Genomic DNA, 275,355 nt, shown 5'->3' with positions numbered 1-275,355 from the left:
CTTTTCAATCATTTTAGATCAGAACACAATATAAGAAACAGGATTACAATATCCTCTGAATGGACTGTTTTTCCTCTGAACCCTACTGAGCACATCTCAATGAAGAGACGATGGTATATGCTGTGGAAGACTACGAAAGAATGTGATGTTGAGAATTTAAAGACAAGGACAGCACACCTAGAGCAGCATATCTATGAATACATTGAGAACAAAGCGAGAGAGATAATGAATTACAGTTCCAGTTACTTTCATGAAATAGTGGAGTTAATAAGCAGAAAGTTGGAATCTGATTCAGAGGATAACAATTTTACATTAACACCCTCATACAAAGTGGATGTATCTCTATATTTATGCCAAATGGCCACAAGAAAGTTTAGAGAGACATTCAAAGCATTCCAGAAATCAGATGATCCAGTCCGGTATCTTGAAAGTAAGAAAGAGGAATTCTTTAGCTCTTTTAAAATTGCCTGCCAAGGAGCAACATCCATCACAACTTTTGCTGATATTTTGTGCAGCAATCTTAAATCTGCTATCTGCCATGCAGTCTATGACAAGACTGCCGTTGATATAGCAAATGAAATGAGGTCTCACTATCCAGCCTTTAATGGCAATAGAACCAGACTGGAATTGTTCATGCTGGATTATCTTTTAAAGCAGGAAAATTTTGAAAAATACCAGGAGTTTATTTATAACCCAAGTTACTATATGGAGGATTTTATCAGACAAGAAGTTGATAGGTATTGTTTAGACAAAAAAAATCCAAAATTAAAAAATTTCTTAAATTTAAATCTTGATTCTCTCCAGACTCTTGTTCTTTTGGCAATTGATGAATCAACTAAAGTTGTTAAAGATAAACATGGCAACGTAGCCTCATGGTTGGATGAATTTTGTACCAGGCTTGGAGATGACATGTACCTTCCCAGAAGCAATCTGACAAGCATTGAACATCAAGAGACAAAAGACATACAATTTCTTAAAGAAGAGGTGAGTAAGTCACTGATCCCTGCCTTAGAACAGCTGAAACAAACATTCTCCGAGATTGATACGGATCCGTTTGTCACAAAACCCCATCAACTCCTATTTGAGCAGCTCAGTGGGTGTTTGAAGCAATGCCCCTTATGCAAGGCTGTCTGCACGAACACAATTCCTGGTCATGATGGAGATCACAGCACTTCTTGTCATCGTCCTCAGGCCCTGGCTGGCATCCAGTGGGAAGGAACAAATCATCTGGTCACTGACATTTGTACCAGCCTTGTAGCAAGTGACTGCAAGATAGTGCTTGATGGAAAAACAATTCTGTGCAAAAATTATCGAGAAGTAGGACCTGACTATGCAAATTGGGACATCAAACCAGATACCTCACAACTGTCTTATTGGAAATGGTTTGTCAGTCATTTCAGATCTGACTTAGAAAAAATCCATAATGGAAAATTTGAAGGCAAGGGGGCAATCCCGACTGATTGGAATGACTTAAACAAGGACAAAGTATGTGATGAGATGTTGTTAATGATGACCATCTTTGATGGAAGAATCAATCGGATGTGAGAAATTTATGTTTTGAAAAGGATACTGAAAAATATTTGCAATGAATATTGCTTGAATAGCTTTAAGAAGGAACTTTTTCTATCAAAAATAAAGTGAAGTGTGTTGGAGGGTTTGTCATATTTTACTTAAAAAAAACCCAACAGTATTTTTTGTAGGGCTCAAGGGAGAAGTTGCCGTGAAACTTTCCAAAAGAAACTTCCTTCTTCATAATAGAAATCACCAGTTCCATCATGCTTTGTTCCACTTGGAGAAGCCATTCCTGAAAATTAATTCAAAGGCAGTGGGTCTTCTTTGGTAGCAACAATGGCAAGAACACAGAAAGTTCAACGTTGGAAGAGGACTCTCGGGTTACGTGGCAAGGACACTTAAACTGAGGACAATACCAAATTGATAAGGTCTATATTAAAATGAATGAAAGAACAACAAATGCTATGAAACACAGAGTTACAAAGCAATAACACAACTCTGTGACTCCTGATGGTAACATCTCTATTATAGAGAACTACTTAGCCTAACATACTCACACCCTTCCCCGAAGGCCTGGTAGTAGGAGACGGAGGACCAGCCTTACCCCTGGCATGCCTGATGAATTTGATGGTCCAGGCTTCCCCAGTTGGTAGGGATTTCATTCGAGTGTTGAGTAGCTAAGCTGTATTGCAAAGTTGAGCTAATAGCTTGATAAAAGATAGGAAAAGCACGGTGAATGAATGGTTGTTGCATGGTTGTTGGCCCCTTTTATAGGTCCTGGTACTGCTTTATCCAGGCCCAACCTACCATGCCCAAATCTTATTTCCTCACCCTAACAGATCTTCAGGTACACTTACTCTATAGGCTAGCATATTATGACACATATTCATATGTATTAATATTGATTATCTCACTCCTGAAACGGTTACCTTTGGCCTCACTTGTGACTTCCATGTTCTGTGGTGTACCCTGAAGTTACTCGTCTGTTCAAGACATATGATAAACATATTCAGTTCTTTGTTCGGTTCTGCATTCAGTTCCCCAAAGTCAAGAGGGGAAACCAATAGGCCATCTATCTATGCCAAAGATTACAAATACCCATACTAACTTGCTCTAGCTAATCATATAGAATACAGGCCTGCAGGTTCCTTGCATTACAGCCAACTATTATGGATAACCATGGATAACTCTTATGAGTAACATATACTGAAATTTATAAACAACCCCTGAAAGTATGATTCAGCAATAGTAAGATATGATAACAAAATAGTATGAATCAACCCAATGAAGAAAACATTATGTAATATAGCAGGCTGGCAAACTGATCTTATGGGCTACAGTGTGAACAGACAGGAGAGGTTATTCTCACAGTAAAGCAGTGTAAAAAGCACCCCAGGTTGGAGAACTAAGGGGACACAGCTGTTCAACAGTCCAGATTGTACCCTGGGTAATGTCACATGCACATTGAGACCAGGTCTGAAAATTTAGACCTAGTTGTCTCATCCAAGTTAAAATGGTTGTATAAGAGAGAGAGAGAGAGAAGAGGAAGAAAAGAAGAATACCCCAAGAGACAGACTTTTGAACAATGATTTCAGAGAGTTCATGCCCTACTGTGCTATACCTGAAAAGCAAACTGAGAAGCAACTTTAACTTTGGACCTGGACCAAATCAGCCTGGCCAACAGTCAAAGAAAACAAGACCTGATCAACCTCAAGGGAGAAGAGGAGGAAATGCGAGAGCCCAGGTGTCAGCCCTCATTTACAGGCCACTCATCTTAGTGCAGACTGTGATGCTTTAAAAATGATCTCAAATAGCTTTTCTTTTTCTTACTGTTAATTCTGTATTAAGATTTTACTGCAATACATTATGTCATTTATAAGGAATAAACAATTTTTTCTGCGAACACAGTGCTACCTACCATTACCTCATGAATGCAATGATGCATACCTATAAGAGATGAGCAAATACATGTATGTTCAAAATATTTTAAGAGATGTTGCCTGCTTTTCTTTAAACAGGTGAGTCCACTGTGTGCTCCAGGGGTGCCATCTGGGGAGGCTGGAAGGGACTCCTGCTCCCCACCTGGTTTCATACCAGAGATCTGCTCCCAGATCTGCTGACACCCTAGACCCAGACGGAGCTCTTAACTGCAACACAGCTTGAGTGTTATCTGTGATTACTTCTGCACTGCTCCCAGCTTCCACCCTTGGGGCAGGGAGTTTTTTTGTAAACAGAGGCAAGGTGATTAAGATAACCAAAGGCTTGTAAAACGAAAAGGAGTACTTGTGGCACCTTAGAGACTAACCAATTTATTTGAGCATGAGCTTTCGTGAGCTACAGCTCACTTCATCGGATGCATACTGTGGAAACTGCAGAAGACATTATATACAAATGTCAAAAATACACAACACAAATACAGGTTTTCTCACCCCCAACCCCCCAACACACAAACTCACTCTCCTGCTGGTAATAGCTCATCCAAAGTGACCACTCTCCCTACAATGACAGGTTTCAGAGTAACAGCCGTGTTAGTCTGTCTTCACAAAAAGAAAAGGAGTACTTGTGGCACCTTAGAGACTAACCAATTTATTTGAGCATGAGCTTTCGTGAGCTACAGCTCACTTCATCGGGTGCATACCGTGGAAACTGCAGAAGACATTATATACACACAGAGACCATGAAACAATACCTCCTCCCACCCCACTGTCCTGCTGGTAATAGCTTATCTAAAGTGATCATCAAGTTGGGCCATTTCCAGCTCAAATCCAGGTTTTCTCACCCCCCGCCCCACACAAACAAACTCACTCTCCTGCTGGCAATAGCTCATCCAAACTGACCACTCTCCTTACAATGTGCATGATAATCAAGGTGGGCCACAGCAGACTGGACTTCTACATAGACTGCTTCCGCTGACGTGCACGGGCTGAAATTGTGGAAAAGCAGCATCACTTGCCCCATAACCTCAGCCGTGCAGAACACAATGCCATCCACGGTCTCAGAAACAACTCTGACATCATAATCAAAAAGGCTCACAAAGGAGGTGCTGTTGTCATCATGAATAGGTCGGAATATGAACAAGAGGCTGCTCGGCAGCTCTCTAACACCACTTTCTACAAGCCATTACCCTATGATCCCACTGAGAGTTACCAAAAGCAACTACAGCATTTGCTCAAGAAACTTCCTGAAAAAGCACAAGATCAAATCCGCACAGACACACCCTGGAACCCCGACCTGGGATATTCTATCTACTACCCAAGATCCATAAACCTGGAAATCCTGGGCGCTCCATCATCTCAGGCATTGGCACCCTGACAGCAGGATTGTCTGGCTATGTAGACTCCCTCCTCAGGCCCTACGCTACCAGCACTCCCAGCTACCTTCGAGACACCACTGACTTCCTGAGGAAACTACAATCCATCGGTGATCTTCCTGATAACACCATCCTGGCCACTATGGCTGTAGAAGCCCTCTACACCAACATTCCACACAAAGATGGACTACAAGCCGTCAGGAACACTATCCCCGATAATGTCACGGCTAACCTGGTGGCTGAACTTTGTGACTTTGTCCTTACCCATAACTATTTCACATTTGGGGACAATGTATACCTTCAGATCAGCAGCACTGCTATGGGTACCCGCATGGCCCCACAGTATGCCAACATTTTTATGGCTGACTTAGAACAACGCTTCCTCAGCTCTCGTCCCCTAACGCCCCTACTCTACTTGCGCTACATTGAGGACATCTTCATCATCTGGACCCATGGAAAAGAAGCCCTTGAGGAATTCCTCCATGATTTCAACAATTTCCATCCCACCATCAACCTCAGCCTAGTCCAGTCCACACAAGAGATCCACTTCCTGGACACTACAGTGCTAATAAACAATGGTCACATAAACACCACCCTACACCGGAAACCTACTGACCGCTATTCCTACCTGCATGCCTCCAGCTTTCACCCTGACCACACCACACGATCCATCGTCTACAGCCAAGCTCTGCGATACAACCGCATTTGCTCCAACCCCTCAGACAGAGACAAACACCTACAAGAGCTCTATCAAGCATTCTTACAACTACAATACCCTCCTGCGGAAGTGAAGAAACAGATTGACAGAGCCAGAAGAGTTCCCAGAAGTTACCTACTACAGGACAGGCCTAACAAAGAAAATAACAGAACGCCACTAGCCGTCACCTTCTGCCCCCAACTAAAACCCCTCCAACGCATTATTAAGGATCTACAACCTATCCTGAAGGATGACCCATCACTCTCACAAATCTTGGGAGACAGGCCAGTCCTTGCCTACAGACAGCCCCCCAACCTGAAGCAAATACTCACCAACAACCACATACCACACAACAGAACCACTAACCCAGGAACCTATCCTTGCAACAAAGCCCGTTGCCAACTGTGCCCACATATCTATTCAGGGGACACCATCAAAGGGCCTAATAACATCAGCCACACTATCAGAGGCTCGTTCACCTGCACATCCACCAATGTGATATATGCCATCATGTGCCAGCAATGCCCCTCTGCCATGTACATTGGTCAAACTGGACAATCTCTACGTAAAAGAATAAATGGACACAAATCAGATGTCAAGAATTATAACATTCATAAACCAGTCGGAGAACACTTCAATCTCTCTGGTCACGCAATCACAGACATGAAGGTCGCTATCTTACAACAAAAAAACTTCAAATCCAGACTCCAGCGAGAAACTGCTGAATTGGAATTCATTTGCAAATTGGATACTATTAATTTAGGCTTAAATAGAGACTGGGAGTGGCTAAGTCATTATGCAAGGTAGCCTATTTCCCCTTGTTTTTTTCTACCCCTCCCCCCCCCCCGACGTTGTGGTTAAACTTGAATTTATGCTGGAAATGGCCCACCTTGATTATCATACACATTGTAAGGAGAGTGGTCAGTTTGGATGAGCTATTGCCAGCAGGAGAGTGAGTTTGTGTGGGGGGTGGGGGGGTGAGAAAACCTGGATTTGAGCTGGAAATGGCCTACCTTGATTATCATGCACATTGTAGGGAGAGTGGTCACTTTGGATGAGCTATTACCAGCAGGAGAGTGAGTTTGTGTGTGTATGGGGGTGGGGGGGGGGATGAGAAAACCTGGATTTGTGCTGGAAATGGCCCACCTTGATTTCATACACATTGTGAGGAGAGTGGTCACTTTGGATAAGCTATTACCAGCAGGAGAGTGAGTTTGTGTGTGTGGTTTTTGGAGGGGGGTGGGGGGGTGAGAAAACCTGGATTTGTGCTGGAAATGGCCCACCTTGATTATCATACACATTTTAAAGAGAGTGGTCACTTTGGATGGGCTATTACCAGCAGGAGAGTGAGTTTGTGTGTGAGGGGGTGGAGGGTGAGAAAACCTGGATTTGTGCTGGAAATGGCCCAACTTGATGATCACTTTAGATAAGCTATTACCAGCAGGAGAGTGGGGTGGGAGGAGGTATTGTTTTATGGTCTCTGTGTATATAATGTCTTCTGCAGTTTCCACAGTATGCATCCGATGAAGTGAGCTGTAGCTCATGAAAGCTTATGCTCAAATAAATTGGTTAGTCTCTAAGGTGCCACAAGGACTCCTTTTCTTTTTGCGAATACAGACTAACATGGCTGTTACTCTGAAACCTGTTAAAGGCTTGTAGTTAAATTAAGGATCATTAGATGATCCTGAAAGCATTGCCAGGCACTCCAGTTAAAAGATAGGAAACAAAGGGTAGGAATAAATGGTCAGTTTTCACAATGAAGAGAGGTAAATAGTGGTGTCCCCACAGGAGTCTGTACTGGGACTAGTACAGTTCAACATATTCACAAAGGAACTGGAAAAGGCGGTAAACAGTGAGGTTTATTCCCTCTGAAGCACCTGGCATTGGACACTGTTGGAAGACAGGATACTGGGCTAAATGGACCATTGGTCTTATCCAATATGGCCATTCTGATGTTCTTATATATAACCCAAATGTATCTGCCCCCACTGTAACCCACTAGACCCCCCACTCCTCTCCCAGAGCAGAGATAGAACCCAGCAGTCCTGATGGGGTCTCTCTCTCTCCACAGAGTTAACAAAGTAAGAATATACATTAAAGTTTTAAACCTAACCAGGGTCCCTTAAATGACTTGCCACAATGGCAGAACATGTTAGTATTAGAGCTGAGTGGGTCTAATATTTTACTTAATTTTTCTTTCTTTTATATAGGAATTAGATACCGTGCTCCTGTCAGATAATTGCTAAGTTATCTGCCAAAAACCTGGAGTTTTCAGGTGCCTAAGTAGTCCTTGGTATCAAGGTTAAAATTGCCTCCCCTACCAAAATCTGAAATAGTGCCCCTTGTTACCTAAATTAAGTCACAGTTTTCTATAAGGTCCATCACAACCTGTCCACTCTGGCAATATGCATTTCTTCACTAACATAACTAGGAGCAGTGCAATGCAGTATGGTGTATAGTCTGGTTTTCACTTTTCGCATGTTTCATTTTGCTTGTATCAGCCAGGGTGTAGTCACAGTCACTTTGCAATCTCTGATTCAAACCTGGTGCCCATGTTTGTTTATTTTTCTTTTTAAAATGACTAAATATTGCTCAGTGATTCAATTAAAGTGCATTAACAGTCTCCACATCACAAAACCAGGGCCAAATGAGTTATCCTTGTGGGTCCTCCTCCAGCTGTCTGAAACCCACCCAGGTATCTCACAACATAAATATGGCACAATGCAATATGGAGCTTGTCTAACAGTACCAAGCGTCACTATACTGTACCTCAGCACAAACCCAATGCACCTTCTGGCTCCCTGCTGTTCCCCTATGTGTGAGCACACAGCCTCATGAATTTCCCTGGCCACCAGGAACCAGGAGCAGTGTGCACATGGGTGAGGTCAAGTTGTCTGTACAGACTTTGCAAAGCAATTCTGTTCTGTGCCCACTTGCTGTGGCAGTATTCCCCTTTAGCTTCACATACATTATGCAAAGCACAGCAAGCCATGATAATCCAAACCACGTTGGCCACACTGGCATCCAGACAGGTCTGGATGCATCACAAACGGGCTTTTAGATGACCAAGGGTGCATGCCACCACCATTCTGCAGCTACTCAGTCTATTGAATTCCCTTGTTTTTCAGTCAGCGACGTTGGAGCGAGGTTTCATGAGCCATGGTAAGAGCAGCTATGGCGAGTTCCCCCCAAATGAATATCAGCACAGAAACACCATGCACAGTGTAACAGGGTCAGACTCACCACTGTGGTACTTCCTGCTGGTCACTCTGGGAATTAGCTCAATCCAGTCCCTGTGCACCCTCTTCAAGTGGTGTCTCGCCCACTGTCACACTGCTCTCTCCACCTTCCCTGGATCCACGTCGCTTCCGGACCACGGCATCCTCTTCAGGCCATGGCCCTCCAGCTGTTCCCCAACTCCATTCTCCCCCTTCCAGGGGAACCAGCAGCCCTTTGCCCAGCCCCACAGTGGCGGACTGCAGCCCATAGTCTAGCTCCTCCCTCAGGGGCAAAGTTCAGTCATTTGCTGGCCACTTCCTTCAGAGGCCAGTGGGGCAAGGCGGGGTGGGCGACAGGACCCAGGCCCGCTCACTACTCTGGGCCCCAACCCAGGGACCCTCGAGCAATAGCCACCTACTGCCCTCCTCCACTCCCCTGTCCCGCCTGCCGTGCCTGGGCCACTTCCCCATAGCCCTCGCACCCTCTCCACCCTTTGTATCAGGGGCCCACTCTGGCTGTTATCAGGCTGGAGCTCCCTCTGGATCCCCTGACTTTGCCCAGCGCTGTTCTGTCCTTGTGCTCCCTAAGGCAGCCAGTCCTTCTCTCTTGCCCTTCAGGGAGAGGTTGCCTTCTGTTCTGCTGAGCAGACCCTTATATCAGGGCTACGGGGCAACCTGCCTCCTGATTGACTCCTAATAAGCCTGTCCCTGATTAGCTGCGTTCTGCACAGGCTTCCTCCAGCCTGCTCTAACCCCTCCTGTGCCAAAGTGGGGCAGCTGCCCCACGACACACCCTCCCCCTTAAGACCACTCTCGGGTGGGCGGGGGGGGCTCTATCACCCCAGCTTTTGCCTCAGCAGGGCCTGGAGGCGGTGTTGCTCCTGCTGAAGGCTCTCCAATCTTTGAAGCAACCTGCTTCTCTCTTCAAGGGTTTGGGTCCCCAGTTTAGCCTGCTCTGCTCTTGTGGGGTGTAACAAAGTGGCCTTTGGCAGGACACTACTGAGAGTATCAATTAAGGACAAATTGCTTAGAGCAGGGAAGTCACAGCCCACGGCTGGGGGTCCTTCACTACTAAGGCGCCAAACAGAGAGGACTTCGGTCTCACCCCACTGGCTAACCAGAAGTCAAACAAGCAATTCCCTCAGACACTCCAGTTTTCCAGTATCACCACCAGCACCGCTCCTTATGGGGATGAATGGTTATGAAAACCAATACCCCAGTAAAAGAAAAATGGTTCTCCCGATCCCAAAGGACCAAGCCCCAGACCCAGGTCAATATACATGTCAGATCTTACCCACAAATCACACTGTTGCCAATCTTTTAGAATCTAAAATCTAAAGATTTATTCATAAAAAGAAAGAAATATAGATGAGAGTTAAAACTGGTTAAATGGAATCAAATACATACAGTAATGGCAAAGTTCTTAGTTCAGGCTTGTTTCAGGCCTGACGGGATTACTGCTGATTTAAACCAATCAAGTCTCTGGAGTACAAACATCCTAGCTTGGATGGGTCGTTCAGTCCTTTGCTCAGAGCTTCAGTTTATAGCATGGTCCCTCCAGAGTTCAGAAGCAGGATTAAAGAGAAAATGGAGGGGTTTCCAGGGCCTTTTATATCCTCTGCCATGTGGAAGGACCCCTTTGTTCTTACTGTGGAAAATCACAGCAGCAAGATGGAGTTTGGAGTCACATGGGCAAGTCACATGTCCATGCATGACTCAGTTTGCAGGTAGAGCAGCCATTGCTCACATGCTCCCTTGAATGTTCCCAGGAAGGCTCCTCAAATGTGGATTGGAGCCTCCCAAGGTCCATAGTCAGTTAAGTGTTTCTTGACTGGGCACTTACTCAGAATAATCTCTTCTCAAGAGGCTGACCAAATGCTTCAGTGATGCTATGTAGAATCAAACACATTGAGATATAAGTACATAGCCAATATTCATAACTTCAACTACAAAAATGACACACACATACAGACAGCATCATCATAACCAGCAAATTACAATATTTTCATAGGCACCTTATTTGACCTCCTTTGTACAAGATTCGGCGCAACTATATGACCTTGGTTGCAACAATGATCTATACGGTCACAGTTCATGCCAAAAATGTCACACCTCAATTTACTAATTTTGGACTGTCCTTCTATAGATTAGCATATCACTGATCTTAACTTATTATTGCATACATCAATTCATTACCATGGCCCTCTTTTTGTTAGCTATCTGCAGATGTAGTTCATGTATCTGCCATGACACTCTTGTTGGTTGTTCCTGTGGTCAGAAATTGGCCTTAAACATCCTATTTTCAGCTGCCCCGTGTTCAGCAGACAGCCTATCCATGCACTCCCCAACCTTGGCAGGAGATAGTTAAAGCTTGCCTTGCTGCTGCCCAGGAGTCTGGTACCAGGCTTCATGAGCCAGGGGAAAGGGGTAGGCTGGTTGCCTGAGACTCACAGCTGGCATTGGAACCCTATTAATGCCAATTGACCAGTCCGGGAGAATCATTCCTGCTTTCAACCTGTCAAGAGGTGTTGTGTTCCTAAAGATAGAATCACAGAATATCAGGGTTGGAAGGGACCTCAGGAGGTCATCTAGTCCAACCCCCTGCTCAAAGCAGGACCAACCCCAATTTTTGTCCCAAATGGCCCCCTCAAGAATTGAACTCACAAGCCTGGCTTTAGCAGGCCAATGCTCAAACCACTGAGCTATCCCTCCCCCCAAGGACTTACACATGCCAACCAATGTGTCCGTAAATCATCCCTGGTGATCCACCAACACTTGCACAACAATGGAGAAGCCCCCTCAGAGGCAAGTGGGGGGACCGGATCAGGATGTGCAGTCTGTCTATCACCCCCTGCCCAGCCAGGGAAGCCCATTTCATTGACTCCATCAGTTATTTCCTGCACACTGTCCGGTCACACTGCTGTGCAGCTGGACACGTTTACTGGCCTGGTGCATCTGGCTGACGACCACCCTCCTTGTGGCTTTTCCCAGCAGCAAACTGCTTGCCTGCCGCCCTATAGCAATGTGGGGCTGCAAGCTCCCACCTGGCTCTCAGCACCCATTTCCTCACAGTCAGGGCAGCTGCCATCTCAGTGCCTGGGTGCTGCAGGGCCGGGGCGAGCCTGGCACATAGCTCCAGGGATGTGGCCTCCCATGTCCAAAAGTTCTGCTGGTCGGCCTAGTTCTGCATCACGCCCCAATGCCACCGCTCAGCGCCTGTTGGTCGGCAAATGCTTGTCGCGGCTGGACAATGTCTTTTACTACCCACTCATTCTCGGTACCATGTCTCTGAGCACAGTGGGCTTGCAAATACAAGAGAATGCCTTGTCCCGGCCTTAAAATGGACCCCAGAGCATTGCTGGTCAGTGCTGCATCCATGGTTTCAGCAGTGCGGCTGAAAACAGAGCAAATAAGAGTAGATTATGGAATAGTACCACGGGATTTATGGGAATTCGACCCCCTGCAATCACAAATTCCCTGCAAGGAGTGAGGATATCCCATAATACAAAGCAAAAATTCCCCATAAGGCAGTGCATCAGAAGGTTGCGCAAGGGACACTGGGATAGAAGCCCACAGAGCCACGCCTTTTCTGAGGCAATCCGATGCCATGCGGGCCCACTGCACTGCCACAGGCAGCCAGCTGGGAACACATTCTTGTACCAGAGAGGCTGGTAGAGGACACCCAGAGTTCTCAAGTAACTGTGTAAACGTATTCCTAAGAGATGGTACAGGAACACACCGACCCTTTGTAATATGAGGATGGGATGACAGGATAATGGATAAGGATGTTTTGTTCAAACAAGCAGGTACAAGGATAACAGTGGTAACTGAGCATATCCGGAGCGCAAAACTTTTGTAAGAGTTTATAAAAAAGAAAAGTCACAGGAGGGTCACCTTTGCGCAGCCTATCGGGCATCATCCTGGTGTCCTGAATGAACTGGTAGTGCACAGACATGTGAGCGTACCTGTAGCTACAAAGCCAGGGCACTGGTACCGTGCTTCGTTGGCAATAAACCTGGCCGCGCATCTTCGCCACCAAAGCAAGCCTGAGTAACGTCAGGCTCTGCTGGATTAGCAGTCTGCACGCTCTGCGAGCGCTGAGAACACTGGAGCTCCAAGAGGAGAAGCACTGAGCAGCTTAGCAGCCTGGACAGTGTTGCCACAGTAACAACATTCTTCAGCACTTAACAACATCCTGTACCATCCTCTCAGGTCAGGAATGTGCTTACTTGGTGTTAGCTAATATCTAGTGTGTTGTTATTTTGCCAAGCCAGGGCTTACTTTGATGCAGAGCCTTTGGGTCACACAGTTAGTAATGCCTAGGGCTCCCGCAAGGCCCACACAGGGGACCAAGACAACTGAGGAAGAGTTTGAAGATGCCTTCCAGGCACAGGACTACTGAAGAGAGTTGTATTCTGAGAGCTTCCCAACTGCCCCATAATTCATGCCCCTTGGAAAATTCCCATTGCCCTTCCATTGTCTGCTCTCAATTAGTTGAATTCATACAGAATACTTTAGGCCTTTAAGGAGTCATGACCACAGAGTAGATGGCTACTCTCAAGGATGCAAAGGAATGTGTTTATGCAGGTGCTGTATTTGCTGACAGATATCTGAGCCTAGAGGGAGGGCTTTAGAGATAATGAAGTCAGTTATAAGCTGAAACAACTAACTGAGCCGGGGCAGGAAGGCTGGAATGCTTGTTTTGAGTGTTATATTTATGGTATTAAATGAGATCCAGAAGAGGAACAGAAGTGTGATTTGATTGAGAGCCAGAAGGTCAACTCAGGCAGCAGCAGGGGATCCCAGCAGGCGAACCACTCCCCATGCCACAGAGCAAGGGGAAAAAACACAAAACTACCTGCCAGTCTGACCTGGGGGGAAAACTCCGTCCCGACCCGAGATCTGGTGATCAGTATCAGCCAAACAAGAACCAGCCAGATAGTAAGAAAGAGGATTCTCTATACCATCTCAGAGCTCTGAGTATATCTAATACTGCATCAAAGACTCCAAGAGATGGTGAGTCCATCATCTCCCCTGGGAAGCTGTTCCCATGTTTACTCACCTTCACTCTGTTGACCCCTGAGCTGATCGTGGAGGTGCTGTATGTTTGAAGAAAATATAATTTATCTGCTAAGCATGCTTATAGAATAATAATGGAAGTTATTAAAGTTGTAACAGTAAATAGGAGAACAAATCATTGGGTTATTAGGCTTTGCTACAGTTAAAGGCCTTGTGAAAGTAGTTATGCTTGAAGCTGTGTTTTAGCTGAGAAAAGTGCAGCAGGGCTAAGACAATACCCAGGTCATAAATTTTGCATTCTCTTTTGGTAAAAGAAACAAATAACCACAAAAAAGTACAGTACGCTGCAGAATTCCACAGGAAGGGAGCTTTTGAAATCTGGTTACTAGGCAGCTAGACTACAAAAACCAATATGAATTATTAGAAAATGAGTGACATGGGTCATTAATATTAATGATTCGAGGCAAGGTTAGAAACACCTGGAATGCCATATATGGATAATTGCCACGTATTCGTCTTGTTATGGTTGCCGAAATTGATATAAGTCTATAAGTTACATAAAGAAAGGGTAGAAAAGATCCAGTCTAGTTCCTCATTTTTCAGGTTCACTGGATTTCAGGTTCTATAAACTTCCTTCTGACGGATTCCACTTACTTTTCCTTCTATCTTTCTTTCCAGTGGTCTCAATAAAGTTGTAAATATGCACAAGGCAAGATTGTAAGTATAAGCAATGCAGGAAACCACTTTACTGTGCTGATCTTATCTTTATATTTATGTATATTGACTTTTCTATGATTTCAGTTATACTTGTCTGTATAAACTAGAGCTCAAAGTTTCTCTGTGTGTTTCACCGAATTTCATCTTCTCAATTAACTCTAAATAGCCACCTGAAAAAGAACCTGTCATGTGCGACAAGTGCATGTTGCATCCCATGAAATAAACCCATGTGTAATAATTGATCAGGCCACAACTGCTAAGAAAGTGCTTCTTATTTCAAGACTGAATTTCTCTAACTTCAACTTCCAGCCTCTGGATCTTGTTATGCCTTTGTCAGCAAGGGTGAAAAGTCCCACCACCATCAGATCTCTCGTCCTTACCAATACGCTGTGATCAAGTTACCTCCTATTAACCTTCTCTTCAATAAGCTGAATCCATTGTACTTCTTCAGGCTCACATCATAAGGCTTGTTTTCCAGCCCCTGGAGCATTTTTGTGACCCTCAGTCTCTCCGTAGGCAACTCTGGGCAGAGATGAGGGTGCCTTTACTTCAGGATACTCCAAACTGACTTGTTACCCTTTTGTTACGAATTAGTTCAGCACCACTGATATACTTCCTAGGCTGCTCCTGGGACAGTAACAAAGCCCTGCCCTATATGCATAGCTCGGGGCAACTGGACACACCCCCGATCTCTGGCCAAGACAGGACCCAGCTGCCTCCAACTTCCACCCAGCCCTCAGCCACCTACTTGGCTACTGCCCCCCAGACACCACCCAATTCCCACAAAGCCCACCCTCCCTACCCCCCATCTTCCTCCCAGACACTCCCCCTCCCCCAAAATCATTTTCTAATCATTCAGTTTACATGTTTACAGTGAAAAAAAAACTAAACAAATAAGTCGTTCACACGTGAATGATTAAAAATAAGAGTTTAATCCCAAAATGTAATGTCTGTTGCAGACAGCCATCCGTTATCCATTACCTGTTTATAATTTACATATGCTATTGTAAATAACATTACAAAATTGCAGATCATAATCAGAATGCAAGTCCTAATCAGGATAATCCATTAAAATGAGACCAATCTGTGTAATTAGATACCTCCTGTGCAATTAAATACCTCTACGTTTTTTCATCCATAACTGAGGGAAATATCTGTCTGTTTTGAGTAATGGAAATGAAGCCATACAGTGCCTCTCACAATACTGGGCTTCATGCTGTAGTAGCATGACCAGATGTCCTGTTTTTGTTTTTATAGTCCGTTTTTGGGGACTTTTCCTTATATAGGTGCCTATTACCTCCCACCCCTTGTCCCGTTTTTTCACAGTTGCTATCTGGTCACCCTGTGCTGTAGCTACCTCAAATTAGAAACCCCTCTGAAGGCAATGGGATCTCTGGAGAAGACGGTGATAGTCTGACCCCTTTGAAATCATCCACTTGGAATGACATATACTCAACACCGCTCAGAAGTGGAATCTTGCATTGACTTCAGTGGGGCCAGGATTTCACTCAGCATGCCGGCAGGACTGGTCCTATAAACCACCGGAACTTGAGCACTTTTGTTGAAAAACAAATGGAACAATAACTGACAAAAAGAAAAAAAAAAGTAATTTTACAAGAGTGAAATTCCATGTTACAGCAACACGACAATTATGATCATCATCATATCACTAAAAAATCCATTATTTGATTGGTTTCTTTTAAATTGTTGCTGTATTCATTCATACATCTGAAATTTTATCCACATTAAACAGGGATTTAATTGAATTTAAGAGACTGATTTTAGTACATGTAAAAGCCCAGTTTTCCAGTGTTTTTCATCACATGAAGCTCTGGTAATCAATCTAAATGGATTAAACAAGGTAAATAAGAGTAAAATAATTAATGACAGCCAACATTTGACTGAGGGGAACTGACTCATTACATGGTGTGTGCAAATCACTTTTGAATCCTCTATGTCATTCGTAAAAATGGTACATCAGTACTTCACTGGAAATTACAAGGTAGTATATATAATAAAAATTAATAGTTCGGTTGTGTATATCACTTTTCGTGCACAGAGTTCAAAGCCCTTTATGGAGTTTCATAACCATAATCACTCCCATTTTACATATAGGAAAACTGAGGCAGAAAAGGGGACAGTGACTGGGCCCACACCACTCATTCTGAGGCCTCCCTTTGGAAGTATCTGTTAATGTTTATAACAAGAACAAAGTCAGACTGGGTCAGACCAACGGTCCATCCAGCCCAGTATCCTGTCTTCTGACAGTGGCCAATGCCCGAGAAGAGATTTCTCCATTGTGGTTGGGATACTTAGCAACTATTTTCACTGGACCAGACTGGGGCCTACCCTGCAGGCCCATGCGGAGGCATAAGGGGGCATAAGGCATCCCCTTACCTCCCCTCCGCAGGCTTATCCATACCATGGGGAGCTGCACAGAGAGCAGGCTCCACGGGGTCCCTATAGCCCCCCACCCCGTGCATCTGAGTTGGAATGTGTGGGGAAGGGGCAAACCCCTGGCTCTGCTCCGCGTTTGGGGGGGCTCAGGGCTGGGGCAGGGGGTTGGGGCTTGGGGTTGGGGCGCAGGTTGACCTCAGGCAGCTCCCAGTCAGCGGTGCAGTGGGGCTAAGGCAGGCTCCCTGCCTGTCCTGGCGCCATGCTGTGCCCCGGAAGCGGCTGCCAGGTCCAGCTCCCAGGCGGGGGGGGGGCACGGGGCTTCATGTGCTGCTCTCGCCCACAGGCACTGCCCCCCCAACTCCCATTATCCATGGTCCCCAGCCAATGGGAGTGCGGAGCCGGGGCTCAGGGCGGGATCAGCGCGTGGAGCCCTGTGGCCCCCTCGCCTAGGAGCTGGACCTGGCACTGGGCAGCGCCAGGGCACAGCCCAGTGCCAGATCAAGAAGACTAGCCTTCCTTAGACCCGCAGCACTGCCAACCGACTTTTAACGGCCCGGTCGGTGGTCCTGACCAGAGCCACCAGGGTCCCTTTTCGACCGGACGTTCTGGTCAAAAAAGGGACACCTGGCAACCCTACGTGACTAATGGCTGTTGGAACAGACTCTCAAAATGCCACACCACGAGAAGAACCAAATGCAAAGCAGTCTCCTGTTGTCACAAGAAAGAGCTCTGTTTTAGCCATATTGAGATTCAGCTGATGGCTAGACATCACGAGATGTCTGAGGGACGGGCCAAAATTTTGTTTGGATGGAAGGAGACCGCTCTGGAGTTGGGAGGTAGATCTGTGCGTACGTCTACAGTATGAAATTTGGTCGATTATTTAGAAGTCGATTTCTCAAAACAGATTTTGTACAGTCCCTTCGTGCGTCCCCACTACCCGCTTAAATTCGGCGGTGTGCGTCCCCAGTACCGAGGCTAGCGTCGACTCGCAGAGCGGTGCACTGTGGGTAGCTATCCCACAGTTCCCACAGTCTCCGCCGGCCATTGGAATTCTGGGTTGAGCTCCCAGTGCCTGATGGGGCAAGAAATTTGTCGCGGGTGGTTTTGGGTACATGTCGTCAGCCGCCCCTCCCTCCGTGAAAGCTACGGCAGACAATCATTTCGCACCCTTTTCCCCGGATTGCCCGAGCAGATGCCATAGCATGGCAAGCCTGGAGCCCGTTCATCTCACCGCAGCCGTTAAGACCATTTTAACCACCTCGCGCATTATCGTGCAGTTTGTGCAGAACCAGAACCTGCAAATGCAGGCGAGGAGGTGACGGCAGCGCGATGACGAGAGTGATGAGGACATGGACACAGACTCCTCTCAAGGCACGGGCCCCGGCACTTTGGATGTCCTGGTGGCAATGGGGCGGGCTCATGCCATGGACCGCCGATTCTGGGCCCGGGAAACAAGCACAGACTGGTGGGACCGCATCATGTTGCAGGTCTGGGATGATTCCCAGTGGCTGCAAAACTTTTGCATGCATAAGAGCACATTCATGGAACTTTGTGACTTGCTTTCCCCTGCCCTGAAGTGCAAGGATACCAAGATGAGAGCAGCCCTCACAGTTCAGAAGCGAGTGGCGATAGCCCTCTGGAAGCTTGCAACGCCAGACAGCTATTGGTCAGTCGGGAATCAATTTGGAGTGGGTAAATCCACTGTAGCGGCAGCTGTGATGCAAGTAGCCAACACAATCATTGAGCAGCTGCTATCAAGGGTAGCGACTCTGGGAAATGTGCAGGTCATAGTGGATGGCTTTGCTGCAATGGGATTCCCCAACTGTGGTGGGGCTATAGACGGAACCCATATCCCTATCTTGGCACTGGACCATGAGGGCAGCCAGTACATAAAACCGCAAGGGATACATTTCAATGGTGCTGCAAGCACTGGCGGATCACAACGGATGTTTCACCGACATCAACGTGGGATGGCCGGGAAAGGTTCATGACGCTCGCGTCTTCAGGAACTCGGGTCTGTTTAAACACCTGCAGGAAGGGACTTACTTTCCAGACCAGAAAATTACTGCTGGGGATGTAGAAATGCCTATAGTTATCCTTGGGGACCCAGCCTACCCCTTAATGCCCTGGCTCATGAAGCCATACGCAGGCAGCCTGGACAGTAGTCAGGAGCTGTTCAACTATAGGCTGAATGTGCAGAATGTGGTAGAAAGTGCAGAATGGTGGCAGAATGTGCATCTGGACGTTTAAAGGGTCGCTGGTGCAGTTTACTGACTCGCTCCGATCTCAGCGAAACCAATATTCCCATTGTTATTGCTGCTTGCCGTGCGCTCCACAATCTCTGTGAGAGTAAGGGGGAGACGTTTATGGCGGGGTGGGAGGTTGAGGCAAATTGCCTGGCAGCTGGTTATGCGCAGCCAGACACCAGGGCGAGTAACAGAGCACAGGAGGGCGTGGTGCGCATCAGAGAAGCCTTGAAAACCAGTTTCATGACTGGCCAGGGAAAAGTATGACAATTCTGTTTGCTTTCCCTTGATGAAAACCCGCCTCCTTGGTCCACTCCAATTCAATTTAAGCCTACCGCCCTCCCCCCTTACCACCCTCCCCACTTCGAGCACTGATTGCAGAGGCAATAAAGTCAAAGTTGTTTTAAAATCATACATTCTTTATTAATTGATGATGACACAAATAGGGGAATAACTGCCAAGGTAGCCCGGGAGGGGTGGGGGATTAGGGAAGCACCGGGTGGGCTGATGGATGACCGGAGGGGGGGAAGGACAAGGCCACACTGGACTTCAAAGCTTTTTGAATGCCAGCCTTCTGTTGGTTGGGCAGTCCTCTGGGGTGGAGTGGCTGGGTGCCTGGAGCCCCACACCCCGCGTTCTTGGGCGTCTGGGTGAGGAGGCTTTTGAGCTTGGGAGGAGGGAGGTTGGTTACACAGGGGCTGCAGTGGCTGTCTGTGCTCCTGCTGCCTTTCCTGCAGCTCCACCAGATGCCGGAACATGTCCGTTTGATCCCCCAGTAGCCGCAGCATTGCCTCCTGCCTCCTCTCGTCGCGCTCCCACCGCCTCTCATCTTGCTCCCGCCACCTATCATCTCAGTCGTCCCTCCTCTGCTCGCGCTCGTCCCTCCTGTCCTCCCGTTCATTTGCCGCTTGCCTGGACTGAGATATTGATTATCTCCACACATTTTGCTGAGCTCTTTCAGTGCGGGAGGACTGCATGAGCTCAGTGAACATTTCATCGCGTGTGCAGTTTTTTTGCTGCCTTATCTGTGCGAGCCTCTGGGTCGGGGTTGAAACCTTGGCAGCTGTGGGAGGAAACAAAGGGAGAGTACTATTTAAAAAGACACATTTTACAGAACAACGGGTAGACTCTTTCACGGTGAACAAAACTATTCACAGAACATAGCACATGTGCTTTCGGTACAAGGTCGCATTTTGCATCTTATGTTGAGTGTCCGTGCCTGCAGGTGTGGTGTGAGAGATCCCACACGCTGGGCCGGTCAACAGATTTCGGCTTGCAGGCAGCCATGGTAAGCCCTTCAACCTCCATAACAGCAGCGCCCTCCTTTCCCATAGCAAGCAAAGCCTGTTGAGCTGGCCATTTCAAAGGAGGTGCTGTGGTTATGGGATTAACGTGCAGCAGAAACCCAGCTAACCCCCCGCATCCTTTTGGATAGACAAGCGCAAACAGCTCAGCTTGAACACCCCCCGTCCCCCACCGCGTGGCTGGTATCAGGGAAGATCCCAGCGAGCAGCTCAGCGCCACCGTCCCTCCCCGGAACGCTTCCCATTCTCTAGGATGATCGTTTCATCACCTCCCCTCCCCACCACATGGCTGGTATCAGGGAAAATCCCAGGGAACAGCTCAGCGCCAACGCCCCCTCCCCCCCAAACACTTGCCTAAATGCAGGGATGATTTCTTTTCAGCCACAGGCAAGCAGCACTTTAGGAACGGCCACCTCTGAATTAAGGGGACCTTAATTAAAATTCCCATATTTCAAGCAGGTCACTATGAATGATATCACTCTCCTGAGAATAACACAGAGAGAGAAAGAACGGATGTTGCTTGAATGCCAGCAAACACCGGGACCATATGCTGCCAGGCTTTGTTATGAAATGATACCAGAGTACGTGCTACTGGCCTGGCGTGGTGAAGTGTCCTACCATGGAGGACGCAATAAGGCTGCTCTCCCCGGAAACCTTCTGCAAAGGCTTTCAGAGTACCTCCAGGAGAGTTTCATGGAGATGTCCCTGGAGGATTTCTGCTCCATCCCCAGACATGTTAACAGACTTTTCCAGTAGCTGTACTGGCTGCGAATGCATCCCAAGTCCTCCGGGCAAATAAATTTTTAACAAACGCTTGCTTTTAAACCACGTATTATATATACAAAGGTACACTCACCAGAGGTGCCTTCGCCGGCATCACGGTCTGGGATATGGCCTGGGGAGGGTTGGGAGGGCACTGGTTCCAGGGTTATAAACAGATCCTGGCTGTTGAGGAATCACAGAATCATAGAGTCATAGAATATCAGGGTTGGAAGGGACCTCAGGAGGCCATCTAGTCCAACCCCCTGCTCAAAAGCAGGACCCATACCCAATTAAATCATCCCAGCCAGGGCTTTGTCAAGCCTGACCTTAAAAACTTCTAAGGAAGGAGATTCCACCACCTCCCTAGGTAACGCATTCCAGTGTTTCACCACCCTCCTAGTGAAAAAGTTTTTCCTAATATCCAACCTAAATCTCCCCCACTGCAACTTGAGACCATTACTCCTTGTCCTGTCCTCTTCCACCACTGAGAATAGTCTAGAACCATCCTCTCTGGAACCACCTCTCAGGTAGTTGAAAGCAGCTATCAAATCCCCCCTCATTCTTCTCTTCCGCAGACTAAACAATCCCAGTTCCCTCAGCCTCTCCTCATAAGTCATGTGTTCCAGACCCCTAATCATTTTTGTTGCCCTTCGCTGGACTCTCTCCAATTTATCCACATCCTTCTTGTAGTGTGGGGCCCAAAACTGGACACAGTACTCCAGATGAGGCTTCACCAATGTCGAATAGAGGGGGACGATCACGGTCTCTCCGCTTCCCCGCGCAGCGCTATCCTTGTCCTTCTCATCTTCCTTGTGTAACCCTTCTGCCTGTCAGAGTTGGCAGCAACGAGGGCCAGGTTCAGGATCTAGGGGTTCCATTCCAATAACACAATGCAAAACCGGCTCGAGCCCCCACCCAGTGACCTGGAACAAATACATACCACCCCCGCTGGGCGCCTCCAAGAGGCAATACTTCCCCTCTCGCAAGCACATAGTCTGAGTGTAGCAAAAAGCCTTTTAATAACAGAGAGAACCCATGTGGCATTATGTTGGGGAAACACCACCAACAGGATTCATAACACAACCATGAGCAAAAAACACACCCCAAGCAAATTGGGGCATGTCCTTTCCCTTTAGTTCTGAGTCCAGCAACCCAAAATCACCCAAAGTCCCAAAAGTCCAACAACCCAAAAGTCTCTGTCCCTGGTCAGGGTAGCCCCAGAGTTCAAAAGTTTATCTGCAGAGTTTTGCCTCCCAACCTGGGTGGAGATTGGGGGGGGGCGGTTTTAAGGGACACCTTAAGTGGTCCAAAGCTGATTGCCCCACCTCTCCATGGGGCTCCACTCTGCCAGCCGCCCCATGGGCTGCTTTAGGCATCCAACAAACTGCTCTGCTCCACCAGCCACTCTGCTCTGCTCCACCATATGTCTTCAGGCTCCCCCACTACTTAACACAACACTCAGTGATTTCAGCTCTTAGTAAGTTTAGCTCTTTTGTGATTTCAGCTTGTAGTAGCCTCAGTGCCGGGGCACCATTAGCCCAAAGTGAATTCAGCTCATCAGCCTGTAACTAGACTCCTAATGGAATCAAAATTAGCTCTGATATTCCACAGTAGAGAAAGTACAATTAGCATGTAAGGCCCTCACAAGAGGGGCCCATACTACCAAGTATTAATACCTAACCCCAGCCTCTCTCAATTCACAGAGTTTTGGAACCCATGTCCCTTGCCTAGCGAGTGCTGCTTAGTTGATGGCGAGTCCCTCCATCTTAACAAAAGGCCAAGTACAGTTCCACTGTCCTTGATTGCCATAATCAGAGTAATAACAATTTATTCTTCCTGCCCCAATAACAGAGACACTGGGGATCCCACAGCAGCCAAAGTGACCATTTGGGCAGCTATGGGCTCATGCTAGGCAGGGTGGGTGTGCCTATGCAAATGAGATCAGCTCCTGAAGTTCTTTTCCACAACTTGCCACACCTCACCCCCAAATGTCAGGGTGGAGCTCATCCTGACTCTGCTTACACTTGTCCCCAAATTTCCCATCCCCATGCACTGAGAGTCCTCCAATGCTGGTGTCCACGGACGTGGGTTGGGTAGTGGTGGCAGCCCCCGCTAAAATTGCATTAGGCTCCGCATAGAGCCGGCATGTCTGGGGCTCTGACCCGGAGCGACCGTTTGCCTCTTTGGTTTTTTGGTAGGCTTGCCTGAGCTCTTTAATTTTCACGCAGCACTGCTGCGGGTCCCTGTTGTACCCTCTGTCCATCCCGGCCTTGGAGACTTTGCCATACGTATTGGCATTTCGTCTTTTAGACCGTAGTTCTGCCAGCACGAATTCCTCTCCCCATACAGTGATCAAATCCAGCACCTCCCGTTCGGTCCATGCTGGAGCTCATCTGCGATTCTGGGACTGCATGGTCTCCTGTGCTGCTGGGCTCTGCGTGGTCCCCTGTGCAGGGGAGCTCGCCACGCTGGCTAAACAGGAAATTGAAATTCAAAAGTTCCCGGGGCTCTTCCTGGGTTCCTGGCCAGTGCATCTGAGTTGAGAGTGCTGTCCAGAGCAGTCATAATGGAGCACTGTGGGATAGCTCCCGGAGGCCAATACCGTCGAATTGCGTCCTTGCTAACTCAAATTCGACCCAGCGATGTCGATTTCAGTGCTAATCCCCTCGCCGGGGAGGAGTATCGGCATCGATGTTAAGAGCCCTTTACGTCGACAGAAACGACTCTGTCATGAGGACGGGTGCAGGCTTAAATCGAAATAACGTGGCTAAATTCTAACTAAACTTGTAGTGTAGACCAGGGCTGAGAGTGTGTCCCAGACCCTGCCAGGTTTCACTTTGCTCGCTCCGGTCAGAACTTTGCTTAGCCAACAGGTGACTTTTTTCACCCTTTCTAAAAACTCTGTGATTTACAGGAAATCAGGGGAAGTTATTGGCAAGCTACCAAAACTGAAACTGAAACTGTGCTGTATAAATAGCCTTGCAGAATCACCGGCTTGAGACAGAGGAAAAATCAGAGGAAGTGCAGAGCAAACCAGAGAGCTGGAGAACGCTGGCGACATAAGGTACAGTGCTGGCTTTTAGGGACATAGGAATCATAGAATACCAGGGTTGGAAGGGATCTCAGGAGGTCATCTAGTCCAACCCCCCGCTCAAAGCAGGACCAATCCCCAATTTTTGCCCTGATCCCAAATGGCCCCTTCAAGGATTGAACTCACAACCCTGGGTTTAGCAGGCCAATGCTCAAACCACTGAGCTATCCCTCACATATTGTGGGCACCCTGCAAGATGTGGGCCCCCAGGCAGGGTTTAGATGAGAACAATGACCCACCCCGTTCAGTCTCCTGTCTCTGACAGTGGCCAGTCAAACCTGCCACCCCTGCCTGTAGCATAAATTTCTTCCTAATCCCCAGCAAGGCAGTTAGAGGTTGGCTCATGCCTTGACATAGGAGGGTCTTGTCCCTTCCAAACTTTTGTTTTTAAAACCCCTGCTATTGTAACGCTGGAAGTTCTCATCACCCAGATAATTGTCCAGATCTTTTCTGAGTGCTGCTAAGCTCCTGGGGACAGATTTTCAAAGGTATTTATATGCTTAAAGATGCAGTTAGATGCGTAGGGGGATTTTCAACAGCGCCGAGGGTTCTGATTGATCTCTGTGTGTTTTGCAATCTGTTTTTTGCCCACCTTTGTTTTTCCCTACTGCAGGGGTGGCAGGTTTGTAGAAATTTTGGTATTGCCCAGAACCTGCCCCTCCCCAAACTCCGCCCCCCACCTGTGCAAGGCTCTAGGAGGGAGTTTGGGTGGGGGAGGAGGTCTGGGGTGCAAGACCTGGGCTGGGGCAGGGGATTGGGGTGCAGGAGGAGTGCAGGGTGCAGGCTATGGGAGGCAGTTTGGGGATGGGAGGTGCAGAGGGAGGGGGTGCAGGTTCTGGGAGGTAGTTTGGGGATGGGAGGAGGTGCAGGGGTGAGGGTTGTGGAGTGAGGCAGGGGATGGGTTTGGGGTGTGGCTAGGGATGAGGGGTTTGGGGCATGGGAGGGGATTCAGGGCTAGGGCAGAGGGTTGGGGTGTGGGGTGAGGGCTGTGGGGTGGGGCTGGGGATGAGGGGTTCATGATGCAGGAGGGGGCTCAGGGTTGGGGCAGAGAGTTAGGATGCGGGGGGATGAGGGCTCTGTCTAGGACTGGGGATGAGGGCTTTGGTGTGTGGGAGGGGCTCAGGGTGAGAGTAGGGGTGTGGGGGGATGAGAGCTTTGTCTGGGGCTGGAGATGAGGGGTTGGGGTGTTGGAGGGGCTCAGGGCTGGGGCAGAGAGTTAGGGTGCAGGGGGGTGAGGGCTCTGGCTGAGGATGTGGGGTGGGGCAGGGCTGGGGATGAGTTTGGGGTGCAGGCAGGCTGCCCCGGGACTGGAGCCAGAGAGGAGGACTCCCCGCAGCCCTCTCCCTGCTGGCAGCAGCAAGCTCTGGGGTAGGGGCCCCCTCTTCCCCCCAGCAGCACACTCGCCCCCACCACTGTCACTGCACTTGCTGCTAGGGCCCCTCTCAGGTCCAGGAATCTCCCTCGCCTCCGCTGTGGTGGGTGCCGGAGGACGGGGGGGGGGGGGGCTGCCATCACACGTGCGCCTCCTCCCCTGCTTGCTTCTACCCCTCACTGGGGGTGGGGGATTGGGCTGCCCCTTGCCCAGCGTGGGGCAGGAGCGGTGACTGCGGGCGGGGGGCGGGGACTGTGCTGGTGGAGGGTCCCACCGGAAAAGGGAAGGGTCTGAGGGGGAAGGGCAGGGGCAGTCTGGATGGGGGGCACTAGGGCACCTGTGACGGGAGTTGATGCAGGGAGGCAGCATGGAGCTGCAGGGCAGAGGCAGGGACGCTCTGCTCCGGGGAGGTGTGTGCGGGGGCAGCAAGGGGAGGCCGGTGGCCACATGCGGGGAGGCACGTGGGGGCGGCAGGCGGGGTCGGGGGTGGGGAAGGCCTGGCCCCGAGCACTGGTAGAGCCAGGCCCTGAATATTGCTGGAGCCTGGGCACCAGGAGCCCATATAACTTGCCTCCACTGCCCTACTGCACGAATGGTTCTGGGGTGCTGGGGCTTTCCCCACATCAGGCAACACTTGCCGCAGTGTTATCCACTTTCCTGTTGCTTTGCTGATAATGGGCGGCCTGAGTGAAATTAGAGAAGAAAACTATTAAAATCACCCACGTGTACTGTGTAAAAGAGAGCAGTGACCTGGGTTCAACAGCTGACCAGGAGGGCCAATGGGAAGATGAGAGTTCAGAGATGATCTGGTTGGGCAAAGGGGGACACCTGGGCTCAGGAGCAGGCTGTGGGTTCAGGATGGTCACGGTGGGGGGCTCCTAGTATCTGAACTGGCTGGCAGGGTCAATGGGGAATGGGGAGCCCACATTCCTGAGCAGGCAGGACTGGAGTTGGACCTGAGATCAGGCACAGGACAGTAGCCAAAAGTGAGCAGGGGCCCAGAATTTCCCAGGGACAATCCTACAACTAAACCAGGTGTTTGTGGGTTATTCAGCCACTGCGGGGGCTGTACAAAATCTAGTGGATTTTAGGTTATTTTGATATGAATCAGGATTTGATACAGTTATTTCTGCAGCTTGGATAAGCTTACAAGCTCTGGATATTTATCAGACTGTATGGGTCCCCTTCCTCTCCCTGTGAGGTTTGAAATGATCCACTGTCACAAAGACCCCACCCCCAACCCTGGCTGTAGGGATTTCTTAGGGGAGGAGAGCAGATCTGTTCCCTATGGGTGTGTCATAAATATAAAGGGAAGGGTAATCACCTTTAAAATCCCTCCTGGCCAGAGGAAAAATCCTCTCAACTGTAAAGGGTTAAGAAGCTAAAGGTAACCTCGGTGGCACCTGACCAAAATGACCAATGAGGAGACAAGATACTTTCAAAAGCTGGGAGGAGGGAGAAAAACAAAGGGTCTGTGTCTGTCTGTGTGATGCTTTTGCCGGAGACAGAACAGGAATGGAGTCTTAGAACTTAGTAAGTAATCTAGCTAGAGATGCGTTAGATTATGATTTCTTTAAATGGCCGAGAAAATAGCTGTGGTGAATAGAATGGATATTCCTGTCTGTGTGTCTTTTTTTAACTTAAGGTTTTGCCGAGAGGGATTCTCTATGTTTTGAATCTAATTACCCTGTAAGGTATTTACCATCCTGATTTTACAGAGGTGATTCTTTTTTACTTCTATTAAAAGCCTTCTTGTAAGGAAACTGAATGCTTTTTCATTGTTCTAAGATCCAAGGGTTTGGGTTTGTGGTCACCTATGCAAATTGGTGAGGATTTTTACCAAACCTTCCCCAGGAAATGGGTGCAAGGGTTGGGAGGATTTTGGGGGAAAGACGTTTCCAAACTATGTTTTCTCAGGAACCCAGATAAAGTTTGGTGGTGGCAGTGGAAGTCCAAGGGCAAAGGGTAAAATAGTTTGTACCTTGGGGAAGTTTTAACCTAAACTGGTAAAAGTAAGCTTAGGAGGTTTTCATGCAGGTCCCCACATCTGTACCCTAGAGTTCAGAGTGGGGAAGGAACCTTGACAGGGTGTCTTCAGGGGGGTCCCCCACGTGCTTTTCCTACAAAGTTTTCTTTGGGCCCCTGGTGCCGTGAGCCACCCGGCTCTGGAGGAGCCACAAATGTAAAGGAGAATCTCAGTTTCATTTTAAAAATCAAAAGGCAGATCCCTGCAAGGAGCCTTGAAAACATAAAGCAAATAAACCAACGCAGAGCAATCACTGGGGCTGCAAGGAACTCGTAGCTGGACTCTGCTCCTGTGGCAGGCAACGGGGCCCTAGAGATCCCACACACAAACACCCCCTGTACTCACTTGCTGTGGGAAATGAGCTGTGTTCCACCATATGACTGATCTTCCCAAAACCCTCAGGCCAGCTCAGGATACAGCAGTCTGATAATCCCGGACAGGAGTCTGCTAAGCTGCAGTGGGGGATGGGGACAAAAATCATTTTGCACACCTGCTTACAAATGGTTACAGGAACTCTGCCTTCTCTCCCTTGTGTCTGAGCTGATACAAACCCTTTGCTGTCTAAATCTTTCACACTCTGCTCTCCCTTCCTATTTGCTCCTGGCTCTTATCGCATTGTCCCTCCCCTTCACTGTTCCGGCAACGGCAAACTCCATCCCCCATCTGTCCAGTTCTCTAACACCTGTTTCTCCACGCTGCCCCTTCCACACGGCATGCCCTGCCTCAGCCTACGGCCCTCTCTTCCTTCAGCGCCCTCCTCATGACTCACCTGGGCCACAACACCCACAAGAGGCTCCTCTGGGCTGGGTTGAGGGGCACTTGGGATAGTTGATAGCAAAAACACAGTTTATATTTTCTGGTGGTTGTGTTTTGTTCCCCCCCTGCCCCCAACAGACTTTGTCGATTACTTGTCTCCTTAAACTGGAAGTGGGGCAGAGACAGTGTCTTTTCACGTTTGTGGCGAGCACTTGGCACATCGTGGGCACTGTCGGCAACTGGTGCCCAGAATGACTGGTGGGGCTGCCGGCTGCCATCTCCTCCCCCCTTGCAGTTTGGCCCCTTTTTCAAAGTGACGAACTGGGACAATGTGGCTGGGGTGTCGAAGGGAGCCGTTCTGATGGCGATTCAGGGAGGTTGGTGGGAAGCGGCAGTGGAGAGAGGCTGTCTCCCATGCCTCCATTCTGCCTTCCTTTTCAGAAAGGAAACCTGGGACATGTCACTGTAAAGGGCAGGGGATAACAACAGTAATAATTTAACCCTCTGGGACCCTTTCCCTGTGCTCCCCTGATCCCAGCCTCTCCCTCTCCAATGTCCCTCTACCATCCCATCTCCTCCTACCGTCTCTTCCTCCCTCTCCTCCTGCACCACCAGCTATTCACCCACAGCCTCGTTCACATGACTCCATCCCCTCGGCACTAAACCCTGACCACTCAACCACCTCCTGCCTACCTCAGAACCACCCAAACTCCATCATTCCCTCTGTCTTGTCACACACACTCACACGCCCCTAGCACAGGCTGAGAGACCCCCTTTGGCTACCCAATCTCCCCACAGCTCACACCCACCCCTCAGCTCTGAGCCATGTCGCACCCAACTCCTCCAGACAAACTACAACCTCCCCACCTCCAGGCACAGAAAACCCACCCCCAAGTGCAGAACTCTTCCTCTGCCCACCTGACACCCATCACCACTAAGCTCAGAAACCCCCTGCTTGTGCTGGGAAAGCAGGAACCGGGGAGGCGTGGGTCTGTGATCTGAAATAGCCCTACAGAAGCTTGAATTCCTTTTTCTGTGCCTGGCTCTTTATTCACAGAGGTGTCCTGCAGCCTCCAGAGCAGCGGTGTCCAGTACGTTCGCCACTAGCCACATGTGGCTAATAGGCTATTGAATTGTGGCTAATGCATGTGATTTTTTTATAATGTGGCTTTTTTATAATGTGGCTAATAAGAAAAATTCAAAACCACAAGGGTGGCTAGCATCGAATTTCTATTGGACGCCGCTGCTCCAGAGGCTGGAACAGCTCCAGAGTCCACCAGGTGCTCCCCAGTGGCAGCAGGGGGTACCCCAACCACACTGTACCCCTGAGCTGATATTGGTGGGACGTAGCCTCATTGTTCCCTAAGGACCAGCTGCCCCTGACCACTGAAATACAAATGACAGCGATGGGGACATCAGTAGTGTCTCCACGGTTAGGATTTGCATGAAAATCTGTCTGGTTCACACTTAAATGATTGAATTCTGTCTACAAACTTGGCCTTGTGACTCTTCATAGACCAAATTAATTTCCCATGTAATACTTTTAGAAAAACATTGACAAATGGGTGCAGAGGAAACATTTAAAAATTCTCCTTCTTAAAATTTTACTATTTTCCTACCATTCTGTTGGGATCCTGTAACAAAATCAGTCACAGTCTCCACAAACTCCAAATGTCGCACACACTTTGATAACATCTCAGAAATAGGCCACTTTTGCGCTATTAAAATTAAATGCATAAAGAGTTTTCCCCCTTCTTTGGGATTCCAAATGATCCTGAATTTTAACTGACAATAGTTAGGCACACGGGGAGTTGAGAACTCCTGCTTCTTCTGGGGGCATCAGTTGCAGCTCCAGAATTGAAGTGAGTTTTGCACTTAAAGCAGGGATTCATCCTTTTTTAATGTATGAAAAAATACATCATATACGCCCCAAACTCATAGCATTGACTCTGAGTATAGAATGACTTTTACGAGCATATGCAAGTAAAACAATTAATTCATTTCAATTAAAGTAAATTTTAAAGTGAGTCCTTTAAAGACATTACCACCGGGTGGCAGACACATTTGTCCCTAATGTTCTCAGTAACCAAATAATACTGATTCTTTAAACTTCCCTTGTAGTTAAAACTTACTGAAATATTATGCATAAGTTACATATGAAGATTTTATTTTAGATCTAAGGTCATTTTTTGCTATTATATTTCATAAGTGACATTTTCTCCTTCAGCAGGGGCTGGGGAATAATCTTCATTCCACAAGAACTGCCCTCTTTCGAAATGTCGGTCATCAGTTCTTAATTAGACTGAGGCCGCAGGCTTTCCTAAACAAGGAAAGCCACTGCTGCCATTCACCTGAGCCTCGTTCTTCTTCACAGCATAGGAAGCTACCATCTTCCGTGAGGGCAACTTGGATTCACTACCCTTGGAAACAGTGGAAGCTGGCAATCATTTTGAAAGAGGGCATCTTAAATCTGTGCAGCCAGTAAGCTCAGTCCCACTGGTAACAATGAGAGATGGCAGCCATTTTGCCCTGGATGCATGGGCTTGCACACAGGACTAAAAATAGCAGAGTAGACATTCCCACTTGGGCTGCAGCCTGGGCTCTGAGACCCAGTGAGCGGGGAGTGGAGGGGAACAGGATGTATGGCTGGGAAAGCCCTGGGACCAGGCATATCATGAAGTAGCTTGAGCTAAGCTTTTAGTGTTTGTTGGTGCACTTTGTCCCAGGGCTTTGATAGAAAGTGGTCAACTCTTCATGAGTTTCTTCAGAGACTTTTTAATGCTTTACCCTGGCAACAGATACATTTTCAGTTATGAAAAATGAAGGCCAAAATTACTATTAATCCGAATGATTTCTAAGCAACTCTTTGCTCCACATTTACTGAACAGAGAGGACAAGAGGGAGGAGGAGAGCGAGAGTGTCTGGGAGGGGGCGGGAGGGATGCATGAGGGAGTGTAAATTTGGGGTGTACCCTCTGGCTGATTTTTGTGGCTCCAGAGCTGCATAAAGCAGCCCCGGCATACTGATTAATCTGGCCCTAAACATTTACATTTTTAAAATGACTTCAAATCATTAGAAATATCGCATGGTAGCATTTGCTTTGAGTTTCTTGTTCAATGTTCATGTAGCACGTTTTTAATTAAAAACAAGGAAATTCCCAGGCAAAATGCATGTTAAAGGGGATTTAAGATTGAGTGTATGTAACACCAACAGACCCCAGTCGTTGGTGGGCGGGATCGAATCTGGGGCCTCTGGAGCTTAGTGCATGAGCTTCTACCGCATGAGCTAAAAGCCAACTCGCTGGTAGCTAAGGCTGTAGAGGAGACTCATTTCACTCTCTCTCTCTAAGTGGTCTCGGTGCCACTAGATGGGACAGAACCCCACACCCAAAAGATGTGTGGGTTACATGTACATTACAGGGATGTTATAATTATCCCCACTATAAACCCAGGAAATTCAGAGTTAAGGTTAAAAGAAATCCAAACAAATTGGGTTACGGAAATGCACAATTTGGGGACCCAAACCACCTTATATTTGCCTTTTAGGGATACAGGGAAAGAAAAATAAAGAAAAAAAAGTCTTTACCAATCAGTTTAATCTCACCTGGGGCCACACACATGGAAATACCTTAATTGAAGCCATGCAGTTATTTCATGGTGTCACTAAAGGACAGAAGGGACCTTGTTTGGGTGCCCTCACTGTGCATGTCCTTACCACAATAAGTTTGGGTTTCTTTTTACTGTACTTTAATTATGCATGTGTGACTGGGGTCCTAGTGGGGACCCAGCTGTGGTCTCTCAATTAGGGTGAACTGCAAAGAATGGGGCAGCCAAACCACAAAAAGCTGGTGGATATTCCAATACTTAGATTTACCAAGACAGCATAAAACAGCTTCTTTATTACCGCGCTGGTTACTCAGAAGTCCAAACAACACAGTTCCCTTAAAGTGATCCAGCCTCAGGCCTCCAGGTACCTACATCAAATATGATGAAAATTTCTGTAAATTTTATTTCATCCTATAAAAGAAAAGTTTCCACCAATCCCAAAGAATCGGACATGTCACCTCCCAGGTTAGTGAATGGTTCAGATCTTACCCAAATACACGCTACAGCCAGTTCTTATTAACTAAACTAAAATTGATTAAAAAACAAAAGAGAGCAAGTGTGGTTAAAAGGTCAATGTACAGACAGACATGAGTTCAATTCACTGAGGTTCAGATTCATAGCAGAGATGGTGAGCGTTGTAGTTACAAAGAGTTCTTTCAGAAATAGTTCATAGGTCATAGTCCAATGTCCAAATCTCATATTCAGGGCGTACTAGCATAACTGGGACCTCAGTCTTGCGACTCAAACTTCCCCTGATGAAGTCTAAGCAGATCTGAGATGACAGAATCAGCACCTAAGGGTCTTTTTAATCAGTGTTCTAGCATCCAGTTGACCACACAGTCCTGGTTAAACAATAGGCTTTTGCTTTCTAAACACCACCAGTAATTAGTTACACAAATTAACCTAGGGTAATTTGTCCATTAGGCAGTCTATTACAAACTTCAAAGAGACATATAGACGATGACATTATTTTACCCAAAATTCATCCAAATGTTAATATTCCCTTTTGATCTCTGAATCAGTAGTTATAGTGACAGACAGGAACTGTCTGTTTAGGGGAGCATCTGAGATACACACAATTAGTATTACTTCTAACAATATAGGTTTGTTTCAGAGTAACAGCCGTGTTAGTCTGTATTCGCAAAAAGAAAAGGAGTACTTGTGGCACCTTAGAGACTAACCAATTTATTTGAGCATAAGCTTTCGTGAGCTACTTCATCACATCCGATGAAGTGAGCTGTAGCTCATGAAAGCTCATGCTCAAATAAATTGGTTAGTCTCTAAGGTGCCACAAGTACTCCTTTTCTTTTTGCAAATATAGGTTTGCATTTCAAAGTTCTAGCCTATTTAGCATGAATGGCCCTAATTATCATTCCCAGACCTTTCTAACATGACTTTAAAGGTGGGCTTGGGTCATTCAGACTGCAAACTGTTTAACCCTTTCTAGCCACGGATCACTCCCGCAGTGTGAGACTGGTGTTGAAGGGAGAAATTAGAGCTCCTGGATACACCTTAAGAACCTTCCAACATTGATATGAGCTGTGTTTACATTGAATTCTTTGTAAGGCCAAATTATTGAGGCATGCTTTGGCCCCAGCCAAAAACTTAGTCCAAACTTTGTGAAACACTTTAGTGATTCCAGGGTTTGTTCTATGTGTTGACTTAACATAGCCATTAATGTTCTTCAGAGAGCGCTTAGTCCGGTATTCAGCATGAAGGCTGTGAGGTGTTGTACCTCCGTTTCCCCTTTTGCGCAGCCTTTCAAGCTTGTAGTAGTTTTTCTGCTGTGGAAAGTTTTAGAAATGTGTCTATGCATCAGCTGTGAAACTTCAACATAATGAGGCTTTTTAACACAAAGTGTGTTCTTGTTGAACCAAACGGCATAGTCACGCGGATTTCTATTATGTACCACTCCTAACATGCTCAAGGGCTTTTCCAAAAGGGCATGCACATTGTACAGTCTTACAGTTTTTAGTATCAGCAACAAGTTAGTTACAATCATAACATCAGGTTTATCACATGTGAACGTTTACAATCATTTTTTGTCATGCCAAGCCTTTGGTTTAGACAAATCATTCTTTAGGTCACCTTGTTCAATAACCCTTTTGAACCTGTGTAGCTTTTTCTTGAACTCGGGATCTTCCTTAACATAGACTTTTAGTTTAACCACTTCCTTGGGGTTTTGGTATTTTAGAGTTAACCTGTGGCTTTTATTTGCAAGGTTCAATGCTTCCCTTTCTCTCTGTCCAGTGAGGTCAAAATCTGAACTCTTTTGTGTAACAGAATCCATAGGCTGGCTGGGTGCGTCTTCTTTGCTAATGACTGTGGCAAGTCTTTCTCCCCCCAGTCAGTCAGGTAATTTGCATCAACACAGACACTAGCTTGTTTACTAGTTTTCAAATCCTCAAGCTTTACCAATTCCAAGGCTGGCCTCTGTCTTAAAGAGATACCATCCATTTTCACTAACAAGCTAGACTCAAAGTTCTGTTGTCCTTCCATTACCAACCAATGCTTCCACATGGAATCAGATGTCAAGTCCACTAAGAGACTACAAGTCATATCCAAAATATCTAGAGATGAGAGTTTACCTGCCATCCCCTATATTCTCAAGAGATTAACTGCACAACTGTTCGCCTGCTCTGCAGATTTAGCTGTCCAGTCTTCCCTCTGAACCTGAGATACAGACTGTATACTCAAAGAATCAACATGGAGACAATCCTGTCCCAATAACATTGTCTCCCCGACAAGCTGGTTAAGCTTACAGGGATGTTTGAACTCCCTAACAATTTGTATTCCATCTGAAATCTCTTCAAAGGTATCCACACTAGGTCTTTCTAAAGCAACGTCAGTGGATCCATACACTTCACAAAGACTCTGGCAGTTAGGAACTGGAACAAGTCTCCCAAACAAACTGTTGCTTTCTCTATACAGGTTTCAGGGTGGTAGCCATGTTAGTCTGTATCAGCAGAAAGAACGAGGAGGACTTGTGGCACCTTAGAGACTAACAAATTTATTTCAGCATAAGCTTTCGTGGGCTACAGCTCACTTCATCAGATGCATGCAGTGGAAAATACAGGAGGAAGATATAGATATAGATATACAGAGAACATGAAAAAATGGGGGTTGCCATACCAACTCTTTAACGAGACCAATCAATTAAGGTGAGCTATTATCAGCAGGAGAAAAAAAATGTTTGTAGTGATAATCAGGATGGCCCATTTCTAAGAGTTGACAAGAAGGTGTGAGTAACAGTAGGGGGAAAATTAGCATGGGGAAATAATTTTTAGTTAGTGTAATGACTCATCCACTCCCAGCCTTTATTCAAGCCTAATTTAATGGTATCCAGTTTGCAGATTAATTCCAGTTCTGCTGTTTCTCGTTGGAGTCTGTTTTTGAAGGTTTTTTTGTTGAATAATTGCGACTTTTAGGTCTGTAATTGAGTGTCCAGGGAGGTTGAAGTGTAGCCCACCTTAATCAATTGGTCTTGTTAAAGAGTTGATGTGGCAACCCCCATTTTTGCATGTTCTCTGTGTGTGTGTGTGTATATATATATATATCTTCCAACTGTATTTTCCACTGCATGCATCCGATGAAGTGGGCTGTAGCCCATGAAAGCTTATGCTGAAATAAATTTGTTAGTCTCTAAAGTGCCATAGGTACTCCTGTTCTTTCTCTATACAGTGATTCACCCTGAGTTAATTCAATCAAATCACTTCCACACCCATCAGTTGCAGCAAACTGCTTGCAAAAACTACCCTTTCTAGCCATGTGTCACAGCATGTTTAGTATATTAGGTCTGGGGATAATTATAATATGTCTGAAAAATATTTAAACCTAAATTACTGCTCGGTACTCTGTACCTTAGCTCTAGAGGGAACCTGTGCCTTCAGATGTAACCAGTACATGTGGTATCTGTGCATTTCCATGCCTTGACATGTTTGGATTTCTTTTAAATTTAACCTTACCTCTGAATTTTCTAGATCTGTAATGCTTCTTTGGGGATCATTAAAACATCGCTATAATGTTCTTTCTGTTAAACTGTTACATCGTTTTTAAAAAACAAGGAAATTCCCAGATTAAAATTTCCGATGTGAAAATTAAACATGAAACCAAAGAGTTTGAGAGTGAATGAGACTGAATGCCAAACTGTTCTCAGGAAGATGGTGACCTGGCCACATATGCTGTCAACACGACTATGTTCCCTGAGAACTGTTTGGCTTCCGTCCCACTGAGAATAAGAGATGGTGGCCATTTTGAAAGGGGTCAGTTTGCCATGGCTGAAGTACATCATCATTCTTCAGCCATGGCTGAAGGGGAAAACTTTACTGTGAAGAATGGTAGCAAAAAATGACCATTAATTCTAAAAAAAACCCCAAACCATCATATGTAACCAATACATAAATGATTTTGAACTATCCGGTCAGTTTGAAAGGTCTGCACTATTCTATTATTAAGATGATTTGGGACAAAATAAATGTGGACGAGATGATGGTATAGGAAGGAGGGGTGTAGATTTATTAGGAACTGGGGAAACTTTTGGGAAAGGAGGAGCCTATACAGGAAGGATGGGCTTCACCTAAACCAAAATGGAACCAGATTGCTAGCACTTAACTTTAAAAAGGTCGTAGAACAGTTTTTAAACTAAGGGCTGGGGGAAAGCCAACAGGTGTGTAGGAATATGTGGTTTGGACATCCGTTCGGGGAGGATCTATTAATGGAGAATCTCTATGTCCTAGTGAGGACGAGAGGATGGAAAATGATAAAATACAGGCAGAGTCTGATCACAAACAGTCAAATGAAAAAGAGTCCCATTCAATTACATGGTGTAATGACAGACAGCTAAAAGGAGACAAGATTTTAAAGTGCTCATATACCAATGCTAGAAGTCTAAGTAATAAAATGGGTGAACTAGAGAGCCTCGTATTCAATGAGGATATTGATATAATAAGCATCACAGAAACTTGGTGGAATGAGGATAATCAATGGGACACAGTAATACCAGGGTACAAAATCTATCAGAAGGACAGAACAGGTCGTGCTGGTGGGGGAGTGGCACTATATGTGAAAGAAAGCATAGAATCAAATGAAGTAAAAATCGTAAATGAACCAAACTTTACCATAGAATCTCTATGGATAGAAATTCAGTGCTCTAATAATAAGACTATAGCAGTGGGGATATATTACCGACCACCTGACCAGGATGGTGATAGTGACTGTGAAATGCTCGGGGAGATTAGAGAGGCTATTAAAATAAAAAACTCAATAATACTAATCATGGGGGATTTCAATTATTTCCATATGGACGGGGTACATGTCACCTCAGGACGGGATGCAGAGATAAAGTTTCTTGATACCTTAAATGACTGTTTCTTGGAGCAGCTGGTCCTGGAACCCACCAGAGGAGAGGCAATTCTTGATTTAGTCCTAAGTGGAGCACAGGATCTGGTCCAAGAGGTGAATATAGCTGGACCGCTTGGTAATAGTGACCATAATATAATTAAATTTAATATCCCTGTGGCAGGAAAAACACCACAGTGGCCCCACACTGTAGCATTTAATTTCAGAAAGGGAAACTACACAAAAATGAGGTTAGTTAAATAGAAATTAAAGGGTACAGCGCCAAAAGTGAAATCTCAGCAAGCTGCGTGGAAACTTTTTTAAAGACATCATAATAGAAGCTCAACATAAATGTATACCCCAAATTAAAAAACACAGTAAGAGAACCAAAAAAGAGCACGTGGCTAAACAACAAAGAAAAAGAAGCAGTGAGAGGCAAAAAGGCATCCTTTAAAAAGTGTTAGTTAAATCCTAGTGAGGAAAATAGAAAGAAGCATAAACGCTGGCAAAGAAAGTGTAAAAATACAATTAGGAAGGCCAAAAAAGAATTTGAAGAACAGCTGGCCAAAGGCTCAAAATGTAATAGCAAATATTTTTTAAGTACATCAGAAGCAGGAAGCCTGCTAAACAACCAGTGGGGCCACTGGACGATCGAGGTGCTGGTAACTGGTTGAAAGATTGGAAACAAAGGGTAGGTATAAATGGTCAGTTTTCAGAATGGAGAGAGGTAAATAGTGGTGTCCCCCAGGGGTCTTTGTTCTGGGACCAGTCCTATTCAACATGTTCATAAATGATCTCGAAAAAGGGCTAAACAGTGAGGTGGCAAAATTTGCAGATGATACAAAATTACTAAAGATGGTTAAAACCCAGGCAGACTGGAAGGAGCTACAAAAGGACCTCCCAAAACTGGGTGACTGGGCAACAAAATGGCAGATGAAGTTTAATGTTGATGAATGCAAAGTAATGCACGTTGGAAAGCATAATCCCAACTATACATATAAAATGATGGGGTCGAAATTAGCTGTTACCACTCAAGAAAGAGATCTTGGAGTCATTGTGGATAGTTCTCTGAAAACATCCACTCAATGTGCAGCAGCAGTCAAAAAAGCTAACAGAATGCTGGGAATAATTAAGAAAGGGAGAGATAATAGGACAGAAAATATCATGTTGCCTCTATATAAATCCATAGTACGCTCACATCTTGAATACTGTGTGCAGATGTGGTCACCCCATCTCAAAAAAGAGATATTGGAATTGGAAAAGGTTCAGAAAAGGGCAACAAAAATGATTAGGGGTCTTGAACAGCTTCCATATGAGGAGAGATTAATAAGACTGGGACTTTTCAGCTTGGAAAAGAGACGGCTAAAGTGAGATATGATTGAGGTTTATAAAATCATGACTGGTGTAGACAAAGTAGATAAGGAAGTGTTGTTTACTACTTCTCATAACACAAGAACTAGGGGTCACCAAATGAAATTAATAGGCAGCAGGTTTAAAACAAACAAAAGGCAGTATTTCTTCACACAATGCACAGTCAACCTGTGGAACTCATTGCCAGAGGATGTTGTGACCGCCAAGACCATAACAGGGTTCAAAAAAGAAGTAAATAAATTCATGGAGGATAAGTCCATCAATGGCTATTAGCCAGGATGGGCAGGAATGGTGTCCCTAGACTCTGTTTACCTGAAGCTCGGAATGAGCGACAGGGGATGGATCACTTGATGATTCCCTGTTCTGGTCATTCCCTCTGGGGCACCTGGCATTGGCCACTGTCAGAAGACAGGATACTGGGCTAGATGGACCCTTGGTCTGACCCAGTAGGGCCATTCTTATGTTCTTAAATATTATGGCACCTGTGCTAAATTTATTTAAAAAAAAAAATTTTTAAATCAAATTTAACTCATGAACACATTATTTAATTTACTTGTACATTTTCAGAAAAATTCATTCTGAACTCAACAAGTGGCATAGCTTTGGAGAGCACACACTGTATGTTTCATACATAATCAGGTGAAGGAATCCCTGCTTTAAGTGCAAATCTGAACTCAGCCCTAACTATGGAACTGTAAGGATCCTGGAGTAATTGTAAGTGGTGCCTCTGTACCGCAAAACAATGCATCTGGAAGTGAGGGTGGATGTAATGTTCGTATTGTTTCTCAGTTACAAATTATAAAAAAATTATTTGGTTAATGGGAGTTGTCCCTTTAAGAACAAGGTGTGGCAGGCTTACACCATATTTGAAACTGAGAGCAACATGTGGAAGATTTTGCTGCCTTGTTCAGAGAATGGGAGAAAACCCTGCTTGTGAGCATCAACATGGTCAGAACTTCATTTACTAAACTTCTCTTTCCAGAAAGCAAGTCCCATTCTCACAGGTGTCACATTAATGGTTATGGAGGCTGTCAGTCTGAATCCAGCTCAGCTCAGCAAGAATTATAAAGGGCTTCCACTTAATGGATGTTTGATAGCCTCTCTACATAACCAGTTTGGTGAGTCCCAGGTCCAGCTCCCATGTCACAAACCCATCGCTATTCTTTGCACTGGACTGTAGCTCTTCAGGGTAGAGTAGGGTCGGTCTCTTACTATGTGTTTGTACCGTGCCTACCGCAACGGGGCCCCGATCTCAGGTGGCTTTGCTAGCAACACCTTGTTCGGCAGGGGGCAAAATTGCTTTAAATTTACAGGTTTCAGAGTGGTAGCCGTGTTAGTCTGTTTCAGCAAAAAGAATGAGGAGGACCTGTGGCATCTTAGAGACTAACAAATTTATTTGGTGCCACAAGTGCTCCTCGTTCTTTTTTTTTAAATTTACAGCAGTCGGCAGGACGAATTGTCACCCACACTTTGGGAGTGGCCAGGGGAAGTTCAAAAGTCAGAAGACAGGCCAAAAAAAACCACAACAAAGAAAACCCCACTAGCTGATCATTTTAAACAGTCATGATTACTGGACCCATCACATGAATTTTTGGGATCTCTCTCATGACCTTTTCATTCTTGTGCCTGGCAGGACAGGGCTGAGCACGTTCCCAAATCCCTTTACCCCACGAAAGGAGTTGGGCAGGGCCGGAGATGAGCATCTCTTGCCACAGCAGCTCCCCTCATGTCAAGGTTCCTTCCCCACTCTGAACTCTAGGGTACAGATGTGGCGACCTGCATGAAAGACCCCCTAAGCTTATTCTTACCAGCTTAGGTTAAAAATTTCCCCAAGGTACAAACTTTGCCTTGTCCTTGAACCCTATGCTGCCACCACCAAGTGTCTTACACAAAGACCAGGGAAAGAGCCCACTTGGAGATTTCTTCCCCCAAAATATCCCCCCAAGCCCTACACCCCCTTTCCTGGGGAAGGCTTGATAAGAATCCTCACCACTTTGTACAGGTGAACACACACCCAAACCCTTGGATCTTAAGAACAATGAAAAATCAATCAGGTTCTTAAAAGAAGAATTTTAATTAAAGAAAAGGTAAAAGAATCACCTCTGTAAAATCAGGATGGTAAATACCTTACAGGGTAATCAGATTCAAAACATAGAGAATCCCTCTAGACAAAACCTTAAGTTACAAAAAGACACAAAAACAGGGATATACATTCCATCCAGCACAGCTTATTTTGCCAGCCATGAAACAAAAGGAAATCAAATGCATTTCTAGCTGGATTACTTACTAACTAACAGTTGTAAGGCTGCATTCCTGATCTGTTCCCGGCAAAAGCATCACACAGACAGACGAACCCTTTGTCCCCCTCCCCGTCCAGATTTGAAAGTATCTTGTCTCCTCATTGGTCATTTTGGTCAGGTACCAGCGAGGTTATCTTAGCTTCTTCACCCTTTACAGGTGAAAGGGTTTTGCCTCTGGCCAGGAGGGATTTTATAGCACTGTATACAGAAAGGTGGTTACCCTTTCCTTTAGAGTTATGACACCTCGCAAAGAGCCTTGTGAAAGTGTCTAGCTGGTTCCACGGCTCTCAACTTATTATTTATTTAAAATATTTAAAATATTTAAAATAGAAAGGAGCATAAACTCTGGCAACTGAAGTGTAAAAATATAATTAGGTAGGCCAAAAAAGAATTTGAAGAACAGCTAGCCAAAGGCTCAAAAAGTAATAGCAAAAATTTTTTAAGTACAATCAGAAGCAGGAAGCCTGCTAAACAACCAGTGGGGCCACTGGACGATCGAGATGCTAAAGGAGCACTCAGGGAAGATAAGTCCATTGCGGAGAAACTAAATGAATTCTTTGCATCAGTCTTCACGGCTGAAGATGTGCAGGAGATTCCTAAACCCGAGTCATTCTTTCTAGGTGACAAATCTGAGGAACTATCCCAGATTGAGGTGTCATTAGAGGTGGTTTTGGAACAAAATTATAAATTAAACAGTAATAAGTCACCATGACCAGATGGTATTCATGCAAGAGATCTAAGGGAACTCAAATGTGAAATTCCAGAACTACTAACTGTGGTATGAAACCTATCAATTAAATCAGCTTCTGTAACAGAAGACAAGGATAGCTAATGTGATGCCAATTTTTTTAAAAAGACTCCAGAGGAGATCCTGGCAATTACAGGCTGGTAAGCCTAACTTCAGGCAAATAAATTGAAACTATAATAAAGAACAGAATTATCTAATATAGATGAACACCATTTGTTGGGGAAGAGTCAACAGGTTTTCTGTAAAGGGAAATCATGTCTCACCAATCTACTAGAATTCTTTGAGGGAGTCAACAAGCATGTGGACAAGGGGGATCCAGTGGATACAGCGTACTTAGGTTTTCAGAAAGCCTTTGACAAGGTCCCTCACCAAAGGCTCTTAAGCAAAGTAAGCTGTCATGGGATAAAAGGAAAGGTTCTCTTCTGGATCAATAACTGGTTAAAAGATAGGAAACAAAGGACACAAATAAATGGTCAGTGTTCAGAATGGAGAGAGAAATAGTGGTATCCCCCAGGGTTCTGTACTGGGATCACTATTGTTCAACAGATTCATAAATGATCTGGAAAAGGGGTAAACAATGAGGTTGCAAAATTTGTAGATGATACAAAACTACTCAAGATAATTAAGTCCAAAGCAGACTGTGCAGAGTTACAAAGGGACCTCACAAAACTGGGTGACTGGGCAACAAATTGGTAGATGAAATTCAAAGTTGATAAATGCAAAGTAATGTACATTGAAAAACATAATCCCAACTATACATATAAAATGATGGGATCTAAATTAGCTGTTACCATAGGCGCCGACTTCTGCTCCCGCCAGTGGGTGCCCGCCCCCCACTCTACGTGTTCCCCCAAAGCCCTGCCCTGCCTTTTCCTGCCCCCGCTCTGCCTCCGATCCGTCCCATTCCACCCCCTTTCCCAAGTCCCCGCCCCACCTCTTCCCTGCCTCCTCCCTGCTCCTCCGCCTCCCTCCTGGAGCGTTCTGGGCAGCGGGGCGGAAGTGCTGGGAGGAAGGGGGAGGAGCGGGAACACCGTGTGCTCAGGGGAGGAGGCGGGGTAGAGGCGGGGCAGAGGGCGCTTGGCTGCTGGTGGGTGCAGACCACCCGCTAATTTTTCCCCGTGGGTGCTCCAGCCCCGGAGCACCCAGGGAGTCGGTACCTATGGCTGTTACCACTCAAGAGAGATATCTTGGAGTCACTGTGGATAGTTCTCTGAAAACATCTACTCAACGGCAGTCAAAAAAGCAAACAGAATGCTGCGAATAATTAAGAAGGGGAGAGATGATCAGACAGAAAATATCATGTTGCCTCTATATAAATCCATGGGACGCCCATATCATTAATACTGCGCGCAGATGTGGTCGCCCCATCTCAAGAAAAAGATCTATTGAAATTGGAAAAGGTTCAGAAAAGGGCAACAAAATTATTAGGGTTATGGAACGGCTTCCATCTGAGGAAAGATTAATAAGACTGGGACTTTTCAGCTTGGAAAAGAGATGACTAAGGGGGCATGTGATAGAGGTCTATAAAATCATGACTGGTGTGGAGAAAATAAATAAGGGAGTGTTATTTACTCCTTTTCATAACACAAGAACTAGGGGTCACCAGATGAAATTAATAGGCAGCAGATTGAAAACAAACAAAAGGCAGTATTTCTTCACACATCACACAGTTACCCTGTAGCAGTTTGCCACAGGATGTTGTGAAGGCCAAGACTGTAACAGGGTTCAAAAAAGAACGAGGTGAGTTCATGGAGGATAGGTCCATCAATGGCTATTAGCCAGGCTGGACCGGGATGCAAAACTATGATCTGAAGTGTCCCTACTCTCTGTTTGCCAGAAGCTGGGAATGGGTGACAGGGGATGGATCACTTGATGATTCCCTGTTCTGTTCATTCCCTCTGGGGCACCTGGCACTGGCCACTGTTGGAAGACAGGACACTGGGGTAGATGGACCATTTGTCCAATGCAGTCTGGCCATTCTTAAATTCTTATTTACTAGCTATGTATTATTTACAAGGCCACTTGTGAATTCACACTTTGTCCATTGTTAACCTCTGTTTCCTTACTTCTGTTTTCTTTCCTTGTTCATCCAAGGCCTCCAGTTAGGAGGAAATTAGCTAGATGAAAGGACACAGGAGTGGAAAGGTGATCCAGAAAGGAGAGGGGGAAGGGAAGTAGGGCCGGGGAGAAGAAGCGGAGTTCAAGGAAGGCAGGTGGAGTGAGGCTGAGGTGAAGTGACTGGGAGGGACAGGCTGGAGTGGGTTGGTGCAAGAGACTACCAGTCTGATGACATCACTAGTGTCCGAGGGTGCCTGGTTCAAGACCTGCTAAGGCTCTTGATATGTCTGCACCTGCCAGGTTTAGTTTCTCTGGCTTCCAAGGGTTGGCTCCTCCCTGAAATTTTAATTCTCCAGCCTTCATCGCTTGGGAGGGAAGAGTAAGGGGGAGGCACTGCAAAGGACACCCTTGCATGGTTCTGGCTCCAGGGGGTGCTGCGAGAAGGGATGACCCAGCTGGGTCCCATCTTTCCTCCTACCCCTGCAATGCTGCAGAAGTCGGACCTGCTGAGGTGGCTTCTGGGTCTACTCCTAATAATTTGAGAGTTCCTGAAACCACAGGCACCGGCTGCCTCCTTGTGCAGGGGGTGCTCAATCCCCGCTCCGCCCCAGGCCCAGCCCCTACTCCACCCGTTCCCTCAATCCCCCACCCTCCGCCTCTTCCTGCTCCGCTTCTTGCCACCCAGTTCCGCCTCTTCCCCCAGCGCGTCCCATCCCTGCTCCTTCCCCTCCCTCCAGCAGAACAGCTGATCGCAGTGGGTGGGAGGCGCTGGGATGGGGGGAAGGAGCTGATCGGTGGGGCCGCCGGTGGGTGCTAAGCACCCACTAATGTTTTTGGAGCACCCGACAGAGTCGGTGCCTATGTCTGAAACCACCATGGCACAAAAGGGTGACAATGACCCAAAACAAAGGTCATAAAGTATTTCATGGGAAGCTTTAAATGCAGGATTTGTCCTGTACTGTAGATAATTCTTTCTATTACCTCCGTCTGATCCTTCATTTCTGATGTGAGTAATTTGCAGCAGAAGTGAGGGGAAGCCGATGCTGTGTGGAACAAAGGCAGTTTTGGGACTAAAATGAGTCATGTCCAAAGCCACAGTTTACTGGTTTGGTTTTTCTGAACAGTTTCCTCATGACAGGCTTTACTTTTATTATTATTTATTAGCTGTGTGATCATGGTGCCTAGAGCTTTGGGCATGAGCCAGGGCCCCATTGTGCCAGGCATTGTACAGACAGAGAAAAAAGACAGTCCCTGCCCCAAACACCTGACAATCTACGTGGAAGACAAGAGACAACAGATGGGCACCGACAGGCTGCCGGGGGAGCACAAGGAAACACAGACAATATTAGTCACTACGACAGGCAGCGGTTTCAGCACACCAGCACCCTACCCGTTGTCACGGTTTTTGTGGGCCTCATGGCAAAGGAGGAGCCAACTAGGGGAGGCGCTTTTCTTGACCTGCTGCTCACAAACCGGGTAGAATTAGTGGGGGAAGCAAAAGTGGATGGGAATCTGGGAGGCAGTGACCATGAGTTGGTTGAGTTCAGGATCCTGACGCAGGGAAGAAAGGTAAGCAGCAGGATACGGACCCTGGACTTCAGGAAAGCAGACTTCGACTCCCTCAGGGAACGGATGGGTAGGATCCCCTGGGGGACTAACATGAAGGGGAAAGGAGTCCAGGAGAGCTGGCTGTATTTCAAGGAATCCCTGTTGAGGTTACAGGGACAAACCATCCCGATGAGTCAAAAGAATAGTAAATATGGCAGGCGACCAGCTTGGCTTAATGGTGAAATCCTAGCGGATCTTAAACACAAAAAAGAAGCTTACAAGAAGTGGAAGGTTGGACATATGACCAGGGAAGAGTATAAAAATATTGCTCGGGCATGTAGGAATGAAATCAGGAGGGCCAAATCGCACCTGGAGCTGCAGCTAGCGAGAGATGTCAAGAGTAACAAGAAGGGTTTTTTCAGGTATGTTGGCAACAAGAAGAAAGCCAAGGAAAGTGTGGGCCCCTTACTGAATGAGGGAGGCAACCTAGTGACAGAGGATGTGGAAAAAGCTAATGTACTCAATGCTTTTTTTGCCTCTGTCTTCACTAACAAGGTCAGCTCCCAGACTGCTGCGCTGGGCATCACAAAATGGGGAAGAGATGGCCAGCCCTCTGTGGAGATAGAGGTGGTTAGGGACTATTTAGAAAAGCTGGACGTGCACAAGTCCATGGGGCCGGACGAGTTGCATCCGAGAGTGCTGAAGGAATTGGTGGCTGTGATTGCAGAGCCATTGGCCATTATCTTTGAAAACTCGTGGCGAACCGGGGAAGTCCCGGGTGACTGGAAAAAGGCTAATGTAGTGCCAATCTTTAAAAAAGGGAAGAAGGAGGATCCTGGGAACTACAGGCCAGTCAGCCTCACCTCAGTCCCTGGAAAAATCATGGAGCAGGTCCTCAAAGAATCAATCCTGATGCACTTGCATGAGAGGAAAGTGATCAGGAACAGTCAGCATGGATTCACCAAGGGAAGGTCATGCCTGACTAATCTAATCGCCTTTTATGATGAGATTACTGGTTCTGTGGATGAAGGGAAAGCAGTGGATGTATTGTTTCTTGACTTTAGCAAAGCTTTTGACACGGTCTCCCACAGTATTCTTGTCAGCAAGTTAAGGAAGTATGGGCTGGATGAATGCACTATAAGGTGGGTAGAAAGCTGGCTAGATTGTCGGGCTCAACGGGTAGTGATCAATGGCTCCATGTCTAGTTGGCAGCCGGTGTCAAGTGGAGTGCCTCTGGGGTCGGTCCTGGGGCCGGTTTTGTTCAATATCTTCGTAAATGATCTGGAGGATGGTGTGGATTGCACTCTCAGCAAATTTGCGGATGATACTAAACTGGGAGGAGTGGTAGATACGCTGGAGGGCAGGGATAGGATACAGAGGGACCTAGACAAATTGGAGGATTGGGCCAAAAGAAATCTGATGAGGTTCAATAAGGATAAGTGCAGGGTCCTGCACTTAGGATGGAAGAATCCAATGCACCGCTACAGACTAGGGACCGAATGGCTAGGCAGCAGTTCTGCGGAAAAGGACCTAGGGGTGACAGTGGACAAGAAGCTGGATATGAGTCAGCAGTGTGCCCTTGTTGCCAAGAAGGCCAATGGCATTTTGGGATGTATAAGTAGGGGCATAGCGAGCAGATCGAGGGACGTGATCGTTCCCCTCTATTCGACATTGGTGAGGCCTCATCTGGAGTACTGTGTCCAGTTTTGGGCCCCACACTACAAGAAGGATGTGGATAAATTGGAGAGAGTCCAGCGAAGGGCAACAAAAATGATTAGGGGTCTAGAACACATGACTTATGAGGAGAGGCTGAGGGAGCTGGGATTGTTTAGCCTGCAGAAGAGAAGAATGAAGGGGGATTTGATAGCTGCTTTCAACTACCTGAAAGGGGGTTCCAAAGAGGATGGCTCTAGACTGTTCTCAATGGTAGCAGATGACAGAACGAGGAGTAATGGTCTCAAGTTGCAATGGGGGAGGTTTAGATTGGATATTAGGAAAAACTTTTTCACTAAGAGGGTGGTGAAACACTGGAATGCGTTACCTAGGGAGGTGGTAGAATCTCCTTCCTTAGAGGTTTTTAAGGTCAGGCTTGACAAAGCCCTGGCTGGGATGATTTAACTGGGAATTGGTCCTGCTTCGAGCAGGGGGTTGGACTAGATGACCTTCAGGGGTCCCTTCCAACCCTGATATTCTATTCTATGATTCTATTCTATTCTATTCTATGATTCTGAAGGAGGCTAGTGAGTTAGGTTTGCTGATGTTTACGGGAAATGCTTCCCAAGTGCGTGGCATAGCATGGGGGAAAGCACAGAGGTGTTTCAAAATGTAATAAGTGAGTGACAGAGGCTTACTTCATGGTCAGCTGGGGGTGGGATTCAACCTTTTGATACTGAATGAAAGATGATACTTCTCTCCTGCATTTATTTCAGCACCTTCTATACTTACTGCCCATGTAAACCAGTTTCTGGAATGTCCGTGTTTCCCATGGGACTAGAAGGGAAGAGGGGATGTGAGAAATGTGGCACTTTTTGCACCACACTTGTCCCCAGAGAAGAGAAGGAAAGAATGAAGATGGATACAGAATGAGACACAGCAGAATTTGAGTGCCCTGGAAGGAGGGAATAGAAATTGTGGTCCTTTGTGGAAGACAAGGCGACTGATGGAGGTAGAACTAAGGGGGAAGACAGATGAGGGGTGGCCAAGAAACAGAAGAGAATGGGAAAGTGAAAGAGAAATAGAAACACCAGAGACAAAAATAGGAACATAAAAGACCAAATAGTAATTTGTTGGGGGGAGGAGAGGACGGACACGGGCACACCAGAAAATAAGAAAGAAAGGACAAGTGAGGAATGAAAGGATGAGCTTCTGGTAAAGGTACTAGCATGGGACTTGAGAGTTCTGGGTTTAATTCCTTGTGTGACCGTGGCAGGGGTGAAAGTAACTTAAAGGACTTACCGGTACACTGGAGTCCCGAGCAGTGGGCAGGGCCTCAAGCAAAAGAGGCGGAATCGTTAAATCCCCGGGCCCTTTAAATCAAGATTCCCTGAACACGCAGCGGACCGGCTTTGAGAACCACTGATTTAAAGGGTCTGGGGATTTAAATCAAGATTTAAAGGGCCCGGGGCTCCGGCGGCTAGGAGCCCCGGGCCCTTTAAATCTTGATTTAAATCCCCAGACCCTTTAAATCAGTGGTTCTCAAAGCCAGTCCCTTGCGTGTTCAGGGAAAGCCCCTGGTGCGCCGGACTGGTTTGTTTACCTGCCATGTCCGCAGGTTCGGCCAATCGTGGCTCCCACTGGGCGGGGTTTGCTGCTCCAGGCCAATGGGGGCTGCGGGAAGCGACGCGGGCCAAGGGACGTGCTGGCTGCCCTTCCCGCAGCCCCCATTGGCCTGGAGCGGCGAACCGCAGCCAGTGGGAGCCACGATCAGCAGAGCCTGTGGATGCGGCAGGTAAACAAACTGGTCCGGCGCGCCAGAGGCTTTCCCTGAACAAGCGGCGGACCGGCCTTGAGAACCACTGCTTGAAATCACAGCCCAGCTCCGCTGCCAGAGCCCTCGGGTAGTGGCAGAGGCCCAGGTCTCTGCCAGTGATTTAAAGGACCAGAGACTCCCTGCCCCCACCACCACAACGGAGCCTAGGGCCCTTTAAATTCCCGCCAGAGCCCTGGGGGCTCCCGGCTGCTGCCGGTACCCCAGGGCTTCAGCAGCAGGGCTCTGGCAGCAATTTAAAGGGCCCAGGGCTCCAGCCGCTGTCGGGAGCCCCAGGTCCTTTAAATCACCAACCTGGGGAAGCCAGTACGGTCGATGGTGTACCGGCTCTTGCTGATACGCCGTGCCAGACCATACCGGCTTACTTTCACCTCTGGACCTTGGGCAAATCATTTAATCTGTCTGTGCCTGAGTTCCACACACATGCTCTTATCACAATTGGAACCTGAACTTGCTTAGGGCTTCTAGGTACAGTGTAATACAACTTAATAGGAAAATCAAATGAGGGATGGAGAGAGTACTACTTAAAAAAGGAAGTTAACAAAATAGAATAGCGAATTCTTTAAAAAAAATAAAAGGAAAGTCACTAAAAAGGGAGGAAAGAGGGATAAAATAACCAGAAAAAAGAAAATGGAAGTCTAAGGAAAGATTGCATGTTGGAGAAATTAATAAAACAACAGGCATGGGTGGATAGAGCAAAACTATAGACAATTAAGGACCATAGACTTTGCTGAAGAGTAGGGTGACCAGATAGCAAGTGTGAAAAATCAGGACAGGGGATGGGGGGCAATAGGTGCCTATCTACGACAAAGCCCCGAATATTGGGACTGTCCCTATAAAATCAGGACATCTGGTCACCCTACTGACAAGGAATGGCCAGTCCACCCTTAGTCCTATGGGGCAAGTGCATAGACAGTGGTTTGGATTAGTGCAGTGTGTATTGGGTTTGGGGGATAGGATAGGGATCGCAATATTTTAATTTTTCCAGGGTGAGCGCTGGTAAAATGTCAGAATACTTCAGTACATCAAGATTCAGGATATGATCTGATGGAGGGTAAATGTTTTCATGAAGAACTGACAGAAATATGTTCTCTATGTTTACATCCTTCTCTGCAGAGGAGATAAACCACGATGATCCAGTTCAGGGCACCCCTGTGAAGGAAACACATACCAAGATGGAAGAACTGGGGCAGAGACTCGATGAAGTGCGACTGAGTACACAGTACTGGCTGCCCAAACTACAAGACAAATTGGGGATTACCTCCGCACATGCTTTGAAACACCTAAGATATGAAGACTACTTAAAGCTGGAGTGTGAAGTAGAGCACCCATGGGAAAAGCAGGCTCTCCGAACCCTACTTAACATAGCAGAGAGCAAGACAACAATGAAGCAGCTGCAGGGGGAGCGCTTGGAGATGCTAAAGAAGAAGCAGGAGCAGGCTACATTGGCACTTCAGGGATTGAAAGAAATGCAGGAGAAAGGCAGAAGCCGCCATGAGGAAGCTGTAAGAAAGAAAGAGGAGGAGCTGCAGGGAGTTATGGACATAGCACCACAGTACTGGGCACCACCTGAGAAGTGTTTGAAGGAAGTGATAGAGAATGTGCACAAACAATTAGACCTCCTGGAGGAGACGGTGTCCCAGAGCGAGAATTTCCCTGACAAGGACCTTTTGAGATGGGCATCAGGAGGGCTGGCCCTGCAGGGCATTTACAAAACCAACAAGCTTGCAGAGATAGTGGAGAAGCGAGAGCAGCTCATAGACATCCCAGAAGGGTTCAAGCTCTTTGGTCCAGAGCAAGGGCCATTGTTTGAGAAGAAGGAGTTTTCATCTGCCGAAGCAGAGTCCTCGTTCACCAGGACCATGGAAAAGCTGGGTTTCAGCATTAGCGTCACAGCCAAGGGTGGATTTTGGGGGTTTAGTGCTGAAACCAGCACAGATTACAGCAGCTCTTCAGGGTCTGAACAAACCCACAGATCCCGCTCAGAACACACCTACATTTGCACCACCAAGTACAACTACATCCCACTGGCCTCAGGCTACTTCCCCAAGGCTCAGCTTCGACTTTCCAGTGCAGCACTGCAAGAGTTAAAAGAGATCGAGCAGCTTTTGAGTCACACCCCAGAGCCGGACAAGCTCAACATGCTGAAGAGCAGGGGCGGGAGATTCTTCAACCGATTCGGGTCTCACGTAAACCAGGGTCCGCTTCACTTGGGTGGGATATTCTGGTGGAAAGCGTCTTCTGAGGGATTCCGGGCAGAGCAGCTGGACGAGGTGAAGAAACGAACATCTGATGCGCTCAGCTCTTATGTTGGGGGCAGCTATAGTGGCTTCAGTTGGAGCATTGCAGCTGGTGTTACCGCATCAAAATCAGGTTCTGAAGCCTCATTTCAGGGCACAGATAGAAAACAAATCCAAACAGAGATTCAGCTGTTTGTGACTAAGACAGGAGGCCCACCTGGAGTGGATTCACTCACAGCATGGAAATCTGGACTATTGGCCAGTAACAAAACCTGGAGTGTCATTGACCGAGGCTTTCAGCTAATTCCTGTGTGGGAGATAGTCCTGTCCAGTCACAGACAAGATTTTAGTGATGTTCATCAAGTCAGCAGCAGCCTCAGAGATGCCTATGAAGTCCTAACTAACCAAAGGGTCGGTACTTTGTTTGGAGAGGGATTAGTCAGTGCAGTGGATGAGGCCAGATCATTCTTAGAGGAAATGAAGACCTGGGAAGTCACTGGGGATGAAGAGCAGCTAGTGACACTGAACAATTTCAAACAAAAGCTGACTGCAAAAACTAAGAACTACAGTACATGGATTAACATTTGCCTGTCGGATAAGGTGCTTCAAGATTTCCTGGAAAATACAGTTTCACTGTGCAAAGATTCGCCTGCACAAAATACTGAATACATCAAATCTCTACTGCGCTGCCTTCTGGACCCTCATGTCTATTCAGTTAAGAATTTCCCCAAATCTTCCTCCATTATGCAGTGGATCTTTCATGAAGAAAAAAAGCAGCAAAAAAATACCTCTCTCTCTGAATTTGCTGATTTTACTCAAGTCCTACAGGAAATGAAGAATTACATACAGGAAGTTACTTATGACCATATGTCCTCTGCAGAAGCAGTGCAAGTAGCAAAGGTAAAGGCCACCTTAAATGTGAGCTTAGCTTTGTCTTCCTTTCTGCAGGGTCTAAGGGAGAGAGAGCAGACAGATATTGAGCTGTTATTGCTCTCCATTGCAGCCAGCGCAGGATACCGGGTGGACAGTCACACTTTTCAGTATCTCCTCGGGTGCCCAGAAATTAACTTCATATTGCAGGAAATGCAAACAGCACAGGAGGAATATTTGACGCTTAGGGCTCAGGATGTTTCCAGAGCTCAGGCTTTCCTGCTGTTGGTGGGTCTGACTGTAACATTTGAATGTAAAGACACGTCTCCAGAGGAAAAGAACAGACGTTTAGCTTTTATGAAACATCAGATGGGAAACTCATTGTCTACTGAAATGTCAAATGTCCTTAAAAAGCACAGTGCATGCAGTGATTGGGACATACTGGAAACAGACCTGAATTGCCTCAAAAATGGGGACTTTGAAGCCACAAATGATAAGTTGAAGAAACAGGGTATAATAAAAGAATTAGAAGGCATCTGCCGACGAACAAAACCTTCAAATCAACCAAAATCAAAACCTGAAGTGAAATCTAGCAATGTTAAAATGTATGAAGCTATTGAAAACCAAGAGTTTCTCAATTTACTGAAGAGACTTGGACTTGAAAGTTGCTATCCAAGGAAAATGGGGACAGCAGACTTCCATGTCATTTACAAGACCTCTTTACATGACAGCCAGCCCAGCACCGAATGTGAGCTGCCATTTTACTTTTTGCAAAAGCTGTTGATGGTGGACTATCGGGTAAGATACCTCGTTTACAAAGATGACATAAAATCTAAACAAGGAACAACAAATACACTGACCACCCTAGAAAATGAGAGTGGATCCTCAGATACATTTGATGACTTTTTTAATGATATCAGTCATGGAACCAATGAATCTGTTACAGATCAGGCACACATACACCCAATGGACATCCAGATGGCAATTTTTCATTGTGCAGATGATTTCATGAGACAATATCTTTCAACAAAGCTCGCTTTCTGCCAGTTTGCACTCCCACTTCTGGTGCCAAATCCTTGTACTTCACAAATAGAATTCCCTCTTTGGTCCCTTAGCCAAGTGACAAAGAGCTGGAAGGGTGCTGAGAAAACAGGAACGGAGACTAGGTTTAAAAATTATAAAAAATTGATTTATCAGGCAGCTATGCCCATGGTGTCCTTCATACGGATTGGTCATTCTTCTTCTTCTTCAAAGTCCCAGATCCTGAATGCTCTGCTGAGTAATCACAAACATGACATCTTTTTCCACCGTCATTGTAAAGGCAGCAGCAAAGATTGTCTCCTGATGAATGGGGTTGTGGAAATCTTCTGGTATTGTCCAGGTGGGAGAGACGATGACAGATTTGACAACTGCGTCGCATTCACTAATCTGCATGGAGATGCAAGGCAGCATGAACAACAGGTCAAATTTTTACAGGAAATTTCTTCTGTTAATGTGGTTCTCATATCAGATGTTGATCAAAATGATAAGAGAGGCATGAAAATTATACATGACCTCTGGAAATCTCAAAAACCTTTGATCTGTCTTTTTGCTGAAAAAGAGAACATTGTTGCTGGCAAATCCAGACAGAACATAAAAATAGCCATCAAAAACAGAAATGAAGCAGAGTTAATAGATGAACTGATGACAACAATCAAGGATTTACTAGCAGGTTCAAACATAACTTGCAGTCTTGAGAACAGTACAAATATTGCTCGCCAGCAAGGTTTTGTCATTGATGAAGATGAAGAAGAGTGTACGAAAGCCAAGACAAAGGCACGGGTTCTGATGACGCTCTTGAACAAGACTAATTTATATGAGATAAAGTCAAAACTGTTGCCTCTGCAAGGAGAATTGTGGCACAAGTGGTGTCAAAAGGACAAGGAACTTACCCGCTTGCAGGAGAAAAGAAACAGAAGCATTGAGCAGCACCGGGGCCAAGTTGAGTCAGACAAGCATAAAATACGAAGCAATCAGTTAAAAAGAGCATTCCCTCTCAATGATCTAATGAAGTCAGTGCTTGAATTTCTCCAGTCACATCCAGAAGCCACCAAAAAATATTTCCTGCAGTGGATGAAAGTATTTATGGATGACTTGTCCTCTGACTGCCTTACAGAACTTCACCAAGAATACCACGGATTGTGGTCTCGAACCCTGGAACTAAAGAAAAAAGGAGAAAATGATTACTTGAAAAATGCTTTGCTAAATAAATTAGAAACACTCTCAAATACGATAATTGATTCTACAATTGGCCTTGAACACATTTTGAGAGAGGTAGCTCAGATTTATGAGGCTCTGGATTCAATGAAACAACAGGATGAATGTTTTCTTGCACTACCTCAAATTGCAGCTGACCTGATGGTTTCAGGTTATCCCATTGAGCTGATGGACGGTGATGCGTCATATGTGCCATTAAAATGGGTTGGAGCAGTTTTGGACAAATTAATTGAGAAGTTAGGAGACGAAAAAGTGTTTGTTCTTTCAGTGCTTGGCACCCAGAGCACTGGAAAGTCAACATTGCTAAATGCCATGTTTGGTCTTCAGTTTAGTGTCAGTTCAGGGAGATGCACCAGAGGAGCATTCATGCAACTGATTAAAGTGGAGGAGAACCTCAAACAGGATTTGAACTTTAGTTATATACTAGTCATTGATACAGAAGGGCTCCGGGCTATGGAGATGGCTAATAAACAGTCATTTAATCATGATAACGAGCTAGCCACCTTCGTTATTGGTATTGGTAATATGACTGTGATAAATATTTTTGGTGAAAACCCTTCAGAAATGCAAGATGTCCTGCAGATCGCTGTCCAGGCATTTCTGAGAATGAAGCAAGTAAAGCTCTCCCCAAGCTGTTTGTTTGTGCACCAGAATGTTGGAGAAATAACTGCAAAAGAACAGAATATGGAAGGACAAAGGCGCTTCCAGGAAAAACTAGATGAAATGACTGTTACAGCAGCTCAGCAAGAGTTCTGTGATGTAACTTGCTTTAGTGACGTTATCCGATTTGATGTGAACACCCACATTCATTACTTTGCTCACCTCTGGGAAGGGAACCCACCAATGGCACCTCCAAACCCCAGCTACAGTCAAAATGTGCAGGAACTAAAGAGCAAGATTCTCTTGGCTGCCAAAAAAGAATCTCAGGGCAGTGTTTTAAGGCTGTCAGGTTTAAAAGTCCGCATTAGTGATCTGTGGAATGCTTTGTTAAATGAAAATTTTATTTTCAGCTTCAAGAATACGCTGGAGATTGCAACGTACAAGAAGCTAGAAATAATGTTTAGCCAATGGACCTGGCAGTTTAGAAGTCATGTACTAGATTTGCAAATGAAACTTACCAATCGAATTAGGAATGGAGAAGTGCACTCGGTCACCAAAGGAAACCTTGAAGAGCAAATTCAAGGAAATTATGGAGTCATAATGGAGGACCTAGAAAAGTATTTCAGTGAAGACAAAGACTCTGAAATGTTGATTCAGTGGAAAGGAAGTATTGAACTGAAACTGAGAGATCTGAAAGAGTCACTCATTGCTGAAATTAAGAGGAAGTCTGAAGAACTTATTGAACTAAAGAAGAACCAAAGCAAACTGGATGAAAAGAAGTCAGAATATGAAAATGAGCTTCTGAAAAGAAGCAAAGAGTTGGCTCTGTCTTTAAAAGGCCAGGAACTAGGTGAAGCAGAACTGAGAGCGAACTTTAACTCGTTGTGGATCGAGTGGGTGACTGAAGTGGCTTCAAATGCTCCACAGGCTGAAGAGTCTGATATTAATGTTGATGTAGAAAATATCCTTCTGGAGCATTTTAAAGAGACTAATTTATTAGGAAAAATTAAAATTTTCCCAAAAAAGAATACGTTTTCTGTTGATTTTTCTAAACACATCAGCATGAAGAAAAAACAGTTATTTTTCAGCCACAATTTAGATGAATGCGACAAAAGCAACATTTGGCAAGTTACTGATGGCATCAGTCAGGCTGTCAAAGCAAACATTGACAAGAAAGAGCAGCAGAAAATGGATTACAATCGAAGTTACATTCATGAAATATTGCGGGAAGTAAGGCAAGGTACAGAATCATCTGCACCCAATAACTCAAAATACGTATTTAATGATGAGTACAAGATAGATTTATCCTTGCATCTGTGTACAATGGCAACAGAAAGATTTAAAAACATGCACACAGCATTTAAAAAAGCAAATGATCCAACCGTCTATCTGGAAAGTAAGAGAGAAGATTTCTTTAAATGTTTTCAGATTTCCTGTCAAGGAGCCACATCCATCACAACATTTGCTGATTTTTTATGCACCAAGCTTTCTACAGCTCTTCGCCAGGCAGTCTATGACAAGACTGCCATTAATGTAGCCAATGAGGTGAGGTCTAACCATCCTGCCCTCAATGCCAGTAGATTCAAACTAGAAATCTACATTCTGAAATCCCTGGCAGAGGAGGAAAACTTTGAGAAATACAGGCAGTACATTCATTTCCCAAAGAACTTTTTTGAGAACTTTATCAAGAAGTGTGTTGATGATTATTGTTTAGACAAGAAAGATCAAAGATTGAAGAATTTATTGGATTTTTCCCTTGATCATTTCCAGAATCTTGTTCATGCAGCTATTCATGGCTCAACTAAAGTTGTCAAAGACAGAAGTGGCAATGTATCCTTATGGTTAGATGAATTTTGCAGAAGACTGGGAGATGTCTTAGACCTTCCCAGAAGTGATCTGAAAAGCATTGAACATCAGGAGACGACAGATGTAGAATTTCTTAAGGAAGCAATGAGTAAAGCATTGGATCCTGTGCTAGAAAATCTGAAAAAAGACTTTGCTGTCATTGACATGGAGCCATTTGAAAAAAAACCACACAAAATATTAGCTGAACAGCTCTGTGGGTGCTGGGAGCAGTGTCCCTTTTGCAAAGCTCTTTGCACAAATACCATATTGAACCATGATGGAGATCACAGTCTTTCTTTCCATCGTCCTCAAGCTACAACTGGCATCCACTGGCATAAAACAAATCATCTAGTTACTGACATTTGTTCAAGTCTTGTCGCAAGTAATTGCTCATTAGTGCTGGGTAAAGACCGTAAAATTCCATACAAGAATTATCGGGATGCAGGACCTCGTTATTCCAAATGGAGCATCACACCTGACACCTCTGTGCAACCTTACTGGAAATGGTTTGTGTGTCATTTCAGGGCAGAGCTAGAGCGTTGGCACTGTCGAAAATTTGAAGGCAGAGGGGAGATCCCTTCTCAGTGGAAACAAATTACGAAAAAGGATGTCCTCTCTGAGCTGGAAAAGGTGTTGTTCTAAATTAGTCAGAATGAAAGATTCTAAGCCTGATAGCAAATTCGTTGTTCTAGTTTGAAAGTGTATGAAACAACTGTATTTTCAAATATTATTCTTGTATTTTGATTTAGGAAGATAATCATCCAAGGTAAACTATATTTAATCTCTCATAGAACTCAGAGAAATATAAGACTATTCATATCAGTGTACAGTAGTGAAGTTGCCTCATTATAACGTCAGAGCCCTGTAGCTTTCCCAACTACAGTGATACAATTCACCTGCCTGTGTGTTAGCGTATAAAGAAAAAAATTCCCTGCTGTGAGCATATTATGAAAGATTAACTCGCTCAGCAAGAAATAGCCAGATGAAGAGCAAAGAAAGGCATTAGTAAATACCATTTTTATAAAAGGTTATCATCTGATGCCAATTTCCCTGTGAGAATTATCTTTGACTTTAACCCAATGAAAGCAGGATATTAAAAAAAAACCTGGAAGACCTAAAACACAATGGTGGGATGGCATCAGACACCTGTCCATTACTGGCAGCCTACTTCAGAACGTGCCAGATTTGGTTCACGACAGAACATCATAGAGGTGCATAACACATTTGATGGGCTCCATCATGCCCAGACAGCATGAGAGCTAACTAAAGTGCAGAGGTATTTAATGTACACTGCCATGTTTGATTTTAAATGCACAATCTGGGTACAGTTACATTATGGTCAAATAAATTGGTTAGTCTCTAAGGTGCCACAAGTACTCCTTTTCTTTTTGCGAATACAGACTAACACGGCTGTTACTCTGAAACCTGTCATTATGGTCAACAGTTTTTTTTAATTTTATAATATTCTCGTATCATAGAATCATAGAAGATTAGGGTTGGAAGAGACCTCAGGAGGTCATCTAGTCCAATCCCCTGCTAAAAGCACAACTAAATCATCCCAGCCAGGGCTTTGGCAAGCCAGGCCTTAAAACCTCTAAGGATGGAGATTCCACCACCTCCCTAGGGAACCCATTCCAGTGCTTCACCACCCTCCTAGTGAAATAGTGTTTCCTAATATCCAACCTAGACCTCCCCCACTGCAACTTGAGACCATTGCTCCTTGTTCTGTATATCTGGATAGAGAAGTACTTTGTATGCAAGAACCATTTATTTAACATTAAATTCCAATTTTTCGTCATTGAAGTATGGGAGTCTTGTTTATCTAAACTTGTAATAGCTGCTGTTAGCAGAAAGTGTGTGTGTCTATTTGTTGACCTATGACCCTGCCACATCTTGGGAGTGACTTTATGCTTTGCTATAGGCAGAATGACGTTATAGCCGTATAAAATCGATGGGTGTATATTGCTTATTGGCTTGGAATGTGCATTGGGGCAAGTAGGTGAACATAACTGACTGGTTTATTTAGCTTGCTATGCTTACAGGCCTGATGTATTGGTGTGAGGCCTTGTGGCAGTAGTTATGTTAAAGGTGGAATTTTAGATTAAATGAGAACCGCAGAACACAAATTCTGCCCTCTCATTCTGGGAAGTTAAACAAATGATCATGAAAGGGCCAGTACATGGCAGGGAGTTTTGGGGAGCGTTAGCAACCTGGTTGCTGTGCAGTAACTAGGAAGTTGGACTGCATTTATGTATTGGAATTATTATGAGATTATTAAGTAATGAATGAGGTAGCTTATTAATATTAATGATTAAGTTGTAGTTATGAAAACCCAAAAGGCCACATATGGATAATAGGCAGGTATCAATCTTATCTTATTATGGTCACGGAAGGTGGTCAATATAGTTATATATCCAATAAGTCACAAAAGGTGGAATATAAAAGATCCTGTTTATTGCCCTGTTTTGGGTTCTCTTGGACTCTTGAACTTGTATCAGCTTGGATCTGTGGCCTTCTGAGGTGCTCCGCTAACTGATTCTTCATCCCTGTAATCCTAACTTTTAGATTGTACGTATGAAATGTGTTCATTAGCCCTGCAGCTTGGTGTACATGGGTTGCTTATTTCAACAGGCTTGTGCTGATTAGTAATTTTGTGTAGTACAATTATTTGGTGTCTTTGTAAGGTTATAATTGAACCTAGGCAGCTCTACTGCAGATCACATCAATCCCTTAATTTAAGAGAGGAGTTTCTGGGAGAAACTTCTGTGTAGCTCATTTTGGGAAAGAACCTGTGTTAATTGTTAAAACATATGCATGATGCTCAATTAAACATTATCAATGTGAAAAAATGATACCGTGTCATCATTTATTAGGGCTACATAGTCATTCTATACAATTTCTCAACCACATGCTTACAAGATAGACAGAAAGAACCGGAAATATGAAAAGCTGTGTTTAGCTAGAAAGACTATCACTACATTTCTGTCTCATACGTTTTCTTCATTCTCCATAAAAATTACATCCTTGAAATAAAACAGGTTTCTATCAAACGGACCTTACCAAAATCCTAGACCTCAAACTCACTTTTCCATTTAATTACAAATAAAATATCCAAACTGCTTTTCAGAGCTACTGACCGCTAGATAATAGGAGGCTCACACTCATGACCCATCGGATCTCAGTTGCTAGATCCCAAGACAGCCCCTAACTTGGTCACCCATCGTACCGATTCCCATCAAATCTATCTGAACACCAAGCAAAGGCAGCCGGCTTGCATGGAATGGCCAAATTCTGAGAGATGAGGCGCATCTGCAGCGCGCATTGAAATCAATGGCTGGGAGGCTGCGGTCAATAGGAGTTTGACCCTTGTAAAGTGTAAAGACTCTAATGCACCCTGGCAGTATTTGGCACACATGGCCGTATTTCCAAGGGGGCTCTGGATGCTCAGCTACACCTACGGCCCTGTGCATGACTCACCATATCAGGTGACATATCTCTGGAAAATGCATCCAGTTATTTTCACAACCTTACTGGTAATAGTAGTCCTGGGTCTGTAATGTCCCAAGTCACTACATGTAATTTAAAGGACTACAGGAGAGAAATGCCCCACCTCCTAAAATAGGTGTGCGGCAACTCCCCAAAAAGGGCCATAGTTTTGGAGTTTAATGTTCCCACCATACACACACCCACATCATGTATCATTTGAAAGCTTATTTTATATATGTTCAGATGTAGTTCTCCTAGTCATCACAAACCAAACTATCTATATTTTTAATCACTGAAGCCCCCACTACTATTATTATCTCTTCCTAATAACATGGGCCCCCTCTCACAGACGGTATCCTCAGGGTGAGGCTACCATGTCATCACCTGGAAGGAGGGTCCAAACTATGGGATCATTTCCCTCTGCTCCAACGTGACGTTCTCCTTCCCCAAAACGTTCATCCTCCTCAACAGCACAGAGGCTGTCAGACCGGGGGTCGGACCACTGTGGTATACCCTGGAAAGTCTCCTCTATGTACAATCATTGGCGGCATGTAATGTAGGCGGGTAAACCTTGCGTGGCCGGGGGTGGGGAGGCAGCAGCAGATTTGGGGCCCCCAGAAAAAGCTCCTCCTGCCACAGCCCTGGGGGTGGAGTCTCGGGGGAGAAGAGGCGGAGTGGGGGCGGAATGGGGGCAGGGCCATAGGGGAAGGGGCAGAACGGGGACAGGTCCATGGGTGGAATAGGGGTGGCACTGCAGGGGAAGGGAAGGAATGGGGTGGGGCAATGGCTGGGGCCACAGGTGGAAGGGGTAGAACTGGGGAGGGGCTCCAGACTCGGAGCTCCAGCCAGGGCCAAGAGCTCTGCCGCAGTCCCGGTCGAGGCTGAGAGCCTGACTCTGGCTGGGGCCGAGCTCTCAGCCCCTCCCTCCTGCCCCCGTGGCCCCAGCCAAGCTCTCAGCCCCGACCCCCCACCCCAGCCAGGGCCATGGGAGAGAGGAGCCAAGCTCTCAGGCCTCCACTGAGAGCGGCAAGCGGAGGCATGTCCTCAGCCGGAAGGAGGCAGGGCAGGGGGGCCAGGCTCCCCAAGGGGAAGCTCCACCCTCCACCCCTGCTCACTGGCTCCCTTCCCTCCTCCAGTTCAGCCCCTCTGCTCTCCAGAGCCTGTAGCTGGTTTCTGAGGGCCAGGAGTGGCTTGCACTGAACCTCACAGGGCAGGTAATCACACACGCTGCATGGGGTGCAATGAACTGGATTCACCCCCCCACACACACACACCCCCCAACTTTGCTGCTGGACTTCTGCCAGAATTCGTGTTACTCTTGCTGGTTTTTTGTTTGTTTGGTCTTTGTGTGTGTGTGTGTGTGTTTTACTGGGGGGGAGCAGTTATTGGCATAAATTTAGACAATGTTTATTAGGAATAGCTGGCTCCCGCTCCTGCTTGAAATTCCCTTGCAAAACTCCCCTGTTTGCTGGCCCCCCCGGTCACTTCACAAGCGGACTTTTTAACCCCCTGTTCACAATGAGTTAGCCCTGCCCCCTCATCAAGGGATCCTACCGGGATTAGCCCGTCCGTCCCAGGCACCCACTGGCCCTGAGCAACTCCTGCCCTCAGGCACCTCCACCCTCCCCTTCAAAGCCCCTGATCCCTGCAACCTCCTCTCTCTCCCCAGCCCCAAACCCCCTGCTTCCCCACCTCCTCTCTGCACCTCCCCACCCCTAAAGCCCCCTGCTCTCCCCTCCAGCTTCTTGTTCTCTATTCTCCCCAATCCCAGCCCCACCCAGCCCCCTGCTCAGCTCCCTCTGCCTCCCTCGCTCTCCCAGCCCTGCCCCGTAACCCCAGCCGGCCCCTCTCTCCCCTCAGCCGGGCCACAAGCACCCCCCCCCCCGGCCCCGCTGCTGGGCCGACTGTCCATCTGCCAGCTCCGGCTGCTTCCTGCGTGCTCCTGCTGCCCAGCCCTGGCTGCCACCAGCCCAGCAGAAGGGAGAGCGCAGGGGGGAGCGTTTCTGGGGCACATGTGGGGCAGGAAGGGATGCGGGGGGAGCTGGGCAGCCTGTCTTCCAACGAGGGCATCTCACGGTTCAGGCGTGAGCCTTGAGGTGTCTGAAAAGTGCCAGGCTGTGGGGGCAGCGCACGGAGCCTCCCTGGCCACCCATGGGCCTCGGGGCTGCAAGGACCTGGCAGCCGCTTACCGGGAGCTGCAGGAAGTGCCACCGGGACCCCTCACCCGCACCCCAGCCCTCTGCCCCAGCCCAGAGTCCCGTCCTGCACCCCAAACCCCACATCGCTGGCCCCACCCCAGAGCCCGCACCCCCAGCCGGAGTCCTCATCCTCCTCCCGCACCTCAACCCTCTGCCCCAGCCCTGAGCCCCCTCCTGCACCCCAAACCCCTCATCCCTGGCCCCACCCCAGAGCCCGCACCCCCAGCCGGAGTCCTCATCCGCCTCCCGCACCTCAACCCTCTGCCCCAGCCCTGAGCCCCCTCCTGCACCCCAAACCCCTCATTGCTGGCCCAACTCCAGAGCCCGCACCCCCAGCCGGAGTCCTCATCCTCCTCCCGCACCCCAACTCCTTGCCCCAGCCCTGAGCCCCCTCCTGCACCCCAAACCCTTCATCCCTGGCCCCATCCCAGAGCCTGCACCCCCCAGCCGGAGTCCTCATCCTCCTCCCGCACCCCAACTCCTTGCCCCAGCCCTGAGCCCCCTCCTGCACCCCAAACCCCTCATCCCTGGCCCCACCCCAGAGCCCGCACCCCCAGCCGGAGTCCTCATCCTCCTCCCGCACCTCAACCCTCTGCCCCAGCCCTGAGCCCCCTCCTGCACCCCAAACCCCTCATTGCTGGCCCCACCCCAGAGCCCGCACCCCCAGCCGGAGTCCTCATCCTCCTCCCGCACCCCAACTCCTTGCCCCAGCCCTGAGCCCCCTCCAGCATCCCAAACCCCTCATCCCTGGCCCCACCCCAGAGCCCGCACCCCCAGCCAGAGTCCTCATCCTCCTCCCACACCTCAACTCCTTGCCCCAGCCCTGAGCCCCCTCCTGCACCCCAAACCCCTCATCCCTGGCCCCACCCCAGAGCCCGCACCCCCAGCCGGAGTCCTCATCCGCCTCCCGCACCTCAACCCTCCGCCCCAGCCCTGAGCCCACTCGTGCACCCCAAACCCCTCATCTCTGGCCCCACCCCAGAGCCCGCACCCCCAGCGGGAGTCCTCATCCTCCTCCCGCAGCTCAACCCCCTGCCCCAGCCTGGTGAAAGTGAGTGAGGGTGGGGGAGAGCGAGCAATGGTGGAAGGGGGCAGGGGCAGGGCCTCGGAGAAGGGACGGGGCAGGGGTGTTCAGTTTTCTGCTATTAGAAAGTTGGCAACCCTAGAGCCAGGGGTGAGCTAAAGGAGGGAGCTGTGGGGCTAGAGCTGGTGCCCGCCGTCCCACAAGTAACACTGCAGCCGAGTGCAGTGAGCAGCTGGGGAGATCAAGGGGGGCCCTCAGCAGAGGGCCTGGTGCAAGGAGATGTCACCAGACAAGAGAACTTGCAGGCCAGACTCGGAGGGCGGATGCTGGGGAGAAGGGTCCTGACACCTAGCGCCTGAGGGCATGTGGCCGCCAGAGCAGCGTCTGACATGCAGCGTCACCGCAGTCCAACCAGGGCCTGGAAGGGAGGCTGGGATGTGTGAGGAACAGACTGTGAACTTTCCTTATGCCCCAGTGACAGCCAGTTTTGGTGCCCCCGAGCCCGCAGGGCAGGACTACTTGTTTCCTTTAACCCTCTTCCGTTTTTCCCTTATTTTTCTTACAGTTGCTGTCTAATAAATTGTATTTGGCTTGAACTTAATGTAGAGATCAGTGGGTCAAGGAAGCAGCCGGTGCAGAGAGAGTACCCTGGAGTGGGGCCGCTCTAGTCCCTGTCCTAATTGACCATGACAAGACTGTGTTAAGGAATCTTGGGCCCAGCCTTGTCAGGGTTATGAGGACTCTGCTGCATGGGAAAGCAGAAGGAGAGTCCTTGAGGTCAGGCAAGCCTGTGAGTAAAGGTAGCTGGAGCGAGGACTCAGATCCTTTCATTATCTGATTCCACCGACGTACAGAAGCCAGGAAGATTCCCCATAATAGTGGGACCATTCTCCCACTTACACACGTTAAAACTACATCTTGCCTCATCTATACTAGGATTTTTTACATGAGTTGGCCTCAAGTTTTTAAAATGAATCTGTTTCCTAGTGAACACAAGCCGCAAGAGGCCTAACAGCAAATGCACTTCCAGTGCCCCAAACCACGGCCTGGTTAGCCAGCGCATCCTTAGTCAAACAGAGGCAAGATAGGAGTGGACCAAAACTAATCCCTTTGTGGGACACAGCTTCTGAGCCAGCTTATCCCCCCCGAAGCATTTCCCTTTAGGTGCAGAATGGAGTTTTCTTATGTATCCCCTCAGCCAGGTGTTGGCATCAAGAAACAGGGCCAAGGCTGGATATCATGGGGTTCCTTCTTAATAATTAACACTGGCTTGAGCCTCTACCCAGAAGCCTGGGAAAATTAAATACCCCTCTGGGCACCCTAGATAGGCAATGCTACCCCCTCTCACGCACCAAGGCCACAAAACAAAGAACATTACTGAGAGAAAAGGGGACGCAGAATAAACTTGAGTAAGCCAGCTATAATAAATAAATAATATCTGTACATACCAATAAGTCAGATCCCCCCACGAAGTTATCTTGTCACTAGTCAAACTCAGTCCTCATCCTAGCAGTGAGTGTCCAGTAAAACAATTTGTTTCTGAAATAGCCACCTCCCTCCTCTGCTGCACCACCACTCACTGTTTATCATCCAGGGTTAGCAAAGTCTTGAGTTTGGGCAAGTCAATCTCCAGTCCCTAAGGGAAGTGCTGCCTGGGCTGGTGTGGGGAGCTCTTCCACCTGACCCAGCTGATTACAAGTTATAGTACTGGGCAGGAGACCCTCACCTAATCTACTAGCTTCTGGGGCTTACACAAAGACATCGCTTTACAAAATCTTCAGAGAAATCAGTGGCATATAGAGCAGAACCCCTACCACCAGGGATGTACGCTCCTGAGAAAAAAACAAACACTCTTTTTCTTTCATTTGTTTTTAATTCCACACTCTGCTGCCCAACTATACCAGAGTGGGGTATGGTTAGGGTGACCCCACACCCCAGGCATATTTGGTGCAGTTCTCTTGCCCTTTTGTTACCTGACAGGGTAATGATGTTTGATCACCCCTGAACTCTAAACTTACCTGCATATTGACCAAAATGCCCCAAACTGTCACACATCTGAAATGCAAATGAGGCCCAGCCCATTCAGTCTTTTCCTCCTGCTCAGCAGCAGATGGCAGCAAAGAGCTCCATCCCTCAGGGAGCTTCTGTCAACCTGGGGTTCTGGGCTGGCACTTCTCCCTGTTCACCAACAGGTGTCCATAGTGAGCTCCCTGCTCTCTAGGGTATCTTTCCCCAGGGCTTAGACTTCAATACATTCAAGCAAAAATCTCCCACTGAGCCGGGTTTAAGCTTGTTAAATCTGCTACATAAAGGGGAAAATCCAGGCAGGTCAGGGTTTGCAGGGGGAGGGACTCATTTATACTTTCTATGGCACTCATTGCTGAAGTATCTGAGTGTGCTATATCAAACAGATTGCACAGACGATGAGGTAGGGAAGTATTATCCCCTTTATAGTGATAGGCAAACTGAGGCACAGGAAAGCTGTGGCAGAACCAGGAACAGAACCCAGGTCTCCTGAGCCCCTACGCCAGAGCCTTCACCCCAAATCACTGTTTTTATCACCTCTGGAGACAGCTTGGATTGTGGTGCAGCTAGTTTCCTGCTTTCTCAGCTTCTGTGGGCTGTGCGGAGAGAGCTGGGATTCAGACCCTGTCCTTCAGAGCAGGTGGGCCTCACTCCCATGAGCAAGGGATGCATGGAGGAGGAGACACACATGCATGAAAGATATTAGGAGAAGCCCTCACTGGTTTCTCCACCAAGCAAAGGAGAGCTGCATTAACCCAGCTGGCAGGGGCCTGTAGCTTTAGCATGGCAGGAGCTGGCTTGTAGCCCTACAGCGTGTTACATCTGCCTGCACCATGTGGATCTGGGACACCCTCTCTGAGCCTGTAGGAACAGAGCTAAGCTGGTCTCAGTGCGTACTTTACAGCCAGGTTAAAAATGAACCAACATAGAGTGTCCAGGAGAAGGTAAGTCCTGGAGTCCTGACCACTGGCTGCAGATTCTGAAAGGAAATCGGGTCACTAAGCCAGGAGACACTCTAGGTAATGAAGGGCCTTCACCTGCAGCTGGGCTAATTATTAATTTCAACCCAGAAGAGAAAATCTAAATCATTTGTTGCTTGCTGGCCACCACATGTCACTGGCTGATCTTCACCCCCTCACCCCCCGCCGCCAGCCTGGGCAGCCTTTCCCCCAACAGACCCTCTCTGGATATTTGCCTCCCCTGATCACTGAGCCCTGAGGGCCCACATGGTTTTCTTCTGTTGGAATTGGGTATCCTTTATGACGTTGCAATGAGGCAGCTCATCAGGGGCCAACTAAACTAGCTAAGAAATAAATGTGTGACTGCACCCTGCGTCCCTCCCCTCTCAATCCCTGGCATAAATATAGAGTGTGGCCTTTGAACGGTCTCCGTTGGGCTCTGTATTACAGCAGAAGCAGGCAGAAGCTTTGGGGTACTTCAAGGGAGACTGTAACACACTCCACATAAGGGGCTTCAGGCAAGGAACTGTGTGTCCTGGGGAGAACTTGTGTCAGGCCTAATGGGCCCCCAGGGTATAAAGCTATTTATCGTATGATTCAAATAGCCCCCCATGCAATAGTCTCTGCAGTGAGAATGAATCACAGACATTTTTTACACATTGCTGCCATCTAATGGGCATTAACAGAAGTGGCAGAGAAACAGAGTTCTGAAATCTGAGCCCATTTGACAGGAGTCCTACAGCAAACCCTAAAACCTGAGGTCTCCAGGCGGTATCCTGAGTTCGGCTGAACCCACAAAAAGGCTGCGGAATGAGAAGGGCTGCTGGATACTTGAGCCCGCTGCATGAAAGGCTCTGCCCTCTCCCCGGGTTACTGTGGTGAGTTTTATGTAAGCGACTGTATTTCTCCTCGTATTCTTTAACAGAAGTAACTGGAAGGTCCCTTGTGGAGGCTGCACTTTGGCTAGCGAGGCCAGAAGTAACCATACGCTGCTTTTTAACGGAGCAACGCTGTGTGCATGTTTCTCCTTTGTAAGGCTACATAGCTGGCCTAAGAGAACATCACACCATAATGTTCAACACTTGCTTTTGGTGTTTTAACCAAGTCCCTTTCAGATCAAAGACTGGAAAGAGCCGGGACCACATTCACACCTGTGCGTTCGGATTAATCACCTGCCTGAATTCTCTCAGCGCTTGGGAGCCCCAGTCATGGGCCAGGACCCCATGGTGCCAGGAGCTGTACAAGCACAAAACAAAGACAGCCCCTGCCCCAAAGAGCTTCCAGGCTAAGACAAGAGCATCCCAACTCCTTGGAGACTGACCTAAAGCACGATAAGTGCACTGGACATCCTAAAGCACTGGTAACTGGTGATGAGTAAACGTAATGAGAAAGCTTGGTGATTCCTGTTGCTCTGTGGTGTAACTGCTCGGCCTCAATCCTGTCTGTGTCAGTCGCTTACAAGACAGTCTTGTATTGAGTACCCACCTTGCGCCTCTGAACTCTGCACTTGCTCTATAACGCTGCAGATTAGAGACCTCTGTGGGCCTTTGTGAATTAATACATTTGTTGACTGGTTAAGAACTGAGTGTTTTGGAAAGTGCCGTTCAAGGTACAAGTAGACCTGGAAAGAACCCGGTATTCAGGTTAATAGCTAGTTCTCCCTGGCCTCAATATAGAGGGGTTACCCTAATTAAATTCCATTCCAATATTGGCTATACCACTGACCCCACTGGCAAAGCTAGTTTGTTAAATTTCAGCTTTAAATCTAACTGGCACATTGGCAAAGTCATAACGTTGACCCTGTCCCTGCCCTGCCATTCATTCTTATATCAAACACAAGTTATTGGGTTAATATTGTGACAGTACACCCCATATTCATTATGGGGGTATAATTATGATATGATTATGATATAATTGTAGTTAGATGAGGCCCTGAAACATAAACCCTTGTATCAGAGGCCCAGTATGAGGCCTAAGGCCTGAGCTAAAAGTAATGTCAAGACTTTGCTAGCATAAAGCAAAGTTAAGCTGTGAGCCAGAGGCAGGCCCTGCTCACAGAAGCTGGCAAGGAAAGGGCTGATGTTGCAAAAGTACACAAACCTAAACGGTACCAGAACACTGTACATTCCACACAGATAACAAGGAACAGGCGGACCCATCCTAAAGACAGGGGCAAAAGATGGATAGAGTTGTTTTGTTCGAACCAGGAGAGAGGCAGCACCTTGTTACGTAGAGGGGTTGCCCCTCAATACGTCAGGAGTGATGTGTAACTTGTTTGTACCTGTGTATAAGAATACAGCCCTGGGGCGGTGTCTTGGTCTGGCCTAGGGGGCAGTGGAAAGTCCCACCACTGACTGAGCTGTGTCCATTGTCAGGGAGCACATAAGTACTAGCAGACCCATCGATATCTAATCCGATGAGCTAGAGACTGTGTTTCGTTGGACAATAAACGTGGCCGGATGCCTTCGTACCTTATCAGAGTCTGTGGTCTTTGCGGGTTCTCTCGGGGTCTGCTGTGTCAGCGATCTGCACAGAGCCGGGGCAGCACACAGAGGGAGCACGCACGCAGCAGACTGTTATCATCATCGAACAAGAGCAGAGCACCACACCGGTAGCATCTAATGACAATAATTATGATGCAATTTGTACAAGATGAGTCATTTAGGGTGTCATTGGAAAAGTTATGATTTGCCAAATATGATTATCCTATTTGTATGCATGTATCATTTTTGTACCTGAAGTTATGTATGTTAACTAGGTATCTATATTTCAAATGTGCTTACTCTGGAAAACACCCACAGCGGGCACAACAATGAGGAAGCCAGACAGTGCTCATGGCTCATCAGCAAAGACAATGGGCTATGGGAGAATTTAGCCTTCCTGTAACGTTTCAGCTAGCCAGTAAGTATTGGCTGCTATGACTCAGCAAGGGCATGCGACCAGACCATGTGACGCTGAAGACCATTTTGGGTACCTGTATTTTTCCACAAACTGGGCTGGGAACAGTTTTTGGAACAAGGGGTTCCTGCTACATGTTAAAGCTATACAAGGTGAAGTGTGACATCATCTAGTGGCCTCATTCCCCACACAAGGACACTCCTGGGAACACCTGAGGAAAGAAGACTGAACTGAGGGAAGTGCTGACCCCAGGCTAAAAGGATTTCTACCCTGTGTATGGAAACCCGGTGGACTGCTTGTATCATCAGCCAGGGTGAGAAATTGCTAATTCATAGCCAATCTTTCTGATATTTTAGGATTAGTTTGCAGTTTTGTTTATTAGGTTATCTGCTTTGATCTGTTTGCTATCGCTTATAATCTCTTAAAATCTATCATTTTGTAGTTAATAAACTTGTTTTTTGCCTGATCTAAACTACAGTACCTTTGACTGAAGTGTCTGGGGAAAATCTCAGCTTGGTTAACACAGGCTTGTTGCATATCCCTCCCACATTGAAGGGAAGGCGAACGTTATTAATAAGCTTACATTGTACACATCCCTGTGCAGTGCAAGACGGTATAATTTTGGGTTTATACTCCGGGGGGAGAGGGGGAGGTGAGCCTGGGGAGCTGGGAAATTGCCTGGTGTCTGCTGTTTGCACTCAGGTAGCTCAGTTTGGGGGTGTGGTACCACCTACTGTCAGGTTGGGTGATAACAGGGCCTGTGGAGGCCGGTTGTATCTCCAGCCAAGCAGTGTGAAAAAGGGCCAGCCCAGCTAGGAGAATGAAGCACAGCAATGAAGCACAGCAGTCCCCATAGCTCCCAGCCTGCACCCCGGGTGTGACAACCCGTCACAAAGATATTGATTCTAAGGCCAGAAGGAACCACTGTGACCATCTAGCCTGACACACACACACCCCGCCCCGTATAGCACAGGCCAGAGAATGGCCCTGAATTAATTCCTGGTTGAACCAGAACAGATCTTTTAGAAAAACATCTAATCTTGATTTTAAAATGGTCAGAGACGGAGAATCCACCACCAGCTTGGTGTCAGGCTTCATGAGCCAGGGGAGCACAGGGTGGCCTCGATCCCTCAGACTCCAAGTGGGCTTTGGAACCCATTAATGCCAATAGGCCTGTCTGGGAGAATCGTCCCTGCTTTCAACCTGTCAAGAGGTGCTGTGTTCCTAAAGATAAAGCACCATGGACCTTCCCACCCCAGCCAACGTGTCAGTAGCCTAGCCTCTCTTTGCCAGAAGCTGGGAATGGGCGACAGGGGATGGATCACTTGATGATTCTCTGTTCTGATCATTCCCTCTGGGGCACCTGGCACTGGACACTGTGGGAAGACAGGATACTGGGCTGGATGGGGACCTTTGGTCTGACCCAGTATGGCTGCTCTTATGCTCTGTTCAGTAAATCATCCCTGGTGCTCCACCAAAGCTTGCTCAACCATGGAGGAGTCCCCCTCAAAGGCAAGTAGGGAAGGAGGCAGGATCGGAATGTGCAGCCCGTCTATCACCCCCTGCCCAGCCAGCGAAGCCCAGTTCATTGACTCCATCTATTATTTCCTGCACACTGTCCGGTCACACTGCTGTGCAGCTGGACACGTTTACTGGCCTTGCGCACCTGGATGACAATCACCCTCCTTGTGGCTTTTCCCAGCAGCAAACTCCTTGCCTGCCGCCCGATAGCAATGTGGGGCTGCAAGCTCCCACCTGGCTCTCAGCACCCATTTCCTCACAGTCAGGGCAGCTGCCGTCTCAGTGCCTGGGTGCTGCAGGGCCGGGGCGAGCCTGGCACATAGCTCCAGGGATGTGGCCTCCCATGTCCAAAAGTTCTGCTGGTCGGCCTAGTTCTGCATCACACCCCAATGCCACCGCTCAGCGCCTGTTGGTCGGCAAATGCTTGTCGCAGCTGGACAATGTCTTTTGCTGCCCACTCATCCTCGGTACCATGTCTCTGAACACGGTGGGCTTGCAAATACGAGAGAATGCCTTGTCCCGGCCTTAAAATGGACCCCAGAGCATTGCTGCTCAGTGCTGCATCCATGGTTTCAGCAGTGCGGCTGAAAACAGAGCGCATAAGAGTAGATTATGGGATGGAACCGAAGGATTTACGGGAATTCGACCCCACAGTCCCAAATTCCCTGTGAGGAGTGAGGATATCCCACAAGACACAGCCAAAATTCCCCACAAGGCATCAGAAGGTGGCACAGGGGACACTGGGATGCCAGCCCACGGAGCCACATGTCTTTTGCAGCTACAATCTGATGCCATGTAAACGCCCTCTGCTGAAATAGCCTTGACAGTAGCCCTCTGTCGGCAGAACTGTTGCCATTTAAACTCTCTAGCATACACGAGGCCTAAATCACACAGCGCCCTGCTGCTGAGCCATGGGGCCCTGCTCAGGGCTGGTTCCTGCAGCCCTTCACCCGGGAGCTCTGCCTAACTACGGACGGGAGGATCTGGGGCTCAACGGCACAGCTAACCTTCATCAGAACCAAGGAAACGTGCAGCTGGCCCCAAGGGCTCAGCTCCGGCCTGTGAGACTCATGTCTCTTCCCTGCGCTCGTGGAGGGGCTGGGTGGTTCTGTGACGATTGGGGCAGGGCAAGAACCAGGCTAAACTCTGACGTCACTGCTCTGGCCCGAGTCTGCCACTCCCACGCAGCTTCCAGAGGTTTTCGCTGACCAGGGCAATACGGGGCTGGGATCAAACACACCGTGGCCGTGCCCTGAACAGAAACCACAGCACAGGCCCCTTGACAAAGTCTCGGTTCAGTTTAATTCAACAAATCCTGATACAAAATGGGCATTTACAGGTGTTCCTAGGAGGGGGTTTTACATCTGAGTCGCCATAAAACGTTCTGATTTTGCTGCTGCATGAGACACATTCAAACAGAGCGTTGGGGCAGGGCGGGGAGCCCGTCGCCTTTCTCAAAGCCCACCTCCAGCCCGCACCTTTGGCTGAACTGGGGCAGGGAGACAGGGCAGCCGGCACCGTGGGCAGGTGGGAACGAGGACACCTGGAGCCAGCCCCTTGCTACTTCCACCCTGACCTGCTGAGGGATCAAACGGGAGCCAGGCCGGACAGAGCTGGTGAGAAGGGGAGGGGCAAGTGGCAAGAGGTTTTCCTCCCCCTCTCCTGCAGGCACCTGCGGCCTATTGCTCTCCGGAGGCCTCAGTTATTTCATTGTAACTAACCTGGCGTCTGGCTCCCAGGGCTCTAGCCTGTCCTGTCTGACTCTTCATCAGGCGGCTCCCGGGCGGGAACAGGTCTCACCCCGGCACCTGCCTCCCCGGCCCTCCGGCTCGGTCTCCTTAGCCCGTCGTCATCTCATCGCTGTGCATGCCGGAGGCGGCTGCAGCAACAAAGCTACTGACCTCTGGGGGTGACGATGAGGAGTTCACAGGCTCCTCCCTGGCTTCGGGACCGACTTGCCGGCCCATCGCTGCCAGCCAGTGACTCGCTCCCTGAACGATGTCTCTGCAGCCCACCCCCGATACAGGGATAAAGCGGCGATGGGGAGGGTTTGCACTGGCCCTTGGAGACCACGTGGGACCCCGCACACCCACCATGGACCCACACCTCTGCCTTAGTGTCCGAGTACGGCCATGGCAAGCCTGCGCTCCAGGCTCTGAGCGAATGTCTGACAGTTCCTCTCCTCTGCACCTCCCTCTGCCCCCGACGAGCTCTGCAGAGAGCCCCCAACCAGCTCTCCCTGCCCCCGATCCAGATCCCCCCACAGAGGGAGGGGCAGCTCCCTGGAGGAGGAGGAAACGAAGCTGACTCACCACGGCTGGGACGATGTGTCCCGTAGAGCTCCCGGCTTCTCAGCTCCCGGCTTCTCTGCAGCTTATCAGAACCTGCTGGGGGCCTCTCACTTCTCTGCCCCCCTCCTCATGCCTGCTCCCACCCTGCCCCCTCAGCAACCTTGCCCTCCCACGCAGACCCCATTCACCCGCCCGCACGCCTGCAGCTCAGCCACCCTCGCCAGCCCTCCTCCCGTCCGTTCCAGGGGAGATTCAGACGGGGGAGCTGGCTCTGGCCTGAGCAGGGTGCTGAAGATCTGCTGGGGGCTGCCGTGGGATCCCCCACGCCCAGGGGCTGGCGGGATGTACTGGGGACACCTGTTGGAAGGGGGCAGGAGGGAGATGTCCCCTCTGCCTAGTCCAGACACAGAACGACCTGCCGGGGCTCCGCAGTCAAGCCCTGAGCTGGTGCAGACACGGAGCTGTGTGACTCTTCTCTACCACCCCTGCGAGCGCGGGGCGGGGGATCTGCTGGGGCTGACACCCCTGGGGCTTTGCTCCCTGCCCCCTTCAGTGCGTGGCAGCCCCATGTGCCCCACTCAGATCTCTCCCTCCTCCACAGGGCAGCGCACTCGGCTCTCCCTCGGATTCTCTGGGCTCCCATGCTCGCCCGGCAGGGAGGCTCGGCCCCTGGCTGCTCTCTGGCAGGCCAGACCTGCGGATGGGGACGTCGTTGTGTGCGAAGCACCCAGAGGAAAAGGGCTTTGAGCCCTTGCTGGCAACCAAGGTAAAAGGCAGCTAAAGATAAAATCAGGGAGCGGCTGAGCAGACATCTCGGTGCGGCTCCGTCTGCACTCGCAGCTCGCAGGCCCAGAGAGGAGACACGATTCTTGGCTTGGAAACGGGATCAAACCAGAACCAATCAGCGACAGGAGCCACGGAGCGAGCAGTCACAGAACTGCCCCTGGACTCTGCGCTCTGCATCCCGAGCCTCCGGCTGTCCCCAGAGGTTTAACCCCAGAGCCAGGCCCAGCGGCCGTCTCCCCTGCTTGTGCCCCACAGCCCGGCCCTGCCCCTCAGGCCAAGCCTCCGTGGCTCCCAAGAGGGAGTCCCTTCTCCGCAGTCTTCTTTGGGGGGTCCTCACCCCCTTCTCACTCTCCATCCGCGGCTTCGGCAGCTCTACAGCCTCTCGATGTCCCGGTACTTCTTGCGCAGGATGGAGACCTGGTCTTTGAAGAGGACGGGGTCCAGCCGCATCTGCGAATGGACGAGGGGCATGAAGCCGAACCAGCTGGCGAAGGAGTTCATACAGGCCTGGCGCTGGGCAAAGTGCTCCGGGTCGGCCCAGCGGGACGTCTTAGAGCCCTGGGGAGGGAAGGTGGGAGAGGGTCCCTGAGCGCGAGAGGCGGGAGGTCACCCACCGTGCTGGAGCTCTGGGACGTCACTCGAACGCCCAGGGCACGGCAGCCTTGCAGGGATAACGGAGCCTGTTAGAGGAAGGGTGGCCTAGTGGGGGGCGCTAGACAGGGCCATAGGAGACCCAGCTTTAATTCTCTGTTCTGGTAAGTCTCTCTTCCTCAGTTTCCCCATGTGCACACAAGGGAGAACAGCACTTTCCTACCTCAGGGGGCTGTGGACAGAGATACAGCAAGGAGCTCAGAGGCTGCGGTGAAGGGGCCAGATACGAATCTTATCTAGACAGATTTCACTGCACAGCTGTGCAACGCACTGCCCACCACCCCCATCCCAGACATGGGGAACCAGGTGCAGCCAGGTGAGCTCACCCAACAAACCAGCCCCCGCGCTGGGCGCAGAACCCAGGCGTCCTGACAACCAGCCCCAAACACATTCAGCACAATGCAGCCTGCCCCTGTCACCCCAGAAATCTGCCCTTCTGTTCAGCCACGGGCTGCCTGGGCGGTAGGTAATTCACCGGGTCTGAGAGCAGCACGAGTCGGGAAGGACCGGGAGCTGAGCTGGCTGAGGCTGTGGCCAGTGTTTTCAGCAGCGGGCTCCGATTTGGGGTGCCCGCTGGAGGCAGCTTGGGCCTGAGCCTCAGGTTCCGGTGGGTGCTCAGCTCCGCTGAGAATCAGGCCCCTGGTGCCCCCAGTTGGCACCCGGAAATCCGAGGCCGCTTTGGAAAACGTAGCGACATTTCGATGTGCCGCAAGCTCCGGCTCCGCAGCGGGCGGTGCAGGGCCGGGCCGGTGCCGCAGGGGGTCAGCGCAGGGACCCGAAAAGTAACGGCAGCAGGGGAGAGCTGGACTCTGATCCCCGCGCCAGCCCCAAGCCCCTCCCCACCCAGCGTGGGAATCACCCTCGTCCCAGGGCGCGCCGGGGCAGGGGCCGGGGCCGGGGCCGGGGCCGGGGCCGGGGCCAGGGCAGGGCTCTCTGCTGCACCAGGGAGGTTCCGGCTGGATCCCCTGCGCCAGTCGCCGGCTCCCCAGGCTGGCACCGGCCGAGGGCCACGCCGCAGTCAGCCTACGGGGCATGCGCACCGTGCACCAGTGAACCCTCTGGAGGAACAAGCAAGGCCCTAAGGCCCAGAGTCTCAGCGGTATTTGGGCAGCTGGCTCTGACAGGCACCACGGGGAGTTAGGCACCGGGATACCTTGGAGGGGCTGGGCCTGAGGGACTGCCCAGGGCACTGCATTCATGAAGGGGAGCAGGGCTGCGCTGTGCAGTGGGGAGGGCGGATGGGGATCAAAGCAGGGGGCAATGGAGCGACACCAGGGCCCTCGTGTCCTGACGGAGCTGGGGACCCACTGGGACAAGGCAGGGGGACATAAGGAAGATGGTGGCTCCGCTCTTCACTTTCATCCCACACGCAGACGGGCGTGAACAGGGACTCCAGCTCCGAACCCCTCTGGGCACTGGGGACGTCAGGACGTTCCTGGTAACTGCTGGAAATGGCCCACCTTGATTATCACTACAAAAGGTTCCCCTCCCGCCCCCTGCTCTCCTGCTGGTAATAGCTCATCTTAAGTGATCACTCTTCTTACAGTGTGTACAATAACACCCATTTTTTCATATTCTCTGGGTATATAAATCTCCTCACTGTATTTTCCACTGCATGCATCCGATGAAGTGAGCTGTAGCTCACGAAAGCTCATGCTCAAATAAATTGGTTAGTCTCTAAGGTGCCACAAGTCCTCCTTTTCTTTTTGCGAATACAGACTAACACAGCTGCTACTCTGAAACCTGTCACAATGCAGTGTAGACGTACCCTACTCAGCTCCGGGTTGCTCACTGGCCCTTCCCCGGCGGGTCTCTCACTCTTCAATGGCACGCTCACTCCAGGTCTGCTCCCCTGACTGGCCACAGGCTGCCCCCATAGCCCAGCCCAGTTCTTAGTCCTACGATGAAGAGGCCAGATACCGATTCTTAGTCGCCCGACCCTCGCAGCCATCCCCTCCACCTGGGGAGGTGGGTGAGGCCTGGCACAGGGGCAGCTGAGCCCCCGGCCCCCTGGGCTCTCTGCGCCGAGGGCTCTCTGTGCCGAGGGCCTTCCCCAATTCCATGCATTCGAGGCAGTCGGAAGAGGTGGGAAGCCAACCTGCTGCATCATGGTCTCCTTGTACTGCTTCTTCTGGGTGACTTTGATGGGCGGAAGCTTGGTGACTGCGGAAACCAGGAAGTTCATCAGGATGTCCTCGCAGTTGGCCATCTGGTCCACCATGCTGTGCAGGCTGCCCGGCAGGTAGAAGGTGTACAGATAATGATAGTACCTGCCAAAGGAGAGGGCAAACAGGCAGCATTCAGCGAGTGCCGGCGGGGAGGGAGGGGGTTGTGAGACCCCAGGCCAAACTGGCCCTGGTGGGGCTCCTCCCAAGGCTACAGAGACGCACCAGCGATGGGTCTGGCCCATCGTCTTACCAAGAGTCATTCTGCCCAGAGATGCTCCTGGAGCTGCTAGGACGAGGGTACAGCACATCAGGGAGACCTGCTCTGAGCGGGGAGAGAGGCGAGAGCCTGCAAAGCCAGTGGCCTGTCTGCACCGGGGCTCCCCGTTAGCTGGGCGGGGGTGGCAATGGAGGGACAAGGCTTGCAAAGGGCGGGAGGTTACAGAGAAGGCTCTGCTCTCCGCCAGAGCCCTTGTTCGGGAGAGCTGAGGTTGCAGGGGTGTCCCCGGGGAGCCCCGCTAGCACCCCACTGCTTCGCGTTAGTCTCTCTGTACGTTGGCCCTGCTGTACAGCCAGCGCTCGTGGCTGGTGCCTGCAGGAGGCTGCCCGGTGCTCTGCCAGGCAGGGCGAACGTTTGTGCCTTGCCTTGCCAGTGGCACGTCGCACGCAGCCCCCAGCGCCATGGGATTTCCTGCCCGGAGCCGGGTTCCCGGCCGCGTGCACCGCCCCGGCTCACCGGTGGTAGAACGCCCCCCCCGTCAGCACCATGGAGTACTCGTTGGTCCACTTAGAGGTGTAGGCCCACCAGCCTTTGCTGCTGTCCCAGTAATGGCTCCGGGCTGGGTAACCCACGATGCGCTCCGGGAAGCTGCACCACACAGTGAAGGCAAAGTCAACCTGGAGGCCCCGATGGCAGGGGGCAGGTCGGGGGGGAGACGGGAAAGGAACAAAACCAGGATTAACAAGCCAGGCTCGGCACAGCAGCCCCAGCACTGACCCTGCCCCACCGTCCGCGGCTAACACAGCTGCGTCCGCCCGGCCCGCGGTGTCCTGGACCGAACCTCTGGCTGGGGCTCTGCCTAGCCCTGGGGGGCAGTGGCCTGGGAGCCTCAGCCTGCAGCCCCCTCTCCCCAAGCCGCCACATGGTGCCTCCAGGAGGGCGCCCAGCTCCCCTGCCCAGCTCTCGTGCTGGCTGTGACCGAGTCAGCCTGCCCCGGCTCCCCGGCTACAATAATGCAGAAGGGGAAACACTGCACCCCCTGCCCCCTATTTCAGGGACCCGGTGTCTCCCCTTCCCCTGGCACACCCAGAGCCAGATCTGCCCCTTGCCCACGACAGGGACAGTCCCCCGCCGGCCTCGGGGAGGTTTGGTGTCTGTAATTCCCCATCAGGTCCGGGAGAGTGCGGAGGGGAAACCTGGCCCGTTCTCTTGTGAACCACACACCAGGCTCTATGAAGAAGGCCTGACAGCAGTGCCCAGCACACAGGGCCAGCCAGGGGGCAGCTGGGAACCGGGGCTGCATGGAAGCAGCCACGCACCCAGCTCCCAGCGCCAACCTCTCCTGCCCCTGAGCGTCCAGGCTGCTTTATTCACCGAGAACACAGCCAAACGGCACCGGACCCCGACTCTTCTGCTGGGCTCTGCCGGTGCCTCTCCTCCCACCTCTCCCGCTCGACTGAAGCTGCCCCCAGCCAGCCCCTGGGGCTATCCGAGCCCTGGCCCCTGGCCCCCCAGCTATGAGATGTGCCCCCTTCCTGCAGGGAGGGACAATGGGGATTATTGGACCCCCCCCCCCGTTGCCCTCACCTCATTGGTTGATAGGACAGTGTCTTCGTCCAGGCTCAGCACGGCGTCCGTCCGGATGAGGTCGTAGGGGAAGAAACGGCTGCTCATGGTCTGTGCAAAGACAAAGCAATTGAACCCCAGCCAGCCACGCGCCCCCACCCCAGCCACTGTGACCACGCCCCCTAATCCCAGCAAGCCACCCCCCAAACACCAGCCACTGTGACCACACACCCCCAAACCCCGGCCACTGCGACCACGCACCCCCACCCCCAAATCCCAGCCACTGCGACCACGTCCCCTAATCCCAGCAAGCCACCCCCCAAACACCGGCCACTGCGACCACACACCCCCAAACCCCGGCCACTGTGACCACGCACCCCCACCCCCAAATCCCAGCCACTGCGACCACACCCCCTAATCCCAGCAAGCCACCCCCCAAACACTGGCCACTGCGACCACACCCCCCCAAACCCCGGCCACTGTGACCACGCACCCCCCACCCCCAAACCCCGGCCACTGTGACCACACCCCTTAATCCCAGCAAGCCACCCCCCAAACACCGGCCACTGCGACCACACCCCCCCAAACCCCGGCCACTGTGACCACGCACCCCCACCCCCAAACCCTGGCCACTGTGACCACACCCCTTAATCCCAGCAAACCACCCCCCAAACACCGGCCACTGCAACCACACACCCCCAAACCCCGGCCACTGTGACCACGCACCCCTACCCCCAAACCGCAGCCACTGTGACCATGCACCCCCACCCCCAAACCCCAGCAGTGCGACCCCCACCCCCAAACCCAGCCACTGCTCCCCTCCCTGCCCTCCCACCTCCAGCAGTGCCGCAGCCCCGGGGCCCCCCTACCTTGTGTTCCTCTTCCACGACGCTGAAGGGCACAGGGACGGACGGCCACCGGCTCCTCGGGGGCGGGGGCTTCTCGCAGCTCCACAGCACCACGATCTGCAGCGGTGACAGGCAGGGCCGGGTTACGGCCCCGACCAGCCGCAGACTCAGACCTTAGCCAACCGTCAGCCACAGCCAGCCAGCATCACCAGCCTCGGCCACCCCAAGGCCAGAGCCGGGGCTACCATCACGCCAGTCAGCACGGTGCATGGCCCGAGCAGAGACGCCCACGGGGATAGCACCTCAGCCAGACCCACCCAGGGCCCTGGAGGGACGGGCCTGGACTGACCCTGCCACCCATCCCCCATCTCCAGAACGGCCTTGACCAAACCCACCACCCATCCCCCATCCCCGGAACGGCCTTGACCGAACCCACTGCCCAGCCCCCATCCCCGGAACGGCCTTGACCGACCCTGCCACCCAGCCTCCATCCCCGGAATGGCCTTGACCGAACCCACCGCCCAGCCCCCATCCCCGGAACGGCCTTGACCGACCCTGCCACCCAGCCTCCATCCCCGGAACGGCCTTGACCGAACCCGCCGCCCATCCCCCATCCCCAGAACGGCTGGACCCATCCCCTACCACTCAGCCTCCATCCCCGGAACGGCCTGGACTCGCTCCCCGTGGTTTCCTCTCCCAGCCCCACTGTGGGGTGCAGAGGCACAGCTCCCACTGTGGCTGGCCGGGGGCTTGTTCAGGGATCAGACCAGAGGCCCAGGCCCAAGGGACCGGGAGGAGGAGCGTCCCCTGGCAGGTGGGCCCGTACCTGGGTACAATACTTGGACTTGGCCACCGCGAGGATGAGTCTGACGATGGGCTGGGACTGCGAGAGCAGCGGCGACGCGGCCTGGATGACGGCGGTGAACTCCTTGGCTGGGCTGCGTCCTGCAACGACACACGGCCCGGCTCGGACTGGCCCGGGCGCTCTCCGGCCAAGCTGAGGGGTAGGGGGCCCACGGCAGCCAGGAGGGGAAGGGGAACAGCCCGGGCGGGGCCAGCAGCTGGGCAGGGCTGGGGCGGAGATGATGCACAGAGGAGTTCATAGCGCTCTCGGGGCCTGGCCATGGGGGACGGGGAATAGCCAAGGGGGCCGCAGCATCGCTGGCTCTGTGCGCTCAGGAGTCAGCCCCCACAATCAGGAGATTGGCTTCAAAATCCAGAGATTTAAAACAATCCTCAGCGCTGGGCTGGGCTCTGCACCCCCTGCTCTCCCAGCCGGAGCGGTCGGGCTGTCAAGTTCTTCTTTCACCCCCCAGGGCGTCTTTACCAGAGGTCACTCTTTGCCAGAGACATCCTTTCTCCCAAGTGTTGGCTGGGCAATGGATGGGTGATAAAAACCAAGTCTGGACCAATCCGACTAAAACACCCTTCCCCTCCCAATCACTCGGCTTTCACTCTCCTGTGATGCCCGTAGAGTTCCAGCTAGACAAGACCTGGCTTTCTAGTGGAAACGAAGCAGGAAAAAAGACTTTCTGGTCTTCTTCATATGTCAGCGGAAAAAGGGAAAATTCATAAAATCTGAAAACAAAACTAACCCCCTCCCAGCAAAGGTCTAATTCTGAAAAGGGAGCATGCCAGGGACTCACTGATGTCCAACAGGAATGTCACTAGTGCCATAGATTTTATGTGGAAGGTGCCCAGATACTAGGGTGATGGGCCACACGATTAAACTGTAAGATAGACACAGCACACAAAAAAGGCAGGCCCCTATTTTTGCCTCCCTTTGATGGGCTGGTTTAGAAATAAGGACGGAAATTTTAAGCGGGAGCCTCCATGCTGGGAATCGGAGAGTGACACCAGGCACATCCTGGGTTTGAACCCAGGACCTTCCGCATCAGACCTCTGCCACTTTAGCTAAAGGAGTAACGCCATTCACGGGACCGGCAACTTGAGGGGGACGTGGCACCACTGTACAAGTTCTAACCCCAACCCCGGGGCTGATGCAGGGTGAGGTGCAGCCGGGAGGTCAGTGTCTCTGCAAAGGGCATCAGTAAGCTGGTGGAAGGGCCGATCTCCACCAGGCGGAGAAGCCAGCAAACCCTGCTCTCCAGAGATCCCTGCAGGAAACAATCCCCTCCCGTAATCCGCAGCCTGCCACCAACTGAGCAGCCCCCACTCCAGGCGGGGCTGGCCAGCAGCTGCAGGGTAGGAAGGGAGATAAAGGGAACAGCAAGAAAGGAATGGTAGGAAAGGGAGCAAGTCAGTATGAAGGGCACCTGGGACTGGGGTAGCAGGGGGGATTGAGGGGCATTAGCAGAGCTGGGTGTGGGGAGCCCAGGCCTGGGATAGCAGAGGTTGTGGGCCAGGATTGAAGGGCACTGGCAGAGATGGGGGGAGCCCATGGCTGGGATAACATGGGGGGCTGTGGGTCAGGAATGAGGGGGCCAGCGGAGCTGTGTATGGGGAGCCCAGGGCTGGGATGGCTGGGAGGGCGGCACATTGGGACTGAGGGGGCCGGCAGAGCTGGACACTGTAAAATGGGCCAGATCCGGTGCCGTGACCGCCCCTCCCACCCGGCGCTCTAGGGTGGGGCTAACTGAGGAGTGAGTCTCCAGCCGGCTCCTCCCAAGCGATCAGCGGGAAAAGCCCGTTTGCCACAGGCTGGGCTGGAACAGCAGGGGGCGCTGCAGGTTCAGGATCCCGGAGCAGCAGCAGAGCCGTGTGCGTGACCCACTGATCTTCCCCCTCCGACGCCCCGTCCTCACCAGCAGCCCCCCCTTCACCCCGCTATCGCTGTCCTGGCCGCTCCCGAGCGAACCCCACCCGCTGTAACTCACTGCACCAAAGCATGAGGGCACCACGGCCCCTGCAGGAGAAATATCCAGGAACCCTGCATATTCTGCCCAGCCCACGGGCTGTTACTCCATCGGGAGCTCCCAGCCCAGCCTGGGCGACCAGGGACTCCAGGGCCAGCTCCGACGCCTCGCCAGGCCTGAGGCCCCCCGGGGCCCATTCCCAGAGCCTGGCCCCTCCCCATCGCTGCCACCTACCCAGGGCGCAGTAGTAGAAGGGGAAGTCGGCGAGGCTGGTGGAGAACTGGGGGAGCGCGTAGAGCCCGCCCGGCTGCGCGTTCCACATCACTTGGTTCCTGCTGATGTGCGCCTGGATTCGGTCCTGGATGATCTGAAAATGACGAGGGGACCGGGGGAGCTCCGTTACTGACCCTGGGCTGGGCCCTGCGAGGCTCAGCCGTGGACGCTGCACTGCCCCGGCCTCCGGCCCTGTCCCATATACCCCGGGGCGGGAACCAGCAGGCCGGGCCATACACCACAGCAATCTCTGCTAGCGGCTGGAGGGCTGGGCTCCTGCCCCGCACTGGGTTTGTCTAGGTTAGGAGAAGAGTGGGGTTAGCGAACACGTGTCACCTGGCCCCAGCACAGCCGCGACCTTTCCCCAGTGTAGACGCAGGTTAACCCCTCTCGTCACCAGTCGGCTGGGCAAGGTTGATCCTAGAGGGGCCTAGGCTGGAGGGGAGGCCAGCTGGTGCCGGTCAGCCGCTGGACGCCAAGGGACCGAGTCGGAGCAGCGAGCGTTGGGGATTCAAGGCCCTGCGGAGAGCTGGCAGCAGGCTCTGTGCTCACCATCATGCCCCGGGGACCAGACACACACCATGAACAACTCAATGTGCCCCATGACCCGGGACACCTTACCCAGTGCCGCGGAGGGGAGAGTGTCCGGGGCAGTGGGTGAGGCTCCCATGCCAGGCTGGCAAGGGTGGGCTCTGCACTGGAGAGAGGTGTCCCCAGCACCCAACCTAACTCTGCGGGGGTTGGGGGAGCTGCTGCATTGCTCCAAGGCGTTGCCCCATAATTCAGGGCTCCCCATGCTTTCATTTCGCTCTAACGAGCCTGCAGATGAGTGGCCACCTGACTGCGCCCCCTGGTGGCTGCGCCTCAGTTTCCCTTCGTGGATCCCGAATAAACTCCCGCTGGGGCGTTTCCAGTCCAACCCAACAGCCAGGCTTAGGGGCTGGTTTATCAACTCAACGCCCAAAATGAAACAAACGTCTCCTCTCCACAGCAAACCTGCTCCGTCCGCATGTCAAAGGGGTTTGTTCAGCCTGCCTTGAGCTCCCCAAGACGGCTCCTGCACTGGGCACCTGAGACTCCTCCAGGCGGCAGCGCCCCGGGGCAGCAGATGCTGGGCTGAGCCCCCTCATTTGACATAACAGGCCCAGGCGTTGTTAACAAGCCCCTCTAGAGGTGGGTCCATGCGGCCGGTGTAGCTGTGCCGGGCCAGCTTCCATTAGCCAGCACGGGCAGCAGCAGCAGGGCAGACGTGGTGGCCTGGGCTAGCCGCCGAGTGCCAGCCCACCTGGGACTGATCTGTACACGTCTGTCTTAGGCACTTCCAAGGCGCCCATCACCATGGTATCTGAGCACCTCCCAGCCCCCTGTGAGGCAGGACAGCACTATGATCCCCAGTGCACGACTGGGCGAGGATCACAAGTGGAGTCTGGGGCAGAACCCAGGACGCCTGAGCCCCAGGGGCATGCCCTAACCACTGGGCCAGCCTTCCTCTCTTCCTCGGTGGGCTAAGGGACTTGCTGAGGGTCACACTGGGTGGCTGGGGAGCAGGAATCGAACCCGGGTCTCCCAGATCTCCAAACTGCTGCACAGCCACGGTCAGGCTGGCAGCGAGCGACGGTTACTGCTCACAGGGCCACGCTCGCTTGCGCCACTGGGCCCTTGTCGTCCGCACAGTTCTGGCTGGCCCCGCTCCCTGTTGTGTCTACATGGAGCTCTGTGGGCCTGGGCCTGCGTCTCTCACTGAAAGGTCTGTACCGCACCCGGCACAAGGCCCCAAGCCCCCACTGAGATCTGCTGGTGCAGGGCCCCAGCCGAGCAGGAGCCATTACACAGGGCCAAGGGCTGTGATCACATCTTGGTGCAGCTGAGACGAACTAGCCGGGACATGGCCGCATGCCAGATTGAGGAGCCCACCCTGAGGCCTGGGGTTGGGGGCCAGAGGTGGCCCTAGCCTGTGACAGGGTGTACCCATGGCAGCTACCAACCAACCAAGGTCCCCCCACCGCCCAGCCCCCTGTGCCGGTTCCTCAGCCTGTCGTGCGGATCCAGCCTGGCCTCTCCCAGCCCGGCGGTAACTCCATGGCCTGGTACCCTGATCTCCCTGGGCACCACGATGCTCCAGGCCGTGAACACACCAGCTGGGTTGGCAGCTGCTGGGGACCTTTTCTGCACTGCTGAGAATCTGCAAAGTTCCTTCCTAAGGCCACTGAGCCCCCGCAGTGCAGCCTGGGCCCCCAACTGCCCGATGAATGAAGCACAGAGATAACCGGCCTGTGGCGGCCTTCACACTCCCCGAGGAGCCCTCTCCCCTCCCACCTCAGACCAGACCACATCCCAGCGAGCCACTGCCGGCCTCACCCGCCTCTCGCTGGGCCAGGGCGAGCTTGGGAGAGGCACAGACCAGACCAGCAACTCTTCAGAGAGTGCGGGCTGGGCCCAGGGTGCTGCCTCTCTCCTGGTTCTGCCGCTGACCCCAGGCGGCCCTGAGCAAGTCACTCTGTGCCTCGGTTTCCCCACCGGCACAATGGGGATGATGAGGAGGCTTTATTCATTCACGTGTGGCAGCACTTGGGATGGGAGAGGTTAGACAAGGGCCTGGCCTCCTAATCTCCTTCCAGTGCCCTTGCTGGAGAGAACAGCTGCATTTCTGGTGCACCTCTGTGACGTTATTGACTTGAACTGGGACTGTATAGAACATTGTTGCAACCAAGGTCCTGTAGTGGGACCAAGTCTTGTATAAAGGGGGTCAAATAAGGCGTCTCAGATGAGGTTATGGTTTGCTGGTTAGGATTATGCTATCTGTTTGCATGTGTCATTTTTGTATTTAAAGTTGTAAGTATTGGCTCTAGACTGTCTGTATTTCAAACTTGTGCTCTGCTTCTGGGGGACACCCCAGACAAGTTGGTCCCATTAAGGCCCATCAGCGACACAGCTGACCCACTGAGAGAAGGCAGACACGCCTGGGGACTCAGCCAGGTGTGCAGGGACCTGCCTAGGGACCGAACGCTGAGGTGTTTCCAGGCCATGTGAGGGGCAGCTTGTCCTTGGGACACAGAAAGAGAGGCCACATGGCAAGAGACTGTAAAAAGCTACTGCAGCTCCTCCATCTTGTCTTCAGTCCTGCTTCCGACCTCTGGAGGGACTTGGCTACACTGAAGCTCTGAACCAAGGACTGAATGACCCCTCCCAGCTGGGGATGTTCTCCAGAGACTTGATCTGAACCTGCCGCTTATTCCATCACGGCTGCAAGTCTGAACCAAGCACTCTGCCATTGCTGTGTGTCAGTGATTCCATTGAACCCGTTCTAGCTCTCATCTCTATCTTTTCCTTTTATGAATAAACCTTTAGATTTTCGATTCTAATGGATTGGCAACAGCATGATTTGTGGGTAAGATCTGATTTGTTTTATTGACCTGGGTCTGGGGCTTGGTCCTTTGGGATCGAGAGAACCTTTTCTCTTTTACTGGGGTATTGGTTTTCATAACTATTCATCCCCATCACGAGTGGCTCTGGTAGTGATTTTGGGAAACTGGAGTGTCCAAGGGAATTGCTTGTGTGACTTGTGGTCAGCCAGTGGGGTGAGACCAAAGTCTGCTCTGTTGGGCTGGTTTGGTTTGCCTTGGTGTGCACAGAAACCCCAGCCTTGGGCTGTAACTGCCCTGCTTCAAGCAATTTGTCCTGAATTGGCACTCTCAGTGGGGTCCCGCCAGAACCAGCCTTGTTACAACCTCCCAGCCCAGAGGATCCCAATGTGCTTTTCAGACAGCTTGCACTGCTGGGTTCAGGCCAGAAAATCCACAGCAGGGTCTGAGTCCTGGCCACCTCTGTCCTGGCTCCCCAAGGCCCTGCCCAAGCCTCCACACCCGCAGCTGTGGAGCGGTGCCCTGGGGCAGGGGCACATGGCTGCATGAACTCCCCTGTACGCAGGTGGTGCCTCCAGGGGATTGTCGTTACTGTTACACAACCTCATCACCGAAACCTCAGCTTGAGCCGTCCCCTGGGCTTGGCTGCTCTAGAATATTTCCCCGCAGGGATCGCCTAGCCCCCCCTCCCAGACACTCAACCCATCTGACAGCCCATAGGAGCCACTTGTTCCCACGGCCAGGATGAGTCAGCAAATGAGCTCTGCACCTCCACACAGGTCACAGATCCTGACCTGGGTGGCAGCTCCCTTGACCCAGCAGCGGTGTGTCAGCATTGTCGACCCCCCTTCCCCTCTGAGAGAAAAGCTCAGAGGACGTAGGGGAGATGTAGGTAGCGCCTAGGTCTCGGGCAGACCCTAAATGCCTTCCACCATGCTCCAAGGGGAAGGAGCAAGGAGCCGGGACATCCTCTCCTCCCCGCTGAGCGCCTCTTGTTCTCCCACTCCAGCCAATATCCTGCCCTCCTCCACGATCCGGTGCACCAACCAGACCCACTGTCTCCCCCACCAGCCCTTCCCCCATCCTGAGTGAGGGGACAAGGGCTGTAACCGAGGAGCCCACAAAGCCGGGAGCACTCGCCTCGAGGGTCGTCAGCACGATTTTCTCTACCGAGGAGAAATAGGTCTCCCACAGGAACTGGGTCTGCTGCCGGAGGGCCAGGACTCTGTCGTGGTCTATGGAGCGGGTTATCGACGGGATCTGGAAGAGAGCCGCGGGGGTGGGGGGTGAGGGAAGGTTGGCTAAGATGACCCCCAGAGCCTCCCCGCAGAGCCAGGGATGGGGCCAGCTGGCCAGGGTCTCTCTTGGGTAAGTGCAGCTCTGGGGACACAGGCTGGTGTGGGGCGGGAGGGCTCAGCAGCCAATGCCCCGAGATGGCCAGGGAATCTGACCCTGGCTGGGGGAGCTGAGCCCTTGAAGATCTGGCCCACAGAGTCGACGATCACACTTTGTACCATTCACTAGGTGGCCGCCCACGACTGGTCTTATTGTGCCCATTTCACAGAGAGGAAAAGGGAGGCCCAGGGTGGGCAGGCGCTGAGCGACCTGAACCTGCCCCGTGAGTCAGTGGCGGAGATGGGAACAGGACTATCCGGAGCCGTGCCCCAGCCCTGGGTCCTGCTGCCCCAGATACATGCCCCGGCTCCGGCAGCAGGCTGGGTTTGGGGTGGGACAGCCGCCCCGCCCCCTATACTGCTCTCAGAGCCCCGCATGGCCTGGGGACAGTGCCACATTCCCAGGAGTTTGGGCTGGAATAGTCGCAGGGGCCTGGCAGGGGCCTGAAGGGGGGGAGGGGTGTCCCCCAAGAGAGGGCCCAGCCGGCCAGTGGGGAGGGGCGCAACTTCTAAGCCAATGTAAAGGCAGCATTAATCTGGCTGGCCCAATGCAGGCAGGAGCTTGGCATGTTTCACCTGCATGCAGCTCTGCCGGTGCCCCCCAATTCCGACGCCCAGCCCCTGCTGCCCCACCCTTGGGCTCCCCTCCCCCAGCTCTGCCAGTGCCCCCCAAACCCGACCCACAGCCCCCTGCTACCCCAGCCCCAGATCTGCCGGTGCCCCCAATCCCACCTCACAGCCCCCTGCTACCCCAGCCCTGGGCCCCCCTCCCCTAGCTCTGCCGGTGCCTCTGGGGCAGAGAGCTCAGAGGGCAGAGCTGGGATTGTAGGACCCTTTGTGCCTTGGTGCCAAGGAAGCTAGAAGCCAGGCCTGGCTGAGTGCCAGTCACTGAGGTGCCCCGCAGGTCCCCATGATGCTGGTCTGGGTGCAAGCCCAGCCTGGCACTGCCCTTTGGCACCAGAGGCAGGTCCCTTTCCCCCAGGGTTGGGGGGGATGCACAGCGCCCAATCCTGCCTCCTTCGCACGCTGCTTCTCGCTCCTGCTCTCCTCGGAAAGGGTGGGCCCTGAGGAGCGGGCAGCTGGGGGCTGCAGTTGATGGGGGTGCTGGGGGGTTTAGGGCTCCCGCTGCAGGGAGGAAGCGGGGGGAGTCTCATTAGTGCCCCATGCAGCTCACTGTGGTTCTGGTCCCCACCTCACCCACCCGGCCAGACCCCGGCGTCAGGCCCACGGAGCCGTGAGCAGGGGCGGCCTTCCTGCCACGTGGGAGGGGGTGTCTCAGAGGGGCTGGGGAGTCAGGCGGCCCCCCCCAGGATGTGCAGCGAGCACGTGGCCCCTACCTGGAGGAGGAGTCTCTCGTCCCCAATGATGGCAGCTTTGTTCCAGTCGATGACCTCGGAGAAGGGCAGCTCCCAGCCGTTGCTCAGCAGCACGGGGATGCAGGCGGCCTGCGAAGGGGGGACAGGGCGGGGTGAGCCAGGCAGGGGTGTGCGTCCGTCTGTCCGTCCAGCGGCGGGCGCACACAGCAGCCGGGCCAGACGGCGCCACGTTTTGCTGGACGCCACGTGGCTGGGCACCGGGGCGGGGGAGCAGCACGGGGTGTCGGGCAGAGGAGGAGACCTGGCACGGGGCCTGGCTTACCTGGAGAGCTTCAAGGAAACGGAAGAACCCCAAGCGCCGGCCCCACGGCACCAGGCAGAAGCTGGAGTTTTGCATCAGCTCCTGGGAATCGTACCTGCGGGGCGGGGAGACAGGAGTCAGGCGCCAGCTGGAGCTGAGCCCACAAGCTGGGGTTTGACAAGCTCGGCCGGTCCCAGCTGGCGTGACTCAGGCAGGGCTCCACGTCCTCGTGCTGCCCCCCCAACCCAGAGCCCTCGCACGCTGCCCCTGAACCCAGAGCCCTGGCACGCTGCTCCCCGAACCCAGAGCCCTCGCACGCCGCCCCCCAACCCAGAGCCCTCGCACGCTGCCCCTGAACCCAGAGCCCTGGCACGCTGCTCCCCGAACCCAGAGCCCTCGCACGCCGACCCCCAACCCAGAGCCCTCGCACGCTGCCCCCCAACCCAGAGCCCTGGCACGCTGCCCCCCAACCCAGAGCCCTCGCACGCTGCTCCCCGAACCCAGAGCCCTCGCACACCGCCCCCCCAACCCAGAGCCCTGGCACGCTGCCCCCCAACCCAGAGCCCTCGCACGCTGCCCCTGAACCCAGAGCCCTCGCACACTGTCCCTGAACCCAGAGCCCTCGCACGCTGCCCCCCCAACCCAGAGCCCTCGCACGCTGCCCCCTGAACTCAGAGCCCTCACACACTGCCCCTGAACCCAGAGTCCTTGCACGCTGCCCCCCCAACCCAGAGCCCTTGCACGCTGCCCCCAACCCAGAGCCCTCGCACGCTGCCCCCTGAACCCAGAGTCCTTGCACGCTGCTCCCCAACCCAGAGCCTTCGCACGCTGCCCCCCCAACCCAGAGCCTTCGCACACTGCCCCTGAACCCAGAGCCCTCGCACGCTGCCCCCCCAACCCAGAGCCTTCGCACGCTGCCCCCCCAACCCAGAGCCTTCGCAAACTGCCCCTGAACCCAGAGCCCTCGCACGCTGCCCCCAACCCAGAGCCCTCGCACGCTGCCCCCTGAACCCAGAGTTCTTGCACACTGCCACCCTGCCCTGAGCAAAACACCTGCCCCCTGGAGCCCAGCTCCTCTTACTCCCCAGCCCCACGCAGTGGAGGGGCCATGGGGCCCTGGAGACAGTCCAGGTCTGTTTCTCAACCCTGTCGGGGGAGTTCAACTTGCTTTGCTCCTTTCACCATCAACAAGCAGGGGGGCCGGGGCCCAGCCCTTTACACCTGTGACCCCACAGCCGATGGGTGGGAGAGGCCAGCCAGCCGAGTCAGGCGTTTGGGGCATGACGTCACCAACACGAGGGAAGTGGGGGCCGGAGGTTCCAGGGGACTGGGCTGCAGCTGAGCTAAAGAAGTAACTCCCATCAGCTGGCAGCAATAGTGGGCTGTTACCTCCTACTTGAGCCAGCCCCTAGGTTAGGGTACAACATGCACTGTGCAAGTGCGTTACTCTGAGACCTCATCCAAATTCCTCCCGGCAATGGCAATAACAAGCTGCTTCTCTCTTGGGCCCAGCCCGAGGGAGTGGAGGCGGGAGTCACAGAATGAAGTCCCCTGGCCTGTGTGCCATGCTGGAGGTCAGATGGTTCTCAGCCTTCCCAGACTCCTGTCCCCCTTTCAGGAGGCTGATTTGTCTTGTTTACCCCAAGTTTCACCTCACTTAAAAACAACTTGCTCACAAAATCAGACATACAAATACAAAAGTGTCCCAGCCCACTAGTGCTGACAAATTGCCGACTTCCTCATTTGTCTGTAGAACTTTTAGTTTGTCCTGACTTCCCTAGCGCTTTTTATGTAGCCTACTGTAAAGCTAGGCAAATCTCCAGGTGAGTTGATGTGCCCCTGGACGAGCTCTGTGTGTCCTAGGGGTCCACGTACCCGAGTTGAGAACAGCTGGTCTGGATGATCCTTAAACCCTTCTTGCCTCAAACTCAGTGACAGATTTGGCCTGTGTTTTACGGAGCCCCCTGCAGAGGCTTCCCAGGTCCTCTCAGCAATTCTGCAAAGCCTTGTGTTAGCAACACACGATGCAGCCAGGGCAATTTAGATCCCCCCACCCCATTTATTGTATGCTAAAGAATATGGGCTCCCAGCACCAATGACACCCTTACTGGCTCAGCAGGGCAGTAGCCCAGGGACTAAAGCCCCTCTGTTCCCATTTGCAGAGACCTGTCCCTCGTGGGCAGCCTCCGCACTCTGGGCCCCCCCGTAATTCAGCCTTAAGTGGGCTAGAAACATCCCTGGGAATTGGGAGCCCAACTCCACCGCTGCCCGCGGGCTACTTTTCTCCAGGCCCACGAGAGAGGCAGCTGAGTCAGTGAGAGACGGCCCAGGCTAACTTAACAGCGACTCCCCAATCCCATCGGATAGAGGAGGGTTTCCATTGGCAGTGGGGCGATGCTCAGACAAGAGTCATCTCCCAGGCAGGGCCAGTGAGAGAGGGAGCAGGCAGGAGGGTGCAGCTTTGCTAGCCAGGCCACCAGCCACCAGGTGATTGTCTCGGGGTCCCAGGACCTCCCCCTCCCAGGGTTTGACAGGGCCAGGCTCATCTAATCATGTTTCCAAGGCACTTTAGGATCTTCTGCCCCCCTCAAAACCCTCGCCCAACGCTTCCGCAGTTTGGCCCACATTGGCCTCACCATGACTCTTCGACCATCCCTGTGAAGGTCATCACCAAACAGGTCACTGACTCCATTTGAGGCTAACTGATTTATTTGGGCATAAGCTTTCATGGGTAAAAAACCCACTTCTTCAGCTGCATCTGAAGAAGTGGGTTTTTTACCCACGAAACCTTATGCCCATATAAATCTGTCAGTCTTTAAGGTGCCTCTGGACTCTGTGTTGTTTTTGTGGATACAGACTAACATGGCTACCCCCTGATACTTGACTCCATTTCGTACCATTCACGCATCAGTCAGACACAAGTTACGGGGTGCAGCACGCATGTAACCGGGTTAGCACCTCTGGCCTGTGCTATCCAGGCCGTCAGACCGGAGGATCTAAGGATCCTTTCTGACCTTTCACTCCAGGAAGGGGTAACGATGATCAAACAGGATGAGCAGCATCCGACTTGAGTCCACCAGAGCTGCATGGCTTTCCCGCAGTCCCCCGAGTCCCGGTGGTTTTGCAGGCAGGAGGCACCCGCGTAATAAATAAATGAATGTTGATGAAAATTCCCCGCGCTTCTGAGAGAATTATTAAAACCAGCCTGAAGGCTGAATGGGCTGTCACTCACGGGGATGCTGCTGCTTGTCGCTGGTATGTCGACGGCCGCACCGTCACCCTTAGACACGCTCCCTCCAGCAGAGATGCCGACGTGACTCTTTAATAGGCTGGCGTGGACGCGCAGCACGTCTCCACGCGCTCGTTGGCATTCGCCGCGCGCCCGTGTTCTCCACCCTTCCCCGGCGAGCCAGGGCGTTTCTCTCTTCGACTAAAGGGGATTATGTAAATGGGCATGCAAAGCAGCTGGGGCTGCAGGTGCCCGGGGAGATGCCGGCACAGGGCTTAGTTGGGAAGGTCTGTGGGTCCTGGGCTCAAGATCAGAGGAGGGGTGATGGTCCTGGCTCTAGGATCAGCTGCCTGTCAGAAATCGACTGGAGTTCCAGCCCCACATTTGGGGCCCCATCCGTAAGGACTCTCTTCCGGAGTCATCAGCAGAGATCGAAGCCAAGACTGTCAGCACAGGCCCACACCTCTCACCCTGGCACCCCCCCATAGGGCGGGCCTGCCCCCTTGCCACACTGTCCCCCAGGGCTGGGACCGCAACCCTCACCTTGCAGCCCCCCGTATGGGGCAGGCGCTTACCCCTCGCCCTGCCACCCCAGCCAGCATGGGCCCAGGGAACATGCCCACGACTGGCGGCTGGCCTGTGCTCTGGAAGGGAGCGCTGGCCCACCTTCTCTGCGGAGAGGAGGCTGTGTAGTCGGGATGGCCTCCACCTCAGCAGAAGGGGGATCAACCTCCCAGGGGCAGACTGGCCAGGGTAGTCAGGAGGGGGTGAAAAGAGAGAATAAATGAGCACGCAGCACAGAAACCGAGAGGGTGAGAAGAAAATCAATCAAGGAACCAAAAGGACCTGCAGCGAAGACATTTGCGGATTGCCTCCATCCCACGGTTAGGAGCCTGGGAACAGACAAGAGGACCTGGCGTTGATCACTTACACCACTCGTTGGTATCACTGAAACCTGAATGTTGAAATCAATGGTTATGACCCACTCAGGGCAAGAGGAGAGGGGCACTGTACGTCACAAATAGCGTTCCCTGTTTCCAAGTCACTGTTAACTCAGGTCACAAGCTTCCGGGGCGGTGAACTGGGGCTCACGTCCAGATCTGGAGCGCCAGGCCTGCCTGCCAGCTCAACGGGGAACGAACTCTCGGGAGCAACAGGCCGTGAACATGGACAAGCAGCCGGAGACGCCAGGGGCAGACGACGGGAATGGAAATCCCCAGGCCAAGCGCTGGAAGCCACAGTCCGCGTGATCCCTCTAGCCTCATAAGCACGGCCAGGGGGTTCAGACCAAAGGTCCATCTAGCCCAGTGTCCTGTCTGCCGACAGTGGCCAGTGCCGGGTGCCCCGGAGGGAATGAACAGACCAGGGAACCATGGAGTGATCCCTCCCACCGTTAGGGGGATTGATTTATTTCGCAGTCGGGAGTGACAGAAGGTGGGAGGGGCACCAGCACTTGAACCGTGGCCCTGCCCCTACCCCACCCCTTTCCCCCAAGGCCTGACCCCCATGCCGCCCCTTCCCCTGAGGCCCCGCCCCCTTGCTCCTCCCCTTCCCTTCCCCCCTGCCGCGCGCCCTTACGGACCCCAGCTGTTCCGGAGCCCCTGGTTGCAGGAGCCCGGGGGGCTCTAGTCCGGGATCAGCAGCCTTTGGTGCTGCACAGACACATGGAATAAGAGGCAGTGTGATGCACCACAAGTCATGCAGCGGGTCGGAAGCAGGACCCAAGCAGCCTGACCCCCCCATGCTCTAACCACTACCCACAGCTGCCCTCTGATGCAATGAGAACTAACCCGGCCGTCCCAAGAGGGTCCAATGCCACCGAACTTTGAACCCGGAGTCTCTCCCCAGTGCCGTAGTGTAAATATGAACCCTGGGAAGGGGAGCGCTCTCATTCCTCCGCGGTGCGGAAAGCCTCCATCCATCCGGGCCGTGGCCCTGAGCCACCGCAGAAGAGATCGATGGTCCAAGTGCCCCCCACCCGCCCACCCCAGGGACACCAGGTGCTTGCTCTGTGTTCAGCCGAACTGCGCAGGGCTTGTGGGCAGGACCTCGGCTGTTTAAAGGGACGGAGCCCTGATGTCTAAGCTGCTCTCCCCCCTCAACAGCATAGATCCAGCCCCTCGGTGCAGGTGGAGTCTGGGCACTGTCCGATTCGGCTGCTGGAACCCTGACTCGCCTTTCTGGGGGTGGGGAGGGAGAAAGGCCTAGTCATGGTTAAAATATGGGGAGCCAGGAGTAGAGGTCTATTCCTGGCTCTGCTACTGAGCCACGTACCCACTGTGCCTCAGTTTCCCCATCTGTAGATGAGGCTAAAGCTGACCTGCTTCCCAAGGGGCGAGGGCCTCCTTCCAGCTGCCCCCGCAACCCATCATCTCCCGAGTGGGGAAAGCATTTGGAGATCCTCAGGCTGATGGGGCTAACAAAGGGCAGAGGATGGAGTTAACAAGTTCTCGGTGGGGGTTACACGTTGGAACCCCTGAGGGGTTCTGAATTCAGCGGGGGGAGGGCGTGAGCCCCGCTGCCCTGGCTAAATTCCTTCGGATCTTGCCAGTCTTTCACTCTGTCCAGGCAGCTTCAGTTGCAAACAGGATCCATCTACCCTCCCTGTCCGACTCTTTACATGGCAGCCTCTTTCACAGGCACTGCGCCCCACTCCAGAGGCGGCTGCATGTCCGTGGCGGGCAGCCGTCTGAGCCCTCTGCAGAGCGCTTCGGGACCCCTGAGAGGAGGGCAGTCATTGACTTCCAGCTAGGGCAGAGATAGGGAGCAGCTGAAGGCCGGTCACAGGACAGAGACATAGCGGAGGGCCTCTGTGTATTTCTGGGGCCCCCATCGCTGCAGCATGTGAGCGCCCCACCAGCATGAATGAACCTGGTCTCACAGCACCAGGGCAGCAGGGAAATATTCCCCCCTTCAGCCACAGAGGGGAGCCGGGGGCCCAGAGAGACTGACCGCTGTGCCAGGGTCACACAGAGTGGGGGACTGGACCCTCCTGATTCCCAGCCCAGTGCCCTGCCCTCACCGATCCCCACTGCCGAGAATCCTTGGGAATGGCCTGGCCCTAAGGAAACCCCCTGGGCAGCAGCTGGCCCATGAATTAAATACGACCCCCGCCAGGCCGATCAGCAGGTAGCCGCACAGCTCGGGGCGTGGGCAGCCTCAGGAGAGCAGGAGGGAGCAGCCCCTGCCAGGTGCTGGAGGTCGCCACGCTGGTGGTGGCATGTTTTCCCAGGGGGGGAGGGTGGGTTGCCATTGTATTGCCTTTAGGACGAGCTCTAGAACACTGTCCCCCCACCCTTAACGTTCCCAACCCCTCCCCTCGGACGGTCAGCCACATCCTGTGTCCCTTTGTCCCCAGTTCTCCTGCTGGGAGGCCGTGCTGCGGTGAACAGCTGCTGCGTTCCACCCCAGAGGAGGCTGCATCACAGGAGCGGGGTCTAGCACTTTCTGGGCAGGTTGGGCCCCTGTGGCACAAAGTGTGCCGTGGACCCCCGGGCTGGGATTTCAAAGGGCTGTCAGGGAGCCGGCTGCCTGACTCCGACTGAACAGCAGAGAGATCCAAGCCCCTGCCACCTTTCCCCCCCGGCTCTATGAGTAGATTAACGCCTGCCTCCTACGGGGAGACATCCCTGGCATGAGCCCACTGGGCACCCCACTAGGGCCAGGAGTGAACGGGGCAGCTGAGCGAGGAGCCCAGCATTTAGGGCGGATTAGTTCATTGTCGTGCTGCTTGGTGTTAATTACCCAAGGTCCAGGGCGTTTTAGGCTGTCAGAGGGATACTGGAAGGGAAAGGCTGTACAGTAGTGATGAGAGCTGGCGGAGCGCGGGACAGTGACAGATCACAGCGCTGGCTCGCCTCGCTGCCGGACCCCCACAGGCTGGAGCAGCCCGGGTCCGAAGCGAAGGTGGCTTCCAGGCTCTCCTAACGCGCTTCAATGTATTTACGTCGCCGTTTGTCTTCTTTGTGCCCATGTTACTGCATTCCAACCCCTGCCCAGCCCTGTCAGAGTCCCACCCCTTCTTCCCAGGGGCAGGCACCAGCTACAATGGCTGGCAACAGCCCGAACCAAGGCTCTGGTCAACCCAGCCACGCGGTCCGGGCCCACCTTCCAACACAGGGCTCTGTCCGACCACAGTCCGCAAGCAGGGCCCGATTAACACAGGGGCTTTAGGAGCTGCAGCCTAGGGCCTCGGGCTAAGGGGGTCCCGCAAAAATAAATCCATAATTATATACGATCCAGTGGTCACCAACCCGCCGATCGCGATCGACTGGTCGACCCTGGAGCCTCTGCCAGTCGATCGCAATCTCTGGGCTGCTAAAAGCCCATCAGCGCAGCAGGGCTCAGGCAGGCTGCCTGTATGCTGTGGCCCCACGCTGCTCCTGGAAGTGGCCGGCTGTGGGGATGGAGCTTGCAAGCACAGACAGTGCACGGAGACACGCTGCCCCGCTCCCCGAAGGGCGCCAGAAAAGTGCCAGCAGCCGGCCAGTTCCAGGAGCAGCATGGGGCTATGGCAGGAAGGCAGGCAGCCTGCCTGAACTCTGCTGCGCCGGGAGCCACCTGTGGTAAGCGACTCCTGGCCGGAGCCTGCACCTTGCTCTCAGCCAGTTAAGGGGCTCCGGGGGACATCAGCAAGGCAATAACTAGGCCTGATTAGAAGGGAAGAAGAAAAGGCCCTAGACCCACCTGCCCCAGCCCCAGTAAGGGAGCCAGCATCCCCGGTGTGGCTCTAATTAGCACCTGAAATACTCTTCTGGCTTTTCAGAGCGAGCTGTGAATTAGCCGCAAGGGGCAGGCAGAGAATCTACCCCTCCTTCTGGAGGGCTGGACGTCGGCTTGACTCAGGCGGGAGCAGTGGGAGGCCAAAGCCAGCTTTCTCTGGGCAGCCCCCGACTTTCCCATCTCTCCCGGGGGGGTGGCCGCGCCCCACGATTCCAAACCAGCCTAGAAGTGCCGTTGAAAGCCCCTTTCCTCTGAGCCCCAATCTCACCTCTAAGCGGATTAGCTGGCAAGCGGCTCCCGCTACCCACCTGTTTTTTGCCTGTGTAACAAGTAAACAAATTAGTTACATTTTCGACTATCGCATTAGGCCCGTTTATGCCACGAAGCATGAACAGCGCATCAATCCATTAAGTCATTAAAAGGCAACAGGCAATTTAAAAGTGTATTATCATTGTACTGGGACTACTTCTGGCAACAGCTGCCGCTGAACCAGAGACCCTATTAAGCAGGGGTGAGTGTAGGGAACATATGTGCAATGAATTATCCCGTGTAAAAGGAGCTGGACAGTGGGGAAAGGTGCAGGGTGTGTTTGTTAAACACCATGACAGTGGAGTTTGCAGCCCTCTTGGAAAGACTGGGACTGTTTGCTGTGGGGCTGAGACACGATGGAGAGCTACAAATTAATGAATGGCGTAGAGCGGGCAACTCGGGCGCTCCGGTTCAGCCTCTCATAATGAAAGAACAAGGGCATGTGCTGAGAAAGGCAGCAAAACAGGATCAACAGAAATCCACACAATACACGCATAGCCTCTGGAACTCCCTGCCACAAGACAGGGTCGTGGCCAGGAATCCAGCACGATTTGGGAAAGGACTGGACTGCGGCAAAGGAGAACATCTGGAGTTCCAGCAGAAAGGATTTAAGCAAACCAAAGCTAATCTGTTTGGAAGGGAGACACATCTTCGTGCTTCCAGACACAGGGTTTCCTTTGACTGCCGGGGCATTGCCCCTGGGGGAGGTTATACCCTGACTGCTGACTGCAGGGTTTTCACATCTTCCCTGTAAGATGAACCCCCGAGTAGCGGCACCCCACAATCCCCCAGCAAAGAGCAGAGAAATTATCATCCCAGATCAGACCCTTGGCCCACCGACTTCAGCCTCCTGGCCAATGCGAGACTCTGCAGAGGAAGATGTGATTTGGGTCTGCGGCGGGACCTGCGTCCACACTGCTGGAGGACAGGGCTTGGAGCGGAGTCCCAGCAGAACTCGGGCTCTGACCCGCCCCCCTAGCAGGGGCCGAGGACCCAGGCTGACCAAGTCAGACTCATTGGTGCGTGGACGGAAGGGACGCCTGGGCTCCAATGTGAGCCAGAACCCGGGCTGAGAGTGCAGTGTAGACATATCCTTAGCGGGGCTGAGCGCTGTAGATTAGACACAGGGCATCCCTCTCTCTCCCTTTCCCTGTCCGTATCTCTCTTTCTCACCCTTCCCACCCCGTCCAAGAACCGTCGGCTCCAGGATGTGCTCGAACAGGCTGATTGCCTAAAGTTCCCTACCCAGCCCCATAAGAAGAACAAAGGAGAGTGAGATAAGGGGCAGAGCAGCTCGCAATGATCAGAAACGCCTGCCCAGCCTGTGCCCTGAGCTCCCATGGACCTGTCTGGGGATGGTGCAGAGCCCAGCCCATGCTTCAGCTACCGTGACCCACTGCTCGAGTGTGTGTCACTTTCCTATCCTGGGGTGTCTCCACAGAGGCCTTGTCTTCGCTCGGATTTAACACGACCAACTCATGGGAAAAAACCATCGTTTTTCTTAGTGGGGAACCTATGGCGGATACCAGCCTACTACTGCTGCCCGCGAACGGGGTTATTCCTTCAGCTGAAGTGACAGAGGTTGGCGCTGTTGTGCTCCAAGTCCTGTGTTGAAGGCCTGTTGATGGTCCATGGGAGGGATTGCTACTCCAGTATCTCTGAGCCCTGCCAAACTCTCTCCCTACTGCGTCCCCGGGCATTTATGCTGGGCACAGCACTGGGTATCTGCCCTCCTCACATGCCAGCCCTAACCCTCCAATGACTCCTGTCACGGAGTCCCTGGGCGATGCTCTGGGACTGCTCCCCATGAAGCCAGGCAGGACTCTGGGGAAGTCTCCTCTCTGGGAGCAGCCTGTCTGCAGGACACACAGCTCACACAGCTTCCACCTTCCTGGGTCTGACCTCAGAGCATTCAGCCTCCTCTGCCTCTCCGTGCGCTTCCCGCGGCGAGTCCGCTCAGGCAGGGCTCCTGGGGAAGCCAGAGGGTCCTGCCCCCCAACTTCGCAGTCAGACGTGACTCTCAGCCAGCCAGTAAAACAGAAGGTTTATTAGATGACATGGAACAGAGCTTGTAGGTGCAGAGAACAGGACCCCTCAGCTGGGTCCATTTTGGGGGGCAGTGAGCCAGACAACCCCATCTGCCCTTCACTCCATGTCCCAGCCAGCCCCAAACTGAAACTCCCTCCAGCCCCTCCTCCTCTGGGCTTTGTCCCTTTCCTGGGCCACGTGGTCACCTGATTCCTTTGTTCTCCAACCCTTGCAGGGGGGGGGAAGGGCCCAGGCCAACAGTTGCCAGGAAACAGGGTGTCAGCCATTCCCTGTGTCCAGACCCCTGCACACACCTGCCCTCTAGGGTTCTGCAATGATCATACACCCTTACCCCACCACCTAGATACTTAAGAACTGCATAGGGGAAACTGAGGCACCCCCACAATATTCGGAGGAAACATTAAGAACAGTCCCACTTCGTCACATCTCCTCAGCACAGTAAGGGCCGTGCAGGGTGACACTCCACCCCAAAAGCAGCTCTCTCAACTTCCACCACTGTTTGCAGGGGCAGCCCAGAGGCAGGGCTATGCCCCATGGACTGACTCTGGGGAGGAGACATAGTGCTAGGTGGAACAAACACCAACTGTGGTTCTGCTGGCTGTGTAACATGATAGCTAAGGGTGTCACAGCCCCCTCTCGTGGCTAGTCCACTATCGGATAATAGTCTACTACTGCTACCAGCTAAAGGAGTCACTCTTGTAGGCCTGGCGGAGGTCTGTGCCGCGGGGCTGGAGATCCTGCTGACAAACCATTGCCCCAAACGCAGAGATGCTGCTGTGTTAAGGCAGCCTTGAAAAACCTTCCCAGGTGAGAGCCTCTGTTCCGATGGGAAATTAATATCCATCTGGCTTTCCATCGCCAGCTCCGGGGAAAGGGCCGGCAAGCACACTTTGTCCTGGGCCTGGCACATTTTCACGCTAGTTTTGCAAGGGTGCTCTGTCCGGCCATGCACTGCTGCCCCCGGCTGGACAGACTCAGACCTGCTCACGTACCTGGAGGATTGGCAGGATTCAATTTCTATCGGGGAATGTCAGGACACATGGATTTCCCCCCACATCCACAAACCCACGGCAAAAGATTTCCATCAACACTCATTGAGATGTACAGAGGCAACGTAAGGAAGGGCTGCTGGAGCACTTAGGAGCGTTTGCCCTACGCACATGTACTTGGTCTGGTTTGATATGGGACGTTGGCAGTTTGCGTTTTAACAGCTAGGAAGCTTTGATTTTTGGAATCTCAACATCTACTGTCATTAAATAATTAAAATCCACAGTTCTGCCAACCTGTGAAACTAAACAGCTATAGAACCAAACCGACCCGCAACACCAGCCATCAGAACTGCAACAAAATAAACGGCGAATTCTGTTCCCCCGACATCTGTGAGCTCGCCCCCTGGTGGCTGGAGGCGGCTCTGAGAAAGACCTACCACCACTGACTCAGTAGCTAAAGGCAATTCTCTCCCGGTCTCTCCTGGTGAAATCCCGTGTTGCTCAGCACAGAGGAGCAAAGATTTCTTTCATCCCGCCACTCCCTAGGCATGGAGTCCAACCTGCCATGCCCTTCCCTGGCCTGCCCAGTGGCAGTTCTCCCTTCCTGGCAGCTCTGCATCCTACATGAGTCCCTCTCTGCCTCAGTTTCCCCACGGCAAACATGCACATGCCCTTCCCGCTGTGCTGGCCCATGGGGCTGCTTTCTTCTGAGCTCTGCCCCTGCACAGAGACACCAGTCTTCAGCCTGTCCGAGGGGCAGTGACAGCGGGGGTCCCTTCCAACCCTGATCTTCTAGGATTCTCTGATTGATTCTATGACCCCCTGCTCTGCTGTCCAGGGGGCTCTTTCACAGCCTGGCCCCGGGTGGGGCAGACCTCAGCTGGGGGCTTTAATGCGACAAGTCTCCCAGGTGACGGAGGCGCGCTGCCTTGTCTACACTAGGTGTTAACACCTTCCTGACCACAGTCTAGACCAGGCCAAGGAAAGTGGCCTTTGGTGATGGACCAGGCGGGACAATGGCTCACCTGGGGATTCGAACTCCTGCCCCCGTTTTTCACTGCTGGCCTGGGTCAGAGTGAGTCTCCCTTGAAGTCCAAGGCCACATCCATCCCCCGTGCAGCGCTGCAGGAGTTAAACCCAAGGGAGCAGAGCCCTGGGTTTTCGAGCTACCCACAAGTTGCCCGGTGATAAGGCAGCTCTGTGGTGCATGGCTGCAGACCTGCCTATGCCCCTGCTTCAGCAGCTCTTCCCAGACACCTTCCCGCCCCCAGCCCGGGCTCCACGGAGCTAATTAACCGCGGGCTGGGCCGGCAGGGGCGGAGGCGGCATCAGGCGATTGATCGGGGATATTTTTGTCTCACTTGCCCATTCCTTTCCGACAAGCTGCGGCCTCTCCTGGGGGAAGATTTTGTGCTGCTCTTTTAACATTTGCTTCTGGCTTTTCCTGGAACTAGCGGCCGTGTCGGTAATGAGCCGGCAGGATGGCAGCGCGCCATTGGCATGGCAGCTCCGGGCCAGACCCGGCGGCTCAGCGCTTACTGCACTGCTGGCTGGATCGCTGAATGCAGACGCTGAGGATCTTTGCTTCTGTTGGCTCAGGACAGATTAAACAGGCTGTGTTGTCCAGTGGTCAGAGCACAGGACTGGGGCTCAGGACTCCTGGGTTCTGCTTCTGGCTCTGCAACTGATTCAGTGGCAGGACACATAGGCCAAGACGGACAAGAGTGACTCGTGATGTGGGAGGCTGAGACTTTGTGACACGTTACAGGTCAAGTTTTCACAGGGCGGGTGCTCAGCATTCGCTGAAAATCAGACCCTTTCCTGGTGTCCCAAGCGGGGCCCCCAAGGCCACTAGTCGCTTTGGATCTGAGAGCTGCTGAAATTGGTGGGAGCAGTGGGTGCCTAGACGTGCGCTAGAAGCCCAGATTCTGGGACTGCCACACGGCTGCTATCTGCCTGGCCCGGGCATCCTCTTTTGGGGTCGGACATCTGTGCAGAGACTGCTAGCCTGGGGCTCCAGCAGCTCCAGCAGCTCGGCTGGAGAAACAATCCCTGCAAACTTCGGTGAAAGCTTAGGGAGAGAGGTCAAGCTGAGCTTTGCTGCATTATCACTGATCTCCATGTTAATGAAGCCACAGGCAGGAGGCATGAGGTGGGGAGGGGGTTTGATTGGGACTCTCCACAGTGTGGGGACCGTTCCGGTGCAGGCTGGGAAAGGCCCCTGCGGACACCCGCTCACCAAATCGTATTTACTGGGAATCTCTGGTTAACGGAAACCTCCGAATGAAACTGAAAGACGGGTGCAGCCAGACGCCGGCTGTTGCGGGCACGTCCCCCAGCCACACACTGTGCGACGCCCCGGGGACAGAGCGCACAGTCCCCGAGCTATGATCTGAAAACTTACCCCTACGGAGCTGCTTTGGACTGAGCAGCACCGGGCTCTTCTCAACTACCGAGATCAACCTGGGACAAAAACACCTGCCAGCACACACTCCAGGCTTGGTCCTGTCCTGCCAAGCCAATTAACAGACGGCCCATGGCCTCTCCATTGGCCCTCTCTCTGTTCCAGGTGGAGCCCGCGGCCCCTGACCAAAGCGGTCCCATCCCTCGAACCTGGCACAGCTGAGGTGGGACCATCTCTTTCCTGTTGCTGGCAGGTGGAGCTGGCGGTGGGCGGCTGAAATGCCAAACCGCAGCTGTTGGGATTTGAAATCGTAACACTTGGCTTCTTTCTGTTCTCTGCAGCCAGTCGCCTCAGCTTCCCCAGCGGGGCGGTGACAGCCAGCGTGAGGCTGATTTTCTGACAAGTGACAGAAGGGTGGGGAAGCGCTGGACTGGGTTCCCTAGGGAAGGGGTGGAATCTCTTTCCTTAGAGGTTTTCAAGGTCCGCCTTGACAAAGCCCTGCTGGGATGATTTCGTTGGGGTTGGTCCTCTTTTGAGCAGGGGGTTGGACTAGAAGCTCCTGAGGTCTCTTCCAACCCTAATCTTCTAGGATTCTACACTGAAGAGAGATGTGAAAACCAGCCAGCAGAAAGCAAGCACCACTCACGAGCCCACTCGCTCAGCCAGCGTTGCTGTGGCCTGAGAACTGATGCTGCAAAGCACCCGCCACGCTCGCCGGCGCGACGGCCTGACCACAAGAGGCTGGTGGCGAAATCCAGGGGCTTTGCAACTGACCACCGGGCAACTTCTGAGATTCGAGGAGTTCTGACGTGGACCTCAGGCACCGAGGAACAAAGCCTGCTCTCAGCCCCAGTGGTGGGAAGCCAGAGGGGGCCAGCACTGGAGTCCCTGTGGTTCCAGCTAATTCCCAGGTGAATGCAGGGCACCCACTTGGATCTGCCAAAACCGTCACGACCTGGGTCCTGGCTACCTTAGAACTTGCCTCTTCTCGCACTGGTTCCATCAGCTGCGACTCTCACACTGGGAACCTGGCAGCCCTAGTGCATGTGTGGATGCCAGAGGCCTGTGTTTCCCCAAGGGATTTATACACACAGCGGGACATTTTCAACAGTGCCGAATTCCCACTTTCAGAAGTGACCCAGGAGCCTGATTCGCATTCCTGGGGCTTAGGTCACATAAGCTCCTCTGAAGATACCACCCAGCGCCTCTCGTCCCTGCCGGGCTCTGCTGCCTGCTAGGGCTGTGCGGACAGGCGGCTCCCTGCAGGAGGTGTGTAGCTTAGCACCTGGGGCTACCCCAGCGGGATGCTGGCTCTGCTGAAGGAGTGAAACGGACAGGCCTGACTCACCTAAGCCATGCGGTCCCAGTACCCATCATCCATAGCACTTCCAGTGCGATTCCAGCCATCCACAGCAAAGCAGAAAGGGGGGGGCGCTGTCAGGGCTCCCATTTTAAAAGAGGAGGAAACTGAGGCATGCAGCAGATCAGGGGCAGAAGTGGATCCCAGGGCTCCTGGCTCCCAGGCCAGGCGCTCGCCACCAGTCCCTGACACCCGTGCAAAAAACGAGCAAATTCACCCCCCAAACAAGCCAGGTCCATCTCAAGGCAGATTAGCAGCTAGCTCCACAAACATGCTTCCTAAAGGGGAAAGCGTCTCCCAGAGGAGCTGTGTGATCTCCTGCCCGAAGGAGAGGCTATGGACGCCAGAGATGAAAGAATAATTTCAAACTCTGAAGAGACCTGGAGGGGAATGGCACGGACGGGGGCTGGCGGTGAGCGAAAGAGAGCGAGATGTTTTGCCAATACTCAGCTTGGAGGTTTATTTCCCATTCATGCCGGGACTTTCTGGCTGCATTTATCTTTCAGCTCAGACAGTGATCTGGTGACCCGGTATAATGCTGCTGACATTATCCTTTAATTAAAGCACTAAAACATGCAGGAGCTACCGTGACAAATCACAGAGAGAGAGAGAGACTCCGGGCAGGGCGTCCGCCCGTCCACGCCAGCTGAGCGAGCCCGGAGCAGGCGGCCCGTGCACCATAGCGTCTCTGTCCGAGAGCAAACAGATGATTAAGGCTGAAGTAAAAGCTGGTGCATAAATAACCAGCTGCTCCAGGGCTGCAATAATCCAGACCTCGTGCTGTTGCTACCTGGCAGCATTCCCAAAGGGCGGCTCGCACCACCCCGAGCTCACAATGCCCTCCTGCTCTCAGGAGCTGGGCAGCCCGGAGGGTGGGAGGGGACATCCCCTGGGGGTGCAGCCCAGGGCGTGGGAGGAGACACCCAGGAGGGCTGGGCAGCCCGCAGGGTGGGAGGGGACACCCCCGGGGGGTGCAGCCCAGGGTGTGGGAGGAGACATCCAGGAGGGCTGGGCAGCCCGCAGGGTGGCAGGGGACATCCCCGGGGGGTGCAGCCCAGGGTGTGGGAGGAGACATCCAGGAGGGCTGGGCAGCCCGCAGGGTGGCAGGGGACATCCCCGGGGGGTGCAGCCCAGGGCATGGGAGGAGACACCCAGGAGGGCTGGGCGGCCTGGAGGGTGAGAGGGGACACCCCAGGGGGGGCTGTGCAGCCCAGGGTGTGGGAGGAGACATCCAGGAGGGCTGGGCAGCCCGCAGGGTGGCAGGGGACATCCCCGGGGGGTGCAGCCCAGGGCGTGGGAGGAGACATCCAGGAGGGCTGGGCAGCCCGCAGGGTGGCAGGGGACATCCCCGGGGGGTGCAGCCCAGGGCGTGGGAGGAGACACTCAGGAGGGCTGGGCAGCCCGGAGGGTGGTAGGGGACACCCCAGGGGGGCTGTGCAGACCAGGGCGTGGGAGGAAGGGAACCTGCTTTCTTGGCCAAGGACAGACGCGAGTGAAGGCTCCCATTTCCAGGCCCAGCATGGGGCTGGATCGTGCAAAGGCCCGGCTGGGGGCTTGACACTGCGCCACCCAGGAGGCAGAGATGAGAGGTGACCAGGAGACCGGCCCCCTGCCCAGTGGGTGCTGGGGGTATCTCAGAGGTGACACGTGCCCAGAGAGGCAGCAGACACCCCGCACTCAGTGTGCTGGGTTCACACATAAGCCGTGACCATGGCTGCGTGTGGGGCCGTCCTTCGGGGTCTGGCCCAGACTCCAAGCTGCAGGGAATCTCCCTTCAGCAACCAGGGAGATGACCAGCTACTCCTGGCCTGATCCCCCACTGACCACTCGGCCTCCCCACAAACCCTAAGCCCGTCCTCCCCTGGAGTGACGCCCAGGCAGGGAACTGGGCTGGGTATTCACAGCAGGCCTGGGGTGGGGGTCGGGGGGGGCAGAGCCGTGAACTGCGGGCAGTCCAGGGACAGATCCGTGCTGGAGCAGCAGAGGGGCATGGGGGTGAGGCTGGGGAAATGGGGGACATATCGCACTCAGTTGCTTAGAGGAGCCAGAGGAAGGAGAATGATCCAGCCGCCCCCGCCCCCCCTCCCCACCAACCATCCTACCAGTGCATTCTCTGAAGTTTGCAGGGATTGTTTCTCCACCTCCAGGCTGAGGCAGGGGGTTGGGGTGTGGGAGTGGGTACGGGCTCTGGGCTGGGGGGGCTGGGGGGGGGCAGGTTCTGGGGTGGGGCCAGAAATGTGGGGTTCAGGATGCAGGAGGGGGCTCCAGGCTGGGGCAGGGCGTTGGGAGGGTGTGTGGGGGGGAGGGCTCCGGCTGGGGGTGCGGGCTCTGGTGTGCGGCCGGGGATGAGGGATTTGGGGTGCAGGAGGGAGCTGAGACAGGGGGTTGGGGTGAGGGCTCTGGCTGGGGGTGCCGACTCTGGTGTGCGGCCGGGGATGATGGATTTGGGGTGCAGGAGGGAGCTGGGACAGGGGGTTGGGGTGAGGGGGTGAGGGCTCTGGCTGGGGGTGCGGGCTCTGGTGTGCGGCCAGGGATGATGGATTTGGGGTGCAGGAGGGAGCTGGGACAGGGGGTTGGGGTGAGGGGGTGAGGGCTCTGGCTGGGGGTGCCGACTCTGGGGTGGGGTCGGGGATGAGGGATTTGGGGTGCAGGAGGGAGCTGGGATAGGGGGTTGGGGTGAGGGGGTGAGGGCTCTGGCTGGGGGTGTGGGCTCTGGTGTGCGGCCGGGGATGAGGGATTTGGGGTGCAGGAGGGAGCTGGGACAGGGGGTTGGGGTGAGGGGGTGAGGGCTCTGGCTGGGGGTGCCGACTCTGGGGTGGGGCCGGGGATGAGGGATTTGGGGTGCAGGAGGGAGCTGGGATAGGGGGTTGGGGTGAGGGGGTGAGGGCTCTGGCTGGGGGTGTGGGCTCTGGTGTGCGGCGGGGGATGATGGATTTGGGGTGCAGGAGGGAGCTGGGACAGGGGGTTGGGGTGAGGGGGTGAGGGCTCTGGCTGGGGGTGCCAACTCTGGCGTGCGGCTGGGGATGAGGGATTTGGGGTGCAGGAGGGAGCTGGGACAGGGGGTTGGGGTGAGGGGGTGAGGGCTCTGGCTGGGGGTGCGGGCTCTGGTGTGCGGCCGGGGATGAGGGATTTGGGGTGCAGGAGGGAGCTGGGACAGGGGGTTGGGGTGAGGGGGTGAGGGCTCTGGCTGGGGGTGCGGGCTCTGGTGTGCGGCCGGGGATGAGGGATTTGGGGTGCAGGAGGGAGCTGGGACAGGGGGTTGGGGTGAGGGCTCCGGCTGGGGGTGCGGGCTCTGGCGTGCGGCCGGGGATGAGGGATTTGGGGTGCAGGAGGGAGCTGGGACAGGGGGTTGGGGTGAGGGGGTGAGGGCTCTGGCTGGGGGTGCCGACTCTGGTGTGCGGCCGGGGATGAGGGATTTGGGGTGCAGGAGGGAGCTGGGACAGGGGGTTGGGGTGAGGGGGTGAGGGCTCTGGCTGGGGGTGCCGACTCTGGTGTGCGGCCGGGGATGAGGGATTTAGGGTGCAGGAGGGAGCTGGGACAGGGGGTTGGGGTGAGGGCTCTGGCTGGGGGTGTGGGCTCTGGTGTGCAGCCGGGGATGAGGGATTTGGGGTGCAGGAGGGAGCTGGGACAGGGGGTTGGGGTGAGGGGGTGAGGGCTCTGGCTGGGGGTGCGGGCTCTGGTGTGCGGCCGGGGATGAGGGATTTGGGGTGCAGGAGGGAGCTGGGATAGGGGGTTGGGGTGAGGGCTCCGGCTGGGGGTGCGGGCTCTGGTGTGCGGCCGGGGATGATGGATTTGGGGTGCAGGAGGGAGCTGGGACAGGGGGTTGAGGTGAGGGGGTGAGGGCTCTGGCTGGGGGTGCGGGCTCTGGTGTGCGGCCGGGGATGAGGGATTTGGGGTGCAGGAGGGAGCTGGGACAGGGGGTTGGGGTGAGGGCTCTGGCTGGGGGTGCCGACTCTGGGGTGGGGCTGGGGAGGAGGAGTTTTAACGTCACTGCTAGCCACGCAGCACCAACACCAGACACGGGGGGCACCGGGCCTGCAGGGACGCGCAGGGAAAAGACCCCTACCACAGCCCCATACCACTTCCTGCGGCGCAGCCCCCCAGCCCCCAGCCCCTCCCTCAGGCATTGCCTCCGCGCTGATAGGGAACAGCCCCCCCCGCAGTGTGTTAGGTGATTTGGAAGCTGCTTCCCCACGGCCCCCAGAGATCGCGGGGAGCAGGGCGGACTGGCTCCTTGCTGGGCGAGGGAGCGGACTCTGAGAAAGCCGGACCTAGAGTCCTCGGAGCCGGCGCTCCCGGGGTATTCGAGAGAGACGTAGGGGCGGGGATGTGACACCTCTCCCTGGACCCAGCTCTGCTGGGGAAAGAGAAAGGCTGTCGAGCGTACACAGAGCCCGTCTCTCTCGCCCCTGTCACGGGGTCCCCGGGCGATGCTCTGGAACTGCTCCCCATGAAGCCAGGCAGGACTCTGGGGAAGTCTCCTCTCTGTGAGCAGCCTGTCTGCAGGACACACAGCTCACATAGCTTCCACCTTCCTGGGTCTGACCTCGGAGCATTCAGCCTCCTCTGCCCCTCCGTGCGCTTCCCACAGCGAGTCCGCCCAGGCGGGGTCCTGGGGGGGCCAGAGGGTCCTGCCCCCCAACTCCACAGTCAGACGTGACTCTCAGCCAGCCAGTAACACAGAGGTTTATTAGACGACAAGAACATGGTCTAAAACAGAGCTTGCAGGTGCAGAGAACAGGACCCTTCAGCTGGGTCCATTTTGGGGGGGGGCAGTGAGCCAGACAACCCCATCTGCACTTCACTCCATGTCCCAGCCAGCCCCAAACTGAAACTCCCTCCAGCCCCTCCTCTTCTGGGCTTTGTTCCTTTCCCAGGCCAGGTGGTCACCTGATTCCTTTGTTCTCCAACCCTTCAGCTTTCACCTTGCAGGGGGGAAGGGCCCAGGCCATCAGTTGCCAGGAAAGAGGGTGTCGGCCATTCTCTGTGTCCAGACCCCTGCACACACCTGCCCTCTAGGGCTCTGCAATGATCATACACCCTTAGCCCACCCCCTAGATACTTAAGAACTGCATAGGGGAAACTGAGGCACCCCCACACTATTCAGAGGAAACATTAAGAACAGGCCCACTTCGTCACACCCCAACACAAGCTGGGGCAATAAAAGCGAATACCTCACCCGCCTTGTCTCTCTGAGAACGCAGGGCGTTTGCCAAGGGACACGGTCCAGGAGCCGCTCCGGGGGGCAGCCAGAAACCTGCCTGCAGCAGCGTCCCAAGCTGGGTTTGGCACGAGCAGGCCGCCCAGCAGGAAAGCCACCTCCGTTTCGGGCGGCGACACGGCCGCTGGAGTCCCAGACGCACAGGTAAAGGAGCCTGTGTGCAGAGGGGACGGGAGGTCGGCTCGGTTAGACGGGGCTCTGTCAGCGCCGAGGGCTGAGCACACGAGACCCAACCTTCCGGGCTGGGAATCAGAATAATCCCCGGCTTGGTTTGTCCGTTTCAGTGGGGCTCTTCAGCTTTTCTGGAGAGGCCCTGGCAGGCGGGGGGCCTCCCAGGGCAGGAGAACCCAACAGCGGAACTGACTAGGAACAGACAGCAACGCTGCTCGGGCCAGCTCCGCCGAGAGGAGACGGGTGAAGGCAAGGGAGCCAGGTTCCAGGGCCAGATGCTGCTAAGCGCTCGCCGTGCCGGCACGAGCCCCAGTCCCAGTGCACGCTGCCCCGAGGAAAGATTTCCAGAGGGGCTGGGCCCGGCTTTTAATGGGAATTGTGGAGAGCTCAGTCCCGCTGGGAATCAGGCCACTTAGATGCCCAAATCTGGCTTTTGGGGCCTAACTGGGAATGTTGGCGAACATCTCCAGGAGATGCTGGTCGGGACAGCAAGCCGGTGCGATCTCGACCTACCCCGCAGCTGTGCCCTAAAAACACAGCCTAGGCCTTGCAGCCCTTCCCAGGAAGTCTCCAGGAAAGGTTCCTCATGACACTTGTAATTAGCTAGTCAGTGTCTTATTACTAGATCTCCTGGGCCAGGAACAGCCTCCCCCGGGGACTCAGGGGAGGGCTCTGCCACTAACGTGAATGGCAATCCAGAAGGGTGCACGCTCGTGAGTCTAACTGCAGGACTGGGGCCCAAGAGGGTTTCATGCAGCTCCTCCCCTGGGGGCATCTAACCTCATAAAACGACAATGACAGATGGGGGGCTAGGAGGCGGGGAAGGGCAGCTGGGCGCAGTGCGACATGCAGGGAAGCAGAGGGGTTTGTGAGGCCACAGTCACATACAGAGCAGCTCAATATGCTCTCGAACCACCCCACAAACGCCCCTGGCTCCCAACTCCCCAGTGCTGGGAGGGGGGCAGGATCCAAACCTGAATCCAGAGCTTCACAATTCTCCCACGACAACGGCCCCACTTGGCTCCTGCTGGTATGACGGGCTGAACCAAAACCCTGCATCCCAACTCGGCAGGGGTCAGCCCTGCTCTCCTGTGGTAGGAAAGAGGGGTCTGAGTTGGCCGATGCGAGGGGCAGGGGAGCCCTCATTAAACCTCAGGGAGAAGAGAGCTGGGCCGTGGGACCCTGGCTCCTTGTACAGACTATCCTGAGCTCTCCTCGACTTCGCTCAGGAGTGAAAGTGCCACTTGGAAAATCTGCCATTTTCAGCCTGGCCCCAGACACCGAGAAGCCATTTCACCAGCTCCCAAAGAGCCTCTTTAAATAGACCAACATCCCCTAAGAGGATCTTGCAACATTTTCCTTTTGCTGCCCAGGCCCAGCCTGGCTTTAATTACTCAAAGGACTGGCTTCAAATAGCCCTTCACAGCCGCCCTTCCTGGATCTGCTGAGCTGGATCAAAGCAACCGCAGGTCTGGGAGCTTCACGCCCAGGGCGATGGGCAGGCACAGAGCACGTGCCATGCCAGCCTGAGCAGGCAGGACACGCCGTGGCCTGAAGAGCCAGGCTTGGATCCATCTGTCGACCTCCACGACACCAGGCTCAGCCCCCTTCAGGACCTAGACCCCCACCTCCCTCACAACTCCTGGCTCCGGCCACTGGCTTGTCCTCTGACCACGACTCCAGCTCTGCCCTCTGGTTCTGCTCCGACCACTAGGCCATGCTCCTCCAGGCCAGTGCGTGACGCCCCAGGGCCCGGGCTCGACACTGCTCAGAAGCAGCACTGCGCGCCGGGACGCAGGGTCTCTGTGCATTTTGCTTGCGGTTGAGGTGCCGCCCTGGAGGCACTGGGGAGCGGGCGTCCCGTGGGGGCAGGCGCGGGTGACGCTGGCAGGCCTGTGGTTCGGCCAGCTGTCAGGTCTGGGGAGTGTTTCCTTTGTCACTGAAAAGGCCCCTTTCCGCTCCTTCCAGAGATCAAAGCGCTGCTCTCAGGACTCGTCCCTCGGTGTGAAAAGCTGCCGGTCCCATTGCCAGCGGCAGGACCCGTCCACACATTCGGGCGCCTCAGATCCTGATTCCACGCTCTGAAAGTGCCACGTTCAGAGAGCGCCAGGCAGCAGCCCCCGCCCGCTTGAGCTGCCTACAGGCCACCGGTGCTCATTTCCACCCAGCTCCTGGCGCTCAGACCCTGCTGAATTTCTGAGCCGTTCCTTTCAGAGGTGGGATTTTTCTTCAGCACTCGACAACTCACAGCTGCCCCCCGGTACCCCTCACCTGCCTTCTGGCTCCATTTGGGGTGATACCAGCCACAGGTCAGTCATGGAACCACAGCGGGCTCCGGGTGCGGGGTACAGGCAGGACAGGGAGACTGAGCATCCTCGACACATGACAAGGGGGATCTATGTTTTCTTCTAGGTCATCGATAAAAGTGTTAAATTGCAAAGGGCCAAGAACCAATCCCTGCGGGACCCCAGTAGAAACACCCACTCCGTGAGGATTCCCCATTTACAGTTACATTGCGAGACCTATCAGTTAGCCAGCTTTTAATCCATTTAATGTGTGCCGTGTTCATTTTATACCATCCTGGTCTTTTAATTTAAATGTCTAAATGTCGTGTGGCACCAAGTCAAATGCCTTACAGCAGTTTGCTACATCAACACTATTGCCTGGATCAATCAAACCTGTCACCCCAGCAACAAAAGATCTCAAGCTAGTTTAAGAGGATCTATCTTCCAGAACCCCGCGCTGACTGACAGGAATTACATTACCCTCCTTTCATTCTTTATTAATCAAGTCCCACTTCCCTCTCGCCTAGGGTGCCACTGTCCCTCAGCATTAGATCTCGCCTGGGGGGTTGGGATGAGCCAGGGCCCGGGCCCCTCAGTGGTAGGACTTGTCTATGGTGTCCTGGAGGCTGGGGTCCCAGTGCCGGAGTTCCCACCCTGTCTGATCAGGAAAGAGTCGCACACCAGACTTCCTTGGCACCAGCAATCACCCTAACAAGGCTCGGTGTCTATTCACAGCCTGCTTCAAAAGCCATCGCTTGGCACCAACATGGCATCATGCAGCCTGGCCTTAAGTAAACCCCGCCAGCAGGCCCGGGCCAGGCTCGGGAGGCCTGAGACCTGGGTAGGGGGCTCCAGAATCCCCTGCCCTCTGGTCAGAGCTGCCCCGTGCTCTGGCAGGGCCCCGTGTGAGCTGCCACCAATAGCTGATTTCTTAGTGGCGCTGACATGAATCCCTTCAGTGCTTCTCCACACCAGAGAGTCCCCAACAGGGCAGGGGGCACAAAGGGCAACCCAGAGATGGCGGAAGCCAGCCCTGAGGGCACCACTTGTGATTCCTCTGTGACTGCTCCCTGGGGAACACCCTGACTGAGCCCCCCTGAGCCTGCCTGCTCCCCACTACTGGATTGCAGGGCCTGCCTGAGACACAAAGCCCATGCTGCCCTCTCTCTCTGCCTTCCAGCCAGGGATCGGCAAGTGCTTTACCCACCCAAGGGAACTCAGCCCCATGACGCCATACTGCTGAAGCAAATGGACTTGCCCAAGGTCATGCAGGCACGCAGCGGCGGAGCTGGGAGCAGAACCTGGGACTCTCAGACCCTGCATTCACTCCCTGGCTCTGCCATGCAGGACCTTGCATGAGTCCTTTAGTCTTACTGTGCCTCATTCCCCTGTTCTGCCTTTCTGTCCTGCCTCTTCCAACTGCACGCTCCACAGGGCACAGACAACCTCGTCCCCCGGTTTTGTGCCTCACCTCCTGGCACAACGGGACCCAGATCTCAGCTGGGTCAGCTAGATCCCACAAGCAGGTGGTGAAGCAGAGGGCTGGTTCAGTCTCACAAAGTGAAACATTCACGAACACCTTCCTCTCCCTGCCTGGTTAGCGTTGGAGGCCATTTGGGGAGCAGGCTGCCCGGGGAGGGGAGGAAATGACCTGACCATGACGGACCCCATGGCGCCTAGACACACACCACAAGTCAGACTAGGGCAGATTTGGGACGGCAGGGCAGTGCTGTCGGAGGCTGGTACATAGCCCTGGTTTGTGTTAGTCTGGAAGGTGTTTCTCCAGTTCGCTTTGTTTGAAATGTTCGTTCCCTCTGGACTTTGCTTCAACGGGTTGACCCGGAGAGCAGGGCCTCCTGGGGAGCCTGCTGCAGCCGTCAGGAAGACCGGCCTTGCTGCCGAGATTTACAACAGCGGTTTGGCCGGGGTGAAGGAGGCAGAGGCCCCTGACGCTGGCTCAATAAATCCGCGCCCAGCTGCTGCGCGGGGCAGGGGCCAGCTGCCGACGCCGGGAGAAGGAGACGCAAACAGCCTGGCTGCGGCAGCTCGGGGGAAGCTGGGCATGCAGACGCCTCACATTATTAATTGGGCTCAACTCCTCTGGAAGATCAAAGAACAGCAACACCCCCAGCCCCCGGGCGAGGTGAAGGGGCAGCAGGACCGACATGGCAGCTGGCAGGTACCAGCAATGGGATCGCTCCCATACTGCAGTAGGTTGGTCGCGCTGCCAGCTGCTCCCAGGACCCTGTCAAAGGAGACTGGTCAGCTTCACGTCCGGTCGCTCACGGGCGATTACGCCCCAAGGCCCGGAACACGTCCCTAGAATCATAGAGTATCAGGGTTGGAAGGGACCTCAGGAGGTCGTCTAGTCCAACCCCCTTCTCAAAGCAGGACCAACCCCAACTAAATCATCCCAGCCAGGGCGTTTGTCAAGCTGGGCCTTAACCCATTCCAGTGCTTCACCACCCTCCTAGTGAAATAGTTTTTCCTAATATCCAACCCAAACCTTCCCCGCTGCAACTTGAGACCATTATTCCTCGTTCTGCCCTCTGCCACCTACTGAACTCTGGGACAGTTCAGACCCGGATCCCACCTTCCCAGCGCCTCTCCCCCTGGACACTGGAGCTCAGATCCCCGCTCCATCTGGATGCAGCATCCCCTCACTCCCCACAACCGCTTCCCTGGAGATGGAGAGGCTCTGTAACCCCCAGGACTCAGCCCAGCGGCAGTCCAAGGGGGCTGCACGAACAGCGGAGCAGCACTGACCAGCTCAGGACTGGCCGCGTGGCTCACCCTGAGGGAAACCAGCCACGGGGCTGGGATCCAGAAACACAATGGCTCCTCTGCTCTCTCATTGTCATTAACACAGGGCTGCCTGGCACTGAGGGCCCCTGGCAAGGTCTTCCCAGGGGCTGCATGTTCGGGTCTGGCTGGATTCTGGACCAGCACCATGGCCGCAGACCGTGCCTCCCGCCAGAGAGATTCTCAGGTTCATCGACTGAAATCCCGCTGCCTGGGGCCGTGTGGGGGCCGACGGCGGGAGAGGGGGCTGGGACTCACAAGGGCATTTACGCTCTGTGAGTCCGTTTATTTGCCAACCTCCCCAGGTGGGCCCATGAGCCAAGTGCAGGCAAAGCCAATAATGGTTTTCATCACATTCTAATACAGCTGCAGGGAGTGAATAAGAAATCTCAGTGAACGCTCTCTGTGCTTGGCGAGATGGCAGCCAGGACCTCCCAGAAGCATTTAATTAGAAGCCTCTTCAGGACAATCTGCTCACCGGGTTCCCATTGGAGGCAGGTGACGAAGGAGGAAACTTTCAGAAAACTCCCCTCCTAGCGAGAGAGAGAGAAAGTAGTCTCCAGAAACGACCCTCATCAATTCCTCTCTAGTAGGTGCAGAGCAGGAGAGGGCCCTGCAGCTGCCAGCGTGGCTCCTGCACAGAAATGATCAACACCATGTGGCCCGTCTGTCTGAGGATCTCAGCTCACAATACCCCTATTCATATCCCCATTTCGCAGACAGGCAAACCGAGGCACAGAAAGGTGAGGCGGATTTTCCTGCCTCAAGCAGCGAGACCAAGGAACAGATGCCGGGAGCCTTGGTGCCTGGTCATCTGCTCTCCCCACTGCCCCCATGGATCAGAGCTCGGTATGGGGCCTGTGCCCAGCTGACGTGCTTTCGGGGCTTTAACAGAGCGTGGTCGCTCCTTTAGTTAAACCAGCAGGATTAAATCAAGTCTGCAGTGAGCTGCCCTTTTTCTGGGATCCCGCCGGGCCAAGCCCTCCGCAAACAGGCAGAGCGGAGTGGGAAGGGCGAAGGCGGGAGGAGGCCGTGAGGCAGGGGTCTCAAACTCCATTTACCTCCGGCCAGTGTCAGTCCTCAAATCCTCCCAGTGGGCCAATAATGTCACTCATGCCGCCAGAACCCGCCCCCCCCAAACTCTGCCCCCCACCTGTCTAAGGCTCTGGGAGAGGGCGTTTGGATGGGGGAGGAGGTCTGGGGTAGGGGATTGGGGTGTAGGCTCTGGGAGGGAGTTTGGGTGCAGAAGGGGTGAGAGGTTGGGCTCTGGGAGGGAGTTTGGGTGGGGGAGGGGGGTCTGGGGTGCAGGCTCTGGGCTGGGACAGGGGGTGGGTTGTGCAGGAGGAGGAGGAGGTGGGGGTGCAGGCTCTGGGAGGGAGTTTGGGGGCGGGAGGGGGGTGTGGGAAGGGGTGTGGGTTGCAGGCTCTGGGAAGGAGTTTGGGGGCGGAAAGGGGGTGTGGGAAGGGGGTGGGGGGTGAAGGGAGGGAGGTTGGGGGCAGGAGGGGTGTGTGGGAAGGGGGTGGGGGTGCAGGCTCTGGGAGGGAGTTTGGGGGCGGGGAGGGGGGTGTGGGAAGGGGGTGGGGGTTGCAGGCTCTGGGAAGGAGTTTGGGGGCGGAAAGGGGGTGTGGGAAGGGGTGGGGGTGAAGGGAGGGAGTTTGGGGTGGGAGGGGTGTGTGGGAAGGGGGTGGGGGTGCAGGCTCTGGGAGGGAGTTTGGGGGCGGGAGGGGGGTGTGGGAAGGGGGTGGGGGTTGCAGGCTCTGGGAAGGAGTTTGGGGGCGGAAAGGGGGTGTGGGAAGGGGGTGGGGGTGAAGGGAGTTTGGGGTGGGAGGGGGGCTGTGGGAAGAGGGTGGGGGTGCAGGCTCTGGGAGGGAGTTTGGGGGAGGGAGGGGGGTGTGGGAAGGGGGTGGGGGTGCAGGCTCTGGGAGGGAGTTTGGGGGGGAGGGGTGTCTGGGAAGGGGGTGGGGGTGCAGGCTCTGGGAGGGAGTTTGGGGGCAGGAGGGGGGGAGTGGGAAGGGGGTGCAGGGAGGGAGGTTGGGGGCAGGAGGGGGTGTGGGAAGGGGGTGGGGGGTGCAGGCTCTGGGAGGGAGTTTGGGGGAGGGAGGGGGTGTGGGAAGGGGGTGCAGGGAGGGAGTTTGGGGGCGGGAGGGGGGTATGTGGGAAGGGGGTGGGGGTTGCAGGCTCTGGGAAGGAGTTTGGGGGCGGAAAGGGGGTGTGGGAAGGGGGTGGGGGTGAAGGGAGGGAGTTTGGGGTGGGAGGGGTGTGTGGGAAGGGGGTGGGGGTGCAGGCTCTGGGAGGGAGTTTGGGGGCGGGAGGGGGGTGTGGGAAGGGGGGTGGGGGTGCAGGCTCTGGGAAGGAGTTTGGGGGCGGGAAAGGGGGGTGTGGGAAGGGGGTGGGGGTGAAGGGAGTTTGGGGTGGGAGGGGGGTGTGGGAAGAGGGTGGGGGTGCAGGCTCTGGGAGGGAGTTTGGGGAGGGAGGGGGGTGTGGGAAGGGGGTGCAGGGAGGGAGGTTGGGGGCAGGAGGGGGTGTGGGAAGGGGGTGGGGGTGCAGGCTCTGGGAGGGAGTTTGGGGGAGGGACGGGGTGTGGGAAGGGGGTGGGGGTGCAGGCTCTGGGAGGGAGTTTGGGGGAGGGAGGGGGTGTGTGGAAACGGGGGTGGGGGTGCAGGCTCTGGGAGGGAGTTTGGGGGCGGGAGGGGGGTGTGGGAAGGGGGTGCAGGGAGGGAGTTTGGGGGAGGGAGGGGGGTGTGGGAAGGAGGTGGGGGTGCAGGCTCTGGGAGGGAGGTTGGGGGCAGGAGGGGGGAGGTGGGAAGGGGGTGCAGGGAGGGAGTTTGGGGGGCGGGAGGGGGTGTGGGAAGGGGGTGCAGGGAGGGAGTTTGGGGGAGGGAGGGGGGTGTGGGGAAGGGGGTGGGGGTTGCAGGCTCTGGGAGGGAGTTTGGGGGCGGGAGGGGGGTGTGGGAAGGGGGGTGGGGGTGCAGCTCTGGGAGGGAGTTTGGGGGCAGGAGGGGGGTGTGGGAAGGGGGGTGCAGAGAGGGAGTTTGGGGGCAGGAGGGGGGTGTGGGAAGGGGGTGGGGGTGCAGGCTCTGGAAGGGAGTTTGGGGGCGGGAGGGTGTGTGGGAAGGGGGTGGGGGTGCAGGCTCTGGGAGGGAGTTTGGGGGCGGGGAGGGGGTGTGGGAAGGGGGTGGGGGTGCAGGCTCTGGAAGGGAGTTTGGGGGGCGGGAAGGGGGGTGTGGGAAGGGGGTGCAGGGAGGGAGGTTGGGGGCAGGAGGGGGTGTGGGAAGGGGGTGGGGGTGCAGGCTCTGGAAGGGAGTTTGGGGGCGGGAAGGGGGTGTGGGAAGGGGGTGCAGGGAGGGAGGTTGGGGGCAGGAGGGGGTGTGGGAAGGGGGTGGGGAGTGCAGGCTCTGGGAGGGAGTTTGGGGGCAGGAGGGGGGAGTGGGGAAGGGGGTGCAGGGAGGGAGTTTGGGGGAGGGAGGGGGGGAGTGGGAAGGGGGTGCAGGGAGGGAGTTTGGGGGCGGGAGGGGGGTGTGGGAAGGGGTGCAGGGAGGGAGTTTGGGGGCGGGAGGGGGGTGTGGGAAGGGGGTGCAGGGAGGGAGTTTGGGGGCGGGAGGGGGGAGTGGGAAGGGGGTGCAGGGAGGGAGTTTGGGGGAGGGAGGGGGGTGTGGGAAGGGGGTGGGGGTGCAGGCTCTGGGAGGGAGGTTGGGGGCAGGAGGGGGGAGTGGGAAGGGGGTGCAGGGAGGGAGTTTGGGGGCGGGAGGGGGGTGTGGGAAGGGGGTGGGGGTTGCAGGCTCTGGGAGGGAGTTTGGGGGCGGGAGGGGGGGGTGTGGGAAGGGGGTGGGGGTGCAGGCTCTGGGAGGGAGTTTGGGGGCGGGAGGGGGGTGTGGGAAGGGGGTGGGGGTGCAGCTCTGGGAGGGAGGTTGGGGGCAGGAGGGGGTGTGGGAAGGGGGTGCAGGGAGGGAGTTTGGGGGCGGGAGGGGGGTGTGGGAAGGGGGTGGGGGTGCAGGCTCTGGGAGGGAGGTTGGGGGCGGGAGGGGGTGTGGGAAGGGGGTGGGGGTGCAGGCTCTGGGAGGGAGTTTGGGGGCAGGAGGGGGGTGTGGGAAGGGGGTGCAGGGAGGGAGTTTGGGGGCGGGAGGGGGGTGTGGGAAGGGGGTGGGGGTGCAGGCTCTGGGAGGGAGTTTGGGGGCAGGAGGGGGGTGTGGGAAGGGGGTGCAGGGAGGGAGTTTGGGGGCAGGAGGGGGGTGTGGGAAGGGGTGCAGGGAGGGAGTTTGGGGGCGGGAGGGGGGGAGTGGGAAGGGGGTGCAGGGAGGGAGTGGAGGAGTGGGGCGGGAGGGGGGTGTGGGGAAGGGGGTGCAGGGAGGGAGTTTGGGGGCAGGAGGGGGGTGTGGGAAGGGGATGGGAGTGCAGGCTCTGGGAGGGAGTTTGGGGGGCGGGAGGGGGGAGTGGGAAGGGGGTGCAGGGAGGGAGTTTGGGGGCGGGAGGGGGGTGTGGGAAGGGGGTGGGGGTGCAGCTCTGGGAGGGAGTTTGGGGGCAGGAGGGGGGGTGTGGGAAGGGGGTGCAGGGAGGGAGTTTGAGGGCAGGAGGGGGGGTGTGGGAAGGGGGTGCAGGCTCTGGGAGGGAGGTTGGGGGCAGGAGGGGGTGTGGGAAGGGAGTGGAGGTGCAGGCTCTGGGAGGGGAGGTTGGGGCAGGAGGGGGGGTGTGGGAAGGGGGTGCAGGGAGGGAGTTTGAGGGCAGGAGGGGGGTGTGGGAAGGGGGTGCAGGGAGGGAGTTTGAGGGCAGGAGGGGGGTGTGGGAAGGGGGTGCAGGCTCTGGGAGGGAGGTTGGGGGCAGGAGGGGGTGTGGGGAAGGGAGTGGAGGTGCAGGCTCTGGGAGGGAGGTTGGGGGCAGGAGGGGGGTGTGGGAAGGGGGTGCAGGGAGGGAGTTTGGGGGCAGGAGGGGGGAGTGGGAAGGGGGTGCAGGGAGGGAGTTTGGGGGCGGGAGGGTGTGGGAAGGGGGTGGAGGTGCAGGCTCTGGGAGGGAGTTTGGGGGCAGGAGGGGGGTGTGGGAAGGGGGTGCAGGGAGGGAGTTTGGGGGCGGGAGGGGGGAGTGGGAAGGGGGTGCAGGGAGGGAGTTTGGGGGCGGGAGGGGTGTGTGGGGAAGGGGGTGGGGGTGCAGGCTCTGGGAGGGAGTTTGGGGGCGGGAGGGGGGAAGTGGGAAGGGGGTGCAGGGAGGGAGGTTGGGGGCAGGAGGGGGTGTGGGAAGGGGGTGGGGGTGCAGGCTCTGGGAGGGAGTTTGGGGGCGGAGGGGGGAGTGGGAAGGGGGTGCAGGGAGGGAGTTTGGGGGCGGGAGGGGGGTGTGGGAAGGGGGTGGGGGTGCAGCTCTGGGAGGGAGTTTGGGGGCAGGAGGGGGGTGTGGGAAGGGGGTGCAGGGGAGGGAGTTTGAGGGCAGGAGGGGGGGTGTGGGAAGGGGGTGGGGGTGCAGGCTCTGGGAGGGAGGTTGGGGGCGGGAGGGTGTGTGGGAAGGGGGTGGGGGTGCAGGCTCTGGGAGGGAGGTTGGGGGCAGGAGGGGGGAGTGGGAAGGGGGTGCAGGGAGGGAGTTTGGGGGCAGGAGGGGGGTGTGGGAAGGGGGTGCAGGGAGGGAGTTTGGGGGCAGGAGGGGGGTGTGGGAAGGGGATGGGGGTGCAGGCTCTGGGAGGGAGTTTGGGGGGCGGAGGGGTGTGTGGGAAGGGGGTGCAGGGAGGGAGTTTGGGGGAGGGAGGGGGGTGTGGGAAGGGGGTGGGGGTGCAGCTCTGGGAGGGAGTTTGGGGGCAGGAGGGGGGTGTGGGAAGGGGGTGCAGGGAGGGAGTTTGAGGGCAGGAGGGGGGTGTGGGAAGGGGGTGCAGGCTCTGGGAGGGAGGTTGGGGGCAGGAGGGGGTGTGGGAAGGGAGTGGAGGTGCAGGCTCTGGGAGGGAGGTTGGGGGCAGGAGGGGGGTGTGGGAAGGGGGTGCAGGGAGGGAGTTTGGGGGCAGGAGGGGGGAGTGGGAAGGGGGTGCAGGGAGGGAGTTTGGGGGCAGGAGGGTGTGTGGGAAGGGGGTGGGGGTGCAGGCTCTGGGAGGGAGTTTGGGGGCAGGAGGGGGGTGTGGGAAGGGGGTTGCAGGGAGGGAGTTTGGGGGCGGGAGGGGGGAGTGGGAAGGGGGTGCAGGGAGGGAGTTTGGGGGCGGGAGGGGGGTGTGGGAAGGGGGGTGGGGGTGCAGGCTCTGGGAGGGAGTTTGGGGGAGGGAGGGGGGTGTGGGAAGGGGGTGGGGGTGCAGCTCTGGGAGGGAGTTTGGGGGCAGGAGGGGGGTGTGGGAAGGGGGTGCAGGGAGGGAGTTTGAGGGCAGGAGGGGGGGGTGTGGGAAGGGGGTGCAGGCTCTGGGAGGGAGGTTGGGGGCAGGAGGGGGTGTGGGAAGGGAGTGGAGGTGCAGGCTCTGGGAGGGAGGTTGGGGGCAGGAGGGGGGTGTGGGAAGGGGGTGCAGGGAGGGAGTTTGGGGGCAGGAGGGGGGAGTGGGAAGGGGGTGCAGGGAGGGAGTTTGAGGGCAGGAGGGGGTGTGGGAAGGGGGTGGGGGTGCAGGCTCTGGGAGGGAGTTTGGGGGCAGGAGGGGGGTGTGGGAAGGGGGTGCAGGGAGGGAGTTTGGGGGCGGGAGGGGGGAGTGGGAAGGGGGTGCAGGGAGGGAGTTTGGGGGCGGGAGGGGGGTGTGGGAAGGGGGTGGGGGTGCAGGCTCTGGGAGGGAGTTTGGGGGCGGGAGGGGGGAGTGGGAAGGGGGTGCAGGGAGGGAGGTTGGGGGCAGGAGGGGGGTGTGGGAAGGGGGTGGGGGTGCAGGCTCTGGGAGGGAGTCAGGGGGTGCGGCGCTTACCTGGGGCTCCTAGGCGGGGCGTGCGGGGGGAGCCTCCACGCGCTGTTGCCCCCAGGCACTGTCCCTGCAGATTCCCATTGGCCGCAGGGGCACTCGGGGGCGGGCAGGGGGGCAGCCTGCAGGGGCACAGTCCCGCCCCGGGGCCACAGGGAGGGGCTGGCAGACCCGTGGCGTGAGCAGGCAGAGCGGGGCCCCGGGCCATTGTAAATCACCTGGGGAAGGCGTGCCGCGGGGGGGGAGGGCCCGGGGGCGGCAGGTGGGGCCAAGGGAGAGACCCGGCCCCAAAATTGCTGGAGCCCCACGGGCCACATTGGGGAGGTTCTCGGGCCGCAGATGGCCCACGGGCCGGGGGGTTTGAGAGCCCCTGGCTTCTAGCATCCGCCCCACAAGCGAGACCAGGTCTGCCCAGCCACACAGCTCAAAGCACAGGGGTTTGATCCTCTCCCCTCTGCAGAGCTGGTGTTCGCCGCCTTCCTTTCTATTGATCTCCTCGTCACCTGGGGGAGAACTCCCCGCGCTCCCCCTGCTAAGATGGAACATCCGCCGGCCGGAAACTAATGCCCCGTCAGCCCACCAGGGTTCACGAGCGGTTCGAGACCAGGGTGAGTCCTGGATGCTGACGGGCCAGATGGGAGAGAGGTAATAAACCTACCTCCAGGGCCTGGGATTGGGAACCAGTCGGGCAGCGCGCTTTGTAATGGGGAGATGCTGCTGCAGGACTCCCGGGGGGGAGATCGAGGTAGTGCTGTCTAGTGGTTAGAGCAGGGAACTGGCAGATTCTTGGCTCCCAACTCCTGTTCCTGGCTGTGCCACTGAGTCACTGTGTGTCTCTGGGCAAGTCACTTAGACCTGCATTTTCAGGTGTCCATGATTTGTGGGTGAGCACCGCAGCTGTCATGGAAATGGGTGGGAGTTTGGGCTGAGTAAGAACTGAGTAAGGATCCCGACATTTGGCCCTTTTACATCCTGGGGTTGATTTTCTCCATCTGTGGGTGCAGTTTCAGGGACAAGGAGGAGATCCAGGGGGACAGTAAGCCCTGGGATCCTGCCCCGGCCTAGGGAGTCTGACCGGAGGCCTAGGGGGTGAAGTAGCCACGGGGAGCAGAGGAATCTCCAGTGGGGAAGCAGAGCTCGGCGAGGAGGTAGAGGGGTGCTTGGCCCGGCAGTTCTCCGTGACGGCCTCTGGACAGCGCACCCCGCGGGACGTTGTCACCCCGGAATGGGGGAAGGGGCTAGGGGACTCTATAGCGACCTGGTCGGGGGGCCAAGGCATGAAGAGGGAGCACGCTGAGTCGTGGAGAGAAAAGGGGGCACAGTCCAAGCACCGGGCAGCAGGGGGCGCCAGGTGGGGCAAGAGCTAATTCTCAGGCCCTGCACTGAGTCTCACAAGAGCTTTGGAGGGTAACAGTATCAGCCACGGCAGAGCCTCCAGCCCCTGTCAGCAGCCGACAGTCAGCCCTGGGGACTGGCAAGGCTGGCTGGGAACAGGCACCGCATGCAGGGAGCCCCTGTGCCGGGCTGCAGTCCCGCTGGACTGGGAGGAGGGCTTTGCTCGTCTCCCTTGTGTGAGACTGGCCGGTTTCAGCGGCCTGAATGAGTAGCCGGAGGTAGCACGGGCCGCACTGGCTCAAGGTCAGAGGGGCGAAGCCTGTGTCTGCACTCTGGGAAAGCTGCCATTAAAAATTAATTACAGCATAAAAATGTGTTGCTAATTAAGCCGGCACTCCCGGACAAGCCGCTTTTGTGCAGCTGCCGGAGCCTGCCGCCCGCTCTCCTCCTGCCCGGAGCTTCTCGGCTCGAGCGGCCCACGTATCGGGTGACGATACCTTGCTCCCCAGTTATGGCTTTAACAGCAGTGCTGACGCTGTGCGACCTATTGTTAGTAATCATCCAGCCTCATGCTTCAGGGCGTCAGCTGATTGCCACAGGGGTCAGGAAGGAGTTCCTCTCCGTGTACAGCAATGCACCATGGCTGAACACAGCATGGAGAGGGGAAAGTTAGACCACCCTTTAGCTCTCTGAGCATCCCACTGACAGCAGCCAGGGACGGACACCCGGCGTCCTACCCTCCCATTTGGAAGGAGCGGAGAGGATTCAAAGGGGTGATCTGGGGGACAGAAGCCCGCACAGGAGGCTGTGTTTACACACCTGGGCAAAAGGGGGAGATGCAGGGGGCTCTGCCCCCTAACCTGCCCCCTGGGACACAGGAACCATGGGAAGAGAGCGCAGCGGTGCATTCCCCTTGGCTGCAGCGTGGCTCCCGAACGCAGGGAAATTCCCCGAGTGATGCTATTGCAATCAGTCCATGTTACGTGCATTAAGTCGATAGCAGCCCAGCGACATTATCCGGAAGTTCTGCACACCCCAGGGCCTTTCACGTCTGTGCCTTATGTAGGAGGAAACCTACGAAGTCCCGGACTCAGGCTCTGCCTGCAGCTGGCTACAGCACGATTCCTCATAGCTGAAATGCAGGAACTGCCCTAGCATGGCAGATCACTGAGCCTCCGGGTCAGGTGTCCAGCAGGGGGCAGAACCTGATGCTGCAGCGGGAAGAGGAAAACTCCCCCTAAGGCAGCTGGCTGCCACTGGATCACTACTGTCCACGGATGGGAGGAGAGACATTCCTTCCTGGCCTCGAAAACCAGGTCCGTTTGGCCATGAAGGATGAGAGCTGCTTACCCCTTAGCTGGGAGGGTTACACCCGCAGAGCTGCAGATGCCATAATCGGTCAGAAAACTACCAGGGGCCTGTTCAGTGCATGGCAGGACGACCCAGCACGACGGCCGGGCAGCCACGACTCCCTGAGTGCTATGAACCAGCTGCCAGTTTTCATGCCATTTCCAACCCCTCCAGGAGCTCACTTACAAGAACAAGGTGACCTCTGCACGGAGTCGCCTGCTCATCTCCACTGACTAGCAGAAATACGTCTTTTAATGATCGGAGCCAGAATCATTCGGCCTGAGGCCCAGATGGTGTCAATCAGCACCGCTGCGTGGGGGCCAACGGCGCTCCCCTGAAGCACCCCCCCCGAGGATCGGGCCCACTGGGCTCTAATTTAAATAAACATCTCACTCGGTGTTTTATTTCTGCTGAATTCCTTAGGCTCCCTTCCCTTCCTGATGCCCCAGGGGGGGGACTCCAGGCCAGGCCACTTTCACCCCCTCCCAGGGAGGTCCCGCTGGCTGGCAGTTGAGCTGGTCTGACACTAATTGGCGCCCGGCAAGGCTTGGCAGAACCTACTCGCGGAAAAACAATCTGCAGGGCGGGAAGGAGCAGGCGCTGCCTGGCATTTTTGCTGTTGCGTGAGCCGATGGTCTGGAAAAGCCCGAAAGGTTTTCACCTCTCTCCAGGTGCCCCAGCTCTTGTCCTTCTCAGAACAAATTATTCCCTGCTGGGAGCCTGAGGTCATCTCAGGCCACTGCTCTACAAGCCTCCTTCAGCCCAGAGCAGCCCCAGCTGGTACCGGATGGTGAAGAGTCAGGCAGGTTCTGTCTCAAGCTGCCGTCCTGGGGAGAGCAACGCCTGGCAAGGGGATGAGTCGTGGGGTACTAACAACCACCCCCCAAAACGCTCAGCACTTCCAGGGCGACTCCGGAGCTGGCAGCTGCAAAGCTAGAGTGCCCCCTTTCTTCCGAGCGTGACGCAAACGTTCGCTAGCTCCTCCGTCCTGCGCAGATCCGCTGGAGGGCCGGAGCCACGGAGCAGAGGTAGTCAGCTGTGAGTTCACCGTGAGCTGGAACGCTCTGGGGAGCAGGGACAAGGGCCATCGATGACATGCTGAGATGCTCGGAGGTGCCCGGGGGTCTTGGGAGCAAGCTTGAGTTCCCCACTACAGCTCACTTAGCGAGGCCCTTTGGACAACACAGTGTTGGGTCCCAGGGCTCAGGGGTACGGAGCCTTTCACCACAAGGTCCCTGGTTCAAAGCTAGCCCAGGTCAGTGGTGACCAAGGGCGGCTCCGTGGCCTGCGCAAAATGAACCAATGGGTCTCACTCTAGTTCTGCTCTGACAGATGAAGGCCTCCCTTGAGGCTTGCCCTGCCCCGGCCTGTGCTCAATCCAGTGTTGGGCATACTGAGTCCTTTACCCGTCAGCTTGGCACCTTCCACCACCCGCAAACAGACGTGGGACGTTGTTTCAGAAACACCCAGTGGCCCGAAGCTCCTGGCCCAGCCTCGGAGCCAGCAGCCAGGCCCCAGCCATGGTTTGCCATTCACTTAACAATGCTGCTCTGGAGGACTCAGGCATGGTAACTGTCCCCTGCATTTAACCAGGACTCTTTAATCGCCCGGGGCTCACTGCTCCGCTCTGGGAAGGATTTAATGCTCCTCTCGGGTGTCACTGTGTTTATTTGCTATGGCCCATTCCCAAAGACGGATGGTCCTTGCGTAAGAGCCAGGCCCTGGAGCCTGTTGCCATTTGCTTCGACCACAGCCATGCGGCCAGGGGCCGGTCACACGTAGCCCTCTCCAGCGTCCTTCCCAGCTCGGGGCGCGTTAGATTCCCTCGGTGGTTTGCGGAGATGGTTCCTGGGGCTGGAAAGGCCATAAAGGATGGAGCAGCAGCACCCCTGCCTCGTCTGCCAGCACTCGGCTGAGTCTCCTGGGTGCTGGGAAGGGTCTGGGAAGGAAGTGCCCCGCGGATGTGTCAGGCAGAGTGTGCTGCCAGGCAGTACACGGGGGAAATGAGTGAGACAAGCGGGGAGGCCGGGACACAGCCGGTGGACGCTGCCCAGGGTGCTGAACCCACAGGCCTGTGTAGGGACAAGAGTGCATCCCGAATAACAGAGGGAAACCTTCACCCGGTCTGCCGGCTCCCTCCAGGCAATACAAGGCTTTAGCGCCCCAGAGTGCTCAGCTGGCTTCGGGGACCCCTTCTCAGGGATGCCGCCCCCTTTCTGTTCTGACTTTGCCCCCACGTGTCTACCAGGCCTGAGACAATGGGGAGTGGTCAGCAGCCAGCTATCTGCTCAGAGTAAAACACCTCAGGCCAACAGGTTTGTTCAAGCTGGGAGAGGTCACAGCCTCCTCTCGCCTGAGGGAGGGCGGCTGGGAGTCCTGGAAGTCCCCAGGAGGAGAACAAAAGGAGGAGGTGAACTGCAGCGGGAGTCTGTAAAGGGACTCAGAGAGTGGCGGGATGGGGAGCCGTTCTGCACCGGGTTAAGATAAGGGAGACTCCTGTGGGGGGATGGAGGACCCCGCCGGACGGACAGATGACCTTTGGGGTGGTGTTTTGGCAGAGGGGCATGTTTAAAGTCCTGGGGAGGCTAAGGGGTTGTGCCCAGAGGGGTTAGGCAGCCAGCAAGTGGTTCCAGCACTCGGCGGCGAGGGGCAGACGGAAGGTCCGCACTGTGAGAATGTGCCTATGGACCCGGAGATTGGCAAAGCAGCCGGACTCCATCCCTGCTCCAGGAGCCTGAAACCCCCTGGGGATCCAGAGCCCTCCCAGCAACCCTAGTGGGGGGCCAGGAAGGGGCGCTTGCTGGGACCTCTGCCAAGGGGGACCTAGCTCCTCGGCAAGTCACCAGACCTTCCATTGGCATAGGGAGAGCCACAGCCCAAAATGGGAATCCCGGCCACACGCCCCCAGCCCTGCCCGAAGAGCAGCCGATTCAGCAACACGCCGCTAATTTCCCGAGATCCCCCTGTGATGTTACTGACATAACCTGCAACCACAGTTATAGATTTGCAGCAAATATGGTACAAAGCTTGTCGGGTAAATTGTCCATGGAAAGGTTGTGATTTGCTAATTACGATGATGCTATCTGTGTGCATGCATCATTTTTGTAGTTAAAGTTATAAATATTGGTGGTGTACTTGTGTCTCAACGTGTTTTGATTCTAAGAAGCCTTAGTAAAGCATTTGGTCAGCTTCTTGAGAAAGGAATTTGCAAGTTAAGTGCCCAGTCAAGAAACACTTAACTGACAATAGACCTTGGGAGACTCCAATCCACGTAAGAAGTCTTCCTGGGGACCTTCAAGATAGCATGTGAGCAATGGCTGCCGCCTGTAAAGAACTGCGTCAGGCATGGACATGTGACTTGCCCATGTGACTCCAAACTCCATTTTGCTGTAACTTTCCACAGTAAGAACAAAGAGGGGCTCTTACATCTGGAGAAGACTATAAAAGGCTGAGGTCTTATCTCCATCTGGTCTTCAATCCTGCTTCATACCTCTGGAGGGACTTTGCTACAAACGGAAGCTCTGAACCAAGGACTGAATGACCCCTCCCAGCTGGGGATGATCTCCAGAGACCTGATCTGAACCTGCAATTTATTCCATCACTGCTACAGGCCTGAACCAAGAACTTTGCCATTACTGTATGTAATTGATTCCATTGAACCAACTCTAGCTCTCATCTGTATCTTTTCCTTTTATGAATAAACCTTTAGATTTTAGATTCTAAGGGATTGGCAACAGCGTGATTTGTGGGTAAGATCTGATTTGTATATTGACCTGGGTCTGGGGCTTTGGCCTTTGGGATCAAGAGAAGCTTTTCTCTTTTACTGGGGTATTGGTTTTCATAACTATTCGTCCCCATAACGAGGGGCACTGGTGGGGATACTGGGAAACCGGAGTGTCTAAGGGAATTGCTTGTGTGACTTGTGGTTAGCCAGTGGGGTGAGACCGAAGTCCTCTCTGTCTGGCTGGTTGGTTTTGCCTCGGTGTGCACAGAAACCCCAGCCTTGGGCTGTAACTGCCCTGCTGTCAGCAATTTGTCCTGAATTGGCGCTCTCCGTGGGGTCCCGGCAGAACCAGCCTCGTTACACCCCCCACGCCGAAATTACATTGTACTGAAATTTCTGCCACTAGCTCCAGCAGCCCCCGTCACCCCTGCCATGCGGCGGCAGTCAGGAAAACACCCGGCCAGCCTGCAGACTGGAGACGGGTCGAGGCAGCAGATGCCCCGCCTGGTGCGGCGCGGCTGATGGGGCCAACCGCGGACCCGCCTGGGACGGCCGCTGTGAAGCCAGGCCGTATTTGCTCACGCGGACCGGGACGATAGTGGTAAGTCGCAGGGTCAGGCAGCTGCTGGCTCCAGGAGTCACTTGGGTGGGAGATTTCTGTGCCCGGCCCCAGGAACAGCCGGTGGAGAGACAAGAGGCAGCTGCGAATGCAGACGCCAGGCTCTGCCGGACGCAAATCGACCAGCCCTTGTGCTGGCACTGTCCCGCTCCCGGGAGTCAACGGCAAGCTCCCACTGACCTCACCAGGAGCCGGCCCAGGCCCTCACGCCCTCTGAGAAGCAGTGGACCCAGCCGGCCTGGCAAGGGAGGGCTGAGCTCCACCTGCTCCCCAGGGGCATGGGTTTTTGATGGTGAGCAGAGGGCCCCGTAGCACGCAGAGTCCACGTCCAATTCTGGCTCATGTCGGTTACTCCTTGTGGAAGAGCGGGCAGACAAGCGAGCAGGAGAAAGGGCAGACAAGCGAGTGGGAGAGTGGGCAGACAAGCGAGCAGTACACTGGGCAGACAAGCGAGCAGGAGAGCAGGCAGACAAGCGAGCGGGAGAGCAGGCAGACAAGCGAGCGGGAGAGCGGGCAGACAAGCGAGCGGGAGAGCGGGCAGACAAGCGAGCGGGAGAGCAGGCAGACAAGCGAGCAGTACACCGGGCAGACAAGCGAGCAGGAGAGTGTGCAGACAAGCAAGCGGTACACCGGGCAGACAAGCAAGTGGTACACCGGGCAGACAAGCGAGCAGGAGAGCAGGCAGACAAGTGAGCAGGAGAGTGGGCAGACAAGCAAGCGGTACAGTGGGCAGACAAGCGAGCGGGAGAGCGGGCAGACAAGCGAGCGGGAGAGCGGGCAGACAAGCGAGCAGGAGAGCGGGCAGACAAGCGAGCAGGAGAGTGGGCAGACAAGCAAGCAGTACATCGGGCAGACAAGCAAGCGGTACATCGGGCAGACAAGCGAGCGGGAGAGCGGGCAGACAAGCGAGCGGGAGAGCGGGCAGACAAGCGAGCGGGAGAGCGGGCAGACAAGCGAGCAGGAGAGTGGGCAGACAAGCAAGCGGTACATCGGGCAGACAAGCAAGCGGTACATCGGGCAGACAAGCGAGCGGGAGAGTGGGCAGACAAGCGAGCGGGAGCTACTGAGATAAAGGACTAGTGGGGAGGATTTGGCTCCTATTTAATTCCAGGAACAAGCCCCCCCCCACCCCAGCCTGTACAGCTCTCCATCATTCAGAGCGACCCTCTGTGGGGCGCCGTGCCGTTCCCAGCAGGGCAGGTGTCCCTGGAACAAACCCACCATCAGGGCTGGCTTGGGACTGGACGGGCCATGACGACTGATTTCCTCCCCCCCACGCCCCCGCGGAGCTCGGCCACAGCCAGGGCTCAGGCACGTTGCAAAGGGAGCCGGGGGGACGGGGATGGGGGGGGACTTGCGCAGCTGGGCTAAGTCCCTAGGGCTGTCAACCGGGCACTAACCACCTCCAAAGATCCTCCAGTGGAGTGGGAGAGAAGGGGCCACCTGGCCTGTCTCGACCCCTCCCAGGGGTAAAGGAGCAGCGGGATCGAGTTCAGAGCCTGGTGCTCGGGAGTGCTGTTCCCAGGTCTCCGCCCAGCTAGGGGAAGACACTTTCTCCCCTGGTGCTGCCGTCGTCCCCCCGCCCCCACTAAAGTCCTTCTCATCAAACTCCCATCAGCTTGTCCGCCCACTGAAACCCCTTCCCCACGCAGGGCTGTCCTGGTGCCGCCTGGAGCCAGCCGAGCACTCGGGAGCTGGGACCATCTGGGTGCAGGCTGGCTCATCGTGCAGAAGAGTTATCTCCTGGCCTCAGCCATCGCGTGTCTTGGTAGCAAAGCCATTGACAGTGGGCAATGGGATCTGGGACTCCGGGCTTCCACCTGGGCCCCTCAGCCCAGACTCTTGCTTCAGCGGAAACCCCTGGAGGTGATTTTCTCACAGTTTCTGGGAGATACCTATGCCAAGAGAACAAACCTATTGTATCTCCGACTCCTGGAGGAGAAGATAGGAAAAGCCCATGGAACTGCTCTGTCCCTCAGCACGCAGGACTGAGCACCTCACAGCATTCAGAAATCTGCCCCACAACATCCCTGGCAGCTAGGGAACGGTGATTCTCACCATTCTACTCATGGGAAAACTGAGGCACACAGGGATTCCATGACTCGAGCAAGGACCCACCGGGAGACTGTGTCTGAGCTGGGAATTGAGTCCAGATCTCCTGAGTCCCAGCCCGGTGCCTTTCCCATAGGCCCAGCTTCCTTTGCTGTTCTTTGAAAAGAGTTTGGCCCAAATTCTGCAGCCAGGATCCTGGATTCCTGGGCACTGCAGCATGGCAGCCTGGCATCTCTGCAGTGAGACTCGAGAGTTTTATTCCTGCATGTTGTAGGAAGGTGTTGGCAGCAGGTTTCCAGTGCAGGACCATAAAAATGTCAGGCTGGCTTCAGAAGAGGAGAGAGCTGCCCGATCATAAGAACAGCCAGGCTGGGTCGGACCAAAGGTCCATCCAGCCCTGTGTCCTGTCTGCCGACAGTGGCCAATGCCAGGTGCCCCAGAGGGAGTGAACCTAACATGTGATGATCAAGTGATCTCTCTCCTGCCATCCATCTCCACCCTCTGACAAACAGAGGCTAGGGACAGCACTCCTTATCCATCCTGGCAAATAGCCATTAATGGACTTAACCCCCATGAATTTATCTAGTTCTCTTTTAAACCCTGTTATAGTCCTAGCCTTCACAACCTCCTCAGGCAAGGAGTTCCACAGGTTGACTGTGCGCTGTGTGAAGAAGAACTTCCTCTTATTTGTTTTAAACCTGCTGCCTATTCATTTCATTTGGTGGCCCCTAGTTCTTATATTATGGGAACAAGTCCTCTGCCAATGCCCCCATTTGCACCACGGGGCCGTCCGCTCCTGCTCCAGAACAGGAAATTACAGAGCTTTGAGTGTCCTCGTCTTCTTTCCTCCCACTTTCCATCTCCCTCCCCCCTGCCCTTCATTCCACCACCCCCCAGCTCGGGGAGAACTGAGTGTGAAAAGCCGCACGTCCCAAAGGCTCCGAAAGGTAAGGGACGGACCCAGACTCACCCCGAGCTGGGGCCAGAGCCCAGGAGCCCAGAACCCCAGTTCCAACCACCAGAGAATACAGTACTTATAAGCCGCTTGAAACTCCCTGAGGAAACTGGTAAGGAAAGTACCGTCGTTATCTGCACCGGGCTGGGCCCTGTGGGGCGGGCGGGGATATGGAGCACACCCCAGGCAAAGTGTTGCCTCCCTCTGGCATGGCCGATGAAGACGGTCAGAGCGGGTGCTGCCATGTTCGTCGGCCGGGGGCCTGGCAGCTCCCAGCTGCACACGCGCTATTCGAAATCCCTGCAGCGCCCGGGCTCCCTTGCCTGGCTCCGTGTCCTGCGTGCGGTGGAGCAGGCGAGCCGGGAGGGAGGGCGCAGCCTGACGGCCACGTTTGCAGACGTGCCCGGGGCTGAGATGACAGCCTGTCCAAACACCTGCCAACATGAGGCCGACGGACGCAGCTAATCCGGAGGAGCCCCGCCAGCCGCTCCCCGCCACGCCAGGGAAGCGCTCGGCTTTGCGGGAGGAGAGCTGCACTTCCCAACGCGGACGCCTGGCTCTGCGGTGTGACTTTCAGCCCCGCTGGACTCCCAGTGAAGGCGGCAGGGGCTGTGCAGGCATAAAGCCCCCAGCGATCAGATCAATTTTATGCGGAGGCCTGAATACGGATTTCAGCGCTACCTTTCAGACACGCGGGTTTGCCAACACCAGCCTCTGCTGCTGCGCCTCAGTTTCCCCATGCATATAAGGGGGACGACCGTCTCTGCTCCTGGGGTCCCATGACCCGAGACCCTTTGGGGAGAGGTTATCCTTATCACTGCTGCTGCTGGGATGGTGGCATCCCAGGGCACACCCTGGCAAGGCTGGCAAACAAGCTGCTGCACCCTGCTGCCCCTGCTTCTGTGCTACCGTAGCAGGGCTCAAGCAGAAGGGCGACCAGGCTCAGAGCGGGACAGGAAAAGTCGAATGGGTCCCCTCTCCCTGGTGGCCACAGTTTTCTCCACCACACAGCTGCCTCCTAGCTCCCAAACTGCCTCTGAGTTCCAGGCGCTATTTGAGGGAGGCTAGCCAGCGCCGGTTAGGGTTGCCAATTTTGGTTGAACAAATTCCTGGAGGTTTCATCACCTGATGTCATCTTGCAATCCTGGAGGGTTGGCAACCCTAGTGCCTCTGGCACACACAGTCCTGGCCCAGGACCCCACTGTGTCAGGTGCTGTACAAACACAGAGCAGACAGCCCCTGCCCCAGTGACCTGCGGGCGCTGAGGAAGGCTGGGGAGTGGCGGCTTGGTGTTGTCCTAAGGAGGTGACAGTCCAGCCTCAGGGGCTATTCGGGCCCAGGGAATCTCACTCGAATCCTCACTCCCCGGGAGCCGCTTCCCCTTCCCCCCAGAAAGTTTCTGCCAACACAGGTGCCAGCTTCCCCGTGCAATCCCAATGGACCCACCCCACTGCTCTGCGAAGGGAGAGGGGATCCTTCAGCCCCCAGAGCCGGGCTGCGTTGACACTTTGATTGCAATTGCTTATTCAAGCAAGTTAAAAATTAATGGCCTGTTTTACAAGACAGCGCTTCCAACCTTTTATGTGTGTCAAAGGAATAAACAGCCGAACGTGTGCAGGAAAGGTGGGGGAGCTCGGTGGCTCTGCGGCTCCTGGTGGAAGGCAGCCGGGCTCCGGGTGTGGATTTGTGCCTCAAGATGCGGTGTGGAGCAGTCTTGTGTTCAGGCATCCGGGCGGCAGCCGAGCGGCAAGTGACCCACGCCGGGGAAATCTACAGCTGTTGTGTGCAGGGGCCCCGAGACCCATGTCCCATGTCCCACGCACACGAGCAGAGATGGGAGAGAGACCCTCAGCAGGTGCTCTCGTCACATGCCCAGCCCAGCACGGAGGCAGGTCGCTGCTCAGAGTTGCAGACATCAGAGGTTTGTCTCAAAAAAGATACATATGAATTGGAAAAAATATAGAGAAGGGCAACAAAAATCATTAGGGCTATGGAATGGCTTCCATATGAGGAGAGATTAACAGGTAATGATCAAGTGATCTCTCTCCTGCCATCTATCTCCACCCTCTGACAAACAGAGCTAAGAAATGGTGTCCCTAGCCGCTGTTTGCCAGAAACTGGGAATGGCGACAGGGGATGGATCACTTGACGATTCCCTGTTCTGTTCATTCCCTCTGGGGCACCTGGCATTGGCCACTGTCGGGGGACAGGGTACTGGGCTGGATGGACCTTTGGTCTGACCCAGTGTGGCCGTTCTTATGTTCTTATGTAATAAGACTGGGACTTTTCAGCTTTGAAAAGAGACGACTAAGGGGGGATACAATAGAGGTCTATAAAATCATGTCTGGTGTGGAGAAAGTAACTAAGGAAGTGTTATTTACTCCTTCTCATAACACAAAAACCAGGGGTTAGCTGGGGAAATTAATGGGCAGCAGGTTTAAAAAGAACACCAGGAAGTATTTCTTCACCCAATGCACAGTCAACCTGTGGAACTCCTTGCCAGGGGATGTTGTGAAGGTCACAACTATAACGGGGTTCAAAAAAGAACTAGAGACGTTCCTAGAGGACAGGTCCACCAATGGCTGTTAGCAAGCTGCTCGGGGCGCAACCCCATGCTCTGGGTGTCCCTAAACCTCTGACTGCCAGAAGCTGAGACTGGATGTCAGAGGACAGATCACTCTATAAATTCTGTTCTGTCACTGCCTCTGACGCATCTGGCACTGGTCGCTGTTGGAAAACAGGATACTGGGCTAGAGGGGCCATTGGCCTGACCCAGTATCTGGGGCCACTCTTACTTTCTAAGTTTGAATGAGAATCCCAACATGCAGGTCCCTCTGGTGTGGCCCAGCACTAACATGGCTTGGCACTGCCAGCGTGCATTCCAACAGAGGATCTCAAAGCACTGCCGAGCTGGGTAAGCAGCACCATCGCTGTTTGACAGATGGGGAAACCGAGGCACGGAGCGGGGCAGTGATTTGCCCAAGGACACAGCCCATGGCAGAACCAGGAGTAAGAGCCAGTGCCCTGCGATAACCCCTCTACTCATCCTGTGGGTGCAGGGATAGCAGGGGCAGCTCAATGGCACTGCAGACATCTGCCATCTTTGCATGACCAGAGCTAGCGAAGGGTCAGACCAGAGCATAAGCCCCGGCATTTGAGCAGTGAGCACGGGGGACTCCCACAGGCTGTCATCAGGCAGAGAGAGGCAGAGGGCTAGATCCTGGGGCCTGGCTGAAACGCCCATGGTGCCATGTCTGCGATGGTGGGGCAGAGCTCGCCTTTGCTCTCCTCTGACCCCAGGACTGCTGCGGGCAGGGCCAGTCCCCTGGCGGACACTAGAGCCACCTGAGCGCTGCTCTAATTTGTGCTCTCCGTGAAAGGGCCTAGAGCCTGACTGCTCTCTCCACACGGACAGCCGACCACTCAGGATCCTCTCAAAGGGGCTCCCACCCACGTAAGTAACGTGAGTAACCCACCCACGATCTTGCCTCTCGGGTACTTCTATGGCCCCAGCACCTCCCCGTCCTTACGGTCTTTCTCCTCACAACACCCCTGTGAGGCAGGGCAGGGCTGTCACCCCCTTGCACAGCTGGGAAACCGGCTAAGAAATGGAGGAGCAGGTACTTGGAGCCAGGCCTCCCGAGCAGTGAGGAGCTGCCAAAATCTTAACAACTGGTTCCCTATGAAAAGTTCTGGTGTAAGGGATGTGCCCCAGTATGTACTTTTTGTACCAACAGGGTTACCATACGTCCCTATTTTCCCGGGAGGAATTTTTTAAATTTAAAAATTCCTCCCGGACGGCGATTTAAGAACCCAAAGGCCTGACCTGCCTGGGAAAACACGGGTGTGTGTCGACCCTGCCGAAAGTTCTGTTTTAAAAAGATGGGCCTGAGCAAGAAACGAGCTCCGGTTCACAGGTGTGGGGCCCTGCCACGCCCTGGGGGTGTGCTAGGGGGACCAGATGTCCTGATTTTATAGGGACAGTCCCGAGTTTGGGGTCTTTTACTTAGATAGGCTCCTATTACCCCCACCCCGTCCTGATTCTTCACACTTGCTGTCTGGTCACCCTAGGGTGTGCACATGTGTGGGTCCCAGCTGCTCCCTGCCCCCCTCATTGAAGCAGGTGTGCAGGGTTACTGCCCTGGGAACTGCAGGGCACCAGTGGACGTGGGGCCAGCTGCAGACAGGGGCGTGGGGCAGGGCTAGCTGGAGGCAGGGGGTGCAGGGGCTGGTGCGGGCAGGGCAGGGGGTGCGGCAGAGGCTGGCTGTGGGCGGGGGGAGGGGCTGTGGGCAGGGCAGGGGGTGGCTGGAGACGGGGGCTGGCTGCAGGCAGGGGGTGTGGGGGTGGCTGGAAGCAGGGGCTGGCTGCGGGCAGGGGGTGGCTGTGGGCAGGGTGGTGGGTGCTCATGGGGGGAGCAGCAGGACGCAGCCCCGGCCCAGCAGAGCAGCCGGGGACCCACCAGGCAGCAGCGGGAGCCCCGGGGCCAGGGGAGCAGCAGCAGGGCTTGTGCCCAGGGCCAGGCGGCAGCCCACGTGGCTCCCGCAGCGCCCCTGGTGGCCGAAGGAGGAATTACATCAATTCCCGGCCGGAGCCCATCAAAGCCTCAGCACCCCCTGCAGGGAAGCGGGTTAACAACCGGTTCTAAAATGGCTTCCAAATTTAACGACTGCTTCGCCCGAACCGGCTCCAGCTCACCACGGCTCCCGAGTCCCAGGCGATCAGGATTATTTATTACTTGTGTGACCGCAGCTCCTAGGAGCCGTTGTCCTAGAACCAGGACCCCACCGTGCCAGGCGCTGTACAAACAGAGAGCAAAAGGCGCCTTAGCCACTGCGCCATCCTTAGACTGAGTTTCTATTCTGGCCAAGTGCTGCGAAGCTGCCTGTAATTATGGTGCCCTCCCCTCCTCCATTCCCCTCCATCAGCATTTCCGAATCACGTCTGCCGCTTTACAAATCACCGGGGATGCGTGTCTGCCGGGGCCGGCCCCTCGGCGGTGCAGATCAGCAGTGAGTGCGTGACGGTGCCTGGCCCGTGCTGGACAGTGGGTCAGCGGAGACGACCTACCGCGCTCCTGCCCTTCGACTCTCTGACCGCAGCACCCGACACCTGGGGGGCTGTGCCGAGTTACCCCAGTGTGGCATCCGGCCCTCAACCCCACCAGCAGCAGGGCTGCACACCGGTTCTGGGGGGCCTGGGGCAAAATCTGAAACTGAGGCCCCCACCCTTCCAAGACTCTGTACTCTCCACGGGGCTGGGGGTCCAGGGAGGGGAGGGGAGGTCAGAGAGGGCCCAGATTTGTGGGGTCATTGCCCTCCCCATGGGGCTGGAGGGCCAGAGAGGGGAGGGGAGGTCAGACAGGGCCCAGACCTGTGCGGTTGCTGCCTTCCCCATGGGGCTGGGAGTCCAGAGAGGGGAGGAGGGTTAGAGTGGGCCCGCATGGGAGTTGGGGGGCTCTGCCTTGCATGCGGCCGGGGAGCCACTGCCGTCCCACCTCTCCCTGAGCTCCGGCTCTGCTGCCAATGGGAACGGTTCCCAATTCCCAGGTCCTGTCTCCCCCCGTCCTTCGCTGCTGTTCCCACCATGCTCCTGTTCCATGCTTGACCCTGGCCTCTGCTCCAGTTCCTGCCTCCAGTCCTCAGTGACCTGTCCTGGCTCCAACCCCGGCCTCTGATTTCTGAGCCTGACTCCGGCCAGAGCCTTGGCTCTGGTGTCTGGTATCTGACCTCGGCTCCGATTCCTGGTTCTGACTCTGGTGCCCACCTTCAGCTTCCTTCCGCAACCCGGACGCCTGCTCCACCCACTAGACCTGAATCATAGAATATCAGGGTTGGAAGGGACCTCAGGAGGTCATCTTGTCCAACCCGCTGCTCAGAGCAGGACCAATCCAGAATTTTTGCTCTGATCCCAAATGGCCCCCTCAAGGTTTGAACTCACAACCCTGGGTTTAGCAGACCAATGCTCAAACCACTGAGCTATCCCTCCCCTCCTGCTCTGACTACTAGGCCAGACGGCCTGCGCCCCGACACTCCCTCTCCTCCGCATGGGGTGGTTCGACAGCTGCTGTTAGGATTCGGCTTTGTTCTCAGGTGGTTAAAGGAGAGGTGAATAAAGCAGGCGAGAGAGGAACAAAGCCAGAGGACGTTTTTTTCCTGCCAGACCCCAGCAATCCAAGCATTGAGAAAACACAACTACAAGGAGGGGTGCAGGAGAGTGAGCAGAGCTGCCAAAGGCAGCAGAAAATGTCAGGGGAGTAAATTACAATCATGCCATTAGGTACCAGCCGACGGAAACGCGAAAATGCTCTCATGGTGCCAGCAGGAAAGGAGACAGCAGGACGCTTCCCTTTGCTGCAGGCCTGTGAGCTGGGCATGTTACATGGAGAACAGAGAGCCAGCCACTGTGATCTCAAAGGGCCGCCCAAGGAAGGGGGAAGGGGCGCTTTTCCCGGGCTGGGATGAGCCCTGGAGCTCCCGCAAGGCAGTCTCAGCTGCTGATTTGCTTTTGGTTCATTCCAGCTCATGAGGGATTTAGCGCTCCCAGGCGTGAGGAACGCCCAGAGCCAGGCAAAGTACTAGCATCCCCCCGGGTGAGATTTTCATGCCCACAGCACCCTCTGAGCACGCCAATCCCGACCCGCAGCACCTCCCTGCTCCTCTAGCTCTGGGACCACCCCCGCCAGCTCTGCCAATGTGCCGAGCTGCAATATCCCCTGCTTGTCCTGCCCTGAGCTCCCCACCTAGCTCTGCTGATGCCCCGCAATCCTGAGCTGCAGTCCTGGGCTTCTCTTAAGCACACGGCAAATCATGTAGAATCACAGTCACTTGTGCGGTGGTCTTGTGATGCCGACATGTTTTGGGGGTGGGGGAACTATGCCGAGACCGCAACTCTCCTTTAAACTGACAGCCGGAGACGTGAAAGGGCAAACCCTGACATTTCCTACCTAGTCAATGCTCCAGAGCAAAGAAAGCTGGACGACCATTTAGTGTTCTTCCTAAACGGCTGGGATTGGTGCAAAGTGTTCTCGGGAGCCTGAAAATCTCTTAAAACCGAAAAGAGACATCGGGAACCAGCTTCCCCTCCGGGAGGAGAAGTAATGTGTGGCTGGACCCGCAGCGCCCGAGTGGCCGCGGGAAACAAGCAACGTGCTGTCAGCATATCCCCCCACCGCCGCCATCTCAACCAAAGCTAATGTACTCAATGCTTTTTTTGCCTCTGTTTTCACTAACAAGGTCAGCTCCCAGACTGCTGCGCTGGGCATCACCAAATGGGGAAGAGATGGCCAGCCCTCTGCGGAGATAGAGGTGGTTAGGGACTATTTAGAAAAGCTGGACGTGCACAAGTCCATGGGGCCAGACGAGTTGCATCCGAGAGTGCTGAAGGAACTAGCGGCTGTGATTGCAGAGCCATTGGCCATTATCTTTGAAAACTCGTGGCGAACCGGGGAAGTCCCGGATGACTGGAAAAAGGCTAATGTAGTGCCAATCTTTAAAAAAGGGAAGGAGGAGGATCCTGGGAACTACAGGCCAGTCAGCCTCACCTCAGTCCCTGGAAAAATCATGGAGCAGGTCCTCAAAGAATCAATCTTGAAGTACTTGCATGAGAGGAAAGTGACCAGGAACAGCCAGCATGGATTCACCAAGGGAAGGTCATGCCTGACTAATCTAATCGCCTTTTATGATGAGATTACTGGTTCTGTGGATGAAGGGAAAGCAGTGGATGTATTGTTTCTTGACTTTAGCAAAGCTTTTGACACGGTCTCCCACAGTATTCTTGTCAGCAAGTTAAGGAAGTATGGGCTGGATGAATGCACTATAAGGTGGGTAGAAAGCTGGCTAGATTGTCGGGCTCAAAGGGTAGTGATCAATGGCTCCATGTCTAGTTGGCAGCCGGTATCAAGTGGAGTGCCCCAGGGGTCGGTCCTGGGGCCGGTTTTGTTCAATATCTTCATAAATGATCTGGAGGATGGTGTGGATTGCACTCTCAGCAAATTTGCGGATGATACTAAACTGGGAGGAGTGGTAGATACGCTGGAGGGCAGGGATAGGATACAGAAGGACCTAGACAAATTGGAGGATTGGGCCAAAAGAAATCTGATGAGGTTCAATAAGGATAAGTGCAGGGTCCTGCACTTAGGACGGAAGAATCCAATGCACAGCTACCGACTAGGGGCTGAATGGCTAGGCAGCAGTTCTGCGGAAAAGGACCTAGGGGTGACAGTGGACGAGAAGCTGGATATGAGTCAGCAGTGTGCCCTTGTTGCCAAGAAGGCCAATGGCATTTTGGGCTGTATAAGTAGGGGCATAGCGAGCAGATCGAGGGACGTGATCGTTCCCCTCTATTCGACATTGGTGAGGCCTCATCTGGAGTACTGTGTCCAGTTTTGGGCCCCACACTACAAGAAGGATGTGGATAAATTGGAGAGAGTCCAGCGAAGGGCAACAAAAATGATTAGGGGTCTAGAACACATGACTTATGAGGAGAGGCTGAGGGAGCTGGGATTGTTTAGCCTGCAGAAGAGAAGAATGAAGGGGGATTTGATAGCTGCTTTCAACTACCTGAAAGGGGGTTCCAAAGAGGATGGCTCTAGACTGTTCTCAATGGTAGCAGATGACAGAACGAGGAGTAATGGTCTCAAGTTGCAGTGGGGGAGGTTTAGATTGGATATTAGGAAAAACTTTTTCACTAAGAGGGTGGTGAAACACTGGAATGCGTTACCTAGGGAGGTGGTAGAATCTCCTTCCTTAGAGGTTTTTAAGGTCAGGCTTGACAAAGCCCTGGCTGGGATGATTTAACTGGGAATTGGTCCTGCTTCGAGCAGGGGGTTGGACTAGATGACCTTCAGGGGTCCCTTCCAACCCTGATATTCTATGATTCTATGAAAGCGCCAAGCACGCGCCCTCCACCACAGGGCCCTGCAGGGTCACAGAGAGCGAATGTGCTGCCCTTCCGTCTGTCCTCATCCAAGCATCATCTCCGGGCGGAGACCCAAACTGGATCTCTGCGGGGGTCTGAGCTGCTTGATGTAAACCAAGATTTCCCAAGGGTCGTGGTTAGGGTGACCAGATGTCCCGATTTTATAGGGACAGTCCCGATATTTGGGGTTTTTTTTCATATGGGCTCCTATTACCCCCCACCCTCTGTCCCAACTTTTCACACTTGCTATCTGGTCACCCTAGTCGTGGTGGATTCTTCATTGCTGACGAGTTTTACATCAGGACTGGCCGTTTGTCTAAGCTCTGCTCTAGGAGTTATTGTGGGGCAATTATTAATTCTTATTATTATTCTCTGGCCTGGGCTGTACAGGGGGTCAGACTAGTTGACCACAATGGTCCCTGCTGGCCTTGGAACCTAGGAATCTCTGGCTCATCTCTCTCAGCCGTGAGCAGTGGGGCAAACATCCCTCCCAGGGCACAATGGTTCAAAATGCCACATCAGCGCTTAAAACACCCATCACTGAGTCACAGGGACGAGCCAGCCAAAAGCAGCAATAAACCAGACTGCTCCAGTTCCCGGCCCCACCTACCCCCCATACAGATACCTCACTGAGGGGAGGCGTGCAAAATGCAGCCGGACTCAGCCAGTGCCCAGACACGGGAGGTGGGAACGGGGGGCCCAGGGCCCAGGCCAAACAAGAGGAGTAACCGGCCGTGGCACGCCGGGGCACTGTTAGGGAGGCGTGCAATGCTGAACTTCCACAGGAGGCGGTGACCTCGCGGGGAACAAAATGGCATCCTCGACACGCGTTCGGGGGCCAGTCGGAAAGGTCCTGCAGCCGCAGCCGCTGCTGGGCCATGCATTGCATACGTAGCACGCCGCTCAACGTGAGTGAGGATACGCTAAGATCGAGAGGCATTTTCTACTCCAATGTCCGACGTGTCAGGAAGTGAAAGAAAGATATTTCTTTAATTGTCCATTGCGGGGGCCCCAGTCATAGGTGGCACCTTGGTCTCTCCTGTTCTCTGCCCATCACACACAATAGGGGGGATCTCACTAAACTGGGTGACTGAGGAACAAAACAGCAAATGAAATTCAACACAGATAAGTGCCACGTAATGAGCACTGGAAAAAAGAATCCCAGCTACACAGATACGGTTTTAAATTAGCTGGACCCACCCGAGAGAGAGATCTTGGAGTCACTGGGGATAGTTCTCTGAAAACTCCAGCTCAATGCACAGCAGCGGTCAAAAAAGCAAACAGAAATGCTGGGAACTGTTAGGAAAGGGACAGACAATAAGACAGACACTATACAATGCTGCAGTAGAAACCCACGGTATGCCCACACTTTGAATGCTTTGTCCAGTTCTGGTTGCCCTGTCTCAGAAAGGATATGGCAGAACTGATCAAGGGTACGGAACAGCTTCCATCTGAGCAGAGACTAAAAAGATGAGGGTTGTTCCGCTTAGAAAAGAGACGACTAAGGAGGGATATGACAGAGATCTATGAAATCATGAACGATGTGGAAAAAGAGACGTGTTATTTACCCTTTCCCACAATACGAAACGTGAATGAAATTCACCCAATGAAATTAATAGGCAGCAGGTTTAATACAAACAAGAGGAAATACTTTTTCCACACAATGCAAAAATTAACCTGTGGAACTCATTGCCATTGGAAGTTGTGAAGGCCAAAAGTATAACTGGGTTCAAAAAAGAACTGGATACGTTCCTGGAGGATGGGTCCATCAATGGCTATTAGCTGAGATGGTCAGGGATGCAACCCCATGCTCGGGATGATCCTTAACCTCTGACTACCAGAAGGCAGGAGGGGAAAATGGGGTGGATTATTCCATCTGACCTGTTCTGCACACTCCCCCTGACACTCTGGCACTGGCCAGTTGGAAGACAGGACACTGGGTAGATGGGCCATTGGTCTGACCCAGAATGGCACCTCTTCTGGTCTTACAATCTAGTAGTTTAGTCTCTTGAGGACTGAAATGCTCTGGTTTAACAGAAATCGTTGGGCTCAACACAGCGGTGACTGGGTGAAGCTCTCTGGCCTGTGCTATTCCGGAGATCAGACTAGATCATCTAAGGGTCCCTTCTGCCCTGAAACCCTACGAGGCTGTACAATCCTCCGGTAGGATAGAAGCCACCTCACTGAAAAGTGGGGAGGAAGAACCACGCCTGACCCTGGGAAATGAAGAGTGATGGCAGAGGTGGCATTGCACAATAGAGCAACCTGCCCCTGGGTCAGGAATGGACAATGCACACAGTGTGTGACCAGCCCACGGGGGGTTGGACTGGCCCCCACCAGATCCCCGAGGGCCCTTCGCAGCACTTGGGTAGCTGTCGTGGGGACAGCGTCACGGATTGGCATGGGCAGAGCTACGCCCAAGGCCTCTGGGGCAAGGGGGCCGGCCTTCCGCTGCTTCAGCTGTGCAGGACACGAGGACCACCCGTGTTCTCTCTCTCTTCCTTTCCGTCGTTCCCCCTCCGCTTCTGGGCCGGTCTGTCCAGCTGCGCACGGACCCTTCGTGCATTTCCAGTTCCACAATGGAAAAATCTCTTTGGTAAATGGGGAAATAAAAGGAGAGACCAGAAAACGCCACAGAACACCAGCCCTTCCTCTTCCCTCATTCACATCCCTCCTCACGTCTGCAGCGAAACCCACAAGCAGTGTGCTCGTCACCACGGCCTGGGGAAACTTGTCCTGAAAGACCCCTTGTGCGTTACGAACCCTCTGAGCCCCCTATGATCTGTGGGGTGTCACGCTGCCCACCATCGTGATCACTGCCCGCCAGGGGCACCATCTCATTTGTCTTCCCCGCCTCTGTCTCAAGTTTTGATTGCCAGCTCCCTGGGGAAGGGACCTTCTCTAACTATTTGCCCAGGATGGTGCCGCACTGGGAGAGCAGCTCAGCTAAATAAATACTCGTCTTCCAACAAACAGCAAAGCCAAGCCATGTGGGCTGTAAGAAATGAACTCTCAGGGGGTGGAAATGCAGAGAAAATCCATTTGAATTTTCTTTGTCAGCTACCTAGGAATCCCGGATTACCCAGCCGCAGAGATACCGGTGCGATGGAAAATACACAGAAGCCCCAGAGGCAGTCGCTTTTGGACGTCTGGGGTTGGTGGCTTATATGAGAAGAGTTGGGTACCTCAGCCCCGAGTCTAATGGACCCATGTCCCCAAGATAAGGCCACTGTCCTGAACTGTTGCTGCATTGGCAGCCCCAACAGAGGGACCAAGGACTGACTGAGCAATGAGACCGAACTCCCTTCACGCTCCTTCCGTCTGAGGTCGGGGTGAGGGCACGCTGACGCAAGCCATTTCCCATGGGGCCTCATTACACAGCAGATCGTGCTCCTCAGCAGTGAACACAAGCAAAAGCCACTGAGGCCTGGAAAAATGGCCCTGGCAGAGAGCTGTTTGTTGCTGTCTAGCCCGGAGAACTTTCTGAAAGCGAACATACATTTGTTCTGCACAAAGTGCCTGGGCTAATGGAAAAGCAAATCAGCAGCTTCCTGGATCATTTGTTCAGCCGCTTCGCTCTGACATTAGAACAAAGTGAATCTGGGATCTGGCTAAGCATATGGCAGTCACGCTCCCCTGCTGATGACAAAGAACGGGCCAAGTGCTGAGTCAGTCTCTGCTTTGCCCATAAACCACCCTAATGAACTCGGGCGAGAGAAACCCCTGCCAAACACAGTGATGCCTATGCTGCTTTGAGATCCAAGGGCTTGCAGGGCGAGAACGAGCCTGCGCTCCCATCTGGCTCTGACAACCAGTGCCCCGCACCCTCCCTGGACAAGGAAAGAATCCAGGATCCTCTTTCAAATAAAGCAGGGGCAGATGTGGCAAAAGCAGCCACTCCCAGAGCTTCTCTGCCCTGACCAACTTCTGGGGGTGAGAGCGGAGCTGGGTCCACACTTGGTCTCTCGGCGATAATCAGTGCCAATTGTGACGCAGATTCCCCTCCGACAGGAACTGCCGTTTGACACCAGCCCATTTCTATAACTGGCCGAAATTCGGGAGGGGGGGGCACAAGAAATTTCAGAATTTTGCAATTTGCTAAAATTTCTCATGAACTGAAGCCCCCCGGAAATTCCATTTCGGAAACAGAAAAACTTGGCATTTGCAAAAGAAGTATGTGAAATTCAGAGAGTAGCAGCCAGGAAACTGACGAGAATGTCAATTTCCAACCAGCTCTGCGCAGGTCGCCAAAGAGAAATCGGAGGGCAAAAGGTTCTGGAAGCCACTAGCCAGCTGTACAGCACCCAGCCCCTCCACAACACTGCACGGCAACACTCAGCCCTTTACAGCTCCAAAAGTGTAAGAACACAACCCCCCCCCCGACAGCGGTAATAGGAATGCTTCGGGTTGCTACCGCACAGCAGAGACAGCTAGTGGTGGAGTATGAATTGATGGACCAAGGGGATTAGCGGCGGAATAGCTTCCGTTTAGCAGCTAGCTGTCTCTGCTGTAACATATTTCACCCCCTCAAGCGCTCTCGTGCCCTGAAACCCGGGATTGCTATTACTGCTTCCAGCGGGACAACAGACGTAGAGAGATGCCACCAGTGAATCACACTGCAACCGACTCTGAGCAGCTGTCACTCCCTGGAATGCATGAAATGATCCCGCGCCCCGGAATGGAGAATCACCCGTTAGCTGTCACTTTGCAGTGCTGGGGGTTTCACAGTGAACCAACCATGTCCACTAGCCCCACAAAAGCCCTGGGAATGCTGCCTTGGACTGTCCCGGGGTTACTACTGCCTTGTCTATGGAGAACCCCCACTGGGCCAGATTCTGCTCACATTTACACCAGCATAACACTCGTTGTTTCAGTGCAGTTATTCCGGATTGACACTGGTGTCACTGATAGCAGGACTGGCCCCCACATCCCAAGCACAAGTGTCCAGGCCTGCGGAGAAAGGTAAGGCAAGTGCCCTTCCTCGCAGTCACATCCTCGGCTGAGTAGCTGGAGGGTGGGGAATAGGCCGTCCACTGGAAGCAGCACCAGACAGGCAGTGATTGGGGGTTGGGATCCGACAGCAGGAAATGGGCTGGTGCTAAGATCATGACACTTGCAAGGACTTCCCTAAGCTCCATGGGTGAATCTGACCCCAGGGCAAAGGGCCATGCACAAGGTTTTTGCATCAGCCCTGGGCTTAAGTAGGACAGGAGAGCATAGGCCTTGCACTGGCTCTGCACAGGGTTTCAATTTCACCCTAACATACAAATGTTATATATATATATCTCTACCAATGTGATATATGCCATCATGTGCCAGCAATGCCCCTCTGCCATGTACATTGGTCAAACTGGACAGTCTCTACGTAAAAGAATAAATGGACACAAATCAGACGTCAAGAATTATAACATTATAACTTCAAAAACAGACTCCAGCGAGAGACTGCTGAATTGGAATTAATTTGCAAACTGCATACAATTAATTTAGGCTTGAATAGAGACTGGGAGTGGATGGCTCATTACACAAAGTAAAACTATTTCCCCATGTTTGTTCCCCCCTGCACCCCCCACTGTTCCTCAGAGGTTCTTGTTAACTGCTGGAAAAGGCCCACCTTGATCATCACTACAAAAAGCTTTTCTTCCCCCCGCCCTCCCCCACCCCCGCTCTCCTGCTGGTAATAGCTCACCTTACTTGATCACTCTCGTTACAGTGTGTATGGTAACACCCATTGTTTCATGTTCTCTGTGTATATAAATCTCCCCACTGTATCTTCCACTGAATGCATCCGATTAAGTGAGCTGTAGCTCATGAAAGCTGATGCTCAAATAAATTGGTTAGTCTCTAAGGTGCCACAAGTCCTCCTGTTCTTTATACAAAGCAGAGCATCCCAGCCTCTTGGATAGTCAGCTGGTTCAGGGAGGGCCCAAACTCTCATGAGGAACATCTATTTATGGAAACCTACTGGCAGAAGATCAAGAGTTTCAAAACCTACCTTTTGGTTTCACTTTCGGATCCTTCTTGGGGAGGTTTACATTTGTGGTTCATTTACTCTAGGATTTAATTTAAAAATAGGTGCAATGTAATGAGGCTTAAAATGCCCCTTGGGTAATGCTGGCGATCAGATTATACAGTGGGATTAAAAACCCATTGCTATCTCCTTTCCCCTGATTTAAGGATGTATTTACTGTTCCTAGCAGAGATGGAATCAGATCTCTCTCTCTCTCTCTCTCTCTCTCTCATACACACACTTCTCTTAGGTGGAATTTACATTTGCGGGTGGCAGGAAGCAGGGAGGGCTCTGGGAGATGAAATCGAAACTCCTAATTAAGAGTGTTAGGATATAGATATTCAGGCCTGTCTGTAAAGGCCTAGACTCTAAGAATGTAGGTGTATTCTTATCACTTAGCTAGTTATAGAGGTATAAAAGAGAGAATCAAAATCACTGTCTGACGGTGTAAGGGCCTTCTCTCCCTGTGACAGTCTGAGGCCCTGTGCTTAGGCTAAGGCCTTTGGCTAAGCAGCAGAGGCAGCCATAAGCTGGGAAGCGACCGGTCACATCCTCCCATTCCAGACTAGTCACGTTGAAATAAGGTGCTATGGGGCTGTTAGGATACAATCCTGTCCTGTTAGTGCCTATCGCCTCCAGAGAAAGGGAAGTGCCTAGAAGATGTAAAAGGAAACTTAGTTTGATAGCATCCTGTCTGGCAAGAACTCACTTATCAATAGCTGGGATGTGAAATCCTCATTTCTGTGTTGTTCTATCCCTGTAGTCCCCATTTCCCTATTGTTTTGTTGTATAATCTCTGTCTGGTTCTAAACTTTCGTGAGCTACAGCTTACTTCATCGGATGCATTCAGATGCTGTAGCTCACGAAAGCTTATGCTCAAATAAATTGGTTAGTCTGTAAGGTGCCACAAGTCCTCCTTTTCTTTTTGCGAATACAGACTAACACGGCTGCCACTCTGAAACCTGTCTGCTTCTGTGATTGTTCCTGTCTGCTGTATAATTAATTTTGCTGGGTGTAAACTAATGAAGGTGGTGGGATATAATTGGTTAAATAATCATGTTACAATATGTTAGGATTAGTTAGTTAAATTTCAGGAAAATGATTGGTTAAGGTATAGCTAAGCTGAACTCAAGTTTTACTGTATAGTCTGCCGTCAATCAGGAAGTGTGTGTGGGGGGGGGAATGGGAACAGGGAATGGGGGTGGGGAAATTGGAATCGTGTTTTGCTAGGTGGGGGGAATGGGAACAGGGCCACAGGTAAAACTCTGTGGTGTCAGAGCTGGGAAGGGGGACACTAAGGAAGGAAACTGGAATCATGCTTGCTGGAAGTTCACCCCAATAAACATCTGTGACGAAGTGGGACTGTTCTTAATGTTTCCTCTGAATAGTGTGGGGGTGCCTCAGTTTCCCCTAGGCAGTTCTTAAGTATCTAGGCGGTGGGGTAAGGGTGTATGATCATTGCAGAGCCCTGGAGGGCAGGTGTGTGCAGGGGTCTGGACACAGAGAATGGCTGACACCCTGTTTCCTGGCAACTGATGGCCTGGGCCCTTCCCCCCTGCAAGGTGAGAGCTAAAGGGTTGGAGAACAAAGGAATCAGGTGACCTCCTGGCCCAGGAAAGGGACAAAGCCCAGAGGAGGAGGGGCTGGAGGGAGTTTCAGTTTGGGGCTGGCTGGGACATGGAGTGAAGGGCAGACGTGGTTGTCTGGCTCACTGCCCCCCAAAATGGACCCAGCTGAGGGGTCCTGTTCTCTGCACCTGCAAGCTCTGGTTTAGACCATGTTCCTGTCGTCTAATAAACCTCTGTTTTACTGGCTGGCTGAGAGTCACGTCTGACTGTGGAGTTGGGGGGCAGGACCCTCTGGCTTCCCCAGGAGCCCCGCATGAGCGGACTCGCTGTGGGAAGCGCACGGAGGGGCAGAGGATGCTGAATGCTCCGAGGTCAGACCCAGGAAGGTGGAAGCCGGGTGAGCTGTGTGTCCTGCAGACAGGCTGCTCCCAGAGAGGAGACTTCCCCAGAGTCCTGACTGGCTTCATGGGGAGCAGTTCCAGAGCATCGCCTGGGGACTCTGTGACAACATCAAATTGTTTGCACCTTTGGACTTCGGGTATTGTTACTCTCTGTTCATGCGAGAAGGACCAGGGAAGTAAGCGGGTGAAGGAATAAGCCCCCTAACAAAGAAGAACAGGAGATTTTGGAGAACTTCGACCCCAAGGAGGAAATGATGGCCGTGGGGGAAGACTTATTTACTGCGCACTGATAACGGTCTCAGAGCTGCAGAGATAGGAGGCAAGCTGATCCCTGCACAGAGGCACAGTCAGACCAGCTCAGACCCAGAGTGAGAGGATGCCGCTGAATGACCCCAAAGTTCGGGGACCCCTTCGGCTAAAGGAAGGGGTGGGGAAAAGCCGAGCAGCTCGTTTTGAAGGGAGAGTCGCTGATCTGACCGAGGTGAGGTCTGCAAGCCTAGCTTGAAGCCAAGCCCTGTGTGATGGTCACCTCCCCACACTAAGTCAGGCACCGAGTGGGGGCAATCCCCTCCACGGGGAGCCAGGCAGGGGGGCTGCCCAGCCAGCCAGTGGTGAGAGAGAACGTACACCCGGGCTCAGCCCGGGCAGCTGCTGAACCCAGAAGACAAACAGCTGGGAGGCAGGAGTGTCCTGCTCCTGCTGCCCTGCCCCCAGGGCCAGGCAGCTCCTCGAAGGGCTGCGAAACCAGGCTGGCCTCACTCCCCTCCGGCCTTGGGCTCTATGCAAGTGCACACACACGCAGTGCAGTGCAGGGTCTTTCCTGAGAACACAGTCCCCAGGGCTTTTTCCAGCCCCTCCCAAGCAATGAGGCCCCCACCACCACCTGTGCTAGACCCATTCCATTGACCAAGGCACTGAAGAAGGGAAGGGCGTCAAGCTGTCCTGCAGCGGCTCAGTAGCCCGAGTACCAACCTCAGGGACGACTGTTGGGAACCGGGGCGCAAACCCCACATTGACTGTGAGTTCTGTACTTAGATCTCACCAACCAGGCACTGTAACAGCCCTAACAGGGAGTCCCAGGCAGTCCCCTTGGACATGCAGACCTGTCTCGCCACCCAGGTGAGCCTGCCTTTGTGATAGAGGGTCCCTTACGGCAAGGATCACAGCTATACTCAGGTTACTCCCAGTCCCAAAGGACCAGTCACTGACCCCAGGTTGACTGGACCTTAGATCTCACACCAAAATCTACACTTGTAGCTCATCCTATAATAAACTATCTAAAAATGTATTATCCAGGAAACGGAGACAAGAGGGTTATTTAGAAGGTTAAAGCAGGTAAACACCGACAGACATCAATGAGCTCCAATCTTAAGTTTCAAAAAGTACTAGAAGCTTCTATACTAACCAAGCTCGGTGTGTCCTTCAGGGCTCACCCAGGCCAAGCACTGGGAATCTTTTGTTTGTGCCTAGCAATCCTTGCCCCTCAGCGTCCAAGCAGCATAAAGACATGTTCCACAATAGCCCGTCAGGGTTAATGGGACTTCCTTGATGGGCAGGACGTAGCATCTTCCCACCAGTTAATGGCCCTCTCCTGTCTGGTGTTCTGCACAATCACAGAGGCGCACAATACCGCCGCGCAGATATCACCTTACGCTATGGGATGCCGATGTTACGGGTGAGACGAATGCCAGCCGCCAGCCACAAGCATTCCACCAAGTCTGAACACGAAACACATCCTTATAATTCTATATCTATTTTAACGACACTAACGCATGGGGGGCGAGGGTAGACTGGTCCCAGCGAGGGATCGGCAGTGTACAGTGGCCACATGGGGATTCTGGCCTGAGCTGGTCTGCCAGCGTCACAAAGGGTTTATCATACCCAGCCTATATTGCTCCTTCCTTCATTTCATCCCATTTCTCCTGCGTATACCCCTGTGGATCACTCACCACAGACCTCCCCTTCTGGGGGGCTTACATCTTACAGAGACCTAGGACAGTTCTCACACTCGTCCCTTCGTCCCCATTTCACTGGACGTGGTGGGGCTCGCCCGTGTGTGTGATAGGGTCGAAGAGAAAGCCTACCGGAATGGCCTGCCTAGGCAACCTTCACTGGCCTTTCCTATTTTCAGGGTGTTGGACTTTGCAACCTTAATGGTCTTCTGATGTCGTCCTTTGGAACGGGGTGGTGATTTTGCTTTACGGTGGAGTCTGGAGGAGACCCTTGTGCTGGGCGCCGCACAGACCCACAGGCAGACACGCCGGCCCCACCCCGGAGAATAGGGGAAGGCTACAGAGCCCCTGGTTTTCCAGCCGCAGCAGAAGCAGCTGATGCTCCGAGGACCACAGAGTTGAAGTGTTTGATGAATGTTTTGAGTAACGCCCGCTCAGCTACCTGCCGGAGTTCCCGGCGCGGATGAAATATGCACAGAACCTGGGTGCTGCATGTAGCGGATTTCAGCCGTCACAAGAGTTGTCACAGCCACAGCATGGCTGTGCGAGGCTGCACATCAGCTGGGGAAAAGCATCTTCGGAGCGGGGCGCCAGCTGCCCCAAGCGCTTTGGCAGGCAGCGGTGTTTTATGACGCTGAAGGAACAGCGTGAAGCGCCCTTTGTCAGGGGCTTTTAGCACCACTAGGATCCAGGTACTGGAGAAAGCTTTATCACAGGCTGCTCCGTCAGGACAGGTTTATTCACTAGCGATGCCAATGCAGCTCCCAGAACGTATCTCTGCTGCACCTCGGAGCCAGAGAAAAGGGGAAACAGCCCTAGCCTCAGAGCCAGCAGCTCCACCCAGCCACGCATTCAGGTTGGCTTGTTGGCGCAGCACCAAGGAGAACAGAACCATGGCACCTGCCGACTCTCCCGCCCAGTGCCTCGAGGCTAGGAGGACCCAGGCAACCTTGGGGGAGGTGAGATGGGGAGACACACACTTGCTGGGAAAGAAGAAACACACTCGTAATTTATCTTGACAATCAAAGCTCTTGGGAGCCGGGAGGGACAACGGCATCAAGTAGGATTTTGCCCCATTCCGTTCCCTTCCAATCATCCTGAACTACTCATCTTGCAGGGACAATCACCCCTCCCCCGGGGGAGAACAAGAGGTTTAAACCCCCCCAAAATGTGGTTTCAAAAGGAGGCTGGAGAGCCGTCTCTCTGGGATGGTTTAGACACAACATAGAATCATAGAATCATAGAATATCAGGGTTGGAAGGGACCTCAGGAGGTCATCTAGTCCATCCCCCTGCTCAAAGCAGGACCTATCCCCAATTAAATCATCCCAGCCAGGGCTTTGTCAAATCCTGCATCTTGGCAGGGGGTCAGACTAGATGCCCCTTGCGGTCCCTTCTAGCCCTATGGTTCTATGAATGTGACCCATGGTCTATTTCTGCTTAGATGGTCTCCATGCGTCATGTGAAATCAGCCGTGCGCAGCCAGTTATATGGCTGTGGGCATCTGCAGCATGTCTGCCTCATGCTGGGTTAGCCAGAGGAATACCTGCGGAAAGCAAGCCATTTTCCCCAGGGCTGCTCCTCTTCAAACTTCCCCCTAGCCCTGCACACTGGGCTGAACTTCCAAGCTGGCAGTGCAGCGGCCTGCAACTTTCATTATTCTCAGGTTCCTGAGACTGCAGAAGGATTCTGTTATGGATGCAATCCCGCTGAACTCCCAGAGATGATCTTCCCCAGACCTCACACAAAATCACCTTCAGAGAGTTGTACATATTCATTCCCGCGGTGCCGCTAGGCAACTAGAAGATGCAGAGATCGGCCAGCCTCAAAAACAAACCTGGCTGGAGCAAACTGACATGAAGCCTCCCTGTTGAAGTTCAGGAGCTGCAAGCTGCAGGGCACAGCTCTGCCCTTCACGGCTCCTCGTTCTGGGGTTGGTGCTAAGGTCTAGCGATTTATAAATCCCCAGCTCCTGGAGTCATGTGAATACATGTGTAGATCTGCTTTCATTTAAAAACAAGGACCGTTCTAGCTCTGGCGGTTGTTGAGAAAAGCTTGAAAACATGATTCCCCGCGAGGCACAAAAGTCAGAAGGTGAATTGCTTCTAAAATCACACAACTCTTTAGCTAATCTTATCATTTGGCGGGCCTGACCCACGGCATTTTGAATGTTTGGGGCCGGAAATGCACTTAAGCAATCACACCCCCTGTGGAGTGCAGTACCCACCGTGTAGATAAGCTCTCAGGAAAACTAATCAGAATTAACTTAAGAATGGCCATGTTGGATCAGACCAACAGTTCATCTAGCCCAGTATCCTGTCTTTTGACAGTGGCTAACGCCAGATGCTTCAGAGGGAATGAACAGAACAAGGCAATTGAGTGATCCCTGTCATCCACTCCCAGCTTCTGCAGTCAGAGGATTAGGGATACCCAGAGCATGGGGTAGCATCCCTGACCATCTTGGCTAATAGCCAGTGACAGACCTATCTTCCATAAACTGACCTAGTTCTTTTTTGAATGCAGATATATTTTTGGCCTTCACAACATCCTACAGCAAGGAGTTCCACAGGTTGACTTTGTGTTGTGTGAGGATGTACTTCCTTATGTTTGTTTTAAACCTGCTGCATATTAATTTCATTGGGTGACCCCTGGTTCTCATGTTATGTGAAAGAGTAAATAACACTTCCTTATTCACTTTCTCCACACCAGTCATGATTTTATAGACCTCTCTCATATCTCCTCTTAGTCGTCTCTTTTCCAAGCTGAAAAGTCCCAGTCTTCTTAATCTCTGCTCATATGGAAACTGTTCTATTTTTGTTGCCTTTCTCTGTACCTTTTCCAACTCTAATATCTCTTTTTTGAGATGGGGCGACCACATCTGCACACAGTATTCAAGCTGTGGACGTACCATGGATTTATATAGAGGCAACATGATATTTTCTGTCTTATTATCTGTCCCTTTCTTAATGATTCCCAACATTCTGTTCACTTTTTTGGCTGCCGCTGCACACTGAGTGGATGTTTTCAGAGAACTGTCCACAATGACGCCAAGATCTCTTTCTTGAGTGGAAACAGCTAATTTACACCCCATCATTTTGCATATATAATTGGGATTATGTTTTCCAGTGTGCATTACTTAGCATTTATCAACTTTGAATTCTTTTTTGGCCTACCTAATTATATTTTTACACTTCGGTTGCCAGAGTTTATGCTCCTTTCTATTTTCCTCAATAGGATTTAACTGCGATCTAGTAACTTCTGTGAGTTGCCGGGAGAAAGCCTCGTCCACCTCATCCCCCTGGTCCGGTGGCCTATAGCAGACTCCCACCACGACATCACCACGACTTCATCCTCTGCCCAGTCTGGGCACCCGAGCTGAAGGCCAGCTGGTGAGCCAAATGCCTCATTTCACACAAAGGAGCATGAATCTCTGGGCTGCTTCTCAGCCCCACCAGCTTGTGCTGACGCTGCCCGCCCGCCCCCACAATGCCGCTCTCCACCAGAGAACCCAGCACGGTTCCACCGCTTGGATTTCGTTCCCGAGATGCCCTGGAGCTGGCGCAGGCCTCCCGCTTCACTGCCCAGGGAGTGCACTATAGCAGCTCGCCCGGGTTTGCTTTATCGCCTCCGTAAACCAGGAAACCTCCCGCCTCGGTGCAGGGCACTTTATGAAGCAATAAAATCACTTTCTTCCATTTCATTCGCCAGGATTCTGAAGGGAGCCGCAATGCGGCACCTCAGACCGAACCGGGGGCTCTCGAAAACCTCCACTCCTTGGGGCGGCTCGTCTACCTGCCTGCCTTGGAGTCGCATCCCCTTGACTGGTGGATCCGCAGCAACGCCCCCCTCCCCTTTCCATCACCAAACCTCCAGGACGAGGCAGCGGCCCCAGAACAAACTGCTGAAGACACTAATCCCAGCACCACGGAGACAGATTTATTTTCAACAAGGTGGTGGGAAATTAGGGGCCAGATTCTAACCTCAGCAATGCCGGTGTGAACCCAATGGAGTCACTCCTGATTTACACTGGTGGGAGAACAGAGCTGGAGCATGTGGATTTACAGCAGAGAAGCAGATCTCAGGCAGTCCGGGACACTAGAAATACATCCGGTCTTGTTCTGTGAGTGGCGTGCTTTGGGCTATATTGTCTATGGATGGCCCAGCACACTGTGGGGACAACTGCTTTAGCAAGAGACAGTTCACAGAAAGAAGAAACACGACAAGAACCCCATCTGACAGCCGCCAGGTTGGGGGACTGAACCTGCGACCTACAGAGCTAAACATGTAACCTGCTGCAGCTTGAGGTAAAGAGCCAGGCTCCCTAGCTGGGCCAATGCGGCACGGAGAGAGAACTGTAACAAACAATTGTGGGTTGACTTTGGTCCATTAACTCCCAGTTCGATCTCACCCAAAAGGAAGCCCGGGTGCTTTCCGCATTATGCACAAGCCCCTCTGAGACATGGACAGTAGGATGCATTTTATACATCAAAAATAAGATTAATCTTATCACCCACCACTACAATGCAGCCCCCTCTGAGGTGAAAAGTGGCAGCTGATTCACAGTGTAAAGCAACACTTCCCAACAGCTTAGGCAGGAGAGCAAATCCTATATCCAAATGGAACCACTTGAGAGTGCAGCCCTGCCTGCAGCGTCCAGGTAAGCCGCAGCTCTGCCGAGACGATGGGATCTGTGGAAGGCAGCAGCGACAGGGAAGCAAGTGCGTGAAACAAGACTGGGTTGGAACACGGCCGAGGCAGGGTGGGAAGCTGAGGTGAGTCAGTCAATCTGTTTGCCCGTCAGCCACTCGAGTACTCCATGACTCCAACAATCACCCCCGGCCCGGGGAATGCCACGGCAAGCGGCAGGCCCAGCTCGCGGCCATGTGGCAGGAGACCTGTGTGTGACTCTCGCTGGCAGGGAGGGGCTCCTCTCAGTGCAGGGAGGGGATGTGCATAGCCTGGCTCAGCCATGACCCCTGCAGGCCCCAAAGAGAGCCTCACCCAGTTCACAAGGGCTACAAAGACTGAGACCAGGGAACGTGGGAGGGCAGGGCAGGGAAAGCAGAGACCCTCCGGGATGCAGAGTCCGGGGGAAGGAAATGGAGGGTGGGACAGTTTGGCTACCGTGGCCCTGCCCCTTTTTCCCCCGTGCCCCTTACCGAATCTTTCTGCTCTAAAGCTCAGCTGACTCCGAGGATGCGAGTCCTGCAGGGAGGGAGAGGGACACGCCACGGGCAGCGTCCTCCAGGAGATTTGAGGCGATCTAGCGAATACGGGCGGGATATCAGCCCTGAGCCGACAGAGCGTGAATCCAACCAGTCCCCGAGCCAGCTTACCTCAACCCCACTGCTCCTCAAGCAGGTGTCCAGGCCAACACCAATCACTGTACCAGCGAGCCTGCTGGGACCACGTGGCTTCTACTCACTGCCCGCCCCTCCCTCCCTGATCTCCCTTCCCTGAGCACTGATGGGAGTAACGAGGAGTGTAAATTACAGGGGCCCGGTGAGGAGAACAGGCCAGACCGAGCCAATTAGCGAGAATGGGACTTAATGGATTGATTGACCTTATCAGCCCAGCATGCGCGCTGAGAATTGGGCCCCTGGGTAATAGCCAGGTGTTTCCCGTAATGAGATGTCAGACTTGGACGATGTGCGATTGACGAGGGAGGGAGAGATGCATTTCGTGTGAGAGCTGAGGCAATGGGGATGCAGGACAACTTGAAAGCGACCATCTCGGAGCTGGCAGTTTCCCCAGCTAGTTACTTTAGAGGGTCCCTATAAGCAAACCTGGGGTCTGGCTACCCTGGACGCTAAGCCTGGGCCCTGACTCCACACACACTCTGACTTGGGTCAGCTGCACTCAGGACCCAGGACCCTGCTGGGGGTGGGGTGGGGTGTCAGAGCCCACGTCCCACTGGGGATCGGGTCCAAGCTCTGTCACTTTGCAGTGTAGACGCAGGGTGAAGCCGCAGACCGGAGTCAGCTCGGCATAGTGCAGCACGGACGCATTAGCATGGCCGTGAGGCCCAGGTTTAGGATGCTGTGTGGATGCTCAGCTGTGGGCTTGGACACGCTGAGGCCATGAACCCGGCTCCCACAGACCCGGGTTCCCAGTGCAGGGCAGACACACCCACACCGACCCCCTTTTCCTGCCCAGGGCTGTGAGACAAGAGCTGAATGCCCTAGGGCAGCAGGGTCTGCTCTCAGCCCCCAAGATCTGCGCTGGCCTCCAACTGACAGCTGTGCGGCCGGTCACATCCCCCTGGGGAGCTCAGCCCCCACCCCTGGGGAGCACAGAACTGGCCAGGCCCTGAGCTTCAGGAGCACAGCCCAAGAGCGGAAATCCGGCAAGAGAGGCCTCGGGAGTCGCACGGGGATCGTCAAAGGGGGAACTTCCATGGAATCATTTTACATATTTAACGAATAGTCGCAGGTGCCTAACCGGTCCCTGGAAGAATTTCATGTAGTGCAAGCAAGCTGCTGGGAAGAGAGACTGCCAGAGACATCGCCGGTATTTTCCTACATGTGGCATGAAAGCCAAGCCGTCTTGGAAGGACATTTGGAAGGAGGTTCCAGTTCCCGTCGCAGGAAGCGTCTCGCTCTGGTGCCCGCAGTGGAGAAAAGAAAGGCTTGTAAACAAGCAAGATGCATTCATCTCGCCGCCGATGGGAACCACACTGCTTTTGGTGGATGTTTGCTGTTACCCATATTAACAGCGAGGCTCTCGTTTGCACTTTCAAGCCCCAGAGTTTGTCGTCGTCGTTTTGAAAGAAAGAAATGACATAATCCAGGCTGTTCGTAAAATGTAAAAATAAGATCAACCCCACACTCTGGGTGTCCCTAAGTCTCTGACGGCCAGAGGCTGGGGCTGGACAACAGGGGGTGGATCACGCGGTAATTGCCCTGTTCTGTTCATTCCCTCTGGAGCATCTGACACCGATCACTGTTGGAAGATACTGGGCTGGACAGACCATTGGTCGGACCCAGTGTGGCCGTTCTTATCAGTCTGTTTGCTTTCCATTTTTGTTTGTTAATTAACCTACTAAAAGAGACCAAATTAAAAAAAAAAAAACAAGCGAATTTGCTTAGTTTTAGGCTGAAGACCGGCTTTTAGTTTGGTCCTAACCCAGTGGTCCCCACATTTATGTTGCACCCGCTCCTTACTTGTAACATAATCTGTCTGCCACCACCACCACCCCCAACCCCCCGGGAGTGGGGCCAGGAGCTGGAGGCCAAGGCCAGGGCCAGGGTGTACCTGGGGCTGGGGCCGAGAGCCGGGCTGCAGTCGGGGGCCGAGGCCGGGCTGGGCCACTGTCGGGGCCAGAAGCCGAAGTTGGGGCTGGAGCCAGAGCAGAGCTGGGAGCAGAGCAGGGCTGGGTGGCGCTGCCTGCCCAGGCCCGACGCACCCCCCTCGAATGTTCCTCTGGGCCCCCCTAGGGGTGCGTGCCCCACAGTTTGGGGACCACTGGCTCATGGAGTCAGACTGGGGGCCAGCAGTTGTTAAAAAACAAACCCCTCTGATAATACTCCCCCTGGGGAGTGGGATTCCAGTGTGTGTGCACTGGGGCTGGGGGGGAGGGCAGACGCTACCTACCAGGGCTTCAATCACGATTGCAACTGTCCAGCTGCCATCAGACCATAACCCCAGGTGGGCTCTGCTTGGTCCCAACTGAGGGGCACCTCTTCGCGCCTATCTCACCGGGGTGACTGAGGCACATGACAGGCAAAGTGGCTTTTCTAAGGTCATGCAGCCAAGGGTTGATGGCTTCTCCCCAGACCCACGCTCTCCTCCTGCCTGGCCCTCTCTGCCAGCTCCGCAGCTTCCTTGATGCTTGTTTCCCTTCTCCCAGGTTGTCTCTTCCCAGGCTCTTCTGCCCACGTGGCCCAGCTACCTCCCTCTGGAGTCCCCTACAGACGTATCTCCCGGCTGGGGCGGACAGTTCCAGCCCCTAGCGGTTCTGGCCCTGGAGAATGTCCCCATGGTGGCTTCTCTTCCTCGTTTCTTGCTACTTGGACTGGGCTTCAGGCTCTACTTCAGAGAAACAGCTGGAAATGAAGCAGAGCGCCGGCAAGAGGTGGCTGGGCAGCTCAGCACAGGCTGCCAGTGAATGTCCCATCGAGCAGCGGCTGTCAGCCCGTGGTCCGCGGACCCCTGGGGGTACACAGATTCGATCTAAGGGGTCTGTGAAAGTCTTGGACTGAAAACGGACTGAACAGAATTCAAATCTCTATACAGACAACAGATTTCCAAAGGGGTCTGCACCTCCATTTGAAATGTTTGAAATGTTGAAAGGTTCCAGAGAGGATGGTTCTAGACTATTCTCAGTGGTAGAAGATGACAGAACGAGGAGTAATGGTCTCAAGTTGCAGTGGGGGAGGTTTAGGTTGGATATTAGGAAAAACTTTTTCACTAGGAGGGTGGTGAAGCACTGGAATGCGTTACCTAGGGAGGTGGTAGAATCTCCTTCCTTAGAAGTTTTTAAGGTCAGGCTTGACAAAGCTCTGGCTGGGATGATTTAATTGGGGATTGGTCCTGCTTTGAGCAGGGGGTTGGACTAGATGACCTCCTGAGGTCCCTTCCAACCCTGATATTCTATGATTCTATGGTTTTAGAGGGTCCATAAATGAAAAAAGGTCGAGGACCACTGCCATAGATCGCCCTTGCTCCACAGAGCAGAACTGGGGAACCACTGATCGTGTCGTGCCCATCACCATGGTATCTGGATGCCAACTGATTTATACACGTACCATTTATACCAATTTATTTGAAGATAAACTTTTGTGAGCTTATGCATCCGATGAAGTGAGCTGTAGCTCACGAAAGCTTATGCTCAAATAAATTGGTTAGTCTCTAAGGTGCCACAAGTACTCCTTTTCTTTTTGTGAATACAGACTAACACAGCTGTTACTCTGAAACCTGTCATCATTTATACCGTAAGTGTTAATGCTGGTTTGCAGGGGAATTACATTTCCCTAGGATTTCACACAGCTTCAGCACAGAGCCCGTAGCCCTGAGGTTTGCGTCCATGTCTCATGCTTTAGTTTCGAAGGCGAACGCGCTGCTAACTCCCCGAGCATGCGGACACAGTGTTGAAAGCCATTTTATCCGTGTCTCCCGGGTGCATCCTCTGTGCTGCTGAAGGGTTTGCATTGCATGGAAATCGCTCCCACTGCGCCCCATCCAAATTCTTCTCTGACTCAAAACTGGCACGCAGGGTTCAGACTCCTCGGGCACAGGAAAACCAAAGAGGGACCCTTCCCTTCGCGTTCACCCACTGATCGCCACCCTATTGGTAGCGAGCCTGGCACCATGGCTCGGTGTAAAGCCAGTGTCGCTATTCAGTGTGCTAGGAGGGCACAGTCCACCGAAACGCCACCTCCACCGAAACTCCCAGCTGAGAGAGGCCTCTGCTACCAAGGCCCATTCAGTCACCCCGATAGCAAACCCCCCAGCTGTCGCAGAGGGGGGACAGCCTCCCGCAAAGCAACCGGAGCAACCACAACTGGCAGACGCCCCGGAACAGACAGCTGAGATGCCGCCTCCCCTTCGAAATACGAGACTCCGATTTAGAAAATCTATTTATTTATTTATTGTGCCGAGGAACAAACCCTGAAGCACTGCACTAGCCAGAGCATCGTTTGCTCCCTGGGTGTTCTGGTAGATGCGATATTTACGACAACAACAAACCCCCCAGCAGCCTCGCTGCTGCGATGTCAGACGGACGGCTGGCGACGGCTGGATGACAGGCACAAGGCTGGAAAACGTGGAAGTGATGCGACCGCCGGCGATTTCTACGGCGGCGTCCGTCTGCGGCCACGGGCGGTGGGTGGAATAGGCAAGGGGAGGCGTTGCCTCTCTTAGCACAGCCGTCCCTGCCCCCCGGCCCCGGTGCCCCCTCCCGCCTCTTCCCCTCCCGGCTCTGACCCTTCCCCGAGGCTCCCACAGCTGGCTGCTGCTGCCTGGAGTCGTCCTGCTCTCCTCTCCTCCACCCCACCTCCTTCCCCCTCGGAGGTCCCGCAGCTGCCGGCTGTGTCTATCCTCACCCCCGCTCCCCACGGAGGGCGGGGGGTGTGTGAGAGAGAGAAGACCAGCGGGGAGTCAGTGGCAGACCGGGGGGGGCGGGCAGTGAAGAGGTGACAGGTTTCAGAGGTGCTGGTAATAGCTCATCTGAAGTGATCACTCTGGTTACAGTGTGTACGGTAACAGCCATCGTTTCGTGTTCTCTGTGTATATAAAATCTCCCCATTCTATTTTCTACTGCATGCATCTGATGAAGTGAGTTGTAGCTCACGAAAGCTCATGCTCAAATAAATTGGTTAGTCTCTAAGGTGCCACAAGCCCTCCTGTTCTTTTAGTGAAGAGGTGAGTGGCGAGTCAGCAGTAGGTGGGGGCGGGGCCTGTGGCAGAGTGGGCGGGGCTGTGGGCGGAAGAGGCAGGACAAGGAGCTCGCCTCCCCCAGGGGAAGTTTCACCCACCGCCCACGTTTGCAGCCCGGCCTCTCCACGGGGAGAGAGAGAATCCCATTGCTTATTGCCTGGGTCGAGGCACAGCAATGCAAAGTAACACCTAGCGCTTTCGTCCTGCACTGCCCCGCTCAGAGGGCGTCTTCCTGAAAGAGCCACGTTACAGGAGAGAGACACACTGGTCCTTTACCACCGAGCTGGGGGTTCCTGACCCGGCGCGGCGTGCCCTGCTGCTGAGAATGGAAAGAAAGGCGTAAGGGAACGAAAACATTGCCCCCTAGGAACTTCTGAAGCTCATGATCCAGTCTCAGCGCACCATGGAGAGGAACGGCTGGATGGGCAGCCAGCACAGGAAGAGCTGCTAAGGCCTATATCGAGCCTTAAACCCATGTGAGAGCTCTGATCATTGATCCTAAGGACTCAGCAGTTCCACATTAAAAAAAAAAAAACCCGAAAATCAATTTTTAAATTCCCCCTTATTTACCCATCGGATATTTACTTCTTTGGAACTATCCGGCCCTGGTATGTGTCTGGAGACTGGAAGGCTGGCTACAAGGCATCTGGGTGTGGGTAGGATACACAGCCCTTATTGGAAGCCGTTACTGCGGCTTCTCTGCAGAGTTTGAATTGCTCTCGGCTTTGATTATTGTTATTAAATGCAAGAAGTAATTAAAATTGTTTTGCAAACTCAGCTCCAGCGGACTTCCCTTCCTCGTAACGCCCAGCCAGTCTGCATGTGAAAGGGAGATGCTATTATTTGCTGACATGCTCTCAAATTAAAAATGACTAAGGAGAGCTTGGGAGGGAAATTAAACAAACCAAAGAAAAATCAATGGCACAGGCATCAAACACACCCGGGGAGAGCCAGCCCTGCAATGCAGCTTTCAACTGGTGAGCAACAGAACGCAGCGTAAACACAGGGCAACCCCACGCATCGCTAGAGCACTAAGCCTTGGGGATCGACAGTTTCTAGTCACCCCAGAGTCAGGCCAGATTCCCACCATCCGCGGCTGGAGACCCGTGAAAGGTTAGTAAAGCCGGTAACTAGCCATATGTAGGCACCTGCCCGCTACAAACCAGACAGACCAATTAGGTGCTAACACCCTTTGACCATTCCTGACAAAGGCAGGATTTGAACCAGCAGTGACAGAGTATATTGGTACTTGGTTTTTGACAATCTGTTTTGCACAGAAGGCACCCAGATGCGGGGCAGTACAAACCCTAACCTCACCTGACTCCCCCATTCTGTGCTACATATTCCTTCAGAGCGGGGCTTTCGTCTAGACGTCAGAAGCCTAAAAGGGGACAGGCGCGTGAGTCTGAATCATCTCACGTTTATTACAAAGACCAGCACCGGTAATATGGTCTCTTTCCATTTGGGAAAAAACGTCCACTATCCCAGCACCACACACGGCATCGCTGCTTAATTAGAAGCAGCGGCTAATTAAGGGAGCTGTCTAATGTATGAGTCTTGTTGCTCTTGGCATTTGGGTTTTTTGGCTGGTTGATTTTCCTTCGATGACAAAAGAAAAAATGAGTTCATAAAAGAAAAGCAATAAAGCCCTGGGTCTGAATCCAACTCCTAGATCCAAAGCACTCCTGATCTTTTGGGTATTCCACCTCCAGATCCTAATGTGTCCCGAGCGAGAACAGCTCGTACACAGCATTTCTGTAACTACTTTCTTTAACGGTGAGGGTGATTATCCACTGGAACAAACTAGCCAGGGAAGTGGCGGATTCTCCATCTCCTGATGTCGTCAAATCAAGCCTGGAGCCCTTCTGGAAGATGTGTGTTAGAAGGGCAGCCCCACCTGAAGCGCCCTCTGCTGGCAGGTCACAGCATGGCAGGCACGTCAACCTCAGTTTCCCTCCTCCAGACACCCCAGAAATAATCCAAAGCATCTTCCCAAGTATCAATACAGCCCTTGTGGGGTTGGTTTATTACAAAACTCCTGTGCCCTTAAATCATAACAAGCCCCACAACCACAGTCCAGAAACCCCCACCCCCAGCATAGCCCAGAGTCATGCAACGTACACCCCGACATCTGATGCTGTGGCCCGGCACTCCGGCACAGCCCCGGCTCCCCTCACCTCGCCCTGGCGCAGCCCTCTGCCCCCCTTGTGCTAGGACCCACCCCAGCCCTTCCCGCAGGAACCTCCGCAGCCTCTCTGCCCTCACTCCCCATGGCCCTGTGTAACAAGGCTGGTTCTGGTGGGACCCCACTGAGAGTGCCAATTCAGGACATATTGCTTAAAGCAGGGCAGTTACAGCCCAAGGCTGGGGTTTTTCCACCTCTAAGGCAAACCAAACCAGCCAAACAGAGAAGACTTTGGTCTCACCCCACTGGCTAACCACAAGTCACACAAGCAATTCCCTCGGACACTCCAGTTTCCCAGTATCCCCACCAGCGCCACTCGTTATGGGGACAGATGGTTATGAAAACCAATACCCCAGTAAAAGAGAAAAGGTTCTCTCGATCCCAAAGGACCAAGCCCCAGACCCAGGTCAATATACAAGTCAGATCTTACCCAAAATCACACTGTTGCCGATCCTTTAGAATCTAAAATCTAAAGGTTTATTCATAAAAGGAAAAGATAGAGATGAGAGCTAGAGTTGGTTCAATGGAATCAGTTACACACAGACCATGCCCAAGTCAGCCCTTAACCTTCTCTTTGCTGAGCTCTTTGAGTCTGTCACTACAAGCCAGGTTTTCCAACCCTTTAATCATTCTCATGGCTCTTCTCTGACCCCTCTCTAATTTATCAGCACCCTCCTTGAGTTGTGGGCACCCAGGATTCCAGCAGCGGTCGCACCAGCGCTAAATTCAGAGGTACCACTCCAGATTCCCCAGCACCGCACTAGGAGCTCGCGTTCCGCTGGTCATCCACCACGGCCCCTACAGCTTTTTCAGATTCAAGGTAAAGAAACGAAAAAGGATCTAAGCAAAGAAAATACCATTAAAATTGTCCCATTAGCCAAGCAACCAGAACATACACCACAACCAAACCGCAGGGAAGCACCTAAACCTTGGGATGTTTCTCACTGTAGCTCCCTCTTTACGTGCAATAGGCTATAAAATACACAGAGGTGGGGACGGGACAGGCACGTGTGTCTCACTTTAGCACATCGGACACCGAGGCTTTTCCAACCCAGCCCCTCAAGTATCAAGACAGAGACTGCGCTACGACATACGGACCTGGAATTCATCCGTTGGGGCTGGTTCCTACCCACGCACGAGAGAACGTGCAGATTAGACGGGATTTTAGCACGAGCCTCTTATAGAGGTGTGTGGATTTTGATGACGTGCCTGACTGCAAGAGAGAAAACCGACGGCAATGCATATGAGTGTGTGTGAGGGATGTGACAAGGCGCATGCTTCCAGGCAGTCGTTAGTAACATGTAAATGTGGGGAAAGCAGCGCAGCTGCACCACAAGAGATCTTCTTTCCTCGCCGGGGAGGAGGTGAGAGTCCCAGCCAAGCTCCAAGAGGAGAGAATCAGGGGCTGGTGTCCACCCGTGAGGATAACTGGGCACCAGGGAGAGCCAAGAATGGATCCAGAAGTAAGCACCCTGGAGACTCAGGGCCCCAGGTGTATTAAATTTAAGGGGACTATTTGAAACCTGTCGATTTGCACAATTCTTTTAGCCCTCCTTTAGGAGGGTTACATTCACACAATGCATCAGCCGTATCTGAACCCTTGACAGTGTCTCTGAAAGCTGGGAGCAGAGCCAGGCCTCACCCCGCTGCTGCAGGGGCAGCACCCCCACATCGCTGGGGGGTCACCATTCGCCGGCCGTTCGGGTGACGCGATCCTCAGCTCACAACGAGCCAGTCACGTCATCACTGCACTGTCCCGACTGCCCCACCACAGAGCCGAGCGAAGTCCGGGATTCTGGTAACCGTCAGCATTCTAGCCTTGCCGGAATGGGGACGGTCCTGTGTGCACGGGGACGGGTCCCCATCCGGGAGCGGTTGGGCTCTCACAGGCCCCTGGAGTACATGGGCAATCGCCCTGCACATCAGGCATTAAGGCAGAAATGTTACAGTACCAGGTCGCACCCCTTCCAGGTGCAACCCCTGCCATGGAATTATTCTAGATTTACTGCTGGGGAAATGGGACCAGAATCTGGCCCCTTGTCTTTTTCTCTGTATCTGGGCAGTGTCCGGCACAATTTCTAGCAGTGTCACACACACTAATTATAAGCGGGTGCAAGAAGTGACACCTCTAGTTGCTGTTGCCCAACAGTTTCCATTACGAGACCCTGTTTTCCGTTGCTTATAACGCTAAAAGAATCTCAGTTTGCACATGCTCAGAAGAGACTTGTTGGGCAGCTAAAATCTCCAAAGATGCCATCTGCACTGGGCATGCTCCATTCCCTCACAGCTGCTACATGGCGACTGGACTACCCACGGCCATCCCCGTGGAGTGACTGAGCATGCTCCATCCTAGAGCTGCAGGGGCTGAGCAGGACTTTCCCTTCAATTCCTCTGCCCTTTTGCAGGAGGATGCTGTGGCACCAGACACAGGAACTGAAAGCAAGGAGACTGTCTCCTGGGCTCAAGTTGTTCCCCTGAATGAAGCAGGGGCCCATGTAAAAATTAGCAAGTGATCTTGTAATTTAAGACTTTCAGCACCAAAGCAAAGACCTCTACCAGTACAGCTTAAAGAACTAACTCCATTAGCTGGCAGCAGTAGTAGGCTGGTATGCTCTAGTGGACACACAGCATATACTTTGCAACGTTACACTTTCACTACCTCTGCTTGAGCTGTTGCTAAACAAGATTTCTCCCTAGCTATTTATATGGCCCCATCACTGCACTGTCTCGGAAGCCTCACAAACTTGAGTGAATTTATCCTCACGGCTGCCTGGGAGGTAGGGCAGGACGGTTATCCTATCCCTTTAGTACAGATGGGAAACTGAGGAACTGAGACATTGAGTGACTTTCCCAAAAATCATGTTGGAAGTGCCTGGCAGAGCTAGGAACTGAGCCCAGGTCTTCTGAGGCTCAGACTGACGCCATGCCATGTCCACCAGCCCATCTTTCCTCCCCAGGGTGGCTTCCTTTCACCAGCTTTCCAATTAAGGAATTGCCATGGTGATGTCCCAGTGACAGCGTGGAAGATCTGGCAGTCTCAGCAGCTCTCTCAACCACCCCCCCTTGCAGCTTCCTGCTGCCTTTTTATACGAGAATCCCCCGATTCCTCGTCTTCCTTTGCACAAAGCCTTGGAAACAAGCAGGGAGAACTGGAGGTCCTGGTGATGTCAAGGAATTATGACGTGATTGGAATAACAGAGACTTGGTGGGATAACTCACATGACTGGAGTACTGTCATGGATGGTTATAAACTGTTCAGGAAGGACAGGCAGGGCAGAAAAGGTGGGGGAGTAGCACTGTATGTAAGGGAGCAGTATGACTGCTCAGAGCTCCGGTACGAAACTGCAGAAAAACCTGAGTGTCTCTGGATTAAGTTTAGAAGTGTGTGCAACAAGAGTGATGTAGTGGTGGGAGTCTGCTATAGACCACCGGACCAGGGGGATGAGGTAGATGAGGCTTTCTTCCGGCAGCTCACGGAAGCTACTAGATCGCATGCCCTGATTCTCATGGGTGACTTTAATTTTCCTGATATCTGCTGGGAGAGCAATACTGTGGTGCATAGACAATCCAGGAAGTTCTTGGAAAGCGTAGGGGTCAATTTCCTGGCGCAAGTGCTAGAGGAGCCAACTAGGGGGGGCGCTTTTCTTGACCTGCTGCTCACAAACCGGGTAGAATTAGTGGGGGAAGCAAAAGTGGATGGGAATCTGGGAGGCAGTGACCATGAGTTGGTTGAGTTCAGGATCCTGACACAGGGAAGAAAGGTAAGCAGCAGGATACGGACCCTGGACTTCAGGAAAGCAGACTTCGACTCCCTCAGGGAACGGATGGCCAGGATCCCCTGGGGGACTAACTTGAAGGGGAAAGGAGTCCAGGAGAGCTGACTGTATTTCAAGGAATCCCTGTTGAGGTTACAGGGACAAACCATCCCAATGAGTCGAAAGAATAGTAAATATGGCAGGCGACCAGCTTGGCTTAATGGTGAAATCCTAGCGGATCTTAAACATAAAAAAGAAGCTTACAAGAAGTGGAAGGTTGGACATATGACCAGGGAAGAGTTTAAAAATATTGCTCGGGCATGTAGGAATGATATCAGGAGGGCCAAATCGCACCTGGAGCTGCAGCTAGCGAGAGATGTCAAGAGTAACAAGAAGGGTTTCTTCAGGTATGTTGGCAACAAGAAGAAAGCCAAGGAAAGTGTGGGCCCCTTACTGAATGAGGGAGGCAACCTAGTGACAGAGGATGTGGAAAAAGCTAATGTACTCAATGCTTTTTTTGCCTCTGTCTTCACTAACAAGGTCAGCTCCCAGACTCCTGCGCTGGGCATCACAAAATGGGGAAGAGATGGCCAGCCCTCTGTGGAGATAGAGGTGGTTAGGGACTATTTAGAAAAGCTGGACGTGCACAAGTCCATGGGGCCGGACGAGTTGCATCCGAGAGTGCTGAAGGAATTGGCGGCTGTGATTGCAGAGCCATTGGCCATTATCTTTGAAAACTCGTGGCGAACCGGGGAAGTCCCGGATGACTGGAAAAAGGCTAATGTAGTGCCAATCTTTAAAAAAGGGAAGAAGGAGGATCCTGGGAACTACAGGCCAGTCAGCCTCACCTCAGTCCCTGGAAAAATCATGGAGCAGGTCCTCAAAGAATCAATCCTGATGCACTTGCATGAGAGGAAAGTGATCAGGAACAGCCAGCATGGATTCACCAAGGGAAGGTCATGCCTGACTAATCTAATCGCCTTTTATGATGAGATTACTGGTTCTGTGGATGAAGGGAAAGCAGTGGATGTATTGTTTCTTGACTTTAGCAAAGCTTTTGACACGGTCTCCCACAGTATTCTTGTCAGCAAATTAAGGAAGTATGGGCTGGATGAATGCGCTATAAGGTGGGTAGAAAGCTGGCTAGATTGTCGGGCTCAACGGGTAGTGATCAATGGCTCCATGTCTAGTTGGCAGCCGGTGTCAAGTGGAGTGCCCCAGGGGTTGGTCCTGGGGCCGGTTTTGTTCAATAACTTTATAAATGATCTGGAGGATGGTGTGGATTGCACTCTCAGCAAATTTGCGGATAATACTAAACTGGGAGGAGTGGTAAATACGCTGGAGGGGAGGGATAGGATACAGAAGGACCTAGACAAATTGGAGGATTGGGCCAAAAGAAATCTGATGAGGTTCAATAAGGATAAGTGCAGGGTCCTGCACTTAGGATGGAAGAATCCAATGCACCGCTACAGACTAGGGACCGAATGGCTAGGCAGCAGTTCTAAGGAAAAGGACCTAGGGGTGACAGTGGACGAGAAGCTGGATATGAGTCAGCAGTGTGCCCTTGTTGCCAAGAAGGCCAATGGCATTTTGGGATGTATAAGTAGGGGCATAGCGAGCAGATCGAGGGACGTGATCGTTCCCCTCTATTCGACATTGGTGAGGCCTCATCTGGAGTACTGTGTCCAGTTTTGGGCCCCACACTACAAGAAGGATGTGGATAAATTGGAGAGAGTCCAGCGAAGGGCAACAAAAATGATTAGGGGTCTAGAACACATGACTTATGAGGAGAGGCTGAGGGAGCTGGGATTGTTTAGCCTGCAGAAGAGAAGAATGAGGGGGGATTTGATAGCTGCTTTCAACTACCTGAAAGGGGGTTCCAAAGAGGATGGCTCTAGACTGTTCTCAATGGTAGCAGATGACAGAACAAGGAGTAATGGTCTCAAGTTGCAGTGGGGAGGTTTAGATTGGATATTAGGAAAAACTTTTTCACTAAGAGGGTGGTGAAACACTGGAATGCGTTACCTAGGGAGGTGGTAGAATCTCCTTCCTTAGAGGTTTTTAAGGTCAGGCTTGACAAAGCCCTGGCTGGGATGATTTAACTGGGAATTGGTCCTGCTTCGAGCAGGGGGTTGGACTAGATGACCTTCAGGGGTCCCTTCCAACCCTGATATTCTATGATTCTATGATTCTATGATTCCCAGGGCTGCCTTAGGCTCTCCATCCCCCGGGAAAGCCACCTGTCCCACGAGCCAACTCACTGGCACATGGAAACAACAGTACGTTCCTTACACCAGAGACTCAGCCAGCTCCTCCTACCAGTCACCCGGGCTGTCAAATGTAGCACAATTTTCTGTACATCTTCTGCTGTGATTAACTACGATTAGAAGAAGGCTTAAGGATGCCCTGGGGTTTCCTTAATTTACTATGGTCAATAGCGAGTAGGAGAAATTCTGCTGCAACATTAAGTGACAAAGACAAAAACTTGACTAATTCCTATTGAATGAGATAGCAGGTGAAATAAACAACTAACGCAGGCCGATATGTGCGGATATCCATGAATAGGAACAAGAACAGCATGACAAAGGGAACAAGCTGGGGCACAGAGCACGAAAGGGGAGTTAATAATGGCTAGAACTCTGAGACGGTTGACATGGTTAATGCCTATTTTGCATCAGTCTTCACTCCAAAGGTTAATGGTGACCAGGTACTCGTCACAATAAATACTAGCAAGGGGGAAGGAAAGCAAACCAAACTAGGAAAAGAACAGCTTAAAGAATATTGAGGTAAGTTAGATGTATTCAAGTTGGCACAGCCTGGTGAAATTCATTCCAGGGTATTTAAGGAACCAGCTGAAGCAACCTCAGAATTGTTAGCAATTAGCTTTGAGAACTCCTGGAGGACGGGTGAGATCCCAGAGAACTGGAGAAGGGCAAACACAGGACCTGTCTTTAAAAACAGGAACAGAGAGAATGTGGAGAATTACAGACCAGGCAGTCTGACTTCAATACCTGGAAAGATACTGGAACAAATTATTAAACAATCAATTTGACTTAAATCAAGGTAATTTAAATCACCGAGCGGAAAGCCTCCATTTAAATCATGGATTTTAATCAACTTTTCCTTTTGTACTTCAGTAATTTTCTAAAGAAAGGTGCATTCTCCCTGATTGATAGAACTATTAAAACATATCGATTTACAACTAAATAAAGACTTTACACTCCATGTGGTACATCTCTTTGCTACCTAGGAGTGTACACTATAACTATACACACTTATTAAATCAAGTAGATAGCTTTATATTTTCAGATTTGTCTTAATTGTACATTTTTAGTATGCTAGAAAATACGGAAAGATATATTGCTTCTTTACTAGATAAGTTTTTGCTCATGATACGTGTCAAGCTGCATTAGGACGGTAACTAGAATTTAAACACACAAAACAGCAAATACGATTTATTCTATTAGACAAAATCTTAACTGAGATACATAAACTGCTCTTATCAACATATGGTTCACATCTGCAACTAAATGATGTAGTAAACGGAGGGATTAACTGTAGTCAGTGACTTAAACTGATTATTCCAGGTCACCCAGGGAAAATTTTCAAATGTGCCTAAGTGAACGTGACTGGAGCTTTAGTTCCTACTCACTCAATTCTCCTGAAAATGAGACATTCTGCTAAGTTACTTTTAAATAACAAATTTTAAAAATCTGATTTAAAAATCAAGAAATTATTTAAATAAAAAAAACCACCTGGTTTTGGGTGGGGGGAGAGGGGAGGGGGAAGGAAAACCTCACAACACTGATTTTTATTTACCCTGCCAAGCTCTGGTTCTTCTGAATCTACAATGGACATGAAGATGTAGATAAAATCAACAAGCTTCTGCTTCTGTCAATACCTTGTCTGTCCATCTGTTTCATCTGCTGTCTGTCAGCATTTCTAAAGCAGTATTCTAAGCACAGCATATGGATTGCAGAAAACAGCGAGAACTGTCGAAAAGGACAGCTATTTCTTCATTATACTCTTAGGGTATGTTTACACTACCCGCCGGATCGGCGGGCAGCGATCGATCCAGCGGGGATCAATTCATCGCGTCTAGACTGACCGCCGAGCGCTCTCCCATCGACTCTGGAACTCAACCAGGGCGAGAGGCGCAGGGGGGGTCGACGGGGGAGCGGCAGCAGTCGACTTACCATAGTGAAGACACCGTGGTAAGTGGATCTAAGTATGTCGACTTCAGCTACGTTATTCATGTAGCTGAAGTTGCGTAACTTAGAACAATTCCACCCCCCAGTGTAGACCAGGCCCAAGGTTTGATCAATCCTTGTCCATAACACACCAGTTCTGGACTACATTTTCCTGTTTCTTTTCTTGCCGTCCATCCCCCCTGCTAATGCTGCAATCAGCACGTTCATTTCCTTCGCTCCTTTAACTCTCCATTACGTATCATGTCACCTTACCACCTACTGCGACCACAGGGCAGAACTGTGTATCTACAACCTGCTTTCCTCTCTCTCCCCACGGCCCTGTTCACATGCGTCACCCTCCTCCACCTTCCGGCAGTGCTGCTTAACTCCTCCCCAGCGGTCTCCCCTCCCCACGTCAGATGCACTCTGCCGTCCCCTTCCATCCCTTTCTGGCATTGTTCTGGTTCCCTTGCCAATATGGAACGAGAACTCTGTGATTGTGGGTCACACTACCGCAGAGTATGTGGACGTAGCAACTCTCGTGAGCTGAGCAGGCTTGGTCAGGACCTTTGCAGACTGCCAAAGAAACTGCTAACCACCGTAAGAAACAGTGCTGTGCACAGGTAGCTGGTGAGCGTCTCTCTGAGTTGGCCAATCCATATGTGTTAGGTACAGGGCACACAGCATTCACAGTGTGTTATGTCCGGCAGGCGAGCAGCTATGTGAGCACTTTCCCTCACTTACGTCAAGAGACACAGATCCCACAACGCTCTGCAAAGTGGAATGTAGCTTTTGGCATTCGCGAATGTAAAACCTGCCCAAGACAAGTGAGTTTCTGCCCTTGGTACAAGCTTAGGAGGTGTCTTCCCACCTATTAGTACCTGGACTGCTGTGTTCAAACCAAAAGCTCAGAGTGGTACCATCATGGTACCAGAGAAACAGGTCAAAACTGGCGGGGCTGAATCTTAGCTGAGGTACAGAGGGGTTTAGCTTCTAAACAACCCTGTTATAAACAGAGGTGATTCTGAAGGTGTAGCTTTGAAGCACACCTCCTGTGTAAGGTGAACCTGCTGCAAGATAAGAAAGCACCTGGAAGTTAAGGGTCTATCACAGGGGTGGGTGGGTGAGGTTCTGCAGCCTGCAATGTGCAGGAGGTCAGGCTAGATGATCACGATGGTCCCTCCTGGCCTTAGTCTATGACTCTATGCGCCTCCCGAAAGAAGTGGTATGTGTGTCTCCTTTTCATATTGTTCTACTTTACCTGGAATAATAAATTGGCTATGCATGGTTAGTTGGGCTCTTGCACGTTCTTAATGACAAACTGCAAGTGGAGGATGTGACGAAGTGGGACTGTTCTTAATGTTTCCTCTGAATAGTGTGGGGGTGCCTCAGTTTCCCCTAGGCAGTTCTTAAGTATCTAGGGGGTGGGGTAAGGGTGTATGATCATTGCAGAGCCCTAGAGGGCAGGTGTGTGCAGGGGTCTGGACACAGAGAATGGCTGACACTCGGTTTCCTGGCAACTGATGGCCTGGGCCCTTCCCCCCTGCAAAGTGAGAGCTAAAGGGTTGGAGAACAAAGGAATCAGGTGACCTCCTGGCCCGGGAAAGGGACAAAGCCCAGAGGAGGGGGGGCTGGAGAGAATTTCAGTTTGGGGCTGGCTGGAGACATGGAGTGAAGGGCAGACGTGGTTGTCTGGCTCACTGGCCCCAAAATGGACCCAGCTGAGGGGTCCGGTTCTCTGCACCTACAAGCTCTGTTTTAGACCATGTTCCTGTCGTCTAATAAACCTTCTGTTTTACTGGCTGGCTGAGAGTCACGTCGGACTGCGAAGTTGGGGGGCAGGACCCTCTGGCTTCCCCAGGACCCCGCCTGGGCGGACTCGCAGTGGGAAGCACACGGAGGGGCAGAGGATGCTGGATGCTCTGAGGTCAGACCCAGGAAGATGGAAGCCGTGTGAGCTGTGTGTCCTGCAGACAGGCTGCTCACAGGAAGGCGACTGCCCCAGAGTCCTGCCCGGCTTCATGGGGAGCAGTTCCAGAGCATCGCCCAGGGACTCTGTGACAGAGTCAAATTCTGTTGGTTACACTTTTAGCAATACCCCTTCCTAACCTGTTTATAGTTCGGTGGAGGCTTTGTGCCTGGATTTGGGCTCCCCGTGATGTTAACCAGGCTGTTGAAAGCCCTATTAATACCACCGGGACTCTCTTGTGGCACTGGCTTTGAGCTGTTACGGCAGGCATCACTAGGGGGTGCTGTTACATGCAGACTTCCAAGTTCTTTGCCAGCTTTTTTTTTTTTGTCTTGGAAAAAATGCCAGCATCGCTGCTGGGTTGATGATGCAATATTCTGCATGGAGGAAGCTGTTGCAAGCAGCTAGAGGGTTTGTTCTCTTCTAGAGACAGTTCTTGGTGCAGAGTTGCTTCCTGGGAGCCAGTCACTGGCGCGTGGGCTGAGATTTCTGGATAAGGGGATTATCTGCATGAGGTTTGTGACCACTTGTGTTCCAGGACTAGAGCATGTGTGTAAATGAAGCATGTTACACTTAGTACCCACACTCTCCATCACTGATTTCTTCTCCACTGGGAAACAGACCTGCAAGGCCTCGAACATCTGCTAGTACTCGGCAGAGGATGAACACTGGCGTCAGTAAGAAGACGCTGGTTTCAGAAGAAGATGCAACAGATTCCTTGCTCCTCTCTCAAACCACCTCCATCTCCACCATCTTTCCACTCAGGAAACATTCAGACCAAAGTGTCTTAATTTGCTGTTAACTTGAAAAAAGTCAAGGAGTCCTGCTGCCTGCACTATGCGAGATAGCAGATCATCAAGTTGGCCTCTGTCCCAGGGTGCATTTGCAGCTCTTGCTTTCTCATTTGTTTAGCACGCCATGGCGAATGCGCTGAACCGTTCACTACACAGAAGGGCTTGTTCTGCCAGCGAAGCAGCAGGGTTTGCAGCAGTTAGCTAAGCAATATTTCATGCTTTGAGAACTGCGTATGGAACACCTGATACTTTTAGGCCAAGAATAACGGGGAGAACAGAAGGCACAGCTGTGCGTACACAATCTCTTTTTTTAAAAATTTGAATACACAATAAATATCACTGGAACCGCAAGTCCGCAGAACAGGGGCCTGTTCCAAGCAAACATCTCGGAGCTCCAGCAATGCCCGTTCACCCGAAAGCTCTTTGTTACACAAGCTACCCTCCAACCCTAGCGCTTCCCTCAGGGAGGGGGCAGGCGCCCCACCTCTTCCAGGTCGAAGCCGGTGCAGCAGATACACTGATGACCGGGAAGCACTGTTCATCAAAGACAGGCTTGTGTCTTGTGTCGCCCTTGATAAGCTCTACCCGGAGCACGGTCAGTTATGTCCTTCTGCTCTGCCTTAGTACTAATTTCAGCCGTCTCCCGTTTGCCTTTCCACGGTTTTAATCAGGACGCCTGCTGCTCCCAGCCTAGTTAGGGCCACAGGTATCCCCCAGAACGCCAAAGGAACAAGTGACTGAGGGCTCGGGTGGTAAGAGGGGAAATGGAGGTCTGAGAGCTTTGTAGGCCAGCAGAGCCCCAAGCAAGACCATCGTATTTTAGAGCCCTGCATGGGACTGGTTTTTAATCCCGCTCCCGTCCCCCCCACAATACCCACTGCCACCCGCTCCCTCCCACATCAACCATAGAGCCTGCAAATCCCACAAGAGAGACACATTCCCCTATGCTACTAAAACCAAACCACCTAAAAGTCAGTTTATATAGATATAGAAATAATATATAGAGAGAAACGGAATTCAGACAAGTTTTACCACTAAAAGAATAAGACAAACTTTGCTTAACCCATGTAAAATAATACTTGAACTCCTGTCATAATAGACATCAAATCTCTTTCTATCCCTCGCTTAAATTTAAGTATTAAAACCTTTCTTTTTTAAAAAAGAAACGTGCTTTACACTGCTGAAATTCTATTTAGGACAAACTGACAAGCCATTTAGTGTTTTCCTGAAAATTCTCACAGTTTGGTTTTTCTGCCCACCCAATCCTGCCCCTAACAAAGTACATTTTATCCCGCTCCCGCTGCTAATGGCAGTGGGTCCTGTGGGACCCATGGGATCCCAGTCCTGCTGCAGAGTAGGTTGCAAGCCCCACCACGTTTCTAGCATGATTTTCAGCAGCAAAAAATGGCAGTGCTGGGTTTTCCCATCCAAGGAAAGGTGCCATTAGGAGCCCTTCCTTTCCCATCACACCCGCAGGCAACGCTAGGACTGTATGAGCACTGGGAGCTGGAGTTCAGCAGCTTGATCCTGGGGTGTTTGTGCTCTTTGACCGAAGGGAAGGTCTGCAGTGTAGACACAGCCTGAGGGTATGTCTACACTATCCGCCGGATCGGCAGGCAGCGATCAATCCAGCGGGGATCGATTTATCGCGTCTAGTCTAGACACGATAAATTAACCGCCGAGTGCTCTCCCGCCGACTCCTGTACTCCATCGCCGGGAGAGGTGCAGGAGGAGTCGACGGGGGAGCGGCAGCAGTCGACTCACCGCGGTGAAGACACCGCGGTGAGTCGATCTAAGTACGTCGACTTCAGCTACGTTATTCACATAGCTGAAGTTGCGTAACTTAGCTCAATCCCCCCACCTAGTGTAGACCAGGGCTTAGTGGACTGTAGTGTAGACGTAGCCCAAGTGGTCTGTAGTGTAGACAAAGGCTAAGTGGATACAACAAACAGACAGGGAGAGAACATGCGAACAGCAAACAGATATTTAGGACAAGTGGAAAATGCAGCAGCCACGGCTCACCCGCTGCCAAGCTGTTGAGTGTTTTGCGGGTGGGTTATGAGGAGAGATTTAAAGGAGGGTGTCGCAGCCTTGTGGATTTTTACACTAAGTTCCTCAATGCATAAGGGGCAGAACTGGGCTTTCTGGAAGATGCTTTAGTCAAACATAAGACATTGGGCTCAATACAGGGGTAACTGGATGAAATGTTATGACCTGAGCTATACGGGAGGTCAGAGGGGACGATCTAATGGTCACCTCTCGCCTTAACATCTATGCAGCTAAGCATGGGAGAAAGCACAAAGGTGCTTGTTGGAAAAACTGACAACTGGGCTGGCATCAAGGCAAATCAGAGATGGGAATCCATGGCTTGATGGGCCATAAGCAGTGAGCAGGGCTAGGCCATGAAGGCCCTTGGAAGTGAAGACAAGTTGTTTGTGCCTGATGCAGCGGAGAAGGGGGAGGCAATGCAGGGATGCAAAGCGGGGTGCTGTGGTCAGAGCGGTAAGCCATGGCGAGGAGTTTTGCAGCAGTGCTTGGACAGGACTGTATGAATTATAATAATAATGCTAATTGATTTCCAGGGGACTCTTGCTCCACAGAGTGGGTTTGATAGCACACCGCAAAGGCTTCCAGCCTCTCTCTTCTTCACTTGTCGCTTCCTTCCCCGTGCAGGCCGGCAGCTAGCTGGCTTCCCTCCTATGAACCGAGGAGTCTGGTTTGAGGCCACGGTACTGTCCATCTGTCCATTCGAGAGGGCATCTAGCTGATCTGTGTATGGATCCAATTCCCTGGGCATGCGGACTGAGTTTGGGTTGGGCCATGAAGAGTGGAACCCTGGTTGCTAGGTAATGCCCATTCCACTTCTTTTTTGTGGCCATTGGGAAGGTCCGTATTTTTCCTCCGCGCCCGGTCTTCTGCACCCCGCACTGGCTGTCTGGTGAAGCCCCGGAAAACTCCACTTTGAATCCTTGGCTTTCTGTGGTCATTGTTGCTGTTATTTTACAGCACCCAAACTGCGCTAGATGCATCACAGAAGATGCAGAAAATCCCCAGCCCTATGAGCCTACGGTCAAAGTTCTGGATGGGACACACCGAGGGAGAGGAAGGGGTGTGAAAGGATGAAGGACACAGCAACTCGGTCACCCAGTAACTCAGCGTAGTCAAGAGAAACCCGCTCGCGTGTGGTTAACGGGGCAGGCACCCCGGCACCTCTGGTAAGCCAGGGCGTTTGAGATATCAGCATATGAGGCGATCTGGCTGGCTCCGAGACCGAAACCCACAGCCATCGGAGGGCTGTCCTGTGGCACAGAGTATGCAAAATGAACTGGCAGTCTCAACGCAGTTCTTAATGAGCAGGTCTACCCCAAAGCCCGCAGCCATGGGACAGCCGAGTTGATACCCTTAGCATCTTCTCCTAGCACCCTGGGCTCCCTTAACACTCGCTCAGTGCCCGTGGGCCAGCTCGCAGTCGAAGGGCAGTTCTCAGGCAAGGCACCTGGGCTCTCGTGAGCCTACCTACCAACCTACCTAGTTGTCCGGCTTTCCTCCCGGAAAGTAGAACAGGCCCAGGAAGGAAGGAGAGAGACTGGCAGGAGCTAGAGAGTCAGAGCAGGAGAGATCTCTCATCTGGCTCCCCGCTTCTTGGCTGAGTGAGCTGAGGGTTGGCTGCTTGTGAATGCAGAACTGTACCAGTCTGTAAGGGTGGTGGGGGAACACCGTCAATACCTGCACAAGGCGTTGGACCAGGTGGTCTCCCAGAGACAAGGAGTGATGACGTCCTGTCAAAAATGGCCACCGTGGGTCAGGCCGATGGCCTGTCTAGCCCAGTGTCCTGTCTTCTGACAGTGGCCGGTGCCTGGTGCTTCAGGGAGAATGAACAGAATAGGGCAGTTATCGAGTGATCCATGCCCAGTCATGCACCCAATGCACTGGGGGGCCAGGTCTCCGAAACAGAAGAGCACAAAAGCAAAGCAAGAGAGGGTAGGAGACACGCTGTTATTGATGGTACCCAGAATCCTGCATTCCTGCCTCTCACCACACAGCCCCCGTTCAGCATTTGAAGATCCCGCGAGAGGTCACAAGTTAATAATAACAAGCCAGGCTCTCTCTGCGTTAGAAAAGTAACTTCTGTGCTGGGCCCCAAACTAGGATCTCTTCCACAGTGGTGTAAATTTCATCTGTGGGGCCAAGAGAAGCCATGGGCAAATCTCACCCGGCAAAGAACACTGGAGAGAGGCGATGGCAGAAAATTAATCACTGTCCCTTCCTATCAGCGCTATCGTGGCCAGGATGGCACCATGACCCTCCACCTCTGTCTCACGTCGAGTCCCCCAGAGGGTCTTGTCAACACAATCTCTCACTCCAGCCTCACAGTGAGACACTGCCGATTGGCACCTTTTGCTGAAACTTAATTACACCAGAACAGTGGCACATGCTGTGAGGCCCGGTGGATCTCACTTTGACCCTGTAAATTCAATCAGGAGAAGAGAGAAGAAAAAGAGAGGGAGATGTGGAAGCTAATGAGCGCCAGGGACAAGAGCTCAATACAGTGTAACAAACTAGATGCTCTGGGATCCACTTCCTGAAGCCCCGACTAAAAACAATCATTCTTTCACTATCAAAATGCAAGGTGGGGACATTTCATTATAAGGCAGGACCAGCTCTTCTGACAGACCCCATCACGGCCAAGTGCTGGAAGGGGAAGTACGGGACAAGGATTGGAGAAGAGAAAGGTCATGTTTATAGAAGGCAGGATACAGGAAAACACCAAGTCCAGCTCCTGCTCGGGGAGCAATTTCATTTTAATGAGGCCTCCCACCGCTACGCTGTCTGTACTGTGACCTTATCACAGCTCAGACGCTAAGCGAGTTAGGCCTGGTCAGTAATTGGAAGAACACCCACAGCGCTGCAAGAAGCAGTGTCTCCGATTCAATAGGGGGCATTCCTCTCCCCTCCCCCCCCGGGGCTAGCCAACAATTGCGCCCACGTCTGCGATAGAAGCGCACCAGGCTGCTGGAGAGATCACGTCCCAGGACGCGGGAACAAGCAAGATCCTTATCACATAGGGCAATCGAAGATCCCGCTTTTGGCAAGAGGAGAGGTGCAAAGCCCCTTGGAGAGAGGAGAGGAACATCAGCCACAGACGTCAGACTCGTCAATTAGAGCATTTTGGGAAGGTGCCGAAATACCACGGTGATGGGCGCAGTATAGGGACCTAGACAGAACAGGAAAATAAAGAGAGAGTCCCAGCAGGGTTTGAAACACTTACCCAACTCCTCCTAGCCCTGCTGAAAATCCCAGAGACTAGCCACACCCTCAAGCCACCCAGCCTGTGCTGTCTAGCACACGCTGTATTCACTGGCGACATTAACATTTTATTTCACCCTTTACATGTCATTTAAACCGCTGGCACTCGGCTAAGAGAAGAAAAGCAATTCTTAGCGCTATTATAGGACTGATTTTACAGGTGTACATTAACTGATGTTTTTGCCAAATAGTTCTGGAGCAGCTCCAGCACTGTTTCAAAGCCGCTAAAAAGGATTTGGTGGAGAAAGCGTCAGATGAAGAGCGGTTATGCTTGTTGATTAACATGGCCCCAGTTCTGTAACAGGGGAAAAGGGTGAATAAGCTGACAGTGAAACAAGCTAGCTTCTCTTTACATAGCTGGTTTTATAGCGGTCATGTCTTTCTGGTTTTCCCTGGGCTTTCTTTGGTGGCTTGTAAGTTACTCGTTCTGGGGCACTCTGGAAGAGGTGCTATTCAGGTTACTCCAGTTTACGTTTTTCGAGTGTTTTTACCTGCGCCCAGAGCACAGGACAGGGCCACTTCAGGAAAAATTCAAAAGAACTGGCTTGAAATATGGAAGGAATCACTCGGCTTTTATTTATTTAGTAATACATGAGAAATGTTCTGGCCACCCTGAGAACTGGTCTAGCAGCCTCGGCTGTGAAGGACCTACATTGGGCCTGGAGCCAAAAGAATCATAGAATCATAGGACTGGAAGAGGTCATCCAGTCCAGTCCCCTGCACTCAGGGCAGGACTAAGGATTATCTAGCCCATCCCTGGCAGGTGTTTGTCTAACCTGCTCTTAAAAACCTCCAGTGACGGAGATTCCACAACCTCCCTGGGCAATTTATTCCAGTGCTGAACCACCCTGACTGTTAGGAAGGGGCAGCTACGCACAAAGGCACAGATTCATCAAATCTTTACGTCCAATCCTTTTGTATGGATCTGAAACATGGACGTTGCTTAAGCCATCAGGAGGCTGGAGGCATTTCATATGCACCGCCAGCAGCAGCTACTGGCTATAAGATGGTTTGACTTTATCTGCAATAGGGATGTATCATGGAGAACTGGCCTCAAGAGGCCTGAAGTCATCATTGGCCACCACTGGCTGGCCCTTCCTGGGCATGCTGCCCGCCTCGGAGACAAAGTCCCCACGCACCGAGTGCTGAAGATCAGGCTGAAGGTCAGGAGGGGACACTGGACTGGCGGTGGTCACGTGGGAGCCTGCGATTAACCTGGCTGCACTAGATCAGTAATAAACCTCTGTGGCTCTTTGGCTACGTCTACACTAGTCTGCAATTAAACACCCGCGGCTGGCCCGTGCCAGTTGACTCTGGTTCATGGGGCTCAGGCTAATGGACCAAGTGCGAGCTCCGGGACCCGTCCCCCCATGGGGTCTTGGAGTCCAGGCTCCAGCCTGAGCCCAAATGTCTACACTGCAGTTAAACAGCCCTGCAGCCCCAGGCCCACAAGCCTGAGTCCGCTGGCGCAGGCCAGCTGGGGGTGTTTAATTGCAGCTAGACACACCTGGAATAAAGCCACACAGTGTGGTCCTGGACACCCAGCGCTATGGCTCTCCGCTGTCCAGGCGTATTGTTGTTTGCTGGGGGAGGAGATAAGAAGAGCGGGCAGAGTCAATCCATCCGTCACCACACGGATGTTTAGAAAAAAAGCGCGAATGGCAAGGTTCGCAGATGCACTATCCCAACTGGATTTGCGACCCTTGGCTTTGCCGGCTGTCGCAGGTACTTTAGCCACTCGGGGTGCGTCTACACAGCCCGGGCAGGCAGACATGCACTACCTCAGCTCCAGCTAGCGTGCTAAAAATCACAGCGTGGCTACGGCATTGCACCGGCGAGCTGCCTAGTACAAACCCACCAGATCCCTGGGCACACACATGGGCAGCTAGCCCTTGGCATCGCAGGCATGCTGCTATTTTTAGCACGCTCGCTTGGGCAGAGCTAGCCCACGTCTGTCCAGCTATGCTGGGAAGGAACCCTCTCATCTGCTGTGTATTCATGCCATGGCAGCTGGCAGCTGCAGGAGGTATTATTTTAACCACGGAGGGAGAGTTCACAGTCCCACCCTCTCCCAGCCTTGACCAGAGACACACTGAAACGGATGAGAAAATGCAGCAATTCAAAATTTCAATAGAAGGGCTCTCAAGCTGCCGGGGTGAACTCAAGCATTTCGCCATTCACACCAACGGGGCCAGGATTTCACCCCAAATGCGTCCCCTAAATCCCAGCATTGGGGGCCTCATCCAAAGCCCACTGAAGCCAACGGGATTCTTTCCGCTGATTTTGGTGGGCCTCTGGAATCAGGCAGTACATACGCTCAAATCACGACAGCGACGAGGGTCACACAAGAACCTCAGCAGGTGAGCTTGAGATGGAAAGCGTCACGGAGACCAGGCTGGAGTTCCAGGGGCCCCGCTCCCTTAGCTGGGATAAGTCAGGAGAGAGAGAGAACTTCCCAATATTTCGGCAGTACCTAGGTCCAAAGAAGGCACCTATTCAGCGGGCGGGTTTCGTGCAGGCTGTGAAATGACGAGGTCTGTGCAAGCACATTAAAGGATAAACATAAGCGCTCGGTTTCTTTGGGGCACTAACAGCGGCAGATGGCGTGTTGGCACTCAGGCGGTGTAGTTATAATTATCAGGGGAAGGGGCAAACAAATCAGTGTTTACGGACATGGCATTTACTCAGCTGCAGAGTTCTCCTTATTCCAGCCGCCAGTGCTGGGTGTCCACCCACCTGCTGTGCTATATCGGTGCAACTCACCCCTGCCATGCAAGCAATTAAACCACTTTCCTTCGGTTTCCGTGGGAGCTACATGGTCACAAGGGCAATGTGGCTGCAACTCTCTTCCCATGTAACTGCAGGGCTCCTCAGCCTGTCTTATAACGGCACAAGGGGGCCTCTGGGCCCTACTGTGATAGAAATAAGGTGTCACCACTGTTGGATGCAGAGGTTACTCTCTTTGCTGCTGCTCGCTTCCATCTCCGTGCAGCTCTACAATCCTCTCCGACCTGTTCTTCAGCAGCTCCCTGGTAACGAGCCAGCCTGAACCTCGGCAAGGCAGCGCCGCGGTTGGTTAAGCTCCACGTGGCTTTAGGCCCCAGGACAAAGCGGCACCTTGTACAATGCTCCCTCCTGCCTCTGGGCTTTGATGTGGCTCAGCCAAGGGGCTAACAGCTCTGCCAGCCCTGCCGTAACCCGTATGCAGAGAACGGACACGCCACCAAGGAAAGATGTTAACTCGCTCAGCAGGGGCCAGATCCTACGGTGAGGAAGGAGGTGTGAAATCTACACAACAGATTTCACGGGGCGGCCCCTGGCTCTGGTTTAGGGGCAGTGCCTGGGCACAGCACCCAGGAAATGTAAACGAGCCCCTTGGGCTGACTGCTCCTGGGGACGGACGTGGGGAACGGGTGGGTGTGATGCTCTGAAGACTGAAGGCAACTCAGTCCCTCAAGCTCCCTTTTCCTCTTAGCTGGGTTATACTGATCCACCCTCACCCCGCCGGGGCACAGTAACCCCCCTCTTGCCCCCGCAGCTCCAGTAGGGGAGAGCAGGGCCAGAACACCCTTCCCTGGGGAATAACGTCTGTCGGGAGAGGGAAGCTTGGACCTAGCTGGATTCTACCTCTTCTCCCCAGCCCCGTTGTGGAGCAGTCCGCCAGAACAGTGCAGCACTGAGTCAGCCCACCCTCCTCGGCGGGCATGCTGGAAAGGTTCTGACTCCAGCCGGCACACAGGGCTGGGCAGAGTCCTGGGCAAGGGGTGCACTAGGCCGTCGGGCGAGGGCTATGCCTCTGCCCACCAAGGACCCACACCTGCCTGCCCAGCTGCTAACCCAGCTGTGCCCCCGGAGCTGCCGCAGGCTGCGTGCTGCGGGCTCCGTTCACGATCGAATTGAGCCACGTTGTATTTGGACGAAGTGCTCTCGGAGCCGCTCTGACCAGGCGAGGGGCGTTCGCCGCAGCCTTGTGCATGGGGATGTGGGGTCACAATACCGGCGCTGGTCCAGATCTGGGGAAAACTGGGGCAAGAGGAGGCAGAATTACAGACTCCACCCCTCGGTAAGGGGAATACTGGGCCCAGACTGTCCCGCCGCATGAGGAGCCCCAGGGAAAGGCCTGCCCCAAACACGCCACGGAGCCGGTACCCCCACATCGGCTCTGGCCCTTGCTGGCCACTTAAGGTCCCTAGAACCACAGCTCCTTTGGAGTCATGACAGGAGCCCTGGACCCTCCACCTGCCCTGGGTGGGAGGCTGAGGGGCCTGAGAGAAGCCCCCAGCCCATGTCTCGGCCCCCCAGAGTGCACAACCCCGGGGCAGGTGGAGGGTCTGGGGCTCCCCATAGGGGCTTGTGGTCCTTGGGTGGCTCTTCCCATGGCCCAGCTCTGGCTTCCAGCCTGGCCGGGGGCAGGGCCTCAAGGGGATGAGGAGGAGCAGGGGGTGGGGCCTCGTGGTGAAGGGGGCTACAACCCACCTCAGCCCCCCATCGGGAAGAGGCTGGCACTGCCAGCAGGGGCTGTGCTTTGTGGTGGGGGAGCTGATCACCGTATCAGCTCCGCACCTACCCAAGGCTACCACGCCCATGTTAAAAAGTGGGGAGGCCATGGCCCTCTGGCCTCCCAGTTCCGGTACCCCTGAGTCACAATGCCAGGGATACGCCCCCACCCCCCCGTCCATGGCAGCCCCAGGGTGGGGTCTCCAAGGAAAAGGTAGGCCCAGGGACCCTGGCTCTGTTACCCTTTGCAAGGAACTTCCATGGGGTGGGAGGAGGAATGAGCGGCATTCCTGGAGAGCCACCCCTCCAGGACCCCTGCAGAGACCCCCAGGCCTCCCTTGGCTGGAGAAGGTGAGATCTATGCAAGGGTGTCCCTTCTACGGGTGAAGCATGAGCCAGCCCTGTGCACCTTCTTTCCATGGAGGATTAAGAAGAATTTCCTGCAAGCTGCCTGTGCCCGCGATCTCTCTCAACGCAGTGCGCGGAGGAGACGGCCCTTCAACTGGAACTGATGGGCTTTTTACGGAAAGGTAAGTTCGAGGCTGTTAACGAAGCACCATCCCTGCTCCTGCTATCGGCTACAAATTAACAGAGCGTTAAACACGTGCTGAATAAATGACCCAGCAAGGCTGCAGGCATTTTGTGGAGGCCGTTCAATTACAGGAGAATCGATGGCCGTGTCGCAGCGCGCTGACAGCCTGGTGGATTTTCAATTGCAGAGCGGAAAGATCCCAGGTCAGAACTATAGATCATTCCCCGGCGCCTGAGCCAGGAGGAGGGGCCGCCCCAGGCCTCTGGCCGCCAGCTCAAGGCACTGCTCGAAGAGCACGGCAGATTACCTGCCTTGCAGCGTACAGAAGAAACCAGCAGAGCAGCTCAAAGGCACAGCCTGGGCAGATGTGCTCCACGGCCACTGGGCCTTCAGAGAGCAACCAGGGTGGTCTAGGGCTAGACTGTCCTTTTAAAGACAGTGGGGCGCTGTTGCGGGGCATTTCAAAGCCATCCCACCCCAAAGGCAGCTCTGGAAGGGGTGATCTCCGGCCCCAACTCCGTGATTTTGGGGCCGAAATATTTCCCTTCGAAGGGACGTGGTTCCATGAGAAACCCTGTCGCAACGTATTCAGCAATCCACGGTCCAGGTTTGTGGATACACTTCTAGCTGCTGTTTCTGGAGCCCAGCGCTGGGCAGGAGTTTAACCGGAAAGCTGCCAATCGGTGCCCACGTAGGGAAAACCGTGCGCGTGGTGGGGGCTTGTGTATGCCGCGGTCATGAGCATGGCGGATGACAACCGTTCCGTGGCATGGCAGCTGCCAAAGTTTCCACGTTTCTTTTTGTTCTGCGATGGAAAGCAAAGGGAAGCTTAAAAACGTTTGGGTGAGAACACGTGCACGCAGGGGGGCGAGGCCTGGGTTCAAGGCCCTGGTCGGTCTGATTCAGATTGCTCCAGATCTCTTTGTCTCACACACACACACTCTTTCTCTCCTCTTCCCTGGCTCCCTCCACAAAAATTTCAGAGAGACAGCTCCATTTCAACACAACAGCGTATTTCAGCAAAACTGCTTTTCTGCGAAAGCGCTCCAACCTGCTCTTGCCACTATATGTACGGCCCCTAGGAGCTCTGCGGTTCCTTTCCAGAAGGCGCTGCGGGGTGCGGGGCGTTTTGAGATAACTGATGCAGGAAGTTTTTATTTTGGGTCAGAGTCAAAGCTGCCGTGGCGTGATCACACGTGCATTTCTGCGCACTGGGCTAGAGTCGCAGCACCTGCCTGAGTTCTCAGGAGGAGGGAAAGGGGAGGCATTTCCTTGATCTTAGCACGACTGCGTGACCAGTCTCGGGTGCAAAGAACAGCAGCCCAGAAGCTGTTGTATCTCGCACCAGCTGTCAGTAGTCTCCAAGGGCATGGCCATGACAGCAACCAGGAAGCAGGCAGACTGGCATGACAGCAGCTCTGAGGAAACTGAGGGTTCCTCGAGGTAGCACCGTAGCGGGGAATCCGCAAGTGGCCAGATCTGCTGGTTTTAGGGCTGCTCTGGCCCACAAGAGCAGCAGAAAGCAGATGGGAAGGTCTGGAGAATCAGGGCCAACATGTTGATACCTAGTTAGTGGGCAAGGTAAGATTTCAGATTTCCTTAACGATTCATTTCCTTGCTTACAGACGCTTGGATTTCGTAAATGAGGTGGCAAGTGTAAGGTCCCTTAGCAACCTTCACTGGTGTTGTGCATGAGAAAAGGAGGACACATGGTTATTAGACGTTCAGTACAGGGAAGGAGGCCTGGGAACTCGGCCTACATCTCCTGCACTCTAGCCTCACACAACACAGAGATGGGCAAGCTCTGGGAACTTGGACAGAGCGGCAGCCCATGGCCGCACCTCCCTTGAGGTGGGCCCACTCTGGAGTTAACAGAGGTCATGCAGTGCGTATCAAGGGGAAACCGCATGTCGAGAGGGGCTCCCGCTGAGGTATGCTAGACTGAGAATGGGACAGATGTGAGTCATGCTACAAGCCTTGTAGAGTTAGTGCCAGATATAAGAACTAAGGCCTGGTCTTCACTACCCGGTTAGGTCGACGTAAGCTGCCTTGCGTCCACCTAGCTGTGTCTTCACTTCAATTTGGCTCCTGCCGACGCACGTGCCTCTCCACGCCCATTTAGTCACACCACCTCCCCGAGTGGCGTAGAGCCACGGTCAACGTAATGAGGTCGACGCAGTGTCAGTGTAGACAGCTGCTTACATCAACTGTGACTGGTTTTTAGGAGCCGTCCCACAATGCCCCCACTGACAACACAATCGATACAAGCGCTCCTGGTGAGGACACGCACCATGGACGCAAGGCGCCCAGTGTGCACGCATACGTGATAGAACAACTGCGGTGACCAAAGGCTGACATAAGGTAGGTCGACACAATATTGCAGCATAACACGGCCTTAGTCGTGGTGCTCCTGGAGAGGAAGAGCAGAGCTCACTTCAGTTCTGGGACACAAAATTTATCTAACAAACCAAAAAAAGTGATGGAATTTCTTTTAAAAATACTTGAATTTTGTCTTCCCCAATAAATAATTACTTCCATGGCGTTTGGGCCAAATTCGGTTCTTGATCGTGCCAGATTTGCGCTTGGGAAGGAATGAACACCAGGCCGACTGGCAGGGACTTGGGGTGGGGGGGTTCACCTTTTTGTAACACATGGGACATGGTTTGCCTGCTGGAATCATCTGGGTACGTGTCACCTACTCAATTCACGGCCACGGCAGGGGCTTCAGTCTCTGCCATTCTCTGCCTGCGGCTCACACCAGTTGAGCCACCTGAAGGCTGAAACGCTTTGGCTCATCTGAAGTCACTGGGCTCAGCGGAGGGTGGAATGCGATGGCCTGTGACTGGCAGGTGGTCGGATGTGATGTTCTAATGGCCCTTCTGGCCTTAAACACTATGACACTGAGACAGGTGTGAATCTGGAGTAATCCCAGTGCTGTGAGTGCAGGAGCGATGGAAGGTCCCTTAAAGGTGGGGGGGGGTCACCGGAGTCCAAACCGTGGCCCCACCCCCCCATGCTGACCATTCCCCCGAGGCCCCGCCCTGGCACCACCCCTTCCCCCAAGGCCCCCTCCCACAGCACCTCTTCCCCTCAAGACCCCCCCCCCCCGCTCACTTGTCCCTGCCCCCTCTCCCCCCGTCGTCCACACTTACGGCCAGTAAAAAGGGCTGGGGGCCATGGCCCCCGGCCCCTCCTGTTCCAGCGCCCCTCTGTCAGTGCAGTTACTCTACATTTACACCAATATCTTTAAAATAATGCATGAAAAATCTGAAAACAACTAATTTATTCGTATAGCCATTCTTAAGTAATAAGTTTAACAGAAAGGAATATGAGCTATGAAATTACCCACATGCATTCACGTTGCATGAAGTCTAGTGGAAATACTTGTGACTGAGGAACACAATACAATTAACGGTTGTTCTAAATCGGAGTCATGCACCCCAGGACATGCACCAATTCTAAACTATCTGGAATGATCAGAGCAGAGAAAATGACACATTCATTTCCAATTGCACCCATTCTAGAATTATCGTAGTGATAACACTTGAGACCCGTCTGGAATTAAGATCCAGGCATCAGACTTGAGGTTAAAAGAATTGGGATTAGATTTCTATGAATGTTTTTAAAACCATTAGTGATCTCAGTAAAACTAACTCAATACAAAGGGCTGCCAAGAAGAACAGAAATGAATGCACAGTCGGGAGCAGTTCTGCAGAGCCCCCTCTCCGGGCAGGGCGGAGATGGAGCACTGACTGAACAGATCTTCTCTAGCTTTAACTTCCACCAAAGGGCAGGCGTTAAGGGAAACCGTTATTGCTTGAACTGTAAAATGCAAAGCCACACGGCGCTGTAGGAGAATTGCAAGAATGTTCAGAGACCTGAGAATCGTTCCTGATGGGATCAGTAGAGTACTTAACGCTGACCTCACTGTAGAGCCCATAATATTCCCCATGGAATAGATTTGTACAAATAAGAACAGAGCAAAAATCAGAACCACTAAAAAGTCGTCAGAGACTAAGCTACCTTGGACAGAGAGAGGCGCCTCTAGGCAAATGCCAGCTTCAGTATTTTTACCCCTCTACAACATGCGTTCTCTGCTCATGGGCCAGTCATGTAAAGATGCCAGATTTATTGCAAAAAATCTTCCAGTCACTGCAGCAAAGCCACTGCAGGGAAGAGGTCCTCATGGTCTGTCAAGTTAACACCTGAGAGTTGCCCATTGAGATCCTCTGCTATTTTAACTCATTAGTGATTCTCTTGTCCCCGGTACAGTAGCTCTCAACTGGGGGTTTTAAAGTCACATACTCCATCAGCCCTCAGCCCAGCTGAGCGGCCCCAAAACCCAGTTTGCTGTACCAAATCCCCTGGCATGTTTATATTTATTAGGCTTTCTCCCTGGCTTCCCCTTCATGCATACACAACTTTGCTGGCTATGCATGTTTTTTTATCCCACAATGCCTTCCTCCAACTTACACCCTGCTGAATTGCATAGGAAGAGTGTTATTGGGGCACTGTGCCAAGCCAAACCCATTCAGAGTGATCAATAACTAGGGCTATAGTGTGCTGGCATAGCACTTCCCTAAAGTCAAAGTGTGAGTCATGCCCATCTACTGGATAATCCACATAGACAAGATCAGCAGCAATCCTACAGTTGAGGAAGAAGGCCATATTGGTTAAAAAAAACAACCTGGTTTAGAGGGGAAGTGAAGGCAGCTACAAAAAAATAAAAAATAATATATAAACAAAGGGAAGAAAGGGGAAGTTGACAGTAATTCATATAAATCAGAAGCTAGGAATTGTAGAAAATTGATAAGGGAAGTAAAGAGACACACAGCGGAATCTATAGAGGCTCAACTTACATGTATACCCCAAATGAAAAAACATAGTAAGAGAACCAAAAAGGAGCCACCGTGGTTAAACAACAAAGTAAAAGAAGCAGTGAGAGGCAAAAGGGCATCCTTTAAAAACTGGAAGTTAAATTCTAGTGAGGAAAATAGAAAAGATCATAAACACTGGCAAATGAAGTGTAAAAATACAACTAGGAAGGCCAAAAAAGAATTTGAGGAACAGCTAACCAAAGACTCAAAAAGTAATAGCAAATTTTTTTTAAGTACATCAGAAGCAGGAAACCTGCTAAACAACCAGTGGGGCCACTGGATGATCGAGATGCTAAAGGATCACTCAAGGATGATAAGGCTATTGCGGAGAAACTAAATGAATTCTTTGCATCAGTCTTCACGGCTGAGGATGTGATGGAGATTCCCAAACCTGAGCCATTTTTTCTGGGTGACAGATCTGAGGAACTGTCCCAGATTGAGGTATCATTAGAGAAGGTTTAGAAATGAATTGATAAATTAAAGAGCAATAAGTCACCAGGACCAGATGGGATTCACCCAAGAGTTCTGAAGGAACTCAAATGTGAAATTGCAGAACTACTAACTGTAGTCTCTAACCTATCATTTAAATCAGCTTCTGTACCAGATGACTGGAGGATAGCTAATGTGACACCAATTTTTTAAAAGGGCTCCAGAGGTGATCCCAGCAATTACAGGCCTGTAACCCTGACTTCAGTACTGGGCAAACTGGTTGAAACCATAATAAAGAACAATATTGTCAGACGCATAGATGAACATAATTTGTTAAGGAAGATTCAACATAGTTTTAGTAAAGGGAAATCACGCCTCACCAATCTACTAGAATTCTTTGAGGGGGGCAACAAGCATGTGGACCCAGGGGATCCAGTGGATATAGTGTACTTAGATTTTAGGAAAGCCTTTGACAAGGTCCCTCACCAAAGGCTCTTACGCAAAATAAGCTACCATGGGATAAGAGGGAAGGTGCTCTCATGGATTGGTAACTGGTTGAAAGACAGGAAACAAAGGGTAGTAATAAATGGTCAGTTTTCAGAATGGAGAGAGGTAAATAGTGGTGTCCCCCAGGAGTCTTTGTTCTGGGACCAGTCCTATTCAACATGTTCATAAATGATCTGGGAAAAGGGCTAAACAGTGAGGTGGCAAAATTTGCAGATGATACAAAATTACTAAAGATGGTTAAAACCCAGGCAGACTGCGAAGAGCTACAAAAGGACCTCCCAAAACTGGGTGACTGGGCAACAAAATGGCAGATGAAATTTAATGTTGATAAATGCAAAGGAATGCACATTGGAAAGGATAATCCAAACTATACATATAAAATGATGGGGTCTAAATGAGCTGTTACCACTCAAGAAAGAGATCTTGGAGTCATTGTGGATAGTTCTCTGAAAACATCCACTCAATGTGCAGCGGCAGTCAAAAAAGTGAACAGAATGCTGGGAATAATTAAGAAAAGGATAGATAATAGGACAGAAATCCATGGTACGCCCACACCTTGAATACTGCGTGCAGATGTGGTCGCACCATCTCAAAAAAGAGATATTGGAACTGGAAAAAGTTCAGAAAAGGGAAACAAAAATGATTAGGGGTATGGAACGGCTTCCGTATGAGGAGAGATTAATAAGACTGAGACTTTTCAGCTTGGAAAAGAGACGGCTAAGGGGAAATATGACTGAGGTTTATAAAATCATGACTGATGTAGAGAAAGTAGATAGGGAAGTGTTGTTTACTACTTCCCCTAACACAAGAACTAGGGGTCATCAAATGAAATTAATAGGCAGCAGGTTTAAAACAAATAAAAAGAAGTATTTCTTCACACAACACACAGCCAACCTGTGGAACTCCTTGCCAGAGGATGTGGTAAAGGCTAAGACAATAACAGGGTTAAAAAAAGAACTAGATAAATTCATGGAGGATAGGTCCATCAATGGCTATTAGCCAGGATGGGCAGGAATGGTGTCCCTAGCCTCTGTTTGCCAGGAGCTGGGAATAAGCGACAGGGGATGGATCACTCAATAATTGCCCTGTTCTGTTCATTCCCTCTGGGGCACCTGGCATTGGCCACTGTTGGAAGACAGGATACTGGGCTAGATGGATCATTAGTCTGACCCAACAGGGCCATTCTTCTGTTCTTAAGTATATAAGGCACAAAAAGAATCCTAACAATGGTATCAATCCATTACTAGGTGGACATAATAGAATTATCAACAATAATGAAGAAAAGGCAGAAGTGTTCAATAGATATTTCTTTTCTGTATTTGGGGAAAAACAACAGATGATGTATTCATACCATAGGATAACACTCTTTTTATTCCACTAGTTCTCAGGAGTATGTTCAACAGCATCTACAAAAGTTACACATTTTTAAATCAGCAGGTCCAGGTAACTTGCCCCCGAGAGTTCTAAAACAGCTGGCCGAGTGGCTCACTGGACCATGAATGTTGCTTTTTCGATAGGTCTTGGAACACTGGGGAAATTCCAGAAGACTGGAAGAAAGCTAATGTTTTGCCAACATTTAAAAAGAATAAACAGGATGACCCCAGTAATTATAGGTCTGTCAGTCAGACATCCATCCCGGGCAAGATAAAGAAGCAGCTGATACAGAATGCTATAAATAAAGAATTAAAGGACGGTAATATAATTAATGCCGATCGACATGGGGTTATGCAAAATAGATCCCATCAAATTAACTTGATAGCTTTTTTGATGAAATTATAAATTTGGTAGGTAAAGGTAATAGTGTTGATGTAATATACTTAGACTTCTGTAAGTATGTTTGACTTGGTGCCACCTGACATTTTGATTAAAAACTAGAATATCGAATTAACATGGCACACATTCAATGGAATTAAAGCTGGCAAACAGGTGCAGCAAACTCACACACACACACACACACAACAAACAAAAACCCAGCAAGAGTAAAAGTAAAGCAGGCAGAAGTCCAGCAGCAGAGCAGAGGCTATCCAGGTTATTGCACTAAATGCCGCATATATGATTACCTGCCTTGTGGGCAGGTAGCATATGTGTGCACTCAGTGCAAAGAACTCATGGCCCTCAGAGACTGAGCATGGGCCCTTGAGACTAGAGTGGCTGAATGGGAGGAGGTAAGAGAGACAGAGCAGTACACAGAGGAGACTTTCTGGGACATGGCAGCATGGTCCCACCCCCGGTCTGACAGCCTCTGTGCTGTTGAGGACGATGAAAGTCTTGGGGAAAGAGAACACCAAGCTGCAGCAGAAGGAAATGATCCCATAGTTGGGACCTTCCTTCCAGGTGATGTCATAGAATCTCAGGGTTGGAAGGGACCTCAGGAGGTCATCTAGTCCAACCCCCTGTTCAAAGCAGGACCAATCCCCAATTTTACGCCAGATCCCTAAATGGCCCCCGCAAGGATTGAACTCACAACCCTGGGTTTAGCAGGCCAATGCTCAAACCACTGAGCTATCCCTCCCCCTCTCTCGCCCTGAGAATACCCCTCCGGGGGAAGGAACCCCTGTTATTAGGAGGAGGCAGGTAATAGGAATGGGGGATTTGATCATTAGAAATATAGATAGTTCAGTTTGTGATGACCAGGAGAACCATACCATATCATAATGCCACTACATAAAGCTACAGGACACCCACACCTTGAATACTGCAAGCAGTTCTCGTCACCCCATCTCAAAAAAAGAGATATTAGAATTGGAAAAGGTACAGAGAAGGGCAACAAAACTGACGAGGGGTATGGAACAGCTTCCATACGAGGAGAGATTGAAGAGACTGGGACTTTTTAGCTTGGAAAAGAGATGGCTAAGTGGGGATATGACAGAGGTCTATAAAATCGTGACTGGTGTGGAGAAAGTGAATAAGGAAGTGTTATTTACTCCTTCTCATAACACAAGAACTAGGGGTCACCCAATTAAATTAATAGGCAGCTGGTTTAAAACAAACAAAAGGAAATACATCTTTACACAACGGACAGTCAACCTGTGGAACTCCTTGCCAGGGGATGTTGTGAAGGCCAAGACTATAACAGGGTTCAAAAAAGAGGCAGATAAGTTCATGGAGGCTAGGTCCACCAATGGCTATTAGCCAAAATGGGCAGGGATGCAACCCCATGCTCTGAGCGTCCCTAGCCTCTGTTTTGCCAGAAGCTGGGAGTGGACGACAGGGGATGGATTGCTTGATGACTGCCTGTTGTGTTCATTCCCTCTGAAGCATCTATGGCCACTTCTGGTGTCTTCCATTCAAGAAAGACGTTGATAAATTGGAGAGGGTTCAGAGAATAGTCACGAGAATGACTAAAGGAATAAAAAACATGACTTATAGTAATAGATTTCAGAGTAGCAGCCGGAGGTCTCTGCTTTGGTGCTGAAGGTCACAGGATCAAACTCGGATGACAACTCCTGGTGCAGGTCATTACACTGAGTTACTATACAAGTAATCATGTGACACCTCCAGGATGTGCCAATCCATTTTACGATTGCTCGGCTGTGACGTATCTTATCTTGTTGCTTCATTACTCTTTGGGTACCAGCAAACTCAGCTGAGACTATTGCAACTGCTAAACCGTCAGGACAGAGACACGTCTCCGACTGCATTTTTCTTTACATCAAGCATGGCAGGTTGTTTAAATATAAAATTGCCTTGGGACCTTTAAAACCAGCAGGAAACAATGCCAGGGGCTCACTCAGTTCCATTTACAGGTTTGAAAAATTGCACTAAACAAGGATCAATGAGTGATTTACTCACTCTGAACCGATGGAAAGCAGGGAGTTTTCATGCTTGGAGATGACAAAAAAAAACAGAACTAAACGAAGTGGCCAGCCAGCATATTATCAGATTTTCCATAACAATTCACCTCTGGCCTGAGAACAAGCCTGTCACACCTTAGCACAGAGGGTAATCCTCTTGGGAAAGTTATAAACACCTGAGAACCAGGGCTTAAAGTGAAATTGCCTCCTCAGTCAGAACTCTTCACACTGTGTGCAGCCTACATGGAAAGCGCCACTGCCATTCAGTGATGGATCAGAGGGCCTGGTTTTTCTAGTTACAGACTTGGAAGGAAGGCGTCATTCCCCCAAAGCACAATTTTCATTCTAGTTTACGGGTGAAAACAACCCTGCGTTTCTAAGTAATAGAACAAACATTCGTTAAAACCACTGCTTTCCGTCGACTCTCTCCCGTGACAAAACGGTGATTTTTGCAGGTAGAGCAGAAAAATAATTCTCCGTGATCCAAGTTAAACAGCCTCCTTCAGCCTATGAGAGAGACAAGGCGGGGGAGCGAATATCTTTTATTGGACCAGCTTCTGTTGGTGAAAGAGACAAGCTTTCGAGCTCCGGAAAGATCTTCCTTGGGGCTGGGAAAGATGCTCAAAGTATCACAGCTAAATACAAGACAGAACAGATTGTTAAACTTAAGGAGATGATAAGTTGCAAGAAACCATTCCAAATTAGGTGGGCAATTAACACCCCTACAGTCCCAAGACAAAGGAGAGCTAGTGGGTTACAGATTGTTGTAAGGAGACATGAAACTGGTGTCTCTATTGAGTCCACAATTTTGGGTGTCTAGCAGAGTTTTCAGTTTAAGCTTCCAGGCTCGTCTTTTGAAGGTGTTGTGCAGGTTTCCTTCCTTCCTTCCTAAGCCATCAGTTTAAACGTGACAGGGAACTAGTGCGCATTCAGAAATCACCGAGAAATACTGGATCTCTAATTGCATTCATTGGTCCCTATTGTATTCAAGTGATGCTCATGGCTCAGAATTCTGGCCCAGGCCAAAAGGCTGCCAGCTGCCACCCCGTTAATCTGACTACAGCATGCCTTGATTGGCGTTCCCCAGGGAAGGCCTTCTGTCAGATTCTCTATCCCAGTGGGTAGCAGGTGATCCGCTTTGGTCTACGACCTGCTCAGATCTCAAGCTAAACAGGGCTGGGCCTGGTTAGTACTTGGATGAGAGACCTCCCACGAAAACTTAGGGATGCTGCATGGAGTGGTAGGTGGGACTGGTTGCTGAGGCACGACTGAAATGATCCTCCAGCTGAGTGTGGTGGGCACCGGGCTGCTAAACGTGCTGTTTTCTATTTGATACATAAAACCTAGGTCCTGGCGACTCATGGTAATTAAACATCCCACGGCCCTTGCCACAAGGGTAGAGGTGCAAAGCCTGGCTCCAAATTGCAAACCAAATGACACTCTTCCCACCGGAGAGGGCATTCTGCACTTCTTGACCTTAGCTATTGCTGGGCATCATTAAACAGCTACTGCATCCCACCACTGCAGAGGGCGGCGAAATGACTCTTACAGTTACGCAGGACCCAACCGAGGCATGACCGAGTCTCTGCTGCCCATTTCCAGGGGCACAGTCGCATTCCAGGTGGCCCACGTGCTACCTAGGGCACCCAGGGGCTGGGGAATAGCATCATGCAGATGCTGAGTAAGGAGTCAAGAAAGAACTGCCCATGGTCCAAGTGATGCCCTCAGGGGGGACCCACAGACACGCTGCCACCCCTAAGTGTCCCCATGGAGTGACCAGCTCCTGTTCCACTGGACACTCACAGCGATCACAGTTCCACTGCTTCCAAAGAAACATCATCCCAATCTCAGTGACACCTCAGGTCACCGCTCCGTTCCCCACACAGCACTTAGATACATTTACAGTGAAATCACAGATCGGTGTGTTTCACGAAGCACAGAGATTCTACGTGATAGCAAGCAGAAGAATGGAAAACAAATGGTTACATATAAAATCACAACACGCATTCCAGAGACTAGACTTAATTAACAAGATACTCTGGGGTCTAATAAAGTTTGCTCACCAGCACGATACAGACTGGCTCGCCGTGACCCCACTTTCAGGAGACATAACACGCCGTCAGCTTGTCTAGGGGAAGCGAGGGGCATGCACATCCATGGACCTTTTATACCTCCTTCATCACTGGCATTTGGCCCAAAGACACCCCAGGGGAGATTTCCCAGAGTGCCTCAGGGACCTCTGGGAAAGGGAGGTGCCAAGCCTTCTCTCAATCAGCAGCACCAGCTGAGGGGGGGGGCAGCCTTTTCAGAACGTTCTAAGAAAAGGAGTCTTTGTGGCACCTTAGAGACTAACCAATTTATTTGAGCATGAGCTTTCGTGAGCTACAGCTCACTTCATCGGACGCATAAAAGTGGAAAATGCAGTGAGGATGTTTTTATACACACAGACCATGAAAAAATGGGAGTTTATCACTTCAAAAGGTTTTCTCCCCCCACGCCACTCTCCTGCTGGCAATAGCTTATCTAAAGTGACCACTCTCCTTACAATGTGTATGATAATCAAGGTGGGCCATTTCCAGCACAAATCCAGGGTTTAACAAGAATGTCTGAGGAACGGGGCGGGGAAGGAAAAAACAAGGTGAAATAGGTTATCTTGCATAATGACTTAGCCACTCCCAGTCTCTATTCAAGCCTAAGTTAATTGTATCCAATTTGCAAATGAATTCCAATTCAGCAGTCTCTCGCTGGAGTCTGGTTTTGAAGTTTTTCTGTTGTAATATTGCAACTTTCATGTCTGTAATCACGTGACCAGAGAGATTGAAGTGTTCTCCGACTGGTTTATGAATGTTATAATTCTTGACATCTGATTTGTGTCCATTTATTCTTTTACGTAGAGACTGTCCAGTTTGACCAATGTACATGGCAGAGGGGCATTGCTGGCACATGATGGCATATATCACATTGGTGGATGTGCAGGTGAACGAGCCTCTGATAGTGTGGCTGATGTTATTAGGCCCTATGATGGTGTCCCCTGAATAGATATGTGGGCACAGTTGGCAACGGGCTTTGTTGCAAGGATAGGTTCCTGGGTTAGTGGTTCTGTTGTGTGGTATGTGGTTGTTGGTGAGTATTTGCTTCAGGTTGCGGGGCTGTCTGTAAGCGAGGGCTGGCCTGTCTCCCAAGATCTGTGAGAGTGATGGATGGTCCTTCAGGATAGGTTGTAGATCCTTGGTAATGCGTTGGAGAGGTTTTAGTTGGGGGCTGAAGGTGATGGCTAGTGGCGTTCTGTTATTTTCTCTGTTGGGCCTGTCCTGTAGTAGGTGACTTCTGGGAACTCTTCTGGCTCTGTCAGTCTGTTTCTTCACTTCTGCAGGTGCGTATTGTAGTTGTAAGAATGCTTGATAGAGATCGTGTAGGTGTTTGTCTCTGTCTGAGGGGTTGGAGCAAATGCGGTTGTATCGCAGAGCTTGGCTGTAGACGATGGATCGTGTGGTGTGGTCAGGGTGAAAGCTGGAGGCATGTAGGTAGGCATAGCAGTCAGTAGGTTTCCGGTATAGGGTGGTGTTTATGTGACCATTGCTTATTAGCACCGTAGTGTCCAGGAAGTGGATCTCTTGTGTGGACTGGTCCAGGCTGAGGTTGATGGTGGGATGGAAATTGTTGAAATCATGGTGGAATTCCTCAAGGGCTTCTGAGACCCATGGCAAAGTCTGAGCAAAGTGCCTGACACCAGTGGCTCTCGACCTTTCCCAACTACTGTGCCCCTTTCAGGAGGCTGATTAGTCTTGCAGACCCCACGTTTCACCTCACTTAAAAACGACTTGCTTACAAAATCCGACATAAAAACACAAAAGTGTCCCAGCCCACTGTTGGTGACTTTCCCATTTTCACCATATAATTATAAAATACATCAACTCTTGTACTTACATTTCAGGTTACGGTACCCAGAGCAGTACAAACAAGTCATTCCCTGTGTAAGCAGAGTCAGGATGAGCTCCACCCTGACATCTGGTGGTGAGGTGTGGCAAGTTGTGGAAAAGAACTTCAGGGGCTGATCTCATTTGCATAGGCACACCCACCCCACCTAGAATGAGGCCATAGCTGCCCAAATGGTCACTTTGGCTGCTGTGGGATCCCCAGTGTCTCTGTTATTGGGGCAGGAAGAATAAATTGTTATTACCCTGATTATGTGAATCAAGGACAGTGGAACTGTACTTGGCCTTTTGTTATGATGGTGGGGGGGGGGGGGACTCGCCATCAACTAAGTAGCACTCGCTAGGCAAGGGACATGGGTTCCAAAGCTCTGTGAATTGAGAGAGGTTAGGGACAGGTATTAATATCTGGTGGTATGGGCCCCCAGGTGAGGGTCTTACATGCTAATTGCACTGCCTCCTCTGAGTGTTGTATTAAATAGAGGGGGAGCCTGGAGATATATTGCAGAGCAGTTTGTGGCATGGCTGGAGTGGCTCATGGGGGCGGCTGGCAGAGTGGAGCGATTTGTGGGATGGCTGGTGGAGCAGAGCCCCATGGAGAGGTGGGGCAATTGGCTTTGGACCATGTAAGGTGCCCCTTAACTCTCCACCCAGGTTGGGAGGTAAAACTCTGCAGATAAACTTTTGAACTCTGGTGCTGCACTGACCAGGGACAGAGACTTTTGGGTTGTGGGACTTTGGGGACTTTGGGTGACTTTGCGGGACTCAAGAACCAAAGGGAAAGGACATGCCCCAATTTGCTTGGGGTGTGTTTTTTGCTCATGGTTGTGTTATGAATCCTGTTGGTGGTGTTTCCCCAACATAATGCCACATGGTTTCTCTCTGTTATTAACAAAAAGAAAAGGAGTACTTGTGGCACCTTAGAGACTAACCAATTTATTTGAGCATGAGCTTTCGTGAGCTACAGCTCACTTCATCGGATGCATACCGTGGAAACTGCAGCAGACTTTATATATACACAGAGAATATGAAACAATACCTCCTCCCACCCCACTGTCCTGCTGGTAATAGCTTATCTAAAGTAATCGTCAGGTTAGGCCATTTCCAGCACAAATCCAGGTTTTCTCACCCTCCACCCCCCCACACAAATTCACTCTCCTGCTGGTGATAGCCCATCCAAAGTGACAACTCTTTACACAATGTGCATGATAATGAAGTTAGGCCATTTCCTGCACAAATCCAGGTTCTCTCACTCCCTCACCCCCCTTTGCTACACTCAGACTATGTGCTTGCGAGAGGGGAAGTATTGCCTCTTGGAAGTGCCCGGCGGGGGTGGTATATATTTGTCCCAGGTCACTCGGTCGGGGCTTGAGCCAGTTTTGCATTGTGTTATTGGTATGGAACCCCTAGATCCTGAACCCGGCCCTTGTTGCTGCCAACTCTGATGGGCAGAAGGGTTACATCTGTATGAAATGTTAGTTTGTACTGACTTCGCTAGTGCTTTTTATGTAGCCTGTTGTAAAGCTAGGCAAATCTCTAGATGAGTGGATGTATCCCTGGAAGAGCTCCGTGCACCCCCTGAGGTACGCGTACCCCTGCTTGAGAACTGCTGCTTTATAACAATGATTTGCTGCCTAAGGGACAGTGCTCTGGGGCTCTCCCCAGTCTGTCCCACTCCCATCTAAAGGCCCTGTGTTGTAGTTGGACAGTGCTCCATTCCCGGCCCATCAACTGCGCTCACAGGGAACGCCGCCAAGTGTCACAAGGGCCCAGAGCACACAGCTTTCTAAGCGCCCCTAGCTAGAGGCAATGCAAGACTGATGTCGCTGCAGCACCTTGGGACAGTATGATCGGGCTGTTCGGCCCCACTCTGACAACTAAAGCTGCATTTATGGATGGCCTTCACCAGAGCAGTTCAAAGCAGCCAGAGGGAACCAGCGAATCCGGCCACAAAGTTCTATACAGCTGCTAAGTAACAGTACCAGTCAGAGGAATACTAACCGATCTGGGGTGTTATCTGCAGGACCAGAGGGGGGGGAGGGAGGGAGGACACCCCCCCCACACACACACACCCCATTTTTCATTGGAAGGTTCTCACCAGCACCATAAACAAACACCAAGCTCAGGGCACCATGAGGCTGAGCAGAAGATGATCGAGCAGCCTTAACTCCAAAGCTACTATCTGGTAGAGATTTAAATTGGGCCCTTCGTAAGATTTTCCTGCCATTTCACCGCCCTGATACTTCGGTACATTTTCTCAAATGCCACCGAGCCGAAAGGCCTTTCTCCAAGCAGCGGGGTCATTCCAGGGTGCCCAAATAAGAAGCAAAGGTTTTTATTATAAAGTCTCCACAGTGGATTCTAAAACATGCAAGCGAGTAAGTTTCGAAAACAGAAATTCCCCCTTTAAAGGTTGTTTACAGCAGAGCAGATGATGGAATTACAGCCCATAAAAATAACAGATGTGACACAGACAACGAATACGGAACAACGTCATTAACCGTGTGAGGTATTTCTGCAGCCCTCAGCACGTCTTCTATTAGAAATGCCGGTAAACTGTAAATCTTGATCAAACGGGAGTGCTGACATTTCATTCTTGGTCATCCGTACGCTCATTTATCTTTTCCCTGTTTCTTACCCCTATCGCACATGGGCAGCTAATCATTAAATGAAAATGGGTTAAAGTGCAATCCCGTTATGGGTAATGTAGAGCGGCTGTAACAGATTCACACTCCTTGCCTGCCAGTGCTGGGACTGTCAGAAAAAGGCCCGCGCAAGAAGATGTTTGATTTCCTGGCCATCCCGTAACACCCTGCATCTGGCTGCTGGTGACCTGTCTGCAACATGCCACGCTCTGACCCCGAAGGGCATGCAGTCTGCACCCGAATACAGCTAGGTCATAAGCGAGCCGAGGAGAGGAAACGTACAAATCCTCCTAAAGGGCGAGCGTGTAAAATCCAATAACTCATTAGCTCTACGTGGCAGAGCGATTGGGTTCGGCGAGTATTATTCCTTCAAGCTGAGTTCAAAGGCAAACACTATATCGATAAATTATTAAAGATTTTCTAAAGCCAGCCTTCAGAAAATCAATTAGCAGTGAGTTACATTCTATTTCAAAGCGCACAGGGATAGCCCCAGGCTGGGTTTAATATCCTTTCTTGCAGAACTGGTGCAGAACCAAAACTAGTCTCACAGGTTCCTTGTGCATTTTACTGCTGAATGGAAAATAAGTAAGTAAATAAATAAAAAAAAGCCCAACAAATGAAGTTCAGCTTTTTCCTGAAAGACTTGATTTGCCATTTTCGGCTGAGCAGAATGGACGTGCTTCGTGAAAATCCACGTCACCCAAAATACAACTGGAAGAGCAGGAAGGAGCTCCAGATTTATTTTCCCTGAGAAAAATACACAAAGTGACTGGGTTGGGATCCATGAAAGCATAGCTCACACATTTGTTAAATGCTTTTTCTGGCACTGCTGTTAAAGCAACAAACAGGGAACTAACGCACTCGCTTTTAATTTTAAAAAATACAGTTTGATGACCAAGTCCTTATGTGGGCACACAGAGCCAGCACAGCCCCAAGGAGTGGGCACAATTCTACACACCAACGCACATGGGGGGCACCCACTGAACATTGCAGAGCCCAGTTCCACAGATGCACAGGGCATCGCCACATCATAGACTAAGGCCAGATGGGCCCAGCGTGATCATCTAGTCTGACCTCCTGCACATTGCAGGCCACAGAACCTCACCTGCCCACTCCTGTGATAGACCCACAACCTCTGGCTGAGTCACTGATGTCCTCAAATCATGATTTAAAGACTTCAAGTTACACAGAATCCACTACTTACACTAGTTTAAACCTACAAGTGACCCGTGCCCCATGCTGCAGGGGAAGGCAAAAGAACCAACAACCCAGAGTCTCTACCATTAGACCCAGGGGGAAATTCCTTCTTGACCCCAAATTAGTGATCAATTAGACCCTGAGCATGTGGACAAGACCCTGGGAAAGAATTCACTGTAGCAACTCAGAGCTCGACCCATCTAGTGTCCCATCACTGAGCCGTTGGGGGCATTTGCTGCTAGGAGTCACAGAGCGGTTACATGCCATCATAGGCAGTCCCATCGTACCATCCCCTCCATGAACTCATCAAGCTCAGTCTTGAATCCAGTTCGGTGTTTTGTCCCCCACTACTCCCCTTGGGAGGCTGTTCGAGAACTTCACTCCTCTGGTGGTTAGCAACCTTTGCCTAATCTCAAGCCTAGACTTGTTGATGGCCAGTTTATAGCCATTTGTTCTTGTGTCCACATTGGCGATTAGCTTAACTCCTCACCCTCCTGGGTATTTATCCCTCTGATGGATTCATAGAGAGCAGTCGTATCTCCCCTCAGCCTTCATTTGGTTAGGCTAAACAAGCCAAGCTCTTTGAGTCTCCTCTCATGAGGTAGGTTCTCCATTCCTCAGATCATCCTAGTAGCCCTTCTCTGCACCTATTCCAGTCTGAGTTCATCTTTCTTACACATGGCTAGGACCCTACCAAATTCACGTCCACTTTGGTCAATTTCACAGTCACAGGATTTTTTAAATCGTAAATTTCAATGGGGAGAATCGCAAGGCTATTGTAGGGGGGTTGCGGTATTACTACCCTTCCTTCTGTGCGGCTGCCTTCAGAGCTGGGCAGTCGGAGGGCGGCTGCTGGCCGGGCACCCACCTCTGAAGGCAGCGCCATGGCCAGCAGCAGTGCAGAAGTAAGGGTGGCAAGACCAGACCATGAAATCATAGAATATCAGGGTTGGAAGGGACTCAGGAGGTCTCTAGTCCCACCCCCTGCTCAAAGCAGGACCAATCCCCAGCGAAATCGTGCCATGCCATGCTCACTTCTGCACTGCAGCTGGCGTCAGTCAGTGCTGCCTTCAGGGCTGGGCTCCCAGCCAGCAGCTGCTGCTCTCTAGCTGCTTGGCTCTGCCTTCAGGGCAACCCACAGGGGAAAGAGACAATCCAGGGGGAGCAAGGGAAGGGGTAGACACTAGCCAGGTTGAAGCAATACTGAACAGCAGGGGAAGGAGGAGAGGGTACAAGACCTGCTTACGCTCTGAGTGAACTGAAACAACGTGGGAGAAGAATAGCAATATGGCCTTGATTCTGCTCTCCTGACGTCAGCAGAAAACAGGAATAAGGACACTGAAGTCACTGCAGCTGTATGGGTGGAAGTTCAGAGGCAGGCCACGACTGAGCCTGGCCCTTGCTTTTGACCCCTCTGCGCTCATGTCTTTTATCATAGAATCATAGCAACATAGGGCTAGAAGGGACCTGAGAAGTCATCAAGCCCAGCCTCCTGCGTTGTGGCAGGACCAGGGAAACCTAGACCTGCCCTGACAGGTGTTTGTCCAGCTGTTCTGAAAATCCTCCAGTGACGAGGATTCCACAGCCTTTTGTGGAAGCCAGTTCCAGAGCTTAACTCCCCTTGGAGTTAGAACGCTTTCCCGAATATCTAACCTGCATCTCCTTTGCCACAGGTTAAGCCCCTGACTTCTCGTCCTACTGCCAATGGACATGGAGAACAATTGATCGCTGTCGTCTTTATAGCAGCCCTTACACGTATTTGAAGGCTGTTATCCATTTCCCCCCACTCTGTTGTCTTTTCTTAGAACTAAACATGCCCTATTTATTTAACCTTTCCTCATAGATCAGGTTTTCAAAACTTGATCAGTTTTTGTTGCTTTACTCTGGACTCTCTCCAATTTGTCCACATCTTTCATAAAGTGTGGCACCTGGAACTGGACACAGTACTTCAGATGTGGCTCACCAGTGCCGAATAGAACAGGACAATTACCTTACATAGGACACTCTTGAGACACTTCCCTGATGCTGGAATATTTGCAGGTCTCCCAAGGTCAAATGCCCCTTATTTAGGGACACCTTGGAGCTTGTGGTGTCTTTGGTATTAATAGGAGCTCTGTAACCCCAGGTGTTAGCTCAGTTTGCAAAATGCAACAGAAACCGGCACAGAAGAGCAAACAGCAGCATTCGCAAAGCCCAGCTGTGTATCACGGGAACTTGTTTCTGCTCTCACACACACAATATAAATCAGGAATTACTCCATGGATTTCTACAGAGGAAGCTGGATCAGCATGAAGCTCTAAGCAACCAGCTAAGAAGGGGAGGAGCTTCATATACAATAATGTTCATATGCACCATAGATGCATCTCTCATTGGCAGGTATCACAGAATGTGGCCCAGATGGAAAAGATCATCCAAATAAGACACTCACTGTAGCTCTAGGGCCTGCTTAATCCTTTTGGGCTCCTCCTCTAGGATGCTGGCGGCAGGAGACTGGTTTGCAAGTCCATGAAAGCATTACAGATGCATCGCTCCCCTCAAGAAGCAGACAATTAGTCTGACAATGCTGCACACGACACAGGCTACACCTCCCGCGAGAAGGCTGTAGCTCCCCAGGAATACACCACAGGAAATGAGCCATGAAATGTGATGTTCAAGTTATGTTCAAAGCCTGTGCCACATGTCCCTGATGAGACTTTCCAGTCAACGGAGCCTGCCCTCGGGGAACCCGAGTCCCATTGTTCCAGAGACAAGTCATTATTGCGCATCTCGGTCCAGGCTGAAGTGGAAGCAGGGTCTGAACAAATGCTTCCCTGACAGCTAGCTGGGAGGGGGAGAGACTTGGGTGCATTTATGTAAATACAATTTGCTCCTGCTCTGCTTATATATTCAGCAGATTCAGCAGTGCTAAAGTGATCAACTTTGGCTGGTGTTGGGTACAAATGACCTTAGTACTGAATCCAGGGGTAGTGAAATTTGGTTGCGAATGTTGTAATTATTGTAGGAATACAGGAAAGCAGGATTGTGCTTAACCTGTCCCAAATGAGGGCACCACCTTCAGCTGAAAGAACGTTGTTAAGCCAGGGGCTCGAATGTCAGAGCCCTGTGAAAGTAAGAGTGGTGGGAGCAGGTATACCAGCCAGAAGGCTGCACATGCTCAAGGGTCCTCCCTAGACTGGTTTAACCTGTTCCTCCCCACTGTTCAAAGAATCGAGCTAAACAGGCTTCATTAGGAGCCTCTTTGTTATTTTATTTGCTCCATCAGAGCTGAAACCAGTTGTGGTAGGACGGTGTTTCAGCCATGCCTGCCCAGAGCTGAAATCACCTGAGATGGGGCAGTGTCTCTGCCCAGCTGGCAAAGAGCTGAAAATCACTAACAGACTGATGTGCAGAGGGCACAGCAGAGAGGCAGAAGGCGACTGACACTTGGCTGGTGTGGTGGAGAGGCGCAATGAGCGGCCAGCCAGGCGGCTGGTGGAGAGGCGCAATGAGAGCAGTGAGTAGGCAGCCAGCAGGGCAGTGGCGAGAGCAGTGAGCAGGTGGACAGGGGAAGCAGCGAGCAGGCAGCCGGCAGGAGCGGCCAGCAAGCAGCTGGCAGGGTGGCACTCTGCAGATGCACCCCTGAACTCTGGGTCTGCACTGACCAAGGACAGCAACTGTGAGTGGGGTGCAGAGAAGGGTCGGGCACGTGAAAGGGACTTTTGGGTTGCTGGACGTAAGAACCTGAGGGGAAAAGGACACTGCCCAGTCTACTAGGGGGTGGGTTTTTTAAGTGTGGTTTATGTTTATGAACCCTGGTTTCAGTGTGTTCTCAAATTAACGCCGAGTTACCTCCCTCCTTTAATTAAACGTTTCTTTTCAGACTCCGTGCTTGCGAGTGGGGATGTATTGCCTCGCAGAGGTGCCCAGGGGTGGTGTGTAAATTTCCCAGGTTACTGTGTGGGGGCTCGAGCTGGTTCTGTGTTGTATCAATGGAAAAGAACCCGGAGCCATTGAACCCGGCCCTGTTTGCTGCTGGCTGCAGCTGCCAGAAGGGTTCCAGAAGGAAGAGGTTGTGGAACCGTCTGGGTTATTTTCTGGGGCAGCAGCTGTTGTCTGGTAGCCTGAAGTACTCTGCAGCCAAGGAATCTGCAATACCTTCAGATCAAGACGAAGACAAGGTCCACCTGCTTGAAACTGATCACAGTACCCCTTCCTGCAACGATCAAATCAAAAACCAAAACCCCAGTGTGCTCCAGTCCGGGATTTCCTGGTCATCAGCAATAAATCATCCATACCAATGGGCTAATAAGCACATACCCTCTGGCCTTCTGCTGCAAGGATATAAATCTTCCTTGCTATCTACAGTATCTTAGTGGCAAGCTTAGGGTATAACTGTTATGCACAGCAATATTTCATCTGCGAACCAGAAGAGTTCAAAGGTTTTAAAAAGCCCCCCTGCAATTCCAGCCCCTGTAACTCCAAATCCAGAACCACTGTTAAAAACATCCATCTTAGAGTCTGTCTGCACTGCAGCTGGAAGGTGCGATTTCCGGGTGGAACAGATGTACCCGCACTTGCTCTGATCCAGCTAGCGTGCTAACGATAGTTGTCAGCCACGGCAGCCGGACGGGCTCAATGCCAGATCATGTAGTGAGGGTTGTAGCTGGGGCGGTTTGCCCATCTTAGTGCTCACACTGCTGCGGCTACACATCTGGTTTTAGCCCGCTGTAGCGGGGTGGTCACCCAGCTCTGGCTCAGAAGGGGTTAAAACAGCCCTGGGAAAGGGCTGCCCCTGGGAGCCAATAGGCTAGGCTGACTGGGGAAGCGGCCACAGATGGGGCCACGCCCCAATCAGGCCACAGCTGGCCCTATAAAAGGGCTGTGGGCCAGGCGCTCAGGCAGACACTCTCTCTAGCTTTTGAGAGAGAAGGACTGGCTGCCTGAGAGAAAAGGGTACCTGGAGTGGAGCAGGGCTGGGGAAGGCCAGATGAGCTGGGGAGCTCCAGCCTGGAAACCCCGCCGGCTGCAGGCCTTGCTAAAGGCCAGGAAAGGTACTGGGGCTACAGAGGTGCAGCCTGGGAATAGGCAGAGGCCACTGGTCCAACCCCCTTGCTGATGATGAGTGGTTTCCAGACTGCAGTCCACCCCCATGAGCAGGGGCGAGATGGTGACTGGCAGTAGCCACAGAGGCAAGGTGGGGATAGAGGGTTGGGGGTTCCCCTGGGTGGGGAGACCCAGATTGTGGGTTACAGCTGGGGGCAGAACCCTGACATAGAGGGGCACTGGAGTCTGGGAGGGACACGGGGGCCAGCAGCAAGCGAGACACCGTCCTGCAGAGGGTGCTCTGGGCTGGAAGAGCTAGTTCCCAGGATGACCAGCAGGAGGCACCGTGCTGGTGAGTCACATGCTAGTCCAATGAGAGCTAGGTGGGTGCATCGACCTGAGGTGGGAGTTACACTTCCAGCTCCAGCATAAATATACCCTGAGTCCAGTGCTTGATTCGTGCCAGGGCTGAGCCCTGGTGCCTCTGGGCCCGGCGTGTCAGTTACGAAAGTAAACAAGTTTTCAAAAGAGCTTGTTCTCGGCCCGTGGCCATCAGCGATCGCAGAGCGCGTTAGGTGTGACTCAGGCAGGGCTGAACTTGGAATGAAAGGGGGGTGCTGGGGCTCGAGCATAGGCGCCCCCCTTTCATTCCAAGTTCAGCCCTGCCTGAGTCACACCTAACGCGCTCTGCGATCGCTGATGGCCACGGGCCGAGAACAAGCTCTTTTGAAAACTTATCTTTCAAGTCTCCTACCACAGGTCCTGGCCCAGTTTTCTATAGTCTCCAGAGCCTCCACCGTTGCTTTCTTATCGCACCCACCACCTCCCACAACAAAGTCAAATTTTAGGAGCCACTTCTAAGCCTCAACTCAGCTGCCCCTCCCAGCGCCTTCAAAGGGCATGTCAGGAACTCACCACACCGGTGTTTTAAACTGGGGGTGTCACAGGCTGCCTGGCTCTTTAAAGGGGGGGGTGGACCCACCCACACTTTTGTCAGATTGGCTACATTCCCCCCCTCCCCCGCTGGTCCTGATCAGCTGGGTGACTTCTTTAAAAAGGGCTGAGAACTCAGTTGGAGAGCGGGCCAACAGAGAGCAGGCAGGCAGGCCTCTGGGACAGGAGATTGGGAGGGAATTTCAGGGATGATCCCTGGCAATCAGGGCTCTGTCCCAGAGACGCTGAATGGTAACCCCGAAGGGCCTTGGAACTGAGCCCACCAGGTGGTCTGAAGAGGAGCCCAAAGGGGGAGAAAGTACTTTTGGTTTTGTTTAGACTTCTGTAACCCCAAAAGGGGACTGAACTCAGAGTTACCCAGATGGAGGTCTGAGCCACAGAAAACCCTGAGGAGGAGGAAACTGAGGAAACCAGGAGGGGGCACTGCAGGGCAGTTGTGCCCCCGTGATGAGTGGGAAGGCTCAGTAAATCTGGAGGGGAAAAACAACTCCTCTTTATTCATTTTCTAACCTCACCTGTGACCATTAACGACCATGCCAGGAAAGCACACTCAGAGCTCAATCTGGGAGTGTCGTGGAATGAAACACCTGGTATTCACAGTGCTGAGCCCACCGTTTCTCAAATGCAGGCACCAGGGGTTTCCCTGCGGCCAGGGCAGTTTCCTGGGCAGTTGCCAGGCGGGGGGGGGGGAAGGGAGCATCAGCCCCTCCCCTTCCTCCCTGATGCTCCTGCAGCCTCTCTGGAGACACAGGTGAGACACACAATGCCTGAGGTGGGGGGGTGAGGAGGTGAGCGGCGGGCGCGGGGGGGGGGGAGCCTGGTGAGGGGAGTAAGGAGACGAGCGGTGAGGAGGCAGGCGGGCGGGGGGGTCTGGCTGCAAGCAGGGGAGTGAGGAGGTGAGCAGTGAGCCACCAGCAAGCGGGGTTCTTGCAGGGGGGGTGTCTGCGGCAGGAGGGTGAGGAGGCGAGCAAGGAGCCCCCCTTTGGGGAGGCTAGCCCCCGACTCCACCCATTCCACCCACACACACCCCAGCAGCCGGAGCCCCTGCGGCTGGAGCCACAAACCCCCCTCCCAGAGAAGCCACGACCACTTTTACCAAAAAAACAAAAGAATCCATGATAAAAAAGACAAGAACGTGCAAAGCACTTGAGCTGTGTTTCTATCCTGTTAGATCCAGGAAAGAACAGAGAGAACGGTGCATGACTTTTATTATTGAGTCTGCAAAAAAACCCCAAAAGCGGACGTCAATAGATTACCATGATTTGGATGTACAGACGTGCATACTACTTAATTAACTTTAGGTAAAATAAATAACTTTAGGCTAAAAGCGTCAGTGCAGCCACCAGCAAGACTTGGTGGCCACACTCTGAGGCCGTCAAAACATTTGTTGCAAGAGCCCCTGGCCGAGCACAGTGGGGCCCCATTCGTGGTTGGTCTTCAGGTACTACTGGAATAAACAGAATTAATAATAATACTTGCACGGTAGGTGTCACGGAGTCCCTGGGCTCTGGAACTGCTCCCTAGGAAGCCAGGCAGGACTCTGGGGAAGTCTCCTCTCTGGGAGCAGCCTGTCTGCAGGGCAAGAAGCTCACACGGCTTCCACCTTCCTGGGTCTGACCTCTGAGCATTCAGCATCCTCTGTCCCTCCCTGTGCTTTCCCCCAGCGAGTCTGCCCATGCGGGGTCCTGGGGAAGCCAGAGGGTCCTGCCCCCCAACTCCGCAGTCAGACGTGACTCTCAGCCAGCCAGTAAAACAGAGATTTATTAGATGACAGGAACATGGTCTAAACCAGAGCTTGTAGGTGCAGAGAACAGGACCCCTCAGCTGGGTCCATTTTGGGGGGCAGTGAGCCAGACAACCACATCTGCACTTCACTCCAGGTCCCCAGCCAGCCAGCCCCAAACTGAAACTCTCTCCAGCCCCCCCTCCTCTGGGCTTTGTCCCTTTACCGGGCCAGGAGGTCACCTGATTCCTTTGTTCTCCAACTCTTTAGCTCTCACCTTGCAGGGGGGAAGGGCCAGGCCATCAGTTGCCAGGAAACAGGGTGTTGGCCATTCTCTGTGTCCAGATCCCTGCACACACCTGTCCTCTAGGGCTCTGCAGTGATCATACACCCTTATCCCACCACCTTGGTACTTAAGAATTGCATGGGGAAACTGAGGCACCCCCCCAATATTCAGAGGAAACATTAAGAACAGTCCCGCTTCGTCACAGTAGGTTCCCAAATAACCCTCAGTTGACCGAGAGCTCCTTGTCTAGCAGCTCCAGCCATCTCCTTGCAATAACCAATCTAGGAAACAAAAGCTAGACACAAAATGCCAACCCCCACCCACGAAATTCCTGGTTTGGGGTTATGACAACAACTAATGAAACCAGCTCCGCCCCAAGCTCCATCGGGATCTCCACATTAGCCTTCAAGGGCAGCCCCTGTTTCCGTTGCTAGTAATTTACAGTTTGCTCTCCGATTCTGAGCGGATGCTTCAGCAGCAGCAAGCAGAAACACAAGAAAAAGAAAACCCTTCAAGGAAATGAAATCTCTAGTCAACTCAGACTATGAATTAAACGTGGTGCACGAAGCGGTGATAGACCCGCTTAGAATTAATTTCAGTTCCCTGAGCGCGTTTCTGGGATTACTGGGGCTCCGGCTGGAAAAGGAAATCTTGTGCATTTGGCCCGTTGGCCTCGCGGCATCATGCAGAGAAAGTCTGGGGGTTGTCAGGGCTAAGCCATACGACCAGGCTAACTCTGGCTCCAACATTTCTGTTCAGCAAGCGTTGCTGCCGACTGCAGCTGTGTCTTCTATCCTGATGCTCCAGATTGTGGAATTTATTTTGAACCTTGATTTTTATTCCATGCCACCACTGCTGAATTTACCCCTGTCCTGCTGAGCTGAAACAGGAAGGAAAAGAGGGTCTCTCTGCCTGAAACAGAGGCCACAAGTTCCCCAAGCGACGACCCAGCGACAAAAAGATAGGGTGAATCGGGCTTTATTAACCTGCACTCTGCCTGCTCCTCCAGGGCTGCAGTCAGGCATTACAGGGCCTGGGACAAAGTGCAGAAATGCCCCCAGTCCCCCAGGAGTCTGAACACGAATGAATGTGGGTTTAAGTACTAAACAACTGAAATAAGGATGGCAAGAAGAGCAGGTGGCATGCCCCACAGTGTTTCTACTGAATCTTCCAGGCAGACCCCAGTTTCTTTCTCCCCTTCCGTCCCAGGAAGTCCAAAGGGTTTTCTCCTCCCCACTGAAGAGATCTGTCAAGGGTTTCTCTTGCAGCTGAACTCAGATGATGCAGCAAAGCTGCCCTCCCCCGCTAGCTATTCTGGGACCCCAGAAGTAGACTGTCTACGTGCAAGCCACGCAGTTTACACCACAGACAGAGCTGTGCACATCCATGCTGGTGAGCCCTGCACCATCCCAGGACCACCACCAATACCTGGAGCCAGTACTCGCTGGCCACATTTATAAGGGGACAGGAAACCCAGGAAAATGAGGACTGTATGAAGCCTGGGTACTACGACTCTAAGTCTTATATCCAGGCTGATGGAGCTTGGTGCAGATATCAACTTAGTTTAGAAAACACTGGTCCAGTGGGACTCTAGACTACAAGTGGCAACCTCTTCCTTCCAGTCCTTCTGCCATGGTCTTCTCTCTGCCGTCTTCCACAGGGCTCCCTTATGCTGGAACCGTCTCCCTGACCTACCTGGCCGTGCCTGTCCTGTAGGTCCCCGCCCCCATCCCTCCACACACACACAAACTCAAGGCACCTTAAGAACACACTTCTTCCAAGAGGCCACAAGCCCTACTCCTCTCTCACAGAAGCTGAAGATCTTGCAAATGACCCATTAGGAAACCAAACACGTACACACTACACTGGAAAGGTCTGTCTGTGCAGCGGAACCCCCCTACTCCATGCCGACATGGGGGAGTCCCAGGGTGAGCTCGTGAGGTCTAAGCTGTAATGAGTGCTAGGAATGGGCCACTTTGGTGAGAACATGCTCCCGGGGGGGAACGGGGGGCGCAGCCAAGGAGTGCCCGCAGCACCCCCAAGACTCCAGGCATAGCTACTTAACCTTGCCCCTGCTCCGTACTGGCTACTCCCCCCTCCTCTTTCTGAATCCACGTGAAGGATGGCGAGAATGGTTCCGATCTAAGCACGACTTGAACCTGGGTTTCAAAAGGGAAAGATCCGAGCAGGTGGGAGAGTCACCCACATCCTTCAGCTAAGCAGATGACAGAAGAATATTTGACTCGGGATGAAGAGGAGAAATTCAAAACTTTTACGCTTCCCTGGTTCGTTTGATGAAACAGAAATCTCAGAACGTTACTCTGCACGGGCCCAAAGAGCAGACAGAAGCCTTGGAAAGCTCTCACTTCAGACCCTCTGCTAACTGCTGACTCACTGAGAATTTCCACACAAGTGGGGTGGGGGGACAGATGTGAGCCCAAAAGGCTCTGAAGAGAAATGAAGACAGAGCTCCTGGGTGCTGACCAGTACGTGGGTTCAATCACTGTAGGACTGCAGTGGGCATTGCAAAGCAAAAGATGTGACAATGACTTTCTGCTACAGGAACAGACAAGTAAGAAGCACCTCGTAAATCAACAGACGCTAATAAGGAACATCTTACTTCTGCTGCTGCAATAACACTGTTAGAAGCATAAGTGTCTAACTGGACTTGTTTGTAGCAAGGACTCGGTAGTTGATCCATATAAGATCTTGTATATGCCTGATTCCTCTGGTTTCCCTCTGGGCTAGAAAGTACAGAGAATAAGCTCCCAGCCCTATTTGGGATTCTGGGAGCGGGACCACTGCTTTTCAATCTACCTAATGCTGTACTGAGAGTCACAGTGCTTCCCATTATTGGATGTCTTTTGAAATAGGATATAAGCATCCTTTTGAGTAGGAAAGACTCCAGAAAATAACCTGTCCTGATGGGCAGTGCCCGTTTGTTGTCAGCGTTCTGTTCCCATCGCTTTATGCAGGAAAGCGACCACTGAACGGAAGCAGGAAATCAGTCTCGCAAGTTCTCTCTGGGCTGATGGGAAGAATGGAAAGGAAATGGATTCTCTCTCTCACAAACACATGTCCCCTCACCTGTCCCATCTAGTGAATAGTTACTGGAATAGCTTCTGGTGCACTTGGATTTGTAAAGAAAACCATCTGGAAATATTTTCCCTGAGAAAATCTTGGCTCGGTGAAGTGTGGGTGCCGAGGCATTGCTTCCCGGCTCTCCGAGAGAACTACTCACTGAGCACCATTTCTTTAAGAATGGCACCCAGCTGCTGCCCCAACAGCTTATGACCCTGGAAGGACAAAGCCATCCATCTCTGCTTCAATGCTAAATCCCCAGTCCAGGGTTTGAGGCACAACGTATGACTTGGTACCCCATTAATAGGGGTGCTCTGGGATAAGAAAGAACTTCGGTTGCTGTATCACTTAAGATGACAACATCTAGGGGATCGAGTTAAGAGAGGTTTTAGACTTTCTTTTTTTAACCTTGGAGCCTTTAGTAACCTCCCTGAGCCGAGGTACAATCAACCAAGCTTTCCAGGTGCTGCGCCCCACCCCTGAGGGCCATCCCGAGGGACCGTCTACAGCCTTTAGGGGATCTGAGAGGCTTTGGAATCAGGGGAGCGTCAAGATTGTCTAATTTTTTCCCCTATATTTATGTGACTAGAAAGAGCTTTTGTAGTGCTCAAAAGGGAACGTCAGGGTTAGACTTACTTACCTGTGCCCTCTCCCTGTAAGAATTGAAGGTCTGCTAAGGTGCTGACTAGAGACAACTCTAGCCTCAGCAGAGCTGGGTGTGCTCTGAAAGACCAGAGCAGCAATGGGGTTTGTGCAAGCTGGCAGCCTGGGTGGGTTTGTTTTTTCTACGCTAAGTTTAATAAAACTCCAGTTTTAAAATCGTCCCTGTTCTGGTAATGTAACATTGGCGAGCCAGGCAGGAGAGGCTGAATTGCAATGATCCAATGTCTTCAAAGGACAAACCTACCTAGAAGCTGCTGCAGACTGCTCCAGTAAAAGCTGCCAGGGAAGATTTAACTGTTTGCAAGAAGTAAGCTGCCAGGGACACACCTTAGAAAGCTTGAAGGATTACTGGAAATCAAAGAAAAGGAGGACTTGTGGCACCTTAGAGACTAGCCAATTTATTTGAGCATAAGCTTTCGTGAGCATCCGATGAAGTGAGCTGTAGCTCACGAAAGCTTATGCTCAAATAAATTGGTTAGTCTCTAAGGTGCCACAAGTCCTTCTCTTTTTGCGAATACAGACTAACACGGCTGCTACTCTGAAACCTGGAAGTCAAAGATGGGCTTGATCTTAAAGCTGCCAGTGGAACTCAAATCCCTGACAAAGGGTGGATTGAAGTCCAGTTCCAATTAGACAAAGAGAGTGCCATCTGGACTGCTGCTGAGTCCACACAAATTGGAGAACTTGATCATTGACCCCAGTGGCATTGAGGTGATACTCAAACACCATGGCTGCATTCACGGAATGAGGCACCAGCAACTAACCTCATTCATCATAGAAACATGCATTTCCTCATGTTGGCATGGCAAAAGTGGAAGCTCATGTGAAATTCTTCAGAACAATTCAGACAACCTGGGCATGTTTAAAGTACAGAGAAGGGATGCAATTGTCCCCCAAGGAAAAACCACCAGTGTAATATGTTGGGCTCACGCAGGCCGGGACACTGAAAGTTTAACAGCAATATTTGAGCCAGATGCCGCTGCTCAGTGGCCTGAAGGTTTAGATATAAAAAAGCACTTTGTCAAAATACCTAAAGGATCATCTTGCCAGAGAAACATACCTGTGAGTACCCATCAGAACATGACATCATTTTGAAAGGATGCACGGTGCGGGGAAATTTGCAGCAGATTAAATCTGAAATTCCATTGGATACTCAGCAAATAAAATCCACACAGACGGCATCAGTGTCAAAAGAGAGAGACGGTCGCACCAAGAATCAAGGACTGAGGGCTGGTTTACACTGGGAACTTACATCAGCATCTCGACATCTCTCTGGTGTGTGAAAAATCCACACCCCTGAGAGACGCAGCTGTGCCGACCTGTAGACCACGCGAGGTCGACGGAAGAATTCGTCCCTCAGCCTAGCTACTACCTCTCTGGGAGGTGGATTGCCTATCCTGACGGAAGAACCCCTCCCATCGGCGTAGATAGCGTCTACACTCAAGTGCTACAGCTATGCCACGTTAGCGGTTTCAGTGTAGACATACCCTAAGTCAGGGGTAGGCAACCTGCGGCACGCGAGCTGATTTTGAGTGGCACTCACACTGCCTGGGTCCTGGCCACCGGTCCGGGGGCTCTGCATTTTACTTTGATTTTAAATGAAGCTTCTTAAACATTTTAAAAACCTTGTTTACTTTTACATACGACAATAGTTTAGTTATATATTAAAGACTTATAGAAAGAGACCTTCTAACAATGTTAAAATGTATGACTGGCACGCGAACCCTTAAATTAGAGTGAACAAATGAAGACTCGGCCCACCACTTCTGAAAGGTTGCCGACCCCTGCCCTAAGTCAACAAAGTGGAGAACGGCCTCGAAGCAGATTGAGACCTGTTTGAACCAGCAGTAAACCTGAGCCATTTATCAAAAACGCAAAGGAAAATGGCCCAGCAAATGCTGAAACAGGAGACCAAAGCTTTCTCCAGAGATGATGGAGGCTTGGGACAGATCTCTAGTCTGCAAATACATATCAAGTTATATGATCTGCAGCCTGTGCAGAAAACTTACATCTCAGGGACTCATCCACCATATAGAGAGATAAAGGAAAGTCTGCAAGGTCTCCTAAACAGGGGATGGGGTCACAGAGATCCTATTCCTCACTAGTGGTATGTGTCTGGAAGAGAGATCAGGAATTGAATTAAAACATAATACTTAGTTCTGCCATGAGTGCAGGGGACTGGACTAGATGACCTCTTGAGGTCCCTTCCAGTCACATGATTCTACTATACCAAAAAGACAACCCATCCCTTGAATCCAAGATGTTCTGAATGGGTTAGGATGGGAATCTTGGTTCTCTGTCTTAGATCCAGCGAAGGACTATCACCAAGGTTTCATGACTGAACAAAGGCGTCACCTCACAACCTTCATCACTCTATGAGGTCTATATGAATGGGTTAGAATCCCATTCACTTCAACAAATGCACCTGCTGCCTTCCAGCAGCATACGGAAGAGCACCTTGCAGAGGTGGACAGTTCCCTACCTGGACGATGTTGTCCTTGTGTGCAGAGGAACTTTGGAAGAACACGTGGAGAATGTAAGGAGAACATTGCAACAGTTACAGATGCTTGGAATTAATCCGAAAGCTTCTAAAATGTGATCTCTTTGAGAGACAGACAAACAGACATTACTTGGGAATGAGGGAGTCTGCTGAAGGTTATGAGATGTATCCAGTGGATACTATGGCTGTTCATGCTCTTGCACAGAAACCAGCCAGAGGAGAACTTTGCAAGCTGCTAGGCTTCTTCATCTACTATTGAAGGTACGTTCAAGAATTTTCCCAAATCGCAAAGCCCTTGTACGACTTCATTTTGCAAGGAAACATCAAATGCACAACTCCAAAACGGGGAATACCTGGCTAGGTGGAAGTACTGCTGAAAAGGATCTGAGGGTTACAGTGGATCGCACACTGAATTGGAATCATCAGTACGATGCAGCTGCAAAAAAGGCAGCATGTGATTCCTTAAAAATAAACCAAGACAGAAGCAGCTCAGGTCTTCCGAGGTGCAGAAAAAGGTATCTAGGGAGTGGGAAGTGCACAAAACCTGTCCCAGAGTGGCAGCTGTACCCACACTGAAGCTCTGGAGGGAATTGCAAAACTGCTGTAAAAGAAAAAAAATAGAAACATTTATCTAACATTTACCTTCATAATAACCACTCTGATGGGCAGCTTCAGACTGAATAGCGAAAGGGGGGGAGCCAGCAGCAGAAATGAAATTTCTCTCTACAGACTGAAGGGCAGCTAGACAATCTTTCCAGCCTCAGGCGTGGAGAGGTTGCTAGGCATTGTTAATGACCTGCTCGAGGAAAACAAACAGGACTTGTTTTCCCACAGCGTGGAGATCATTATTTCTGCTGGTCTGAGCCATCTACCTTTATATTGCTCTCCGCCAGGAAGACATGACAATCTGCAGATGAACAATTCCAAGCTTAGGTAGAATTGTGAAAACTAAACCTGAGTAGTGAGTCTAGGGACCCAACGAGAGTACCCGAAACCAGGGGGCTCAAGCCACGCAGTGTTTGGTTAAAACAAACGGGAACAGAGAGGAGGCGAGCTTGAAGAGAGAGGACAGCACGGAAAGCGTTAAACATACCGAACCGGGGAAGTTATTACCGAAAGAGATTCCCAGGAGGGCGTGGGAAATGCCTTGTTACGATGACCTAGAACATTCCAAAGAGAAACAGGAGCAAGCAGAAGACCAGAGGACAAATGGAGAACAGCAGGTGTGCTCTCCCAGGCAGCATTAGGACTCGGTAACTGAGAGCAGATCCAGAGCTCCTGAGGAGAACAGAGGGGTTTTTACCAGCAATTCTATAAACACTGTGCATCCACAGAGACAAAAGGGGTGATTGTGTCAGCTTCTGAAATGAGACAGAAAAATGGCAGGAGGGAGAAAAGGAAAAGGGAAGACAGCACAGGAGATACGAGGCAAGCTCCTAGGGCAATGGAATCATAGGGCAGGTGATTGGGACAAAAGGCCCACGGAGTACAGTGGCAGAAATACTGGTGAAACCGATCACAGCAGACATGAGCGGGGTGCGAATACTGAGCGCAGGAATTCCACAGGCGACGTTCTTCCAAATGGGAAAGGAGCGAGGAGAGGCCTGCACTGATGTAGGGTGTCTGCAGTGGAAACTGCCTTAAGCAGAGGCTTATCTGCATGGGGTTGAGCGCTCTCAGGACCAGGGGTGGTGGAATGACCTCCAGGGAAAGGACAACCTGATCCCTAAGCAGCTCCCCATCCCCCTGAGCCTGGGCTGTGCTCCTTCCCCCCAACCTCCATCAGTCACAGGGTTCCACACTGGTGCCAGCTCCACCCAAAAGAAGAGAACGTCTGTCCCGTCACAGCCAGATGGGGGAGTTACATTTTAGGATTCAGAACTAGGGTTGCCAACTCTGACTGAAGCTATTCTGGGAGATTTTTTCCCCCCCAACATGACGTAATGTCATTTTCTTGAACTATCCTATTAAAATCTCCTGGATTGCTTTCAGTAGCCACCGAGAGATCAATGCCGATTGTGGGACACTCCTGGCCAATCCTGGAGGGTTGGCAACGCTTTGAATCAGAACAAAGAGTCAGGAGACCAGCGTGGAGCAGATGCTCAGCTGGCGTCAATGGGGCTATGACAGCTGACACCAGCTGCAGACTTGCCCCTTGGGTTCCATGCCGGGATCTGACACAAAAGCCTCACGAGACCTTCAGCACAATGTGCAACGTTTAAGGGTTTTTTCAAACCAGGCAGTAGAAAGGTATCTACTTCAGGGGCAACTTATCACGTACCTAAAGCTCACTGACATCTTGATTAAAGGGCTTAGTTTTTTAAATTCAGACAATTCAAGCAACCAAGAACACCCTGGCTTCTGCTAAAACGTTGAAGAAAATGTGCCATAAATTTTTTTTTTTTTTTAAAATGTTACCAGTGTAGCTGTACAATAGCCATCATAGTCAACATTTTTAAACATTTTTACCGATGTCATTGGGGGAGGGGCCATTTCATTGGTCACGCAATGAAGAAATAAAGTTTGCCTTTCTTCCTAGCCATTACCTTTAAACTGTGTTATCAATTCCTGGTTGGCACAAAAACTAAATGGACGGCTAGCAAGAGCCTGCGAGAGAGGGTGGCCGCAAGAACCTGTTAACAAGCATAAAGAAATGAATACCTTGTATTGATCTCACTTAGTAGCAGACCGTGGTCTCACAATCCGCAGGGAACTTAGAGACACGGCCACCACCCCAGTCACGGACACCTGGATTGCTAGCCCACAGGGTCGTAAAGAACGGAAAAAAGGCTTAAAGGACACTGAACAGCCAAGAGGTGGGATAATTGTCATTTTCACTGCAGTAGCATCTGAAGGCCCAAGTCAGGTTCCAGGCCCTGTTGTATTAGGCGCTATGCGGACACAGAGTAAAGCGGACTCTATCTAAAAAGCTTTCAGTCAAATGTAAGGTAACATACAAGTGTGAGACCAAAAGGAAGGAAGCAGGGAGGAAAGGAGGCGAAGGAGAAGACTAACAAGTTTTCATAGAGCTCAGATGCTGTGGTGATGAGTGTCATCTGAGAAGCTCTGGAGAATGGAAAAGACTAATAACGCGCCCAAGGCGATAGTCCCAAATCATCTGGGGATTCATGGGACTGGCCCGGGAGCTGCGGAGCTTGCACGGGATGACAGAGAAGAGCCCCAAGCAGTAGCTTGTTTTGCTGGTGCTTATGGGGAGTGCTCCTGGGCAGCGCGTGGCTGCAATTTCAACGTACCCCTAGGCATCTCTAGGCTACCGCAGCCAAGGATAAAAGATATCGGGTGTAGTTCAGATATAGAAGGGAAAGAGAAGTTTCAATTAATGTTGTAACACAGGGTCTATGGGTCTCGGGCCTATAACACCATTAGCTTAGCCAAACAAGGCCCTAGGCCTTGATAGCAACTCACGGCAGCCTAACTGAGGAGTACCCTATGTCACAAGATTAAGCACTTCCAGTAACAGAAGTGTTACAAGCTGATGTTTGGGAAATATATATTGCAATGCACCACTTAAAGCTGTTGAGGATATTTTGGGGATTTATGCAGACATAGGGCATCAGCAACGTGCTAATCACAGGTTGTTAGGGTGACCGAGGGCCGTAAATGTTACCGAGCAAGGGGAACGAGTGAGTTCGCCTGTGAAAAACGGGGCGCGCCAGACCGGATACACCACTCCACCCATTAGGGTATGCCACGCACAGAACTTTTCTTAACAATTACGCCGGTCTATGTTTTCTTGGCAGCTCAGGTCAGCATCTATTTCTTAATGGAGGGCAGTGACTTCTTACACTCCGAGCCAAGGGAGGCAGCTGGATTCAGCGCAGGGCTGGAAGCCAGAGACTCCTGAGGGCTGTGCTCCACCACTGACTAGCTCTGTGGCCTTGGAGAACTCACTTAAGCCTCCAGTTTTATGAGCGAGCTCTAATTAGGGGCACCCACTGGACGTGGCTAAGGCAAGATTTTCATATGGGCCGAGCACCCACAACTCTGTATGGGGACTTCCAAAGAGCTGACTCTCCCAGGGTTGTGTTAGTAGAAATCTGTACTACACTTTAAAAGAGCTAGGGCAAGCTCCGAGGGTGCAGAAGCTCTCCGCTACGGGCGGGCAGGCAGCTAGCTCCCTGGGGGAGGTGGGGAGGAAGATGTGTATTCAGCCACACGGTTTGTATTTGAAGGCTGCTACGGGGGTCTGGCACAGAGGTGCTGGAACGAGGAGGGCTGCCGCGCCCCCTGCCTTGAAGTGGTTTCCATTATTTTGGGGGTTGACAGTTTGGTTCAATGGCTCTCAGCACCCCCGCTATGAAAACTGTTCCAGCACCCCTGGTATAGCAGCCTTAAAAACTGAAAGAGGCAAGTCAAAACCTTGGCAAGCCCTCTAACGTATACTCGGTTCCCCACCGGCACCCCTGCCACCTAGCGTTTTCATGTTGAACTGGGGGGGGGGAGGGGTTGACTGCACAATCGGGGTATCTACCCTGCAGCTGGAGGTGTAATTCCCAGCCTGCCTAGACCTACACGTGCTGGCTTTGATTGAGCGAGCGCGCCAGAAACAGCAGCGTCGTCACCGCGGGCTCGCTGCCGGAGTACGATCCCACCCAAGATCGGCCGCCCACGTCACCGTGGCTACGCTGCCATCCTTAGCGTGTCCGCTCAGCGAAAACTAGCGCGTGTACGTCTGCCCGAGCTGGAAATGCCACGTCCAGCTGCAGCACGCGCACCCCCTACGGGTCTTGCTGTGCAGAGCCCCTCGCGCTGCAGCTTGCTGCCTGTCAGCGGCATGCGCTTTCAGTGCTAAAAATCATCATCGCTATTATTCTGAACTGTAGCCCTCCTCGATTTTCAGTACTCTGGCATCCAAAGGGTGAAGCAAACCTTGGTTTGCCTGGAGTGCATGGAGCTTCTACGCTAACAAAAGCATGTAGAGACAGAAAAGCCTTACTAGGTCGTCTTTTCCACCCAGCCAAGGCAAGAATGTTCCCTGTGGTATATTTACCAGCTCTTCCTCCAAGCTAATTTAAATTAAGCACAAGCTTTCAGACAGGCCAGACAGTCTAGAGACCTCTTCATTTAAGAGTGGAGACTGAAACATGTGGAGTTCTCTTATGAAAAATGAGATGAAGATATGAGAACATGAACCTGGAAAAACCTGTATAAAACTATGCTTTCTGAACCAGATCCTCGTGGTAAAAACAAAACCACAGCAGGCTGGGATTTGCAGAGTTTGAAAAATCACAGTACCAGCACCTTTCTATTTCTTGTAGACTCTAGGGGTATTGGATCTGGGGAGATGTAGGATCTGTACGAGCGACACAGACAGATCTGAGTCCCCATGTGAAGCTACTAACCCAATGCAAAAAAGACTTCAGAAACCTGACTTGAAAGCATGTTGCTACTTTCTCTTACAAGCCAAGTTGGTCCCAATGGGCCTGATTCACCAGTATGTTACTCCAGTTATACCCCATTCCATTGATTTCAACAGAGCTAGACCCATGTAAAATTGGAGTAATGCTCCAGTGAATTACATCCAACAATGTCTCTACAGAATGTGTGACCTGCCACAATGTAGGGTCTGAGTTACTTGTACGACCCACACTTTGAATTCAATTGTATTAAATGCAGTTTCCTTAGGAAACTAGAGAATGGAAAGGCTCAACAAAAAATAATTTGTAGCTGTTCTATGTATTTTATAAATATATGCTGTACTGGAAAACCAAGCCATTGGTATCCCAGTAATGTACACCACACTAGGGACTCTTTGATTTGCTTCAGTGCTGATTTTACCATTTATATCTTGCTCTGCATAGCTGACCCTGCTGTGTTCAATAGTCAGATGCAAAGGCAAAAACAAAAAGGTAAATTCAGGCTATAGATTGATTTCTGTAATCAAAAGAATTGTGCAGAACTGCCTAATCCCAAAGTTCAGCGTTACCCCTTTTGTGCTTCATTTGAGACACCAAACTTAGTTAGGCATAAAAGCAAAGCATAAAGATTGCTTCTCTAAGAGCCTACAAGATGTGTCCTGATTCTGTTAAACGAGATCTACCTTTCCCGCCTTCAGCATGACTCACTATCTCCGTATTATTATGGGTTAATCGGACCAGTGCGCTGGAGCAGTGTAGATTGGGGAAAGGTGCATCTTTCTCGTACTGTAACGAGAGTGATCAGGTAAGGTGAGCTATTACCAGCCGGAGAGTGGGAGGGGGAACCTTGATTATCACTACAAAAGGTTCCCTCCCCCCCACCCCCCGCTCTCCTGATCACTCTCGTTACAGTGTGTATGGTAACACCCACTGTTTCATGTTCTCTGTGTATATAAATCTCCCCACCATATTTTCCACTGAATGCATCCGATGAAGTGAGCTGTAGCTCACGAAAGCTTATGCTCCAATAAATTAGTTAGTCTCTAAGGTGCCACAAGTCCTCCTTTTCTTTTTGCGGATACAGACTAACACGGCTGCTACTCGGAAACATCTCTAATTCAGGAACCTCAGGAAGAGGCAGCTGAGGAAACCCCATGGGAGCTTTCACCTTCTTCCAAAGAGGAGACTACCTGAGACGAGAAGACAACCTAGTTCTTTTGTCCCCACAGGCAGAGGGCCACATGCCCTATATGGTTCTGTTGAACATCTTCTGTTTTCATTTGATGGAAGTAGGTGGTATGGAAAATCTACTTAATTTGTTGTTCCCCAGCCAGTAAGATGAATTAGCGCTTCCTCCCTGTACCATTTCAGCAAGCTATTAAGGTCAATTATTGTGACATCCCTTTACCTGACTGAGAGTGAATTAAGCTACCATTATCTGCAGCTGTTATTAAAATAAATGAACGGATACAATTTACATTTCTGCTGACAAACGCTGCCCATAAATTCAGCCTACAAAGTTCTATTTATTTACTAAAATTTAGGCTGATGAAAGACCTAAGTGAATTGCTTCACATCTAAATTACGTTATGGTTTATTTGCCTTGGATACTGGGATGTTTTAATACGCTTTTATGCTAAACAAGGCCGGTGTTTTAAACCCCAGGAAGGCAAATAGCTAGAAAACATGCAGAGTCACAGATCCATTCCCTAGGAAGCCCTGCACACTGATGTAACACTCTGGGACACACACTGAGTGGCTGCGTTTGGATTCTGAATACATTAGTCCACACACAGGAGCCAGGAATCTTAATTTCCATTAGCAATGGACGCTCCTGGTGTTACAGCAAAGTGCATATAATAAACTATAATCTCTGGAGAGCTCAGGTTTGACATTTGAAAGACAAGGTGGGTGAAAACATTTTTTATTGGACCAACTCCTGTTGGTGAGAGACACAAGCTTTTGAGCTTACACAGAGCTCTTCTTCAGGCCTGGCATTTCATTTTCATCCCACTCTGTAACTGCTGTTTTCTCCACAAAGATCTGCCGATTTAACAGCAATCAGACGGAAGGAGGAGCACAGCGTTCTTGTAAAATTACACAGAAAGCATAAGTAATAACTAAGGTGTCAAGGGTCATGGAAGGGGCAGCGCAGCTCTGGTTACACTCTGGTGCTCCAGCTCCACGCTCTGGGTATCTGGAACAGGAGATGGGATGTTTGGAAATGGTCCTTGAGCAGCACCACAAATCCCTCAGTTCTGCTAGCAGAGCAGGTGTGGCCAGAAGGACCGATAAGATAACAGGTTTAACTTCTATTTTTAAACACTTCATATGAATAGAAAATAAGCCACGTTTGAAGCCGACACTTGGGTGCTTTTGTAAACGTTACCCTGAGCCTTTATTCTTGGAAAGGATCATTTGAGAGATAATTGCGGACCGGTGAGGTCTACTAGACGCTCAATGGGTGGGTACGGTGAAACTGCCTGAGGCCATTGTAAAGCAACCTCGCTGCTGAACGAGGACGGCTTCCTTTTGACACAACGCGGTTTGGATGTCCATCTGCCCTTTCAGAAAGTACCAGAGGAGCCACCTAGACGGATGATTGAGGAGGAGGAGAGGAAGGAAGAAGGGAGGAGCCGGCTTGCCAGTCAGAGGGTAGAGCTACACTCCCAGCTGAAGATGTGAATTCCAGCCCCAGCAGACATCCCTACAAGAGCTCTGGCTGAGCCAGCCTGCTGCAAAGAGCAATGTAGCTATGGTGGCACAGATGACAGGAGAGGCAAGCCACATGAGTACGTAGGTAGGGTCTCCGACATGTACTCAGGGCGGGTAGCCGCTCGCACCAGCATGGCTACGCTTCTATTTTTAGCAAGCAAGCAGGAATGTGTCTCCTCAAGCTGGAAATTGCATCTCCAGCTCAAAGCATAGACGAGAGAGAGTTCCCCACTTCCTTTTTCTTCTTTCCCGTGTCCATTCTTTCCCATTTCCTTTTGCCCCAGCATGGGACTGCTCTAATTGTGCCAAGTGGTTTGAATGAAAGAGGGAAACACTAATTAAATGGGGAAAGAATTTATACTTGCGGTTTTAATCTCACCTGCCCAATAAAAATACTAAAAGGTTTTAAGAGCAAGATGTGCTGAGTTTAACATACAGGAAAAGCCACAATGTAAATCCAATTTCAAACCCAGTAAAGCATGGCCGACCGGCACCATGGCGCGGCCCCAAATTCATGTTCTCCCACGAGAAGGTGAATCCTCTTTGCCAAGGAAATGTTGGGGCACAAGCCAAGGTCCCCAAGCGATGGAAGAGGCTTCCAACTAGATGGATTCTACCCAGAAAGAAAGAAAATCTGAACTCCACACTCGTAGAGACAGGGGAAGGAGAAAGCACTAATTACAGACTGCCAGGTCGGGAGGAGGATTGTAATCAGGATGTTGACGACAATCATTTTTCTATCAAATTTCTTAGATAAATATCTTTCCTCTTTCCCCTGGGTCTTTAATGTAAATGACAGAGGTCAGGAGGGGTGACATTTGGGAGACAGAGAAAGGTGAGTGAAAGCGACTGCTGTGTGCATGGGGCACAGTCCCTCTCCTACGTCATCGACTGGTCTTGAAATAGGATGATTGCACCATGACAAAACAATGGCTGAGTATGGCCAGAGGTCACATTAAGCCCTGGACAATGAGCACTGCCCAACTAATTCAGGCCGTCAGGGTGAGTACTAGAACTGCTCTTAGCATGGGGACGGAGGCTCCCCTCAGTCAAGCACCGTTCTCATGCAAAGCAGTTACTCCATCCTAGAGACGTGTATGTCAAGGAACCACGCACGGAGAGGAACACACCACCAGCTCAACTTTGAATGTTTCCCTCGTTTTATTTCTTTCACCACATTCACCTCTGCAGGCACCTGATGATGACGGGGGGAGGGATAGCTCAGTGGTTTGAGCATTGGCCTGCTAAACCCAGGATTGTGAGTTCAGTCCGTGAGGGGGCCATTTAGGGATCTGGGGCAAAAATTGGGGATTGGTCCTGCTTTGAGCAGGGGGTTGGACTAGATGACCTCCTGAGGTCCCTTCCATAGATATTCTATGCTCCCGAGGAGAGCAATGCCGCAACAGCATTTCAAGTGAAGTTCTAAGTTCTGTATTTGTCACATCACAAATGAGCTGAATTACTGCTGCTTAGCAAGAGCTCACGGAAAGCAAACCAACCCTGGTTCATCCCCTGAGCAACGGACTGACAGACCTGACCAAGAATCATAGAATATCAGGATTGGAAGGGACCTCAGGAGATCATCTAGTCCAACCCCTGCTCAAAGCAGGACCAATCCCCAACTAAATCATCCCAGCCAGGGCTTTGTCAAGCCTGACCTTAAAAACTTCTAAGGAAGGAGATTCCACCACCTCCCTAGGTAACGCATTCCAGTGCTTCACCACCCTCCGAGTGAAAAAGTTTTTCCTAATATCCAACCTAAACCTCCCCCACTGCAACTTGAGACCATTACTCCCTGTTCTGTCATCAGCTACCACTGAGAACAGTCTAGATCCATCCTCTTTGGAACCCCCTTTCAGGTAGTTGAAAGCAGCTATCAAATCCCCCCTCACTCTTCTCTTCCGCAGACTAAACAATCCCAGTTCCCTCAGCCTTTCCTCATAAGTCATGTGTTCCAGTCCCCTAATCACTTTTGTTGCCCCCCGCTGGACTCTCCAATTTTTCCAAATCCTTCTTGTAGTGTGGGGCCCAAAACTGGACACAGTACTCCAGATGAGGCCTCACCAGTGTCAAATAGAGGGGAACGATCATGTCCCTCGATCTGCTGGCAATGCCCCTACAAATACATCCCAAAATGCCATTGGCCTTCTTGGCTACAAGGGCGCACTGTTGACTCATATCCAGCTTCTCGTCCACTGTAACCCCTAGATCATAGAATCATAGAATATCAGGGTTGGAAGGGACCTCAGGAGGTCATCTAGTCCAATCCCCTGCTCAAAGCAGGACCAATCCCCAATTAAATCATCCCAGCCAGGGCTTTGTCAAGGTCCTTTTCTGCTGAACTGCTGCCGAGCCATTCGGTCCCTAGTCTGTAGCGGTGCATGGGATTCTTCCGTCCTAAGTGCAGGACTCTGCACTTGTACTTGTTGAACCTCAGATTTCTTTTGGCCCAATCCTCTAATTTGTCTAGGGCCCTCTGTATCCTATCCCTAGCTGTGATGAAGTGGGACTGTTCTTAATGTTTCCTCTGAATATTGTGGGGGTGCCTCAGTTTCCCCTATGCAGTTCTTAAGTATCTAGGTGGTGGGGTAAGGGTGTATGATCATTGCAGAGCCCTAGAGGGCAGGTGTGTGCAGGGGTCTGGACACAGAGAATGGCCAACACCCTGTTTCTTGGCAACTGATAGCCTGGGCCCTCCCCCGCCCCCCCCCGCCCCCCCCACAAGGTGAAAGCTGAAGGGTTGGAGAACAAAGGAATCAGGTGACCACCTGGCCCAGGAAAGGAACAAAGCCCAGAGGAGGAGGGGCTGGAGGGAGTGTCAGTTTGTGGCTGGCTGGGACATGGAGTGAAGGGCAGAGGTGGTTGTCTGGCTCACTGCCCCCCAAAATGGACCCAGCTGAGGGGTCCTGTTCTCTGCACCTACAAGCTCTGTGTTAGACCATGTTCCTGTCATCTAATAAACCTCTGTTTTTCTGGCTGGCTGAGAGTCACATCTGACTGCGAAGTTGGGGTGCAGGACGCTCTGGCTTCCCCAGTAGCCCTGCCTGAGCGGACTCGCTGGGGGAAGCACATGGAGGGGCAGAGGATGCTGAATGCTCCGAGGTCAGACCCAGGGAGGTGGAAGCAGTGTGAGCTGTGTGTCCTGAAGACAGGCTGCTCACAGAAAGGCGACTGCCCCAGAGTCCTGACTGGCCTCATGGGGAGCAGTTCCAGAGCATCGCCCAGGGACTCCGTGACAACTGGTGGCAGAGGTGGGATGTACTGCACCCCGTGGATGGCGCTTCCTGCAGTAAGTGACTGGGGAGCAGTAACACGAAGGGGGATTGCCGAGGACCAGGCATGCTGAAGGCTCAGAGAGGAGCAGTTTCGGGGGGGCGGTTAACCCCTGGGAGTGTGTGACCAGCGAGAAGGACTGTGCAGTAATGGGGTCCCCCTGGGGACTGCAGTGAGCAGTCTCAGGGGCGGAGGAGCCTGCAGCTTGGCCCGGGGAGAGAGAAGGACTTTTGCAGTAACAGGGTTCCCCTGGGGATTGCAGCGAGCAGTCCAAGGGGCGGAGGAGTCTGCAGCTCGACCCTGGCAAAGAGGGGGTGACCTCGAGAAGGGCTGGCACACGAGATGTTCTCCCTGGAAACCGTGGGGAGCTGAGAGCACACAGGCCTGTGAGTCCACAACAACTTGGCAGGAGCGGAGTGATGGCCTATCTCCGTCTCCTTAAGAAGGACATTGTAACCCTGTGCAAAAAGAGAGGGTTGCGCATTGGAAAGTTCACCAAAGCAGAGTTAATCGTGCAGCTGGAGGAGGATGACCGCTCTAAGGAACAGATTCCTGATCCCAAATGGGGCTATAGCAGGATCTGGGAGCAGCTGGAGTGGCAGCCAGGCATCACCAAGACTCCTGTCCCTGACCAGACGAGGGTCTTCACGATCGGGTTCCCCATTGGGGGATCGGAGACAGACGGGATTGGAGCTGAGTCCGAGAGAGCAAGAGGACGGTGAGAGACAGCGAGAGCCCGAGAAAGAGCTGCAGAAGCAGCAGCAGCATGAACTGGCGGTGGGGGAGCGGAGAGGCCTAGGGGACCCCCCAGGGGTGAGTGGGGATAGACCCCGGGGGGCCAGTTCTGCAGGGAACCTCGAGACTAAATTGCTGCCCCTGGTTAAGGAGGGGGTGGATGTGGATGCCCACCTCACTGCCTTTGAGCAGGCTGGCGATTTGAACCAAGGGGACCCTGCAGAAAAGCCCCGGTGTCTAGCTCCCTTGCTGGGTCCCAAGGCCATAGACTCCGTCAGCCAGATGGTTGGGGGTGTGGACAGGCTCCCACTCCTGACCCCAACCTATATGTCTGTGTGGAGTTTCCTGGGGCCAGGCCCCTCGGACCCCCAGTGGGAGCGGAAGGTGATGGTCAATGGGGAGACATTCCTGTGGTGGTGAGATCCTGGGACAGAGAGAACGGTTGTCAGGCCCTGGGTGGTGCAGCCTCAGAGGCTGAGGGGCTGTGTGAGCTGTGTGAGGGTCCCAGGGACGAAGCCCCTCGCCCTGCCTATGGCCCAGATCCCTGTGCAGACCCAGGAGGGGTGGGGCTGGCTGGTCGTTGGGGTTCTCCAGGACACCAGCTACGAGACCCTGTTGTGGGGGGACTGTGTCTCTTTGGGACAGGATCCAGGCCTTGCTCCTGTAACGGCCGAGGGTTTGAATTTGAATCCAGGGAACCAATCGGTGGAGAGGGAAATGGTCAGTGAAAATGCAGATGACCTGGCTGGCAGCAGGGAGGAGCGGCTAGGCTCAGGCTACCTGCCTGCCTGTAACCAGACCCCTGGGGCTGGGTGGGACAGAGAGATGCTCCCTGCCCCCTTGCACACCAGAGTGGGGACTCTTGCTGACTCTGATGCATTGAGGAAAGCAGTGGCCTGCCCCCACTGGGACAGCAAGGGCAGTGCTGAGCTGAGACCCCAGCTGAGTGGGGGGAGACACAGGCAGGGCAGGGGATCTGTGGGAAGTGGCAAGGTGCTTGGTAAGAAAAGTTTGGATGAGCCTGGGCAGCCTTGTGATCTGATGGCTTTGTCCAGTCAGCAGGGTGGGAAGGCGAGGACAGTGGAAATGAGAGTCCCTGGACCTTACCTGTTAGCTGGGTGGAGAATTGGGACAGTGAAGGAAATGTGTCTGTCAGGGGTATTGACTTGCCTATGGAGGGAGCTACCCTGATCTCCAAGCAGTTGTCTGTGACCAGCCTTGTGTGCTGAGACAAGGGGAATGAGATCCCAAGCTGTGTGTCTGGGAAAGGAGAAAGTGTGTCCGGCTCTTCTTGGTCTGTGGAGCAGACAGAAGGGGCCTTTCAGCCTGTGATGGTTGAGGGTCGTGCAGTTGTCTCAGAGTTTGTTTTCAATTCAGCTAAAGCCCAGGAAGGGAATGGTCCTAAGTTTGTGTCTGCTGGGGAGAATGGCCCTGTAACTAGGTCGCATCCAGTTAGTGTCTATGTAAAATCCCAGAGACCAGACAATTCTGTGCTTGTATTTTGCCTGTTGCTAGTGTGTTGTTGGAAAGGGTGCAGCAACTCTGTCTAATCAGGGTGAGATCCTAGCCAGGGCACAAGGAGAGCAGGAAGGTGATGTGATTGTGTTACCTACTGAGGGTGTGGAAACCTGTAGCAAGAAGGAAAAGATTCCTGAACTTGTGTGTGGCGAAGGGAAGGAGAATGCTTCTAACCTTTTATCTAGGAAGTCTGTAAGTTTGCCTGAAAGGGGATTGTGTAGGAATCCGCCTGATGGGCCAGAGGTGATTCTGGATGTAAGGGAGACCCAGAAAAAGTCTGTTGTTGCTCAGGAAAGTGTTCCCCTAGAGCAAGCCCTAGGTAAAGAGGGTAAGAGCAGAATTTCTGGGAGGGGTGAATTGTTGCATAGAAAAGCCCTCGGGAAAGGAATCCTCATGGAGTCTTTGCAAGCAGTTTACTGCAACTGAAGGGTGTGAAAGTGATTTAATCAAGAAAGTTTCAGTTCCTAATAGCCTGAAATTTTCTGTTGTGAATGGATCCACTGACTGTCCTGTTGAAAGACCCAGTGTGGAGAGCTTTGAGAAGGTCTCAGATGAAGTGAAAGCTGTTAAGAAAGTTAAACAGTCCTATAACCAAGTGGCTGTGTTTGGCCAGCTTGTTGGGGAGAAGACCCAATCCCAGTTTGACCCCCTGGGGTTTTGGGGTGGCCAAAGGGCACGGGCCGCAGAAACCTTCCCACATGCGGCCTGCTAGTGCTATCGACCACCCCCGACCTAAGGGAGGGCGTGAAACTGGAAGGGCCTGGTGTAACTCCTACCAAGGAATGGGAGAGATGCTGGGGCATCCATGGGAACGTTGGTGGCTTCGAATTTCCCCAGGTCACCGGGTAAAGTGACCCCGCTCAGTTCAATCTCGAAGGGGGGAGAGATGTGACGAAGTGGGACTGTTCTTAATGTTTCCTCCGAATAGTGTGGGGGTGCCTCAGTTTCCCCTATGCAGTTCTTAAGTATCTAGGTGGTGGGGTAAGGGTGTATGATCATTGCAGAGCCCTAGAGGGCAGGTGTGTGCAGGGGTCTGGACACAGAGAATGGTCAGACCCAGGGAGGTGGAAGCAGTGTGAGCTGTGTGTCCTGCAAACAGGCTGCTCACAGAAAGGCGACTGCCCCAGAGTCCTGACTGGCTTCATGGGGAGCAGTTCCAGAGCGTCGCCCAGGGACTCCGTGACACTAGCGCCTTCTGCAGTTCCTTGTTTGAAGTGACTCATTCTGCACCCACCACTCTCCTGCTGGCTTGGAGAAAGAGGAAAATTAGTAGTCAGCTCCCTGTCCCATTGAGAGATGAAGCATTGTTGACCTGCATTCCATGGCATCTGCCAGTTCTACCTCTCAGCTGTTCCAAGTCCCGTTCTCTGGAGCCTTAGCTCACCTTGTCAAAGAGACAAACTCCCAGCTGTAGTCTGAGTATCTCAGCACAAGTAGGCCCTTATTCCAGAGACAAGCTTAGCTCTAATTGTGTGCATGGCCCCGCTGAACTCAATGGGACTACTCACACGTGGAAGCCTTTGTAGGATCAGTGCCTTAGTTAGCTAAAGTTAAAGGACCAGATCAGAGGCGACACACGGGGGGAGGAGCACGCAGGGTCACGTGCCCCCCAGATTTGCTGCTTGGCTTGGACTGAGCATGTTCAGTAACATCTGCTGAAACCACTGCCCTATCCCCCACGATCGGCAGGTCCGGGTCATCTCTGGACCAGATTCTAGCTAAAGCATTTACATAGCACCCCTCCACCTATTCTCTGGCCATCTCCAGCTTCAGTGGCATTGCTCCAGCTTTACACCAGAGTTAGAGAGATCAGAATCTGGCCCAGAACACATACCTAGCAATCAAGTCTCATGGGGAAACGTGTATGATATTATATTGTCATATTTATTTAAAAGTACATGATGAGGTACTTAAAGATCATGGTAAATTCATAGATTCCAAGGCCAGAAGGGACCATTCTGATCAACCAGTCCAACCTCCTATGTAGGACGTAGAATCATACAGGGACCCAGCGACGGTTTCCGATGCAACGTTCACTTGAGCATTTTCTGAATTTTGAGCCAACTTAAAGGTTTTCCTGAGGTACCTTGGAAGCTCTGGACATGTCATCAGCACTAAGGACAGCGCATCACCCTGAGAGGCACAGAAAGCAAGGGGCTTGATTTACCCCAGGAGACGGCACATCTTTCAGGTGCCCTGGCCTCAACTACATTCTGGGAAGCACAGCGAATTCTAGGTAGCCCAATGGAGCGGGAACTCTGGACAGCCTACCCCACAGTGACTCGACTGCTAAAGGTCTGTTGGCCACATACCAATGGCAGAAATGAATCTAGCCCAATAAGTTTAGGAGAGCTGGCATACAAGAAAGAGGTAACTTTTATCAGATGGTGTGGCTGAAAAATAAACCCAATTAGCACGGTCATAGCCCTACGAAACAGGGCTAATAGCTTCATATCCCCACAATTCCTCAAACGTGTTTTGGTGCTTTTTGAATCCATGTGAATGCTGCAACATTTCTTGGTTTGGATGCATCTTGATTCACTTTCGCTTGTGTGCCACGGAACACCCACAAGCGTTCTAAGGAATTAAGTTGAAGGGTTTGGGGTGTTTTTTTTGTTTTGTTTTTTTTACAGAACATCTGCAATTAAGTATCAAAATGCTTTCAGTTTCTTAGATCTAAAAATAAGCACTTGAACAACTCAGCCAATTATTTAATTGACAAAGGACTTCATCCGATACAGCAGGAAATTTGCTAGGAAACATGCTGCACTCATTAAAATTGTCACCATCCATAAAGCCTGAAACATGTAACGCCTTCTCCCACCTCTAACACTGACAATAACAGCCACAAAAGACGAAGAAAGTTGTTTCTACCTTTTATCATCCCCCTGACAATTCCCCATGCCTGACAGAAGCCTGAATGGCAGCATGAAATCTCACAAATGTCAGAAACCCCCGTGAGTTCAGTTACACAACTTGTCATCAGGAAAATGCTGATTTTCCCCCCTTGGGCAGAACGGGGATAAGAGCAGGTATTACCATACATTAGAATACACTACACTACTCTTAAAATGCTTCACTACAGCTTAATTTCTTATCTTTGGCTCCACTGCCTTCTGCAAAGGGAACCTCGTTCTCAAACTTTAAAAGCAACCAACTTTAGAATGCCACAGTTATCGTTATCGTTTTAGGCTGTTTTATAGATCAAACAACACTGTGTAAGAGACAGTGCAAAGACAGATCTTGCTTGTAACTTCAAGCAGTTTAACTAAACCCTTTAACTCCTCAATAGCTACTTGGCTTCTTTTAGAACTGAGCATAATAAAAATGCTCCATCCCATCTCCTCATTATCCGAAAACGAAGCCATTTTTATAAACCATAATTGTGCCTGTCTTGTTTTGCTTAATGAAAATTATTTTAAATATATTGAAACAGCCTCAATTACACGGTCACAAGGAAACTACAGCATAAGTTAGCGAGCGGTATTGTGCACCAAAAGAGAAAAACCCTGCCAAGGGTTCATTTAAGGGTCAGATTCTCAGACGGTCTCTGTTTTTGCATCTGCATTTTGAGATGCAATGGAAGTAATTGCACATCCACGTGGCTTTACCTGCACCGGAAAATAGCAGGTGCAAAAAAGAAGGCAGGGCTAAAACTTTCCCCCTAAGACTGTCTCCCCCGCCAGCCTTTTTTCTGAAAAGCACCCCACTTCACGAATGGCAAGAGTTGAACAAGCATAGTGCAGACGGGGCCCAAGGCAGCCACCAGCAATTTACGCAGTGCCATCTGCTCCTGCTCAAGGCAGCTCTGCCCAGCAATCTCCACTGACACCTCCACTGTTGCTGCCACGAGCAGCTCTCTCAGGCCAGCTTAGACAGGGTCTTGGAATTTTATGGACGTCTCAGACCCTGATCTTAGCTCCTCTCTTTCTGTAAAAACACCCATTAGTGGCAAAATTCCCTTCCCCACCACACTCTGCAGTTGCCTCTTGCTTGATTAGTTGCATCTGATTCAAATTTTGTGCTGCAGTATTTTACAATTTTTTTTGTTAACTGGTTACAATTCCCGCTGCACACACAATGCCACTCAAATGACTCAGGGAGAGCAGGTGTGAGAAAATTCCTGCTATACGGTTTGTCACTATAAAAAAAGGCATATTTGCCTAATTTAATGGGAAGGGAGAACTAGCACCTGACAGGCATCCATCCTATAGCTTGTGGGAGCCTGGGAACACATACAGACACGGGGTGGGGAAGAGAGAAATTCTAGAAAATGGTCTTACAGACAGTCTCCAAAAACAATGAGCATCACTCTTAAAATGACACTTGTCTCCCCAGTTGCAAAAGCATTAAACCTGAACTAGCATCTGCTTAGAGGCTGGCCAGCTAGCCAAGCCGACAGGGTTTGATATTTTGTGGGGCAGGAGTGGGATCTGTGTGCTGGTGAAAGGTACCAAATTGCTTCATTTTTCTGTTGTATCAATCTACAGAGACGACGCCTAGAACTGGTGCAAGCAAGAGCAGCACAAATATCTCCCATCCTGCCCTATCACCTCTGACCCGAAGGACCACCTGGAGCCAGTCAATGAGCTCGCATTCCAGACCCAGTCAGCCCTTGGCCTCTACAATGAGTCTGCACTAGGACCATACAAATTAATAATAATGGTCACACGTGACACAGATGCCACTAGCAACTGTACTGAGAACATCGATTCTTTCTACATCCACCTCTAACTAACTGTCGGATAGTAACAATCCGCAACCAACACTGGATTAGTCCAGATTCAAACCAGTAACTTCAAACTGAAAGGCTTCACTATTGCCAATTACAGATCCTCAAAACCAGTGCTCCTCATACCTCAGTGGTTCAGGAACCAAATTAGCGATCGACATTACCAAAAGAGCCCCAGGAGTGTGAATTCATTGCTTCGTTTACTACAGTACTATCTAGTCATGTTTAAACAGTATGGTGGGAAATATTTAGTTTATATATAGATTTAATTCTCACCGCGAAATGACCAAGTATTATTATTTTATCAACTACAACTGGTTGACGACATAGAACAAGCATCCTGATTGGTTAATAATTCAATCCCACCGTGTTTTAATACTTGTGCTGCAAAGAGCCGCAGGAGACACATTAAAGAGCCACTTGCAGCTCGCACGGCTCAGTCTGAGTATCACTGCTCTAAACCATTGCAGGGTGAAATTCACACCATGCAGAGGGCCAGCAAACCAATTATGCACCGTTCAATCGTACCGTAAGTCCTTTAAGGAGAATGCATGTAAGCTTTCAGTATGTGCATGTCAGCATGTGTAAGCCACCACACCATGCAGTGTGACATCAACTTCCAACAATTTCAGTCACAAAAAAATCTCCTCCTCTCTTATTACTTTGGCACCTGATCATTAGCATCTAGTGCAGTACTGTGATGGGTCTGCACGGCAGGTCAGCATAAACAGAGCCTGCCAAGTTCTCCAGTAATGCGGGACAGAGACCTTGAGACTCAATTATAATTCCATCACACGCAGAAAGTGAACACTGGGTGCAACATTTCAGTGTATCCCCTTTTAAATAGGTTTCAGAGTAGCAGCCGTGTTAGTCTGTATCCGTAAAAAGAAAAGGAGGACTTGTGGCACCTTAGAGTCTCTAAGGTACCACAAGTACTCCTTCCCTTTTAAATATGAACACTTATGCCCAATGAAACTTTAAAACATTATTTAGCACATGCCCACACACCTTATGAAATCGTTGCTAAGCAAGGTGGTGAGCAATCAACCCCACTGATTTAGCACCTCTCAGGAGATAATCATTGCTTATAATACAATTTGCAGTAAAGATTCAAACTTAAGGGCAAGGTGGCTTGGTGGATTATTGAACCCGTCTTTCAAGTCTAACTCATACCTAATAATTTTGTAAAATGAATGTCAGGAAATGACTCCATCATGTTTTGTCTGGTCAAAAAGACAGTGCGATGTTAACATTTAAAGGTCACCTAACTCACTTAGATTTGTTATAGATCCAGTTGCCTTTTGCTGGTGTCTCAAAAGCCAGAGAATATTTGAAAGGGAGTCTGTGTTAGAGACTTTTCTGTCACTGCAGGCTGATGTCAGGCTATCAGTAGTCACTGATGTCACCCATCCTAAATAACCGCTTGCCCATCCAAATAACTCCAGGGCAGGACCAGTGCAAAATTTTTGCACCACCATTTACCACTGCCCTTTCTTAAAAACAAACGGAAAATACTGAAGTAAAGAAAAACAAAGTCAAGCACAAAGCATCGTTGGGAAGGGAAGGAGGGAAAAATAAATCAGCGTTTGCCAAGGGGAAAAGATCGAAACCAAGGAGTGCTACAAACAAGTTAAACAGAGAAGGGGGAAATGGGCTACTTACCAGCAGTAACTCTTCTTCTCCGAGAGTACGGGCTCCACAGAGCCATATTTCAGGTGTCGTGGCTGGCCACGGAATCATTTTTGATCAAGAAGTGGCAGCTGGGGGCGGGGGGGGGGGACACTCACACCTGTTCCCTGATCCTCACACTCCATAGACTGAGGGTAGAAACACCCCATTTACTCTACCAGCCTCCGAGTTCCTTTCCATCCGCAGAAACCCCGTGAGTAGCTGGCCTCCAAAGTAGAGGGGAGCAGTGAGTGCGACTCTGTGGAGACAACCGATTCAGAGAGCGAGAGCGCCTCCCGGTGAGTAACCCTGTTCCTTCCTTCCTGACAGCCTTCATCAAGCCCCAAGGTAGGACACTAGTGAACAGTGACCTCCCTGAAGAGGCGGGCTGAGGAACTCCTCTAGCTGAACGGCGAGTGAAGAACTAGCCCTCCTAGACCCAGCGTCTGGCCTTGATGCAGAGTCGAGAAGACAGTAATTCACAAATTCCACGTAGCAACCCTACGAGGTACAATGTGTATACATGCCAATAAAGCCGAGTTGAGCAAGCACTGAGGCAGTCAAGCACCAAGGTACAAGCTAGCTCAGACCACCAGCAGATGCACAGTTGTAGCCACTGTGATGGACCTGAGATGACTTGACCCTTAGATTTTCCTTTCAAAGGCCATAAATAGTCTGTTTAACTCCCTAAATGGTCCGGGTCCATCTAGGTAGCAGCTAACAGCTCTTAACATCCAGAATATGAAACCTCGCCTCCCCAGAACAGTTATGGGGCCTTGGGGAAAAATCACAAGCAGTGGTATACGCTGTCGGAAGTGAAAGTCTGATATACATTGGGTAAGAAATCTGGGGTGAGGCTGAAATACCTCCTAGTCTTTGTGAAATATGGTGGATTGGCCATTAGTTCCTAAAACTTGAGACCCTCCTAGCTGGCGTAATGACCATGAAGAATGAGACGTTTAGCCTAGAGATGGTTTAGAGGCCCCAATCTGTCCTGAGAGCCAAAGAGTTCCAGGATGGAAGAGGACAAGCTGAACCCATTAAGGAAAGACATGGGGGAGGGGGAACTGTTTGGTTTTGCTGTCAAGAGAGGAAGTACCTCAGCACCTTGCTGCATCAAGTCCTAAATTCCCACGGTAACTGGAGGGAAAGTGTTCTAAATTTAGAACTACTATCTGTACTAATGTAAAACTGGAAACATTCCCAGGGCCTCGCTGGCAGGTGGAGGAAGAATTCTAAACTTTCCCGTTACTAGTTCTTGGCACGGCCGAGACATCAAACAATGAATATAATCATCAGGCATTAACCTTCCCGACTGACAGAGAAATACCAGAATTTCAATCATCTTATAGGAGCCCCAGATAGCTGTGGAAGCTCAGTAAGGTTCTGCTAATGAAAAATGCTTCACATATTCATCTGCGATAGGAAAAAATAAAATCATTTCAGAAAAACACGATTACAAGCTGTAGCTCAATTGGATCAAATTGAAATCAGGGGTTTTAACCCATGTAGCAACATTCATATGCTGTTATTTCTGCCTTTTTAAAACCAGTGTTAGCTCTATAGACAGCAGAGACTCTACAAATGCAGTCGTTACATTCATGACACTCTGTCTTGGCCATATGGAATTTTAAAACAAGCTTTCCAGCAGACTGGGAGGACAGGATACACTGCATCCCTGCTAGATCATCCATCCCAGTGACCAAAGGTTAGGGCCATCCGATGGCTGCTCGATGGCCTGCTTGAAATGAACGGATATTCTCAGTCCAGTTCTTAGCTGACAAGCAGCCACGCACCAACCTGCAGAGGCTCACGTTACATGGCAGTGCCCCTTGTCAGAAGACTCCAAAGAGGTGCCCAGAGGTGACTAGGCCTGGAAACCAAATCCCGCCTCAGCCCTCCCAGGTCAGGGCTGCCAGCTACTGAGGATGAGGCCATGTGAGGTGCAGTTTGCATTTCCAGTGTCTGTGCTGTACCTCTTCCATGAGCAGAAGGCTTCAGTCTCTTATGATTTCTCAATCCAACACCTTTCACCACCACTAAATTCAACTGTAAAGTTGTTGGTGCATTTAAGGTTAAATAATAACAACCCTGCCTTTCCGGCTTGGCTGCACACAATTTGTCTACTGATGGAAGTAAACTAGTTTAGAAAACTATTTAGGTTAAATCAGTCCAACCCCCCCCCCATGTGGACACACTTAAACTGATTTAGGAGCATCCACACAAAGAACTGCACCAGTTTAACTAAATCAGTTTAAAGTCACACTTTTTAATTGGGGCATCTTTGTGTTTAGACCAGGCCTTCTAACTATCTTAGGTGCTTATCTGGCCCGATCACTGTACTATCTGAGCGCTTCACAATATTTAATGAATTTATCGTCACAACACCCCTATTAGGCAGGCAGTGCTATTATCCCCATTGTACAGATGGGAAACTGAGGCACACAGCGGCCAAAGTCACAGTGTAGATAAAATGGAAATTTTCCTCCCTCCCAAAAATTGATAACCAAAAAAAAAAAAAAAAAGACTCCCACTTTTGAGACCTTCTTATACTTTAACTTGATTATAAAAGAGCACGATTATATGGTAAATTGTTAGCTTGGAAAAAGTTCATAATAAAATGTGGATACTGATATTTTAAGCTCAGCAATAACTACGTGTATGCACTAAGGTTTTTCCTGACAGAGCTCATTCTTAACATGCAAAAAAGACCGGCATTAAAAATTGTTTACCGAGTTAACACAATTGTTTACCCAGAGTAACTGCCATTTATCAAGCCCATAAACACAGGTTAAATCTCTCATTGTGTGTTCAGCCATCCCGCTAGGAGAGCTTCAAAGGACGAAGGACTTATGCAGAATGCCACCAAACCAGTTACCTGATGGCACGGTAGGCCTGAAGGGGAATTCCCTAAGAGACAAGTGGGGTACAAGATCTCATGCTCCATCAATGCCATGAGACAGCACGAGACACAGATACTTAAAATGGCGATAATACATAGAGGGCTTTATATTTCAAAGCACTTGTTCAAATATTCGCTAATGAACTGAGCAACGGTCACAAGAAGAATTTTTCAAAACAAAAGTATTACTCAACGGTAGTTGCCAAATGCCTTTCTAAGGAGCGATCTAGGAACATTTGCCTGTCTAACAAATACATGTAAGTGCATTTTTCTTCTTTGTGCAAGTGGGGTGAATCTAAAAAGGCAACAGGATTCAAAAGTCTGATGGATCGCAAGAAATCCAGATACCTGGGGTTGTAGAACCTCAGAGTTACGAACTCCAGAGTTACGAACTGATCGGTCAACCCCACCCCCCATTTGGAACCGGAAGCACGCAATCATGCAGCAGTAGAAAAACGCACACACACACACACACACGAGCAAATATAGTGCAGTGCTGTGTTAAGTATAAACTATGAACAAAATAAAGGGAAAGTTTAAAAATAAGGATTTGACAAGGGAAGGAAACTGTCTCTGTGCTTGTTTCATTTAAATTCTGCACAGTAGAGTTTCAAAGTTGAATTACGTCACTGTTCAGTTGTAAACTTTTGAAAGAACAGAATTATGGACATTTCAGAGTAATGAACTGTGACAAAGTGGGACTGTTCTTAATGTTTCCTCCGAATATTGTGGAGGTGCCTCAGTTTCCCCTAGGAGTTCTTAAGTCTCTAGGGGGTGAGGTAAGGGTGTATGATCGTTGCAGAGCCCTAGAGGGCAGGTGTGTGCAGGGGTCTGGACACAGGGAATGGCTGACACCCTATTTCCCTGGCCATTGATGGCCTGGGCCCTTCCCCCCTGCAAGGTGAGAGCTAAAGGGTTGGAGAACAAAGGAATCAGGTGACCTCCTGGCCTGGGAAAGGACAAAGCCCAGAGGAGGGGGGGGCGGGAGAGAGTCAGTTTGGGGGCTGGCTGGAGACATGGAGTGAAGTGCAGACGTGGTTGTCTGGCTCACTGCCCCCAAAATGGACCCAGCTGAGGGGTCCGGTTCTCTGCATCTACAAGCTCTGTTTTAGACCATGTTCCTGTCGTCTAATAAACCTGTTTTACTGGCTGGCTGAGAGTCACGTCTGACTGCGGAGTTGGGGGGCAGGACCCTCTGGCTTCCCCAGAACCCCGCCTGAGCGGACTCGCTGTGGGAAGCGCACGGAGGGGGAGAGGATGCTGAATGCTCCGAGGTCAGACCCAGGAAGGTGGAAGCTATGTGAGCTGTGTGTCCTGCAGACAGGCTGCTCCCAGAAAGGAGACTTCCCCAGAGTCCTGACTGGCTTCATGGGGAGCAGTTCCAGAGCATCGCCCGGGGACCCCGTGACATGAACAACCTCCATTCAAGAGGTGTTCATAACGCCGAAGTTCTCCTATACATCTCTGATGGTTTTACTCATGGATCTCTTTCCTCTTCCAGGACATCTTCTCCACAAGAACAGCCTTTCTATCATTCCAGGTGTCCTACAGTAAATAAGACCTACGCTTGGAATGCAATTTTCAATCACGGATGTAATGAAAGCCCCAGGTACAGAATTTATTGTTAAGTACTCACCTTCAAAGGACCGTAGGCTTTTCAGCAACAGAACCAGTATTATTAGAAACAGATTGGTCTTGTTTCAATATATATTCATGTGCAAGAATGGCTCCATCTTTAACAGGGTTTAATTTTTCCATACTGTAAAATCAATTGTTGAACTCTAAAAAATACACTTACAATAAGGTTGAAGATGCACACAGTAAGAGGACATGGGTAGCATTTTTTGAATGCTTGCCTGTAGCGGGGCAGTTACCCCCCTCCTGAAAGAAAAGAAGACTAGGCTGATTGGGGAAGCAGCCACAGCTGGGGCCACGCCCCAATCAGGCCACACCTGGCCCTGTTATAAGGGCCCAGGGAGGGGCTGGGAAGAGTCTCTCTCTGGAGAGAGATGAACCTAGCTGCCTGGGAGCAAGGTACCTGAAGCGGAGCAGTGCTGGGGAAGGGCAAAGCAGAGTTGGGGAGCTCCAGCCTGGTAAACTCCCAGGCTGGAGGCCTTGGTGAAGGCCTACAAAAGGTACTGGGGCTGCAGAGGGGCTGCCCGAGAACAGGCAAAGGCAGCAGGTCCTACCCCCTTGCCAGTGATGAGTGGCCATTACAGACTGCAGTCTGCCCCAGGGAGAGGGGGCTAGATGATGACTGGCAGTAGCCACTGAGGCAAGGTGGGGGTTAGAGAGTTGGGGGTTCCCCTGGGATGGGAGATCTAGAGCATGGGGTTACTGCTGGGGCAGAACCCCGAGGTAAAGGGGCACTGGGGTCCGGGAGGGACACGGGGCCTGAAGCAGGTGTCCTTGGCCTGAAGCAGGTGAGACACCAGCCAGAAGGAGGTGCTCTGAGGCTGGAAAGAGCTAATTCCCAGATGACCAGCAGGAGGCGCCACGCCGGTGAGTCTCAACTCTTCTACAATGCCCAATCTTGTTGCCTGAAAACAAGATTTTTTTTTTTCCAGTAAGTATCTGTATCGCCCCCTCCATACTTTTGTTCCATCTTCATTTCCATGTGTCTCATTTTATTGATAAGAGCAGGTAAAAAGTTAGCCACCCACATTATTTATCAAACTGGCTTTCTGAATTTATAATGGAAAATGTACTATAGAAATGTAATATATATGTACCCAATTTTGCAATCCATTCCTGTTTAAGGCAAATAGGAAACATGTCCACAGCTTTACATATACTAAAAATCAACCTATGAACCTTTATTCTCACCAGATGTGGGAACAACTGGCAAGTCATTTCAAACTCTTCCTAAAGCTATTATTGCCTAAGGTCGCTCTCCTTTTAAGAAGCACAAATTCAGACGGAGTCCTCAACAACGAACAATAAACACTTTTTTCCCCTTAAAAAAAATGTATAACTTCTATCCGTACCCAACTATAAAATAACTGAAAGAATAACTGTCTTTCTGATTTCCATTCAATATAAAATACCAAGTTCATATTTAAAACGATTCAGGAAAAACACTACTATTTAAAGACGTTTTTAAAAATTATTGTTGCTAAATGACACCCCCACTTGCTCCGGAGAAATGGGTCTCAAAATCATCACATACTGAAACTCAAGAAACAGTCAGACATATGTCAGTATGCTCACAATATGAATCTACGCACCTAACTTTATCCACATTACTAAATTCGAACACAAGCATCACAAACAAGCACCACTAGACAACGTGCATATAGTGCATGGACAGTGTCAGCTATAGAAGGAGAAGTTACTTACTGAAGGCTTGATCCTGCAGTGAGCTCTGAATGCCCAGGTCTCACCACTTGACAGAACTCATTGCAGGATAGGGAACTAACTGATCATCTTTGTGCGTGTTGCCCTCACAGACCCCACCACTTTGGGAGACAAATGTCTTGCCTCAAGTCCAGGGCCATTTCCCAGCAGTGACTGTTGCAGTCATGAGCTACACCTTACAGAATTTCACATGAGACTACAAAGGATCCTTTGGTAGCACAGTCAGGGACACACTTGTGACAACAAGAAAGCAAGTTGTCCTTTAGTACGTTAGTGATGGGGTCTGCACTTCTTCCCAGGCCAGCTTCTCCAAGGGACCCAAGAGATGGGGCATCAGGCTCAGAAATAGTCCAGAGCCAAAGCCAAGGACTTTGGGTCCATAAGGATGGAGAGGGACAGGGAGGCGTTGGGACTATGGGATACAAAGCCCCTATCACTACGCAAGTAAGACACAGGACAAAGCCCCTCTGTGACACTAAATGCTGATCTGGCACCAACAGCGTACTTGGCTCAGGCCTGTGGGTTTAGAGAGAACTGAAAGAACTTAAAACCTCTAAGGAAGGAGATTCTACCACCTCCCTAGGTAACGCATTCCAGTGTTTCACCACCCTCTTAATGAAAAAGTTGCGAACCGTGGCGAACCGGGGAAGTCCCGGATGACTGGAAAAAGGCTAATGTAGTGCCAATCTTTAAAAAAGGGAAGAAGGAGGATCCTGGGAACTACAGGCCAGTCAGCCTCACCTCAGTCCCTGGAAAAATCATGGAGCAGGTCCTCAAAGAATCAATCCTGAAGCACTTGCATGAGAGGAAAGTGATCAGGAACAGCCAGCATGGATTCACCAAGGGAAGGTCATGCCTGACTAATCTAATCGCCTTTTATGATGAGATTACTGGTTCTGTGGATGAAGGGAAAGCAGTGGATGTATTGTTTCTTGACTTTAGCAAAGCTTTTGACACTGTCTCCCACAGTATTCTTGTCAGCAAGTTAAGGAAGTATGGGCTGGATGAATGCACTATAAGGTGGGTAGAAAGCTGGCTAGATTGTCGGGCTCAACGGGTAGTGATGAATGGCTCCATGTCTAGTTGGCAGCCGGTATCAAGTGGAGTGCCCCAAGGGTCGGTCCTGGGGCCGGTTTTGTTCAATATCTTCATAAATGATCTGGAGGATGGTGTGGATTGCACTCTCAGCAAATTTGCGGATGATACTAAACTGGGAGGAGTGGTAGATACGCTGGAGGGGAGGGATAGGATACAGAAGGACCTAGACAAATTGGAGGATTGGGCCAAAAGAAATCTGATGAGGTTCAATAAGGATAAGTGCAGGGTCCTGCACTTAGGATGGAAGAATCCAATGCACCGCTACAGACTAGGGACCGAATGGCTAGGCAGCAGTTCTGCGGAAAAGGACCTAGGGGTGACAGTGGACGAGAAGCTGGATATGAGTCAGCAGTGTGCCCTTGTTGCCAAGAAGGCCAATGGCATTTTGGGATGTATAAGTAGGGGCATAGCGAGCAGATCAAGGGACGTGATCGTTCCCCTCTATTCGACATTGATGAGGCCTCATCTGGAATACTGTGTCCAGTTTTGGGCCCCACACCACAACAAGGATGTGGATAAATTGGAGAGAGTCCAGCGAAGGGCAACAAAAATGATTAGGGGTCTAGAACACATGACTTCTGAGGAGAGGCTGAGGGAGCTGGGATTGTTTAGTCTGCAGAAGAGAAGAATGAGGGGGGATTTGATAGCTGCTTTCAACTACCTGAAAGGGGGTTCCAAAGAGGATGGCTCTAGACTGTTCTCAATGGTAGCAGATGACAGAACGAGGAGTAATGGTCTCAAGTTGCAGTGGGGGAGGTTTAGATTGGATATTAGGAAAAACTTTTTCACTAGCAGGGTGGTGAAACACTGGAATGCGTTACCTAGGGAGGTGGTAGAATCTCCTTCCTTAGAGGTTTTTAAGGTCAGGCTTGACAAAGCCCTGGCTGGGATGATTTAACTGGGAATTGGTCCTGCTTCGAGCAGGGGGTTGGACTAGATGACCTTCAGGGGTCCCTTCCAACCCTGATATTCTATGATTCTATGAAAGCTTCCGGGTACCAGGAGCCTTGAACCTGTTTTGAGAGGATTCCCCAGTTGGGCTCATGTGTCCTTTATCAGCTCTCTTTAGCTACAGGGTCCTGCTGGGGACACAGAGGACGTCTCAGAGGGGAACTACTCTAGATCTCATTGGCCGGCTCTATCCTCCAGTGCCTTTGCAACATAGGCAGAGCAAGGGCTAGCGACGTATCCAGTGGTGGGCTGGAGCCAGTTCGCGGGAACGGGTTGTTAAATTTAGAAGCCCTTACAACCGGCCAAAAGTGCTGACTCCGGGGCTCGAGCACCCAAGGGAAAAACAGAATCAGCTGTTCGCGCAGGAAGCCTGGGAGGGCTGAGAAGCAGGCGGTGGCTTCCCACTCAGGCCCAGGGAGGCGGAGCAGAGGTGAGCTGGGGCAGGGGGGGCATGAGGAGGGCCACCTGTGCTGCAGCAGGTAACCTGGGAGGGGGGGGGGCGCAGGGGAACCGCTCCCGCTCCAGCTCACCTCCGCCACCCTCAGCCTGAGTGTGAAACTGCCGCCTGCTTCTCAGCCCTCCCCGGCTTCCCACGCCAACAGCTGATTCGCGGGGGGGAGGGGGGGCACAGAGAAGCAGGGCAGGGTGGCGCGTTCCGGGGAGGAGGCGGAGCGGAGGTGAGCTGGGGCGGGGAGCTGCCGATGGGGGCTCTGCACCCACCAAATTTTCCCCGTGGGGGCTCCAGCGCCTAAAGCGCCACTTTTGAGGTGATCAGTGGGGGGAGCAGCCGCTCCCCCCCAGCTATGCTACCCTGCCCCCAGGAGCCAGAGAGACCTATCGGATGCTTCCCGGGAGCTGCCCCAGGTAAGCACTGCCAGGACTCCCCACCTCACCCCTGGCAGGTCCCTCTGGCTCTTAGGGGTAGGGCGGGGTGGGCACCCACTACGGTGGCCCACGAGACCCTCCTGCCCGGTTCTGGGGCCAGTCAGGGGACAGGGGGCCGGGGGGGGTGGCATCAAGGAACACGAGGGGGGGGGTTGGATGGGGCAGGAGTCCCAGGGGGCGGGCCACTACCCCCTCGTGGGGTGAGGAGGGAACCGGTTGTTCAGATTTTGGCAGCTCATCACTGGGCGTATCCCTCTCCAACCCAGCAGAGGCAGCTAGACCTCTGGCTCCTCCGCTGAGAGCGGCATTACAGGACTCCCAAAGCTCGAATCTGACTCCCAGCGCTCCCCCATACCTGAGACCAGGCTCTGGCAGCCTAATAAACTGCACCGGAGAGACACCTGAAGCTACAAACCACAATTAAACAACACCAGTGCTAGCAGACATGAAAAGTACCTTAAACAAAGGCTAGTGCAGGACAATCCCGAGCCAGGAGGGGTCGGGCAGTGCAAAGGAATTGATGTTTGGGAACCACGCACCCTTTATAGGCATGCAGAGCTCGTCGCTCCACTGGTCACTGCTAGCAAGCAGGTCACAGACTGCAGCCAGCGGCAGAAAGCATCTGGGAGGGGAAGTTCTCAAAGAACCACATAATTAGATGACTATTAAAAAAACCCACAAGTGCTCTCAATGTTATTTGCAAGCAACTTTTCGCAAGGGCAAGAGCTCTGATCCTTTTACAGCTAACTCTGCCTTTGGAGATAGCCATAAAGCATTGGAAACAGACTGTGTAGACGCTGTGTGTAGCTGTAGACAGACACACTATGCATATCACACTAGAAATTCCGTTTGAATGTTCTTTGACCTCTAACCGTTCCCTCTCCCCACCAGTCAGCTTTCTTGATTCCTTTTAAATTTGCCAACACACAGCAGGAGTTTACCAGGGAAATTATCACCAGAGACCACTCAATGAACTAGAAAACTCAACAGGATGGGACACTAAGCATAGAGAGTCTCCGCTTTGTAAATTAACACAAATATCAGTGTATCTGTTTAATTCAATGCAATTTCTTTTGACAGCTCTGATGTCAAGTTTAGATTCAAACTCAAATCAAAGAACTGCCTAAAGCTCCTGGGTCTCTCATACTAACGTGTTCGGGAGAGCTTGGCTTTCCAGGTTTACCAGCGCTCCCCTTTCTTTGGGTGCATTATGTGTAACTTTGAATCTAATAGCGTCCTTCCCTCTCCCCACAACTCCGGGTTGAGCTTTAACTGAATTTGCGTCGTTGGGGCTTAGAAGCACTGGATCATCTCCGCTGACAGCCATGCAGCTGATCAGGAGAAAAATAACACCTCGCAAAGTGCTCCTTTCACAGGTTTGTTTTCTCGGCCTGCCACGCTCCAAGCCTCCAAGAACACCACCTCGCCTGAGTTGCAAAGTGAAGTGACAGAAATGCCTCACCTGTCTGCAATGGGGGGCATTTAACAAGATGTTAAACACGATTTTCCCTGGGGGTGGACAAGTCCTGGGGTGTTACAAATAGGTTAGTGGGCAGTGGGTTGGAACAATTTTTACAGAGAGGGGTTGAGAGCCACTGAACAAACCTGTAAACCCTGGATAGGACGGCAACCACTTCAAGCCACAGGGTGCGGCAGCCACCCTGGTTCCAGCCCCCTTGCAGGCGGGTGATTGTTAACCATGACTAAACTTAACCTAAGAGCGTTTTAAACACAGCGACCTCAAGCTAACCTGTGTTTAAACACCACTTGCCCCATCTACAGGAGCTGCTAAAATGGGCTAAACGTGGTGAGGGCTGGTTAAACCTGGTCTGTCAACAACCCTGCCCCGGTGGAGTCCCGGGGGAGCAAATGCCCAGCCAGGCAGAAGGGCCTCCAGGCTTCAGACCAGAAGCCGGTTAGTCTGTTTCAGCAAAAACAAGGAGGAGTCCTTGTAGCACCTTAGAGAGAACAAACATTTATCTGAGCATAAGCTTTGGCGGGCTAAAACCCAGCTCTGGAGGGAATTTTAGCCCACCCAAGCTTGTGCCCAAATAAAGGTGTGAGTCTCCAAGGCGCCACAAGGGTTCCTCGTTGCTTTGGCCAGCAGGGAGCGACTCCCCGACGTGGGGAAGTGCGAAGGGGCCGGGGAGCTGGGAGAAAGCCGCCCCCTCCCCGAAGCGCAGCGCGGGCGGCCCGGCCGGGCAGGGGGCGCTCACCGGGCGTAGTCGGCGGCGGGGCGGTCGCAGCGGGCGCCCGGGCCGGGCCGGCAGGCGGTGAGCAGCAGCAGGTCGCGGCCGTTGTGCAGGTGGCGCAGGGCGGCGCGGGTCTCGGCGCCGAGGCCGCTCGGGGAGCGCTGGCCCTCGAAGACCAGCAGGTAGCGGCGGGGCGCGGGGAAGGGGCCGGCCCGGGCGCCGCCCCGCTGCGGGAGCCGGCGGGGGAAGAGCGGCAGCGAGACGTCGAAGCGGGGCCGGAAGCCGGGCGCCCCCGGGCCGGCCTGGGCCAGCAGCGCCTGGCCCGGCTCGAAGCCCAGCGGCCCGTCGCGGTGGAGGCTGAAGAGCAGGTGGTTGCGGCCGCCGTTCCAGTGGGGCGGGCGGGCCGGGGCGTCGGGGCTCCGCGGGCCGCGCTCCAGCGGCAGCACCAAGAGGCAGGCGCGGCCGGGCTCGGGCGTGTAGAAGCGGGAGCCCCGCAGGCTGCGCAGCACCCGGCGCTGGGGCTCCGAGAGGCGGCCCCGGGCCGGGTAGACGTAGACGCGGAAGCCGTGGCGCCGGCAGCGGCTGAAGTCGAAGCAGGTCTCCATGCGGCAGCGCCCGCCCGCCGGCCCCGCGCCGCCCCGCGCCCGCCGCCCGGCGCCCGCCTCCGCCGGCCCCGCCGCCAGGGCGCTGCCCCGGCGCGGCTCCGGCTCCGGCGGGGAGGCGGCTGCCGCCCGCCGGCGCCCCGGCCGCAGGTAGAGCCCCGCCAGCAGGCAGGCGGCCAGCCCCGCCAGCAGGTACCGGCCCCTGGCCTGCATGGGGCCGCCGCCGCCGCTCCCGGCCGGGCTGGCTCAGCGACGCGCCCCTGCGGGGAGCCGGGTCCCCTGCGCCGCCCGGCTCATCGCCCCGGAGCGGGGCGTCCCGCTGCCCCGGCTCCGCGTCTGGCCCCGCGTCCGTGCCGGAGAGGAGTGAGCCCTGCCCCCGCCTCCCGCGGGGGGTCCCGGGCGCCGGCGGCTCCTCCCTCCTGCCCGCGGCTGGATCCCGGCTGCACGGCGAGCCCACGGGAGTCGGGGCAGGGGGACCCGCCCGCCCCCTTGTCCGGGGGCCAGGCTCAGCCCGGGCACCGGGGGGTCCCTGCCCGCTGCCCGCACCGGTCTGGGGAGGAAGGGGCGTCAGTGGTCCCTCGGTCTGCCGGGGCCGGGAGTGGGATCCCAGAGCCACACAGCCTCTGGGGGTTTCTCTCCCAAGGGAGCCTTAGGCGGGCAGATCCTACCGGAGCCGCATTCACATCCCACAGCCTAGCTCGGGGGCAGGGAAGCCATCCTCCTCCCCCCCCCCACTAATCCCCCCTCTATCCGTCTTCCTCCCCTCCTCCTTCTCTGCCCGTCCTCTTTTTTCTCCTCCCTCCCGGTCCCCCCGCTGTAAAACAAGGCTGACATTGGAGACTTTGGCTTCTAGAGGCAGCCTGGCTTCTTCCCCATCCCTGGAGGGACCATGGGGGGGGTGGGCTCTGTGCAGCATTGATCCTTCTATGGCCAAGAAAGGGGGTGGGAAGATTAAAGGCTGCAGGGGGCAGCTATTTGTAGGGAGAAAGAGGGCTCCCCTCCTTGGATCTGTTGTGGGGTTCACAGCTCACTCCTGTCCTGTGAGGTGTGGATCAGCCCTCCTCGCCCATAAGGAGGGGAAAACGTTCTTCACAGGGAACTTACCCTGCGCAGGTGGGGCAAGTGGGTACACGGGGGAAGGCCGTGCCCCGCACGTGCACCCCTGTCCCTCAGGAGCCGTGTGGATTAGGACACTGCAGCTGGCCGGGGCACCTGGCAGTAGGTTCTGGCCGAGGCATTTGTCACACTTTTCACTAGCAGGTGTGAACAGTACAAGTGTGGGGGGTGACGGTCAGCTTGCTCTTTGCTGGCGATTTGACCCAGAGCCGAAGCGTGAGCCTCAGGCTTGCCAGCTCCTGTGGTATTTGGTGTTCTTAAAGCCCCACTTCCTGCAGGCAAATGATTTCCTTAGGATCTCAGCTTTTGTTTTTTGTTTGTTTTAAGTTTTTAGCCTTGTGTTGTTGTAGCGAAATGCAAACTACTCCGAGAGCGCCGAAACCAGAAGTCAAAGAAAAAGAACCCAACAGCTGTTGTTTCTGGAAAATATCATGACTTAGACCAGTCGTGATTTTGGGGGGCCAGATTCTTCAAGGCATCTAAAGATGGTAGGTGTTGATCTCATGCTCTGTCTCATGACTCTTTGAACCCGTGGGGTTGGTAGTGCTAACGGGCTGAGTGCTCTGTAGGAGAGCTGTACCTGTCTCTCATACATCCTCTGGATCCCCAGCTAGAGGGTGCTTGCCCTCCCCCGGCTACACACGCTTCTCCAGTGGCTTTTATGACATTGCACCTGCATTTCCATTCCCTTCTGTTCAAGTTCTTGTACCATACCCACCCAGTTCCTTGGTTTCTGAGCTTCTCACCCGTGCAGCCCGCCAGCACTCCAGGAGCAAGGACACAGCTGGTCCCTTTAATTTTTTGCTTGTTTAGTTAGGTTGCTGTTTTCAAGCAGGTGGAAAGAGCCAATCGCTCTAGCTGAGAGAATAACACTCTCTCTTCTTCAGCCCTCACAGAGGAATAATACTTATCGTCCCTTCGACGCTGAAAATATCTCAAAAATCACTCAAAGACTCTACTCTGTAAAAAGAAAGAATGCCAGCTGTCTGGTGGCCAATCACAGGGCTCCTTTCAGCTAATGACTGGCCAACGTGTGACATCTTCCAGGCATTAAACACCAATGGAGACTCAGTGGAGTGACAATTAATTGCCTCTCGTTATTCCCAGTACTGTTACAATTGTTATGTCTGAAGTAGAACGGTTCTGCCACCAGCAGTGCAAAGTGCAGCTCCGGTCACGTCTTTTGGACAGCTCAGCAGGAGAAGACAAACTGAGCCATGTCAGGAATTCAGGAGAGGGGACCGGTTTGATTCTGTGGTGGTAAAAATCACACTTGGACAGACACACGTTTTCACCACAGGCAATGTGAGATGAGCACAGCTTTGGAGCAGGCCGGTGCTGGAAGGGTGCAGTGCAATGCAATCGGTCCTAAACGTCGCCTGGATCGCGTGCCTAGAAGTGCTGGGTTAGTCCCTTTGTTCTGAGAAGGGAAAGCGCATCCTGCTGTTACTTCACTGCCATGGCATGAGACAAGCCTGGTGGGTATTAGAAAAACGAATGCTGCTTTATTTAGCTTTTGTTTTTCATCTCCACCAAAATGCTTCTGGGGGAAGAGTGTCTGTGGGTCAAAATGAGCATCCTCAAGCATAAATCCATCTCCCCTGGATCCCTCCTTAAGTCAGAGCTCCTGTTTGTCACTGGGATCCTATGCTGCCGCTGGAACTCTTCTGTCTCCCGTTTCCGTGAGAGCAAGCCCACCTCTGCAATGTCACCTCTGTACACCATAGTCTTGTCTCCACCTCTCCTGTCAGGAAGTGCATTTTGAGACGTGAACGTAAGACAAGACTATGAACATGAAAATCCAGAGGCATTTAGGGGAAAAGGTGGCTTTCCAAATGGTTTTACTGTAACAATAATTGCAAAGTTTTCAGCTAAACAAAGAAAATACAGAACATTGAAGCAAGCATTCATTTAACCAATGAAGAGCCAACAGAGTAATTTAATAATGCTATGCCCTTCTCATCTAAGGATCTCAAAGGACCTTACCAACTTCCATGAAATAAACCTCCTGATGCCTATGAGATAGGTATTCCTACCCTCATTTTTACAGATGCGGTAGGTAAATTGAGGCACGGGGGTGGGGAAAGTTAACTGATTCACTGACAGTGTCTCACATAACATCTGTGGAAGTTGCAAGACTAGAATCCAGATGTCCTGCCTCAAAGTCAGCTGCCTGTAACCATGGCAAAAATTCACTACTATGCACTGATGGCTAGGGAGACCCAGTGCAAATTGCTGAACCCTGCAAATTCAAATGTGAAGTAAATTCAGGTAGCAATGAGAAGGCATGATATGTGCTCTGATCACTTAACTGGCAACCAATTTGGTATTTATTCTAATAATTCGTAGCAAATTGTCTGAAGTATATTTTGTAAAAGTAATGAACGCTTTAGTGACATGAAACCTCACCTCCGCATTCTGCTATTAAGTCTTTTTCTGAGAAACAGGACTGCCTTGGGAAGGGGGATTAGTATTACCCAAGTGGCAAGAAGAAAAGGAGTACTTGTGGCACCTTAGAGACTAACCAATTTATTTGAGCATGAGCTTTCGTGAGCTACAGCTCACTTCATCAGATGCATACCGTGGAAACGGCAGCAGACTTTATATATAAACAGAGAATATGAAACAATACCTCCTCCCACCCCACTGTCCTGCTGGTAATAGCTTATCTAAAGTAATCATCAGGTTAGGCCATTTCCAGCACAAATCCAGGTTTTCTCACCCTCCACCCCCCCACACAAATTCACTCTCCTGCTGGTGATAGCCCATCCAAAGTGACAACTCTTTACACAATGTGCATGATAATCAAGTTAGGCCATTTCCTGCACAAATCCAGGTTCTCTCACTCCCTCACCCCCCTCCAAAAACCCACCCCCATACACACACAAACTCATTCTCCTGCTGGTAATAGCTCATCCAAACTGACCACTCTCCAAGTTTAAATCCAAGTTAAACCAGAACATCGGGGGGGGGGGGGTAGGAAAAAACAAGAGGAAATAGGCTACCTTGCATAATGACTTAGCCACTCCCAGTCTCTATTTAAGCCTAAATTAATAGTATCCAATTTGCAAATGAATTCCAATTCAGCAGTTTCTCGCTGGAGTCTGGATTTGAAGTTTTTTTGTTTTAAGATAGCGACCTTCATGTCTGTGATTGCGTGACCAGAGAGATTGAAGTGTTCTCCGACTGGTTTATGAATGTTATAATTCTTGACATCTGATTTGTGTCCATTTATTCTTTTACGTAGAGACTGTCCAGTTTGACCAATGTACACGGCAGAGGGGCATTGCTGGCACATGATGGCATAAATCACATTGGTGGATGTGCAGGTGAACAAGCCTCTGATAGTGTGGCTGATGTTATTAGGCCCTGTGATGGTGTCCCCTGAATAGATATGTGGGCACAATTGGCAACGGGCTTTGTTGCAAGGATAAGTTCCTGGGTTAGTGATTCTGTTGTGTGGTATGTGGACAGACATCATCTTCCTTTCCAAATGCAAACAGATGGACGTTGTACCAAAAGGACTGAAGGTAAAAAATCCATTACAATCTACATACCACACAGACTATGCTGACAGCTTGTGCCACACGCTCTCAAAGAAACTGCAGAATCACCTGATCAACATCCTCTACAGCAAACAGGGAAAGATTAAGAATGAGCTCTCAAAAATGGATACTCTCATAAAAAACCAACCTTCCACACAAACTTCCTCGTGGCTGGACTTTACTAAAATTAGAGAAGCCATTTACAACGCACACTTTGCTTCTCTACAAAAGAAAAAGGACACTAAACTTTCTAAACTACTACATGCCACAAGGGGCCACAGCAATGGTTCCCTCAACCCACCTAGCAATATTGTTAACCTCTCCAACTATACTCTCAGCCCAGCAGAAGCAGCTGTTCTATCTCGGGGCCTCTCCTTCTGCCCCTCCACCCCCACGAACATGATACAATTCTGTGGTGACCTAGAATCCTATTTTCGACGTCTCCGACTCAAGGAATATTTCCAAAATACCTCTGAACAACATACTAATCCACAGAGGTCTCCCTACCAACACTACACAAAGAAGGATTCTAGGTGGACTCCTCCTGAAGGTCGAAACAGCAGACTGGACTTCTACATAGAGTGCTTCCGCCGACGTGCACGGGCTGAAATTGTGGAAAAGCAGCGTCACTTGCCCCATAACCTCAGCCATGCGGAACGCAATGCCATCCACAGCCTCAGAAACAACTCTGACATCATAATCAAAAAGGCTGACAAAGGAGGTGCTGTTGTCATCATGAATAGGTCGGAATATGAACAAGAGGCTGCTCGGCAGCTCTCCAACACGAGTTTCTACAAGCCATTACCCTATGATCCCACTGAGAGTTACCAAAAGCAACTACAGCATTTGCTCAAGAAACTTCCTGAAAAAGCACAAGATCAAATCCGCACAGACACACCCCTGGAACCCCGACCTGGGATATTCTATCTACTACCCAAGATCCATAAACCTGGAAATCCTGGGCGCCCCATCATCTCAGGCATTGGCACCCTGACAGCAGGATTGTCTGGCTATGTAGACTCCCTCCTCAGGCCCTATGCTACCAGCACTCCCAGCTACCTTCGAGACACCAGTGACTTCCTGAGGAAACTTCAATCCATCGGTGATCTTCCTGATAACACCATCCTGGCCACTATGGATGTAGAAGCCGTCTACACCAACATTCCATACAAAGATGGACTACAAGCCGTCAGGAACACTATCCCCGATAATGTCACGGCTAACCTGGTGGCTGAACTTTGTGACTTTGTCCTTACCCATAACTATTTCACATTTGGGGACAATGTATACCTTCAGATCAGCGGCACTGCTATGGGTACTCGCATGGCCCCACAGTATGCCAACATTTTTATGGCTGATTTAGAACAACGCTTCCTCAGCTCTCGTCCCCTAAAGCCCCTACTCTACTTGCACTATATTGATGACATCTTCATCATCTGGACCCATGGAAAAGAAGCCCTTGAGGAATTCCACCATGATTTCAACAATTTCCATCCCACCACCAACCTCAGCCTGGTCCAGTCCACACAAGAGATCCACTTCCTGGACACTACAGTGCTAATAAACAATGGTCACATAAACACCACCCTATACAGGAAACCTACTGACCACTATTCCTACCTGCATGCCTCCAGCTTTCACCCTGACCACACCACACGATCCATCGTCTACAGCCAAGCTCTGCGATACAACCGCATTTGCTCCAACCCCTCAGACAGAGACAAACACCTACAAAATCTCTGTCAAGCTTTCTTACAACTACAATACCCACCTGCGGAAGTAAAGAAACAGATTGATAGAGCCAGAAGAGTTCCCAGAAGTTACCTACTACAGGACAGGCCTAACAAAGAAAATAACAGAACGCCACTAGCCGTCACCTTCAGCCCCCAACTAAAACCCTTCCAACGCATTATTAAGGATCTACAACCTATCCTAAAGGATGACCCAACACTCTCTCAAATCTTGGGAGACAGGCCAGTCCTTGCCTACAGACAGCCCCGCAATCTGAAGCAAATACTCACCAACAACCACATACCACACAACAGAACCACTAACCCAGGAACTTAATCCTTGCAACAAAGCCCGTTGCCAATTGTGCCCACATATCTATTCAGGGGACACCATCACAGGGCCTAATAACATCAGCCACACTATCAGAGGCTCGTTCACCTGCACATCCACCAATGTGATTTATGCCATCATGTGCCAGCAATGCCCCTCTGCCATGTACATTGGTCAAACTGGACAGTCTCTACGTAAAAGAATAAATGGACACAAATCAGATGTCAAGAATTATAACATTCATAAACCAGTCGGAGAACACTTCAATCTCTCTGGTCACGCAATCACAGACATGAAGGTCGCTATCTTAAAACAAAAAAACTTCAAATCCAGACTCCAGCGAGAAACTGCTGAATTGGAATTCATTTGCAAATTGGATACTATTAATTTAGGCTTAAATAGAGACTGGGAGTGGCTAAGTCATTATGCAAGGTAGCCTATTTCCTCTTGTTTTTTCCTCCCCCCCCCCCCCGATGTTCTGGTTTAACTTGGATTTAAACTTGGAGAGTGGTCAGTTTGAATGAGCTATTACCAGCAGGAGAGTGAGTTTGTGTGTGTATGGGGGTGGGTTTTTGGAGGGGGGTGAGGGAGTGAGAGAACCTGGATTTGTGCAGGAAATGGCCTAACTTGATTATCATGCACATTGTGTAAAGAGTTGTCACTTTGGATGGGCTATCACCAGCAGGAGAGTGAATTTGTGTGGGGGGGTGGAGGGTGAGAAAACCTGGATTTGTGCTGGAAATGGCCTAACCTGATGATTACTTTAGATAAGCTATTACCAGCAGGACAGTGGGGTGGGAGGAGGTATTGTTTCATATTCTCTGTGTATATATAAAGTCTGCTGCAGTTTCCACTGCATGCATCCGATGAAGTGAGCTGTAGCTCACGAAAGCTCATGCTCAAATAAATTGGTTAGTCTCTAAGGTGCCACAAGTACTCCTTTTCTTTTTTCGAATACAGACTAACACGGCTGTTACTCTGAAACCAAGTGGCAAGGTCCTTCTACCCTTTTTTATTTGTTTTGATTGACAGTCCCTTTTAGCAAAGGCATTTCCTTTCTCAGTGGATCCCCAAAGCAGTATTTTAGTTATTTCAGTGGCAATGCATGGCTGTACAATGTAGATGAACCTTAAAGAAGGTGCATAGTTATATATAATTTCCGTGTTGTTGTTTAGACAATCATCTCACAACTAAAACACACTGTGTAATATTTGACTAAGAACTTGAATTGCCCATGCAAATATTTGACTGTCCTACAACAACATAATAAAAATACTTTTCTCTAGCAGTTTTTCCCCCCAATAAGCTTTGAGAGGCAGGTTGTAGGAAGGCAGCTATAAGCGAAGAGGAAACTTGAGGGCCTCCTAATAAGAAGTTTGAGTGGAATGGGAGCTAAAGGCTGGGTGGATAAACAGAGGTAAGTGGTTCCTTTTGAAGGAAAAAAGGACATTCTGAAAGTCCTTAGCAAAATCCTTTTAGCAGTTTCCTGTTCCTGATCTAGCAGACACTAACAGCTTCCGACACAGGAAGACACCCCCTCTAAGTAAGAAATAACAGAAGAAACCTTGGTCCAGTTTATGAACAAAGACAAAAAGGGCTACATGGGGGCAGAATGGAAACTCGTTTGCATTGCAGAAGGGCTCAAGCAATGGTGTAAATTGCTGAGAGAAATCAAGGGCGCCAGACTGGATGGAGCAGGAGGGGTTAGAAGAGAGACCAGACAGGATAGATATGAAGGGGATGGGAAAACGTGGCTTTAAGGAAGACTAGAAGATGTAGGAAAAATACGGACTCCTAGCAGAGCCATTTGACCTACAACAGGACACGGTGGAAGAGAAAAGCCCTGCGAAGATCAGCAGCCCAACCATGAGCAAGGGGCAAGCACTGATGGGGAGCCACCAGAAAAAGCACGAGAAGGTTAGTGATGCTTTGTGACATCTGCGTATGAGGAATCTGAGCTGAGATGTCCAATATTAATTCAATAAGCCTCAAGAATCGACACAGGAAAAGTCGGGAGGTAGGTACACTTTTGTTAGGCCCATGTTATGGATGAGTAAACTCATGCACTGATCAGCAACTTTTCCAAGTCATTGTGCTCTTGGGCAACTCATGATGGTGCTGTACCACGGGGGTTTCTCCAGTTAAAAGACAAGCCTTGCAGATAGGTTACCAAAAGGGAAATTCTGCCTGACAGCCCAACCAGCTCTGAGAATGAGAGCTGGTCCACTCCTTCGCTATGAATAATAATTGTTGTGGATTTTGGCACCTTTGGGTCAAATAATTATTTGGAAATAAAACTTCATTATTTGAGCAGCTGTGCCGAGAACAGCAGAAAGTGCACCGGGGCTACCCCTGCGGGCAGTCGTGGTGCGGAATGTGTTAAACGGGGGTAACCCGGCCCAGCAGCCTGCTGGTGTTGGCGCACTGCATCCACTCACCACTTAATGCTTTTCTGCAGCCCTTCCTTTCCCTGGAGAGGGTTAGAGTGACGCAGCCTGATGTGAGGGCTCACACACCGCCGCACACCCCGCTCATGCAGCACCGATTAGCTTATTTGATTTTGGAACATGGCCCCATTACCGTGGGGGCCCTGCTTCACTTGTGAATGTCCTCTTGTCCGTACACCTCCAGGGGTGAATATGGGGTGGAGGGGGAGCAAATATACGTAATTGTGCAATTCTGTATTATTGGGAGAGGATGCTGTTCTTGATCCAAGCCAGTTATCATTTTATGTCTTAAAATACAAGGACTGATAGCCCTTGTAATATTATTTGCTTCAATAATACCCTGTAGCAGTGAGTTCCACAAGCTAATTGTTTGTTATGTTAACTAATATTTCTATTATCCATTTTCACTTTGTGTTTCACTGTGGAGTGCAGTACCTTCTATTCTAGGGCCCAACTGGCCTTCTGTATTAATTATTTCTCTACAAATAGTTTTAATCATTTTAATGTCTCCTTGGATGTTTTCGATGTAGATCTTCATTTATCTCTTGTAAATACTGCACGTGGGTCTTGGAGGGACTCTTGTAACATTGTTTGCATGACTTGTGGTGATCTATAGATTAGAAACAAGGTTCCTTCAACAGGCATTTCATATTGTGTGTGTGGGGGGGGGGGGAGAGATTTCTTACTACTTGGGAATATAGACCGCAAGCAACAACATGAGTAGCAATAGCCACAATACATCAGGTGAGGTATTTCCAGTAGGGATAAGGAGGTTTTAGTACCGTTACACAAGGCACTGGTGAGACCTCTCCTGGAATATTGCGTGCAGTTCTGGTCTCCCATGTTTAAGAAGGATGAATTCAAACTGGAACAGGTACAGAGAAGCGCTACTAGGATGATCCGAGGAATGGAAAACTTGTCTTATGAAAGGAGACTCAAGGAGCTTGGCTTGTTTAGCCTAACCAAAAGAAGGCTGAGGGGAGATATGATTGCTCCCTATAAATATATCAGAGGGATAAATACCAGAGAGGAATTATTTAAGCTCAGTACCAATGTGGATACAAGAACAAATGGATATAAACTGGCCATCAGGAAGTTTAGACTTGAAATTAGACGAAGGTTTCTAATCATCAGAGGAGTGAAGTTCTGGAACAGCCTTACAAGGGAAGCAGTGGGGGCAAAATACCTATCTGACTTCAAAATTAAGCTCAGTAAGTTTATGGAGGAGATGATATGATGGGATAACTTGATTTTGGCAATTAATTGATCTTTGACTATTAGTGGTAAATAGGCCCAGTGGCCTGGAATGGGATGTTAGATGGGGTGGGATCTGAGTTACTACAGAAAATTCTTTCCTGCGTGTCTGGCTGGTGAGATTTAAACACAAAAAAGAAGCTTACAAGAAGTGGAAGATTGGACAAATGACCAGGGAAGAGTATAAAAATACTGCTCGGGCGTGCAGGAGTGAAATCAGGAAGGCCAAATCACACCTGGAGTTCCAGCTAGCAAGAGAAGTTAAGAGTAACAAGAAGGGTTTCTTCAAGTATGTTAGCAACAAGAAGAAAGTCAAGGAAAGCGTGGACCCCTTTCTGAATGAGGGAGGCAACCTAGTGACAGAGGATGTGGAAAAAGCTAATGTACTCAATGCTTTTTTTTGCCTCTGTCTTCACGAACAAGGTCAGCTCCCAGACTACTGCACTGGGCAGCACAGCATGGGGAGGAGGTGACCAGCCCTCTGTGGAGAAGGAAGTGGTTCGGGACTATTTAGAAAAGCTGGACGTGCACAAGTCCATGGGGCCGGACGAGTTGCATCCGAGAGCGCTAAAGGAGTTGGCGGATGTGATTGCAGAGCCATTGGCCATTATCTTTGAAAACTCATGGCGATCGGGGGAAGTCCCGAACGACTGGAAAAAGGCTAATGTAGTGCCCATCTTTAAAAAAGGGACGGAGGAGGATCCTGGGAACTACAGGCCAGTCAGCCTGACCTCAGTCCCTGGAAAAATCATGGAGCAGGTCCTCAAGGAATCAATTCTGAAGCACTTAGAGGAGAGGAAAGTGATCAGGAACAGTCAGCATGGATTCACCAAGGGCAAGTCATGCCTGACTAATCTAATTGCCTTCTATGACGAGATAACTGGCTCTGTGGATGAGGGGAAAGCAGTGGACGTGTTGTTCCTTGACTTTAGCAAAGCTTTTGACACGGTCTCCCACAGTATTCTTGCCAGCAAGTTAAAGAAGTATGGGCTGGATGAATGGACTATAAGGTGGATAGAAAGCTGGCTAGATTGTCGGGCTCAACGGGTAGTGATCAATGGCTCCATGTCTAGTTGGCAGCCGGTATCAAGTGGAGTGCCCCAAAGGGTCGGTCCTGGGGCCAGTTTTGTTCAATATCTTCGTTAATGATCTGGAAGATGGTGTGGATTGCACCCTCAGCAAGTTTGCAGACAACACTAAACTGGGAGGAGAGATAGATACGCTGGACGGTAGGCATAGGATACAGAGGGACCTAGACAAATTGGAGGATTGGGCCAAAAGAAATCTGATGAGGTTCAACAAGGACAAGTGCAGAGTCCTGCACTTAGGACGGAAGAATCCCATGCACAGCTACAAACTAGGGACCGAATGGCTCGGCAGCAGTTCGGCAGAAAAGGACCTAGGGGTTACAGTGGACGAGAAGCTGGATATGAGTCAACAATGTGCCCTTGTTGCCAAGAAGGCCAATGGCATTTTGGGATGTATATGTAGGGGCATTACCAGCAGATCGAGGGACGTGATCGTTCCCCTCTATTCGACATTGGTGAGGCCTCATCTGGAGTACTGTGTCCAGTTTTGGGCCCCACAGTACAAGAAGGATGTGGAAAAATTGGAAAACGTCCAGCGGAGGGCAACAATAATGATTAGGGGCCTGGAGCACATGACTTATGAGGAGAGGCTGAGGGAGCTGGGATTGTTTAGTCTGCAGAAGAGAAGAATGAGGGGGTATTTGATAGCTGCTTTCAACTACCTGAAAGGGGGTTCCAAAGAGGATGGCTCTAGACTGTTCTCAGTGGTAGCGGATGACAGAACGAGGAGTAATGGTCTCAAGTTGCAGTGGCGGAGGTTTAGGTTGGATATTAGGAAAAACTTTTTCACTAGGAGGGTGGTGAAACACTGGAATGCGTTACCTAGGGAGGTGGTGGAATCTCTTTAAAAATATCTAAGGTCAGGCTTGGCAAAGCCCTGGCTGGGATGATTTAGTTGGGCTTGGTCCTGCTTTGAGCAGGGGGTTGGAGTAGATGACCTCCTGAGGTCCCTTCCAACCCTGATATTCTATGATTCTATGACATGCTCAGGGTTTAGCTGATGGCCATATTTGGGATCGGGAAGGAATTTTCCCTCAGGGCAGATTGGCAGAGGCCCTGGGTTTTTTTTGCCTTCCTCTGCAGCGTCGGGCACAGGTCACTTGCTGGAGGATTCTCTGCATCTTGAAGTCTTTAAACCACGATTTGGGGACTTCAATAGCTCAGACATAAGTTAGGGGTTTGTTACAGGAGTTGGCGGGTGAGACTCTGTGGCCTGCGCTGTGCAGGAGGTCAGACTAGGCGATCATAATGGTCCCTTCTGACCTTAAAGTCTATGATTCTATGAATTTATCTTGAATCCTGGAAGCTCTTGGGTTAAATATTAAATTAAAAATCTAAGCAGCTTCTGTTTCTTATAACTGTAAATTGAAAATGCATACTTGGTGGTGAGAGAGCTGCTTTTATAGGTCTTACCATCCTAAAATTTGTTTTAAATTACCCCTGCCCATTGTAAACACTTGCCATAATTTGTCATCCTGAGCTTGTTACTGACCCCAACTAGACTGAGAGCAGAGTTTGAATCCCGGGCCCTTTGGTACTGAAAGCACAAGCCTCTGCCACTTGAGCTGAAAGTCTACGAGCCCTAATTAGCCCAGAGCAAGCTCCTTTTACAAACCACCCACCTGAGGGGGACAGAGATCCATCCTGTGCTATCAATGGGGCACATTCTCACACGAGTTTTACAGCAGGGCAATTCCACCAAATCCAGCGGAGTTGCTCTTTGTTTATACTTGTGTAGGTGTGATCAGAATCAAACCCTCTGCCATACAAATGCAATGTAGGGCAACGCGATCATTGAAATCGCTTCTCGTAGGCGCAGGCTCTGCGGAAGTCAGTTTATTGTTTTATTAGTTTGACAGATCATATCCGTGTTTATTTTTTTGCATTTTTCTATTTGTAATTGATTTAAATTTTCACAGTTGCAGGAAATGGGAGGAAAATCAGATGATAATTATTTAATGACAGCAGATGGTTAGATTCATAAAGATAAAGCTTTACAGCTGTTAAAACACACATTGACGTTGTCACATGTCAACATATACCAGGTAACTAGCCTGAAATCAAACTATTAATTTCTCAAGCAGAATTTGTCTTACTTTGCCCTGTATGAACATTTTGATAATTATTGATGGAAATATTTTGTCATCAGTTCATGTGTATCCGCTGAAATTGACATGTACTGATTAAAAACCCTAAACCCAACCCCTACTGTACCCCAACCCCAACCCTTCAAAATCTAGCAATCCGTAAGTGACAGTAACTCAGCTCCAGTTAACACAGCCAGGCTGTGGGGGATGAGGGCAAATGAGTGTCCGGAATACGTTCCTTGCCTCATAGCTTGAAGCTTCAACCTGAAGGACTGAACTTTACTGGGGCTGCTTCAGTGTAAATTAGGAGTAACTTCAGCTCAGTCAGCAAAGTCCCTAGGAGTCTCACGCTGCTCTGTCCTATAGGAAATAATTGTTTGCATGTAACTGCTCGTTTAATGGGGCAATCACTGGGAGCAGGATAAATACATATTCATGGAGATTGAACAGCTGCAGATCTCTAGATCACTAAATAGGCCTCCATAATCGGTGTGTATTTAATAGGCACATGACAATTACCCCGTTAATCCTAGGCCCTGGCTTGCAGCAGCCTTCCCCTGATATCCCCCTCCACAAACTCAGCTTTCTGAAGCAGAGGAATAGCCCTTCTCAAACGCCCCCTCTCTATGACAGGGCCTCGGCTCCGTCTGGATTGGCTGTGGGACAGCAGCTCACAGACTTCTTCCGTAGCAGGTTGGAAAGCAGGACTCCCGTTCCCAAAGCATGCGGCAGGAGCAAGTAGGCATGCAGATAAACACCATCATTTCCATCAGTACAAGTGAGCACAGGGGCCAGCTAGAAATGGTGGCTTGTGCCTGTGTAAAAGGGTTGGGGAAAGCACTGTGCTAATGTCAGGTGTGCCGTATCTTTCCCCTTTCCCATAACTCAGCTTACTTCTCTGCTGGGGTACAGATCACAGTCTAGTCGTGGTAGGACTTTGAGATACAGAGAGAGAGAGAGTGTTAGATCTCTGCTAGGGGAGTGACACCATCTCTAAAAGAAAACGTAGACAATCTTTGTATACAAACGCCGAACAGTTGACTTAAAACCCTTGAAACAACTGTGACTCTGGTCAGTAACTATCCCTTTCAGATACCACTGACAGGGCATTGTCCCTATGTTTTAATACTTGTTACTTCTGCAAGTCAAATACAATGTGTAATTATGAGTATGTACAAACGTACCCTCCCCTAGGGCTCCTCTCTGGGAGGATTTCCCCCTTTCAGGGGAATGGCATCCAATCTCCCGGCAGGACACGTGGGGTCCTTATGTTGGGAAATAAGTGACTGTCCCCCAGTCTCTACCAAGCTCCTCTGGGGTCTCTGAAAGGACATACCACAATTTGCACAGCCTGCAGAAAGGCTAATCCCCCTTTTCTTCTCCGGTGGGCCAGGGTGGGAGGCAGCCTGTAGTCTAAATCCAACAAAACTGGCAAAGTGCCTGGCACACGGTGCTTGCAGCTGACCCCGCTGGTCCTTGCACTCATCTACCACTGAGTCCTTCAATCGTCTGGTTCCCATTCCACCTATTTATAAACTCCTCTCCCACCCCTTGAGTTCCCCTTGGTTCCTGTGAGCGACTGGACGAGGCCCAGAGACCCCTGCTGGAGGCCTCAGGGTCCTGCCACACACTTCCCGAGGAACGTAGTGGAGAGGTCCTCCAAGCAGGCTAGAGTGGCTGCAGGGGAAGCAGCCAATCGGAGAGGCTGCAGGGAGCAGCCAATCAGGGCCCAGGAGGGCCCTAATAAAAGGAGCTGCAGTGCCGCAGAGGCAGCTCCTTGCTGGAGTTGGTGGTGTGCGGCGGGTGCACCATGGACAGCTCAGCGTTAGTAGGGACCGAGGAAGAGCTCCTGGCTGGCTGCTGGACCTGAACTTAGAAGAGCCCTGAGCTAGGGGTAAGGTGGCTGGGGTGGTGGAAAAGCGGCCCAGGGAACTGAAGGCAGGTTTGCTAGAGGACCCCATGGTGCACAGCTGCTATTCTTAGGGTCTCTGGGCTGGGACCCGGAGTAGTGGGTGGGCCTGGATTCCCCCTACCCCCCTTAGGCCACTGGGGAAGGGTCTACAACTGGACAGGAGTAAACCCCTACCCCCAAGGGGACTGAACTGTCAAGCGGCCCAGCTGGAGAGCTGGGGCCAGAACAGACTAAGCGGGCAAAGCCATTGCCCCAAAGAAGGAAGCCCTGGGGTGGTTAGCCCGATACCGGGGTTGGGACTGTTTAAACACCACGGACACACCTGACCAGAAGGGGGTGCTCGTGAGAGGTGGGTGCCACACTGCTAACTTTCCATTCTCAGACAGCCATGCTGCCCAGGTCCTACCAGACTGCTTGCCCATAATGGAAATCACCCACATAGCTCCAAACAGATAAGTATGTCCAGAGCCTGCCATACCAAATGACTGGCCTATCCAGCCATCACTTCACCCCAGTCGAGCAAGTCTGCAGCCACAGACTCCCCCCAAAACAAAAACTGTCTCCTTCCCAAGTGCCCACTGCTTCTTCCTGTATTTGCACCACTAAATGCTGCAATGCGAACACATGGGTCATGCTTGCAAATAAACACCATCACTTTCACACATGCAACTGAAGCTAGAAACCAGGTGTTTCCTTGTTCTGGCTCGTCTACCTAAGCTCTTGTCCCCAATTGCACATGCAGTGTGCCCTCTTCTGCTAAAACCTCCGGGACAAGCTTTTAACCTCACAACTATGCGCAACTCACTAGCCTTGTGTGTGGGGGGGGGGCCACTGCCCTCTGCAGAATGGAATCAGAACTGGCAAACTGTGCAGCTCAAATAATTTGGTTATTTGCTCAAATAAATTGGTTAATCTCTAAGGTGCCACAAGTCCTCCTTTTCTTTTTGCAAATACAGACTAACACGGCTGTTACTCTGAAACCTGTGCAGCATAAGTAAGGCTAAGACTAGGTCACAAAACCTGTGACTTCCAGAGACCTCCATGACGTTTTCTGCTTTGGCGGTGAGGCTGGAGCTGTCAGCCGGAGGGGGCCCCCACGGCTCCGAGCCGGCCGCACCAGAGCTCCCAGCCATCCCGGGCAGCAGGAGGCCTCTGGAGCTCAGTGCCGTGATCAGGGGCCCCACAGCTCCCATGGCCCCAGAGCTCTGAGCTGCCATGGGCACCTGGAGGACCCCAGAGCTGCAGCAGCAGTAGGTACTGGACCCCCCGCCCCTTTTGTCACAGTTATTTTTAGTAAAAGTCAGGGACGGGTTGTCACGGAGTCCCTGGCGATGCTCTGGAACCGCTCCCCATGAAGCCAGTCAGGACTCTGGGGAAATCTCCTCTCTATGAGCAGCCTGTCTGCAGGACACACAGCTTCCACCTTCCTGGGTCTGACCTCGGAGCATTCAGCATCCTCTGCCCCTCTGTGCGCTTCCCACAGCGAGTCCGCCGAGGCGGGGCTCCTGGGGGGGGCAGAGGGTCCTGCCCCCCAACTTTGCAGTCAGACGTGACTCTCAGCCAGCCAGTAAAACAGAAGGTTTATTAGCTTTGTTCCTTTCCCGGGCCAGGAGGTCACCTGATTCCTTTGTTCTCCAACCCTTTAGCTCTCACCTTGCAGGGGGGAAGGGCCCAGACCATCAGTGGCCAGGAAACAGAGTGTCGGCCATTCTCTGTGTCCAGACCCCTGCACACACCTGCCCTCTAGGGCTCTGCAATGATCATACACCCTTACCCCACCCCCTAGATACTTAAGAACTGCCTAGGGGAAACTGAGGCACCCCCACACTATTCAGAGGAAACATTAAGAACAGTCCCGCTTCGTCACATGGGTCATGGGCAACGAACAGAAATTCACAGAAGTCCATGACTTTTACTAAAAATAACTGTGACAAAATCTTCACCTTAATCATAAGCCCTCTACTAATGTAAGTGGCGGGCTTGGGCTCAGTGCTTAATTTTTGCTGTTAGGCTTGGCAGTCCATGGCCCTGGCACCTCTGCCGTGTCAGTTAGGAAAGTAAAAAAAAAAAAAAATTGCTCCAGCCCTGGCACCTCTTTCGTTACACATTAAACTGCTGGGGCTGTTGGAACCGGAGGATCCCAGTTCTAGCCCCACTGTTGCTATGAAATCCTGCAAGGCCATGGCGTGGAGCGATGACAGAATTCCTAGATGTCCCTGGATCTGTTATCCTCGTGTAGCTGATGCCAGGTCCAAGATGCAAATTACCTTGGAAACGAAACCAGGATTTTCCTGCTTAGCCCCTCAGGTCTAGTTTCTTCTGCCTTGCCCCTCTCCTGGAGTTTAAAACACAAGGTTAAGAGAGCCAGGACACCCTGGGGGTATGTCTACACTGCAAGTAAACACGTCCGGCTGACCCATGTCAGCTGACTCGGGCTCATGGGGGCTCGGGCTGCCGGGCTATAAAATTGCAGTGTAGGGGCTGGGGCTGGGGCTGGGGCTGGAGCCCAGGCTCTGGGACCCTCCCCCCTCGCAGGGTCCCAGAGCTGGGGCTCCAGCCTGAGCCCAGTGACCACAGCCCCAAAGCCTGAGCCCCAGCCAGCTGCCATGCTCCAGCTGCGGGTGTTTAACTGCAGTGTAGACAGGCCCCTTTGCATTTCCAAACCCAGGTGCTGCTGTGGCTTATGGAAATGAGCCATTGCTTGGAGTGTGAGGCAGCATCTAGCCACTGACCATTCGCTACCTGAGCACCAGTGGGTGCCTTGTCTGGCTAGCTGCCTCTGTGGCCCCCAGCAGCATCCTGGCTGAGCCGCTCAGGAAGCATCCTCTCCCGCATCTTACAACTGGGAACTGGGGCACAGAGCAATGACGGGGCAGAGGCATCCTGATTCCACTAGTGGGCAGTGGATCACACTAGCCTGCTCGTTACCATATTACTCTGCGGTCTGTATTTTGCTTGGACTGATGGACCCACCCCTGGCCCAGATCCTGCACCATGTGCACCCTTGCCAAGCGAATGGAGTGGGGCGTGTATGTGGCAGCAGATCCTGTCAAACATACAGGTCATCGAAAGCCTGGTGGTGATTGTGCACCAGTTGGGGGTGCTCACCCAGGCCTGCTCCTGCACTGGCCAGGAAAGGGGTGTCCCGAGGGAGCTAACCGGCCTCTTTGGTCTGCAAGAAGCGATCCGTTCCAGGAGGAGAAGCTCCCAGGGAGCGCGTGCAGAGAGCCTGGGATGGAGCAAAATACAAGCAATCTCCCCTAGATAGTGCTGCCCAAAATCCCAGCATCCCCCTGAGCATCGAGCCAGAGGGCTGTGGTATCCGCTCTGACCTTGACCACCCCATTGCAAGGTCCCATGTGCTACTCCCAGCTGTCCTTCCTCAAACCCCACTCCGGTTGTGGGGATCCTGTGGCATTGTCACATGGGCACAGGTGAGAACTCTGGTGTCGGGCTAAATTCCGACTCAGTTTGCCTCCAGCAGCTCACACACACACACACACACGCCACTTCCAAATGGATGCGGCTTCCTCTTCAGTTTCTATCCTAAACTGTGCTGCGTTGCTGTGGGTGGTTAAACAGCTGCTGTGTTGCGCCCCAGAAGGGGCTGCATTTCACTGCTGTGAGATGGGCTGTAAAGCACTTGGGGGCTCTGCGGTGGGAGGGAAGACACCACTCCTATAACGCTCTCCTCCCCACAGAGCATGGAGCAGCTAGCTGCACCGATAGCATTCCCCCGCCGGCCTGGAGTCCGTCTGAACCTGGGGCAATGTAACGCGCTGTGTGCGTGCCCCGCTGCCAGCTACGGGACAGGATCAGAACTGTGTGTCACAGACACTATACTGCTAGCCCCCGGAGAGTCTCGTGGTGCTCGAGTGGCGGACAGGCCCCACAAAGAGGCCGTGAGGATGTGGGTCGGGGCCCAGCTGTTGCTCCAATATTCTGAACAGCCATGGTGAGAAGTGTGGGTGCATCAGGAAATACTGGTGGGTGAGGATTCGCGGGGAAGCACCCAGCCTCTGGCCATGCTACTTGAGCCTTAGGCCATGATCCCTGGACTCCGAGGCTTTCACAAGCCATGGGAAAGCTCAGTGCAAAGTGCTGGGAAAGGAGAAGAACGAGCCGCCGGGCGGCGTGGCAAGAACTGGTCACTAGCCCCTGGGAAAGGTTAACGTGGCACTTTGATGAACGAGGCCTTGCTGAGAGTCATTATTGTTAATGAACTTTCCTGACACTTTAATACACAAAGTAATGAATGCGCCGATTAGCGGCTGAGCTCTTGATAATTCCCTGTTCTGTTCATTCCCTCTGGGGCACCTGGCACTGGCCACTGTCGGAAGACAGGATACTGGGCTAGATGGACCTTTGGTCTGACCCCGTCTGGCCGTTTTTATGAGCTCGTTATATAGCTGGGGAGAGGCGCATGGAGGGAGACGCCTTGGCATGGGCTGGCTCCAATGGGCCCGCAGGGCTGCAGGACCTGATTCCACTGTCGGTGGCACGGGGGGGCACGTTTCCAGCTGTGTAACTTGGGGCAGCATCTGGCCTCTGGCCTGTGACTTTGTTGAGTTAGCAAATGCTGCAGGGGTGGCAACAGCCTCAGAGACTGTAAGGCCAGACGGGCCCAGCGTGATCGTCTGGCCTGACCTCCTGCACATTTCAGGCCACAGAACCTCACCCACCCACTCCTGTAACAAACCCGTCTCCGCTGAGTTCCCTCCCGGGAGGAGGTGAGAGCTCGGCCTAATCCTGGATCCCCTGGCGCGAGGGATGGGCTGCTCTTTCCCCCAGGGGATTCCAGTCATGCAGGTGCCCTGATCCAGATCATAGCCCTGGCACCCCTGGGCAGTGCGTCATTTGTGCTGGGGCTTGCCAGGGTTGAGCCCTGGCACCTCTGGGCTTGACACGTCAGTTCCTGGTGTGGGCAGCAGGAGGCTCATGCTAGCCGCAGAGCACCCCTGGGGCTGCAGCCGCTTTGCCCACAAGCTCCAGCATGACCAGCTTGCCCCTGGGCAAGGCCAGCAGGACGCTGAGCCTGCCCGCTGCCCAGCGGGTGTCGCTGTAGCTGAATCAGCGGAAGCTGAGCTCCCGCGTCCTGGGCAGTGAGTCCTTCGGGGCCACGGACACCACCCCCCAGCCGTGCTTCCAGCAGCGCCAGCGACCCCTTCCCTTCCAGCAGTGCCGTTGCCCCCCGGGAGCCCAAGAGGGGCAGAGACTCCCCAGTGCTGGCAGTGACTGGGGAGGTGACCGTGCAGCTGGTGCACAGTGCAGGGCAGGGGCAGCTGGGCACCGGGGCAGCTGGGCACCAGGGCAGGAGGGAAGCTCCAGGAGGTGGCCCTGGCATTGCTGGCAGGGCGCCGCTCGGGGAGGTGGAACAGGTGCATGGAGCAGTCAGAGAGGAGCACACAAGATGCACCAGGCTGCCGCAGCCCCCAGCAGCAGCCATGCTTGGTGTGGGGCAGAGGGACGCTGCCTGGTCCCCTCTCCTCCCACAGGCGACCTGCATCAGGAAGAGGTGAGAGCTGGACCCGAGGGGTAGGGTGTTCTTCCCCTGCCAGGGGATCCAGGCTGGGAGCAGAGCAATTTGGGTTCAGGTGTGGGGGCCATAGCCCCTTTGTACAGGAATGATGGGTTGGGCGGGGCAGGAAATTCACACACACATTGAGAGGGCGATGGGAATGGGGCCGTAGATGGAAAACCAGGAGCAGCCAAAGGGAGGAGAAGGTTTCAAGGTGAGCGTGGTCCATGGTGGTGAAGGTGGCTGCCGGGTCGAGGAGGACAGAGGACAGGTTCTCAGCTATAGTAGTGAGGAAGAGGTCACCGGAGACTGGGGAGGGCGGTGTCAGTGGACTGCGGCCGTGCTGGGGGGGAGGGGGGCAGGATGGGGTTGGAGGAGAGGAACTTCGGACGGTGATGGTAGACAGCGCTCGATGAGCTTCGAGCTGAAAGGGAGATGGGGCCGTTGGTGGAGAGGCCGGTGGGGTCCGGGTGGGGTGGGTATCCCTTAGACAGGAGGGAGTGGATGGGGCTCCAAGCCAGAGGAGTGAGGTTAAGGAGACGAGCAGTGGGAGGGATGAGGGAGATCAGGAGCTGGGACGGGCCTGGGGCAAGCGGAGGGGTGAGAGGCGAACAGGTGAGGCAGCTGTGCCCCTTGTGAGTAGCAGCCCAGCCTGGCCCGGCCTTCTGGGGTCACTTTCCACTTCCCAGGGCCCTGTCTGCTGGGAGAGGCAGGGCCACGGAGCAGGAGGCGACGGCGCCACCTACTGGCACACGCGGCTGTTCACAGGACCCTGGCAAGCTTCTCTTTAAATTCTTTTTATTAAAATAGCATTAACGTGGTTTGTAACGGTCCCTTAGAGGCCGGCCGTTTCCAAAGCAAACCTGGTTGTTACATGTACACGCTTGGTATTGTAGGGTCACCCAGGAGGGCTGGAGAGAGCACAGTGGTTTCATAGAATCATAGAATATCAGGGTTGGAAAGGATCCTCAGGAGGTCATCTAGTCCAAGCCTCTGCTCAAAGCAGGACCAACCCCAACGAAATCATCCCAGCCAGGGCTTTGTCAAGCCTGACCTTAAAAACCTCTAAGGAAGGAAATTCCACCACCTCCCTAGGTAACGCATTCCAGTGTTTCACCACCCTCCTAGTGAAAAAGCTTTTCCTAATATCCAACCTAGACCTCCCCCACTGCAACTTGAGACCATTACTCCTTGTCCTGTCATCTTCTACCACTGAGAACAGTCTAGAGCCATCCTCTTTGGATCCACCTCTCAGGTAGTTGAAAGCAGCTATCAAATCCCCCCTCATTCTTCTCTTCCGCAGACTAAATAATCCCAGTTCCCTCAGCCTTTCCTCATAAGTCATGTGTTCCAGACCCCTAATCATTTTTGTTGCCCTTCGCTGGACTCTCTCCAATTTATCCACATCCTTCTTGTAGTGTGGGGCCCAAAACTGGACACAGTACTCTAGAGAGGCCTCACCAATGTCGAATAGAGGGGAACGATCACGTCCCTCGATCTGCTGGCATTGCCCCTACTTATACATCCCAAAATGCCATTGGCCTTCTTGGCAACAAGGGCACCCTGTTGACTCATATCCAGCTTGTTATTGTAGGGTCACCCAGGAGGGCTGCAGAGCGCACAGTGGTTTGTTATTGTAGGTGTAACAATGCTGCCTGTGGGAGCCAGCTGAGGTCACTCAATTAGGGTGAACTGCAAACAAAACGAGGCAGACACACTCCAAAAGCTGGTGGATATTCCAATACTTAGATTTACCCAGCCAGCGCAAAACAGCTTCTATAGTACCTCCCTGGTTACTCAGAAGCAGTACTTCTATAGCGTGATGCCAACTTTTCCCAACCTAAAAATTTCCCAAATCTGGTGAAAAATTCCCAGCAGTGCTTATATAGAAGCACTGCTCAGAAGTCCAAACAACACAGTGCCCTTCAAGGGCCCAGCCTCAGGCCTCCTCCAGACACACACGTCAGATGTGATGATGGTTACTGAAAATCTTCTCTCATCATATAAAAGAAAAGGTTCTCCCAACCCCAAAGGATCAGCCAGACACTCAGGTACAATTATAACTTAGATCTTACTCAGAATACACGCTTATAGCCAATCCTTGTTAACTAAAATTTATTAAAAAAGAAAAGAGGGAGAGTTGGTTGAAAGATCAATTTATATACAGACTTGAGTTCAATTTCTTGAGGTCCAGATACCTAGCAGAGATGGGGAGTTTGTAGTTGCCCAAAGTCCTTTTAGAAATAGTCCATAGGTTATTGTCCAATGTCCATATTCAGGGTGACGCCAGTCAGTGACTGGGGATCTCAATTCTTATGGCCTAGGGTTTCCCCTTCTTGAAACCCAAAGCAAATCTGAGATGAAGAAGGATCCTGTCCCCGGGTTTTTATACATTTCCAGCAGTATTTTGACCTGAGAAAACAATAGGCTTAACTTTCTGTCTCCCAAACATGGCACTTAGCATAGGGTAATTTATCCATTAAACAGTTCAGATACCGGTGACCACAACCTTCAAAGAGCCATATAGCCAATAATACTGTTTCACTCACGTGTCTTCCTAAATATTAATACTTCTTGTTTTTTATCTTTGAATCAAAGCCATAGCAATAGACAAGACTTGTTTGCTGACATCACAAGACCTGAGCACACAGCTCCCCTTCTCACTCTAACAATGCCGGCTGCATTTCACAGCTCTGTTCATTTACAGATCCTCCTGACAAGTCTTTAAAGTTCGGCCCTGGGTCAGGTCAGTCTGGGAGTTCAGGTTTGGGAGAAGCAGCCGTGTTAGTCTGTATTCGCAAAAAGAAAAGGAGTACTTGTGTCACCTTAGAGACTAACCAATTTATTTGAGCATGAGCTTTCGTGAGCATAAGCATCCGATGAAGTGAGCTGTAGCTCACGAAAACTTATGCTCAAATAAATTGGTTAGTCTCTAAGGTGCCACAAGTACTCCTTTTCTTTCTGGGAGTTCATTAACTCTTTCTGGCCTGTGTCACCTTGCAATGAGATATTATATTACACTCATACCGTCACAGTAGGGTCACCCAGGAGGGCTGGCCGGTGTGGCAAGCACGCCTGGTCTTCGGACTCACATCTCAGGGAGGGGGTGCCAGGCCGCCATGGCGGGGGCAGGGTTGGGGACTGTGTGAGAGGTCTCATCTCGCTGGGGCCTTTCCAGGCTCTGGGGGGCCTGCTTCCCCTCACCCACGGCCCCTGACCCCGAGGGCCGGGCTCAGCCCCCCCCTCCTCCACAGGGGGACCCTTCCATAGTGCTGGGGCTCAGAGCCCCCCGCAGGGGAGCCCCTCCCAACAGTGCTGGGGCTCAGCCCTCCTAGCCCACAGGGGAACCCCTCCCATCAGTGCTGGGACTCAGCTCTCCTACCCCACAGGGGAGCCCCTCCCAACAGTGCTGGGGCTCAGAGCCCCCCTGCAGGGGAGCCCCTCCCATCAGTGCTGGGGCTCAGAGCCCCCCGCAGGGGAGCCCCTCCCATCAGTGCTGGGGCTCAGCCCTCCACCTCCTGCAGGGGAGCCCCTCCCAACAGTGCTGGGGCTCAGAGCCCCCCGCAGGGGAGCCCCTCCCATCAGTGCTGGGGCTCAGAGCCCCCCACAGGGGAGCCCCTCCCATCAGTGCTGGGGCTCAGAGCCCCCCACAGGGGAGCCCCTCCCATCAGTGCTGGGGCTCAGCCCTCCACCTCCTGCAGGGGAACCCCTCCCATCAGTGCTGGGGCTCAGAGCCCCCCGCAGGGGAGCCCCTCTCAGCAGTGCTGGGGCTCAGAGCCCCCCGCAGGGGAGCCCCTCCCATCAGTGCTGGGGCTCAGAGCCCCCCGCAGGGGAGCCCCTCCCATCAGTGCTGGGGCTCAGAGCCCCCCGCAGGGGAGCCCCTCCCATCAGTGCTGGGGCTCAGCCCTCCGTCTCCTGCAGGGGGAGCCCCTCCCATCAGTGCTGGGGCTCAGCCCTCCACCTCCTGCAGGGGAGCCCCTCCCAACAGTGCTGGGGCTCAGAGCCCCCCGCGGGGGAACCCCTCTCAGCAGTGCTGGGGCTCAGCCCTCCGTCTCCTGCAGGGGGAGCCCCTCCCATCAGTGCTGGGGCTGAGACCCCCCACTCCCTGCAGGGCGGACCCCCCGCAAGGGGAGCCCCTCACCCCCAGCGATGTCCAGGAGGCCCTGCACCTCCTGCTGTATGCGCAGCTGCAGCGCCTCCTGCAGGAGCTGCCGACGCAGCAACTCCCATCCTGGGCAGCGTCCCCTCCGTCGCCTCAGCAGCACCCTCCCCGCGATGGCGTGGCTGCGGGCCGCCTGCACCAGTGGGCCCTGCGCCCCCCGCGCCCCGCTGCTCAGCCAGGCCCACGCCTCGGGCACCGTCCACTGGGCCCCCGGCTTCCTGCCCCCGGCTTCCTGCCCCCGGCTTCCTGCCCCCGGCCAGCCCGTGGCCCAGGGCGCTCGGGCCCCCTCTGAGTCCTGCAAAGCACCAGGGAGGGGATTAGTGCCGTGGGCAGGGACGGGGCCTGCGGGCCGTGACCTCCACATGCCGGAGGGGGATTGGGCACCACACCCCACAGGCTCCGCTCCCCAAGGACACCCCCCCAGCCCTGTCCCTTCAGCCCCAGGGTCAGGGAAAGGCTCCTCCATGGCCTGAGCCGGCCCCAGATCTCTCACCCCACCCCCGATCTGGCCCTCCTGTGACTCTTCCCTCCCCCACAGCCAACCCCAGTGTCCCCAGGCTACCCACCCGACCCAGCCCCAGCGCGCAGCCCCACAATCCTACCCCCCAGCTGGCCCCCTCTGGAATCTCCCAACCCCTCCTCCCCAGAATCTCCCTTGCCCTCCAGCGGCTGGGCCCTGTTCCCATTCCCCCAAGGGCTGGAGGGGGCTCCCTTGTGCCAGCCTGTCCATGGGTCTCTGGCCAGGGACCCCTGCTCACCAGGCCTCTGCCCGTGATGCCCTGGGAGAAGTCAACTGCCCTGGCTCTGCCCTGCTGCCCTCCACATGGGGGGAGCCCATCAAGGGCCTCTAAACTCCCCCCCCCGACTCACGATCTCAGTGAAGGGGGAACCCACGGGCTGCGCCTCTGTGCCATTGTGGGCCCAGCTCTCCATGTGGGGCAGCAGAGACGGGGCCACTTCTGGCCAGACCTGAAACGTGCCAGCCAGTTAACTGGGGAGGCTCTGGGTCGCCAGCCAGACCCCCACAAGGGCTGCCAGCCAGACCCCCCACCCCGAGCCACTGGCAGGACCCCACCCCGCAGCAGGACTCCTGGCCAAGAGCTGCCAGCAGGTCCCTCCCTCGGAGCTGCCAGCGACCCCCCATCAGAGGAACCGGCTGGTCTGATATTCAGCCCACTTTTCAGGGCCACTTCCAGATGCAGCACCAGCCCTCAGGAAAATGACAGGCCGCGCCTGTGGGTCTCCCGCCCTGGTGCTGATGCACCCTGGCATAACAGCACTGCAGCTCAGCAAGCTGGCACCACAATGCCAGAGCCCCCCGTTGGCACGAGCCCCCAGGCAGGGCATGCCCTGGCACCGCATCACCCTGGCACAACCACGTGGGGACCAGATGTGGGGACGCTGGGGCATGACCGAGCAGCCCATCACCCTCTGTCCTGCCTGTCGCTGGGATGGGAGAGCATGGCTGTGCCATGCCAGTAGGAGGTGCCAGACTGGCGTCCCTGGGTAGCAGGGGGGCAAGATTTCCCCTCGCCCTGGCCCCCCTGCCCACCTGGATGTAAGAGCTGAGCCCGGGAGTGAGGGATCAAGGCCCTCCACATTTCCTTCATGTCAGGGAGCTGGGATCGCCCCCCCATGAGCCTGGCACAGGTGCCCAGACAGACAGAGAGCTGGCTGGCAGGCAGGGGCTGGGTAAGGACCTTGCTGGCACAGCCCTGTCCGGCTGGGGCACGGAGCAGGCCGGCCGATCCCACAGCAGGCTGGGCCGTGTCTCGCCCTTGCTGGGCCAGCAATCAGCAATCAAAGCAGCCCTCACTCGCTGCGTGGCACCGGGCGGGCATGCTGCCAGGAGTGGGGAGGACACCGCTGGAAGGAGCTGCTCACCTGTCCGGTTTGCAGGCAGGGGCCTCTCCGGCAGCAGGGAGTGAGGGAGCCGCCAAGGTGCACGCCCCGGGGTGGGCTGTCCCGGCCGGCTGGCCGCACTTTGCTCAGGGGCTGGGCATTACCCGGGCTCTGCCCTGCCAAGGCTCTGCCCCAGGAGAGGCCCCCATGCCCCAGCTCTCCTGGGCCCTGTGCAGTGTCTGAACACACCTGGGAAATGACATCAGCTCCCTGGCTCGCCACCACCTCCCCCGGCCCTCCCTGCCCCACCCCAGCAGGCCCAGACAGGACGCCCAGCTGGGCCAGGGGCTCCTGCTCTGGGGGCAGACAGCAGGGCCATGCTGGGTGCCCAGCGGGCCCCCCCCCCCACAGCTGTACAGCCCTCCAGTCCCCCACCTCCCCCACGTGCACTCTGCAGCAGCCCAGCCCCAGGGCTCTGCCCCCTTGGAACCCACCCCCCACTGCTGCTTCCCTGTTACAGCCAGCAGGGCCCCAGCAGAGCCCCACCCGCCGGCAGGGAGTGGCACGGGGGGGGCCCCAGGCGCCTTCCTCGGCATGGTCGTACCTGGGGGGTGCCCAGAGACCGGGGCAGGGGGCAGAGCTCCTCAGGCAGAGCGTGCAACGCGGATCCTGGAGGGGAAATCAGCCCTCTTGGCGCTGCTCCTCCCAGCCTGCTCTGCCCCGCGTGGGTACGGGGCAACCCTGAGCCCTCAAATCCATCCAGCCCCCCGCCTCCAATGGCCCCCGACAGCCCCACCGCCCCTTGCTCACCCCCCCTCACAGCCCCTCACTCTCCAAACCTCTCTCCCCACCCCGCGACAGCCCCACGTCCCTCGCTCACTCCCCTCACTGCCCCTCGCTCCCTGACAGCCCCACAGCCCCACCGGCCCTTGCTCACCCGCTCCGTGTCCCTCTCCCCTCACCCCTGCCCGACAGCCCCAAGTCCCTCACTCCCACATCCTTCTCCCCCAATCCCCAACAGCCCCTCATTCCCCCACCCCCAGGCAGCCCCACTGCC

At 52.4% G+C, this 275,355-nt stretch overlaps 2 protein-coding genes across 2 annotated transcripts; one reads left to right on the top strand and one right to left on the bottom strand.

Annotated features, from left to right (window-relative positions):
- Nucleotides 1-24,195: 24,195 nt before the first annotated feature.
- LOC144262482 (interferon-induced very large GTPase 1-like) lies at nt 24,196-59,541 on the top strand. The gene is made up of 2 exons (XM_077812298.1): nt 24,196-24,246; nt 49,998-59,541. The coding sequence occupies exon 2, from the start codon at nt 50,057-50,059 to the stop codon at nt 57,332-57,334; it is 7,278 nt and encodes a 2,425-aa protein (XP_077668424.1). The 5' UTR covers nt 24,196-24,246; nt 49,998-50,056; the 3' UTR covers nt 57,335-59,541.
- A 14,711-nt stretch (nt 59,542-74,252) lies between these two features.
- LOC144261873 (exostosin-1-like) lies at nt 74,253-247,479 on the bottom strand. Its single transcript, XM_077811447.1, has 11 exons — nt 246,689-247,479; nt 88,814-88,907; nt 88,513-88,620; nt 86,922-87,041; nt 82,381-82,513; nt 80,157-80,275; nt 79,352-79,447; nt 78,504-78,593; nt 77,433-77,593; nt 76,630-76,801; nt 74,253-74,438 (listed from the first exon to the last, which is right to left on the bottom strand). Exons 1-11 carry the CDS (start codon nt 247,477-247,479, stop codon nt 74,253-74,255), a joined length of 2,070 nt encoding a protein of 689 aa, XP_077667573.1.
- Between the last annotated feature and the right edge of the window lie 27,876 nt (nt 247,480-275,355).

The sequence above is a fragment of the Eretmochelys imbricata genome, chromosome 3 (assembly GCF_965152235.1).
Source record: "Eretmochelys imbricata isolate rEreImb1 chromosome 3, rEreImb1.hap1, whole genome shotgun sequence".
In the NCBI taxonomy this organism is placed as follows: Eukaryota; Metazoa; Chordata; order Testudines; family Cheloniidae; genus Eretmochelys; species Eretmochelys imbricata.
The sequence above is the reverse complement of the archived record's forward strand: the minus strand, read 5'-3'. Positions and strand labels throughout refer to the sequence as shown.

Excerpts from the sequence above, each read along its gene's own strand:
- LOC144262482 (XM_077812298.1), top strand. The coding sequence starts at position 50,057 with ATGGAAGAACTGGGGCAGAGACTCGATGAAGTGCGACTGAGTACACAG.
- LOC144261873 (XM_077811447.1), bottom strand. The coding sequence starts at position 247,479 with ATGCAGGCCAGGGGCCGGTACCTGCTGGCGGGGCTGGCCGCCTGCCTG. Across the intron at positions 87,042-88,512 it reads ACGAGAGACTCCTCCTCCAG|ATCCCGTCGATAACCCGCTC; the intron begins GTAGGGGCCACG and ends GCTCTCTTCCAG. Across the intron at positions 82,514-86,921 it reads TCGTGCTGACGACCCTCGAG|ATCATCCAGGACCGAATCCA; the intron begins GCGAGTGCTCCC and ends CGTCATTTTCAG.